The sequence below is a fragment of the Anthonomus grandis genome, chromosome 7, assembly GCF_022605725.1.
Source record: "Anthonomus grandis grandis chromosome 7, icAntGran1.3, whole genome shotgun sequence".
NCBI classification, from domain to species: Eukaryota; Metazoa; Arthropoda; class Insecta; order Coleoptera; family Curculionidae; genus Anthonomus; species Anthonomus grandis.
The window spans coordinates 22453522-22741879 of NC_065552.1; the positions used below are offsets into that span (position 1 = coordinate 22453522).

Below are 288358 nucleotides of genomic sequence, written 5' to 3' on the forward strand. Positions count from 1 at the left end.
TACAATTTTTTATTTTTTTTGGTTCTAAATAACTGTATAGTCATCCTAACCTTACATGTATGTTTATTTACTGTTTTGCCAACGTTAGTGGCTTTTTAAGGTTTTAGTCTTTTTAATGTCCTCTTTTTTTCTTTCAATACTAATTATTATTGTTTTATGCCTGATGATGCTCTGAATAGAGCGAAACACGTGTAGCTTTAAGTAAATATTGTGAGACCGTGACTTTGTGTTTTTCGGTGTTTTTTCATTGTTTTTCGTCTGTTGTATACGTCGGTCTCTTTGTGAAAAATGGATGAGATTTTCTTATTATAAGCCAGATGCCAAAGTTTAATACCAAATCAGACGATGAAGTAGGAAATTAGAAATTGCTCATATGGTTGGGTGGATGGGTGGGCAGGGATGGAACTCGATGGGAGCCACCTCCCCGTGGTGAGTTCTGGGTTGTTTTGTATCTGTTTATATACAAAATAGGCGAAGAGCTGCTCGTAAGTGGAAAAGTTGAAAAATGCTTGATTTTTTTTAGGTTTAAGAGCTGGCGGGGGGCCTAAATATGTCTACAATTTAATATTTTTTTTTGCGTAATTAGAGAACTATATTACATTATTTTATAGCACAGGCAAATTATTTTCTTTTTATATTTTTTTTTGTATTTTTGGGGGGGGGGGGGGGGTAGCGGGGGATGCAAACGATGATGATTTTTTTTTTAAATTTGCACGAGATTATTTTACCCAATAGCTAAGTTTTTAAACCACAGGTCTGTCAAAATTAAAGAAAAAGTATAAAAACGACCCACTACTGTATATCTCTTTCCAGTTCAAATGCGAGGGTTTTTACAGGGCATACTTTTGTATATTTTTTCTAAGCGTTTTGCATAGAACACTCGTATGAGCATCTATTTTGCGAATAGTATTATTAAGGAATAAAACTGACTAAATAAAAACACATCATTTTTTTATTAATAGTTGTATTTATTTCGTAAAGTAAATGACATATACACAGCGACAATTCACATTTTTTTTTACTCCTCGCTTCTACTTAAATACATTTTTATAAATTACAAATTATCAGCACACTTATTTTTAAATAAGTTTTACATTAACAAAGTCACAGGGACATTAACTTTCAGATAAAGATAAATGTCGTTAAAAAGTGTGTAAGTTCTTATATTGCAACAAATATCGAACCCTTATTAGGGAGGAAAAAATATGTTTTGTTAACCAATTACTGATATCCATGTGTTGTTTTTAACAAATATTGTGAAAAATATATACAAATAATAATAAAATGTTTCCGATTTCTATTTTCCAAATTTTCGCGTTTAACACGAAGCATATTCTCATACAGAATCCTTGAAATTTCCCAAAACAGATGATCCTCGGAAAATGTCAAAAATTTCTCTTTGGTAAAACAGAAATAATTTAGTTTTGTACACATTTAGTCTGTAGTTACTGTACAATAATTACATCAGCTCTTTTAATAAAAAAAAAACATAAAATAAAAAATATATACATTAGGTGTTCACAGTTACAAGTATTAAATTAAATAAATATACAAGTTGTTTAAATAAAAGGAACATTCACTAAATTCAAATTCCACATACATTAGATTAAAACGTATTAGTAACTTTATACATATGGTTCTGGCCAATGATACGCTTGCAGGTCTACATTGTGATGTAGAGCCTAATATATGCTTATACAGGCCGTTGTACAAGTAGTAAAAGCACCAAAAAAATTAATTACATATTGTATCATTACTAATAATAAATGATTTTACGGTTATCCTTAAATATATTTTTATTTTATAAAGGTTTGTACTCTTGCAATAAGCTTAACTTCCATAATTATGAAAAGCACTTAGAGGTTATAGACAAGTTTCACTGAAGGATAATTTTTTTAAAGAACTAAAATTTTATTTATAATAATAAACTATTGCACTAAAAATGTTCTATTAAAGCTTTGAAACAATTAGATTTATGTAATTTCCTCAGTGAAACCGATCGATCAATTTTTTATGTTCAAATAAACGAATTAATGGCGGCAAAGTTACATAGAATTTTACATCCTTAAGGTAGCAACATGTTCACTGGTAAATAAATCCCTTACTTTTATGGTTTGATTGTTACCGCTTAACATGCGGATCATGCAAACAAAAACTCTCAGTTAGTGAGCCATATTAGTACTAATATTGCATACAATTCCCGGAATCTGTAGTTTAAAGAAAATAGTTGAAATTTTTAAGAGAAACTTTGAAAGCTTTGCCTCGAGAATTGTTATGGACAAATTGTTGGGGGTTTTTGCGGGGTATCTTCGTGGTTTTTAACGCTTAAGGGATGCGGGTTTTGTGACAGTGTGCTGCTTTTTCGAATTCTAAACATGCCGTGAACAAAACTTTTATAGTCCTTTTAGTTCTTAAGATGCAGTGCATTTTTGAAAATGTTGCACTGTTTGGGACTTTTCTCATATATCTGTTTCTCTTCAACTTATCGAAAAGTTAAAATAGTATTTTTATAATTTTTTTCGTAGAATATAGAGGTGTAGATAATATTTATTAATTATTTACTATTTTTGAGTTATGGCAGCATATGAAAATTACGAAAAATATGATAGAGTGGTATATTTTAAATAGAGTAATGAAAATTTTGAGAAAATTACTATTACCATTATAGCTTTGTGCTTGTTAAATATCTCGAAAAAAGGCAGCCGTTTTTAGAAATATTTGCTCGTTTAAAAGCATATTTAGTTGAGCACCTATCCTCTCTTCACTTGTGTTCTAAAACAGACAATAAGAAGAAGAGGGAAATAAAAGAGGCTCTGGGATGTATAGAAGCAATACCTTCGTCTTTATGTAAAAAAATTGAAGAGTGAAAATTAGAAAGGGCCTTTTTTCCGAAATTCATTTTTTTTACATAGAAACGTTCTATGTGCCATGCTTTATGTCCTATGAGAGGTTCTAAGTGTCAAAATTACATTTTTACCTTTATAAGAGTCCCTCGTAAATGTCGATAGTTTTATGTGCGCAAGCATTTTCCTTAGAAAGGTCCTAAGTCCCATATATTTATTACCTTAGTTATGTCTAGACATTTGCACGTGTACGTTGTGTGTGATAATTTCTTGATTTGAAATACATTATAATAAAAAAAACCCAAAGAAAAAGGAGAAGTAAAGGCAGTGGTTCATTTAGAAGTGAACAGAGTCGTTTAAAAACAAGTAGAAAGTCATACAAAACTTATAAAAAGAAGATAGTAAACTGAAAAAACTATCCAGAACAGCAGGTATGGAATACAAACTTATTATCTATTTTCGCGGAGCTTATTCCGAACCGGTTCTCAACGCTAAGGCAGGAATTACACTTTGAAAATGGTATGTGTGTTGACGTTGGTTTGTGAATGTATGTGTAGGGTAGGCCTTAGTGTTCAGCACCGGTTCGGGATGATCTCCGCGAAAATAGCTACTGTTTTCTTTTCAGGTTATAACTTTGTTTATTTTTTTGTAGATTACATGCAAATGTAAGTTCAGCTGCAAAGGTGTTACCCACGAAAGAAGACGTTCTCTTTTTGAAAAGTACCATGCACAAAATATGAAAACACAAAGCACTTTTCTAATGGGGCTTATGTGCTTAAGTGTTTGTGATGTTCAAAGAAGGTAACATGGTTCGTATGAGGATGAGCCAAATAGCAGACGTCAAGCAACAATATATTACTCCCTTCCTAATGGCCAAGGAAAAATTGAACGGGTATGTAAGAAAACATTTCAGAATACATTCGGTGTCAACGATAAAAAAGTACGGGTCCTCATTGAAAAGAAGAAAATGGGTGTATATATAAACGTACCAGACATGCTGCTCCAAAATTTTCTGAAGCTGATCGTCATCTGAATACAAATTTTATAGATCTGTTTTCATCAAGGATTTTCCCAACCTAAGTTTCCACAGACCACGAGTTGATACGTGTAGCACATGTGACAAACTAGAGTGTCAAATTAAAGCCAACATTAAGTCAAGTCAATCTGCAAAAGATCAGCTGGAAATCCATCATCGAAAGGGCAAGAGAGATATTAAAGCAAGATACGATTGAGTCTCAAGATCCCGAAAGCACAAAGTGTTGTTTATCCATGGATCTCCAGCAGGTCATGTTTGTTCCATCATTGACACACAGCGACATGTTTTACCTTTCGCAGATGTCCTGCTACAACTTAGAAGTTCATATTGGGGATACAAATGAGGCCTACATGTGTATGTGGCACGAGGAAGTAGCTTCTCGTGGAGCCAACGAAATTGCATCATGACTTTTATACATTGTTAATCGTGGATTGACCCTTAAGGATCATTTGGTAATATGGTGTGATAATTGCGAGGGCCAAAATAAGAATAGAATTTTATTGTTTACATTGATCTTTTTGGTGGCCAATGGTGTTTTCCACACTATTGAACAGAAATTTCTTGTAAGTGGCCATAGTTTCAGGCCCTGCGATAGAGATTTTGCTTCAGTAGAAAAACGGAAGAAAGTATCTAAAGCATTTGTACCCTCAGACCTCCAAGCAATAGTAAAATCAGCAAGGTACGCTTCACCTTTTAATGTTGTTGACATGACTCCACGCGGCTTTTGGGACCTAAAACAAGCGGCCGATGAGTATATTAATACTATTAAGTTAAATATCAGTAAAGCTACAGTAATAGCGATCGAAGCTACGAATCCTACACTTATTAAGATAAAAACTTCATTTTCTGATTTTGAAGAAGGGATGCAAGTTAAAGTTTTGAAGAAAGGGAAAACTTTAGCTGGACTCAGACAGGCTAATATAATGAAGCTGCCATCAGAAAGCAAGGCGTCGGAAAATAAAAAGGTATCTCTTCGAAGCATGATTCCTTATCTTCAAAATCCAAAACACCAACGTTTTTATAAACAGCTACTTCAGATTGAAGACAATGGTTTAGAACAAAAACAGAAGTAAAATGTATTTTATGAATATTTCTATACTCAAAATCAGTTATGGCACTTAGGCCTTTTCCTAATTTTACTTGTTTAAACATTTTTATTTTGTAGTAAGAAGTTTAGTTTGCAAATTTTTGTTAGGAAATAGGTCCGTTTCAGTTTAAATGCATAATACTTAATAAAGCTTTACTTAAAAAAGTTCTCTGACTTTTATTTAGTTTTTTTCTATTATCTCAAAACCTTTTTTTTGACACTTACGCCCTTTATAATTTCCGCTCTTCAATTGAGAAACAAATTGGTCTGCCAAAAACTGACGCTCAGACGAAGAAGACATTTCTGACTTGCGAGCAGATTTTAAAATGGTCTGTAGTTCATTAAGGACATAGAACCTATACTTAGTCCTTCATAAAATAAATTGCAAGGCCCAGGGTGAACAGAGTTTCAAGGACAGGGGCTGATAATATAGAGCCTGTGATGTTTGCGAGACGTTAGACTCTATTAGTTTTCGATTGTAAGTCACTTTAACAAAGATTTCTTCATTTAACTTGATCTCCTGAGGAGTTCAGTTGACTAGAGAAAGAATTTTATTTTTTTCTAAAGATCTTTCGTCACCAAACTTCAGTAAGTCCCAGTAATCATATTAAAGAGATTTTGACACTTTCAACAAAAAAAAAACCCTATGTCCAAGAACTATACCAATCAAGTTCTCGCTTACTTACTCATAATAGCTTCGCCAATTTAAATGTGTGATTGAAACCATTATATTAGACAAACTACAACACGCATTACGCACTTGTTTCGAGTTGAGAAGATGGTGCCCTAAGTCATAACTTTAGGATCTTAAGGGCATTTCTTGATAATAACTTTCCTCAAAGATGGGTACTTACCAACGAACCTGTTAGATGGCCTCCACGATCTCCAGATAACGATTTTAACAAAGTTATTTTTTTGTGTTAGTTATATTGTTACTTTATGCTACCAAACTGTTTTTAGTAACTTGCTGTTAAAAAAAAGCAACACTTTAAGTATTTTGAAAATGTTATGCTTTTATAGAAAAAGGTATTATATTCTTCGTTAGTAATATGTAACTATAATCTTATTTATTGTCATTTACTATTAAATTATGCATTTAATTTTAGAAAATGATCAATTATTTGTGTGTTTATGAGAAAAAGTGCATATTATTGTATATTTTTGAAACGGTAAAAAAAGGCCAAATTTTATTATCTGTAAATATACAGGATATTTCATGTAAAAAAGCATTAGTTTGGTTTATAACTCAAAAATAGTAATTATGTAGCAAAAATTAACTACATCACTGCATTCTACAAAAAAAATCTATTTGACTGATAGTTTTTCGTTTTCTTAAGTTAAAAGATAATAGTGATACGAGGAGGGTTTCAAAATGCAACATTTTTCAAAATACCCTGTATTTTATAAACTCAAAAGGCTAAAAAAATTATGTATTAACGACATCTTTAGTTTTATGAAAAAGTAGCACACTGTCACGAAAAACGCATCCCGCTAACGTTGAAAATAGCGGAGATACCTCTCAAAACTACTAAAAATGGGACACCCTGTCTACTGTATCCCGTGTTTTGGTGTACGTGCGCGGATATCTTATTTAATAGGGTACTCATTGAAAAAAAAGGAAATTGTGTATTAAAACTTATCTCTAACTTTGCTTTTGTTTCTGTTATATAGAGTAAAAAAATCAGTATTAAAAGGGATATCATATTTTAGGTCCTGTATAAGTTCGAGTAAACAGTAAATTTACTAAAATTGCGTATTTTGACTTAATGGAAAGAAGAATGACATTTTCTTGGAGATATAACCCAAACTTAGTCTTGTAAGTTAGACAGTTAGTACAATTTCAATATAAAACTAAGTGATAGACTTCGTAGAAACACTCTAGACTCAGAAATAATAGAAATATTTATTCTTTTAAAAAATTTATACTAAATACCCCTTGGCATAGCCAGAGGCCTCAAACCACCAAGCAACTTCTTCAATTATCACATTTTTTACCCATTAAACTGAAGTACCAGGAGTTTATTAGTGATGCGAGGCCTCTGGCCATTTTTAGTACAATTTTAACATACTGGGTGACAAATAGTGCAAAAAACTAACAGAAAATTCAACTATTTAAAAATTTAAATTTAACCGTATTAGTTTGGATGGTAAACAACATTTATAGAGAGTATTCTCGGACATATCCTGCCTTTTGTTTCAGAACTAATCCTGTTATTTTTCGAACTTTCAGGTAAGAGGATACATAAAATTAAGATATTTTTCTTTAAAAGTCTTACACCAAAATGCCAATATTTCTGAAGATTTTTTTTACTGATTGAATCCAAAATAAGGTTTGTAAGAATAATTTACTTTTTTTTGTACTTCTATTGGAATAAGACATTTTGTGTTTTAAACCGAGTATATATTACATAAAAATGCCATTATATTCTCAAGATTCTAAATTTTTTGAACTTATTATCTTTTTTTATTTTCATAACCTACTAGGGTATTTTAAATTAATTATTGTTTTTTTTTCTAATAACTCATATTAAAAAATATAATATCACCTTTAAGTACTAATATAATTCTTTTCACCCTATATCTTAGAAACAAATGAAGGTACCTCGTTCTTATGTACTTAAGTACATTGGTCTTACTTTTATGAAATTTAACCAAAACAATTATAATGTGCAAGCAAAACTATTTTCAATAAAAAAAACCTTAACAAACGGGGAAAATTTCAACTTTTTTCTCGAAACTACTCACAAAAAAAGTACCGTAACAAATCTCTATTCGTACACTTCCTGCTCACAACTCACTAATACAGAAAAAAAAACCGTTTACATTTTCATCTACTATTATTTATCACTGGCATCTCCGATTAGTTCGCTAGTATGTTTCACATCTAAACCGTTCACCATTTTCTCGATATTTTTCAAGTCACTCGGCGAACTGGCCGTTTCCGGTTTCGGGGACACCGTGCTCGCCCTTATTGGAGGTGATAGTGAGGATCCACGTATCTTTGTGCTGTTTGGTGAGTTACTTAAACTGCGCGTGTGCGAACCGGGAGTAACCGTCTCAAAAGCGCTCCCGAGCGGCGAAGAACCGACTCCGCCACCTGAGGTACTCGTAGGAAGCGTGTAAGGAGTAAACCTATGACCTCCTTTCAAATGATTGTGAAGGGGTGAGGTAGGTGACAAATGGTGAGGGTTTGGGTGCGCCAAGTTCTGGTAGTGACTAAACAAGGCGGGGTGTTGGGCCGCGAGGGCTAGCTGAGCATTAAACAGAAGACCAGGGTTCATTCCTGGAGAGTGTCCTCCAGTAAAGAGGTTCAAGGATGGCGCGAAAGGATTTGGACCAGCCGCTCCAGGATAAAGACCGGGAGGGTAAAAGTAAGGGAGTAAATGGGGTGGGGGATGTATCGGTGGACCTACTGAGATGTTCGGTGATGGGTATTCACCACTTGAGCTTGAAGGACCAGCTGTTGAGTCTTTGGGGGAGGTGGGGCGTGGCCGGAAGGCTGTACTGCCAGGCGATTCGCTACAGGATGATTCTGAGCCGCTGTCGTCGTGGAGGCGTCTGCGAATGGAGTCATCATCGGTAACTGTAACAAAGGAAAAAGAATATTATCTTTACAAGTCTAAAAAAGAGGTTATTTTAACAAGCAATGCCATATTTTAAAATATTCCATAACTTGAAATTGTCAAAACAGTGGGCCGCCAAGGCAGTAGTGCATATAGGTCTGATGGAACCGTCATGCCCATTCCATGACTTAACGGAGGTCTTTGACGGTCTTATGGTTGGAGTGTATTAAAATTGGGAGTGACACTCAAATCACAAAACCGTTTTACCACTAACCAAAATACTTTATTTTATTCTCTCTACGTGTTTCACTACCAATATTACTTTGGGAGAAGATCAAGACTAAACTAAAACTACTTACAAGTGGCCTTGTATACTAAAGATGTAACTGATATAGCGAAAAATCTAATGAAGCATGGCTGAACAAAGTTTAACACTAAATAAAATATCCAATTGTCTATAAGGGATTTGAGCGCTTAAACAAACTGATTAAGAGTATCAAGCATGGAGTGATTTTCAAAGAAACATGTTTCAGGTTATTAACCACAAATATATTAGCAACTTTTCTTCACTAAATGAAAAACTAAAAAGGTTGGTGAATTCGAAGTTTACAAAAAGAAAAACCAATTAATATTATTGGAAATCAGTTTTCTTCTTAGAACATTGAATGCACAGAATAAGCCTCGCTGCAAACCATAGGCGAGGTTTTTGAGTTTACCATTTCTCAGACACAAATTTATTTTCCAATTTTTTATACATTATATGTATATTTTTCGTTATCCACTAAAATTTTTTTTTATTGTATTGTATATGGTAAGAGCAAAAAAGTTGCTCTTTAAAATTTTCTTTTAGTTGCTAATTAATAATATATTATTTGAGACTAGAGACTAATCAACATTTTTTTTCAGAATAAGAAAATATTTGTAACAAAAAAGTTAATATTTTTTTTAAATTTGCAAAATATAAATATTTTTTTGCATGTTTGTGAACCGAGCTTCCGATCTATATCCAGCAAGGGATTTAGAACGCAGCATACGTCGTTTGACAGGAACTTATTTATAGTCCGCGCCCGCTGTTATTTAATGTATATAATGGCCGTATCTCCTATAATTCTCAAGGATTTTTTTTTTGTCTAAATATTAACAATAAATAACTAAACCGATTTATGGTAGTTATAAACCTCTACAAACTAAGGTTTTTTTGTGAAAATTAATTAAGAAGTAAAATGTTAAAAAAACGAAAAAGTAATATATTGTTTGTTGTAATATGTTGTTTAAGTGATCCAGTTCCATTGTGTTTACTTTTAAAAGTTAAGTTAGATGTAAGGTGTTCAAATCTTTGTTTCTTTCATACCAACATACAAATTTAGAAAAACATAGTAAAACGAACAATATTAAACAAAGTTAAAGACATTCATGGTATAAAATAGTCAAAAACAATATTAAAATAAGGACTATAATATAAGGATTACATAGGTTGCTTGTAAACGACATATGCTGCATTCTCGATTTTGGTTGCTGGGCATCAACCGGACACTAGCCTCACACACATTACTCTTGCGGTTTTTACTGGTTTAAATAATCGAAAAAATACTTAATTACACATTTTTACTAATATTTTATTTTGGAAAAGATTAATTTTGGTATCCAGTACTTAGTAGATACTACACGAATATGTCGTCTTTTATAATATTATAACCTAAAAGGATGACACCTAACTCGCCTTTAAGGGTTCAAATTTAATTTTTGCCAATATATGTCACTTAAAATGCACTGAAATCACTTAAAATATCCGTTTAACACTAATACTATACAAAAGGTAACTCCATCAAAACATAAACAATGAGCGCAGTTGCCAAATATCTTTATCGAGACTCTCTCCGGGCGAAATTTACAGCGTTGCCGTTCTGTGTTGTGGAAATTTGGCGATTTAAAGAAGATAGAAAATAAATATCAATTAATATTAGTGATTTATATAAATATAGTACTTTTAAAGAATGCAATTCAGTTTCTGTTAATTACAATAATTTATTAGATCACTTTATTTACTTGTGTTGAAGGTAAGTAATCACTGACAATATGGAATACTAAGCATGTTTATCGACAAAATATCCCTTGTGTATATTTTACGCTAAATCCAAAACAGGCAATATTTATTCTAATGTATTCAATATCTGAGGTTTTCTTATTTTTTTCATGAGAATTTATTTGATGTTCCTAATAAGGGTCTTGATTTTGCACCAGCTTCACACTGCAAAAACAACCTGAAGGAGATTATAGTAGGTGTTGAATTGTTAATTCAACACTTGCCAGAGTCTTCAAAACAATTTGCTAGAGAAAAAATTCGCAAGCCAATCTCAAGAAAACTTACAAATCAAAAAACACGTCAAGTTCCAATATTATTAAACGACTGAGAAAAAAATATTCTTTCTATTTAAAAGCTGTTAAAAGAAACAAGGTTGCTATTTCAGACAAAGCAAAATATATTATAGTACAAATATTTAAGAATTGATCTTATTGAAAATTGCCCAAATAAAAATATTTCGAATGCTAATTTATCAAAAATGATGTCGCAGCTTAATACAGCATAAAGTCATTGCAAAAATATTGTTTGCTCTTCTGATAAAGTCTAGTTACAAAACTGTGGAACCCAATAATTGCAAAATTATATTGCTTAGCAAAAATCCATAAGCCTGGAATAAAATGAGACTAATAATATTCTCCCGTATAGTATCTCTAACTTTTCAAAAAACCTTTCAAAGTCACCATTAAAATTATCTTATTTTTTTTATCTTATTTAGTTTTCAGTCAAAAAAAATCAACAGTTTAATTCAAAAGTCAATAATTTAATTTTAAGTAGACATGAAATTCTTGTTTCCTTCGATATATTTTTTCTTTCCAAGCAAGAACTTTTGGAAAGTAATGGATTCGATTAAATCCGAGAAATAATTAAATTAATAAATATATATATATATATATATATAATAAATGCGTATTTTGAATGGCTTAAGGGTACTGCCATGGTAATTGCCTTTCTTCCATTTCTTCATAAACCGTTTGGAGTAAAATACAACACTTTCCACGAGTTTAGTTAGGATATGTTGATGACGTGTTTGCCATATTCCACAGAAGGACAGAACCAAGTACAATAACGCAAATTTGGTAGAACAACTCAATAACTGGTTTTCTTTTTATAATTAATTTTTAAAAACTTTAATTTTGAATTTAATATACCTTATTAGCGAAACAGTGTCGAAAATAAATTAGTGTTTTAATTAAAAAAGTAATAAAAGTAAATTAAAAAAGTGATTTGATTAGTGGTAAAACTGTTTTAGAATTTATTTTTACCGACTTTGTAGTATTTGCCATAAAACTGTCTCAATTATAGTGTTTAGAAGTCTGGCATTATCGTGGACTTGATATACATTAAAATATTAGGCAGTTCGACCTTATTTGCTGATTATTAACAATTCTATATCATGACCCAACTGGTTTCCTACGGGATTCCTAGAAGAGTATGACGATCTAGCTAATTAGCTCAAAATACTACCGAAAAGCGACCCATAAAAGAATAACTACTTACCACTATGATTGAGACTAGACGCTATGGGCGTACTAGGATTCAAACTCGGCCGCGGACTATCTGCTGTCCCCACCACGTCTAACTCGCCATCGTCTGTCTTTGAGACTGTGCTACTATCAGCAGACATGCGCGCAGGTAACGGATGGGAAATTTTATCGTCTGTATGCCGTTGCGCCAACATCGCTTGTCTGTAACAATTTTAGAAAACAACTATAAAATTTGGTGCCTACAAAAATATATTTAAAGAAAAAATAAAATAAATGGAACGGGGTGCATAATGTGCCTGGTAATAAATCCGCCGATCCCGTTTTCAATTGACCAACCACTGGGATAATTACGCCCTGTAACCTTTCTAATTCGCACAATGGGCCAACCAATCTTTTATCGCATCGTCTGAACTGGGAATCGGGGATAGGATAAAGGAGAACGTACACCGATGCAAGTTGAATAGTGGATTTTGCTGCAGTGCATTAAACGGGTAAATTTTATTTAAATCCTGGAGAGTGTGAGAAGTTACTACTTGTCACACGGTAGTAAAAAAATCTCTTTTTCAGTATAACCTGGAAAATACGGGTTTTTTTTTCTCCAAAAGAAGATATTCAGTGGAGTACTTCAGCGAAATACCCCGGAGTTACCCAATGAAGAGGACTAACCTGAAGGAAGCATATTTTCGAATTGCTAACAAAGCATAAGTGTGAAGAGCAACTTAAATCAAAGCATTACCCTCATAAACCTCATAACCTTTGCCCAAAGCTAGGGATCAAAGTTCTTAGCCAATTGCCGCCTATTTAGAATATAACAATATACTAGAACTACAAATGTACCATGGTATTTTCGTAATGTTTAAAAATTGAAAGTCCCCTAATGGACATCAGTTAGCGGTATTTCTAAAGCAAAATTAAAAGGGACTTCGTGAAGGCCGCTCGAAGCTCACTCCTAGGCTGTATAGTTAGATTATGATCTCAATCTAGAGTATAAAAGATTCTGAGATATTAAAACGTAATTTCTATTGTAGAATATGAAATCATTTATTAGTTTGAATACTACAAGTTTTTTGAAATTTGTGAGACTAACCGAACTATTCAGTACACAGCACCTTGTGGTTACGTAATTTCCATGATATCTGCAATATTTTAAGTGCTACAATAAAATTTTGTGGAATAAATTCTGTGGTGCATCAAATTATCTATCAGTTTGTACACTAAAATTTTTTTCTGAAAATTGGTAGGAAGTTTGAGATTTTTGCTAAAAACTGAACTATTCAGTACAAACCATCTTGTCCTTCAATGCAATTTCCTTAGTATGTGGAAAACTACAAGTGCTGCAATAAAAATGCCTGGCCTTAATCTTGTAGACCATTAAATTATCTATAAGTTTGCACATTTAATATGACTAGTTTGTCATTACATAATGTTCATTATATCTGGAATACTCCAAGTGCTATAATAAAAATGCCTTAAATAATCTTGTAGACCATGAAAATGTATACTAAATATTTTTTTTTTAAATTAGTAACAACTGAGATTTCTGGCAAAAACTGAGCCATCCGGAACGAACCAGTTTGTTATATTTTTGATCTTGTAGTTCTTATTTTTTTTGTACTCATCTGATTATTTTTTTTTATTTTTTTTTATTTACTTTCCTTATTATCGCAAAAGTACCCAGACAGCTCTATTAGTTTATACTCTCTGGAATGTTCTGGTGCTGGTGATATTAACTACGAGGTCTTGAACTTATGCTTTAGTTATTTTCTGTTAGTTGTATCTGTTAGGTGATCTGGATATTGTGCGTAATTATTTCTTGTTACTAATATGGCAATGTTCTAATTTTCTGTAATATTTTAGAATTTGTATAGTAATCATTGCAGATTATTTTCTAATATGCGAATCATACCTTCAACGTAGGAACATATTGTAATTTTATTATTTTTCATTCAGTATCCCCTTCCAATTTAAACTTGCTTGCATCACCAAATTGAATAGTTGAGCTTCAAGTAGCTAAGATAGTTATATTTTATTAAAAATTCTGTTATTGGTCTTCAGATCTTTAGTAATTGGGCTAATATACAATATATAATTAAATGCTTTTGTGAAGTCCACTATTCTCTTTCTGAAATTGCCTCTTCCACTATTTTATTTATTAACATTTTTCTTCTTGTATTCAGAAATAAATTTAAATCATAGGATCAGTTGTATTCTTTAATGGCTTCAAGTTGAGGTGTATGACTTGCTTTACTCTCATTAAATGCACCGGCTGAGTCACTACCGTTTTTTTAAACGAGGATGTCATCGATTTTGTCAGAACATCAGAGACATTCACGGGAAGCTCCGATGCACTGGTGCACAAAAAAATATAGCCGCCAAAAAAATCTTATTATACTACTACTTGACATTTCCCTTAAATAATTGTTTGTCCTCGTTTATAACAACTTCCGATTGAAAGAACTAAGTGCAGCAATCAATCCTCCCGGTTGGGGATGAACCTGTCGTTCGACATTTTGGTCCATATCCGACTAGAAACTACCCCATCGATTGATCACCTGATTAGGATGTCTTAAATTGAAAATAAAGGACGATAGGGGCTGGTTGGTTCGCCTTGATGGAAACAGGGTCAATGTACTTAATGGACTTTTATTTTGGTTTTTATTGATTATGTATTAGTCTCGGGCAAATATTTTTGCTATGTACTGGTTTAAGATGTCTTCGAGTCAGAAAATCAATTTTATAAAGGACCAGTAAAAATAATATAAACTATGGAACAAATTAAAGATTTCAACCCCACAAGGATCGTTTTAAATAAACCCCTCTCAGTCCGCTTAAGGTCTTGGGAAACCTTCACAGAAAAAAAGGGAAAGGCGCGAGGCAAATACAAAATGTTTCGCCAATAAAAAATATTAAATAAACGAAAACTCTGTTGACTGTTATTTCGTATCCATTTAAATTATGCACAAAATAAATTTATTTTGCCAAACAAGTCGAATTATGCAAAACGGATTGGGACCGAGCCACAAATTGGGCTATAAAATGCCCACCCTTTTGTTGTTAGATAAAATTATCCCTTGGTTTAGACAGAAGGGCACTAATACCGCTAAAAGCCTAACCTTAAAATTACAAGGCGCTTTTTTGACCCCCTAATGGAGACAATGAGACAGCTAATGCTGTTCAAATATATATTGTATCTTCCCTTAGGGGGATTAGGGTGATAACAGGATAAGGTTAATATTGGAAAAAAATGGGGGTGAACATGAAATGTTAATTGGCAAGAAAGGTTTTTTGTAAAGGTTATAAGAAAAGTACTTAGATACTTACTTCTTTTCTCGTTTTCCTGCGCCTGTATCCCTGAATCCTTTGGCAAATGGGTTATTGTCGATTTTAAGTTGAGTTATCTGCAAAAGGAAATCACGGTTAATGTCTAAGAATTATTATATTACTCGAGAGATATGGTATATAACCTTTAAAGAGTCCAAGATAATACTAAGACCTCCTTTTTTGATCTTGACCTCCGTCAGATCTGCTAAGCTACCTAATTAAACGTCCATCAAAAACCTTATGGGCTCAAAAACTAAACAATTACTGAAAACTGGCTTAATTCACGCAATTACCATGCCGACAACAACAGCCTAAACATCACCTTAGTGCGTTTTAATAGCTCTCTTTTAATAAAACGGTAGTGCTACCGTGTACGACTCTTCAAGTTCTAATTGGTTCCAGGAAAAACAAAAAGCGGCGGCGCGAGACACGGAAAGAAAAAAACCGAAACAGAAGAACCCGCGACATCGTTTTGTTGAGATTACAGCATCGTCAGTATCTATGTCGTGCGATAATTAGAAGATGTTGAAAACAGATACGGGGCAAAAAGGCGTTATGTTTCTTAGAAGTGGCGTCGTCCAGAGGCCAGTGGTCTAGTTTTGTTGTTTTTTCTTTCTGTTGCTGTTGAAACAAAGCGGCGCCACGGATATTTTGAGAAGGGTATTAAAATACAGTGAATTCGACCAGACTATTTAAGGAGATTTAGTGGTGAAATAGAGGGCACTGAAATCTTTCTTTTTTAGTAGTATTTCTTAAAACATGCCATCGCTATCGAGGGTTGCAGAGTGATTCGCAAATTTTACCACATTTCAATGAAGTCACTAAGATACGTTGAAGCATTTGTGAGTTAAAATTAAAAAAAAACACCTTCGAACATGTTTTGAGTATACAGTTTTGTCATCAGCAGGGGTTTAAAGTTCAAGAGTCCATAAAGAACTTAACTCAGAACTGAAATAAAGAGTGGTAACCTGTAGTACCTGCCGGATAATCTATTTTTATGAAATGCCTGTGTGCAGGGTGAGTCCAGGCAGAAGAAGCCAGATAAACATTTGAGATTTATGAGTACTCTGCAAGAAACAATGAACTTTTTTGAGAGAAAAATTAAATATTCCTCTAATAGAAAATCAACATGCCCCAATAAAGCTATAAAAGATAAAGCAGGCAAAATTTAATTGAAAAGTTTTCACAAGTTTTTAGATTATTTTACGGTTTTTGACAGCATTAAGATTTTTTCAGTTAATTAAAAAATTCCTGTTAACTCGACAAGGGTTTTATTATCAAGGAAAGTTGTAGTAACTATATTGGTTAAAAAACTCATCAGCTTTTAGGTAAAACTAAAATCATTTTTTACATATTTAAATTTTTCTAAGGCGTTTGACTGTATCAAGATTTTTTCAATCTATTGAGGAACTACTTAATAACTTAAGAAGGATTTAATATTTAGTTTTCACATAAAATCAAAAACAGTAAGATGTATAAATTTTTAAAATGTTTTGATTTCAATAAAGCCTTTGACTTTATCAATAATTTTTTTAATCCATTTCACAACTACTAAATAACTGAAAAACTGTTGCATTTATAAGGAAACCGTAAGGACTTTATTGGTCAAAAAACTCATCAGCTTTCATACATAATTAAAATTAATAAAATGTCAATTTTTTTTTAAATATTTGGATTTTTATGAGGTCTTTGACTAAGAATTTTTCAATCTATTAAAAGACTTTTTAATAACCCAAAAACTGTTGTATTTATTATAAAAGTTGTTAGGACTTTTTTGTTAAACAAACTAAGCAGCTTTCATATAAACTAAAATTAATAAAATTGTTATAAGCATTTTAAAAATATTTAAAATTTTGCAAGGTTTTTGACAGTATCAAAAATTTTTCAGGCCTCTGAAAGGTACTTAACACGTTAACCCCTATGTGTATCAAAAGTAATACGCAAAAAGATTTGTAAATTAGCCTGTGTGTATATTTTTTGATACACGGATATTTGGCGTATTCAACGTGCTGTGTGTTGCATCTGAACACAGTTACCACGTATTTGTATGGGCTTTTTAATACCTTCAGATTCTGGTAACTAGTTTTTTTCTTAGGTTGTTAAAATTGTTATGTAAGTCCGGCAACATGACAAAAATCTCGTTTAACCTAAATACCGGCAAATATTATTTTTAGGATCAGTGTTTGTTTACAGTTTGGTGATCGAGTGTTTGTAAGTCTTGCTAGTGACGATTTTCGCGCGCAAATATGCTGGGTAGAAAAAAACGTGCTCTTAGTTAGAACTTGCCAATTTAGCTGAAAGTTTAAGCGATGTTAGCGATATTGACGAGCCATTTGATGATTCAGATGCAGATCCATGGTACGCTGAGAGTTCGGAAGATGATAGCGAGGAATCTGCCCAAAATAATAATCAAAAATAAAAAATTTAAATATCAACAGCAACCTCAGGTACCGAAAAACCAAGACCAGCCACAACAGGTAATATTTGTATTATTATATTATACCCTCAATAATAAAAATTATGTCTATTTTTAGGGTACCAGTAGTGATGACGAAGACCAAGATATAAATTTAGTTTGTCCCCAAGTTCAAGTGGCAAGAATACAACCAAACGTAATTTGAAATGATGTCGATGAAGAGAATCTAAATAAATTTCCAAATCCGCAAGAGGATAGTACATTAGGTCCGATTGTCGAAACGCGTCATGACGACAGCCCGCTTTCTTTTTATAGGCTATTAGTTTCTGATGAATTGCTTGACCTTCTCGTAACCGAAATAAATCGGTACGCCCATCAAAAGATTATTGCTGGTATTTTCAATGAGTCTAACTCAAAAAACTCAATTCTCGCCAACTGGAGTGACACAAATCATAAAGAAACATTAAAAATTATTGGAATCCTTATATGGATGGGACTTTCCAGGCAGCTTTGGTGCCAGGAAACTTCGCTTGTTTAAATGAATCCATGGTTCCTTTTCGAGGAAAGCTAAATTTTTAAGCTGTGTGCTCAAGGTGGTTACACGTACAACTTAAAAGTTATGCTGGCAAGGAAGTCCGACCCACAGATCAAGCAGCAACTCAAGTAGTATTAGAGTTAATGCAACCTATTTTGAACAGGGGTAGGACCTTAGTCACCGACAACTATTACACCAGTGTTAGTAATTTAGCTCATCTACTGAATGACAATGAGACTTATTTAATTGGAACACTGCGAAAAATTAGAAAATACAACCCTAAACGTGTCTTTGATCAAAAATTAAATCGCGGAGATATGCTGTGTCAAGCGGGCAACACGAAGGTTGTTGTTGGCAAATGGGTAGATAAACAAGATGTTCCTTTTTTGACAACTAAATCGCCTCCAGTAATGACTGAAATCCAGGCAAGAACTAATATAAAAAATAAGTCATCTACCATAATCGAATATAACGCTGTTTCGGAAAGTGGGGATAGAAGTCATAGCGAGCAAGTACTAGTGTTGTTAAGGCACTAAAACTGTGTAATAAAGCTTTAGATAAAAAAATGGATGTTACGACTTTTAGGGAGAGCCTTGTTGAGAGTTTGTGCAAGGACAATAAAGTTGTTCCTCTCCTGCCAGCATTAACCCATCGATTGGAAGAACAAGCAAAGAGAGGAAGATGCGTGGTTTGTTATAACTATTACTCAGAAAGATACGGAAGAGCGCATGCATCCAAAAATTCGAAACAATGTAACACTAGATGTTCAGGATGTACAGACAAAAAAATTTTATGTTTAAGTTGCTTATTCAAAACACATAATGTATCCAAAAAAATGTAAATTTAAGTCCAATGTAAGTTTTTCTACTTTTTGAATAAACTTATTATAAAAAAATTGTGTATTGGTTTTCATATATGCAGGTTAATATAACCGTAACAAGTAAATGTCAGCTTCTGTGAACTGCGTGTATCAAATATATACATGCATTCTAAAATCACTACTTTCAAAAAAAATACTGTTATTGTATCCTTATTGTCTTGACAAGTAATTTTCAAACAAATTTATGAAAAAAAATTTTTAGTTCGGGTACATAATTTTTGTGAAACCAGATGCAGGGGTCAAAGTGTGAATACCTTAGAGTATTGCATTTATACAAAAAACTTTAAGGACGCTTTTGGTAAAAAAAGTCACCAGCTTTCATATAAAACTAAAATTACTAAGTCCATTAGAATTTTTAAACTATGTTAATTTTTATAAGGCCTTTGACTATATCAAGAGTTTTTTCAACTCATTCAATAACTACTCAATAACTCAAAAACTGTCTCATTTAAAAGGAACCTTTATTAACTTTTTTGATAAAGAGACTCATTAGCTTTTATATAAACTTAAATCAATAAAATCGTTAACAGATTTTTTTTAATCCATTGAAAAACTACTCACTAACTGAAAAACTGTGTATTTATAAGGAAACCCTAAGAACTTTATTGGTCAAAAAACTAATCAGCTTTTATATATAATTAAAATAAATAAAACGTTAAAAATTTTCAAAATATTTGGATTTTTAGGAGGCTTTTGACTTTATTAAGAATTTTTCAATCCATTAAAAGACTTCTTGATAATCCAAAAACTACTGTTTTGTTATAAAAGTTGTTACGACTTTTTGTTAAACAAACTAAGCAGCTTTCATATGAAACCAAAATTAATAAAATGGTGAGAAGAGTTTTTAAAGTTTTTATTTTTTTGTTAAGGCCTCTGAGAGTATCAACATTTTTGCAATCAATTAAAAAATTACTCATAACTCGAATGAAACTTATAGTAACCTCTTTGGTTATGAAACTCTTTAGCTTAAATATAAAACTAAAACCAATAAGATAAAAACTTTATAAACATTTTTAAAATATTTAGATTTTTGTAAGACCTTTGATTGTATCAAGAGTTTTTTTAATCCATTGAAAAAGTTGGAAACTGTTGCTTTTATAAGAAAATGATAAGGAGTTTTTTTAGTTAAGATAATCGTCAGCTTTTATATAAACTAAAATTATTAAAATCGTTAAGAAAGTTTTTTAAATATTTTGATTTTTAAAATGCCTTTGAAATTTTTTCAACTCATTGCACAAGAATTCAATAACTCAAAAAGTGTTGCATTTATAACAATGCCTAAGGGACTTTTTTAATAAAGAAACTCAGCAGCTTTCATATATTGCTTAATCAATAAAATCCTTACAAGAATTTTCAAAATATTTAGAGTTTTGCCGGGACTTTGACTGTATCAAGAGTGTTTTTATATTATTGAAAAACTACTTAACAACTCGAAAAGGGTTGTATTATAAAAAAACTTGTGGTAATCTTTGGTAAAGAAACTGATTGGCTCTTATATTACACTAAAATCAATATTATTTTTCGAAGAGTTATTAAAATATTTAGATTTTTGTCCTTTGACTGTATTAAAAGTTTTTTTAATCCATTGAAATTTTTCAGATTGTTGCAATTATAGAAAAAAATTTAGGGAGGTTTTTGGTATAGAAACTCACCAGCATTTATATTAAACTAAAATCAATAAAATCGTTTAGAGAATTTTTAAAATATTTACATTTTTATAAGGCGTTTGACTTTATCAGGATTTTTTTAATCTACTGAAATTCTATTTAATAAGTCAAACAGGGTTTCATTATTAAGGAAACTTGTAGTAACCTTTTTCGTAAAGAAACTTATCGGCTTTTATAAAAAATTAATGAAATTGTTACAAAATTTTTTAAAATATTATGATTTTTATAAGGCCTTTGACTATATCAAGAGTTTTTTTCAACTCATCGTTTAAAAAATAAACTTCACTGCGACTTTGGGTTCATAAACTTGACGTCGTCATGTCTCATTAGTTTCTCTACTTGGCGTTCATCCCAGTTTTCGTTGCTTGATTGTATTAGTAGGGAGTTAATGTTGATTTTGAAATCACTGCTAGAACTTGAAAAGTAAGGTTTACCATCAGATTCAAATATTTAGCTTATATCTTTCTTTCAGCTTATTGTAAGTAGGTGAAACACAGTTTGTAATTAGAGTTATGCCAGTATATAGAGAAAAACATATTTTTCTTATCCTCTTTTATGATATGTCAGACTGACTTGTGTATATAAAAAAAACAATAACTTGTCGCAAGTTTAAAATGGTCGGGTTACTTAGAAAACTTAGAACTTTTGGTCCGAAGAAAAGCCTCCCTTAAGTCAGTCTGAGAGGAATCTTTAGTACAACTCTTGGGTTTTTTTTTACAATTTATGTGTAATAGGAAATCTCCCTTAAGTAAGCCAATAGGGGATTTTATTGGTATAAATGTCGAGCTTTTTAGTACAATATGGGCCGATTAAATTCCCTAAAAAAGGGACTTTTTTTAATTGAAATTATTTGCTAGAGTTTACCAAGTAGCCTGTCATGCTATTAGTAATATATTTGTAATTTCCTGTGCCTCCTACCGCCACTTCTAAATAGATTATTAATGGAAATAAATTTAAATTAATAACTTATTTGTTTATAATTAAATATCCCTAAACAATGTCAAGGCACAACAAGACTTCAACAAACCCAGCCAACTTCGTTTGCCTTAAACCAACACCCCACAAAACTACTAACAAAAACGAAAACAAGCATCGGCCCTGTATAATACGGTCGTGGCATTTTAATGTGTTCGCTGTTGACTTCATTACAGCCTTTTAGAGGCTCATTATATATCTTTTATAAGGCCTTTTAATTTTTAATTTGCACTATGTATTGCCTTTATAAATAATATATGACCCATTGTGTCTCATAATAGGTTTGTACGGTGAATTTATAAATATGCACGACCATGGCGATGGTTTGTCACTCTGCGATTGCACCTGTAATTACTACATCGACGATAGGGATCTTAAGCATGTTTATATAACGGTAACATTATTTATACTCTTTAAAACCATAATTTTTTATTAAGTTTTTGATTTAAGGCTCCAAGGGGACAGAGTGACCCATTAATAAGAAAAGGATAATAAATTAAGGACCGTATTTTAATTGGTGTATTCTTGGTATATAAATAGATAGAATTTTGAGAAGTGTTTTTATTAACGGTGTTTTTGTTATTATAGGTACAACATTCAGGGACGTGTTTTATGAGCAAGTTGTAAAAAACAAATTTTATTTATAATTAAAATTGATAAGCTAGTATCTGACAAGTGTTTTTTTTAGTTACTATTTTCCAATTTATTGAGCCTTTTATTGGGTCAACAGATTAAAGTCTATTTATCCTAATTCGACGTGCATCTACTTAAACCTCAATAATTCTAAAACCAATTAAGACAATTAACTAAAGTAAAATAGGATAACAAATTTTAAGTTAGCCAACGTTTTATAGAGTTGACAGATCAAAGTCTCTTTATCCTGACTCAATATGTTTCCACTTAAACCGCAATAACTCTAGAACCAATTCAGATATTCAAGTAAAATAATGTACGCTAGATTACTGAGGAAGCGTTTAATAAATTTTGTAAATATTATAAGGTCATCCAGCTATTACTTTTTAAGTTAGCCAGCCTTTTATGGAGTCGACAGATCAAAGTCTTTTTATCCTCACTCGGCATGCTCTCACTTAAACCTTAATAACTCCAAAACCGATTGACGTATTTAGATAAAATAAAGTGCTGGATTACTAAAAAAGTGCCTAATAAATTTTATAAATGTCGTAAAGTCATAGTTATTATTTTCCAAATTATCTAGCCTTTTATCAGGTAGATAAAAGTTTTTTATCCTGACTCGATGTATGTCCACTTAGACTTCGATATCCCAAATCCCGATTGAGATATTTAAGTGAAATAAAGTGCACTGGACTACTTCCGAAGTACTTAATAAACTCAGATCAGAAAGTCATCCAGTAGTATTTACCAAGTTATCCAGCTACTTCTTCAGGGTAAGAAACCAGGAAACTAAAGGTAGGAAACGGGAAAAAATTATGGAAGGTCACGAAAAAACAGGAACAGCAAAGCTGACTATTAGGTTGCAGGAGCAGTCTATAATACTATTTAATTCTTTTTTCAATTTTTTCTTTCTTTTTTTACGTCCCTTGCCCTGAAAAAGATAATAAGTAAAAATTTGGTTTAATCGAATTATATTTTATTATAATAACAAAATTGTATATTTTTTAGATTTTGGTTTTTATTAGACGACTATGACGCATCTCATATGCAATCTGCAGCATATTTTTCTTGTTGTTAAAAAAAACTCTCTTTAAGAAAAGTATTAATGAACGCTGTTGTGTACAAGTTTTGCTAAGCATCTCTATTAGTTGATTTACTGCGGTTTTCTTATACAAGAATTCGTTTACCATTATAATAAGACACTTAATATTACAATGCATTTATTTATTGAAGTGCGGTTTTTCAACGATTTATTGATTTAGCCGATAAGGTTTCCCTTATTGGATAATTTCTCGAAAATGATTTATAAATAATCGTATATATTATTTTAAAAAAATCAAGAAAGTCCTTTCTTCACATTACCCTAAATAACCTGGGTACTAAATAACTTAGTACTTTTCCCCCACCTTTAATATTGAAATCCTAAAGAATTAGAGAAAAAGTCTAATCTAAATCTAAATAGACGATTTCACAGTCCAAATGGAGAAAGTAAATATTCTATCTAAGACTGTGGGGAACATGCAGCACGAATTGATCGAAGTGCGTAAGGAGTGTATGTCTTTGAGGTCCCAAATTGAATTAATGCAGCAAAATAGTCGTAAATATACTGCTGAATTATGTGGCATCCCCGAGAAGAAATAGGAAAACGTCCTCACTCTCGTAAAGGAGTTAGGTTCTTTCATTGGGAGTAACATTCAAGATGACAATATCGTGTCATGTCATAGGGTTGCCAGATATGCTAAGGGTACAAATAGTATAACCCAACCCAAAAACATAGTGGTCAAATTCTCATCCGTAGCTAAAAGAAACGAATTTATTAATGCCGCTAAATTCAAAAGAAATCACGGGTTAAAGGCAACAGACTTAGGATTTCAACATGGCCCAAAAATATTTGCTAACGAACACCTTTCACCCTACTATAAGCAACTTCACAGGAAAGCTAGGGAATTTTGTAGAAATTCTAACTTCAAATTGCTGGGTGAAAGAAATGAAAGTTTTCATAAAGAGGGACGAGAACAGCAAAGCCATTAATATTATTAATGAGCACATTCTGTCTTCCGTGCTAGCATCACTATAAACCATATCTTCTAATTAGTACTTTTGTAATTTCTTGTGTTACAATTAAAAAAGTTTATGTTACAAAAAAAAATTACAATTTTTTTTTAATGACTTCGTCTCAGCAATTTTTCATTTACTACCAAAACACCAGAAGCCTTAGGACTAAGACAGTAGACTTTTATCAGTCTGCCTGCACCTGTCTATACGACTGTATCTCAATAACCGAGTCTTGGTTAAATCCCAACGTTCTGGACTCGGAGCTGTTTTCTAACAACTAAAACGTTTTTAGACTTGATAGGAACGCTAACATTAGTGGCAAAAGTGATGGTGGCGGTATCTTATTGGCGATTCGTGACGTATACAACACGGAACTTGTCTCTAAGTGGTGTAATTCTAACACAATAATCGAAGACATATGGGTGAGCGTTACTTTAGAGGGGGACAGAAAATTATTTTTATGCACTGTTTATGTTCCACCTCATGCGGTAGTAAATAACTATCTAAACTTTTTGTCTAAACTAGAAAATATTATAGGCACTAATATTAATAGTTATTTTTTAATAATAAGTGACTTTAATCTACCTAATTTAATATGGTCACAAAACCCGAATGTTAAGGATTTATTGCCTATCAACGCCACCGATCCTTGCATCAATGCATTTTTTGATGCTTTTTACTTTAATAATCCAAAGCAATTTAATCACGTCTTTAATGCTCGTGATTAAATTCTGGATCTTAATATTTCTAATTCTACAAAAGTTATTGTAAATAAAAGTATGGATCCATTTATGCCTAAAGATAGTCATCACATGTCTTTGGATATAAATGTTAATTTGATATCGGAGAAAATCATTGTTAGTAATTCATATACCAAGTTAAAATGTAATAATGCCAATTACGACACTATCAATGAAAGGCACATAAAATGTGGCAACTGTACCGAAAACAATCTGATTACAACTTTTCAAATTTACGCAAAAGAGTAAAGATTTATATGCAATGATTACAAAGATTATATATATTAAACAGAAATAAACATTGTCAAAGACGTTAAATATTTCTGGTCATTTTTTTCACAACAAAAAAAACACTAAAAGCTTACCAATAAAAATGAAATTCAATGATCAGGAAGCTTCGAATTGTGTTGACATTAGTGAACTCTTTTCTAAGTATTTTAGTGGAGTATTTGAACCTTCTGATACATCAACTTTAATTGAGCTTAGTCAATGTCAAGAATGTTTTATAGTTAACAATATTGATATAAATGACATTAAATCCGCACTTATATCTATGGATCCTAAAAAGGGACCTGGCCCAGACGGTTTTGCGTACGTATATATGCTTCTTTATTGTTTATAAGAGATACTATTAAATAAGTTAGTTAAGTTTATAATGCTTGGTGTATTTGTTAAGTTTGGTGAAAATGTAATGTTTGGAAAAGCGCTTACTTGTATTTAAATTCATAAGATACTTTGTGCTTTTCTGTTATTGGATTGCTTAGTTTATCTGTAGGAGAGCCTTGTACTTTTTTTTTTACTTTCAGAATTCATCATCGTTAAACTATTGATGTAATTTCTGGATCATAGTAAATTCGTTACATATTAAACTCGTTGATCTCTCTCTAGCATTTTTGTGCCAGATTTTCCAAGGATGTACTTCTTATAAAAAATTAAAATAACTCATAATAAACCAAAAACGAATCCAACATGAACAGTCGATTAAGCTAAATGCGATCCAGTTCAATAGGCATAAAAATTCTCTATAGAACATTCTTTTGTTTACTTTCCCTAGCGGTTAAGTTGGTAGCACTTTAATGGCCGTTATATCCTCGGCCGAGGCATATTAATATAAATCAAATAAAATAAGGAGATAATGAACGGTAATTTGTTGTGACCGCGTAATAATTACGGGTAATTTGTTTTATTAGATAATTTTGGAATAATTTATGTCGGAGAGCCATTATTTAATGGTGATGAAAACTTACCTTCTCATTTTGGTAAGCTGTCACGGCAATAAACTCAGTCTCCTTGAAGACGTAAGTCCGAAACGTCGAGTAAGGCAACTTTAAGATGTCGTTCGCTCGGACTAAGTGAAACCTTGGCTGGTATTTGTGCATTGAGTTGAGTATCGTCTGAAAATAAAATAAAATTTATTAAAATAAAAAAATAGGGATACATAAATTACATTAAATTGAATTCAGTTTCTTACTCATTCTGAATATTGGTAGATAATTAGTTTTATTGTTAAAGTTTAAGTCCTTGCCTGCTATACTATGTGCAAATGAAAGTAAAGCCCTTGATCAACTATGAGTTCTATATGATTTTAGTGTGCAAGTAGTAAATTATCCGGGGTACACACAAAAAAGGAGACTGTAGAGCCCCTTGAATAGTTAAAAAAATATTTGTAACAAAAATGAGTTAAGGAAAACTGTTTTACTGAAGAATCAATAATTGTATTTCCTATAGTTCGCTCTCATTACAGCTGCGCATGTAAAGTAGTAAATTAAGTAAAACCCCCTCGGTCTAATGATTAAAAAAAAGAGCCATAAATACCACCATGAAAAGATTTTATTGGCTCATAGAGACCGGATCATTAAAGGGGCATAAAACCGCATTTCTGTCATCGGCGCGAGTGATAAAAATCTCGATCCTTGATTCGAAACAATTTTCATCCGTCTCGGACGACGAATAAAGTATTCCAGTAAAATTTTTATTCCCTGCCTTTCTGGGAATATTCTCGTTTTCGACCGACGAGATTGCGCTGCCGTTGCAGATTTTGATACCAGGGCGGATTTGATCAGGTAGAGTGTGTTTCGTTTGTCTGCCAATTTAAAGTGTTAATTATTTAACGGGTTTTTTTTGTCTTAATTATTGAACGGCGGATGTCGGTCATTCTATTCAGGATAAGGAAATTGACTTAATTGTGTGTGTAAATTGGTAAGATTGAACGGCACAAAGGGATCTGAAAACCATTATAGTTATTTATCAATATTTTTAGTATAGTATCAAACGCCCTACTTTTCAAAAATCTTTACCGAAGTTTATTACTGAAATACATGTATTTTTTTAATTTCCTTAATATTTTTATAATATGAGCAAAATGCTTAATTGTTTTAAGATTTTTGAGATAATTAGTCCGGAAGTCAAAATTATTACAAATATTAAAAAACTTATTATTCACTTAGTGAAACCTCGGTTGATTTTTATGCATTGATTTAAGTATTGTCGGGAAATATGGAAAAAGATAGTAAAATTAAAAAAAAAACTAGGAGTACGTAAATTACATCAAAGTGTCATTAATTTACTTCCTTGCTCATTCTGAATATTGGCAAAAATACTGAAGCTGATAAAGTGCAAACAGAACCCTCAACTGAAAGAGATTGATTTCAAAGATCCATGCCCTAAATGAATGTTCCTACAGTAAAACTAATAACTGCAAGCCAAAAATTTGCAAAAATTGTCAGAATTACCAGAGAGAATTATTTATCTCAAAAGTAGAAGAAATTCAATCTGATTAGTTGATTAATTAATGTTACATATTCTTCTTTAGGTACCATCTCCATTTCGAAGATTGGTATTGATAGAAAATCTTATTTTTAAGATAGCAGCTCTACATAGTTAGTTTAAGCGTCAACTAAACTTCTAGATAACTTCGAAATTTGCTAAAATGTTGAAGAATTTATACTCCTTACAAAATTGCTTAAGTTTTTCCTTAATTAAACTTTTTTCTGTCTCCTATCTAGGTACCCACATCCCAATAGTGAGATCAACACTTTTAACGTTTGTGTACTCCGGAAAACGAAGGCCTTGCGTGCAAAAATCAATTTATTAACAATTTTAAAGCCTGGAAAATATAAAATCAATTTGTCAAAGGTCTCTGTTTTTTAACTTTGTTCTAGGTACGACTTTTTTTTATCTGTTATGTTAATCGCGATAGCACAGAATTTGTAATATTTATATACGGAAATCAATGTAGTAAAAGTACAACCAGGAAATAATTTCTGAATTTAATAGATCTTTGACATTTTTCTAAACTGCCATAAAAGTGTAGTCCTGACGTATGTGTCTTCCAAACAGGAGAGTGTTTCTCCAGTATAATTACTGTCAGAAGTGGGATATCAGCAAGCCCAATTTAGTGGATGGCTTGTGCACAAGAAGTCAGGCCAAGATAGAGCCCGAGCATTTATTAGAGCTGCTAATAAAGAAGCTTGAGGACTAGGATAAGAAACAAGATGAGCGAGATCATAAGCAGAGAAAAGAATAAGAGGAGGAGATCCTTAACAGAAAAATTGCTTCTTATAGTTACCGAGTTCCTAATAGTAAGGTAGGTCTAAAGTTTGCTTAATAATATACACGACCGACAAATGAAGAACTTGCGAAAAACCTTGAAATCACCTGGAACTTTGACGTTTTTTAATGCTATATTACTTCTTACAAAATTGCATAGCATTGACTTAATTTTAATTTTTTTGTGCCTCCTATAGTAACCAATTTTTCAGTAGTGGACTTTAAATTTGTGATGTTGCATATTTATATACACGTTCGGTAAACAAAGGCTCTGGGTACGGAAATCGATGTATTAAATATAGGGGCAAGTAAATATAAAATGAATTAATCAGAAAGGTCTTTTTTTCAAGATAACTTCTAAATTTGCTGGAACTCGGACGTGTTTTTAAATAGCATTGACCCAATTTGAGCTTTTTTATATCTCCTATAGTACCGAAATTCTATTAGTATGGTACGAATTTATAGGGTTTGCATACTTACATATATGTCCGGCAAAAAAAGGCCTTGCGTGCGGAAATCAATGTTTTAAATATAAATCAGGGAAATATAAAATGGATTATTCAGAAAGGTCTTTTTTTCCAAATAACTTCGGAATTCTATAAAATTGTAAAGCATTGACCCAATTTAAACTTTCTGTCTTCTACAGCTACCGAGTTTCTAATAATCAATGTCGCAATGAACTGGACATTTTAACTTTTGCATACTTATATACATGTTTAGCAAACCAAGGCCTTGCGTACAAAAATCAATGTAATGAAAATAAAGCCAGGGCAATATAGTGAGCTTAGAATTTGAAACGTTTGAATACTATATATAAAACCAAAAAACGAAGGCCTTGAATGCGGAAATCAATGTATTCAAATTAATTATCAGAGCCCTCATGCAATAATCAGAGCCATTTTTATTTTTAAAACTGCACCTCTAAATAGTCCGGGTGTTCTTTAGCTATCCATGCGTTTCTCTCATCTTACGTTATTCTCAACATCTTAAAACATGATCTCCTGAAAGTTTTTTTAAATTTTGGTCTTGGTAGATGATACATTAATTGCCCCAAATAATTTAAAGATTTCTAATAGAAATTCTTTTTAGCGGCTTGCTAAAAAATAGTTGCAATATATGAAATTACACTAAAAATAAATAACAACGGACATCTTAGAGCCTACAATCCAAGAAAAATGGAAGAACGATGGGGTACTAACGTGTATAATCAATAAAAACTCTATGTTAATCTGCGATAATGGAAACCACTTATTCAATCTTTAAACTGAAAGTGGGACCTATTAAAAAAATTTACCATTGCAACAAAATTATAATATGTGAATTTATAAAATAAATGTGAACCCAAAAAGTCCTTTCAGAACATACTCTACTAACCCACCATTATCAATTCCGCTGTGCCAAAGCTTGCCGCGTCATTAAAATTACTTAACTTTTCAACACTTTTTAAGTACTGTATTATCACTATACTGTTGCCGGCAGTCCCTAATACGCAATTGCGGCTAAAAGCTGACAATCGTCCAATTAAACAGTCAGGTAACCCGAGGCGAATGAATCGGTACGAACCCGTCCAGCAGTTGAGGTGTTCCGTCCGTTTGTTATCTATACGGTAGCTAAAAAGAAGATTTTACATCCTATTAACCCGAGTGGGTCGGTTTTTAGTTCGAAAGGGCAACGACAGATGCCACCCGGGCGCTTCCTTTGATCTTTTTTCGGCGGAATGTCGAAAAGTTTATGGCGACGGTAATTTGGTTCGTTGTTTTTTATTTTTTAAAAGCGGATTATAAGGTGCTTGATGAATAAGTCTTTTATTTTACTTTTTAGGTAATTTTACCATGGTGACGTGTTAATGACATCGTTTTGCTTGGAGTAAGGAAATAATAAATTAATGAAACTGCCTGGAATAATATTCCCATTCAACTGCAGTAAACTATAAAATAAAAAAATCCCTAGAACAAACTGCTTATAATTATTTGAATAAGAAAATAAGTGCCTGAAATAAAGAATTATAGTTTTGGCTTAAACTGAAAATATAGTGTCTTAACTGCCCAAACTATTACTAATAATTCGGCCTAAAAATATACTATAAAAAGCGCTAGTCCAAAAAATTTCAGTTTTACTGCGTTTAACTGCCAAATAATAAAAAAAAAAACGTCAATGCTGCGTCAAATTAACAAAAAGTGGATTTAATTGCCTGGATTTACAAAACCAGTTAAATACTTTAAAAATCACCATGGCTCTAGTGCCTGGAATTAAAAAAATGATATAATAAATCAGCTACCAAAATGACCACTGAACTGCTTCAAAATATAACAAAAAATATGTCTTAACTGTTATACCGAACTGAAAATAATTGCCTGAATGATATGTATGAGTGAACTGCCTAGATTTATAAAACCATGGAGCTTCATGAAAACAAAATGGCTCAACAACCTATAATTATTTCAAAAAAGTGCCTTAAAATTAGGAATCTTGAATTAATTATCTGAAACTAGTGAAAAAGAATTTAGGCTCAACTGCTTGGAATTTAAGAAATACTTCATAAAGGCTAGGAATCATTAAATATTTAGGCTCATTTAATTAATTATAGTTAATAAAGAATTATATTACAAAATCAATAATTACAAAAAAAATCTAAATATAAAATCAAGTGAAGGGTCATATTAAAAAAAGAGACCCGTAGCTTAACTGTCTGTATTAAACAATTTTTTAATTAACAATTTAAAATTAATAAATTTTTTAATATAATAATTCTATTTATAGGAAGATTTAACTTAATTTTTTTAAAATATACAAAAATTAACCAAAGAAATAATTTTAAACTTCAGTTTTAAAATTTAACTATATTTTTTTTTCATAAAATTAAAATTGAAGTTTTTTGTATTTTTTTGTGTTCTGTATTATTTCATTTTGCTTTTAGTTGATATTTAAAATAAAAAAAATTGTTATTATGTTAACAAAAAACACATCAGGTAGGTACTTGATCCCCTACTATACAATTTACCTGGTTATAAATGTATTTACAACAAAGGTCATTATAATAAATATGATGTTATTATTAATTTTATAAAGGATGTAATAAATGTAAAACAATTATTAAGGCTTATAGGAGATATCTAATGTGTAAAATTATAAGTGGACGCGGATCAATAGATACTTTTACTTACATGCATATATAGGTCTCCACTTACCAATGAGGAAAAATTCGTTGATGACTTTACTAATTATTTATTGCTAAACGAAAAATTACAAACGGTGTAATTGTAGAAGATATAAATTTAAATAAACTGTTCTATAAAGGGATCTATAGAAAAGTATAAAAATATTCTAGCCTTTAATGGCTTTTCATCCTATAATAAATTCTATACAAGTTCACAATCAAAAATATGCCTCGATCACTTTTTTGTAAACAGATTTGGTAAAAATCTTTTCAGAGTTTTTATTCTTTTATAATTAACTATAAGATAACAGACCACTGTTCAATATTTTTAAAATTTGAAAATTCCATGCAAATAACACATAACAATAACGATCGGTTTAAAAACTTTATTAATTATACACAACTAAGAGATAACATAATAAACCAACAATGGACACATGTATTACACAATGAAAATGTCTAGAAGATTTTTATACACAGGTTACAACATTTGATAACACAAAATACAAACAAAGAGTATAATTTAACATAAAAGAGGGCAAAAAAAGGTAAATAACAAAAGAAATCTTAAAATGTATACAAGAAAAAAAGAACATTATATAAAATGGTTAAAGACTTCGAAGAAATCTTTATTAAATATAAAATTGTAAAAAAATAAATAGTACAAAAATAATAAGAAGAGCAAAAAAATATTCATCTAAACTTATTTCAAAAAACCAAATTAGATCAAAGGTCCTATGGAACTGCGTCAATAACATATGCTATAACCAAAGGACACAGATAGATAAAAATGAGATTGCAAACTCTAAAATGGTCACGGATTAACATGAAATTGCTGAATGCTAAAATTGCAAAATGAAGAATCTTACATTTTTTCATTGAGATTGGAGAAAATCTTCTACAAATCTATCTACAAATAGACAAACACCAAAACAATTGCAAGAAAATACCGCACAGTGTACATATAGTCTGTATTATTTTAAAGAAACTACTACCCTGGAAGTACACACAATTATAATGAGTTTAAGATTGAAGAAAGCCCAAGGATATAACAACTGCAAACAACTACTAAATGCAACAACTTTCATAGCCAACCAAGTTAAGCCCCTTTTCAATTTCAATATTACTTAGTATCTTAAAAATATTAAAAAAAATTATTAAGTCTCAAACGATAAAGTTTCTTGAGAAACACAAACTTTTATCACAGACAATCGATTCTGATATCTACAAATCAACAAAAAAAGTAGTGCTTAATGAGAATGTTTACTGATTTAACAGAAGCGTTCAACACAGTATGTCATCAAAAGCGGGTAAAGAAACTTGAATGCTGCGGATTTCGAGGTAGTGTTCTAACTCTATTGAAGAAGTATTTAATTAATAAGCAGCAATGTGAGGCGTAAGGAGCAATCTTGAAATCGTACACAGCATCCAACTGTATTAAAGACCAAAGTAAAAAAATATATGATTATAATAAATAAATGGCTTCAAAAAAATTAACTAATACTTAAAAATGAAACCAAATTTATTGTATTTACATCTTATATCAATAATCTAATAAAATTTAACAAATTGTTATTTAATATATACAACAGTTTTGTTGCATTGAAAGTTAACGCAATTAAATACCTTGGGTTAACAATAGATAGTCCCATGATTTGGGATAATCATTTATAATATTTAATAGGAAAAATATCGCAATAACTGTAAGAACTATTGTGATATTTATATATTAATAATTAACCCAGTAAAAACAATACTCAAAGTGACTGCAATTCTCAATTGAAAAAATTACTCGAATGTGACCTGTTTTAAAATACTTGAATGCTTGAAATCGGAATTGAAATTAGGCAAAAATAGATAGCTGATTTGCCCGTCTAAAGTAAAAAAAAAACTTATTTATTTAAGGCCAACTGCCTGGAAGTAAAAAAGATATATTTAGTCACAGGTACTGACATTTTAAATGACGTTTAACTGACTTGGATTTAATAAAATTGCAATTTGAAAATAACGAGACAAAGTTTTTAAAGCATAGCAACTTCTTGAAATTTAAAAACGAAACGAATTCTGAGTAAAATAAACAAATAATTAGTTAACTAAACTAAGCAATAGATAAAAAGCTTTACTGCCTAGACTTTAAAAAATCATGAATCCAGAATACATATACTAAAAAACTTAAATTATTTATTAAGTACTCTGAACTGATTGAGAATTAAAAAATTTTCAACTTTCAATTCAGAAAACTGCTTTACATAAAATAAATTTTATTTAACCAAACAACAATAGAATTAATTGCAGCTGAATTTTAGTCTAATATCTTAAAAAGATTTAAGCTGGATTTACATAAAATAAAGCAATCAGATCACCGTCAAAAAATAAAAAACCAAACCAAAAAAAAACAGAGAATTTGGCGGTGGTAAACAAAAACCGACCGTGACAAATCAGTATGTGAAACCATAGTAGAGAAAGAGATAGAGACACATAGGCGGCTAAACGCATAGACCTGAAAGACACAACATTTAGCATTTAAATCGTAAAATTATGCGCGTTTTGAGGTTAAATGACTCCGCTTACGACCGACGGGACTTGCTAATTATTTTTGCGAAAGTAATTTTAATATTTCGAACCTCACACCGTGCGGCGATTTTTATAGATGTATAAATAACGTTTAATATTATTTTTGTATTCGTCGCGAATTACCGGGGCGGTCGTTTTTGATGTCGTCTTTTAGATGTCGTCTGGGGGGAATGATGATTTGCTGTTTTGCGGGAAAATATGCGAGTGTTAGATCCGGTGAGAAGGCTGGACAGGTGCTTTTTTTGGACTTGTATGTTTCTCTATCGTGTTATTTGGTGCTGTGTAAAATTGTGGAAAAATGGGCTTTAGAGAGACAATATGATGGAGTTAAGGGAAATATTTTTTTTTTGCTGCGGAGGATTGGATTTTTTTTTAAATTTTTATCGTTACTTAAAAATCAAGAAAGCTAAAAATTTTTGAAATTTTTCCTGCAAATTTCTAAATTAAAATAAGGCGATATCTATACAATTTTTTTCTAAAAAATGTAAAGGAGGTAAGAAAAAAACAGTTTTAGTCAAGAGTAAATCCTCTCTTGACTAAAACTGTTTTTTTCTTTAAAACACTGTTGAAAAAGTATCTTTTCGAGGTTATGGGCATATGACTGAAAAACCTCCATATCTATTCTAATATTTTTCGAAAAAAATTATTGTGATTTAAAAGAGAAGCCATAAGACTTAAATCCTTCTGTCTTATCTATATAAACTCCTCACCAATATTATTACCAATAGATTGACTAAAAAATTCGACGCATATCAACCAGTGAAGCAAACTGATTTCGTAAACTGTTCAGCATAAGAACAAACAACGAAATACCACGTACTTCTCCACCTGACATTTTTAGACTTTCATAAGGCGTTGGATTCAATTAAAATATGAATATTCATTTCAGCAATAAATGATACGAGAATCAATTCTCGTTATGCTTGTCAATCAACGGGAATCTGCAAACAGATAAAATAAAAATAAACAGAGGATTACGTCAAGGCAATACCATATCCGCAAAATGATTCACTTTACAGCTGGAAAATGCCCTTAAATCACTACAATGGGAAACTACAGACATAAACATCAACGAGTCCTTTTTGAACTATCTCTAATTTGTCGATGATATCGTTTTAAGGAGCAACAACATAAAAGAATTTAATGTTAAAAAAAATAACATCGTTAAATAATCCAGTTTATTGTAGTAATCATAGTAGTTTAACTGATTTCTCTGAAGTAGCTTACGCTAAACCGTCTTCATCAGAGTCTTTACTGATATTGCAATAATAAAGATGATTCTTCTGCAGTTTTCAAATAACGTTTAACTTCACACGACACAAGTAAAAAAACTTTTAAAGCAAATACTTGCAACTATTGCAAAATTAAACATCTGTTAACCGTTTTTTTATTAAAAAAAAAGGCAAAATATATTTGTCGACCGACCATAACTCTTAATGGTTCTCACCGTATATAAACTATGCGTTAAATAAATCAATGTCTATCATACCTTTTTTGTCTTAAACTGTCCGAGAAGGCGCCTTGCTTAATTTAAATTTAAAAACAGCATTTACTATATAGGTTGGGGAATTGGAGATTACGTATTGTTGAAAATAATGCCCACACCTTAGCTTCCTCTTGTCCAGGAGCGCCCGCCTTCGATCGCCTAACAGATGTTTTTATTTTTTACAGAGTAACAGTAATAATATTAATATGCCTCATTTTGCGGCGTTATTGAATTTTGAAACACTATTACTCGTTTCTCAATTTTTAATGGCTGTTACATTTATAGAGACAATTTGGCTGTACAATTTAGGGATTTGTTTTCAAATACATAAGGAAAATCGGTCTATTTGAAAATGTGGTTTTGAATTTTGAGACACCCTTTTGTTGTCAAGATTATCACTGTAAAGAGCAAGAACCTTCTATCCAAAGGCTCCAGGAGCAAGGACTGGAAAAAATACTTTGTAGTGCCCTAAAAACTGGATTCAACACGATCAAGTGGAAGTATATTTCGTGAAGACCAGTGGCGAAGAATGGAATTTGCTGAAACCATGGTGGATAAAGCAAATGACAATGTTCACATAAATCTTCATTTCCATTACATGGGAAAGAAAATTCTTCCATTCTTCGATGTTGGTCTCGGGAGTATAGAAGTTCTAAAATCCGTAAAAAATAAATTTTTGAGCTGGTATTTTAGGTGATCATATTAAAGGGCAATTTTTTTATTCATGGTACTTTCCTAAACCCCATATAACTTTTATTTTTCAAGTTTTTTAAGGGGACCTTAAAATAACAATTAACAAAATACGAATTTAGTAGTTCAACAAATTTAGAGGAGTTGCGAGAGAAAAAATGTAAAATTTTGAAATTGATTTCACCAGAAAATCTTCTAAAGGTACAAAATAACTTATTATTTAGCCAAAAAAGAAGACCTGTCTGAGCCTTTTATATAAAGAATTACCTTTTGTAAGTTTATTTTTAAGAATTTTAAATTGATTTTTGTATAGTGTTAAAATATTTTTACTTTTATGAAAGTTTATGTTTTGTAATGAAAATTTTGAGAGTCCGATTCTATGTGTCAATCTGCAGGTTGCAACTTTCGCGTATTATTTTGTGAAATTTTGTTGCAAGTAATAGAGTTACTCTAATCAAAATCAAATGTTTGCTAACGTTGTACTGAAAACCAACGCCGTAGCAGGCGGGTAGCAGAATACACGAAATGCATGCATGCGCGTTGCCATATTTCGCCTTTAAATATTTATCTCTAACCTGTATACTGTGACACTGATGTACTAAATCTAAGAATTTAAGAACAGTTGTTAAAAAATCAATAGGGTTTATAATTATTGGCCTAACATCAGTAAATCGGTTTGATGAAATTTTAATTTGCTCGTGTCGAAGTCGAACAGTCTTGATGTAAAATATTCAGTGGTGGTACCTAATTTGTATAATTTCCTTTATTAAAGATAAAACCTGGAAATTTGAAGCTGGGATTAATTGTAGGTAAAGGAGGTTTTGGAACAAGGTCTGTAAATTTAATTAGTTTTATTATCCAGATTATATATTCCCTTTTAAAATATACTGGTCCATATTTTAAAAGGAAACAAAAATTTAGACGGAGGAAAAGGGTAAGATTCCTAATAAGATCTTTAACAACGAACAGAAGATCTTAATGGAATAATTCTTGTAACCCATATAAGATTTCCAAAATAAGACCTCCTTAACTTACCGGTGTTTGAAATATATATTTTTTATTAAAACTAAAATATTATTTATTAAATGACCGTTACTACTAAAAAAAATGTATTAAAGAAACTTTTTATTTATTAAAAAAAATCTGATTATAACACAAAGTACTTTGCCTTCAGAAGTGTTAAAAGTCTAAACTTTTTAGCTTCCGAATTGAATTCGGGCATATTTTTTTATCACGAATATCTGAAAGGGCAAAAATAACCTGGAAACATACTAGAGACAAAAAAATCTACATACAAGATATGCAGCTGCATTTCGCTTTAATAAAGCTAAGGCTGATCCTTGGCATTATATTTAACTGAGAGTTTCCTAAATATAGAAACTGAGAGGTTTATTGGAGCTATACATGACCAGATGTTGGCAATTAAAAACTATCACAAGTTTTTACTGAATATGCAGGATATACTAAATGACAGATGCACACTCTGCAGTAACAAACCAGAGAACATTCAGTATTTGGAAGCGGATTGCTGTTACCAGGACCTCAGGGATTACAACCAACGACATGAAAACTTAGCAAAAATTCTCAACCAAGCTATATTTCATCCGTAGTACAAGTAAAATCCTGAATTACAAGTACTAATCTAGAGACATAGTTGAAACTGAAAAAGCAAAAGTTAAGTAGATAGAACGGCTCAGATAAGTGGCATAGCGATCCCGAACTAAAACTACAAAATATATCGATTAAGTAAATAAATTAAAAGCAATTCATCAACTCAGGGCCGTAACTTTTGTAATATCTGAAAATGGATTGGTCGATATTAGACTTATAGGAGATCATAAATCAGTATTCCCTTACGAGACTCTGTTAAATCTTTCGCCCCTGAACCTTCTAGTGCAATTGGAGGCAATGAAGACGCTGTATGTCTTGTACCAATAGTCCTTGTGACTCTCTTACTAGACTTGGATCTGGGAAACGGCGGGTAGGCTCCAAAGCCATAATCAGACAAGTGTATACGTATTGCGGATAACCCAAAATTCCGATGGCGATTCAAATATTTGGGTAACACCTACAGTTTATCCAGCGATATCTCTCCAGCCAGAATAACTCCAAGGCTATTGGCGGAGCACGACGGGTCCATTAAGAGACCAAATGCATCACAACCTTGGCCTTTCACTGACTTGCAAATTCCCATAGACATACATTGTATTTTTTATCTCGAAATATAGAAGAAAACGCTTTTGCATTTTTTACAAAAAGTCCTTATGTACTGCAGTAGTTGTTGACTGGATGATATATGCATACTCCAAATTTAGTCTCACAAAAGCCTTGGACAGTTTCATGGCAATCTTAATCTTAAAGCTATCAGCCCTGATAGTGCGCAGCATACATTCAAGAATCTCGTAAGCCTTATTAACAATTTTGCAAAAATAAGTATAAGAGGAGATTTTGGATTCAAAATGAACTCCCAGATCCTTGATACTACTTCCTCTACTAAAAGAAATACTATCAATCATTTATTCATCAACATTTAGGAGATGTTAGTAGACATGTTGCTTAAAATAAACCTCAATTACCAAGTTTAAGTCTGCTTGCAATTTATTACAATCCTCTCTACACTGAATTTGTCAAAAAAAGTTTAACATGATTAACATAACTTACTTTTAAGCCTCTGCATACTCTATTAAATCATTGCTGGTGGCGTGCCTTTACGGTGTTGGCGCGCATCATTTTTAGTCAATTACATCATTAATTGTTATCTTTAATCCACATATTTTTCTTATAATGTGTTATACGTAAAAAATATAAATTACTTACGAAATATATAGCTTAATTGATGATGGTCCCAGTTCTATTACAAAAGTGAAAATAAGTAGACTGAAGGTGTAATTTGATTTTTTTAAGTCTCCACAATAGACACAATTAAAGAATCGCTGGTGGCGCCCTCACGGTATTGGCATGCAACATCTTTAGTAAACCCCGTTGTTATAGATTTTTTTGACCCAAATCTTGCTTATATAATTAGTCATAAAAGCAAAAAATTTAAAATGTAGTTTAATTATTTACAAATGTTTAACTCATTTGTTTATAGTTTTCAGGATTATTACAAAAATAAGGAAAAAATTACACATTTCTAGTGCTGATACATTCAAGTTTTTAATAAATGTATATTAGATATATGAAGATATGCCCGATTATATTAATAATTTTTTAAACAAAATACAGAATATAATAAGCAAGAAAAAAATTACTTCTTTAACACCGGTTTCACTGTCACCCAGTATACTCAATAGCACCCATCGATTTAAAACAAACTCGACTGAATTATTCAATTAAAAAACCGCTAGTCATTGAAACGTCAAATCGCGTCAAAAAACAATTTGTCAAGCAGTATTGTCAGTCAGATCGTAACCCTTTGAGATACCGATAGGAATATAGGTAAACAACTTGAAACAATCTATTAGGTAAAATGACCTGACTTTTTGATACAAGTTTCCGATATTTATCTTTTTTAGTAAGAACGCTGTCTTTGTTTTGTAAGTCGTTATTTTTACCGGTAGAGTATAAGTTGATGCTCGGGGGTGATAAAGATGGAATGCTGACCAGTTATGTTTGAACAGCGTTATCAGAAAATTAAAAGAATGTTCGGCGTAATAAATGTATTAATTGGCCTTTAACGTCTTTCAGAAAAATTAACTAAGCCGCTATATGCAACATTTAAATAATTCTCTATTTAAATTCCAGCATCGGTTTATTTATTCATACCGTTTTGGCATCGAGTGGCATCCTGCGACTACCCGCATTTTTTTTAACCGTTGCTCCCGATCAGCGGCAATTTGCGCTTAAAGCAATAACAACTTCATTATGGCTTATCGGTGAACGTCTACATTATAAACACTACATAATCATTAAAATAATTGTAACACACTCATCGGTAAATATAAAAATTCTAGTAATGACCTCTACCGACAAAGGAGACGGATGGCATAACATATCACGTCGGGAAACGTCTTTTCGATACCAAATGAACCGAACAGTCGTAACGATTTTAATAAGATCATCCCGGCATTCTTATTTATGTTTTATCGAGGTGACAGGATCGGACTTAAGTTCTGCTTTGTTTATTTGCGCAATTTTCTACTATTGTTATTTTATTAATGTTTCGACCTTCAGAAGTCATTCGACTACAGTACGACTACAATATTAATTACTAAAGATTTTTATTGCGAGAACCCCAAAAACCAATGATACAAAATGAGTCGTAAGTAAAGCATAATAAACTTTTACGGAAACTCCCTGTCGTAACTCGTAAGCTACAATTTTGGGCAATGTGAGGAATAATATAAATGTTTACGCGCAACGTCTTCAGTTAGTTGCGATATTAGTGTTATCTCTGATCCTCCTAGTACTAAAAATTATTTAGTTATAACTGAAAATGAGTAGGTTCAGCAAAAATGTTCAAAATGTATGAAATGTAGCTCTAATTATAAGCTAGTAAATTTGACTTATCTTATTATTGTGTACCAGCTAGTATCCAAAAATTATTAAGATGAAAATGTGGGGGAAGCATTTCGTATAATATATATATATATGGCGCTTACATTTTTTAAAAATAGTATGATTTAATTTATTAATTTATATTGAATCTAGGTCTATTACCAAAATTAAAATATATAGAATGAAGGTTTTGTATACTTTTTTTGCATACTTATATAATTTGTTATTTTTTTAAAATTATATTTAAAATTTTGAGGTTCACGAGAACATGAATTACAAAAAGCAGTTTACAAAAAAACCAATGGCAGAGTAATTTTTTTTTGCTTTCAACATTTCAATTTTGCCTACTTGCCTTCGTTTCTCTTATATAAAAGTTTATTTTGTTTGTCTTTAGTTAATTTCTTAGCCATTTTTACCTCGGATTACACTCTTCATACTTTAACTTGGTTGTACCATTAAATAATATTTTTTGTACTTTTCTTTTATTTTATTTTCTAGAATTAAATTATTTGCGTCTATGTTTTTTTATATTTTTCGTTTCTGCCCAATTTTGTTTCTCTATCGTCTTTCTTTTCTCATTCTGTTCTTATTTTTTTAAACTTCCATTTTTTTTAAACTTTTATAATTTTGATTTTATATTTTTTGACTTTCTCTTATTCCTGCAGAAACATGTTAAATTTTTTTGAGGCTACAATAGAATAATTCTGGCAGTCACGTACTTACTTTTGGTCCTCTTCCTCCAGTCTTTCCTTTTGTTTTTAGTACTCAATATTCTTAATAGCATTCTTAACTCCTTCTGTATGTTTTTTCCTCCTTTATAAGCCATTACTATTAATTTTTTTAATTTTTTTCGAGGTAAATCAGAGTGATTTTTCAGAATATTTCTTTTTTTTACCGTTTTTTATTTAAAAAAAAAATCATCAGGCTTTGATGTTATTAGAGTTTACAATATTACTAATATTAAACTTAATTTTGAAAAATTAGAATAAAAAATTAAAATAGACTGATGGTTTAGTACAAATATTTTTCACATTTTGAGTACTGGTATAATCAGGTTTCCAACAAAACTATATTAGGTAAACATAAAGTTTAAGAAAAAGGCATAATAAACTTTTTAAGTAAATCTCTACTCCAACTTCGGAGCCACAATCCTAAAAACCTCTCACCACCTTCTTGGGTGTGTCAGCAATATGAAAGAAAATTTTGATGCCCACTTATTGTTTCATACAAAACTTCCCTTGAACGATTATTAGGTAGATTTCTTGTATCGTTAGCAAGCAAAGTGAATTTACCGGAGATTCTGTGAGATACGAGGTTTACTAGCATCGAGTGGCTGAATCTGAGAAACCTCAGCTGCCAAAACCACCATTTGAGTTCTGTCTGATAGATAAGAGGCGCTACTACAAATAAATCCTACGTGAAGCTCCAGCTTACGCAGCAATATTTAATCCAAAACAATTTTTTTATTGTCATCAACTTTCTTATTTTACTTTGTTCCCTAAAATAATTATTTTGGCCGAGAACCTGTTTTTCACCTCATTTCAACCCCTACTCGTGCAAACATTTAGTTGTTGAATTTTTATGTCAATTTAACTGGCGACCATAAAAAACTAACATTTGAACAATATTTATTGATAGACACGGTCAAATGCTCTCATAAGATCCCAGAACACTGCCGCGGCCGCACGATATAAAAAATTCGGTTGTTACATCAGCTTACACAGAAAAAATCTATAACATATTAGATGTAAAAAAGTATCATGAGCAATACATTTGAGGTAAATCTGTACTAATCAAAAAAAGAATCGTGAAAAGACTTTCCAATAAAGCGCTAATAAGTGTGTCAAACAAAGCGTTATAACATAGATAATCTTATTAGCTTTTCTCTCTTTCAATCCCTTGCATCTAAACTAAATTCCACATGTAACATGCAGCTTACAATGGATTTATCACTTTTATAGGGTTACACATGCGGGCTTTCGTTTAAGTTCAAGGGTTTGGATTTGAACTAAGCAATAATAGAAATTCATAAAAAAATGCAAATAAAATGGTTTTTACGAAATTCTGATGTAATGCTAATGTCCCAATTAACAAAATCGATTAAAAGTCATTTTGTATGCTGACCAGATGCATTAGCCAGCAGCTTTCTATAATTTCTGCATTCTTATGAGAAAAAAACCTCTTAAGTTGTGTGCAAGTACCAAGAAGCAAAAAATTGCTTTTAGACAGTTATCTGCTAATAAATCGTTTGCAAAATAAGCAAAACATAAATTCACTTTCTGCCTTGTGATACCGCAAATTAATTATAAAATTGCCAAACGAACGCTCTGCTAATTGCTTACATAAGATTTTTTTTTTAATACAATTACTATCAAGCGATTTTGGGTCAATGTAAATCTCCAAAGCCTTTTAAGCAAATTGACGTGATAACGGGGAGGATTCACGGGATTTTGATTAAATATCCCTCTAACCCCGTATTGTTAAATATTTAGCGAACGAAGGGGGATTATTAGAAACCGACCCTAGTTGGCAAAGCTCTGTTTAAGGTTAGTTATTGGCTAATTAATGTGGTATATTAAATAAGTTTTTATGATATTTTCTTAATTAGCTTAGATAGAAATAATTAACTTGAAAAAAATCAGTCTGATTTTAAAATTTTGTTTTGAATTCAGCTTGGGGTTGGATTAGTAAGGCTAATATTTTATTCTGAAGCAGAAAACATTCTTGTTATAACCCTAAAAAAACCATATACTTTTAAATTATGCATAGTAACAAAAAAATGTGTTGAGATTTGTGTGGTTATTAAGTATTTGTAATATTTTATAAAATGGAAAAAGTAATAAAAATTTTAAATAAAAATGCTATACTAAAATAAGTATTATAATTAGGGCTTAAACTTAAGATTTCGTCCTTATATAAAAATATTATTTTAGTTTTAGTGTCTTTATTAAAACATAATAGAGGTTAATAAGCGCATATATAGGTTCAAATATATGTTAAGTGGATATATTTGTAAACTTAACAAATATACTAAATATAAGGAATTAGATTATAATACGGGAAATTTTGTAAATGACTTGATAGATTGGATGATTTACTAATTATAAGAATGTGATATTTATTGACAAATCCAAAGCCGATTTTCATGGACAGGGTAGCAACATAAATAGATCTCAAGAAGCAATCAGTTTAAGCGTTGAAGATGACGTGTTTCTATCAGATCATATACAGGGTGTTCAGTTGATCATGTTACAAACTTTTAGAGCAGATAGAAAACGTCAAAAGAAAAATAAAAGTTCATATAAGCATGGGTCCGGAAAAGCTTCCTCAGGGAGCTAGAGCTCTTTGAAAATAACCTTTAAAAACTAGTTTTTTTTTAATAGCTCCGGAACTACTTTGCTACCCCAACCAATTTTGGGAGGTAAATTATTGTTAGTACGTTTATTCTTTTGAACCTACTAAATAAAAAAAATATTTACCAGGAACTTCAGAATCAGGGGGTATTTGGTAAATTTAGGCCCATTTCTTTAAGACTTTAATGTCTGTCCGTTTGGGCATTAGATTATGATGTTTCTATGCTTTTTACATAAAAATGGTGTTCTTAGTAAAAGTCGGTAAATATCATCGTTTTTGTGGAAATTGACTAAAACCAAACTAAGATACAGCACCTAAATTAATTATTTTAATAATAATAATAATGCTAATTCATTGCCACTGTCAGTATTTTTTACATGATATTAATTCCGTTTTTATTACGGTTAAGTAATGGAAGATTACAGTTTTGCTGAATACGCCGATATGCTTTCAATTTATGGGGAAGTTCGATGTAATGGTAGAGCTGCTTCTCGACTATATGAAGAGCGGTTTCCCAAAAGGCGAATCGCAGCTCACAAACCTTTTGAAATGGTCAATCAACGGCTCAGGGAGACTGGCTCCGTTAAAATAAAACGCCAAGATAATGGCGCGCAAAGGAACATCCGAATCCCGGATTTTGAGGAAGAAGTGCTTCAGCAATTTGAAGATAACCCATCAGTAAGTACTCAAGCAGTAGCTGATGCGATGCATGTAAATCATGTTAGGGTATGGAACGTTCTTAAGGAACAGCTTCTTTGGCCCTACCACCTGCAAAAGGTGAAATCGTTAGGACCCAATGATTTTATGCCCCGCGTGAATTTTTGCCAGTGGTTTCTTGACCGGTGTACAGAAGAACCTCAATTTCCAAAATATGTCCATTTTACTGACGAGGCTTTATTTGCAAAAGAAGGCATTTTTAATTCTAAGAATAATCATGTGTGGAGTGAGGAAAACCTATATGGTATTCATTTTAGGAGCTATCAACATAAGTTTTCGGTCAATATGTGGGCCGGCATTGTTGGAGAACGCTTAATTGGTCCAATTATGTTGCCTCCTCGTTTAACGGGAAATATTTATTTAAATTTTTTAAGAAATGTACTGTCAGAACTATTAGATGATCTGCCCCTAAATATACGACAGAACTTATGGCTACAACACCATGGTGCGCCAGCTCATTTTTCACTTATTGTCCGCGAGTTTATAAATGAAAATTTTGGAAGGCGCTGGATTGGCCGCGGAGGCCCTGTCACCTGGCCAGCGCGCTCACCAGATTTGACACCCTTAGATTTTTTTCTTTGGGGGCATATGAAAAGTCTCGTATATGAAACTTCAGTCAAGTCAGAAGAAGACCTAGTAGCCAGAATTTCCGCAGCTGCTGAAGTAATCCAAGCCACGCCTGATATTTTTAACCACGTCAACCTTAATATGGTGCGTAGATACAATAAATGTATCGATCGTGGCGGCCGGCATTTGGAGCAATTAATATTTTAAGTTTATTTTTGTAATACCAATCTTTAATAAAATTTGTTTACGTTTCTAAAATTGTTAATTTGTTGGTTTTTTATTACACTTAAAATTATTTAAACATTTTATGCCTCAAGGTAATTAAAGTGACAGTTAATTAATTTGAGTACCAATTTAATAAAGTGGCTACCTTAACTTTTTTTAAACATTTATTTTTTATTTACGCCAGATTTTTTTTTTAATTGTTTATTAATAATAATAGGTAGTTCATTTTTGTATCTCATAACTTGCTTTTCGTCCATTTTCACAAGAACGGTAATATCTACCATTTACCGACTTTTACTAAGACCACCTTTTTTATGTAAAAAGCATAGAAACATCATAATCTAATGCCCAAACGGGCAGAAACTAAAGTCTTAAAGAAATAGGCCTAAATTTACCAAATACCCCCCTGATTCTGAAGCTCCTGGTAAATATTTTTTTTATTTAGTAGGTTCAAAAGAATAAACGTACTAACAATAATTTACCTCCCAAAATTGGTTGCGGTAGCTAAAGTAGTTCCGGAGCTATTAAAAAAAACTAGTTTTTAAAGGTTATTTTCAAAGAGCTCTAGCTCCCTGAGGAAGCTTTTCCGGACCCATGTTTATATGAACTTTTGTTTTTCTTTTGACGTTTTCTATCTGCCCTAGAAGTTTGTAACATGATCAACGGAACACCCTGTATAATTGTACTCAATTGTACTAACAATTATGATGTATATATAAAATTATAATACTGAAACATCAACATACATAATTTATAATAATATTTTGTTTACACGTTACCAAAATGTCTCTCATTTTTTCTTTTAGTGATATAAAAGAACTAGTAATTAATGAAAAAAATCATTTATTGTTTGTTTTATTTGAGACCTGGTTAAGTGTGCACTACCCTGATTATATGATTAGTATCTCTGGTTATCAACTATTCCCTAGTGATCGCTTGGCGAAAGGTAGTGTGATGATGTAGCGATTCATTTCTATTTAAATGCTGTAGATACAAAATCCTTTAATAATTCCGCTTACTTAGAACATTATTGGTTAATTGTTAAAATTAAGTCAGTCCGTCATTTGCTGGGTATTATATATAGTCCCAGGGATGTCATTGATACATTGTTGATGACATACATTGTGACATTGCTGATGCAATGTATCAATGTATGACATTGTTATTTTGATGGGTGATATAAATGTGAATTTATTGGCTATTTGTAGTGGAGAAATGCGGTTTTTCACTTCGATTTTACAGACGCATAATGTATGCCAGATAAGTAATGAGCTAACTTGAGTGACTCGAGACTCAGTAAGCTTGATTAACGTTATTTATATGGATCGTAGTTGAAATTTGAATGGGTTCCATGGATTTATATAACTGACTCACCATGGCTTACTTGAACAACCTAAACCCACTTTTTGTACTTATGAGATTTTCGAACTTAAATAGGGTACTGTTTGATTCTTCTATAAATTACATAGACTTCTACTTAGTATTAGGACTGGGATCTATTGACGAGAGCATTGATGAGCCTTATCTTTAACTGACTCAGCTCTTTGACCAGTTTACTCCTTTAAAGCCAATTTGATTTCGTAAACTGCGCAAACCCTATATAACTGATACTATAAAAAATAAATGAATACAAGTGCACACTTACCTAGGCAGATAAAATTTATTATTTAGACATTATTTTTAATCTAAAAAAGTTTATATGACTTTTGAGTTAAACAAAGTTACAAATAATTTAAAAGAAATCTGGTTAAAATTAAATGAATGGGGTGATCACTTAGCCAACATAGGTAAAAGGGGTATTCTTATTGATGCGGCTCTTATAAATTATAACCCCTCTAACGCTCTGTTAGTCCCTCGTTAAACTTTTCATTTTAAAGTAATATCTGAATATGATATTTATAAATTAGTCCCTTACATAAAATAAAAATGCGCAAGCATTAACAAAATAGGATTGTTATATCGCATCCATATTGACTATACTTCACAGGGTATATACTACGTTGATACTTCACAGGGTTCCATTCCTGGTTCACTTTTTTTTATCTCCCATCACAGGTTTGCTTTAGCTCAATTCACGATTATGTTAATGACACTGAGCTGATGCGAGCCTAACACTGAATGTTGTGACTAGAGAACTGGCAGCTACTTCAGAATGGTCATCTGGGCATGGTTTGTTGTTTAATGCAAGAAAAACTGGTCACTTAATGATCAGATCTGAGTCCGTTAATGCCAAATTTAATCTCTTTCATTTTTTTGGCTTTTAAGCCAGAAATTTGAGGCCTATTTTTGATGTTCGCTTAAACTTTTAGCAGCATGGCTTGAAAAAATTGACCTCTAAAGGTATATCTTAAACTAAAATTCTTAGTTAAAATGAATACTTGCCTAATACATTAAATATTTATATATGTATATTGGTTGGATCTTTCATTTTATCTCAGCTTGACTACTGTAATGTTGTATACTACAAACTCTCTTAAAGCAGTTTAGAAAAAATCAACTGGTCCAAAATTTTTGTATGCACTTTAAGTACGGAAGATTCAAGAAAATAGCAAAATTAAGTACTAGTGATTTTAATTTCAATGCTAAAATAAATACTAGCAATTAAAATAACTAAAATTTATTTCTTAAGATATTTTTCCCTAAAAACATTTTATATTTGTGATTTTTTTTATAAAAAATATTTATGATTTTCTGTAAATGTTTAAACCTATTTTTATGAAAAAAATTTAATCTAGAAATTAAATTTATATTTTTTGTATGAATTGTCCATGCTTCCTTTACTGGTTTTTAAATGTATTATTATATTTAAAACAATTTTAAGAAATTTTATTAAACACAGCATAAATAGATGCACTCCTAGCAATTATAATAACTTCCCTAATTATATAAAAATTTTAAAAAAATAACCAAACAAATAATTAATTTTCTTTCTACATGCCTAATAGGAACTGCATTTTTCTTTCATTATCTACACTTTAAAACTAAAGTAATAATAAATAAAAATTTGTACGTACCAGAAAATCAATGGACTTGTCTTTTAACTGAAAATAAAGACAAAATTTTAAAAAACTTATAAATGCAAATAAAACAATACAATAATTTTTTGCAAAATTTAACTTAAATGCGGTCCTAGTGGGCATGTAAAAAAAATATTATTATAATAGCTAGGTATATATAATACAGGGTGTCTCATAAGCAATCCCTATTGCCAGCTTTATGTAAAATCCATGACTTTTGAGACACCCTGTATGGTTAAAATACAATTTTTATTTTACTTTTTATCATTAAAACGTAGGCGTAAGACAAGCTACTTAAAATAATGACCAAATCTTAATTTATGCAGGAGCACATAATAAATGCATTGATTTAAAACGGCTCTGATAAATTTCTAGTTGCGATAAAGCTAATAGCTAAAATAGCATATAAGCACTATTAAAAAGATAAAAGTTTGAATTGGATTTGGATACGGACCACCAAAACTGTGTGACTACTTAAATGTGTTCATCTTATCTTTATAGGAAGCTTTTAGAAAATATAGTCATGTGCTTTTTTGATCTGATCGAGTTTTAGATTTATTGTTTTACTAATACTTTGCGATTTATGGATATTAATCAGTAGATATAAACATCAGAAAAGTTAAGTTTGTACATGAAAATAATAATATTACAACTGAAATCAAAACAAATTGAAATTTGTGGAAGTCGATTTTCCTACGATTTCCACGAGTAAATAGAGAAATTCCTAAGCTTTAGTGGAAAAAATACACTTAATTAACAGTATTTCTAAATGTTAATAAAAAAGATAATATTTTTTACTAATTTTATAAAAAAATTCACTCTTTAATAATTAGTTGGCTGATTTTACTTTAGTTTCTACTAGTTATTAAGGAACGTAGAAGTGTACGTGCACACAGGATGCGATTAAATTAAAGCCATTAAAGAACGCCTTGCCGTAACGTTAAGGTAAGAAAAAAATGCTTAGATATATGTGAGTTCTTAAATATTTTATTTCAAATTCGTTACAGTTATCTTAGAAATGTAAACGTATAAAATATGTCTTTTTTTTTCAGGGGAGAATTGTGTAAGAACTATTTGTTTCTGTGGAATAAGCGGGTGAAGCCAATGGTGTTGCCACAAAAGTGTGTGTCATTTGAGGCTGATGAGTTGGCATATTATTGGCAAAAACTTATATTTTCAACATGGTGCTCGTTCACTGTGGCTTGATAAAGCAGCTCCTGCATCTTGAGACGAAACCACATCTTTGTTTCAAAACGCATTTTTTTTAGCGGTGTATGGAAACTCGTAAGAAAGTGATAGTCATCATCCTGAGTAATCTGAGATTGTGTCGATAAAACGGAATTATTTGCTTTAAGAACGTCAATATTTTATTGCTCTATTTTTTTTAAATTCTTCAATATCAAAGTCATCTTTTCTTTTAGCTGCTCTTTTTGCAGGACGTTTTGGTGGATACCGACAGTCAGTTGGCTCTTGATGTACATTTTTATCTGAGCTAGTGGTTGCAATAGTTTGGTTGTTGTGATCAGATAATAGTTGTTCTGATTCAATTCTTTCATCCGGAGTAACAGATATCTCATCGTCGATGTCATCAGGAAATAAATAGTCATTGGATACATCTTCGTTTAGTTGGCTTGCGTTATTGTCAGTGGGTAAGTTGCCAGTTAGCTGTCTCGGAGTCATTTGATCCTTAAGGAACCATAAAATTTTAAAGTAAGTCCACTTTGAACTAAAGTATGAAGGAATTTCTTCTCCAGATTTAGGTTTCAGCAACTTCTTCGCTTATTTCTGAAGACATCTCGTAAAGATTTCCATCTTTTTTTAGCAGCTTCTTCTAAAAAAAAGAATAAAATTGTATGTTTTCAAAAAGTAATCTTGTTTTTATGAATCAATTATTATTTAAAAATTAACAGAGAATGTTGACATATCTCTTAACATATAATTTACTACAGATAATTAACTAAGGGCCAGTTCTACAAACATGGTATAACTTTTTTCCTGGAGTAATTACTATGACAACGTTTGTTGAGAGAATTGTAATTTTAGCAATATTTATTCTAAAAATAAACTTATACTATGATTGCAGAACTGGCCCTTAGTGATAATAACACACTAATTGATTTTCATTTTTCCAGGTTTCTTATGCCAGGCTCTTATAGAAGCCTAGCATTCTCTTTTCGCCTTGGCGTTTCAACTGTGGCAAAGATAGTTAAACAAACATGCGAAGTAATATGGAAAGTTTATGTTGCTACATATTTGCCGGTCCCGACGAATAAAATTTTTAGTCGTTCCGCATCTGACTATTGGAATAAATGGAATTTGCCTCATTGCGTCGGCTCAATTCATGTACGAATTAAATATCCGGCGAATTCAGGAACAATAATTTACAATTATAAACAATATTTTTCCATCGTTTTACAAGCTGTGGCTGACGCCAACTACAAATTTCTGACCATGGAAGTGGGTGCATATAGGAAACAAAGCGATGGAGGAATCTTTCAGTCGTCACAAACATATGCTTTGTTAAAAAATGAAAAGTTTAATTTACCCAAGACAACAACATTACTTGATTCAGACATAGAATTCCCGTTCTATTTGATTGGAGATGAAGCATATCCGTTGACACATTTCCTAATACGACCATTTCCTCGAATGCAACTTACAGATGAAAATGAGAATTTCAACCGTAGGCTATGCAGACCTCGGAGGTGTGTGGAATGTGCATTTGGTATTCTAGTGGCTAGGTGGAGAATATTAACGAAAGCAATAGAGACCGACCTTCCGTAGCAAAAATCATAATTAAATGCGCTTGTTTGCTACACAATATTATAAAATACCAAGAAGGAATCCATCATTATGATATAAACAATCACGGACAAACTTGCAGTGACATGATCAGCCAGCCTGTCTCACCTGTTAACAACAGAGCGTCAAAACAAGCATATGAATTAAGAGATATTTTGAAATCGTATTTAGTAAACCACTAATATAATTGTTATTATATTTCTCGTAAATTAAAAAAAGTCTTTTATTTAAATATAAAATAAACTAGTATGTAAACACCATGTTTAACTTACTTGAAACGTTTAGTTCTGCAGCTACCTCCTGCCATAATTTTTGTCCCGATCTCGATAGCCTTTGTTTTGTTGATCCCATAGTGGAAGACGCACTCGGACTGCATTTATTAATTTTTCTGCATCCATACCACACGAAATACGGACAAATATAACTAGACAATAGCTAGCAGCGCGAGGATCCAAGCGATTAAATTCAAACTTGCTTAAAAATCAAACAGACGCGCGATATCGCGTTGCATCGCATCGCATCTTAAAGCAGCAACAAGCGCGCTGTTTGAACGCTTGCTTTTGATTTTAGAGGTTTGTATTAATCGCACCGCATCGCAGAGTATCGCTTATCGCTTAATCGCGTCCTGTGTGCACGTACACTTAAGGTATTACAGAATAAAGTAGTTATTCCAAAAATATTTTTTAAGTGAAAACAAAAAAGGCACAATTTTTTCTGACCTCTTTTAATACATTAAAATATAAGATGTTGTAAAAAAATTAAATGTCACTAAAGAAGTCATAATAATTTTTTTTGATTAATGTCATAAAAAAATACTGTTCATTAATAAGTCGATTAATTTTATTCTAGTTTTCACTATTAAATAGAAAATACCCTAGGATATATAAATACAGTAACATACTAAAAGTGTCACCAAAAATGAGATGATTTACTGGTCTTTAACAAGTTGGCCTATTTTACTCTAGTTTCTACGAATTAAATATTAAAAAAGAGTTTAGCGTATAGTATAAAAAATATACTAAATACTGGTTATATTATAAGTATTTTTTAAATGACATGAGAAAAGATAGATTTTTTTAACTGATTTTAGAAAAAAATTTACTGCTTATTAACTAGTTGGTCGATATTACTCTGGTTTCCACAAATTAATAGAAAACACCTTAAGGTATTACAGAAAAAAAAACACCAAAGGACTAGCTATAGTAAGAGAATTTTTTAAGTGTCACCAAAGATGACAATAATTTTTTTTAAATTTATTTTTGAATAATTTCATTTAGACAATCACGGCTCAATAACTGTTTGGTCGATTTTACTCTAGCTTTCACTAGTAAATAGGGAACACGTCAAAGTATAACAAAAAAATATACCAGATTACTAGCTATAGTAAAAATATTTTTTAGCCGATTTTAATCTCGTTTCCAATGATAAATAGGGGGTACTTTATGGCATAATAAAAAAAATATAGTAGAATACTAACTATATTAAAAATATTATGCAAATGTTACCGAAGAAGACACTAATTTTTTTTTATCTATTTAATATATTTTCTTGAAAAAAATCATAATTCATTACTTATTTAGTCAATTTTACTTTAGTTTTCACTACCGAATTAAAAGTGCCTTAGAATATAGAGAAAAAATAGAATAAAACATCAGCTATAGTAAAAGAATCTTTAAAGTGTCACCAAAGATATATGACAAAATGACATATTTCCTTTTTTTGATCCATTTTATTTAAAAAATCATATTATTAAAAAAAAATACTGCTTAATAACTATTAGGCCAATTCTATCTTAGATTTCACTGGTAAATAAAGCACACCTTAAGATTTATTGTAAAAATTACATTAAAAAACTAGCTATAGTAAAAGTATTTTTTAAAGGGTACCAAAGAAGCCTTTAATTTTTTTTGTAATTATGTTAATAAAAAAATCACTATTGATTAACTAGCAAGCCGATTTTACTCTTATTTATGCTGGTGGCTAATGAACAAAGAAATATCATGTAAAAAAATATATGTAGTAAAAGAATTTCTTTAATACCTTAGTAATTTTATTTTTAATTTGTTTTATGATATATTAAGACAGAGCATAGCAAAAAAAAATTGTGAGAAAAAAAATATATAAAAAAAAGCAAAATAAGCATAAAGAGCCGGCTGTTATTGTTTATAATAAGCATTTAACGCCTAAAAATCTAAACTCTACTAATACGTATTTTCAGACAAATAAAAAACCTAATAATACGGTCCTGAGGCCAATTTTGAACATTTCTTCGAGGCGCCCATAGGCCCGATGTTAGCCCCAATTAAACGACCATATTTCATGCGTTTTAATGGCAGAATATTTCCAAAATCAACAGTATACACTTTACGACCAACCATCTTCATACCAGTTAGAGAGGAACGAGTATAATAGGCGATAATTATAGGTTAGAACTCAAGTTTGTTTGGTTTTCAAAATTGGGTTTATTTAATTTTTTTTAAGGGTTTGAGTTCGCAACAGGTGCAATAAAATGATAAATCGTCGGCGCCATAAATAGAAAAAAATCGCATAATTTATTATAGTGAAAAGTCCTTTATTTATTTTATCATTAGGCCCCCCTCCCTTGCTCTTTCCACCTTCTATTTTCTCCCGTGCACAAAGTCTATTTTCCTCAACTAGAAACTTCAAAGTTTAACGCCATCCGTGTTTCGTGGCGAATTTTTCTTTTCGGGGATTCTCGCCCGTAACGGCTACCCGTATTAGGTCGCATTTCCACTGTACCCGGTAATTTTCTAGTGTTAATACAACATTGAAATGGCCAGTAATGTTCTTAGGTGTTTGCTTTATATACCTGTGTCACGCCAAAGAGGTATAAAATATGGGCCAGACACGCCACGGGGATACAGAGACAGGGAAGGGAATTACGGGTTGATATATGGATTAACGCGAGAATGCCAAGCTAGAGAGAATAACTACATTAAGGAGGATGATAATTATATTATAGGTAAGAAAGTTTATTCGAATTAAGTTGAACATGAGTTTAAAAAAATTGTATGAATGCCCTAAAATTGCAAATGCGGAGGGTATTTTTTAAAGAGAAGGATTAATGTTGATCGAACTCAGTTTATCAAGAGAATTATGATGATCGGTGGTATCCAGAATAGAATGAAGGTTAAATGTTTGAAAACTATACAAAAACTGATGGCAAATGCCTGGAATGAAATAAATAAATACTTTAAATGACTCAGAGGTGGAAGGAGTAGAGTGTGTATTTAACTATCTATAAAAAAATGGCTTGAAATACTAAGACTTTTTGGTAAAATAACAAGCTTATGCTAAAAAATTAAAAATAAACTTTTTAAAAATTAAAATAAGCCCATCGACATAGTACTCGTTTTCAGTGAACTTTTTTAAACTAACCTAGTGATAAAATCAGTCTTATGTGACCACAAACCCTTCTCTCAAAATAAAAAAAAAGTCTTCATATGCTACTAAACTATCACAGTGGCTTAATCCGTTTTTTTATAGCACGAACCTTTCTCTCCAAGTCAAATTTAATTTTTTTTTTAATCGAAATAAACTTATCGACGTGGTAATTTTCAGCTTTTCGCAACAAAATCAAGAATAAAATTAAATTTGCATTAATAACCATGTTCTTAAAAATAAAAAAAAAATCTTAAAAATTAAAATAAGCTCATGGAAAGAAAAAATAGGGAGTGTTGACGCATGTATGGTTTTAGGATCAAAACTACTTTAAAAATTTTTTGCCTTTAAATTTGTGCAAGTTGAGTATCTATAGTAAATTAAAATACACTTTCTAGTTAAGCAATTTTCACAAAACCCAAAATGATTATTAATTTATGACTGTTTTCCCAAAAAGCTCGTTTTTGGAATTTCCAAACATCATGGAGAATCGTGAAGTAAAAATAAAATTGCCTAAAATAATTCTTAGATACAATTTCTTAATTGGAATCAGACAAAATGACAAATTATTAATTGACATCTAGTTCTTAGTTTTTATGATTACTATTATAGTTGCAGATGTTTAAAATTTTTTTTTAAAATTAGCAAGTTACTCGATTATTCAGATTTATAATAAATACAAGTCAAACCGCCGGCCGATATACTTCACCAAACACACTTCAAGTAGACTGCTTGGTTGATTATAATGAAGTTGATTACATTTATGGCACCTTTGTAGATAATTCCTCTTTATCCAAGTCAGATTCTGATTCCAATGGTGCCAATATTTTGCGACGACTACAATTTGCTGCTGATGATTTGAATACTTTGTACATCTTCTTCTGTTCTTTCTGAGCTTTGGTTTACTTCATTTCGGCTTTTTATAAAAAAATTGTAAAATTTTCTAATTGTTTTTTTTTTTGAGGAAAAACATATAAGAATATTGAAATTTATTAAGAAAAATTCTTGAAATTGCACTTAACATTGGAATAATAGAAAAGAATTATGCGTAATAGCATATACAATAAAATTTTAAGCTTACAACTGTAATGCTTGACATCTCCACCTGATTTGCTTCATTTCTCCTTATTCGCTACTTTTTCCATATGCCCACCGAGTGAGTAACAAACATATTTTTTTTGCATAAATCTTCTTAAACATTGAAACCTAATCAATAATGATCATTTTGTGTGTACTCATATTTTTATATGCTTTAAAATATTTATGAAAATGCCAGAACGCGAAAACTTCAAAAAACTCTCGAGCAAAATATCAATGGAAGCAAATATCAATCTGGAGATATATGTAAAAGCGTGCTATTGAGCTCATCTCGAGGGCATTTACTATTGCAAATTATAAGAGATTAACGAGTCGAAATGTTGACAGTAGGAAGACCTATCAAAAACACAACTCGGTGCCATCTATGGCCTTGCTTCGCATCTCTGCGTGCTTCAATGCTCGCCACTTTCCCTTACTCGTTTTCAGTTACCTTTTCTTAACTAATTCAGTGGAAAATCAGTTTTTTGGTACCACAAATTCTTCTTAGTAAATCAAAAAAAAATAAGATAAGGTACTCATTTTGATTTAACTTTTCCCAATAACTTCAATAGTAAAATCAAATATTTGATATCACTAATCATCTTCTCAAAACCCATAAAACCACCCCAAAGAATTTAATATAAAAATCTATAAAGAAATAGTTATTTATCTGGAAAAAATGTGCGATTTTAGTTGCCACCAAATAGTAATAATTTAAAATACTTGGTTTTAAATACTTGAAATAAAACAGAAATCGACTCTAAATGCCTGGAATATAAAAACTGACTTAAGGGGACTTAAGAAATTATTTAAAATATCTGAAAGATTTCAAAAATAACTTTAAATGCCCAAAATAATATAAGTAATGGCTTCAAAGTCATAAGAACACAGGAAGTGTGACACAAAAAAATTGGTTTTTTGAAACATTTTTTACTTTTTTAAATAGGAAGCGCTCCGAAGACGACATTTGTCTGGAATATTGTATATATTTACTTTAAATCTCTGAAAGAACTAAGCTGGAAATTCAACTTTTTAAAAATATGGAAAGATGTTTGAAATGGCTTTAAATATATGAAATAAAATTAAAAATCTAACCAAATGCCTGGACTATCTAAGAAATGATAAACGACATAAAAAGTTTCTCAAAAACCAAATAAAAATAGATTCAAATTTCAAGAAAAATAAATTACTTTAGAATATTTTGGTATATTTAATAAGTGGATTCTAAAGAGGCTTGAAGCCTATAGATATTTTTTTAAAGCTCCTAGTTATTTTGTCGTACCACTTTTTCACCTCATCTTACTCTTCTGTAACACTCTGGATTATTATGATAATCTCATTTTTTCTTACGTATTTATGATTTTTACAGACGTGATAGATCATTTCCTAGTGATCGTCAAAAATTCTTTGGAATCGGATTGGTTTGTAAGTGGCGAAACAATCCAATTTTTTCAGTTTCAAATGAATGTCAAAAATCAAAATTAAATTTAAACTTCTTGTCTTCCACAAAAGTCCTAAGTCAGAATTTATTATGTCTCCTACAAAAAATTTTCAAAAGTAAAATCCCTACCAACCTTTTACATTTTAAATGCCTACAACTTCTACTTATTTTGCTACATCAGACTTATAATAAAACCAAGAGACTTTATGATATTATCGATATGATTACAAAAAGTAAGGTTCTTGTCAATAGTGACACCTAAATCACGAACATAATCACAGTTAGAAAGAATCGTACCATTTAATGTATAGTTGAAGCTAATTTCATTTTTTAGCAAAGAAATGGATATCTCTTTACACTTTTCAATATTGAGAGGAAGCCTATTAATCTTGCACCAGTTGTAGATTAAAGTAATATCATTTTGGAGAAGCAAACAGTCATCCCAACTAGTTACAATGCGAAATATCTTTAGATCATCAGCAAACAGAAGACTATTGCTTAAAATGTTAACAGATATGTCATTGACAAAAATGGAGGAAGATTGCTATCCTGAGGAGCACTGGTATATGCTTTATAAACATATGACCTAAACCCATTATACTCTACAAACTGGTGTCTATTCGCCAGATAGGAAGCAAAAAATTGTACAAGATTAGAATGAAAACCAAGCTTGATAAGTTTCTGAGCAAGAAATCCATAGTCCATCAAAAGCTTTGGCGAAGTCCGTGTAAATTACGTCTAGTTGAATTTATTATTTATAGCCTCATATTTTGCAGTCTGAAGAAATAATGTTAGGTTAGTTATTGTAGATCTTTTACTTGGTGAAAGGGACTATCATATAGGCAAATTTCAAAGACCTTAGAGAAGTTGAGATGGGACAAATTTTGGCAAATTTCCAATCTTTAGGAAAGGTGCCTGTACAAAGAGAAAAGTTAAAGATAGTACAGAGAGGCTTGCCAATCACGCAACAGATAGGATGGCACACCATCAAAACTAGAAGTTTCTTTGTTTTTAATTTTTTAAGAGCATTTAGCACATCTTCATGATTTAGTTTTGAAACTGTTACATTTTGAGAAAAGACATCATCATTAAATAAACTAGGGGAGGATAGAGATTGATTAAAAGCATCAGGTTAGTCTTATTAAAGTCATCAGGGTTAATTAAACTGATATTGTTAAAACTCATTGACCCAGGAATTCTATTCTACGTTCTTCGCATTTCCTGTATAAATTTTCAAAATTTTTTTGGGTCTTTTTTAATATATTTCTCAGTATTGACTATATATAATCTTTATAACCTAAATCGATATTTGATTTAATGGTGGACTTTAATGATTTAAAGACATTGTAATTAACAATGGATTTTGTTTTTTTTCATCTATTGTGTAGCCTAGATAGCTCTTTTACAATTTGAGAGGTATACCAACTAGGATAATCATATTTGCTATTACGCCTTTTAAACAGAGGGACTAATTACGCAAAAGCGGTATTTAATTTAGTGTAGAAGCTAGATACAGTGTCATTAACGTCAACTATATTAAGAGATAAAGCTTTGTACACAACATTATTTTGTTATATATATATATAGGTACCCTTTATATACATAAATTCTTCTAATATGCATTTCAGATTGCTTTATATTAAGCAAAAAATCCGCGAACATTTTGGCTCACAAGGGTTTCAGGTTTTTTTATAATCGCCTAATCGAGCAACAGTACAAGGCCTAGATGTACAGGAAACTGTCTATGATATATCTATGATGAAGGACAACTTTAGGGACATTTTTGAGCATATTTTGAAAAATTTTTCTTGGGATCATAATGGTAATCATGATTTAAGGATGTAAAACTATATAATTGATATATTTAGGACATGGTTCCTAGATTTGGTGCAGCAATACTCCATGAGGTGCAAGCCTGAAAGAAATTTAAATCAGTTTTAAATACCAAAAATTAAAATGAAAAATAGTCTCAAATGTATAGAATGTTTTAAATAACTTTTATAGTTGAAGGACACAAGAACTATTTTTTGAGAAATAAGAATGATGTCAAAAATAAAAAAGTATGGAATATCTGAAAACATTACTTTAAACTAAGCTCTCACTAAGAATAAGCATCAAATACCTGGAATATATTTTAAATGTCTTTAGATACCTGAAATATGTAAGAAATAATTTAGGCAAAAGCTTAAAATTCCTTGAAATAAATAGCTGAAACTAATACATAATCATTCCACCAATCTTAAAAAAAATATTTTTGTTTAGGGTATGTTTAGTAAGTAACTTAAGGGGAAGTATAAGAGGTGTACTAGTTTAAGAAAAGAAATTGGTACTCCTGGACGTAATTTATACCTAGTTTCTTTTCTTTATAAACATGAATAATGATATAATATCCAATTAAGTTATGCAAAATAACAACTTTAAAAAATTACATCGCAATTATTAAAAACTTGCTCTCGACTTTTAGGTGTCTTATTGAGAAATCAATTTGAAAAACTAGGAGACAGAAATTAAATTACATTACGAAAGAAATAGTTCACCTTTACAAAGTGATATTTGCGAACGATAAATCTCGCGATATTCCTAAACCACCAAACAAAAGTCCTTTTATTTACCCCCTCGTTTGGCGATGCCAGGCGTGTGGGAAAATGCGGCGAAATTATACGGAAGACATTTTCCTTGGCATGCGATGGGACTTTCGGAGGAAAAACGCGGCGGCCGTAAATTTTCTCGTTGGCGGTTGTACTTTGTGTGCCGCAATTTTACGGCCCGTATATTTTTCCGTCGATTTTTATTTATTTTTTTTTGCTTCAGAATTTTTCTGCATAATCGTTTAGTTTTTCCCTGTCATCAAAACAAAAGCGTTGTTATTTTATTTGATTTAATTCCGTCGTCCGCCTCGCTCGTCACGCATAGATTGGCTAGTTTATATTAGTTAACTACAGAAGGTTGTGTTGATAACACTTTCCTCCCGACAAAACGAACACTTGAAACCTTCCGACTAGACGGGAGGAAATCAGAAATCACTGCTAAGTGCCACATACAGCGAGGACTCGTTATTTTCTTTAAGACTCCTGCTGTGATTTGGTACATGATACTTTACTAGTTAGGTAGTACTTCCGTATTAATACCTACACTTGCGCTAACTATATAAATTACTGTTAGTTTAGATCCCAAGGTTAAGTACCTAATCACCTAATGGTATTTCAAGCATTATACCGCTCATTTTCTTGAACGATTTAAGGGATGCTGGGAGTGCCTTCCAATAACACTTAATCGTAAACCTATTGTTTTTAATTAATTTTATTCATAAAAACCTTTTTTGGTTTTATTCGTGTAACAGTCAGAGGCGTAGGGAAATTTATTAATAATTATGCTGCTCGCAACAATTTTAACTTAAAGCTTCCAATTTTATATAATAGTTTGTCCCACGCCACTGGATATAGATTATGCATATAATAAGAACAGCCTTTTGGAAACCAAGGCAATAAAAAAAGCACGGGCCTGACGTAGTAAATTAGACAGAGGCGCCTAGCTTTCTCATTTCGGATGCAAAGTCTCCGATTCCCACACAGGGACGGACTTTTTGTCTAATTAATTTTTTTTTTTGGATTCTATAGGGTCTGGACAAAGAATTAGAGGATAATAAAAAGAATTTGTGCATAAAAAGATAATTCAAAAAGCTTGAAATAAATAAAATTAAGTTATCTTCAAGATTTCAGACACGAAAAGACATATGTGGAAAAAAAATGAAACTTGATGTCGAATGCTAGAAATAAACTAAAAAATATCTTAAACAGTTTAGAAATATACAAAAAATATGCCATAGATATTTGTAAGAGTAAACAATGATTTAAATTTTCTCAAATAAGATAAGAAATACCTGCAATATTAAAAAAATATATTTTTACAGTATTTCAAATACTGAAGCGATGAGTAAGCTATATATTAAAAATTACTTAAAACACCTGAAAGACATTAACATTGATACCCAAAATAAAATGGAAAATGGCTGCATAAGCCGGGACTAAAATGTAAAATTTGCTCCAACTATCTGGAATATATGAGAAATGTCTTTAAAATTCCATGAACACCAAAAACATTTTAACAACGAAGAAGATAGATTTAAAAGAAAAAATTGCTCTCAAACGCCTGAAATAAAATAAAAAATTCTGAAAGTATATAAGAAATACTATATATTTATAGATCTGTAAGAATTATACTATGATTTTAAATGCCTAAAATAAAGTGGCTCTTTAAAATTCTAAGGACACGAAAATGCGTGGAATTTGTATTTAGAAAATTTCGATATTTGAAATTTCGGAAAGGTGGGTAAACTTAAGTTTTAAAAATACCTGAAATACCTGAAAGACATTAGAATTAACATTAAATAACTGAAAAAAAATACACATACATTATGATTTCTATTGCAATAAAGGATTGATTTAAAATATCAAAAAATATTTTAAATGATTGAATCTAGGATAATCGTGTCTAAATCGTCGAAAATAATGTAAAAGACTAATAACATAACCCAAGACTAATAAAAAATTAATTTCAAATACCAGGAAGAAACACTAAAATGATTTCGATTATGATTAAACATTTTGTTTAAAAACCCAAATGTAAAATTTAATTTTATCGTTGTTTATTCGTCATCAAAAAATCTTACTCTATTCTATGCTAGCAATTTTTAGTTAGCTTTTTGAAGTCCAGCAAATATATTTATAGTTCTTTAATTTTTTTTTTAGATAAATTATTGAAATTTCATTTTCCAACATAAATTTTAAACGTGCAAATAAGAATGATTTTCATAGAGAAACTTAAAAAAAACAGATTTGAATGCTAAAAATGAAAACGTTGATGAAAAACAAGTATTAAATTAAAATATACAGATCAATTTGTAATTGGCCCAGAGATACTTGGCTCTAACTCTTTTTTTCTCAATATATTAGACATTTTACGCTTCTGTACTAGATATAGACATTCTAGATCACTAAACATCTACACATGATACTAGATATTAGTAAAACATTATACTATTTCATAATTTGTACTCAAAAATTAATTGTGCGTGGCCGGAGGTTTCGCACAATCACTGCAATTTTTCTACAATTTTCTAATTTAAGTTAAAACATGTTAAAAAATTCTTAGTTATAGGAAGCCTTTATGGCCATGCATAAAGCCTTTCTAAAATTATTTTGATATAAAACTGGGTGATAAATAGTACAAAATAATATTAAATCTTTGTAGTATTTAAACATATGTAATAAAAACTTATCCTGCGCCTCACACTATTTTAAACATTTTTTAGTGATGCGAAGCCTTTGGCCATACATAAGGTCTTTTTAGTACAATATATTATGAAACTGGATGAAACAGTGCAAACTATTATGAGCACTATGAATAAATCAAAAATTTATGCTAAAACTTAATGTGTCTGGCCGACAGCTTCGCACTACCACGCAACTATCTCAATTATCACAAATTTTGCATCTAAATAGCATGGTAAAAATGTCTTCTTTTAAATAAAATTTTAATACAAATCAAGGTGTCAAACAGTACATAATATGGTTGAGAGGTTTTACTATTCAAATATTTGTACTTAAAATCCATTGTGCATACTCATAAAATCCATATGCAATTCCTCCAAAAATCATAAAACAAAAAGTTTAAGAAACAGAAGAAATGGGCCGTTTTTCTGTAGCGAAAAAAACAGAGTGTTTCATTTAAAATTGATTAAATTTAGGTTATGTCTCCTACTACAATTATATTATCAAACTTGGAATTAAAACCGAAATAGACACAGTATATATTTAAGTTATGCACAATTAAAAAAGCGCTTTCCAAGATTCTGCCCGTTCCAAAGAATTTATTTGACAAACATTTTATAAGAAACGAGTCAAAATTATCCTGGATAACTTATCGTATAATTCATGCGTAGCTAAAGAAAAGAGGTTTTAGTGAGTAAGATAATAGTTGTATATATTCTTCGTCATTGTATATTGTACTTTAACAAAAAAAATATTTTCTTTAACCCACTACATTCATAACTGATAATAGAAACAAAACGTTGTCTGTTGTCCTGTAACACCCAACGCAGATTACGACACTAATGAACAAATTCCGCCATTATTTAAAAATAACCGCCGACAGTGTCAATAAGTCAATAATAATCTCGTTAATGAGAATAACCAATTAATAATACGTTTTTATCGTGGCGATGAAACCGTTTGAACATTCACCGAAAAACAGCGCACGATTTAAATAAACAACAGCAGCTCTTTGTTGGTTTTAATTATTATTTACAATTAGCGCAAGTTGCTAATTGCCGTTAAAACCCCATTGGGCAATTTTTATCGGGGCCGTCTTTTTGTTTTGCGTTTTATTGGTAAACATAAAGTGGCCGGCGAACAAATAACAAATTAGCGAGAACGAATCGGGATTGTTCTAATTAAAATAAATCTCTTGATGGCTGACTGGATTTTAATTGCTCATTTTTTTTGCGGTATTTGACGTTTAAATTCACAACATACTTATGTTTATTTTAGTAAATCTTTAATATTTTTGTGTTTTTAATTTAGACATACCTAGTTGCAGGATATCTGAAGTATAGAAGACCACATAAAAGTCTTATTAAACTGTTTACAAAATGCCATGAACCAATGCCTGTTTATACTAAATAGAGCAACAATTGATAGTTTATTTCAAATACAAATATAAATTTAAATTTAATTTAAGAGATAAACAGTCAGATTTTTTTAATTTTATTTTTGGCTCTTAAATTTTATAATTTTCTTCCATATTACCTAAAAGTGATAATGAAAAATGTATTTTTTTTATATAAATTACTGACACTTTGCATTTTTATTTTTAGACATTAAAGTAATTATTTATATATACCTGTTAATATACCAATATACCCAATCAGCATGACTAAACTCGTAAACGCCAGAGGACAGAAAAGAAAATACTTGGTCAATAATCTCAAAAAGAATGATATTATTCATAGTGAGTTACAAAAGAAAAACTGCCCTAAAATATAACTAATAACTTTAGCTGCGTTACTTAGCATATAAATAAATTGTAGTTAATGAATTTCTACCGTTTTACTAAAATTACCTTTATTACCTAAACGGAATTACTAACTTTGCCTAGTTTCAAAACATAACTGTTTAGAAAATTACCTGAAAATACACTCATTACTAAAAAAACTTTTCGAATAACATGTAAATGTATATTGACATGGACATAGTCAACTTGTAAAACAATAAAAAGTTTCTTTTATGGGGTTTAATATGAATAATAAATTAAGCAAAAAAAACTAATAGTACAAAATCATCGATTCAATAGTTCACAGTACAAACCTATAAATTTTATTTAAAGACTTTCTAGACGCGGCGCTTTTTTTTGTTACGGCGACATTAATGACACACATCCCGTTTCCTGATTTATGGCTCGAAAAACATCCCTTAAGCGATAGTATTTAAATTATAAATCAAACTAAAACCTTGTAATTCTTTAGTTTCGTGCTGTTTTTATAAACGCGAACTTTTATCACGACGTTGTCACTACGTCAATCAATTTATTTATCGAATGAGCTTTTGGGTGGGACCCAAGATTTTTATATTTTTATCGATTAGTGATTTTTTTTGATTTAGTTAATATTTTTATGGTAATTAAATTACTAAAATTGAATTATTTTAAAAGTGGGTAGTAATCTAATTAGGATTTTTGCAGTTCCTTTAGGAATGTCCATTTTATACCAGTATTTTCTTTAGCCTGCATGAACTAGTTATTTTAAATTTTTTTATCTAAAACTTAAGTCTGAAACTTTATTTTAGTGACAACTCACTAAAAGTTCACTTGTTTCTGGAACTGGTGAAGATATTACTTTTATTGTCCTCACACTTCTCCTTACATCCTTATTTTTTATATTCTGCCCTACTTTCTTTTAGTTTCCAGTAATTTTTTTCATAAATTTTATATGTTTACTATTATTTTAAACATCAGCCTAAATTTGCCTTTTTTATTATTATTATTTTGGAATTCCACCTCTTATTTGCCGTATTTCTTCATGAAATGAATTTAATACTTTAATTATTCCATAGCAAATCTCCATAATTTTATCAAGTTAGTCTGCTTTTCTGGTACCCACCTTAAGGACAGTCTGTTACTGTTGCACTAGCCAAAACTTAGATAAATATCTTAAGGCTCTGTTTGTTTTGAACTTCGTAAAGACACAAAATATATTTTATGCATGCAACCTGCATAACTTTATTGTATACGAATACCAATTGCCATTTATTTACTCTTAATTGAAAGAATTTTGAGAAAAGAAAACCAAAAAAAGAATAATATCGTTTGTTCGCCTTAAGTTTTAACTTTCTTTGTAAAAACTTGTTTTTTTAATGAATTTTGATATTTCTAGTGCGTTGTAAGTGCACTTTTTCTTATTCTGGAAAATTAAGCATTTGATCTACTGAGTTATTAATTTGCATGCCATCTTATCTAAGTAATATATTATTTAGCTAATTCTAAATTATGATTATCCTTATAAAAGTGAAACATGTAAAATAAACGCCTCAAAATCTAACTAGCAAAATATCAATAAACTTAATGACAATACTCTTAAAAAAATAAAATTTCTATCAAAAGATCCTAAATATTATTGATAAAAAACCTAATTTATGACAACTTAACTATTCCCCTCAAAATCCAAACCGATCCTCATAAATAACATATAAACCACGCTCGAAAACGTCGCGTTGTCACCCGAACAAAAAGATGTTTAAGGACAGATAATAGGGCACCTCAAGAGAGGGTACTCGAGATAGGGCTACCACAAGCGGCTAAATCCCATGTAAGTACCCACCGTACCATTGTGGAGGTAATAATGAGACGAACCGCACCACAAAGGGTCGGCACCTTTACCTAGGGATAAAGGTCCGATTTGTTTAACGGGCTTAAGGGCCACTTGAGACCGGTAAACATAGGTTCCCTGTAGGATGAGTTTGATGGGAAAACATAGGAAGATGTTTGTCGGTTTATCGAGGACGTGTTAATTTTTTGCCGGACAGATGCTCGAAATGTTTGTTTGTCAATATTTGTATGTTTTTTTTGGTGTTGAAGATTTTAAAGTGAAATGGTTAATTAATCGTAAAAATCTAATTAGGAAGCTAAAGTATGAGAACTTTATTTCAGATTTTTAAAATATTAATTATCTTATTAATAAAGAAATATTTAGAGAAATATATACTTTAAAAATAATAGTAGTCTTATTATTGATAGAATCACTGTGAAGATTATAAGAAACAACCATATTAACCTGCTTCATCCTCTTGCTCATTGAGATTAATTTTTGAAAGTAGCATAGACCTGATCCGTTCAAGATATCTATAATTACATGACTTTATAAAACAGATGATAAAACTAAAGTAATTAGATATTATCCTGTAAATATTAAAGGAAAACATTGATAAGTGTGTAGACGACAGAAATAATGATTTTCTATACTTTAATACAATCTTATCAAGAAAACCAGTACGATTTTTTAGGTAATATGAGTACTTCTGATGCTCTTTATCTAACTAATAAGTTGTCATTTAAGAATTAGGACAAGTTTTTAGCACGATATACAACCAAATTTGCTGTATTTAGGTCAAAAAAATATTTCTAATTCAACTATTTCCTTATATAATGCCAACCTTTCGATCTCCATAAGTCCATCTTTAGGATAGTACAGATATTTAAAATTTATTATCTTCAACTTTCTTAGAAGGAAGACTTAACTAAGACTAAAACCAAATAAAAAGATTGGCAACGGATCAAAATAAAAAGATAGACACATTGATGAAACGGAACAGAATTTAAAATGGTAATATACTTGAATCCTTTTAAATATTCGAGAGATTTAATGTTATTTTTCCTTCTATTATTCGATTTTATTTGTGATGTCTTTTAAGTGCCTAAGAATGCCCTCATGAGATTAAAACGTTGATATAATATAAATCATAGCCACTCACTTCAAGAATGGACTTCTACTTACAAATATAAAGAATTCGTGTCTAACAACGTTTTCTTTTTGACTTGAATCCAACAGATATTGGTAGGGCAAAAGTTATATCTTAGGTCACGAAATTCACCGAGATATTCTAGATACGCAGTGCCGCTTCACCTACTTTAAGAGGTAGGTACTTGAATGAAATCAGTGGTACAGTAAGCTACTTATATGTAGAAATAAAAAATATAGTTCACGTCAACGATAATCTCTATCTGCTTTTTGTAGCATCAGAAGCCAATACAACCTGTCTTTTCCAGTTCCATACTGCTAAAATTCTTACATTCTGTACTATATTGTCCCTTCATCTCAACCTTGGTCTTCCTAAAGACCTTTTTCCCATTGGGATTTCCTCTCCTTTCCTGTTGATTAGACGTTCATTTGGCGATCTCTGTAAGGTTTTGTGTTCAGGCTTTTTACTGTAGGCCAAAGATTTTCTGCAACATCTTTCGCTCAAAGCGTCTTAGCATTAGTTCGTCCTGCTTCTGGTCCGAAATTCTAGATATCTAACATGTATATTTTTTTGGACATCGTATATGCGTCCTCTCATTCCACTCCTTTGTACGGTTTCCATTTTCCATATGTTGTTTAGTACCTCTAATATGGCAGTATATAGTGACCGCCTAAAGTTCCGCATAAATTCGATAAAAATTAGAGGCATGATTTTTTGAGAAAACGCTCGGACCCGTCGATTTTTATTTTAAGTTGCGCATTATTTCACATAAATTTTTGTATACAGGGAGGAACAAAAAAAAAATATGACGTCATCGGTAATTTTTTTAAATGGAATACTATATTTTTTATTGCATTTATGAAATATAGGCGAAATTCCAAGCAAGTTTCGTAGAATACACCTTATCTCAAAACTCAACTGTTTTAGAAATATTTAAGATAATTAAGATAAAATGGAGGATAAAATGTTATAAACTGTGAAAACTCTTATTAATGTATCAAGTGTTCAAACTGATCCCCATTTACTTCTTGGCAGAAAGGAAGACGGTTTACAAACTATCTATCTATCGGGACAGCAGGGTCTTGTTCGTCTGGGTATAGGGCAGCCAAAGCAGGGGTAAGATCTTGAAGAAAATTCAAATAGCGTTGTCCTGTTAAGTTTTCTTCGAAAAAGTATGGCCCTATTACTTTATTTTCCACGACACCAGCCCAAACATTAATAGATTTACGGTACTATGTATGAGCCTCAGTTGCCCAGTGTGGATTTGACACTGACTAGTACCGACAATTTTGCCGATTTACGACACCATTTAAATAAAAAGTTGCCTGATCTTGGCAAATCCCTAACATGACCTGAAGTTATGAATTTGTGCTCTATTCTACTAACTGTTGACTGAGAAATAGGATGGTTTGGGTATTTGGCATTAAACAGTTCACTTAGTTCTTTTTGCGTGCGCACTAGATCCCCGTACCCTAGGATCATCAAAATTTCAATTCGTTGGGTTTCCGTTAAATTAGCCATAATTTATTCTAATAAAAACTTTTAATTTTCGAAGGAGATTTTTTTATAAGTGCAACCATGGAAATAGAAACAGTTGGCAGTGTTTATAATATTATTTTTTATCATTGAATTTACCTTAATTTGTAAATAGACGTACTTATTTGTTTTCTTGTTATTTAAATGTAAATATTTCGGAAACGGTTGAGTTTTGGGATAAGGTGTGTTATACGAAACTTGCTTGGAATTTCGCCTATATTTCATAAATGCAATAAAAAATATAGCAGTTTATTTAAAAAAAATGACCGATGACGTCATATCTTGTTTTTTAATCCTGCGTCGTTTTCTACATTCTCTACTGTTTTATTTTAGGCCCTATTTTCTCCTTTTTATCACCCTTTTTGTCTGTGCTCTGAACTCGTTGAATCTGTGAATGTTTGTATCGCTTGGACACTGCAGTATTTGTATTATCTGTCTTTTTTGGTTTGTAGGACTCTTTGATATTCTTCGACATGCCAGCGTTTTCTTTTTCCATTGTTTGTGTTTTTGCCTAGAGCTCTATCTGCAGCGTTAAATCCGTTTCCACTGCTCCTCTATATCCGATGCTTCATTTGTGATATTCTTCTCTAGTTGCGTTTCTTGTTTTTTTTAATATTCGTGTCTGCATGTTTCATCTTTGTGTAGTTTATCTGCATTCTATCTTTTTGGTACTGATATTTCTTGTCTTCTTATGGTTCTTTTAGTCCTTAATCGTACCTTTATCTGCACCAAAAATAATTCGAAATATATTAAATATAAAAAATTTGATTGGACTAATATTTAAACTTTCGACGCTCCGTTCAGCTGTACAAGTCTGATTTTTGTCCACTTTTTTACGCTTATATTTGTTTCAATACATTACATTTTTGTTTTATATTAAGGATATAAAGGATTTAGAATCTTCAAAAGATTTTATAGTGCACTTCATAATCTAAACGCAAATCTCCTTTGAGTATAGATTGTAGTTTATAAAACTTCTAGGTCTATTTTTACGATATAATGTTAGCATTATGAGGAGAGTTGATGTCCAAATAATGAAAACAAAAGCCTCAAATGGAGAAGACTGAAAAAAATTAATTTAGCAATAATCTTTTTTTTTAAGTTATTTAAGTGAAATATATAAGAGATAATTGTGAAATCGATATATCTTGTCTAACTTAGTTTTACTTAGAAACACACGTAGTTTCTTTTTGTCTCTATTCTGTAAGGTTATCTAAAAGCAAAGTAAAATAAAATGCGGTCTGTGATTTGGTGCCTATATGTGGATTTAGACATGAGAGACTTATTATATTTATTGAATTTACGCGAAAAAATATTAAATTTTACAGCTCTGTTTGAAAATTTTTAATAGAAAATGTGCATTTCAATTTGCCAAATTTATCAATAAAAGATAATCCCGACTAAATGTGGCAGTAAATCAAGAAAAATAGATTATCGTTGAAGCAACCAGCAATAATTAAAACTTTTTCAATTTTTAAATAATCATTTAGTGATTACTAAATATTAAAATAGGTATATCGATATTTTAATATTTAATAAGTTACCTATTAATTTAATAAAATTTAGAATAGGTGTGGAAAGCGGAGAGTTTTGGGTTTAGTATTGTTTTTAAATTAGATTAATTAATACCCTGATTCAATTGAAAGTAACTGATTGAATTTTCTGTAAACTTATGTTCTGTAAACTAAAATTGGTTAAAACATTTAAGTTTGAATAAAATTATTACATAGCCTTTTAATCTTTAATCTATTTAATCAATCAATACACGGGATCAATTCCATTACAAAAAATATTGGCATTGCAAAACTAGCAAAGAAAAAACAAGAGATATTATTATCTATGACAATAATCAAATCTACTTCAAATTACTGATCACGGAACAAAATTATTTTACAAAAACAAAATCCTACAAATTCTTAATAAAACTTTTAAAATTCAATAAGGAAATTCCCAAAACTTCAATTCCATAAGAGTTTACTAGCCTCAAGGTTCTTTTGACAGGCTAGTATATAGCATAGTTGGTACGATTATGAGGCAAAGAAAACAATCGATCTACCCTTAGATTACGATGTGAAATATTAAATGAAATTTTATTAAGTAGTTCGGGACAAATCACAAGACCATTCAATAATTTATAAATAAATATTAAATCGTTCTCAGTGCGTCTCTTAGGTAATTTTCGCATATTCAGCAAGTTCATTGCTTTATAATATCAATAGTCATTAGGAACTGGAATGTGAAGTTTGTAAAGGCAGGATCGTATAAATCTCTCTCCAGTGCTATACAATTATTCATGTAAAAAGAAGACCAAATTATTGATCCATACTCCAACAAAGAGACAACAAGTGATATGTATTTAGTATCTTGTACATGTACTCCGGCCAATGGACCTTAATTAATATATAGTATACAAATAAAGAACTCCAAAATAACATCAGTCTCCAAAAATATATATCATTATCCCAGTCAAAATTTCTCTCTCACTAAGGGTTAGGGTGGGTTGCATTACTTTTTCGGGATTTCGCCTAAAGCATATCTATAGAGAGTTACAGATAAACGTAAAAAATATCTACAGCTTGGTTTTTTTTAATATTTTTGGGATGCACCACTGTCGGTCGTCCCTACGGACCTGAACTTGGAAAATTCCTCCAAAGAATATAATATCTTTGATATGTAGGTAGTATCTATTGTAGAATCTAAAAACCTGGTAAGTAAATAATTTTGTTTTTCTTATTATTTGAATATCTATTTATTAATTTATACCCTTGCCCTCCCAATCCGTAAGTAACTTTAATAGTGAGATAATAAATAAATTAGATTGGCAAGACATTGTTGTTGATTACTATCCCTCCAGAACCTGAAGACTGTGGGTCTTTAATAAATTAATCAAAAATGGACTGCTGCTCGCCACTTTTCGTCTGCCTAGTGGGACCTAAATATGCGATTTCATACGAAAAACCTCTTCCTCGAGCACCTGCCATCACCCCAAAACAAAAGAAATGCGAGACAACCACGAAAATTTACGAGACAAGCGACAATCTTAAAACTAAAACTAAAGACTCGAAAATGGGGGGGTAATAAAAAAATTTACTAGCCAGCGCCAGGTCGGCAGGGGGTGCTTTTTGACCGACGCCGCGCTAAGATGCCGCTATTAGCCAAACTAAAGAGTGACATTTATCGTTTTTTTTGTTAAAGAACTTTACGAGTTTACGTCGACAAGTGGTTTTTACAGGTTGTAGTAGTTTTTGATCTACCTGCAGGGTGGTAAGTAAATGCACAAAAGAAATGATGAGTGACATAAGATTTTACTTTTTTAAGTTTATTATTTACGCGCGTGTCTTTTCTTTATTATGTTGAATCTTAAAAAGTTAGTGACGAAATAATGTCAACTACAAAAGAACTCTTACATAAAAAATATATAAGGCAAATATATATTCCTAAATTGACATAAAAAGTATAAAAAATAAAAGCACCGATTAGATAAGATGACTGTTAATGTAAAGATTAAGAATTAGAAAAAGCGTCGTGTTCATCAAGGGTGTATTTTGTCTTCTCTCTTTTTCAACGTTTATAGTAAAATAATCTTTAAGAAAGCTCTTGCGACAAAGGAATAAAAACAAGCAGTCAACAATTTAATCATTTTAGATATATCAATGATAAACAAACAATGATAAATAAACAATATTGATGATTTGCAGAATCTGGTAAAGCGAATAAAAAAGTTCTAGTAAACGATATGCATTATAAATTTAAAGAAGACAAAGTATATGGTAATTACAAAATAAGCAAATGAAGGCGTATACTTTTGATAATATTTCAATTGAAAGAGTCTAAATTTTGTAGTTTGCTTGTATCATCAGACAACAAATTTCCAAAGATATATTTAACCCATAAATAAATTTCTTATAACAGTGTTAGCAATCTTATTAACAAGTGTTATTTTTTTCATCTTACCCAGTTTAGTTCCAGTTACCGAGTTCAGTCTTCATTGCGGTAATCTTCATGAGCATTTTTCAGATCTCATTTTCTATGGCAGAAAAATTGATACGGGAGATAGGAAAGTCCAATTTGGCTTCCTTAATATTAAGCCAATAATCTATCTGACTGTTTCAATATATCTATATATAGTTGAAAGAAGATAAATTTAATCGAATAATTTTGGAAATGTCAAGCTCCAACTCAGAGGAATCGCGGCAGATTTTTAAGTTGGGTGTTTTGAGAGAATCCGATACAAGATCTGAAAACCAGCAGACTCGAGAGATTGTACCCAGCTACAGAGCCAGAATAACGATGAGGGCAGTAATTTGTATTTATCGTAGAACTAAGCTCGTCTAACTACACCAGTTTTTAACGAATCTGTTGCCATTGCATACAAAAATATCTATGACAATGCTACTCCATAGACAGTAAGAGTGATTTTAAGAGATTCCTAGATTACCCGTTTTTAATTACAAGCTGGGATTGTTTCATTTATTATCGCTGCACATATTATTAATAATTGCTGCGCATACTATGGAAATATTACATAAAAGAAGGCTGAAGAAATTAAGGGAATAAAACAATTGGTCGGTAATTCTCGGTAAGTCATGGTGTATTAATAATCAATGGATTATGGATTCTCCACACGAACTATTGTTGCACTTTAGAAAAAGCAATGTCACACCCACAATTACGAGTCAAATAGGTCAAAGGAGGCGGAGTCAGTATTCGTTTTAAGGTGATTAGGCCTTAAGAAATTACTAATTAAAATGACAAACAGTTATTTTATTTAGAGACACCTCTTTCACATTATTAAAAGCTTTAATAAATTTCCACATAGCTTAAGGAAGATTGTCTTTTTTTTATATTCAATTTTGCAGCCAAACTCAGTGGAATAATTCCGCACAGTTTCGGCTGATACTAGATTGGGATATTTCTGTCTACTCCTTATCTATCCCTTATTTCTCTCAAAGAATTATCGAATTACCTTGATGCCCCTGAGCCTCTAGCTCTTATAACTGTATTATTTCGATTTCAATAGGGGTATCCTCATCATCAAAACTATACATCTGATCCAAGTTTATTGTCTTCACCGAGTTGTAGATTTGAAGTAAACGCAAATCTGTTATAGGACAGCCGTGATAACTTTGATATTTGAATTGAAAGAAAATTGCTAGGTTGTCTCGATCATAGGAGACATCTCCAACGAGGACTCAGGTATATTTATAAAAAAAACAATAATCAAGGAATTTTTGCCCCTGATAACGAAGGACGCCAAAACCAATCTGCAGAAATCCGGGATGTAAGATTTAATTTACACGCAGAACTAATTGGTTATTTAAATACAAGCTGGAAAGCGTTCGTTCAATCAAAACACTCCAATTTATAAAATCCGTTCGATCAATAACAAAGGCATAAAGCGAACGATATAGAGGATATAAATAGGGCTCCCGCGTCACCTTCCCATAATTCAGTGAACGGTATCTGAGGCTTATCAAGTGTTAAAAGGACATTATTGTCCATTTATATGAGTCGCCACCCAAAGAGTGGCAGCACGGTAGCTCAAAAACCGATAAAGACCCGCCATTTAGATAGAGGAACATCACTTTGTACTTAGTTACAATGGTCGGCACCCACTCTTGAGAAGAAGTGGCTTTTTCGTTGATACTTTTTTTGACACGTCCGAATCGAAATTGGTTTCGGGCATTAATTAGTTATTTAGGGAATTAATTTGGTTACGGTTTGTTTTATAACATTTTAGTAAATATGGTGGATTAATTTTAGAAAATTGTTAAATAACTAACCATAAAGAATTTATTTAGATTTAAAGGGTCAAACACGGTATAATAACTGTGAAACAAAAACGATAAAGGGTTAAGTTGAAAAGCACCTTATAAACTATTTTCTTTAAAGACGTTTTTAGAACTTTTTTGTAACTTTCTTAGTTACGGAAGTATTTATTTGAAGTTAAAGTTTGCCTCACGTCAATTGAGCTCTTTAGTATCAAACTCTGTATTTTATTTAAAAAAAGTAAAGTGTTAAATAAAAAGTTTTTCATAAAGCAAGCAAGTTGTAATTTGCCTCATGTCAGTCATGTCAGTGCCACAATGAGCTCTTAAGGGTTAAATTTAGTGTTTGGCTTAATAATTTTAGTACTAAAATAGAAAGAGGATTAGTGTAAAAAGTTTCATATAAATTACATAACTTTCATTAAAAAACTCTTATATAAGTTTTTTGTAACTTTCTTAGTTAAGGAGCTATTTCAAGTTAAAATGCGTCAATTGAGTTCTTGAGGGTCAAACTCGGCATCGTGAAAAGTTTCTTATAAAGTGACTAATTTCTTATGAAACTTGTATAAAACTTTTTTGCTATTATTTTAATTAGGAAGCTATTGCAAGTTAAGTTTGCCTCAACCAATTAATTTCTTAAAAGTCAAACTCAATGATTGATTTGATGGTTAAAGTTTCAATGTGCTTTGAGCTTTTAGCATTGAAAAATGTAAAAACTTTGCAAAGTTGTTTCTTTAAATAGGTTTTTGCAGGGTGTATCTGTAGCAATACTCTTCTCAAAGCCTTTTCCATAGGTTAATGAGGAATCACAGCATAGTAAAACTTTTTACAAAACCAACTAAATAGGACTAAAATAAATAAGCGCAAACAATCTCTGGTAAACAGTTTTCCCTAAAATTCCTATCTTTGAAGACTTTTTCAGTTCTCGCCAAACTATTTCAAACTTTTACTTTTTGAATTTAACGTTTATTTAAATTAAACACGTGAAACATTGTGAAAACATCATGAATAGCCAGCGTTCATAATTCGATACCTGCAGCAAAAATTTTGAATAACTAACAAGTGACGTCACGACTCGTATTATGCTGCAGGAGGGTTTTGGTGCGAATTTTACGAATTCAAAGTTTAGTCATATAATTTATAATAATACAAGAGGTCTGTTGGGAAGAAGTAAATGTTTAGTTCAAAATGTCGTTTAATGAATATTAGTTTTATTAATTAAATTTTAGTAATTCACTATCATTCAAATCAGTCTATTCTATTTATTAACTGCTTATTTTTTATAACTTATTTTATTAAATAAGAGGGTTAATAAAATTAGGCTTGCAAATAACTCAAATAGCAAGAAAATGGAGCTGGTTTATTACAGAATTAGCTGGCCAAAGTAGATCACCTCTCCTAACTGGAAGGCTGATTGCTTCAGCATCTTTTATACATCAATTGCCTCTACGATCTATATGACATTTGTCTTCTTTCAATACTAAAAATCTACAATATATGGAAAGCTGCAATTAGTAAAAATTAAAATTAAAAATAAAATAAGGTAAGATGAGAAAAAAATAAGTGAAACTATTGCTCCTACCTCCTGACGCAGCTCTTAGAGGATCTCAAAAAACTCAGTCCTTTCTTTGAGGTAATTTTCCAGATACTCTAAACTTGCCAAAGGTTATAATTTATTTTAAGGATGGAAATATGGAATGATCAGCTAGCTTTCTGCTAATTGAGAGGCTTGTAAAGAGTTGAATGTTGACATTTCTGGATAAATACAGCGTTTTATCCCTCAATCAGTTTAGAGTTCAGAATGCAAGAAGCACTTCTGATGCAATTTTCTTCAACAGCTTTTTCTGTGATATTCTGTGATCTAACAAAAGCTTCTAATTGGCTCTATCATGGAATATTGCTCCGTAAACCTAAATTCTATTGCTTTCGAGGAGCTTTGATAATTTTTTGTAGCATCATTTTAATATTTTGTGTTTATTAGAAAAAGTTCATCTTGTACGTCTTGTTGTTTTTGTACGTCTTGTCTTTCACTTGTAAGTAATCTTGTGTCTTATTATATATTTACTAATGTTATTTTTTTGCTTGCTAGAACATAAGGTACTTATTGAAACAATAAAGCTTTTTTCACTTTAACTACAACTAGAGTTTGTTATACAGGGTGTTCATTTGACAACTTCCCACCACGGATTTATCGAAAACCACTGTTAAAAAAAAACGCCGAAATACGTCAAAAGGTTTGTCAAGGGGGACAACTTTCTAACCTAAAATTACTTCACCCCCTTTTACCCTCTGCCCCCCAGAGTCATCCCCTTAAAAATTTTAAATGGCAAGGGGTATCGAGTAATAGCTTGTTTAAAAGGTCTCTCGAAGTCTTTTATTTTGACGTTTGATTTTTTTTAATCGGTCAATTCGTTTTCGAGAAAATTTTAAAAATCTTTGTTTATCTTAATTTGTTCAGATAGAAAACAAAAAAATGAAAATATTAGTTTATATTTTAATAAATATTTAAAATGTTGCCCGTTTTTGGCCAAACAATGATATAGGCAATGTTCAAATTCCTGATGGACATTTTCATAAACATGTTGTGGGATATCATGACAGCTGTCGATGATGCGTTGACGAAGTTCATCCAAACTTTCAGGTTGGGGAGTAAACACAATAGATTTCAAATGACCCCATAGAAAAAAGTCTAACGGAGTTATATCAGGAGATCTAGCAGGCCATTCTATAGGCCCCCTTCGCCCTATCCATTTATCTGGAAACTCGTCGTCTAGCCATTGCCGAACAGGAAGAACATAGTGAGGAGGAGCGCCGTCTTGCTGGAAATATATTTCAGACAACGAGTTTCCAGATAAATGGATAGGGCGAAGGGGGCTATAGAATGGCCTGCTAGATCTCCTGATATAACGCTGTTAGACTTTTTTCTATAGGGTTTCATTTGACGGGCAACATTTTGAACAGTTATTGAAATAAAAACTGATATTTTCATGTTTTTGTTTTCTATCTGAACAAATTAAGATAAACAAAGATTTTTCTAATTTTCTCGAAAACGAATCGACCTATTTAAAAAAATCAAACGTCAAAATAAAATACTTCGAAAGACCTTTTAAACAAGCTATTACTCGTTACCCCTTGCCATTTAAAATTTTTAATGGGATGACCCTGGTGGGCAGAGTGTGAAAGGGGGTGAAGTAATTTTAGGTTAGAAAGTTGTCCCCCTTGACAATTTTCGGCATTTTTTTTTAAACAGTGGTTTTCGATAAATCCGTGGTGGGAAGTTTTCAAATGAACACCCTGTATGTAATAATAATATTAATAAAGTATTTTAGTGCTCTATATCCTGGTATAGTCTGAAACTTCTTTAGGGTCCAATATACCAATGCCATTTATTCTATAAACCTGCTTTCGTAGCTGTGGATTTTCCTATGTATTTTGTATAGAACCACATGAAAAAATAGCTCTTCTAAAATGTTCTAATTCAGAACTAACTTTTATGGCTTAAATAATGTTTTAAATGCCTGATGCAGTCAAAAGCTTCTACATTAACTTGATGTAATAAATGATCTATGATTTAAGATTCGAAATACTGAATACATTACTTTTGCTCACTCCTAATACAGTATTTTTTAAACATTATATTATACGTTTACAAAAGAATAAGGCAATGTTTAAACTCTTTATGAAGGACTCTCTAAACGCCTCAGATGACTGTACTGATTACAACTGTCTTCAAAAGAGACTTTCCCAAAGAAAAAAATCATAATTTAATTGCATATCATCCCAGATAACCCAAAATTATTGAAATATCTTTATAAAAAAAAAAACAACCAATCACTTTCCCACAGGGGTACTTATCATGAACGTCTCGAAACTATTGAATGGAGACCGCGAGCCCGAGCTTGAATGTGTGTGTGCGAGTACGACTAGTGGCGCCATCGATCATCGCAGGCCGAACCACGCCTAAAGCTGTCTGCTAAACAAACATATAATTATGTATATGAACCTCTGTTTATAGCCCGGGACCTGTGATTACCGCAGCTTGCAATTTATACGTCGACGACGTACCTACCCGATATATACGGACCTTTATGGCCAAGCCACCTTGCTTGCTTGTTTGAATGCTTTTTACTGATTACGAGCGGTGATATCAAGGTTTTTTTATGTTTTCTTATTAATTTGCTAGAAATTTGGCTAATGATTATTTCACATTCTTATAATAAGAACGATTAATAATTTTTTTTTAGACTGAGGAGTATACCAAAAAAACTGAATAAACCAGCACACTTCTTGAAACTATACTTATTTGTTCATTACATTACTTTATAATTCGTGTGAAGTTCTTATCATGGGATGATATTTCTGATCACTGCTCAACTAAATAAACTATAAAATGTATAAACTAACAAACTTACAAAATAGTCTATTTTATCAAAGTAAAAAGCTACAGACACTAACAATTTTAAATATGAAAACTTTTTCTGATAAATTAATAGAAAACAATGTTAAATTAGTCTGGGTGCTGAATTCAATGACGAAATGCAAAGGAAAATCTAGTTTGGATGTTTCTAAAAAGTGCACACAATATAATATAGTAGATACTGCAAAATTTCGGCATTAGAAAATGAATCACGATACTAGAATATGTATCTTACCATTCTGATCTAGATTTGAACATCATTTAACATTGTAATATTACACTTAGCAACCGTTTTCCATGAATTAACATGAAGCAATATCAAACTTGTCTGAGTATTAAATTCAATGACCGAATGCCTAACAGTGAATGCAAAAGAAAAATCTAGGTTGAATGTAAATATTGGAATCATTCTAGCAAAACTGAAAGGGACAAAACTTGTTGAAGTTTTTAAAAATAAAAGTGATGAATTGGATCTAGAAAACTATATACCCAAACCTCTCCTTTCTTGCATTAGGAACTTTTTAAAAATGCCAAATATTTTTTCTAATAACCAATCATGGTGTTTAAGCTGTATCTTTTACGATTAAGAATGTTAACAGATACAAACCAGTCTCTTTTTTAAACTATCGGAAACATTCGACTCGATAAATCATGTTCTGCTGCTGTCAACTCTTTGGAGCTGCGGACTGGGGAAGCTGTGCCAGGCTTATAACTTCTTATTTATGTCAAATACACCAGACAGGTTGATTTGGATCTGGTGATAGGAACAGAATTTGTTCAGCGTCATTTTAAAACAAGCAGTACCTCAAGGTTCAATCCTAGTGCCAGTACTATTTATATTATATGTAGATAATTTTAGTAAAAATTTGTTAGTATGTTTTGTTAGCTAATACGCTGATGAATCATCCATAATCTTGGGTAATTACTCCTGTCTCACATGGACCCCACATATTCATTTAAATTCACCCAAGTAACAATTTGCAGTCACCTAAGTTGAGATTACTCTTATTTCCACTAGTTGCAACGTTGTTTTCAATGCAAAATTTAGTTGGTTTTGCAACGACGTTTATTTTCGACTAAACTTCGACATACTACACTGGTATCGCAACTGTTTTAAAACACTGCTGTTTTTACAACGTATTTTTTTACTATAGATGGTAGCAGTAGTAATATACACTTAAAACAACGAAGTGCAGACGTGTACAATTTTTCGAATCAAGAACCCAGTAAGAACAACGTTTTCTCATCGTTAGCGAATGGGTATTCTTATGAATTTTTTTGTAAAAGTTAATGTTTTTGTTTATTAAAGTTTGTAAAAAAACGTGCTGCGTACGCGCAACAAACTGCAAACAATAATTGAAATATTATTATTTTAGGTTAGGTTAATCCGTTCTTCCTCTTGCTTCAAGCTAACCAGGGACAACAACAGCGGGTTTCTTATGTAACCAATAAAAAAAATTACTTATAATTTTTTTTTCGAAATCCGCTTTAAAATTAGGGCGCGCGTATTATTTAGGGCCAAAATAATACCTTTTTACAGTAAACTATGTTCCGTTTATAAATTAAGTGCTTATAAATCTTTCAAAACGGGTATTTTACCCGTATAATTCACTATATTAAACGACATACAAAACAGATTAAAAAGGATTAAAAAGGTTGCATTTTTAGAGTAACTGGAGTTATCTATTAGTTTATTGTTAAAAAAATAGTTAAGTTGTTATGGCGTCCATCCGTCCAAAAATCAGTAACTCTAAAAACGTTGCAAAAGCGTTTAGAAAGTTAACAGGTAGTCACTGCGTAACGTTGAGACAACCAAAAAAATTTCTTTCAAATTGGTGTAAAACGGGGTTATCTCTACGGTTAAGACAATGTAACAATGCAACGTTGCGTTGTAATTTGCAGCGTTGTCGCGTCGAAAAATTGCTAATTGGGCAGTTTATTGATGACAATATACAAAGTATTTACATAAGTCAAATCGGATAAAATATAAAATACAAAGATAAACGTAACTCTTGTACTTAAAATGTATTTAATAAAACTAAAAATTTTATAATAAGCAAATAAATATTTATACTTAACACTTATCTATAACGCACCTATCTATAAAGTTGTATCACCTTCAGAAAAAAAGGAAATTATAAAACACAGGAAAAAGAGAACAGAATACTATTAAGAGGTTGCAGACTATCTCAACAGAAAAGCACCAAGATGTTCCTCATGTGAATAATATGCTTTTATTAAAAAAAGTGGAAACACAGGATGAAAGTCCGCGAAGCAAAAGTCCGTTTCTTGCAAGCTTTGCCACTAAGACGGTGGTATATGCATCCCAGATTAGACCAGGATCCAGCAGAACACCCAAAAATGTATCATTAGATGCATTTTCCAATTCATCAGAAATATCTCTGTTTGAAAATAGCAAAGACTGGCTTTTGGCTACATTTAAAAACAACCTATTAGAATGGAATTATTGCGTTGCCTCTAATACTGAGGTTCCTGAACCTCCCACCGCTGTTAGCAAATCTTTACTAGAGAATAATACTGTCATCATGTCATCTGTCATCAGCAAAAAAAAAATGAAATGTGCAATTTGATATGATAATGACCAGATACACTCTCTCAGACTCAATAGCCGCAAATCTCGCCTTCTAGGAGTGATCTGATATGTAGTTGTTTTTTATGGAGATTATATTAAAGAGTTTGAAATTATATTTACTTAACTTATCAACCAGAACACAATCAAAGGCTTTACTTAAATCTCAAAAGTTGGATGATACACAGTTACCTTTTCTAAAAGTATCCTGGATGTAAGTAACTAGATTCAAATTACCCTGAAGCGACTGTGATTCCGCCAGAAGTCTATTAGACTCAAAAAAGCCCAAGTCAGAGGACCTATTATTAGATTCTCCATTCTTTTGTCAAGCTTACTTAAGTGAGATTACAAGAAATGTCCTCTATCATAGAAAAGAACAAGTTCACTCCTTTCTCAGTCATAGGTCTAATATACACACTTTCGTTAGCAAGCTTAATAGTTAGTTTCTGTGCAATAATACGGCGTTTACGAAAGGTTTCCTAAATACCCTACAGTAAATTTGTCATCCATCTGTCCAATTTCTGAGCAGTTATCGTGTGATGTTTTGAAAATATTCAACAAACGCCATGTCATTCTTTGTAGCACAAAAATGCATCATAAGATGCATGATTACACCTCGAATCACTTGTAGGCCTCATATTACTGGTCTTGATTTAGGTACTTACATTTAAGCTCTATATATTGTGATAGCTATTTTGCAAAAGAATATCTGCACCTTCAACATTAATGCAGAGCATTATGTTTAAGGTGTCTATCGTTGCTAGGGAGAAGAGCTGAACTAAGTAACTTATCACTTTTCATTGTTTTAGAGGTCTCCAGATTTTGCCGCTGTTAAAATATACACGATGATAATTTAAAAACTTGAAATGGCCATGTACAATATATTCGGAATAAAGTCTGAATAAAAGAATTCTGAAAACAGTTTTTATAAAATGCAAGAAAAACCAAAACACGCAAATTGTTCCCACGTATTTAGAGAAGGGCATAGCCAGTACCCCCCAGAAAATTGATCTTTGGAAAATTTATGATGGTATTATCGGTTCAATATTCATACCAGGAACCTTAAATGGCGTCATATATGCTGAAATTCAAAGGTCAATCGACTCATAAGTGCGGGAATTCGAAAATCAGAATAACATACATGGCAATTTATCTTTAGAATGCTTACTACATTTTCAACAGGATATAGCATCTTCTCGTTATGTAGTTCCCGTTAGGTAATGGTTGGATGCTCATTATCCTAACCCATGGTTTGTAAAAGAGGTCGTATTGAATGGTCACCTAGATCCCAGACCTGACACCTCCTGACTTCTTTTTGTGGGGTCACCTAAAATCTGTAGTTTTTAAAATGAAACCTTTATTCTCTGATGAGTCACTAGACTCATCAAAGAATAATTCAGGAACGACGCTCTATATACAAAGAAACATTTGCAGGTGTACGCGAACCATTTAAAAGTAGGCTCTATTGTTCTCTTTGAAATAACGCAAATAATTTTCAACATTTAATTATATAATAGTAAAAATGTCATAATAGTCGTTTATTGTTTTCCGTGATAAACAGAGAAGAATTTTCTGATATGTGGCTTCCTATAGTATCATTAAAAATTATTTTTTAAGAACTTCAAGAGGAGTATCACTTGACTCTCCTATTATTTAATATTTTAGAGGTGTAAAATATTAAATAATATCTCCCTGTCCAAGGAGTTGCAGATAAGGGTGATATAATATGCTTGTTTTTATTCCCTTTGTTTTTTTTTATTCAGTTTTTTGTTCCTCATATATGGTCATTTCAAGTTTTTAATTTGTCACCCTGTATAATAAATCACCTCTTACCCTTATATGTGTTTACAGTATAATATAGTAGATAGTACAAATATTCTGTATTAAAAAATGGATCTTGATACAATGGATTGATAAAATATGTATCTTACCATAACAGAATGTATGAGTACTTGCTGGCAAACCGTGCGTGCAAAAACTTGAGTTCCTTAGAACTTTTAATATTATCCATTCCTGAATTTAGAGTTCAGCGATATGCAGATGGCACTTATTTATTTATACCAGTTTCTCTAAAGAAAATGCGGATAAAACTGTCCTTGGATTCCGTTCTTCGACTTAATCGTAATATACTTTTGTGCTGATTATGAGTGGGAATTGAATAATTCGGATGAGGAAAAAATGATCAATTATCTTCTTAGAGTATATAACTCGCGTTACCCACTCCCTTGATCCATCAAAAAACTATTCCCGCATCGTCTCGTCGAAAACATTTTTAATCTCTCTAAATCCTAAAATTGAAAAAAGAAGAAGAAAAAGAAGAGAACCTAAAAGGGTTGCCCGTACTTAAGAAATATTAAGTCCATCGGTACGAGAAGAGACGGCGATCGGCCTCGCGGAGAAAATCGGAATTGACAAGGCGGCCAAGCGGGCACACCTCGGTACGTTTTAAATAAAGTCGAGATTGGCCTGAAACAGGGCGAATTCGGTCCCGTTCGGGTAAATATCGGCCGCCTTTGACTTTACGGGCCGCTGAAGCAAAAATTAATCGGTTGACAAAAAATTGTCTTTCGTTGGCACACTAGGATGAACACGCATTAGACGGGACAAAGTATAGGGCAAAGGCCGGTATATGTATATACAGGGTGTTAATAAAGGATGTAGATAAACTTTAATCATTGAATCCTTGGTCAATTTGCAAACGAAATGTTCATATGAACATGGGTCCGCAACGACTTTGTTTTCAAGCTAGAGTATACCAGCACTAAAAAAAATTATGATATTTTTCCACAGAAGTGTAAGAGAATGGAACATATTTTATAGTATGCATTGTGATAAATACCCCATGATTTACAATTGTTTTTTAACCCTCCACGAGCATAGATATGGAAAATGTTATTCAGCATTTTATAAAAAAATAGTATGTCATCAATTTTGTTTTTATTACAATACTTTTAATATTAAAGCAAGTACAATGCTTATGATCGAAATACCTGTGACAAAACTGTTGAAAATAGTTAAATTAAATACAAGTAAAATAAGTTAAACTCTTAGAGAATGGCGTGGTATATGCGAGAATTTCTAGGTAATAATTATCAAAATCGATGGATTGGAACACACATTATTTTTTCTATTTCTTTTTATGGCATAACATTTGATATTATTAGTATCAGGACTTTTATTTAAAGACTGTATGATTTAAGAGTTTGAATTGTCTTACTGTAAAAAATACGCCGGGTATTTTCAGGAGAATTCGTCAATAAATTTCTAAACATTGACCAGACTGCTGTATTAAAGTTAAAAGCGGCCACATTTATTGTAAAAACTACTCTATACGGGGTGTTACAAAATTTAGTGCAAATATTTTAAGAGCGTATTGTTGAAGTCAAAATAAGACTTTTTTTCCTATAAACATGTCTCCTAAAATGTATTTGAAACCGTGACTGCAGTTATAAGTCAAATATCCTGAAAGTTTGAAAGTCCCTGTTTTTTGAGTGCTCTTTTTATTTTCTGTGACAAAAATGGTATTCCCCAATTTTAAAGGAAAATTCAGGGATGAGGGCTTAACTTTCTGATGGCCCTTATTTATTTGCAATAATTAATTTAAAAATCTAGCCATAACCATGTGGTTAGCCACGAAAAAATCGTAAGTTTTTGTTTTTTCCATTTTTTCGATATAATTAACCATTTTCCAAAAACTCGCTGATAAACGAAAGGGGAGCATTAATAATCAAATTAGAAAAAATGAAGTAGGCTGTGACTGCTAATTTTTGTCAAATCAAGTTAATTGTATTGAAAAAATGCAAGAAACGACAATTTTAGATTTTTTTGTGGCTAACTAGACGATGTCCCAGATTTTCAAAATACTTTTCGATAACATAAGATATAGGTCATCATAAGGGTAAAAGCTTCCCTAAATTTGAGTTTTGACCATTTTTGGGACTAAAAATGTCAAAAGAACCCAAAAAAATTGAGACTTGTAAATGTTCAAAAGATTTAATGCATAACTATAGTTATGCACTAAATCGTTATGTTTTAAATAATGTATTTTCTTTAAGCAATTTAAGCGGGCTCTAGCTCTGAAATGTTTATAGAAAACAAAAGTTTTATTTTGACTTCAACTATACGCTCTTAAAATATTTGCACCCAATTTTTGTAACACCCTGTATATGTAAAAAATAGAAATTCTTTATAGATAATCAAACGAATTGTTGCCGTTTGTTTCCGAAAATACAGTAAATTACTATTTTCATCCACTTTCATATTGAGGTTTAGCAACTTGTAAAACATGCAACATCGATCACAGGTTATACCAACTAGGTTATATTTGCACTTCTTTAGTGAGAGTGCTTGTGCTTGATCTTAAATCAGCTCATCAAATCTCTAAAACTTATATTGATATCTGACTCAGAAGCTGCAGATCTTTCTAATGACTGGAATTCTTACTTTTCATACTACTGTCATTTAGATCAATGTTACAACACTTTAAAATTGTAACAGTGCACTCTATAGCTTTTTGTTAACCTCCACATTCATGATAGCATTCGTTTTTTTGACTGTATTTTTACACTGTCTTCTGCTCAACAAAACACTTGTGTTTCATAGTTCCTTGTAACTCGCAAATTTGCTTTCTTGCGTTTCTTGCAAATTCAGTGTCTAAGATCTCTTTTTCCAAACCGATTACCATAAAAATATAACGAACAAATTAGATCCTAGATATATAAATCAACGCAATAATGACCCCAATCGTATGTATACAGGAGGCAATAAAATTATGAGAATAAGAAGAAAATCAATATGGCCGAGAAAAAAAAATGAAGGCACGTAACCGGCTCGTTGTTCGCAGAATCGCCCATAAATTATTTTCCCGAACTTTTTCTTGTCGGACAACAATGGACCAGTTACCGTGCATGTTATTCGCCCGATCCGACGTGTGTATGAGGATTGAGTGGCGTGGCTGACATTCTTGACAGGTCTCTCGGTCATCAGATTCTTTATAGTGATTTGATTGGTCCGGTTTGGACGTATGCCTCTCTGGAGGAATAAGTGAATTTGCGTGAAGATTTTGCATCATTTTTAAAAGACCTTTAAGGGCCAAATTATGCCATTAAAATCCTTAATGGAGTATTATGAATCAAATTTAATAGTATATTGGATGGCAACGTTACAATATATTTAAAGATATTAGCATACCAAGATTTTTATAAAAACATAGTTTGTTTAAGTAAAGTTATTTGTGGGTACTGTTCTGAAGAATACTGTGAAGCACTGTTCGATGGCTCACAAACGCTGCATAAATTGTATTATCACAAGCAACAAATTTAATCTTGGCTATAATGTAAAACACTCTGCAAACGACAAGGACTGTCCATCATTTCGACATTTTAAATTATGGGGGATAAAATGCAAAAAGGTGACCTGCTACAAAATCTGGGTAACTAAGATGTTTCAAATGGAGTGTGAATTTATATCTAAAGAAGTTAATGTAAAAACAAATATTTTAAATATATCTATTATACCATTCGTAGTATAAAAAAAATTATTGGCCGAGTCTTAGTGTTCCTACAAATGTATACATTTTTATCATGTGACATTATTATTTTAAGTGAAACATGGGAGTTTGTTTACTGTGTTTAAAAAAGTATATAGCGAGTACCATTATACTAATATGATGGTATAGTTATTTTTTCAAAATATAATTTGAATATTAGTATAATGGATAAGGCATGCAAAATCAGGTATTATATTGAGTCAGTATATTATGATTGTGGTTAATATTGAATATTGAATAATATCATGTATATATAGGCTTCTCTCGACAGTGCTCTTATACTCTTATGAGGACTTGGAAAATCATTTAAAAGTGTTTGTAACCAATAAAACGAAATACTTAAAGGGGATAAATAATCATTTAATTGCTTTTGATACTGCTAAGACAAACAATTACCTATCCTTGCTAATGTTTCTAAAAAATTGTGCCTTTATTAATGGCTGTACATGAGTTACATTAATGATAAATACTTATATTGACAATATTTTGATTAAAAAAAAACAAGGACAATCAATGTATACACACATCTTACATTTTGCATACTGATATTACGGACTTAGTTTAAGTAATAATAATGTAGAAACCTTAACAGAAAATATTAATGCTATTTTAGAAGATATTACAAAATAGTTAGATATAAAATAAGTCATTTGTTCACCAAGTTTAACATATATTTTGTCTAAAAAAATAACTCAATTTTCGTACCTATATCATTGGTCCAATAATTCATATACTAAATGTAATTTTTAAAACAGGTATAGTTTCTACTAATTTTAAGACCTCTATAATATATAACCCATTTAAAAGTAAGTGATACCAATACTTATATTGGTAACTATCATCAGGGTTATCACTAATTTTGCCAAGGCGTTTGAGAAGCGTTTAAAGTGTATAATATTAATACACTTTTTACAAACGAATAATATATTAGCCCAAAAACGGGTTGGCTTTGTTGGGGGACTTAGTAAATTTGATGATGTATATGAATTGACTAGATAAGTCAGTAAAAATTTAGATTAAAATAAAAAAAATTGGGCAGTATTTCTAGATTTAGCTAAGGCTTTTGTGTTACATGACTCTGTTAAATGTCTTAAATTTATATGCATTCAAGAATTCGGTGTAACAGGTCTTTAAGAATTATGTGGGTAATAGAAAACAAGTTTTAAAAATAAATGTGGAGTTAAGTTTTCTATGTCAGCATTGGTATTCCTTAGGAAACAGTTATTGGACCCATACTTTCCACAAGAAAGATTACTTATTTCACTAATAATTATATTAACAATGGTTCACTAATATATCGTATACAAATGACACAGTTGTGCCATATTTCCTGGAAGCGCTTGGAAGGGAATAAAACAAGCAGCAAAAGACGAATTAGGGATCATAAAAAAGTGGTTAGATTATTTTAAATTAAATTTACATTTTCAAATTAGTTATCTTGGTACCATTATTGATAAGCGATTAAAGTAGGATCAACATATCATAAAATAAACAATTAATATTCGTAATCTGATTTATCGCTTTTATGTATTGAGAATTATTTAAATACAAGACTTCTATTAACAGGATAAAACTTTGATTTAATCAGTACTGAGATATGCAGAATACTGAAATATAATTATCTGGGGACGTTTATAGAAAAATTTTATTAAACAAAGGAAAATCTCGAAACTGGAGACCAAAATAAGTAAATGGACTCAAACATACCTTAGTCCAAGAGTTGATAGTTTTAGTACAAAGTAATTACGACCATTTTACCACTAACGATTTTAGCGAGTCGAGAATAAAATAAAGAGTTTTAGTTAATGGTAAAACTGTCTCATAATTTGAGTATCAGACCAAAGTGTTAAAGCTACAGTTTTATTTTCTATTTTTCCTTATTGGCTCAGAAGCATTTCAGATTTTGGCATAAAACTTTGGACTTTATCTGAGTAATGTTGCTATAGTTTCTAATGTTTGTCATAATTTACAATAATAATAGAATCATAGGTATTAATATCAAAGTTTGTTGAATATTCTGATTTTTATTTAGTGTACAGATTGGTTATAAGAAGCTCGTAAGAAATTATTATAGCCTTATTTTAAGTAGTAAAAACCATTTGGATTTTATGAAGTTTTACTCCAAATATGGGCCGACATAATGGAGCTCCCAGAAATATGCGTACAGCAGAATTTAAAGAAAATGTTCTAGATGCTGTCAAGGTTAGGATTTTGTACATGGCTCTTAAAGAAGTTTAACCACGATAATGGAATTATTTTCGGATGAAGTAGGATTTTGAAGGGATGAACCGAGTAATTCGCATAATCTTTACACTTATTGAATGAACGTCATCATGTAATAAACCAAACCCGCCACCAAGTACAATTTTAAATTATTATATGGGCAAAAATTATTGCATAATATTTAATATAACCCGTTTAGTCACCACCTAGATTAAATGGCCAAAGGTATTTACAATTTCGCGAAGAATAATTGCCCATTCTGCTAGAAGATCTTCCATTACAAACACGCATAAATATGTGGTTTATGCATGACGGCCCTCCACCTTATTTTAGTTAGTTAGAGAGCATCTGAATAGAATTTACTTAGACCAGTGGATAGGTCGATGAGGATATCCACTGATCATAAATAAATGAGGACAGGGCATTGTGGTCGGCTAGATCGCCAGATTTAAATCTGGATTTCTTGAGCGTGCAGTATGGATTAGTTCGTCGAGCTCGAGAAGGTAACAGGCAAGGAAGTATTACTTTGAGCAATTGGACACTTCTATAAGAGAATCGAATTCTTATAAGAGATTTTTTGTTATGGCAATATGAAAAAATACGATTTTTCGGTAGGTTGTTATAAACAGGTTAGCACAAAAAAAATTATGATAAGTTATTTACTGAAATAGAAAAATAGAATGAAAAACAAAATAAATTTTTAACTTTGACACCCCGTATCTCGCAAACTATCAACTTTTGGACAAATGTATGTTTGGGTCAATTTACATGTTTTGGTCTGTAGTATCTCTAGTTTCAAGATTCCTTAACCTTTTGCAGAGATCCTGTATATTATCCACATGCATTTATATACACAAATCAAGTAATTTTAAAATTACACTTAAATCATGAACATTAAACTACGCATAATGTAAAAAGGTACTTCAAATTATCTTACTTTAAATAAATTATTAGTGCTTAACATATTTGGCTTCAACATTTTATAATATCCTTTCAGATGAGCCAATTATGTATCCATGATAGGGTTAAAGATTATGTTCTCGGTAGTTAGTTTTGGTAATATTTTGTATTTTACTTGCAGTTTATATTGAATCTAAATTGTACATTTTAAGGTTTTTATATATGCACAAACAGATGCTTATTTATCTAGGAGTATGTTCTGTATAGTTTGTATGACATTTTTCACAATATCTATTACCTAATCATCTGACCGGGACTGTTTTTTGAATATTTTGAAGTTGCTTGAATAATTCATATTTGAGAATTATACGGTAAAAAGTGTGATTTAAGTTCTGAGAAGGAAGAGAAATTTACATTAAAATTTTCCTCTATCCCAGAGTATAAATACATTAATTAAAATACTTCAGAAGACATAAATAATCTTAAAGTGTAAAATAGCAATTCCCTAAAGGAAATTGTAACATTCAACTAATTGAAACGAAGTAAAGGAGGTACCGCATGACAATCCAATTAAAATAGACGTCGTCTTCGTAGCACATATTTCCTTCATGCTTAACAAGCGCAAAGTAAATGTCTTCTCTTTTCTCTAATGACCTAAGCGCGAAATTCTACGAACCAATCACTTGTATAGCGCAAACCGTACCGCTCTCCGTCGTCATCATCATCATCAACATCATCTTTATCATTATCATCATATTGAATACACAGAAACGTATCGACATTTAAAAACGGCGGAACATCAACGGAACCAAAGTCGGTAAGTTCTTCGGCAGCTTCCAAATTGATTATTGGGTAAACAAGAGAATGTTCGGCAAACATGGCGGCCCGGGATTCAAAGGCGGCCGGGGGCAAATATTTGATCGCGTATTAAGACCCCGGCCTACTTCGGATTTTCGTTTGTTCTGCGACAAAAAACTAAATGAAAAATTGTGTTTCTGTTAATGAACGTTTAAAAAGGTGGTTAATTGTCCAGGAGGAGGAGAGGGGGGTGTCCTCGAGCAGTTTCTACAGGTTAGTAACAAAGAGCTCGGTGTTTTTGAAAGGCTGATTGGTTTTTCACGTTTTGACACTCCACACCAGTTGTTACTTTGTGTGGTCTAAAGCCTGTTTTTTTTGTGCATTTATTAAGCGTCATTTAAATGTTTAAATAAAGATTTACATATTATCGTTATATTTTACAGCCATCTTCAGAAATAATAACAAAATAAATACACTTGAGTTTTATTTAGGGTTTTTTATGTCTAAGGAATATATTATTTTTTTATTAAGTAGAAGTTCAAATATTAGATTCTTTAAAGTCGGTAGTTCCTCTTAATTTTTGATTACTTATGAATAAAGAAGCAACTATATTTAATTGTTTTTTTCTTATTTTTTCAACAATTTTTTCAACTGTCTTAAAATTGTTTTGGTTTGGGTAGAGTCAAATTCAATAGTATTAAGGACCCAACTCAGCTCTCTATATTTAAGCAATTTTCTTATTAACATTTTTATGCCAATCAAAAAAAATGTATGTTAAGGGTGGCTTTTTCTATTAAAAAATAAATGAACTACTAGTTGTTTCTAGTTTTACTGGTTGAATATCGTTTTGTTTTAAAGTTCAATATATACAATTTGAAAGCCTACATGCGCAATTTACTTTGGAATCACATTAGATTTTTAGCTATGACTAGCACGATGCCCAAATCTGCATCCTCTGGACTATTTCGCTTGTTTATGCAACGCTAATGGTGAATGAAAGTGATTTAAGAAACAGAATGGTAAATTTTTCTAATATTATACACATTTCAGAAATATTCCAACGTGTGCAACAATCGATGGGAAGAAGATTGCCTGCTTAAATTGACAGTCATAATTTTCGTATAACACAAATAAGCCAAAGGATACCTTATAATGTTGTTAACAAACTGTAAAATTTTCAACAAATTCGGTAAAGGTGTTTTTTTAGATATTATTGAAAAATCGATTTAACAAAACATAAAAAGTCACACACAAGTAACAACACCTTGTATTTTGAAAATGAGGCCTCTCTGGACACATGTTAATATGCACTTTTTTCATGAAAAATTGGAAGGAGTCACCCCTTAAAATTGAAACCACCACTTATGTTATATCCTATGTAGTGCTAAATTATCAAATTAAGAACAGCATAGTAATATACATAATTTAGTATCATGTTTAATTTTTTAATGCAAAAATTTACAGTATCTAATATATTATAGAGTGTACACTCTTTAGAATCTTTTCTTATACATACAGTCCCGGCCAAAAGTAGAGAAACTTTTAATTTATTTTCTAATTTAATAATCTATTCAAAATTTTTGTGACACCATGTATCAAAAATGTTTATCTTAGCCTAAGCCATAAATTCATACCAAAACAGTTTGAATATTTATCACAGGAATGTAAATAGTAAACAATGTTTTTTTTACTTAAGGACATAAATAGAGAAACTATTTGTATTACATATTTTATATTAAATAGGTCTCGTTTGAAGCAGTTCGTTTTCGATTGTGAAGAAGCCTATTTAGTATTAAAATGCCTCGAGGTATAAATTTATCTGAACAAATAAAAAAACTTATAATTGAGAAGCACAATGCGGGAGTGAAACAAGTAACAATCGCTAGAGAACTTGATCTTTATAAAAGTGTCATTTGTAAACAAATCAAATTGTGGCAAACTAGAGGCACTACTGCCAGCATCTTTAAGCCAGGTAGACCCAAAAAAACAACATTTGCAACTGACAAGCTAATTAGACGATGGATTTCTATAAGAAATACATTTTTCTCCGCCGAAAATATAAAAAAGGCATATCCCAGCATTTCCCTTTCAGTTCCATCTATTCGAAGACGTTTATGTGACGCCAACTTAAAAGCCAGGAGACCAGTAAAAAAACCTTTCATTTCCACGAAAAATAGACGAATTCGTTTAAGAATCGCAAAAGAACACTTACATTGGACCTATAATCAATGGAAAAACGTTTTATGGTCAGATGAAAGTAAGTTCAATTTATTTGGGTCAGATGGTATGAGATGGGTTAGACGTCCCGAGAATGAAAAATTCAACCCAAAGTACACTATTCCCACAATCAAACAAGGAGGCGGTAATGTGTTGGTGTGGGGATGTTTTTCCGGGCATGGCGTTGGTCCACTGGTGAGAATAGATGGGATCATGATAGCCAATATTATCTAAACATCTTAAGGAATAATATGCTTCCCTACGCCAAGGATAATTTGCCGTTAATTTGAAAATTCCAGCATGATAACGACCCCAAGCACACTTTTAAAATTGTTAAAAATTTCCTAACCTCTTAACAAATTCAAGTTCTGAAGTGGCCAGCTCAAAGTCCAGATTTAAATCCCATTGAGAACTTGTGGGAGCACCTAGACAAAAAAGTTCGACAAAAAAATCCGAATAAGTTCCGAAATAAAGACGAATTATTCCAAGTCCGAAAAGAAGCATGGAGTGAAATTTCCGGAGATATTATATACAATCTTCCTGAATCTATGCCAAGACGGTGCAGTGAAGTTGTGAAGAATAACGGTTATGCCACACCGTAAGTATTAGTGTGCTTTTATCCACATTCTGTATTATAACATTATTATGTCATTAAAATTAAAAGTTTCTCCATTTTTGTCCTTAGAGAAAATAAATTTTGTTTGCATATTTTGTAATAAATTATTTGTTTTCAATTTTTTTTTCTAATTTTTTTCGTCACTACTAGGTATTACCATAAACATTATTTACAATTACTTCAAATTAGTTTTAATAAGAAAAAATAAAAATATTGAAAGTTTCTCCACTTTTGGCCGGCACTAAATATGCTCTTAGAAACTTTTAATATAAACATATTTTTCCTTTACATGCACTTATTGGTCGTTGGTCATTGGATCATAGACAAGCATTCTGTCATTAAATTCGGCACTCAGGCAAGTTTAATATTGTTTCATGTTAATTCAAGGTTGGGTTAGTGTTTCGAACTTCTTTTTGCCGCTATACTCTACTAAGATACCTGGTAGCTTAAATCGAAATAACTGAGAAATTATTAGGAATACGCGGCCTCTGGATGTGTATAAGGACTTTTTGGTACAATTTGATTATCAAACTGAGTGACAAATCCAAAGTACAACATATTAAAATGCTATTTAAATATTGGTACTAAAAAAGCCTTGAGTATGGCCAGCGTGTTGAAAAAATCTTGTAAACCCTCTGTATTTAAATATCTAATGCTTATAAAAAATGTCCTGTAGTTGAGTATACATCTAAACAAACATAGTACTGAAAATGATTGAGCACAACTATTGCAAATAAATTTAAATTTTAATAATTTCTTTGTAATCCGAATAATATATTTTAATAAAGGAAAATCCTTAGTGATGCGAGACCTCTGACTACTTATAAGGATTTATGGTACAAAATATGAATCGATATTTGTACTATTTAAAATGTTTTACTGGAAACGCTTTTCTTATTACACAATTTTCCCAATGAGACACTTTATACTTTAATTAGAGACAAGTTGAAGTTTACTTTAAATCCCTTAAATAAATAAGAAAAACATAACAAAAAGTTGTATTAAAAAGACCCTGTGCGCTAGAGGCCTCGCACCACTCAATTGATACAATTGACATAATTTATACGTGGCTTCTGGTTTCTCATTAGCCGATTTTGTGAATTTGTACATCTCCCATGGATTTTTTGTACAATATTCTACTCTATAATAATCGGCCAACGAGTGGTCAGAAGTCACACATAATTGACCTTTTTTCGAATTTTCTCGTAAACGGACTTTCAATCGGTTAAATCTAAAAATATCTATTGCATGTAAAACAGTCCAAAGTTTAATTATTTTTTGTTAAAACCTTAATAGAATAAAACCTTAGTAAGTAAAAAAAGGGTAATTTAAATCCCTATTTGTATCGGTATGGGATGTCCTTGGCGTCAATAGAATGGTAGTTAGAATTCATATCTGCAACATATCGTACGTAACAAATACACCAATTTTCAATATTGAATTATGTCTTTAGGCATATAACCTTAAAATCATTTAATTTTTTTCAAATTTCATGCATCAAATTATTTATTTTATTGAACAGTTTCTGAAAAATCTAAAAATTGATTAGTGCTGCTGCCAACAGAAAATCATATTTGCTCTAAGCGAAAAATTTCAAACTAAACTTAGATGACTATACAGACATTATAACTAAAAACTACAGAAGGTCTTTCGGTAGCACCTGGGGTCTATTCTCTAATCTCCTTGACTGGATTGAGTTATCTATTGTCAAATGTCTGCTCAGGTACAGGGCTACCGTTTGGTGACTCTATACGGAGAAAACTCAATTTGAGCTCAACTGGACAACGGCCTGCACGTTTAAGCATAATAAGTTCATAAAGGTATGTCCTCTCCTTTTGATGAGCAGGCACCTTGTTGCAGCACCTTGATTGCAACAGTTTTGGGATCAATATCGTAGGCAGAAAGCAATGGCAGGATTCTAATGGGCCTACACTTCTAAACAGGAAGACCATCTGATACACAAGCTCAGAATGAATATTAGATCTAGTGTAGGGTTTTGTGGTGGGACTTTATATACCATCAGGTTCAGTATCGCAGAGGAAGCATGCTACTATCTTTTAGACTGAAGTTTTTGCTGCATAAATCTGCTCAGACAGGAGGCCTGGAATTAAGACTATTACGGCTGACAAGATGAGTCCCAAGCTCGTACTAAAGTGCATAGATCCTATAGGAACTGGTTTAGGTAGGCTGCGAGGTTTAGATTATCTAGGTGTCTGGCCACTTAGGCTTGAAACGCGGAAGCGGACTCCTCTGCTAGATTGGGATTTGCGAAGCAGGCCGCGAATCTACAATTGGTACATCCGAATATATAGCTGTGGCATCTAGGAAGATTCTGCTGGATAAGTGGACCATGAGGCAGGCTAAGATGCATATAGATGGACCGACTGCTTGTCTTATCAGACCACTATTGCGCGTAAAAAGACACAAAATTGTTTCGCAAGGTCTGGTAACCGGATCCTTACAACTCATCAGTATCACGGACAACCCGGAATGGTCAACATCGGAAGAAGATGAAACTGTAGACTTCTTATCTTATCGGGAAATGCGGTGATATTTTGTGCTTTCTCCAAGACTTGATTGTGTGAATAGCAAAATATTTCTGCCAAAGCTACAATAATTATGCTCCATGATTAAGTTTAATGTTAAAATATCACCCTGATTATATTCTAATTTCCGTATAAATTATCGTCTGTATTTCTTCCAGGTTATATAGAGGAAGCAAATGTTGCTGATAGGTTCTATCCTAAATGTGATATCCAGTGATTCTGTTGCTATTTAAAATATGGGATTGCAGAGAATCTCATATCTTAATTAGGACAATTCCAAATATAAAGTACTCTCATAAATTAACTATTAGAACATATGAGTTGGGCGAGAAATCTTTCGGTAATATGGAAATTTTGAACTGATGTTATATGTAAAGCATTAGATTTCACAGAAGTTCCTTAATACACCGCTATTGGAGAATCTGGATGGCATTCTTTGAATCCTTTAGGAATTATTTTTTCGGAAATATTTGTTATAAACTAAATAAAAGCTTATTATGAACTTAGATGCTGTGCTTTTATGTATTTTGTGTCATATCTAGCAAATAGGAGACGGGTGGTTAAGGGCCATGGCACTACTTCATTCCAATCAGTTTTTGGTTTTTGACCCTTTATTTTTCTCATTTAGATCTACGACCTAGTGGCCATCAGCATTATTAGTTTTTTACATTATTTGCTGATGACACTACTATTCTTTGGCTGAGAACAAGATTTCCTTTAATATTACCAAAACGAATATTGTAACATTTAAAAGTATTAATATCATATATTACACAAAATGAGAGGCTTATAAGAATGTTCAAACTTTTTATTAATGCTATTAGATTTACTTGTATTGAGGTTGGTATAGAGCTAGCTAAAAGTGTGCACTTTACCCTCGGATAGTCCCACATATGTAAGATTCAATTTTAAGGCTTTGATCGGCAAAGTCTTGTATACTATTATATACACTTTTCTTCTTAAAGAACATATGTGCAGCAGGCTTTAAAAATTACTGTACTATTTATTAGGAAGAAAGAAATTGCTCATAAATAACAAATACAAGAGTAGTATTATGCATAGCACATTTTCAACAAGATATAATACTACAAATATACGTCTTTCCATCCTAAAGAGTATCCTTACAGAATACTGAAATATATGAAGACCACTAAAAACATACTAGGAGACGATATGGGCAAAAATATCTTAGATAAAAAAGGGAATCCTTAGAACAATGAGATGCTTGATCATAATAGATCAAATGAATCCAACTTCGATGTCCAGAAAAATTAGAAATTTTTTAAGAGTAAGGTTTTATTTGCAATAAAATCTGCAGAAACCAAATAAGCCTGATGATACCCCAACGTAGCTGTTACAAATGATCGAGGAGGAGAACATACTGGAAGATTGGCCAAAATCCGTATTTATTCGAATACCAAAAAAACAACGAGCAAAAGGATGCAGTGAGTGTAGACTATTAAGCCTTGTGAGTCACACCTTGAAGATCTTGTGATAAGTGGTAGACAATGGTAATGTAGAAACAGGTAATCGGATTGACATTGTCCTTGTTTTCGTACAACACGACATTTCGGTCGGACTAACGGCCATAACATTCACTGGTCGGAAACAAAAATCCAAAGGAAGAAATCACATTGGTGAAAAAGGAAATTTCTGGAAGCTGCCTACATAACACAAAACCAGGGCCTCTTCAGCCAACCCAGTGTGGATGTTCCCAACATATGAAGACCTCTTCTAACAGACGCTCTCTTCATGCCCATAGATGATTGATCTTATCAATTACGTATAAGCCCGCATAATAGAAAATTGCTTTAGTTTACACTTGGAATACGTAACTTAACGGAAAGCTTGCAGAAGAAAGCCAAATTCTACGAGTCGTCAGACATGGATGCGTACTGATAAAATTATTAAAAAGGCTATTCAAGAAAAAATGGAAGCACAAATCAATGAAGATTATATAAATACTATACTATATGCCGACAATGTCGTCCTAAGAGACATACTAAAGAATCTGCAACCACGATACTTTGTAAACGCAGAAGAACAAGAAATAGAACTTACATACAAGGAAAAACTTATGGTGATCAGTCGACAACCACATCCTGATGCTGTACTACAAATTAATATGAAAAATATAAACAGAGTAACCCAGTTTAAGTAACTTGGATATTAGATCACTAAACATCTTAATTCAAATAAAGAAATAAAGTGTAGAACAGAGACAGCTCTATAATATTCCAACAAATTAAACCACTATTCTGCAATGATAATCTGAACCTAAAATTACGGCAGAGAATGATACAATCCTACTTATGGTTAGTATTGCTGTATAAGGCCGAGATTTAGATAATTACCGCCGCTATAGTTATCACTTAGAAGCGTTCGAGTATAATAAGGCATTAAAAAGTACAATCACTTACCCCTGAAATAAAGGAGTTAAAAAAGCATATGCCTATATTAATTTAAGAGATAAATTTTGGATGTCTTATATATAAGAGATGTAAATATTGCTTAATAATATTGTTGTAGACTGACTTATTGTTATTTTATCCTAAAACTTTTTTTTGTTCGTGTGACTTTTGTTTCTACTTACATATTATTAATACATTTTTTCTACTTTATTTGTACCTCAACGTTAAAAAACAATAAAGCATATTTTGATGCGATTTGATTTAATTTAAATGAAACTCATTAGATTCATAATCCCACTAAATAAAATGCACATTTTCGCGTGTATTTTATAGGTCCCTAAAAATTAATTATTATTCTTAAAAAGCATATAAGTAATAAACTTCACAATTTACTGCTGACGCGTAATCTGAAGAAAGTTATGATCCGGCAAAATAATGTATCGCATTATTAAGTCGCGGATCAGACGTTATTTAATTTGCCAAAAGGACAGGATGGTATTTGAAATTTTTTCGCTGACAAGAACTCTTTTTCACTAATAAATATTAAGAGCACCCTCAAAGTAATTATTAAAATAATTGCGTTACTAATTAATTTTCCATGTTGCTGTATTAAATGCTTAAGAACTGTTAAACTTAATTTCCTAAATAATCGAGATCCGTCCCTGTGAATCAAATTAACCTCATATCAGCAGGGCCGACAAAAACCAAAGGAAAGCGCCGAAATGTAAGATTTTATAGCAACCCGACCACGGTGGTCCTAAAATAATTAAAAAAAACACATTTACGGAGGACATCAACATCGAGATGCCTTCCTAATTGCTTATTACGATTTTATATTGATTTCCTTCGCGATAGGGACACCAAGAAATGAACATTTTTTGGGAGGGCAAATGGAGTTGTTCTTCAGCTAATTTAGTGACTAACCAGCCGAAAAGGTCTTTAGGGCGAAATTTCTCCAACAAAAACTAAACTTTAGCGAAGCACAAAAGCGAGGAAAATATGATTTAAATGTGACATTTTCAGTAAGTTTAAAGCTTTCACCGAAACATTATGGTGTAGGGCGGCGACGATAAAAGAGCCCCGCACGTAAAATTTTCTCTGATTTAAAACGGCGTAGAACAATGAAGTGCGGTGTTAATTTATGCACGGTAGGCGCTAATTACCGAGAAATGCCCTAGTAATTGGAATATAAAAACTTTTTAAGGTAAAGAATAAATTAGTTTTATTATGCCTTGTTTAAATTTTAGATGGCCTGTTTCGGTATAATTGTATATAATAAAATTAGTATTCAGGGTTCTTGGTTTAAGGATATATCAATTTTTAATAAACAAAACATACATCTAACGCAAATGACTGCAACAAACGGGATCCTTTAACAATTATTCCACGTAGATCCCCGCTTCTTCTCTCTCTTACCACGAAAACCCAAAAGGCATTATCATATTTAAATATTTAAATGCGGGAAATATAAAGAAGGGGGAGCTTCAATCACATTATACATGATAGTGGGGTATACACCGTGCCACAGAGGGATAAAAGCCTTCTTCTTAGTGTTCGAATAGGGGATGGATGATGTACCGTATTCGCGTTCTTCGATCTGAAAGTTTTTTTTCTCTTTGGGTTTAGAGGAAAATACAGACCTTTAATCTCGAAATGCGTTTGCTAAGATGATGCTTTTTTGAATTGTCTAGTAGAAAAATCGGTTAGAGTATAAAAGAGAATAAATAATTTTAATTTTTAAGTTGCGCTCATATTAATTTTTTGACTATTGCACCGTATATATTAATTTATTCACTTAAGTAATAAAATGGCTGCTCATAGTCATATTGTTCGACACCAAGTTGTATTCCTGAGAAATTGCTCAAAGTTCTTAAGTAAGAAATTTCAATAAATAAAGAAATATATATTTATATATTTAGGGGATTTTCTAAGCCTCTAAAGTATTTTTTCATATATTTTAAATAATTTTTAATTTTTTTTGGTTATACATTTAAAGTAAGTTTTTATTTCATATTAGTCATTTTCTAGACAGAGCAGAAATATAAGTGGGTAAAATGTCCATATTTTTTTAGATTTCTAACGCCAATTCTAACTAACATGATGGAACATTTTAAAGAACTATTTTTCTTATATATTTACGCTTTCTATAAACAAGAAATATTATTTCATTGCCATCGTCTAACATTCAGGGGACTGAGATGGAGAATCAGGACAAAAAGTAAGTAAATCCATTATGTCTTAACTTTATATCGAAATTAATGTGTCATTAACGTAGTGAATCATTCTGAAAAAGTGTTTTTCTAATATAATTGCTACCTATAAACCAAATATAATTTTATTGCGATGGTCCAACATCCGTAGGACTGAGATGCAGAACCTGCCAAACAGATAGTAAATTTTTTTTAGATTTCTACTGCATTTAATTTCTCAAGTTCATTGTATTGGAAAATCTTTATGCATTTCCTGAGATTTTTCAGTAATTTCTATTTTTTACCAAATATAAATTTAAGTAGATATTAGTTTTTCCAGCGATTGAAAATATTTTTTCGCATGTTTTAGGAGACCAGAGCAGTTTTTTTATATCTTTCAATTTAGGGTTAAAGTTAGTTTCATCTGCCAGGAACTGGATATAATTATATTTTAGGCATTCCAGAAAAGCACGTTATTTCATATTAATCTTTATCTAACTACTCTTCACCTGAAAAAATATTTTTGATGAAAAAAATATAAAATGCAAACTTTCGTTGCAATAGCATATTATCCTATCTTAAAGAGAGGTTTTGATAGGTTTCTCAAAGACTTATGTCTAAGAATGGTCTGTCAAAGTTTGGCCAAGTTACGAAATCTCTTAGGAAACCTAAAAGATAAAATACCGACCAATGAAATGTCTGGGATCTATGAGATTAATTGCAATGATTGTAATAAAACGTACATAGGACAAACCAGAAGATCAATTAATATCAGATTCAAAGAACATGTAGCTCATGTCAAATATGGAAAAGTTAAAAAGTTAAGTTTAGCTGAACATGTTTTAAATACTGGTCACTTTGTAGGGATAAACAACTTAAAATTTCTTAAACCAATTAACAACAATAGAAAAATAGATGCATACGAAAGATTAGCGATATTCAAAAATAAAATAAAACATTCTTAACAGGGATAAAGTTCCAATCCCTTATAGTCAATTATATAGTTTAGTTAGTGTTTAAGATTTGTTCGGCCATGCTTCATTGCAATTTCCGCTCTACAGGGTGTTTCAGAACTATGGAATCAAACTTCTAGGGGTTGTTCAGTGTAACAGTAGAATCCATTTGACTATAGGAACCCATGTCCGGAAATGTATCACTACGCCTCCTAAGACGCGTTTAAATTTAGAAAAAATATTAATTACCTAAATAGGATCTGAAGCATTTATTTTTACCTTTTGTATATGATACCATCACAACAATAATTATTAAAAATGTCTTCCTCCAACCTCAATACACCGATTTAAACGCCGCACATGATTTCGGCGGACTACACGAAAAATTTGATCCTCGTTTTGAATGATTTCAAATGCTGCTGTTATTCGTTCAATTAAGTCTAGCTCTAATTCTACTGGAGTTTCGTAGACTAAAGAATTTACATGTCCCCACAAGAAAAAAACGAGCGACGTTAAATCGGGTGACCTAGGAGGCCAAGAAACTGCTCCACCTCTGGCAATCCAACGGTGCCCAAACCGCTGAGCCAAATACTGGCGTACTTGTACAGCAAAGTGAGCCGGCGCTCCATCATGCTGAAACCACATTTGCCGTCTAACGTTTAGTGGAACATATTCAAGGAGTTCTGGGAGACTTCCTCCAAATAGATAGATGTTAACCGTTCCGGTAGAAGGTATGGCCCAATTAAATAATCATCAACAATGCCTGCCCATCCGTTGACAGACCAACGATTCTGATGTTTTCTTGGAAAAATTGCATAAGGATTTTCTTCGTGCCAAATATGGCTATTCCTACTATTAAAAATACCGTTTTTTATGAAAGAGGCTTCATCCGTCTATAAAACATATCGTAAAAAATTTGGTTGTGCAATGATGTGATCCAGAAGCCATCGACAAAATTGAACTCTTGGATGATAATCGGCTGCAGTCATATCTTGAACTTTCTGGAAGTGGTAAGGATGGATTTGTTGCTCGTATAGTACCCGCCAGACAGAAGCGTTACTCGTATTCATATTCTTAGCGACGTTATGTGTGCTATTTGATGGTTCATCGGCAACTCGCTGAAGCACCTCTTCTTCAAATTCGACCGTTCTTATGGTTTGAGCAACACCAGTATCATGCCATCTTGGTCTTAAACATGCCGTCTCAGCGAGCCGCCGATGACCCGCAATAAACTTTTTGTATCCAGGATGCTGTCGTTCGTGATACAACCGCGATGCTGCTCGTGCATTGCAGTTTGTTGCTCCGTATGCCAAATGCATAACCGCCAATTCTTGATTGGTAAAGTTTTCCATTAGCAATAGATGCTTAAAAATTGTAAGCTATAAAATTTTTAAACATGACATTGAGAATATACATTGATAAGCGTTGGTTTTAAACAATTGTTGTTATGGTATCATCTACAAAAGGTAAAAATAAATGCAGCAGATCCTATTTAGGTAATTAATGTAGCACAGTAATTAATGTAGGTAATTAATGAAGCACCCTGTATAAGTTACATCATTAGTATATAAGGCCATTTATAAGTAGGTTTAATTTAGTTCTAATCTTCTTCCGAAGATGCTTACATCGTTAGAGAAACACATGTCGAGAGTAAAAATATAGAAATTTGGTTGGTAGTAAAACTGCCTTAAAAAGCTTGAAATGGTTATATTTTTGTAGTGGTTATTAAAACACGTCTAGCGGTTCTTTCCACTTTTGTATGTATATAGGATAGATGTAATTTATTTGTTGCATACAATAAAGATTTTTTTTCATTTTATTTTAATTTTTATTTTATATATAAGAAACGAAAAACTGAATAAAAAAATGCAAAAGACAGTTTCAAGCAGGGTGAGATACACTCTTAAAATCTTAAAAAAAAGGGGCCTAGCGATAGATTAAGAAATGCTTTGCAATAGGTCTTATTGAATGGCCACCTAGATCCTCGGACCTAATACCTCTTGACTTTTTTTTGTGCGATCACGAAAATCTGTGGTTTTTAAGATGCAACCTGAGTTACTTGTTCAGGAATGCCGTACTATAACCAGAGAAACATTTGTAAATGAACGCGAGGAATTTGAAAGTAGGCTCTATTATTGACTTGTAAATAACATAAATCATTTTTAAATAATAAAAGAAAAATACTGTCAAACGGGGTGAATCTGGGCCAGGGAGTCAATCGGGACAGTTTGACATTTTTTTACAAACACGTGATTTTCATGCATGCAGCAAATGTTTTTAGGACGGGTAATATGAAAAACCTGTTGTAGACACAAAAGCTGTTTGACAATCACGCCTGGCCGTTAGTTATTTGGAAGATTCCAGTGCGTACAGGTGTCCACATATTAGAGCGAAATTTAACGTTTTTTCAATCTGCTGCTAACTTTGTCTGGAAAAGGTATTTATTGGGAGATTTAAGTATTAGATTGTTAATATAGTATACCTGTGGGTATTTTCTAGATGTTAAGTGGGCTTTTGTTAAGTTATTTTGCCTAGTTTTTTTATTATTAATTTTTAAACATAAAAACTCGCTTTCAGGGGTGAATCGGGACAATGGTCCGGAAATACAAAAAAACGCCTAGGACTAAGGTCTATCAGAATTATTGTCAAGAACAACTGAAAAAGGCTTTAAGGCAGTTCAAAAGAGGCCAGATAACTCTTCGAGACGCAAGGGAGTTATATAACATCCCAAAATCGACATTACAGCGTCATGCGAACCAGAAGCCAAAGAAACAAGGTGGTCAAACAATTTTGACAGGAGCTGAGGAATCCAGGCTGGTCCATTTAATAGTACTGGCGGGAGAGTGGGCATACCCAATGGAGAAAACTACTATTTGATACATTGTTAAGCGATATCTTGATAGAAAAGGGGGGAGAGTGGCGAAATTTAAAAATAATATGCCCGATGTTGATTGGGCGAATTTGTTTTGTGTCCGACATAAAGAACTTCCGACTAAAAGACTGTGCGAGAATATCAAACGGTCTCGTGCAGCCGTGACTCGGGAAACAGTAAATAAATACTTTGATAATATCCAAACCAACTTGCAAAACGTTGAACCTTAGTCCGTCATTAATTATGATGAAACATGCTTCGTGGATGATCCCGGACGGAAAAAGGTCATCGTAAAAAGAAAAGCAAGGCATCCAGAACGGATCATCGGTTCAACAAAACAATCGACATCAGTGACGTTTGCAGTAAGTGGTGATGGCCATCTTATTACCCCCATTTGTTGTTTATAAACGCGAGCATCTATACGATACCTGGTTGACAAATGGGCCACCAGGTGCGCGGTATGGACGAAATAAAAGTGGCTGGTTCGACCAGCCATTGTTTGAAGACTGGTTCATTTCCATAGCTCTACCTTTCTTGAAGAGGCGTCCGGCACCAAGGGCTGTCATTGGCGATAATTGTGGCGGGGTCAATCGGGACACCCTATATTTATTTAATTTTTTTATAATCCATGGAAATTAAAAAATAATCGATTAAAGTAAGTCACCCTGTATATTTCAGCCACTAATGCGATTTAGTTCTCTTTGCTACTTCAAGCCTACAAATTGAGTCAATTAATAAGTAATTTACTACGGTGGGTCAGAATTCCAAATTTACTGTAACGAAGTACCCACATTTAAATTCATTAAAATTTTATATTAAGTAATTGTATTTTCCTTACAACAATTTCATGTTAGTGGGGTCAAGATGCCTCTTAAAATACTTTCGTCATAATGCAGTATTGGATTATTCGGTTTTTTGTTAATATAAAAACTGCTAATGCAGTTGTCAATTTGGAAACCTTTCACCATTAATATCTTTATTGCAGGTAAAAATATGAAAAATTAAAAAAACATGTCATATTTATTTGTAAGGGGGGCCACTTTAAATAAATATTATAAGATTTCTTAATTCAACCCTTAGGAGGGTAGATATATTAGAATGTTAAATAAGAAACAGGGGCCATGTGAACATCGTTTTAAAAGGCGTTCAATTCACTTCTCAGTGGTATCCTACTTTGTTGCTGTTTATCTAGAGCTTTCCGAATAATCACGTTCCAAGTTATATGATTCTGCGACTCCACAAGGCTATTGCATGATTCCTCCAATAAAAACGATAGATTTTATTAATTACTGTCAATCTAAATTATCTTAACGTATTTCAAAATACCACCCTGTGTGAATGCATATATATTCCTTCCTTCTATCGCATCGACTTTATGGCCGACGAGACGCTAACGTGTACACGAAAGTACAGGGCCGTGACACATCGGCAGCACGGCAAGGCACATGAAAAGGGCCCGGAGGCCAGGCAAAAGGGCACAACATAAGCGAATTACATGTCACGCCTTGGGGCGGAGCGCGAGGTCTTGAATAAGACATGTTACCCGACATATATTATGCATTTGCAGAGTGCTTGCTGTTTTTAGGCCCGGCCGTAGGAGAGAAAGAGTGAGAGAGAGAGGGGTTGGTTTCGTCTAAGGGCTAGTGAAAAATTTGTCCATTTACAAGATTAATTAATTTTGGGAAGGTAGGATGTTTATCAATTACTTGCATAATCTATTTAGTCCCAAGCAACACATAATATAAAAATTATTTTTAGAACCTTAGAAATGACTTCAAATCTCTGGAAAACATTGAAAGCTTAAAATACTTGGATGTTCAGTAATGAAATTAAATCTATGAGAAATTATAAAATATATAGCAGAACTAAAAAAAATATTTTTAATTATTTGGCAAATTTATTGAAAAAAAAGCTTAAAATATATAAAAATGACATAAAAAATAACTCAAAAAATACTAAAAAATACTCTCTAACTAAAAATCATGTAAAAAAAATAAAAATTACTTCATATGCTTTAAAACCTACATAGGCATATCAAATATTTGGAGGCAATATACTTTTTATTTTGTTGACTTTCCACATAGTGCATTTAGCATCTATCTTATGTACCTGTACATGTTATCTACTAATCTACCTAAAGAGATTTGGACATTTTTTACGCCAAAGGGTTCACCAAGGCAACTTACATACAGACAACGCTAAACCGATCAGAAATGAAAGGATTGTAACCTAGGTTTAAAGATACAGCAGAACTAAATTTAGGCTTGATAGCAGATTCAATTTTATCAATTTTTAGTTTATAAAAGTGAACGCTCGTTGGTCTGAGTAACATCCAAAGAGCCAATAGTTACATCTATTAACTTCCTTATACTGATAGATCTTAAATAACTGTGGACCTTAAGTTATTATTTCCCAAAATATAATAGTACTATCTATCGTTTTTCGGACGAGTTGCATATTTTGGAATAATAACTTAATTTATAAGTATTATCAGCTAATTAACCTTATTAAAAATAACTGATCAAAGTACTTACAAATCCATGTTTATCCGAGATATTATTGGTCAACTTCAGTTTGTGAAAGCTGACTACTTTCTGCATCCATTGTTCACCAGTTGAGGGTGAATCCGGGTGTATGTACATTCTTTTAGGCATTTCTGGGTCGGCTTTGCCTGCTACCATCCATCGACTAAAAATAAATTTGTTGTTTTATATAAAAGGGACATTTATGTATAAAATTATTTACTTAGAACATGCATAGAAAAAAGACTGTGTTTGTTTTAAAGGTATGACTGTTTGGGTGTATGCAGCAGCAATTTAAATGATAATTATTCAAATATTGCTCAAAGAATAAAATATATAGCAAATTGGGTATAGTATTCATTTAAGTTATGCATTTTTAATTAGAAATTGTAATAGGAAATTGTATTTGTTAGAAGATCGTTTTATAATAAATCAGTCAAGAAGAATTTTGACTACACGACGCCCCATAAGATCAATAGAAAACTTTTTTTAGAACCCTAATTTGACCCCAATTTGGGATATGTTAACTAAGAAAAAGACATTAAAAACTAGATAAGCACAACCAAATTTCTGCATTGTTACTATGTATTTGTATTATATTTCTTTCAGAAGATTTTAGCATTAAAATAATTAAAATAATATGTACGAAATTTTGTGCAATTGTTAGATTTATGGTCTAAATAACACAGTCTAAGTAAAATTAGTCTAGAAAGTTATTTTTTTCAGATTCATTGACGTTTCGACTGTTATAAGATCATCCTCAGGGTACCACAATAGAATATTTATTTCATGTTTATATCATTTTTGTCCTCCTCTTCACGCTGCTAAATATAACATTATTACACCTATTTTATAGGGCAAATGTTGATATTGAAAAAGCAAAATGAATTGTTTAATTTATGAATGTATAAATTTATATATATTTACAATATTATATATTTCCATTTACGTTTAATTCGTGCAACTGTCAATATTTGTAATATCCTGAGGATGAAACTATTAAGGTCGCAACGTGGCTATGGGAAAATTGATTTTTAACACGTTTTTTAAATTAATTTTCATTTATTTAAATTATATAAATAGCCAGTAAAATACGCAACTTTAAATAAAAAATAAATATATTTGCACCCTATCAAAACTAAATAATAAAATATTAACCAACAAGTTCTACAAAACGCATGCTTCGTGCTTCTGAAATTACTCTCGGGCATTTGTTAACGCATTTTTTATTTAATCCCTTGATCTTCCTGAATATTTCGATTACAGCGTACAATAATGAAAAATACCCGAAGGTACTTTTTAGAACGTTTTTCGCTCTCTAACTCATTTTTTTACAATGAGATTGGGCTTAAGGTTAAAGAGCGAAAATACAAACACCAAATAAAAAAAAACAACAACAAAGTAGAAGAGACAGAAAGTTATAAGTAAATTCTAACCTGTTGTGAAATTTATATCGGCAGTCATCGGCCGCCACGATGTCCATCAGTAGTATATATTTGGATTTTTTGTCTAAGCCCGATACCCGTACTTTATAAGCAGGAAACATGCGCCTGTAACAATGGCTAAAGTTAAATATTTTAGGAAAAGTTTAGTCACCTGTTGTGGAATTTGTAGCGGTAATCGTCCGCGGCCACAATGTCCAGCAGTAAAATATATTTGGCTTTTAGGTCTAAGCCGGACACCCGAAATTTCATTTGGGGAAACATTTGTCTGAAAATAATTATTAAGTACAATTACGGTATTTATTAAAAAACCGTTATAGTTTATTATAATTTTATTTATTATACAAACAAACTAATAAAAGTTTAATAAAGATAACAAATTAATAATTTGTAATCATGTAAATAAAATTTACTGATTCGCAATATGGATAAAAGCACACTTAAGATCACAAGCTATATTTTCAAGGTTGCGGGTTTCACAATATTACCAGTCATCTTCAGGCAACAATAAATGAAAAACATCTATCTGTAAACTAACATAAACCCGTAGTAAAAACAATACTTGCACTGTTAATATACTTTAAAATAGGAAATAAAGAAATAAAGAGTAGTGTCCATTTAAATTATACATTTCTGAAGAAAACCTATGGTCTCATGAGTGTATTTTTTGATGAGGTCAGTTCGTTTGACACTTGCATACTATATTTTTAAAGTATTTAAATATTTTTTCCATGATGGTGTTTGAAGTAAGTTTATTATTTCTCTTAGGCAATTATAGAACTACTTATTTCTCCTGGGCAGTTAAAATTATTTAGTTTTTATCTCTCAAGGGGCTAAAATAAAGTTTTTTTCCTAACAGGTATTTTTTCTTCCAGAATTTACTATTAGCTTTATTAGTCCAGGCAGTTATAGTAATTTATTCTCCTCGGTTGACATAATTTGTTATTTTTTTCAGGCAGTGGAAGCTCCTTTTTATTTATTTTAGGCAATTAAAAGTATTTCTCATTTCTTCCATGCCGTTCAAATTCTTAATTGTTTTGCTCTAAAGTAGTTGAAATTTAATTTTCTTTTTCTTCAGGCAGATTATTATTTTTATTATCTAGGCAGTTTTATTCATTTCCTTTTCTTGGTTCAAATAATTTATAATTTTTTCACTTAAAACCTGCCTAGCTTAGCGTAGAATTACCCAAAATTCTAAGTCATTCTGGGCTAAAACCAATCTGGTCTTTCTATACTGAAACCGATCTGGCCTAACCTAGGAATACCTACAATTCTAAATCTTCCAGATAGTGAAAGTTCCTTTTTATTTATTCCAAGCAACTAAGGGTCATTTGGCACATATACTCTATACTCTGACTTGTATACTCTAGTTTTTAGGCATCCAAAGTATTTTTTCCTACATTGTGTTTGAAGTCAGTTTCTTGTTTCTCTCACGCAATTGAAATTTGTTCCTTCTGCCAGGCAATTGAATCAGTTTTGGTAAGTAAATAAAGATACATTAGGTTTGATATAATAGCAATAATATCGTCTAAAAACAGTAGTTTTAGGTAATTTTTTCATCAAAGAAAGGCAAAAAACAACATCATGTGGACATCTGCCTCTATTTCAAATTATTTTGCTATATGAAGATCATACATTCTTTTTACTGCAAAGCATATAAAACTAAATTAAATTTAACAATCATTTTTTGTCATTCCTTCATATCTAATATAGATGTCATATGTCATGTGATAAGGACTTTCTAATTAATGACTTTATTTATCGTCTTCTCTTGTCTTTTGTATGCCTATCAACGATAATCTTTGGTAATAAAATCTAGGGCAATTAAAAAGAAAGTCCCTTTCACTGATAAATTGCCTATAAAAAAACTAATCCCTAAATTTGTCAAACAAGCTTAACATTTGTTAGGAAAAAAAATGTTCCCATAAATTTGATAACTCATAATATCATGTTTGACATTCTCATAAAATTTTATGTATTAAAAGATACCCTGCTGCAGGGAAACAGTAATTTAAATTACCGATAACAGAGGCCTAAATACAAAACTTTTCGGTGACTTTTGACTTTTGACCTTCGGTTCATTCTTTTCTGTTTCCTAGGATCTTTGACGTAAGACTTAATATAGGCTGATAATTTTTTTGTGTTATCTTTGGGATTAAGAGAAACGCTTCATATTATTTGTTAGATGTAGTTTTAAAAGAGAGTTATTGAATGTTGGTAGGGTTTTGTTAAATTGATTTAGAATGTATTAACAATATATAAAATTTAATTTAATTATATTAATAATAATAAAAAGTCCTTTTTTTAATTGGCTTTTTAGGAGCTGAGAATTACGAAGTGTCAATTTATGAATTTTTTATATGAAAATTAAAAAAAGTGTATTTTTATTAATTTTTTGAATCATTGAAGATTTTCGTTAATCTAAATCTCAATTTATAATTGAACTTAAAATTTAAAAAATAAGGTAAGTAAAAAAACAAACAATATAAAATTTAAAACTTAATAAATATAGAAAACGTTATATAAATTAATATAACAAAAAATATATTAGAAAAATATAATTGCAGAAAATAGAAAAATAGGCTAATGAAAAAATATAAATTTTTGCTTAAATATAATAAGATATTTAAGAAACCTATAAGTATGTCTCCAAACCAGAATTTTGTGTCTAACCAATTTTACTATTACTTAAAATAACGTTAAAAAAAGGAATAATATTTTCCCCTCATCTATTTAGCTGCTAAAGTTGTAGATTACAATTTAAAACATTAAAGTGCTGCGTAAGACTGGACAATTTAGGTGGTAGTTGTGCTAAATGACAATATCGGTAACAGAATTCCCTCAATATGGAATTGAGGAACCACATGTAAATGTCTTTTTATTTCTCGTTTAATCGTTTGATTTCGAAACAAAATATACAGTCAATTTTTATCGAATGAAATTTGCAAATTGGTAACCTTTTTTGATTAAGGAAGCTAGTTAAATTAATAACAGGTGAAATAGAGATAGACTCATTTTCGAGGAAGTTATCACGTGGCCTATTCCTAAATAGCTTTAAGATGGCTGTATTTTTCTCCTCATATATAAAAACCTTTATTACTAATCACATAACACAAGTACAAGAGATTAAATCACCATCACCCAGTGCTGTTATTCCTGCTGATTCTGCGAGTCGCGGTCTCTACTCTTTTGAATTATTATAACAAAATATCTGGTGGTCGGTTTCATAATTTCTCTCTCAGTCCTAATTTCAAGCCAGAAATAGATAAACACAGACGTTACCTAATAACTATGATATTTTGGAAGAGTTACGTGAACATTGGTCCTATAAGAAATTGAGAAAAAGTTTAATTAGAGCTCTTAACACTTGGTGAAAACTGAAAATCATATATTGACCTTTTCCTTTAACGATATTCTTGTTAAAATTACGCGAATTATAGGTAAGGGATCTAGAATAATGAATAACTTTAATGCTGAAAAGCTTCAACCATCTTCTGTATTTGATGGTATCATTAAATCCTACTAAAATTCACACTGCCTTTAGGTTGCTCATTAAATATATTCAAAATAAATGTATTGGCCAATTTGTTGCAAATATTGATAACCACAATTTATTTTCAAAATCCTATCGAAAGTTAGCATTCATTATTCCTAGATCCCAAGAATTAATGTAGTGGTTAAGTGGGTTTTTCCTTTGACCTTGCTAAAAAGCCAATAATTTTATACGAGACCAAGAATTTTAGACTTTTTAGACTAGTTTCATAAACTTACACATTTATTAGCCGAACGGATATAAAAATTGTCATTCAGGCCCAAACAATATTGCACAATTTGTTGCTTTAGAATTTCTAAAGTTTTTTCTCCCGATAGTTATTAATAAATGCCTTTCAAAATGCTCTCGTTGCATAGATACAAACCTTAATTTCATAATCCAAACATAGGAGATCTGCAATATTTCAAAATTCCTTAGTTTAAGCCCAATTAGCGACACAATGTGCTGAGTCACATAGTATATTATAGAGTTTTGTTCCTCCTAGTAGCTTATTTATGAATGATCTCGCTGAAACCGGGTGTAAAACTATACTTGCTTCGAGCTATAGGTGTTTAAATCATCTCCCTCGAAGATTTCTTTACTTTTGTTATGCAGATGAAGCTCTTCTTGATAGTACATTTTTCTGTGCTCTCAATAGCAATACCAACAACTTGCAATCTTTCACGTCAAGCACGTTCTCACTTTGGAGTGAAATATTATGGAAAATACTTTGTGTATCATACGCATCGAACAAAAACATCTGTGGCAGTGGGATTTGGGGATCGTTACACGAATATATGATAAGAATCTAATAATCCGAGTTCCAGGCTTAATGATTGCAATTGGCACTTTGTAACATTCTGTAGCTAAATTGTGCTCTTTGCCTATTAATTAAGTTAGTAATTAGCATTTTTTTATGTAACTACGGTCTCGTTCTTAATATCTAAATTTTAGCGAGTAAAATATTTGGAAATCATTATTGAAAAAAAAATTAATGCATATATTTTGCGTTCTGCATTTAATTTTTTAAACACGGTTTTGCGAACCAGTGTTTTATTTTTTTAATTAAACACTCGCATTCCGATTCTGTAGGGCATGACGCAATACACGCGGGACAATACCAAAAGCACAAGCTGGTTAAAAATTATTTACTCAGTAAAACTAATTGATTTGAATAGGGATAATCTAAATCATTAAACTATAACATTACTTAAAGGAGCATAACCTAAATGGATAAGATTCATGAAAATATTTTTTTTAATTTTAATAAGTCTACTGCATTTTTAATAATAATTTAACTACAAATTAAAAAAGAACTTCCAAATACCTTAAATCATCAATTTTTTAATAAATAATTTATTATTTAAACCCATATTTTTCTGTCTGGTAGTCCTTAATTTATCTAATATTTTTAAAGTGATTTGCCGGAATCTGTTGTTTTTATTCCCCTTTGACCTCGTTGCTATAATAAATTTGATAAGAACGCAATAATTATTATAAGAATTACACCATATGCTACAAGTTTCTAAAAACAACAGCGCGATTAATAGCGTGTTTGGTAATTAATTTTTGAAAAAATCATAATTGATATGGCTTTCTGGAAAACAACATACATTTCGTATATAATTAATAAGATTTAATTAGGTATTCAGTCATATAACTTATCTGTTCTGATCGTAAGTCCGTTTATAAGGCAATTTGGCATAAAAATAAAAAAGTGTTAACGTTTAACTGGATGATTATATTGTCACATTCAGAATATAAAACAAACTCATAATGACGATCAGAAATTTAACCTGTGTTCTTCGATGGGTTGATTGCCATGAAAATGACTCTGGTGGGTTATATAGGATGCACAACAAAACTATAATAATAACGTGATAGGTGATACATCCAAAATAGTAGTTTTTAGAAGAGATATCTGATTAAAAAATCAGTCCTATTTAATCATGCTTACAAAGAGACAAGATAAATGTGATAGAGAAAACGCCAAAGCACATTTTAACATTTTGAAAAACGTACATTTACTGTTTTTTTTGCTATTGAGTTCCTAACTATGCATTCCATCAGTGACCCCGCAGCATAAATCAAAACCATAAATCGCAAAACGAATAAACAACATCGACACACAAGTAAATAATATATTTGTCAGACGGTGGACCACTCTGTATCTGATCAAAAAAAATTACTGTATTTACAGAAGAGCCTCGTAATTATAGGGTACGGAGCGGAGGTGAGAAAAACGTTGTTTGTACCTGCTTATTATCGATACACTTCGCGAGATGGCGCCCCGAGGTAATCACCTCTCCGTTCTCGCGGAGATAGTCCCAGGAACGTTATTTTTGGTCGGGATTTAATTTAGGTTATAAGTACCTGATTTGTTTTGGGTATGAAATACCTTAAGGCGTTGGTATTACGTTTGATTATAGGGAATTTTAGGACACAAATCAGGGTAAATTATGAAAAGGTGGTAATTAACGGTTAAACATTTGTTAAACTACCTGATAGAAGTTCGGAAATCTTGTCATCAGTTTCACAAACATTAGTCGCAACAATTTATTCTGATTTTATAAGATACCAAAAAAAAAAAATAATTAAATCAATTAAGAATCGGGCATAACATAAATGAATACGCTTTATATTTATTCGACTTAAGCACTCTTCAATGTATTTTAGAACTCTTAAGTTGTAATAAAAGAATGGAATTGCAATAAAGGATGCAAAAAATGGAAATTCTATAGGACAAGTATCGCTTTCGCTCGCGGAAATGTATGGACATTTATTGAGACAGTATTTCCAAAAACTAAAAACGGACTAAAGAAAATTGCTCAATAAATGTTATTCTGCTTATTTTTTAATCTAACTGTAATGTGTGATTGCATGTCTGAAAATATGAATAATTTAGCTACACTTAGTCACTTGAATATATAGTCCTTTGTACGAAAATTACCAAAAAACTTTTAATTAAAAAAATTGCATATACGTGAAATAATTTGATTTTCTGGAAACTTCTAAAACCTAGCTCAATGGCATTATTCATAATAGTAAATTAAGTTTTGATGGATATTCTCAGATCAAGAAGGATAGCCCCGAAAATAAACGTAATGGAAAGGTGTCAATGCATATCAAAACTATTTTAAATATGAAATACCTAATACATTTGGTAATGATTTCAAAAATTTATTTGTAAAAACAACATATTATAGTTTTTTTTAGTGCTTGTTATTATTTAAAAGGCTTTTGATATTAATTATATTTTTTTTTTCACTGGTTGGAAAGGTTCTTGACAGTTGTAATGTCACATAGCTCAAATATGCTATGCATAAGTGGTGTTAATATTATATTCCTTAATAATCTCCTGCTAGTGGAAATAAATCAATTAAATACTGATTTTTACTGACACACTACACAAAATTACAAAAAAATTACGAATAGACTGATCAATAAATGAAATGCTTACCAGCCAGATAAGCAAGAGTAACAGAAAACAGTGTGACAATAACCATCCTAGTGGAAAAGCCGATGAAATATAATTTACATATCTGTTTGGCATTTGTAGATTTTCAAAAGGCCTTTGATAGCATTAAACATTATGCAATCACTTGCTGATGCAAGAATAGATAGCAGACATTCCAACCTCAATAAACAACTATACGAAAATGCCTTCTCTTCTATTCTTTAAAGTTAACCTATCAAAATGCAAAGAGTCAAGACAAGTGGATACGCTATCTCCAAAATTATTTACCTTGGATGCTTTCAAGCAACTAAACTAGCAGAACAGGGATATCTCAATAAATGGGAAGAGTTTAAATTATCTGGGGTATGCGAATGGCGGTATTTTAATTTTGGAAAACAAAGAAGAGCTAGACAAAATTTTAATGGAACTAGAGCAGAAGGCGACAATAATCGGACTTTTAAAGACAAAATCCTCAAATCATAATTCGAAATAAAAAAAAAGAGAATGCATCAAACTATACCTAGCTATGTACTATCACGAAGAAAAAATCATACCCAGAAAAAAGAACAAAAAAGGCAGCCTTTGGAAACTAAAGAACAACAAGAATATTATTAGATCTATTTTTGTTACTAATTCTAACTTTTCATACCATGAGTGTTTACTGTATAAAATTAAGTTTGACAAGCCTAACTGTTAACAAATTTGACAGTAAATTTTTTCTTTAGTAAAACATAGATCGAATTTTCTATGAATTCTAAATTGACGAAAAAATAAACATGCTTTGCAACATCATTCTTGGCCTGTTTGAAAAACATGCAGCACTGTGAAAACCACTAAAATGACCATTAAAAAATCAAAAGCGAAATTTAAAAAGCATCAAACTGCAGATAATTGGCAACAATTTACACGGTTAATAAATAGTTCAACCATATAATTTTCCTCACCTCGTAACTAACTCCTATTCTTACAAGGTGACACCTAGTTCCGAAAAATAAAAATCTAAAATAGCTTTCTAATCTTCAACACCCATCAGTACTCTTTGCGGACTTTGAAAGCTAACTGAAAAAATAATAAACGAACATTTATATACTCGGCAATACCTTGTCTCTTTCTCGGATGTATCAGTAAAATTCACCCTTTACACTAGTCAGTTTTAAAAGTTTGTGTTAGTGTCATACACATTTTTATGCCAACGACTTATAGTTTTACTATTTTTCCTGTTAATAATCTCGAAAATGCTCTCGATGTTATTGTAAAGCTGTGTGCTGAGCATTTTTTAACACTAAATTCTAAAAAAAATTGAGCCATGCTATTTCAATAACAAAAAAAAATTTGAACGATTCATCGAAAAGAATCTACGACTAATCATTATTAATGAACAAATCAAAATTACTAACAGTTTTAGAACTTAAATCTTTTGATTTTTGGATTAAAAATTGGAATTTCATGAACATATTATACTAAAGGTACAAAGAGCCTTCGGAGCATTAAAACTTTTGTACCCTCGTCGGAATTGCTTGAGTTTTGCTATTAAGACTTCTCTTTGAGGTCTTCTGCAAATGAAATAGATATTTATTATCCTTGTAAATAATCGTGGGAAATACTCCCTAATACTGGGACGTCGTTTACTGTTTATTAATATTAAAAGAAGTTATTTATTTATTTTCATAAATCTTCAATAGTAAATATATTTATGATGTACTTCTATGGTCGTCAAATAACCGTTATATATTCCCGTCAGGCAAATTCGCAATAAAAGAAAAGTGCTCACACATAAAACGAACTTTCATTTACGTAAAACTTCGCCGCTTCCCCACCCGAAAACAAAAATAAAAAAGTGAATAATATAAATATTCCTTTCGCCCCATAACCCGGAGTTTTTGTCGGCTCGATATTATAATTCTTACGAAAGTGGTCCGGAGAAATTCCTCTTTTATTTGGGGCTCATTTTTTTCCGTTCCCCCTCGCGCCTTTTACAATCAATTTGAGCATATTTTTGGGAAAACACGAACTAAATTGACGAAAGTGAAACACGCTTGTGTGTCTGCCTCTCACCCTTAAATTCCTCGAGTTATAAGAGAGCATGAAAACGCCAAGAAAATAATAAAATGTGTCAGCTTATCAAAATAAAATTTGTTTTAAATGAGTACATTTAAAATTATTTCTTTGACCTGCTTGAAGAGGCTTAACTTAAAAAAATCTGATTGACCATAATTTCTAACATAAGTTCTAGCGCTATTAGATAAACTCTTAAATGACCAAAAAACGTAATGAATTTTTCGTACAGTTTATAATATCTCGTAGGAGCACATCTTATCCGATGACTTTCGATAATTGACTCTGAGAGCAGGCGGTCAGTATCACGCTGTGCCTCGGACCAAGACAGGCGCCACTCGGTAGTTTAGCGTTAAACAAATATCCCATAGGGCTCTACCTGCATTTATATGCCTATCTATTTCCACGACTCACGGAGATTATGATTTATAATGGGCCCTGTCTCCCAACGACCCACAGTGGTGATGGCCCCATTGTTTTTAGCTTGTCTGCACGAGGTATAATTACCAAATTGTTGGCCGTTCAGGTGTTAAGTTTTAGAAATGCGTGGCGAATCGCTGGAAGGACTTCGTAAATATTAGTTTGTGGATAAAAGATGTATCAGTTTGGTTTTTCATATAGCATAAGGATTTGTTAGAGTTAGGCAAACTACATTGTGCCTTACTACAGTAAAGTTTTGGATTTAGTGAGATACTAATAACTAGTAATGAAGGCTGAGAAGAATTAAATGGTATTACTACCTAAAGGCAAGTGTCAACTATTTAAAATTATTTTTCTAAAAGTGCTTATTTTGTTAGATATATCTTATTCTATTCACTGCAACATTAAGATTGGCCAGCAAGGATATACACCTACATTCAGGACCTTGCTTGCCATCAATCTTGCCTTGTAGGGTTAATTTTAATAAAAAGTCAGTAGTTACCATTACGTATAATGTGGTCAAATTAGATCAGTATCTTGTTCTTTAGAGTAGTATTAAATTGCTTGTCTTTTTTGAGCCTCTCGAAAATCATGATATTAGTTCTATTGTATCTGTTAGAGGCTTGAAGCATGCCTTGGTAGTACAATATTTCGAATGCTTCTAAGCGTTGTCGGTAAGCCTCCAGCCTTCTATTTCGTAAAGGAGAACACTAAAGGTGCAGTATCTGATAATTCTTTGCATATATTGATATTAAGAGCGAGGTTACAAAGGACTTAAGTATCTTAAGGCGGTTAAAAGCACTTCTGGCTCTTTTAATTCGAGTTCCTATTTTATTAGATTCTATGTATCACTAATACTACAGCCTGTGTAGCAGATTTTCTGTACTCTTTCCAATGGCGTATCATTGACCGTAAATGAAACGTTATTGATCTTTTTGAAATTTTATTTAGTTCAGTTTTAGTCCGTATTCGTTGCTTGCTTTAATAATATTATTTAACAATCTCTGCATTATATGTAAAACTAGTCTGCATCAACTAGTAAAAGATCTTTAATGCTAAAATGAATGTCTAGGCCTTTTTTAAGGTATAAAGACTTGGAACTTCTAAATAAATAACATTGTGAATCTATTTCTATTATTTTGGATCTATTTTGTGACCTGGCTTACTATAAAATATTGCCTGATTTAATTTTTTGGAGATAATACGCAATTTCCTATTCTTATAGAGGTTAAGTCTATGAAATAATTATTTATATATTTAAATAGAACCTCTTGAAATGTGGATCTACTATAGAGAATTTCTTGGACTAAACTTCAGATCAACCTGAAGGTTCTATACCGGGTGAAAAAAGATTACTACAAACATGGAAAAGAAGAAAGCCCATAGTGTGTCACAGCATGATGATTCTGCCTTTCATTCCATAGATCTTAATATAACCGGGTTATGATGGAATGAAAAATGCAATTTTCAACGATTTCTTTAACACAAATTTACTGTCAAACATGCTATATTTGGACAAATATAAAAGCTAAGACATTGCAGATAGTGGATCATTGGATTCAGAAGGATGAATGTGTAAAAAAAATAAGATAATTATGAAGGTAGAGTTAAATACTTGCAGAGAAATCGGCCTTTAAAAACACTCAAAAATGCAGTTTTTAACTAATTTTTTTTAAATCCGAAAGTAGATTTCATAAATGCTAAGTCCCGGCTAGTTAGAGAATTACAGGGTAATGAAAAGCCCTGAAGTACTATCCAAGTTGTCCTTAGAGCAGGTTAAAGATTATTTTAGGCTTTTCAAGCAAGCGTCAAAATAATAAGTTCAAAGATGATCTCAATGACAAACTATGCTCATTTTAAACACTATTTTATTCATAAATAAATTATTTCTAAACATTATTCTACTATAAATACTATACTATATCCCATTGCTATCTAAAAGAATTCCTGAAAAATACATTTCTTAGAGCATATAACAAATTATTATAAGCTTTCGACGCCAGTCATAAAAGTTATACCAGAGAATCGGAAATACCAAATTACACGTAATAAAATGTGTTGAAGGTTATCCTTGGAATAGTGTCAGGCTCTCCTTTCAAGCCTCAAGAGCTATTCCAAAGAATGTGGAATACTAAGTAATCTTAAAAGGTACCAATGACATAGTTCAAAGATGATCTCAGTGCCAATCTGGATTTATCAGGAGTATTTAAGAAATTTATTACAGATACTTATGTAGGCCTTAAGAGTTATACCAGAGAATTAAAAATACTAAGGGAAAGATGATAAGTTATATTGGAGAACTATCCATGTTATCCTAAGAATGATTTAAAGATTATTCTGGGCTCGGCAAGCAAGACCAAGGAGCTATTCCAGAGAATTTAGAAAACTAAACAATCTGGAAAAGTAGACCAATGATATAGTTTAAAGATAATTTTTATGTCCTAATTTTCTCATTTTAGATACCCTCTTACCTAGAAGAAATAGTAAAAAAGTTAAATAAAATACTTAAAGTTCTGCTTATTGGATAATGAGAGTCAGAGATATCCAAATACCGTAAGTACTAATTATTACAATGTCACTCAGTATATGAATAATAAGAAAAAAAGAAAAGGGTTTTAGCTAAATATGGGAAAAAAAATTTTACGATTCTAGTTGTAGTTGTTCGCTAGTGTAAGGCAGTATTTTAAGTTAAGATATCTATTTATACAATAAGGCTTAAACGAATTTAAAAAAAAAATGTACAGGTGACCAATCTGGATTAACCCTTAAGGGTTAGCAAATCATTGTAGTGCAACAAAAAAACCCTACCTAACATCCTATCAAAATCCGATTTTTATAGGGAAAAAAGATTTAAAACCATGAATTTAAAAAAGTAATTTATCAGTAACGCGACGTTGTAAATAGTTTAATTGAATTCAGAATTACTAAGCTATTTAAAAAAATTAAAACTATGATGATAGAGCCAATATTTGCCGATAAATAAAAGTTTGGTGTTTTTAAATTTTCTAATATCTCCGGGCATGTATTTTTTCGAGGCATATTGTCATTCTATACATCAAAAACCGTTGACCGTTGAACCATCTCGACTAAATTATGTAAAGAACCAACATATTCATAATTGCGATCATATTTGTTAACAATAAAATCATTAAAACTCTTAACCAGACCGTCGTAGTCTGTTAACTCGGTATAACTTCTTAAATATATGGGCTCTAATACAACGGCTGGTGGCTCGACGTAACCAGCAAAAATAAAAAACGATAATAATACCTTCGGCCCAAGTAACTCCCTCCTAAAACAAATACTCGACCATCACTTCTTTTTCGGTAATGAGCCATGCCATAAAAAATAACTGCCCTGTTGTCAGACCTGAAGTTTTAAAAACGATTCGTTTACTTAAAAATGTTCTAATAAAATATCCTGGCTTTTAATTACTTCCGAAACAGTATTACAATATATTAAATTTGTTATTAGATTTGTTATTAATATATGCTCGAAGAATATAAATTATTTTGTACCGAACTGACAACACCGCCTTTCATTGGCCTACAGGCTCTTAAAACATATTGCTATAAGCTATAATTTTGTCTTTATCACGTTTTCGGTGAGGTAGGTACAGTCGACCAGCTAAATCTTATTGGTAAACTTTAATGTTGCAGATAATAACATTATTTTTCTTAATCCTGACCAATTAATTATTGACTTGAGTTTGAAATCAAAGGACGTTCCTTATTATTGAGTTTTATCGATGAAAATTCTTTCGTGGAGATCCGAGGGCCAGTTAGTAGACATGATCATTATTTAAGTTGGTCTGCCATCGCTCTTGGTGATGAACTCGTTAACAAATAATTTCGTTTCTGGGTAAAGACAGGTGAGGAAAGAGAAACATATTAATTCGACGTAAACTATATTCAACAAGCATTCGGTATAGTCGTTTAGTCGATTATCTTTGAGAATGCAAGATGTATGTTATCTTTAGATAATTTTATTCCAAGAGTTAAGTAAAAAAAATATGAAATGAATCCAGTTTTAATCCAACCATAAATATATATTTTTGTTAATCGTGCAGATGAATAATAGATATTGAGTGCTGCTTATAAGCCATTAGGTCTACTTAGATATACCTCCATACCTATAGAAAAAACTTAGACATATGAACATATTTTTTTGCTCTACAAAAAGCAATTTAACATAATATTAATGGTCTACTTAAGTTGTCAATGCCAAATTTTTTTTGTAAATAATATTATCTTATATTATTACCTGCTTGTTGAAAGGCTAATAATTTTAGCCCGCTTTCAATAGCAATAGTTAAATATAAAATATTTAAATTAAAATGGTGGCTATCTTGCCAATTATTATGTTACACAAGCGATATTGTGTGACACGTGGAACGCAGATAAATTATTTATAAAAATAAAATATGGTTTTAATTAGTGTAGGCACTCATGTTTTTTTCTAAAGTGTTATTAAATGTGAGAAAATAATGTTGAAGTTGATTTCAGTATCGGTTTAGTTATATAATAAAAATATAATTCTAACTATCCAGATATGTGTGGAATGTATCATTAAAAAAAAATATTTTTTTTCTATTTCTGAGTGAAAAAGTTTGATAATGCTTTATGTGCCTAAATTACGCCTGGAAATGTTTAGCATTGTCAAATACACTTTTATGATAAGTTACATATACATTAATTAATAACAGTAATATGCCTTAGCCAGTTCCTATAGGTGCAATCACTCGGTTACTCCAGGATCCAGGAACTACGGATACTTCCCAGCGCCCCGTTTATCAAGATATGCTCCCAAAAGACTCCGGACGATGACACCAACCACAAAATGCATAAACCTAAGCATAGTAAGATCTATATCATATAATGAAAGGGCATGGCATCCAGGATAAGCCTTGTTACATTATTTTTTCTAAGCATTAGTAGTGAGACTTTGTACAATAAGTAACAAAGAGTGGTATATCTTTTTGAAGTTGTTTGAAAGCAATGAGTTGAGCAACTTCTGTCGATATTCTGGAAATAACAATAAACTGATGTGTGTGCGAGTGTCATGTGTACCAAATGTATCTTAAAGTGTACCAAATTCAGAATGGTGTACTTTTATATACAACGGGCATTGGTAAATGTACAAGTCTAGCATTGCTATCACACAATATTCTTATTGCAGTTTTTTGAATTTTAAAAATTTGTAACAGGTCAATTTTTCCAAAAGACAAGTCTATAGGATAGCCTTGAACTAAAAACGACCCATATTTGCAGTCCGGCTAAATTCAAGAGAAACCATTTTAAAGACATATCATAGTAGGTAGAGAATAAAAGCAACATTTTTTAAAGCTTCCACGTTAATCCTCCGTCAATCTAGATGCCAAGAAATCTCACATTACAGTTTTTTTTAAGTAAAAAGGGATGCTGAGTTTTTTTCTACATTGAGGGATAAATTATTATCTGCAAACGACTTTTGGAAAGTAGGAAGTGTAAAAAAAATCGATTTTTTAAAACTGTCTACAGTTTTTCGTCAAATTTAACGAAATTTGGAATACCCCCGTTATTTTAGGCGGTCTATTTACTCTTTAACTTAGAAAAGGCGTAAAACTAATTTTAAGGGGTAAACTGAGGGGGTGCACACTTTTGACGGCCAAAATGTTATGTGTACATAAATTTTTTTTTAAATTAAGCTACACCAAAAAATAGAACATACAAAAATTTAAATTTTTGGTCTCTTGCATTTTTTCATACGACTATTCGTTTTTGAGAAAATCGCCGGTGAATAAAAGGATAGCCTTGACTATATATCCAATCACCTCTGCAAGGGCATTACTGGTAGACCTATTTTTGCCTAAGCCCAAAATGCAATAAAAAGAGAAGGCTCATTTCTTCAAGAAAATTTGACATTCTACAAAACGTATCTGCGTTGGCTTTGATAAAACTGCTACAAGTAAAATGGGACGATAATTTCCGGGATCTTTTTCATCTGCCTTTCTGAAAATTACAATGTAATTACTATACCCCCACTAAGTTATTTTAAAATTTTATTGCTTAGATTATATATATCCGATGCAGCACTATTACTGATATTTCTTATTGCCAAGGGAACCTCTAAACGATAAATGGATAATAGCCATTTTTGTTATGCATACTTTATAGTATACGTAATGATTTACATAATATATGTCTTAAAAACTTTTCAAAAATTGATTTCTCAATTTAAATAACATCACTAATAAAAATTATTGCTTGGTACTATCTTTCCTACATACCGGGTAGCGCATCGAAAATGAAACAGAGGGAATTAGGGGTATTTTATTAGCTTTTTTTTAACGTTATTTCCTGGATTTTTTTGAAGAACCTGTAATAAAGTATCTTTTAAAGTTTTAATGCAAATCTTAAAAATTACTTACTTAAAGTGCATCATACAAAGTATCACTATAAAGAGAGAGACTGTTTCAATGACATATTTCTCGACCCTTCTTTCCATTTTAAATTTTAGGATTGGTGATACCCCCTTTTATGAGGTTGAAGCTATAAAAATGATTTTGTCATCATTTACACTTCCTTGTGTAATTTTCGACGCTCCACCCTATTGCATTGTGTATTAGTCGGTACGGAGTTTATGTTCCAAAATTGTAATTACCGATGGAAGTTTTAAACTAAGATCCAAATAAAATAAAAACTTCTTTATTCAAGTATTTATGCTCATATAGAGATACTTAATTTAGTGGCTTAAAGACTTTTTATAAAGGTCGAAACCTGAATAGGTTTTTCTTTAAGTCGTTCAGCCTATCCCAATATATTTTTTAATGACGAGATAGTTTTACCACTAACCAAAACTTTTTGTTTTACTCTTGACACATGTTAAGTCTTAAAACTAAATTTTGTATTATTTAAAAAATTATATTAATGTTATTAAACGATTTAAATTACTTGTTTAATTATTTTTTTTAACATTATTAAACCCTTAGGTTTTTTGTTAAATTTGATTGCTATTTACTTAACTACTATTTATTGTCTTCGAGGGATTTTATGATTTTTTATGATTCTAAGCCATTTCTTCTATGATCCATACTTCTGAACTAATTTTGCATTTTGGTCAAGCATTGTAAGTTTGTTTCAGGTATTAAACGTGATTTTCATTTATTATTTATTTTATGCATTGATGTCTTATTCTGAGTATATAGTTACGTCATGTCAGTCTTCCAGCCACTTGTTTATACGGTCTTAAAAGTCATTTTTGATCAATAATTTTAGAGGCATTTTTTATTTTTTTCCAGGCACTTAATATAAATGAGGAAATATTATTCCAGATTTTAAGGCTTTGGTTCATAATTGTATCTTCTGGGCATCTGAATTTAGTTTTTTTTTGGTTTTATATCTATCAGTTTTATATGCATTTGACAAAACTTCAGACAGGCAAAGTACCGCACCAGATCAGAATATCCACAGTAATTCGTATATAAAATGTAAGACAAGAAATAAGCAGCACATGAAAAACAAAAATCTAAAAGTGTAATTTCTATTTTGCCAAGATCTTTGAGAAATTCCTTAAATAAGATTGATTTTCTATTTTAACCAAAAAAAACATTCTTTCCAAAAACCAATTTCGGTTTACTTCTGGTATGAACGTGTGGTAATACTTATTCCTTGACGTTTTAATGGCATTTGATACAGTTAGTCACTTATTCTTATTTTAAGTACTGGAAAAATATGATATGAGAGAATATGACTTCAGAGGGAGAGAATATCATTCTTAAAGAACTATTTATTGGATATACCAAATTTCCAATATATCAAAATTCAAGATACTGCTTGTGAGCTAAAAATTTTAAACACTGGTATATCACAGGGCACTGTACCGGCATCCACACTGTTTAATAACTATATGAATCGTATAGATGAGATAAAGTTGCATGGCAAGATAGTTTTCTATGCAGATGCTTCTGTGATCTTCTATGACGATACTTGGCAATAAGTAAAGACACGGTTCTAACATCCTCTGGCCTACATTAAAAACTTTTTGGACACCTTCAAACTGTCTCTAAGCAGCAAAAAATTGAAATACATTGCATTTTCTCTAAACAGCAGGGGCAGGCCGAATTTCCAGAATATTAAAATCAATAATATAAAAATTCCCATTTAACAAGTTGACATTATTAAATATTTAGGAATATACAAATTTAGAATAGGATTAGCATGTTATCCATTTAAAAAAAAACTTAAAGCACTATATGCACATTTTTATTTTCTTAGGGAAATTCTCACCCAAAAAAATATAAATATATAGATACATATACCTCAAATCATACCTAAAGTAAGCCGAACGTTAAGCCAAAACACAATATTCTTTTTGGGTCCAAAATTTCCTGCTGCTTAACTAACACAAATTAAATCCATAAAAAAATTTAATACCTCAGTTGTGTCCTCATCATATTATCTCAGCAAAGAAAACTAAATTTGTAAGTCAAAAATTCAATTTTTTTAATTCCTTTCACTCTGGGCTTAGGTTGGTTATATTTATTTGTGTATAAAATTCTTAAATGCCGAAAATACGATCTTAGGATAGTAATGTACCTAATGTGATATAGTTTTAGCATAGGCTAAATCATTGTTATATTATGTAATAACTAGATAAACAACATATTTTTTTCTAAAGAGAATATAGATCACTTAAGTTAATTTTTGTAAGCTATATGAATCACACAGATACTGATTATATCTGGTATTACCATTATTTATCTATATTTGATATAATTTTTACCATCTTCAGGCATTCTTATTCCGTGATTTTAAAGGTATTTTTTTAATTTAGTCCAGACATTTAATATATTCCAGAAATTCAAAATACTTGGTACCTTGTCATTTCGAGTTTATTCCAGGTGGTTATTTTCTACACGAAACTACTACAGGCTTTTGAGAATCATTTTTTTTACCGTTTTTCAGACATTTGATGTTATTCTTACGGTCTTGAAAGTCATGTTTGTGTCATAAGTTCAATGCTTTTCAAAATACGGCAATATTATTTCTATCTTATAAGGTATCCAAAATTTCATCTAATAAAAAGTTCGTTTCATACCAGCCTTTCAAAGGTATTTTTGTTTTATTTCAAGTATTTAATGCCTTTCATTTAGGATAAATTAGCTTTTAAACCATTTAGTGATTTTATTACTTTTATTCAGACATTTAACTTGATGTCGCCTTATGGGTTGAATTTTTGATAATCAAAATAATTTTAGTAGCTATTTTTGTTTCAAATTGTTAAGCTAATAAACTTTAAGTTTGTTGTAAAATTTAAATATTCATTTCAAAATATTCAATTTCAATGGCTTACTAGCCGCACATAATACTCATTCTTATTATGCAAGATTAACAGCATATTACATAAATATTTTAAATATTCATTACTTAAGTATTTTTTTTGCAGTACCTAATATAAAAAAGACCTAACAGAAGAATATACGAATTTGATACATTAACCCTTCAACCGAATTTAGAAACATACTTAAATCATTATTCAAGCATTCACATGTCTTTGATGACCCCTTCTTGAGTTTCGACGATTCAAAGTGCCTAACTTGAAACTTCAAGGCGAACCGTTTGCCCGTATATGATTGCATATTTGCTGCGAACTTTGAGTTTCCCCGCGTCACGTTCCTTTTACTCAAATACGTAAATTTCCCTACGGTACAGGGGCATGATAGAAATTCAACAGCGCGCAACTCGTGTAATTTTTAAATTTATAGTTCTTACCCCAGCAGCATATAATGTTATTACATAATAGATTATAAATTTAAGTATCATAAATATAATCGAACTTTAAAAGGCAAGTAATTAAATATTATTTAAAAAAAACTCGAAAAACCACTTCCGCTCCCTGTAAAATAAAACAGTTCGTACAATAATAGCAAGCCCTTGCGCCTCGTTCCATTTCATCCCCACAATCATCGGCGCCCTTAAAAATATAGTCTTTCACCCCCCTGCGTAAAAAGCTCACTCGGTATGATAGATCGACCAAATCTATAGACAGCTGCCTTCAAAAATTTTAGGGGGGCGATCGCCATCATTCTGTTTTTCCTGTCTTATTTGTATAGGCTCGCGCGATGTTCGCCCTTACATAAGTTTGGTATTGGGATTTGCAAGCAAAATGTAGCAACGAAATATTGAATTATATTAGCTAGTTACCTGATTTTTTCTGAGATATTTATTTTCTGAGATATTAAGCCAATCACACCTTATATATATATAACTCACACGTTGTGAACATAATCACAATTTAAGTCCCTTGAATTTCCACATTTTACTCCTTATTCCTTTAAATTCTTCCGTGCAAACGCCCTATTCTAAATATGAAAAGGGCCTGTCGTATCTATATCGGCCCTATCGAGGTATCAAAATGGGAGCATCCGAGGTATCACACTGAATTTAATCCTCTTAACTACTTCGGAATATAAAAGAGATCTTAATTCGTCTGCAGAAATCCTTTTACCCGACGAAAAGGTTGGAATCACTTTGAACGGCACCGGTGATATGTAAAATCAATGCGGAACAGATGGGTACGTACGTACGATACAGGGCGATGAAAATTTAAACTTAAATGTTCGATAAATTGATTTTTTTTTGTAATGCTTATCCAACTTGAAATTTTTTAGGTCAATTTCCTTTGCCCGCCTTTATTATCGCGACCGTATGACAAAAGCCTCTCGACAACATTTTTGCGGCACCTTCAGCTTTTCGAGGAGCTCTTTTTAATCGCGCGACGCGACACTCTTTGCCAGTTAAAAAGTTTTACGGATTTTACTTTAAAGTTGGATCTTTTCAATTCCCGGATCCCTCTTTTCATTAAGCCAAAAAATTATTCGACACTTTTATTTAGCTCTTTTCTTTCTTTCTTTTTTTAACATTTTGTCGGTACTTTACATTGAAATTGGTTCGTTTGGATTAATATAATTTAAGCAGGTGAATAACCTTCAAAAAAGTGTGAGAAAAATCATTTTGGGATGGATGCAGGGTTCATTTATTGTCTGATACTATGGGTGGCTATGTTCTGTGTCATCTATTTCAGGAGGAGCATTTGCTCGGATATTATCTTTGTTATCTGATGATATCTCGGCTTCTATGAGCACCATCGGGAAAATGTAAACGATAGACTATCCGCAAGGTCGTAGCTCTCTTATTAGCTAAGATCTCGCATTTTTAGGACCTATTTCTGGGCTTTAAAAAATCATCAAAAGTAAACTTTTAGTCCCAATGTACTTTCTTATACTGGTGGTTCAGCTCGATATTTCGGGCCATAAGAGCCAGCAGATTTACTTTATATTACACATGTCTAATATCGGATAATACTAATCATATTTCTAGCAAAAACAGATACGTGAATAGCTTAAGTTTATGAAATAAGTGAGTAAATAATATGGGGATGCTTATAATCAAAATGTCCTTACTTAGTATAGAAACAAATATAACAAAGCTATAAAAGAAGCAAAAATTTAGACAAATGACCAACTGATTAAATAATTTGATTGCACTGCCCGTAATATGTGGTAAGTCATATACAAATTTCAGAGCAATAAATTGAAAGGGGCTAAAAATTGGAATCTTAAAGTAGATGACTTTAACAGCTTCTTTTTTGGAGCACTTGGATTTGATCTGGTGTGATTAATTCCTAAAAGAGATGTTGTGTGTTCCTTTACCAAGATTCTTTAAAATAAAGGTCGCTAGACGATTAAAAATAAAAATACTAAAGATGTCATTAGCTTAAATATGAAAGTATCAAAATAAATAAAAACTTAAATTCTTGTTCCATCAACTAAAGCGATAAATTTCTGCCTAAAAAAATTATGTTTTCCAACTTAGATCATGCTAAACCAACTTAAAATCATGTTTTTCAACTCTAAAACAGGCACTTGCTTATTCTTCGGCATAATCCTAAAAGTGACCAGTCTATATCTCTATTGCCAGTTAATTCTAAGATGTTAGAAAAATCTCTAGTCGAGCGGATTGTGGATAGAAACAAGCTATTTCATATATGTTGGTTTTCGTTAAGACGAGAGTACAGTTCTTCTTATCTTAGATCTGATATTCTTGGAGCTTTTCAAAATTTTTAATATGACTTAGTTTTTTACTGCTATCTAAGTATAGCTTTTGCCTACGTAGATAAGGTCCTTCTTCGGAAGCTTAGAGCCTATAATTTTCATCCATCAACTCCAGCCAGTGAAGTTTGGTGAGGTGGGATCAGCAAAAGAAGATTTAACAATGGGTATACCTCAGAGATCAATTCTGGGGCCCATACTATGTTTAATATAAGTTAATGATCTGCCAGTTATTAGTGAGAATACAACAATTATCCTTTTAGTTGATGACACCATAATGTCTTTTCGACATTGTGAATGTTTCTATGGAGGGTTTTCTGGCGGTGTAGAAGATAATACAGAGCTAGGTTTACAGCAATTGTCTTCTGAATTCGAATACTGATAAGACCCTTAAAATCGAATGGTTATTGAGAGAGCTTGGGTAGATTGTACTTATACCGCTAAATTCGTTGAGAACGCTTTCATTAGGATCATCACAACAGTATAACAATTTAACAGAGGTTGCCAGACTTGTTTTTAGTATAGTCGACTTTAGTACCATAGTGTTAGTCTTTTTTAACTTTATTTCTTTTGAACAAAAATTATATTTAAAACTAAAAAATTACATCCTTAGACCTAAATGATAAGTAATTAATTGACGATTTATGTAGCCCTTTTCTTATTTTTTAACATATTTTCGGTACTTCGGAAATTGGTTCGTTTGGAATAATATTTTTTTTAAGATTTCCGACTCTTAAAAAAGTGCACTAAAAATTGAAAAATAACAATTTTAGTCCTAAATAACAAATAATTACTTGACATTTATATTATATATACACTACGTTATTCATACTTTTCTCTCTTTTTACATCTTTAAGTACTTTACATTAAGATTAGTTTGTTTGGATTATAATTTTTTAAGCTGATGACTCTTAAAAAAATTTCGAAAAGTAAAAAAATTACAATTTTAGACCTTAAATTTAATTAATTATTTCGCACTTTTATTCAGCTCTTTTCCCTCTTTTTTTTAAATTTTTTCGATAGTTTGAAATTACTACATTGATATTAGTTTATTTGAATTATTGTTTTTTGAGCAGGTGCATAGATAATAAGAGAGTGTGCAAAAAAGTAGAAAACAGACCATATTAAACCCAAATATTAAATAATTATTCAACACTTTTATTTAGATAATAAGAGAGTGTGCAAAAAAGTAAAAAAAGACCATATTAAACCCAAATAATGAATAATTATTCAGCACTTTTATTTAGAACTATTCTTTTTTTTTAAGATTTTTTTAGTATTTTTCATAAAAATTTTATTTCATTTTTGATTTGTTTGGATTAATACTTTTTGATCACTTGAATGGCCCTTAAAAGCGTGTGTGGAAAAGTGGAAAATAACAATTTTATACCGGAATATTAAATAATTATTTGACAATTTATTTTGCACTTTTCTCTGTTTAACATTTTCTCGGTACTTACATTGAAATTGGTTCGCTGGAACTATTATTTTTTGAGCAAATGAATAACCCTTAAAATTGTGTGTAGAGAAGTCAAAATGTCAATTTTAGACCCAAACTTATTAAGCTCGTCTCTCTTTTTAGTTAACACGTTCTCGGTGTTTTACATGGAAATTATTTATTTTAAATCGGTATTTTTTGAGAATGATAATGACTTTTTAAAGTGTTCATAAAATAGTGAATAATGATAAAAATAGAACAAAATATTAAAGAATTATTTTACGAATTATTTAGCTCTATCCTCTTTTTTTCAGCATTTTTTCGATACTTAAATTAGTAAATTTTGATTAATTTCCCATTAAAGGCATAGAGGAAGTTACTTAAATATAAAAACTGAAATAATAAAACATGGTGGCAATTTTGAGAAAATATGGTGGCCCCAGAAGAAAAGAATACGCTTACACTTATAGTCACAAATGTCATTGATTTAACAAAATCCTCGCTATAAAATGCTAAAAAGCAGCAGCAACAAAGGCACTCTACTACATCAGATCTGTATAAAAGTATGGGAAAACGAACGAAAATTAAAATCCAACGAAATTACTCTACATGTGGCAATTATAGAACCATGGCTTTGATTTGCCATACCAGTAAGGTTCGGATAAAGAATTACCTTCTATTTCAGAACAGGGTTTATGCCCAATGGAGGAACGCGAGATCAAATTATGAGCCTGCGATAAATTATAGGCATATAAGTAAAACATACCAGTTTTGTTTTGTTTCCTGAACTAGACCAAAGTCTTTAACACCATATAATGGGGGATGACTATGGGCATCCTGAGTGAGATAGGGGTCTCGAACATCTCATATATATCATAAAAATTCTGCGAGATTAGAATATAGTAAACGTATAACTCGAAGGAAAACCCTCAACAGATGTCAGTCAAACTTACGATATGCGGACGACATAATAGTTCTGTCACAAAACGAACATAAATTGTTTTAAAAACTTTAACAAGTAGAAGCTGTTAGTTTCAATTTGGGCCTTCGAATGAACAAGAACAAACGTTGTCTGTTGATTGTAAATAGGCAATGTGGATAAAGTGCCACTTCGACTTATCCACAATATGGAAACCAAGACACTGTCATTTATTTTGTCGCAAAAATATCTAACAAAAGAGACTCTGAACCAGAAACTAGGCAAAGGATTGAAATTACATAAGAAGCTTTGGGCAGACTAGCTTAAATCTGGAAAAATGATATAATATCCGAAAAATGACTAAGATGAGATTTCTCAAAACGTTGATATTTTATAATGCAATTTATAAGTCGGAATTTTGGTGGTTAAACGCAGCATGCCGCAAGAGATTAGAATCATTTATAATAATATTTTACTACGGGATGTTGAAAATCCTTGGACAGCTCATAGAACAAATATCTTCATATACAGGTGAATACCAGGATTATAAGAGGCTCTTTCCATGAATCCATAGGCGGAAACTTAAACATTTCAGTCACGTGATACGGAAGGACGGGATGGAGAAAATTGTGATCCACGAGAAAGTAGACGGCTAAAGAACGAGAGGCATATCTGCTGTAAAATCCATATACCAAATCAACGACCTAACAAATACGTCAATAGCATAAGTAATGAGAACCATAGAGAATAAAGAAACAAGGCGATGACTTGTACCATGAATAGTCACAAAGTTCGAAATGAAGCATTGACTGGAGAGAGAGAGAGAGAGAGAAACTGAAAATTCTTTTTCGAGATTTTGATGTTTTTGGGAGTCATTTTTTAGGCATTTGTGGTGTTTAATGGCGTAAAAATATCCGTAGGAATGTTAAAAATCATTTTCTTCTTTCATTCATTTTCCAGAAACTAAAAATTATTCGACATTTCCAAGCGTTTTGGGACAATTTTTTAATTCTTCATGGCATTTTACATTATTTTTACGGTATTATAAGTCATTCGTGTTTCATGCTTTTAAAAGCACTTTTTGATTTATTCCGAGAATTCTATGAAATACTATGTGTCTTCTTTTTCGATATGAAGCGTTTGCATACAAATTAAAAAAATTGTTATCTGATCTTTTTTTAATTATGCAGATTTTATTAAATAAAACAAGTTTAATCTAAATTTTGTGCATATTTTTAAAAACATATAAGAGGTATTTACCCAAATAATCTAGACAATAGATTCAAAATTACAAAATTGGATCTATGCAAGCTTTTGATTATTGAAAGTAGACGTCTACTTTTTTTTTGAAAAAAGTTACTTATTACAAACAAACTACAAAATTGGACTCGAATTATACATATTTATTTATATTTAGACTGAAAATAGGTTATACGTATTTTGTCCCTAAAGGCATTATCAGACCTGATCAAAAGCTTCCAAAAGGTTTTTTTTTTTAGTATCCGTAATTTATTTATAGTGTGCACATCCTAAAGTTACTGTGTTTTTTTAAATCTAAATATAAGTTTGAAGCATTTTATTAAAGTTTCATTGTATATTTTTAAGTTATGGATATTTTATAAAATTTTGGCAAAAAATAAACAGAGAGATAATAAATCCAAAGAATTTAGGCGTATATTTTAAAATGAAATAAAAAAAATATGTATCAATAATTTTTCTGCCAGACTGGTTAATTTGTTGGTTATAGGGATCAACGACACAAATCTCATTAGTCGGAAAAAGTAGTCTAAGCCTTAACTCTATTTGATTAATCCTAAACCCTACTTAAACAACCACTCCGATGTAATAAGTAGATATTAAACAAAAGTTGAATATTATCCTAGAATGTGGTTAAAAAATATAAAAATCACGAAAATCCACTTTTCGCTCGTTTCCATTATCCAATTATCACTCGGGTAAATTGTAGTAGAAAATATCACGAAAAGCAAAAAAAAAACATATTTTATTTTGACGGCTGTTGTATATCAAAAACTAAAATTATTAAAATTACAGCAGGTAAAAACAAACCAGAAAGTATCATCTTTCTTATTTATTTTTTAATTAAATTTGCGTGCTAAAGTTCGGTTATATAAAATAGTAACTTTACATAATGTAAACTAGAAATAAGGATGAATTTTTAGTTTTAAGTAAAATTAGTTTAAAACAGTACTTACTAAAATTGCAGATCTGTTATCAGGTACAATTTTGACAAACAAAAATCCTGGTAGTATAGATAAATCTCACCCTGTATATATCAAACTCTTATTTAAAAAAAACCTTAAAAGATCATCATTTTATTAACTGATTGTAGCCTTGCATATAACTAGTAAAGTTATAACTATAAAATCTCAAAGCTCCAGTTAAAAAACTAAAAGTGATAATAATTTTGATGACTTTTAAAAGCAAATCGTTGTTAACATTACAAGAAAAAAACGGTAAAATTTATGATGACAGTACATTAGCGACTTGCTACTTTTTGTTTATTGCCTGCTACATTTACAAGGTGAGAGTTTTTTCAAAAAATTGTTACTATGAGCCTGAAATAATAATTTTCACTTTCTAAAGTCCCAAGTAAATTATCATCAACACTCGTAAAACGAACTAAAATTACTGAAAAATATGTGTGGTCTTCTTTGAAATAGGCACTTTTCCACCTGCAGACTGACGTCGCATATGATTACGTGAGACCAGATAGGAAGTCATATATCATAACTTAAATCAGCTTTAAATAAGGATCTGCGAGAGACTAAAGAACGGTGATTACGTGGTCTTAGGCCGAATTAATTTAGCTGTCAAAATGTTTCGGTCCTCGTGGGACGGATACTTAAGAACGATATAGTAATTACATTGATCCGAGGTTGTTTGTTATTGCTAGTGTGGTGGGAGGGAAAGTCTGTTGGGAGTTTCTTATAAAAGATCTTTAAGGTAAAGTGGGGAAGATGTATGATTTTAGATAAAGAATATTTTGACATCTAAATAAAATTTCTATTCAAAAAAACAACATCAGGTTGATGACATCATAGTTGGTTCTTGTTATTTACCTCTTTATGCCATTTTATAATAAGACTCTACAGAAAATTTAAAAAAAATGTAATGTTGTGATCTTGGGAAGTTCAACAAGCATTTTTTATAAAATTCTATATTTTGATCATAAAAGTTTACCGAGTGAATTAAGCTACAGGCATGAAAAACATGCTGATAGTTTTACCGTTAAAAATACATAAAAAGGTTCAGGATCAAAATTGCATGTTTTATTTTGGTTTTTTTTTCTCCATAACTTTCTTTACATAATTACTTATTAGATGATAGATATCACCTAAAAATAAAGTAATTTTTTTGTGATTTTTAGATTTTCTTACGCTAACATAATGTATATTTATAATACTTAACTAAAAAAGTGGTACATAATATTCTTGAGGCAATTTCAGAAATTTTTAAAATAGCCAACAGTGTCATGATTACCCTTGTTTGCTAATGCTTAGTTTAACAAGAAAAAATACTTATAAGCATTCTTGTAGAACGATCCTATCTAAAATTTTGCATTCCTTATCATTTTTGCCAAAATAAAGAGAAGGTGATAAAAGTAGTAATGGCATGTCAAGATTACCTTACAGTTGTTTTTTAGTCCATTTTCTGGGCAATTAGTAGTATTTATTAGGATTTCCTGACAACAGATTACAGAGTTCAAGAAAACAAATATTTGAAATTCCAGATCTCCTGGAAGATATACGAAATCTTCAACTGCCTGGACTTTTTATTATAATAAACGACTTTTATTAATCCTCCAAATATTACAAAAAATATTGTCAACGTACCTTGATAGTTAAGAAATATATATTTATGTAGCATAAGATTGACAGGCGAAGTCTAGCTTCATGCTATTATATGTCTTCATGCTATTCTATATTTTAACCATATCAATTAATACAAAATTTTAAAATTCCTATTCGTACCTAATAAGAACAGCGGTACCAAACAGTGGTCTTTTATGTTATTTATAAAAATTGCGGTCTTAATCCCTTTCCTCCATTGCGGATCATCACCCTATTTTTTACACTTTTGTAAGCTTATTAGTAATTGTCGCGTTTTAAATTTAAATTCATTAAGATTAAGTACTTTAATTGTCCGGTATAAAGTTATATAAATGGTGTTTCAATAAGCCAGGATTTGAATTGCGTGCCTTGTTTGACAGTCATATTGCCACATGATTATGGTATGACATAGATGGGAGGTAGTGAACAGGAGCATTAAACGGTAGACCAACGTGTCCTGATTGTCAAAAAATATTATCAAAATGCTGAAAGTCTAATTGATACTATTCGTAAAGTCTGTCCAATGTTCGATCGAAATAATGTTCCTAATTCATCTTCTGTGAAAAAAAAATCAAATAATTCAGAACCTCTGGTTCAGTTAAGGTTTTTCAGAACAAAACATTACGGCAGTTTACGAAAACAGCTCGTCATCGGGTATAAGAATTAGACATTTCAACAGACACTCTTTAGCAAATTCGCGAAAACTTGACAACTTTTGCTGATAGACCTTAAACAGCAAAGAGAATTCACCAAGTGGATTCCTAAGCAACATGCTGATTTTGCAGACAAAATCATTTTGAGTGACTAGTTCCATTTTCACCTTAATGGCTTCGCCAATAGCCAAACTGTCACATTTGTGGCTTAAAAAATTTACAAATGATTAATTAGAAATTATTATGGTTTGAAGGAATAATTGGTCCGTTTTCCTTTGGAAACGAAGAAGGTAATGCAGTAATGATGAATGTCGCCATGTGGTTTCAGTAGGATGGTGCCACATTTCAAACTGACCGTGAAACATAAACGATCTTGCACGAGTTTACTCCTGGTTGTCACATTTCCCAATTTGCTGACTAGAATTAGTCTCCAGGCTCTGGAGATGTAAGTCCTTTAGATTTGTAGCTGCGGGGTTATCTGAAGTCACAGGTTTATAAGCTTGCAACCATCGAATCATTGAAAGTTCAAATTAGACGCTGTATCAATGCAGTCATATACCACTACATGAAAGTTTCATTAAAGCCAACCTATGCCAGCAAAGCCATAGCGGCAATTTACAAGATATTTTATTTCGTACATAATTCCCAAATGTATATTTTCTAATTTAATAAATATTTCAATACCTGATGTTTATGGAATTGTATATAAACGATCTTGTGAACATTGCAGTTTTGTGTTGTGGTCTAGTAAAATGATGTTTGTATCTTATATTCCTTCTTTTAAAATTTGGTTAAAATTTGGATATTAAGATTTGAGAGGCCTGAGAATATTTAAGTTGCTTGTGAATAGAATTGAACAGCACACATTTTGCACGTTTTGTATTTTATATTTATTACTTACAGTTCAACAAGGTCCGGATATATTACTTTTAGAGCATAAACTATATATTAATTTTAGAGCATAAACTCCCGTTCTGGTAATATTTTGTATTTGTTCGTCAAATCTAAAATTATATTTAAATTTTTTGTCGTCTATACAAATTTAAGAGAATACGCGAGCCGTTGATATTCAAATTAAGGAAATTTTTGACGATTGCCTGATTTAATTGAGATGCTGCTGGACATAGAATTAGTTAAATTAATTTTATGTGATCTGTCTTCAAAAAAAGAATTTACTAGTTGAATTACATTTACGTCACAGTCGTAATATTTAAGTTTAGCTAGTAAAAATTTCTGATTTTATCATATCAAAACTCAAGTGAAACTAAAATACTGGCAAGTCCTTTATCAATACCATTCATAATATTATTCCGAACAGTTGCTAAAGAGGAGGCCGTACTGAAGCTCTTTCTGAGCCCACGCTGAAAAGCAGGATTAAGTTTATTGTCTGTAAAATATGCCTAAATTTGATTATAAAATACTTTTTCCAATACTTTAGATAGTATAGGTAGTATACTTATAATTCCTAAATCAGAGAAGTTCAAGGGGTTAGTAATTTTTAGAATACAGATTGCCGTTTTTTATAAGGTAGGTACATCTATAGATAATAATATTATCCATAAAAGGGCTACACATTTTGGGCATTTTTGAATTTATCAAGTTCATGCCTACAAAATTTATTTTAATGGCGTGCAAAATTAAATATATTTTTTCTGATGTAGTTATAGAAAAGCTAAACCAAATTTCACGGTCAAAAATAATACTATTATGAAATAGTGTTTATTTCTTCAGGGATAGATGGATTTGACGATAAAAGATATTGCTTTTGTGAAATAATATTCAGATGTTGCAAAGTCTTCCAAAACTTAGAGCGAGTATTTAATTAAGGAATATTAAGTAAGTGGTTTTTCTTGATTCTTACGCCTAATAAATGGTATTCTCTAGTTTAGATTTTTCATATTTTCCCAGCTTTTATCCTATTCTCGAATTTCCGAATTTCTTTAGTTAACTCTGAAACTCTGGGTTTCGTTGCTCTAACTTCACAATAGGGCGCGTTTATTAAAAAGGGTGCTAGTTAGATCTTAGAGATTGATATTATTTTTTTAAAATTGTATGCCATCCATCCCCTGTACTGACCCTGAATAGTCAAAAAATTTTAATAGTTATATTTTAAGAGTCGCAAATGATTATATATACTTGTACCGGAAAGGAGATAAAACCTGTGACACTGCTGACAACAGTTTTTTATTTGGTAAACACCCTTTCAAAAATATTTATTCAAGTGCTTCATAAATAGAAAAAGAAGAAGATTCTAATTCCCAATAATTCTTAAATAAAAACTACATTTTAAGAAAATCTAAAAGATGAACAAAACTTGCTTGTTTTTCTCGAAAAAACTTTTCTCTAAAATTTTTGGAGTCTTCAAGTCTTTCAATTGCCAGGAATAAATCAAAATTTAAATTAATGATTATTTTTTTTACATTTCTATTTTTTTAGGGCAATTAAATAATTTCTTTTCTTTCAGCATTTAATGCTGAAAGAAGTGAAATTTTGAAGAAGTGAATTTTTAATAATTTTCGAGGAAAGTAAGCTACATTTTTTGTTTTTTTTTGGCAAGTTGAATTTTTTTTCTCAAAATGCTTAGTTTTATAAAAATTATGTCTAAAATCATTCTTATAGAGCAATTCCTTGAATACCGTTTTGCACTTTTTTATCAAAAAAAAAAACGAGAAATTTAAAAAAATAGCATTGGTGTATGGAAAAACACTATTACTCCTTTTTTTAAGAATGCTTAGTTTAATGAGAAAAATTCTTCTTATGAACATTCTTGTAAAACAAGTTCTCATCTATAACATTGCACTCCATGGCTTTTTTGACAAAATTAACAGAGAATTAGAAATTTTTTAAATAACCCATGTCAAGATTACCCTTGAGTTACTTTTCAGCTCTTTTTCAGGCAATCGAGCATAGTTTCGATATTTTTTCAGATAATTCTAAACATTTTCTTGGATATAATACATTGAAAAATTCATGGAAACAATTATCTGCTATTCCAGAACACCTAATATCTTCAATTTCCTAGACTAAATGAAAGCTACATTTAAAAAAAATCTGAAATGAAATTTTGCTGTATGTCTTGAGTTTATGGGAAATTTGTCATGGCTTTTATTGCCTGGAATGTTTTAATTTTTTTAGATTTTATTTTCCAGGCAATTTAATAAATTAAAGTTAAATAAATATATAGTATTGGGGTAATTTTTCACTTTTATTCAGGAAAGTAAGTTAATGTTTGTTAGAATAAATAAATTTATTTTGCATTTTTTTGTCCAAAATGCTTAGTTTTAGGAGCAAAATGCTTAGAATTAATCTTATAAAGCAAAATTTTATCTTGAATTTTGAACTCTTTGAACTCTTTTTTGCTTAAATTAAAATAAACTCAGAAATTTTCAAAAATTAACCGCGGCACTGTCAAGATTAAGCCTTAACTTTAACAGAAATTTTAAACAGAGTGACTCTAAAAGTTTACAGTAAGAGAACACCAGTTATAATACGACTCTTCACCTTATTATCTTATATTATTCATTACATTAAATAGTTTTGCCGTCGTTTATTCAACTCGTTATTCAAACAAGAAAATAAGTAAATCCGACAGCGATCGTTTAAGTAAATAGAATAATTTAGTGTTTGCTATTAGCGCACATGGTAAACCGTGGTGCGAATTTATTATAAAACATGCATAATTTATGAAATCTGATAAATAATTAATAAATGTGTTTAACTACTATAAATAATATATCCGCGAGACCCATTTTGCACGCTATATACAAATAACTACTTATTTGTTGGTGATCGGTAGATTTATTTTAAAAAAAAGTTGTGCAATATGGAAAAAAGTAAACAACATATTGGAAAAATTAAAATTGGTCCTTAAAGAGCAAAAAAGCTTACTTTAATCATTTTCTTGAATTTGGTTCAAAATGGAATCGATAATTTTTATACAAATAATTCTCTTATCTGTTTTTTGTTTTTTTTTTATTTTATTAAAAACTCCTAATTATCTTTTTCCCAATAACTATTTTGCATTAATTTCTATTAGTTAAAGACATTTACTATAAAAAAAAAATTTAATACAAGAATTTTTTTAAGAGCCTATAAAATAGGCAAATATCCAGGTTTTCCCATATAGAAAAAAAAAAAATGAAAAAAAAAACTTTTGTAATTTTTGGCTTCTTAGCTATTTTCTTGCCTTTACATTAAATGGGTCTTAATTTTTTTACGAAAATATTTCAAATCTAGTAACGGATTTTTTTTACGAAGAAATAGGTTGTATTTAACAAATTAAAGAAAAAAAATCTTTTTTGACGCAAATTAAAAAAAATTAAAAAGGCTGATTTTAAATCCGAGTTTCATGTTTGAATATAGATTTTCTCACTGTTTTTCCTTATGTTAAATTTAGAGTAAATAAAAAAAGTAAAATAAAATAAAATAGATGACAGCAGTAGGTTTATTTGCCGAAACGTTGGCTCAAATTAGGTTTTATTATTGAATAAATAGATTTTTCATTCTTTTCAATTCTTCATATAAATTAAAGTAAGGTATATGAGTATAAAAAATCTATTATACCGTAAGTAAATTATTGCACTTGAGAATAGTTGTCGTTAAAGATTTAAGTTCATATTTCTTCTAAATACGTGAATAAGTTTATTTACTTTTTAATAATTGAGCGTATGAGTATTTTTTAAATTAATATTTATTGAAATAGTGATGTAATATCCAACAAAATAGGTAACTAATTCTAAATGTGTCATAAAAATATAGATTTTACAAAAAAAAATTAAAATTTCAAAACAAAATATTATTCACTCACGTAAGGCATCAAATAAAGAGTGAGCATAATTTGTAACTTAATAAATCGTAAAAAATTATTAATTTAATTAAAATGTAAATGTCTTCGCTTAAAGGTATCCTTTGAGTCTATTAACATCATTCATTTAACGTATCTTTAAAACCCCATCCATTAATTTTTTACTTTAAACTACGAATTAAAACATATTCAGACCGTTATTTTGCTCTCTAGGAAATTATGGAAAAAAGTCCTTCCTTGTTAAACACTAACAAATACTAATAAAATTAACTTATTACACTGCATATTTTAATAAACTGAGTAGGTAATTTTTTTATTTAATTTATTGCCAAACATATATGTCTATGACGTAAAAAATCCCCTACAACATACTTAAAAAAAATAAAAAACCCTTACACATCAAGGTCGACGCGACTTTATTCACTGACTGTACGCCCCCTGTATACTCGCGCTCATATTATGCATTCTCCGTCGTAGCAGGTTTTTAATCGGGACTGTACTGTTAAGCATATAGAAAGGGTGGCAATAATTAGCCCTCTTCTGTGCCTAAGTTCCGAACATTTTCCCTCGTCTTTTCACCGGGGTTAAATCTCTTAAAACATCCCCCCACAACATTTTTCCAATTTTCAGTTTACGAGGCCGGAGGTAGTGTATATTCTTCGTTTGCGGCTTGGTTTTACGAACTTTTTTTTAAATATTAGGGTGTGTTTACTGTAAGGTATTTTAGTAAATATACAATGAAAATTTTAATTTGAGTTTTACAAGTATAGATGGAGCAAACTTTATTGCTTATCAGGCATATTTAAGACAAATTTTCTTTAAAATTTAGGTACCTTGCTTTTGAATAATCACCCTTTTATTTAATGCCTTTTGTTTATAACTTTTAAATCAATTACGATAATAAATAATAGCATAAATGAAATGATTCTTATATGCATAATAAAATTTTATTGGAAAAAAGGCATCTAAGTGGTATTTTGTTATTAGGGGTTTCCTCCCAAACCATTTTATTAAGTCTTGAGTCATTAATTCTCTGGAATCTCCTGCAATGGTAATCTATTTGATTTTATTTCTTATACTATAGACACTAAGCTATCAAGCAGTTCATATTCCTCGTTGTTCGTGCGCATCCTATACTGTGATGTTTGTCGTTCCCATACTGCCCCAAATATTCTCCTAAAAATCCTTCGTTTCAAAACCATTGAATATTAACATGTCTTATATGGACATAGTTCATGTTTTGCTAACAAAAGTTACACCTGGTCTTACATTAGTTTTATATATATTTTTTTTTGTTTGGTCAGAATTCCTAATCGTAATAATTGCTGGAATAGGTTATACCATTTATTTTCTTGTAGCATGCGCTGTCTTATTTCTACGTTAGCGTTATTATCTGAGCTAAGGCTAGGTTAAATAAAGCTAGTAACAGTGCATCCTCTTGTTTAAGACCAGTAGTTACATCAAATCTATCGCTGTATTGACTATCTATTTTAATTGTAACCTATGATCCTTTAAAACATACTTTAATCATTCTTATGAGTTTGCTGGGTATTCTAAGTTGAACTTGCTCAGAAGATACTATCTGATCCTCTACTAAATTCCCAGCATTTTTCTAATATTTTTCTTAATGGAAATAGCTGATCTGGTGCTGATCCTTTCCTTCTTATTCCACTTTGGTATTCTCCAGGTATTTTTTTCTGCATACGATGTTATTCGGTTCTTCGAACATGCTATTTTATTATTTTTTAGCTTTTTAATGGCTTGAGCTGTTTCTTCCCTAGAAGATGGATTAACTCATACTTCAACGATATGTCGTTTATCATCCTCTTGATATGTCTTCTATACTAAGTAGATTGATAAAGTATGCTTTTTAGATATTTAGGATCTCCTACACGCTAGTCATACGTTTACCATTGTCATTAGTAAGCATTGTAAAGGTTTTTGAGTGAAATTTTCTATGTATATTTTCTTGCTTTAAAATTTTCTTGAGTTCCTATGTGTTCTTTTTCTCTACACTTGTAGATGTTTATTTTTCCATTCTCTTACCTTTTTTACAAAAGTTTTTGCATTTATTCCTTAAATTATGACACCTATTTCTATTTTCGTCCAATGAATTTAATAATACCTTGATCCTTGTTTAATGCTTTTCCCCAATGCCGGTAACAATCTGTTGGCTCCTTGGATCATTCTCCTTATTGTCTTTCAAGTATCTTTTACTGCTAGTAGGTTCTGTGCTTGTTCTGTATTTCTGTGTATGTTATTTTTGTGCCCTATTTTTTGTTGTTACTGATTAATACCATCTGGTTATTTTAGCTTTTCGATATTTAACTGTACTTCATTCTTGTGACTATTCTTCTTTCTCTGCAGTTAGTTCGTCTGCTTTCTCGTTATGCTGTTGTTAGATATCCAAGTTTGTTTGTTTACATCTTTATATGCATCCTCTCTACCTGATCTGGATTTAAACATCATCTTGTATTATAAAATGACCTTTGAAAAAGCTACCTTTTCCTGTGAATCAATATAAAACATTATTAAACTTGTCTATGTTCTAAATTCAAGAACGGAACGGTCAACAGCGAATGTAAAGAAAAAATCTGGTTTAATTGTGTTTGAAAAGTGTACACAGTCTAATATAGTAGAAACTGCATAATTTCTAGATTAGAAAATGAATCTTGATACTAGAACAATTCAGATATGTATTTGAACATCATTAAGCATTAGATCTTTACGTTTAGTAACCTTGTTTCATGATTTGACATGAAGCATGACCAAACTTTTCTAGGTGCTGAATTTAATAACGCAATGCCCAATAGTAAATGCAAAGAAAAGTCTGGTTTAAATGTTTCTGAAGACTGTACACAGAATAATGTACTAAATACTGCAAAATCTTAGGATAAGAAAATGGATCAGGATACTAGGATAAGTATTCTAATATAAGAAAATTTAAGGGTATTTGCTGGTTCTTCTTGATTCAGCAAGGCATTTGACACGATAGATCACAATTTCTTAAGTTCTTACATTATCTTTTAGGTAGAACACACTTTGTGCTTTTAAGCAGTAAAGAGTCGTTGTTATGGAGTACACATTGTTGAGTTTATCAATAGCTATTGAAGACTGCAAAATCAAGTCTAGTTTCATTATCATTGAAAGAGTCCATTTCTAGAAGGGAATTGGTCTATTTTTTTGCTCATAGAAAAATTTGGGGAGGTAAGGCTTTATAAAGTTGCAACTATTAGTATGTTCAAATAAAAAAAATGGTAAGATCGTCACGATCTCTTCTCTTCTCAAGCCTCTTTCATATTTAATTATTTTAATTTGCAATAAAAAGGTTTTTTCAAGGAAATTTCTAAGACCTATTCCATATATTAGTAACTTCTCTACATTATGAAAATAAAACCTTGCAAAAGTTTAATAAATTATTTCTCTCTTACGAATACTTTAATACATAATATTCGATTGATATACAATGGCTAATAAATCTACTGAGATTTAAAATTTAATAAATAATTTTCGCTATTCGAGGTGAGCGACAACAAATTCATACTTATGTATAAAATGACAAGCGATTTGCATAAATACTGTAGAGTAACTAAGCCTGTTTGCATATAAACGAACATACACTTATCTAACTGTATTAATTTCACGGCGGGGCATCGATCTGAGCAAGTAGTTCTATGAAGCTGTAACGATCTTGTTTTTTTATGCAAACAAGTTATCCTTATTTATTGTCTATTTTTTTAAATTTATTTATGGCAAAAGGGTATTAACCTAAATGAATTTAACCTGCCCTGCCCACTAACACATACTAATTTTGCGATGCCTCTCAATTTTATGACAATAAAACAACAATTTATAAATAATAAAAATATCATTATAAAACCAAAATTAAAAACTCGTTTAATTTATATCGATGCCCATCCAATTTTTTCTCATATTACACCGAAAAATTGTATTAACTAAATTGAAAAGTAATGTTTCGTGTTATGGCGTTTTTGCTTTTTGATGTTGTTAATGGATTATTAATGACAACGCTACTAAACGGGAAGCTTTTAGGTGTACTCGTCCTTTTTTGTTTTTATTTACTGTTAAATTAGTCATAATTATTTTTTTTTTAGGTTTTGATATATATTACTAACCTTCCACTTTTCGTAATAACCATCTCGGTTCCTAACTTATGGAACTTTTCCCATAAATCTTTTCCTTCTAATGTTACTTTGGGATCGTCCACAACGCCATCGTCTTCCGGTTGGATTGCACGTAAAGGTCTTACCATTGCAGAGTGGTGATTATGGACCGCCTGCAATTAATTAATACATAATTTTTGAATGACTCTTTGAGACATTTTATATATTGTTCAGCTGCAGCATTGTTTAAATAAACAATTATTTTTTGGCATAATTTTAATGGACATCATGTCACTTTTTTACGATAATTGAGAAAAACTGAATTGTTCAGTTGAACAGTTCTGCTGTTCTATTTTGACGCATATATGATACATGCGTAATTAGGGCTGCTGTCTAGTTAGAATAGCAACGGTAATTTTACAGATTAAATTTGAAAATCGTATTTGCATGGCGTTTTTTTTAACCGAGTTTTTTTAGTGTGTTTTACTTATTTTGAAGTAAAATGTTTACACGTTACATTTTCGATTTTTAATACTACCAAAATACAGTTAACTCTAAGCGGTTTGTAATTTTTTTTTAATAACACCAGGCCACGAATTCTAATTTCACGTCAAATTATATAGTTGTCATAGTGTAGGAATACTGTGCAATTTGAACACCAATTTTAAGGCATGACCCGGTTATGGTACATATGGCTCCTAAACTAATATAACGCAATGATGTTGGGAAAACTGCAAAACGAGTATGAATTGAATAACTACATGAAGAATAATAGACAGCAACGGTAGTAATTTTGCGGGTAAGAGTACAAAGATCGTATTCGTATTAGGTTTTTTAAACTGAAATTTTTTTAATTAAACTGAAATTTTAAGGTGTGACACGTATATGGGTTACACCTGATAAATAAAATTATATAAGACGCACCAGTGTGTCATTTGGTAGTTAATATATAATTTGGAAGGTACTCTAAAGGTACGACTTGAATTAAATAATATTTATTTATAAATAAAATGTTAATTTAGGCAGAAAATTTGATATTTTTATTAAGTAATTTTGGCAATATTTGACCTAATATTTGGCCAAGATTTTTCCCTAGGCAAGAGCAAAAAAATAAAAGCAAGATTTTTTTTTAATATTAATTAATATGCATTATAAAGCAATCCAGAAAAAAAAAACGAAAAACGTTTATAGTAAAGGCATAAATTAATCTACAACTTTTATTTAATTATTTTAAAGATTTTACTGTGTTATATTAGGAAGTGCATGTTAAACTTATTTAGAAATTATTTTAAATGCTTAAGAAATTTCTGTAAAATGCCTGGAAAATATGTTAAATTTAATTTTTGTTTTGTTTGTTTTTTTTGGCTTTATGCTTGGCACATTTACCCACTCGTTCTATTAAAGTACACTATAACAAATTAAGATTAGTCAAACACTTTGAGTTTATTAATTTGATTATCAAGAACCAAATATTGCAAATCTCTAAAGTTGCAATATACCGTGAGATTAACTGCCTAAAAATAATAGTTTCTAATATAATAATTAATTTACAAAGAAATCTAAACCAAGGAATAACAAGATAGTAAATGAAAAATCACAGTTTATCGTAAATTTTGTCACAGACTAATAATTTTTAAAAGAGGATAATATAAAATGTAACTTTTCGCAAACAGAAAACTTATCCATCCCAGTTCCTAACTTATAAAATATTTCCTTTTTCTGGATCTTGTAGTTAGACTTTATGCATTAGGAATTATGGTTATGTGCCACCCAATTATTTTTAGCATAACCTTTCAGGACAAGATTGCCATTGTATTTTATTAAAACCGCCAGAAAGGCCATTAAATAATTATTTTTATAATTAATTGATATTGCAAACAGCTGTTTAAAATGATCATAAAATAAATCTTTTTTTTCGTTAACGTTTCGGAAATGCTAAAGTAATAACTAATCCTAAAAATACGTTATAATTAATTTTATTTACATAAATTTGCATTTATAGCGTGTAAAAATCAGGCAAGTTATTATTTAACAGTCAACTGTAATTTTTAGACGTGAATTTTTAATTAGATACATACACTTATGAAGATCAACAATTTGGCAACAATATTCTGATTATTCTGATATCAGAGGTATTTTTAAATTTATTAGCTCTGTTGTCGTATCTGTCTTGCTTGGAACTATAGTTTTTATTTTAGCGCTATGGTTGAAAAATACAGAATGTAACAACCTATTAGCTACTTAGGGGATTTTAAATAGCTACTAAACTATAAATTATTTAAATTATACCTGCAAAAGAACGTCCTCAGCCGTAGTATAGGGATGTCCCGGTAATGCGTGATGAGGATGCGGGATTTTCGGGATCAATGTTCCGGGATAGCAACCGTGTGGAGCGGCTGCCGCCGCTTGTTGTGCGAGCAACGAGGGAAAAAAAGCTCCGGCGGCACCAGGTCCGGTGGGTGAGGTGGATGCCGCTCCAGGAGAGTTGTTGTTGGCTGCTGTGAGTAACGACGATACACTAAAACAAAATAAACGAAATTAATTGATAAGCAAAAACAGTGTAAGTCCTCACTGTAGTGTTGTTAGAAGATCCTTTAAAACGAGTATGAATATTAGTGATTAATTTTTAAATAAAGAAGAAGATTTCTTATAAAATATACAGCTTTCTTATAAATTATGTGCAGATGATATGTGCATTTTTTGGGCTTGAATTATTCTAAAATTGGATTTGTTTGTAAGGTTGATTTGCTGCACCGCTATACTATATTATTTTTTTTTAAGAATACGAAAATCATACCCTATGAAGTTATGCTTGTAGTGTTGTGAAAAAACTTATAGTTTATTAAAAGTTATTATTAAAAATACAAAAAACTTAAAATTAGTGTTTTTCCCAAATACTCATTAATAAGTATTTTATTACACACAAATTACTAAAAAATTAATTTTGAAATACTTTTTTATTTGATGCATGACTTGACTAAAGGATATAATTCTATTTTAATTTAATGACTTAAAATCTTACCTAAACCATGTGTTACTAATATAATTTACATTGTACCTCAATTTTAACACAAAATCAATACTTAAAAATTTATTAAAATGAATTTACTTAAATTACCCAATTGTAAGTATGTGATTAGTTAAAAAAATCTAATTATTTAAAAATTTTTAACAACACTTTCAATATTAACCCATTAGTGCGTAGAGTCCCTTTAAAAGATTTTGTATTTTTATATGACCATGGATCCGGAACTTTACTCTACTCGAAATGGAGGGTAAGTTTCAATTTTTTATATCGATTGGTTTTGAAAACAGGGTAAAGAAATTCAGTAAATATATTGTGTTTGAGGTTAGAATCATCATACAATTTTGTCTGCAAAACAAAAATGTGTTATTGTTTTCTTTAACATAAATATTTGTTCTGTCCCTTATTAGGGACTATATGCAAAATAGACAATCCTCAGTATAATTCGTAATTCGTATTTTGCAGATTATCTCTGCATGAATAATTGCAGATATTATTTGAAGAAAATGATGGTGAAGTTCAAAAAAATGTTGATGTTTACATTGGAATTCCTGATGACCTAGGCGAAGACAGCGACAGCTCTGATGATGAGCATATCGGAGGTGTAAATCGCTTATGCCGTGGAATACTTCAGCAGAATTTTGAAGTAAGAGCCAGAAAACAATATGATTTTGACAAGGAAGATCTAGTTCCTCTAGCCCAACTATTTCCAAAGTCTAAGGGTTTAACTCGTCAAACTTATGAAGCCCCATCTAATGAACAAGATGATTTTGATGAAGAAGAATTAATACCTTAAGCAAATCTGCTTTCTAAACCTGGGTCAAGTATAAGTCAAAGCAATTTTTTAACCCCTAAACGTAAAAAGCTATACGAATGGAACGCAGATCCCCCATTTTTTCTATGAATACAAACTGTGTGCCACGAGAGCCATGTCAAGAAGCAAAAGAAGCCCAAAATTCGTTAGATTTTTTAAAACTGTTTTTCGATAAAGATCTTAGATCGAAAATTGTTGAGGAAACAAATAAATACGGCCAACAAAAAAATAAGGAGCTAAATTTCACAAAAGAAGAGTTATATGTACTACTTGGAGTTATGCTTTTTTTTGGTTATGCAAAATATCCGAACAAGAGGATGTTTATATATAATATGCGAGCAAGAAGTGTTACGTCGCCACATCCATTTCAACGATAATGCTAATATTGATCGCAGTGACCGGCTTTACAAAATTCGCCCTCTACTAAAATCACTGAATGAGAATTTCAAAAAACACGGAGATTTGGATGAACATATTTCAATTAATGAAAGCATGATACCCTACTATGACAAACACTATGCCAAACAGTATATCAAGGGCAAGCCGATAAGATTCGGCTTCAAAAACTAGGCTCTATGCAGTAGTAATGGGTACATAATTTCGTTTGAGATTTACTGTGGCAAATCAGATGCAGAAAAATTTTTTGGTCTTGGTGGAGACGTGGTTATATCCTTACTATATAAATCGGAAGTGCCTTCTAACTAGGGATATAAAATTTTTGTTGATAATTATTTTACAAGCCTGAGTTTACTGAACCATCTCTCGAAAAATAAAATTTGTGCAACGGCTGCAGTAAGAGAGATTCTAACAGAAAAGTATCCATTTCCTGAAAGTACTTTATGGAAATCAAAACCAAGGGGAAGCCACAGTTTTGTTTCCTGTGATAACGTTACTTTTGTACGTTGGAAGGACAACAAGGTTGTGACATTGGGTGCCAACTTCGAAAGTAATGTTAATTGTTACCACATCTAGATGGTGTAAGGAAACTAAAACTAGAAAACAAATTCCACAACCAAAAATTATAGCTGGATACAATAAACACATGGGAGGAGTTGATGAAATGAATGGGCTGATTGCTTCGTATAGGACAAGAATGCGACAGCGAAAATGGTATTGGCCAATAGTTCCATATTTATTAGATGTAAGCATCTCAAATGGCTGGGTACTTATGAAACAGCTAAGAACAAATGATGCAAATTGTGCCTCCTTACTAGAATTTCGGAGGTATATCGCCCTAAGTTTTTTACAGTCTTATGGTAAAAAACCAAGTAAAGGAAAAACTACGCTTCCAGTTCATAAAGCCTCTAGATTTGATAATATAGGACATTACAAGAATTGTTTAAAACAACTTAATGTAGTACAAAACTTTATTTTAAAAGTTATATACAAAAAACAAAAAAGATTTCCTACACAACAATTATATTCTGAAGAAATTTTTAATATGCGCTCAATTTACATATTGTCAACATGCATTTATACACATAAATCAGAAAAAATCAAGAATTATGTTAGTCATTCCTACACAACCCGAAATAATATAAACAGACACCTAAAAATACCAAACATAAAAAAAACTATAGGGCAACGATTTTTAGGATACTTGTCCCCGAAATTTTATAACATCTTACCAAACAGCTTAAAAAATATAAATAATATTAAAAACTTTAGTAAGGTCTGTAGAAAATTTATTTATTCAAATATAAATAAATTTAATTTTTTTAAATAGTTTTGGGAAGGGAAATTTTATTGGAGAATTTTTGTTTAGTTGTAGATTATGGTTAGTTATATTTTATATTATTACTAAAATTTTGTGATTTCTCAGCATACACAAACAGATGTTACAACATCTAGGTGTATGTTAAAAACAATGACTGTTAACTATTATTATTGAATATAATTAAGTTAAAAATTGTTATAATATAACCAAAATGATTAATAAATTTGAATTTGAATTTGAATTTGAATTCGGTACAATGAATCTGATCGAAGGTGCCAAGTATGCAAGAAGAAAAATAACTTTATATGTGTAAAATGTGACTGTGGACTTCATCCAAAAAATTGTTTCCAAAATTTCCATACAAACTAAATAATATTAATTTTATGTATTTTATGCATGCAGTCCCTTTTGACGGACGCATCATAACACACTAATAAAAACCAATATTTGATTTTTGTATTTTTTTTTATATCTTATTTAAGTCATTTAACTAATTCATAAAGAAAAAATACAAAAAAAACAATTTTTATAAGTTCATGCACTAATGGGTTAAGCATAATTTTTGTAAATACGTTTTTATTTTTATTTATTTTTTACCAGTTAAAATCATGTAGCTACCTTTAAATAGTTAGGTGAAATAACTTATCTCAAGATAGCGAAAAATATAACAAAAACTTTATTAAAAAGTTTATCAGTAAAAACGTGATTTTTTCCGAATATTATTGGAAATATTTTCCTGAGTTTAAAATTAATTTATATTATACCTCAAATTGTAATTTTTTTATTAGTTTGATTTTTTTTGTTTAAGTAAATATAAAATAAATCCGAATCTGTTTAAGTAATAAAATTATTTAAATAAATTAAACGAATAAAATTCCCTGTTTATTTAAATTTATTTCTAAAAAAAATTAGAAAATTCAGATAGCAAAGAAAGTTTCGGTCAATATAAAGATCTTCTCTAGAAACTAAACCTAAAATTTCATATATCAGATTTCTAAGAAAAATACAAAAAAATTTATTATTTTACTTAAATCCGAGTTTAAATCAAGTGTTATTTTCGGAAAAATATAAACATTCTTTTTATAACCATTACCAATAATATTTTTGATGAAAACTTATATATAAAAGCATTAAAAGGTTTTCACTTAAAAATAGTCAAGAAACAAAACACTTTTCTTTTAGCCTTACATCAATATTGACACTTGTTCCAAATATAATTTTTATACTTAACTTAGATGGATGCGATGTCATCTTTAAACTAAAACTAAATTAATTTGATTATTTATATAACTATATTTAAACTAATTTCTATCTTAAGAGAGAATATTTTCAACATTTTGGACATCAGGCATTCCATCTTTGGGGACTTAAAACCTATATATATATATATATTCATTTAAATATTTTATTGTAGGCATTTTTGGGCCAATTGAATTTTTTATATATAATTCCTATTTTTATTAAAATTCTCACAAATTGAGAATATATAAGTCATAAAAAAAGTTTGGTGAAAAATGTACCTAAGACTTGTTAAAAAATGTCCTTATTAATGTATTCATAATTTTTGTATTTTAAAAAATCTTAAGAAATTAGAAACATTTTTGAAAAAGTAGTTTTTAAAATATTCATACGCTAAATCCAAGTCTAAGTATCTAATTAACCAGTAAAATGTTTTAATTAAAATCAATATAAATAAAGTTAAAATTACTCTAAAGATATTTAAAGCCTAAATAAAATATTTGATGCATCATTATAACAATCAATAGCAGTTATCTATTTACTGCAGGATGTAGGCCTCCTTCAGATTTTTCCAATTGTTCCGATTTTGTGCTCTCGATTTGATGATCCGAGCCATCGTTGATTTATCTTTAAGGAGGTCAACCAACTAACCGTTTTGTTAGGCGTGGTTTTCAATACAATAATCTTTTTGCCCATCTTTCCTTTGGCTGTGTAGCTAAGTGTCCTGCCTAAGACCATTAGGCGTTGGATATTTTCTCGATGACGTCGGTCACTTTCATTTGTCGATGAATATCCTTCTTTCTAATAGGCTCGCAAAGGTTTAGTCGCATCATAGCTCTTTCCATAGCTCTCTGATTTACCCTTAGTCTATTGGAGCTGTCATCACCGTCATTGTTTTTAAGCCATACGTCATTATTGAAAACGTCGCTTTCTTGAGTTTCAGTATTTTGCTTTTAAACATCTAGTTTAATCTACCAAAAGCTGTCGATCCAAGTTTGACCCTTCTAGAAGGTTCGGCTGTTTGGTTTTCTTTGATGATTTTTATGGCTTGCCATATATTTGTCAATCTTTTCGATTCTTTGTTGATTAATTATTCTTTACTCCTGCTTAAAATTTTAGTTTTGTAAAGATTAATTCCAAGGTCCACTTTTGCAAATTCGTGATGTAGTTGTTCGAGCATTATCTGGAGTTTTTTTATGCGACAAGGCAATTATAACAACATCATTAGAAAATCGTAGCATTTTACCGTCCATCATAATACCATTTTTTTTTCCATCCAGTGTCTTGAAGTCTTGATTAAGTATCTCTCACTTTTCATTTTGTCTAATTTGACTCCTTCAGATTTTTCCAATTGTTCCGATTTTGTGCTCTCGATTTGATGATCCGAGCCATCGTTGATTTATCTTTAAGGAGGTCAACCAACTAACCGTTTTGTTAGGCGTGGTTTTCAATACAATAATCTTTTTGCCCATCTTTCCTTTGGCTGTGTAGCTAAGTGTCCTGCCTAAGACCATTAGGCGTTGGATATTTTCTCGATGACGTCGGTCACTTTCATTTGTCGATGAATATCCTTCTTTCTAATAGGCTCGCAAAGGTTTAGTCGCATCATAGCTCTTTCCATAGCTCTCTGATTTACCCTTAGTCTATTGGAGCTGTCATCACCGTCATTGTTTTTAAGCCATACGTCATTATTGAAAACGTCGCTTTCTTGAGTTTCAGTATTTTGCTTTTAAACATCTAGTTTAATCTACCAAAAGCTGTCGATCCAAGTTTGACCCTTCTAGAAGGTTCGGCTGTTTGGTTTTCTTTGATGATTTTTATGGCTTGCCATATATTTGTCAATCTTTTCGATTCTTTGTTGATTAATTATTCTTTACTCCTGCTTAAAATTTTAGTTTTGTAAAGATTAATTCCAAGGTCCACTTTTGCAAATTCGTGATGTAGTTGTTCGAGCATTATCTGGAGTTTTTTTATGCGACAAGGCAATTATAACAACATCATTAGAAAATCGTAGCATTTTACCGTCCATCATAATACCATTTTTTTTTCCATCCAGTGTCTTGAAGTCTTGATTAAGTATCTCTCACTTTTCATTTTGTCTAATTTGACAGTTAAGGATATAAATAAGGGTGATAATGCATTTTGGAATAATGCATCTGCTAAATTTTTCTTTTGTCTTCAGTAGAGATCCCCTTCATATTAAGGCACCTTTATTATCTGTCTGTCCTCTCCAGCTATTTTGTTGGTTTTGATTAGGCCTTCCTTATTTCGTTGATTACTACTTCGAAGATCTCCTCTGAACTGATATTAGTGATAGGAGGCCTAGAGGGTTGCTTTAACTGTTTAACCATTCCCAGTAATGACTCTGTTGTTAATACAAGGTTGCCCTTTGAATCCAGCAGTTGATAAATTATATGCCTGTCGATAATTTATATAAATACTTTTCTAAGACCTTTAAATACTTTAGTAAAATACCCTAAACCTAATAAAAAATATTATGGAAAATAAAAAACTTTAATAGCATGAGATGGCTAAATTAAATATCTGATGCAAAACATAAATGGATATGATTCCCTGCTATTTAATAAACTTTATGTTTCTTCCTTTCCATGCATTTTATTGCCAAAATAAAATTTGAGGCTAATGCTATATGTTCTTTTGTCCAAAACAATTTATAGTTTTTATAGAAAGTTTGTTATTTAGTCAATATATCTCAAAAAAAGTAGAAATCATAAAAAAAATAGTTTATTTTTAAACATTTTATAATTACCAAATAAATACTGTGAGATAAATACCAATAACAGACCCTTTTTTATCTAGCTTTCATGCATAACTTAAATGGATATGATTGTCTTTGCAACTGTTAACTTTGGAAGACGACTGGGGGAAAACTATGACATCAATTTTCTTCGTCGCTCTTTTTTACATAGAGAATCTGCGGCTTTTCTTAAACATATTTGTATGGAGCTAGAAATAAACAATAGAAAATTCTTGTTATGAATACCACTTTTTTATTGCTCTCTGAATAACATTCTGGTCGATTTTTATATTTTTTATTATTATTTACTACTTCTTAGCGATTTTAACATAAATATTTGATATTTGAAATTACTGAGGTCATCAAAAACAATAAGAATGTCTGATACTTTTATGTCCCTGATGAATTTGATTTTTTCTAATATTGACCTTATTCAGGTTTATGGAGTTAGGGATGTTGAGCTGTCGGATCACTTGCTAATTTTTTGTGAAATTATAATTCGCTGTCAAAAACAATTAATTCATTGTTGAATTTTGTCTATTGGAAGAGTGCACCAAAGCAAAAACAGTTAAATATTTGATTGATTAATATTATAATTTTACTGAAGCCAGCTAAATTGTAATGAAGTAGTTGAGCCCGGTACTGCAACGAGTTTGTCGTAGACTTAAATATCTAGATCCAATAAGTCCACCCAGAATGTCGTATATTGGGTATTTTGAAGACAAATTTCGGCATTTTCAAATTCATTCAATCAGATTTCGTCTTAATCCAATCAACACTTTTGTATTCTATGAAATAATAAGATACATCTTTAAAACTGCCATGGGCTGTTAACCGTTTTAAGAGAAAGTTCAAAAATTTGTTCCTCAAAAAATGAAAAATACCTGACCTTTGTGAGAAAACTTTGGTCTCAGTTCTCATCATTCCAACCATTCCTAGATACTCTCGGCTCCTTAAATACAATAAGGCTATGCAACAATCGTATGTTTGGATGTGCCTCAAAATAATTATGTATTATTAAAAAGTGTAGTTTTCGTATACTGTTGGTATACCATAAGTTTTATACCTGGTCTAATTTAATTTTTTTATGGAACTCCTATAGAAAATGTCAAAATAATGCTTCATTATAATGAATGTAATTTTTTACTTCATAGTGGGGTATTTACATAAAATTAATTAACAGCATATGGAACTATTTGATCTACCAAGAACTCAATAATAACAATTATTATTAATACAAAAATTTTAAAAAAACAGTCAGAACATAAGCCTGACTTTAATAAACTGTTTCTTTGTTGCTTTTTGTGATAAAACTTATAGTCATATTTATGTAGAAAACACACTTTTGGGTCACAATTTTTAGGATAATCCTTTACGCCATCCACAACCATTACTTTTATAACTAATCTTCTGAGCTTGAACAAACGTATACTATATACAATATATTCATCTAATCTATTTTAAAGGAATTATTTAGATGGTAAAAACGAGTTATCAAATAATGGGATTGGACGTTGGTAATAAGGGTGGTAATCTTTAAATGAATTTACCTAAAGTCCGTTTGCCTGGGCAGCTGCAAGAACGGATGGTATGCCATTTTCTTTACGGCTTCGGGTGCGTCGAGTGTGCTGTCGAAACGCATTGGGAACAAGGTTTAGCGGTAGAACTGGTCCACCGCTTCGTTCCAACCATAAAAGGACGGTACTGCACGAGGTTGAGCCTTCTGAGTCTCGCCGGAGAAATGCTCCAGATAATAACTAAAAAAAACACATCTATGTATGAAATTATATTTATTAGTAAACAGTAGATACAAGCTATTTAAATTAAGTAGTTTTTTTAGTTCGTTTTAAAATAATTATTTATTATTTGGAAATATGAGTGAGTATAAAAGAAATTAGTTAAAAAGAAAAAATATCTAAATTTACAAAACACTAAAGACATATTTTCTAAATCTGCCCTATAAATAATGAACTATATGTTAATATATACTTTGTACTTGAATATCAGTCGCCGATAACATCAGTCACATAGTTAGGAATTAAACTGATTATGGCCTAATCAATAAACATTACAAAATTTCAATATCGGCTATAATCTGTCCTGGAGCAGATGTAGCAACAGATTATAATCCAGTTATAGTAAGACTCACAGTTCGATTGGAAAAGCTAAACTCCCAGCAAAAAAAAACATCTGCAAACCTTAAACTTTAGAAGCTGAATAATAGAAGATCAATTGACCAAGAATATTCACATCAAACTAAGATTAGAGCTGAAGCAAATCAGAATCTATATGCAAACTGGGATGCTCATCAAATAATGACAACGACTTTAACAAAAGAGTTACTGCAAACAGTGAATACTATTAACGCTTATCCAAGAAGTGGACAATGGAATCATTCATTACATTACCAAAAAAGGTTAATGCCAAACAATTTAACGACCCTTAAACTATCAGACTAAGACTCATGCTCTCAAAATATTCTCAAAGATTGAATAATTTTACGAAAATTAAAACAAGACATCTATAGCGAAATACAATTGGATTTTAGAAATGCAATAGGAATAAGAGTAGCCTTGTTTTTATTGCCCTTTAATGTGTTGACTCTAAGATGCATAACCATCAATCAACTGATGTATGTCTGTTTTATTAACTACAATAAACAGTTCACAGAGTTCACTATAACTACCTTATTTAATTGTGTGAAAGCTATTAGAATAAGTAATAATTTACCCTTTAAATGAAAAAAAGTAAAAATTCAACTCAGTGTAAGGCAAGCATGTGTACTATGGCCGCTATTATTTAGTCTTTCGGAAAAAATCGTTCAGAAATGACTGGAGGAAACAATAATAGGAACAAAGGTTAATGAAATACCCAACAATAATATCTGGAAAGCAGACGATATCATACTTATCGCCGAAACAATAAGTAGTCACAGGCAGTGAGAAGAGTAAACTTATCAAATTGATGAATATTACAAAATCAGTACAGCAACAGGAAAATCTATAGATCAACTGAGAATTAGTAGAGGAACTCAGTGAACTACAAATACTTAGGAACAACCGTCAATGAAGGTAATTAGTACATTAGAGAAATGAAATCAAGAATTAGACAAGCCAAAACCATATTTGAATAGATTGAGAAATGTGTTATGTAGTAGAAATCCTAAATTTAATTAATAATTTTTCTTAGAATACTATTAAGATGCTACACTTTCTCGGTATTGCTATATGAGATTATATCATGAACCTTAAAGAAGAATATAAGTGATCGACTGGAAGCATTTGAGAGGAGGTACTGAGGAGAGTGAGAAAAGCAATGAAAATATAAACACGTTGAAGATAAGGAAGCTGCAATATCTGAACACGTGATGAAGGGAGGGAAATATGTATTGTTGTAGATTAATATGCAGAGAAAGATACAGGGAAACAGACGCATTTTCTAGTTTAATCATGAGAAAATGGTACAACTGTAGATCCGTTGAGTTGTTTAGAGCCGCAGCATCAAAAGTTAAAATAAGCTGATGATGATGAGCCAATCTTCAAAGAGATGGCATTTCAGGATAAATAAAAATAAGCTACATATAATTATGTTAATAATATATAATGAGTATAAAATCATCAATATAATGAAAGTAAAAATTTAAATAAAAAATGGGTGATCATGCCCATTTAAATTACGCATGCTTATCACAAAAAAATATATTTAGTGGTATTTAAAGTATAAAACCAATATAATTTTAATAAATTAATAAAATTATTTGTTAAGCTTTTTGCATTTGTTTCCTTTTTTTAATAAATACGTTTGTGTTTATAGTAATGTTTTTTAAAAATATTTTTATAGAGGAAATTAATTGGCAAATGGCAGCTTAAATTAATTTTGACGTTTAAAAGTTAGTTTTACTTAACGAGTAATATAGGAAACTCCTAGTAATATTATTTGACTGATGATTTAAAATTGATGAAACAACGTTTAATCTTTAAACATCTATTATATACTTTTATTATAGGGTATAAAATTTTGGGTGTCAATTAATATGCTCTAGAAGTTCAAATATAGTCAGAAAAAACATTTAAGAGATTTTTGTTTATTTTAATTATGCTGAAATAAGTTTAGTCCGTTACCCCCAAATGTCAAATCTCTTTAAAATTCCTAATAATAATAAGCAAAAAAATATATAAACAGTTCGTTTCGTCTCCCGGTAGCTAAATATTTTCACATTGCTAAAGGAGAAACGAAGGTTAGCGAATAATCTACTAAGGATATGAATATATGTGCTGAATATAGTTTTTCGCACAATCTCTCACAAATTCATTCTTAGTTTAATTGCTATTCATGCTTAGCTTAAGCTTAATAATAATAAATAATAATAATAATAGTAATAGTTAGGTAGTAAAAATTGGTACAAAAGGCAAAATAAAAAAACATAGAAAGCAAGAATAGAAAAAGAAAATTCGTTTGCTTCTATTTTTAGTAGAATAATTTTTAGCGACTTTTAAATTCAAAAAACAGTAAAATAAAAGTATAGCATGTGATATATCAAAATGTTTATAATTTTGTGTAGAATCCAAAAATGTAATCACATACAGGGTATTCTATTTAAAATAAAAAAGTTGGTATCGACCACAGCTACATAAGATACCATGTATACAACATTTTTGTTGAAAAGAATGCGCAAACAAAAATATTTATCGACATGTACGAGGGTTTTTTCGAACACGCTCTCATTTATTTTTTATTGAATTTGTTATAATCCATTAGTTTGCATAATTTAAATGGGCAATAATTACTAGTTTTATTAAAATATTTATGATTTATGACTTATGAAAGATGAAGAAATAAACCTATATTTTTAAATTTTGTGACATTTCATTATATAATAGTAATATAATTAGATGAATATCAGAAAACAGATTTGGAAAATATATCTTTAGCCTATTGAGAAATTAGACTTTTGTTTTTCCTTCTCGGGTAATTTCTTTTATAATAATGACAGCATAATTTTCCATTTATATCGAATAGTTAATTAATAGTTTTTTTTTTTAAATCGGCTTGGTAAACTAAGAAATTAGTACATTTCTACTAACATAATAAGCAATGAAACTCGCATTTTGAATTAATTAAATCGCAATTAGAATTGTCAAATCTCTTAACAAGTAAACTATAACATATTCGTTCAATCAGTTTTGACAATAAATAGTTGTAATTTTTTTTTAATTAAATAAATTGTTTGCATTTATTTTAACCCCCAATCAAATTACACTTATATTAGAGGGTAGTTTTTACCAGTATGTTTAGGTAATTTCTACTTTCTTGTACACACATTCTAAATTTATATTAATTTGGGTAATAAATTATTCTAATTTCCATTTCATATATTAGTTTTGTATACAAAAAATAAAATAATTTATTTTCTTAGTTTTAGGGATTTTTAGGTAATAATTTAATTTTTAACTAATTTTAAGATAATATCTGTTAGCACGCTTACATTTAAAAATTTATTTAATACACCACGTAAAAGAGATTTATTTTAAAAAATATTTGTACATATTTAGTTTTATATGAAAATTTCGCACGCTTTCCGTCGGACTATGGCAACGGAATAGTGTGTATTTATTTTTAAAACTATCTGTGGATAGGCATATAAAAAAGGTTAAAAAAATATTGTGAAGTATTGAAATTGTCTTCTTTTATTTTTAATTAAGAGTAAAATAAATGAAAATAACAAGATTTATCTATTTATTCAGGGTTTGATTATCTTAGTATATCTATTCATACGAATGAGATTTTAAAAACATATTTGTTTTTTGTTAACCTTATTTGTATGTTTAGGTATATTTGCCATTTAGGATGCATAATTTAAATAGATATAACGGACTTACAGGTTAGTATGTACAATCATTAATAGTTTTTTGTAGTTTAAATTGTGTTCTAAAATAATATTTTTTATGACATTTAAATAGAATTATATATTCCCTTTATTTTACATTAAACCTATATAATGGATAGGTTTAGGATAAGAAACATCTTTCACCTGTTATCTTTTTATTCTTTTACAAAATATATTATTTGCAGATATACATATATTTAGAACATTTAATTTTTATTTAAAAGATTTTAAAAACATATTTGTTTTTTGTTAACCTTATTTGTATGTTTAGGTATATTTGCCATTTAGGATGCATAATTTAAATAGATATAACGGACTTACAGGTTAGTATGTACAATCATTAATAGTTTTTTGTAGTTTAAATTGTGTTCTAAAATAATATTTTTTATGACATTCAAATAGAATTATATATTCCCTTTATTTTACATTAAACCTATATAATGGATAGGTTTAGGATAAGAAACATCTCTCACCTGTTATCTTTTTATTCTTTTACAAAATATATTATTTGCAGATATACATATATTTAGAACAATTAATTTTTATTTAAAAGCATAACTTATCTGGATATGATAATCCATTAACGTTAGTTTTAAAATAATGTTTTTTTTAGAGTATTGCTTGTTTTTTTAATAACATTTGATTATTTTCATTTTTAAAAATGAACATTAAAATAAGTAAAAGAAACTACATAATTTTTTTCAAGGTTTCATTATTTTAGCCTATTTGTTCATACGTATTTGTCTGTATAAGGAAATTAATTAGATCATAATTTAAGTGGGTATAAGGGACTTAGTACTAGTTTGCACAATTTATATATTTTTTTTGCTTTAAATTATGTTTTTTAATAATTACTACAATTTTTCTATAGAGATAAAAAAAAGTATTGCAATTGTTTTTGAAATTATTATTCGATAGTTTTCTCATTAGAAAATTATTACTAAAATGAGTAAAAAAATGCATTATTTTAGTTCTTTAACGTTTGATTATTTTAGTCCTATTATTCATAAAAATTCACGTAAGACTGACTACGTTAGATGCATAATTTAAATGGAGTTACAGTTGTTTGTTTGGTGTATGTGCACCGATTTTTATAATATATTTTATTGCATTTCATTGTTTTATAGACCAATTCAATTTAGCGAGAAAATTAGGGTTGATGGTTTACAAGTTAAGAATATATTCTGAGAATTAGTGTAAAAGAAGACAATTTTTTAAATAATATTAACTTTACTCTTTTTATTTAATGAAGATTTCATGTTTATACAGGAATAGATAATAATTTAAAATAATAATAATAAAATTAAGGATAAAAAAAATTATTTACCTTGTATTCCTACCCTTTTCACTGGATAATACATTATTTGTACATTTTAAATGCATACCTTATTAGGATATAATATATGATATACAAGTTTCAATTGTTTTTCTCTTTTATTGAGGCAAGTTTATGGTATAATCGATATTGTTCTGAAGAACTCATAATTATAAATTAGGTACCTAATTTATTGGATATTACAATAATAAAATATGTTAGAAAATACTCTGTCTATAAAAGAACTGACTACTACTAGCAATCAAATTTGTATTGCCGTAAAAAACGTAGTCGCTATTTTATTTTATTTTATTTTAAAGTATCTTATTATAAATATTTTAATAGGACAGGAATTTTTGCTTATTTTAGTTTTGTCTCCTTATCCATTTACATTCTTTTTTTTATTTCAATTTATATTTCATTATTTACTATTCATTTATTTTAAACTTGTGTATTACTTAAAATTTTTTTATAATGATTTTATTTTTAGTTTTAGATACAATAAAGTATTAATACCTAAATACTGGCCCTTGGACTTTATTGATTTTCCTTAACTCTTTTATTTCCTTTAATTTTTCGTAATTATAGGATTAAATTATTTTATATATATAGAATTTTTTCCATTATTAGTTATCGGCATACTAATGTAAAACATAAAAATTAATATTATAATACACAGATCATACCAGGGATATGCTTAAAATCAGAAAATCTTTTACCGGGTTTCTTATTAGTACAGACTTAGAAAAATTGACTTATGTTAATGCATAAACTTTATGGATATGATCAATTCTGCATGTGTTTATACTTGCATCTTAAAATATTGTTTTTAAATAGCTTTTGCAGTGTGTTTTTAATTAAAGAGCTAGTATATAATTCTGTTATAAAATTAGAAATATATTTATTTTATGTTATAATTCAATAATAATAATAATAAGTATTTTAACGCATTTTATTATATTTATTTAGTTAGGCCTAGTTTACATTTTTATTAATAATAGTATAATAATTTCATTGTATATCCCGTACTGATTCTTAAGGCTCAGAAATTTTCTGTGTGTTTCTTTCTTTTCATTCTTAGCTTAGATTAATATATTCTGCCTTATTAAGTTAAAGAAATGAAAATGGAAATTGTTATACATAGAGCACTAAAGATAATCTTATATACATATGTTTTTAGAAAAATTGGCTACTTTTATGCATAACGTTTATGGATATGATATGAGTTTTGCACGTATATGTATTTGTGCCTTATTTACAATTATGTTGCACTGCCTTCTTAAATGAAAAACTAATATCTAATTTTATAATGATATTAAAAATATATTTATTTACTGCATACACAGGTAGTTCATACCAGGGAATTAGTATAAAATTTTTTTAATGAGTTCATTATTCATGTATATGTACTTAGAAAAATTACCTATTTTTATGCATAACTTCAACGGATATATTTAGAGTTTTGTGTGTATTTGTACTTGTATCTTAAAATGTTTTTTTTTACATTTCTTTTGCACTGCGTTCTTAAATAAAGAACTAGTATCTAATTTTAATATAAAGTATTTTTTAAATGATATAAACATAGATCATACCAAGGAATAGTTATAAAAGAATAAAGAAATCTTTTACTGGGTTTATTATTAATATACTTTAAAGAATTGCCTATTTTCATGCATAACTTAAATAAACATTAATAGAATTTTGCGTGTGTTATATATACTTCCATCTTAATTTTTTTTTTCATTTCTTTTGCCCTATGCTCTTAAATAGATAGGTGGTATATGATTTTAAGTATTATAAGATTATAAATTAATTGTTAGCACATAGATCATATCAGCGATAGGCCTAGAATTAGGAAAAAAGAAGTTTATTATTGGTATATTCTTAAAAAAAATTGCCCATTTAGATGCATAACTTAAATGGATCTGATAAACTAAGTGTTTTCTTTATACAATTTTATTTGTATTAAATTTCTGACTAATAAACTAGTGTACACTTTAACAAAAAACAAAAATATAAGTTTTTGGCTTAAATATTCGTTTTATATGTATTTTTTAATGCAATTATAAAATTTCGGCGAACACTAATACAATAACAAAAACACTTACAGTCAATTTAAGGACCCCTTTTATTTTCTGGATAAAAATTTACAGCATTGCCACTCAAGAACAAAAATTAAAAAACTGCACAACAGTGTTTTCCAAAAAAAAAAGTTCGACTTATCACAGCACAGAAACTAAATCACCGGAACGACGCAGAATAAAAAATCCGGCACGATCCAATGAACCTTCACACCGTCCAGCTTTTATGTTTAGATTTCCGTCCAAAGAGTTCGCTTTTCCACGTTTTCCGCGCGATATACACAGACACACAAAACGATCCAGGGCCAATCACAGTCAAAAATATAAAAGCACTGGTCTCATCTGAGAAAACGCTTGGCCAGAATATCCGCGCGAAGCCTGACACCTAAACGGTATAACGAACAACGGACAACTATAGACTAGAACCCACAAGCCAACACTTAGCGGCGTTAATGATCGCGACGCGTTCCTATTGGTCGAAGAGTTGACACCGACGCGTTACGACCAATCGGATGGCGACAATACCCCCACCATTTTCACACTTCTGGGGTGGGCTGGTGCCTCTATGGGTGTGGCTTTGGACGCCTTCGCTTGTTTGTGTCTCTTTCTCGCGCGGACTACGTGGACATTTTTAGTCTTTGCCGATGGTGCAAAGAAAATAGAAGAAGGGTTAGATGGTGGATAGGGGGTTGTTTTTTTTTGGATTGGGGGGTTGGTTATGGTGGTGCCCGAGGTGTGCTGATAGGTGGCAGAGTGGAAATTTTCGGGGGTTTTGGTGAAGTTGCTGGATGTCGAACGGTTTCCGACGGAACAGCGTTGAACTGTTGTAAAATTTTATTAAACACGCTATATTAATTATCCATTGTGGATTTGTTGCTTGCTCCTCATAATTCACATGAAATAATAACGTTTATAAGGAACATAAATTCTTATAATGCATAATCTGAATGGATATGATTCTTCGTAATTTATTATCTGCAATAATTTTCAAAGATTATATTGGCAAATGGCACGCATAGATGCACTGCTGCCCATATATAGAACTGCTTTTCAAAAAATCTTATTTCGTCTCTCTTTTTTACTTCTTTTTAAAAGTAAGTCTTCTAATTTAATATGTCATAACTTTGTTGGGAACGCAATTTTCATTTTCAGTATACTACAAACAATAGCAGTAAATTTACACTTTCTTTGCTATAACGGGTGACACAGGAAAAAGGGAACACTTAATAACTATTTTATTCTTTAAGATAAGCAAATGAGATCTGATTTATCGATGGAATTGTTATAAGAGCACCTTTTTATATATTCAGTTGTTTTTCATTACTTTAAGTTCAACCGGACACTTATACCCTATAAAGGGACACAGGCATATTATTTTTATTTTATACTCATAGAAAAAATTATTTTTTTAAATTTTAAAATAGGGTGCCATGAATCCATTAAAAGTTTTAATTTTTAATCAAGTATTCACAGAAAAATATTATTCATTGTATGTATGACTAAATTTGATAATTTTACATAATTGAATCTTTTACACGTCTATTTAAAATTTCCAAACCAGTATTTTTGGCATTTATTTTATTTTTTTAAATAGCATGTTGTTGGGAACAACCACAACCAAAGAAATGCCGATTTTTTCCAATAACTTTACATAATTACTTATTTTTTAAATCGATTAATGAATAAGCCCACAAGAAGAAAAAACTAAGTAAAGAAAATTAACGAATTTAATAATTAAATTCATAAAAATAGTACGCATAGTTTTGATTTACAAATAATATTTTGTCAAACGTCATATAACTATTTGAGAATTAAAAAATATTTCTCAATACAATATTTATTTCAATATCTTAATACTATACATATTTTATTTATACCATTTACCTAACATAACGTAGGTACACACAAACCGTAAACAAACCGGAAAAAAAAATTACGTCAAATCAATTAATTGTCAATAAAATTATAACTATAATAATAACTTGTATTGACGACATTTTCTTCATTTTACATTTTAAATATTATTAGTAAATACTAAATTTCTTTCAAAAAACTGCGGCAAATTTATTAAAATAACAAATAATAATTTTGCTTGGCAAAATGTCATCTATTATGTCAATTAAAAAATAGTTGAAGAACGTTAATTTAAATGATTATGATTACTTGATTAAAAATTAAAACTTTTAAAGCTTTTATGTCACCCTATTTTATAATTAAAAAAAAAAACTTTTTCTATGAGTCTAAAACAAAAGGTAGCAAATGCGGTATTTGCATAGTATATTTTTTTATCGAAATACGTAAAGATCTATCGATGTACAAAATTTAATTTCTTTATCTTAAAGTGTAAAATAGTTTATAAGTGTTCCCTTTTTCCTGTCATCCAATATATGCCTAAAATATTATTAACATAATATGCAATATTATTTTTCATTTATAAAATCAAGATTTTTTATTGATATTTCTAGTTCAATGAAATATAACATGATTTATAAAGTATACAAATTTATTTATACTTAATTTATGCTTGTAATAGCCACCAATTCTTACATCAAAACTCACATGGTGCTGAATTTCCGCGTACATTTCCTAATTATGGATTAGAACTGCAAACTTATAAGGGATTTACAAATCATTCGACGCGAATACACCAAAAAATACAATTAATCCTATTTTTATTTTATAAAAACTTTAATGTTCTGGTAGAGGTGATAAAAACCAAAGGTTTACACAAATACGTCAACATTTGAATCAACACTTAGACCTAGGATGTCGATTAAGAGCCATATGTGAGTGCAAAAACTTGATTTGTAATAAAGGTAACATGTGATCGCATGTAATGAGATGACACCAAATTAATTGATAAAATTATCAATGTAGCAGCAACAAATAAAAAACTATTTTTATTGCTAAATAAACAAAAATAATTTTTTCAGTTGTATATATAACAGAAATTATGTGTTATCTAGTGTTTATGGTTAAATTTTAACATTAAAAAAAAATTAAAAAAGTTTTTTGACACCTTGCTATATTATTTGAATCTAATTCACAGAAAACACCTTGCTACAATATTTGAATCTAATTAAGAAGTAGTGCATAATTTAAATAAATAATATTTATTTGTATAAAATATATAATGTAATTACTTTTAAAGTAATAGTTCAATATTTTTGAAATGTACTTAAATATATTGGTTCATTTTTTAATTAGATTTTTTGTTTGTTTTTTTTTATTTTATTAAAGAATAAGGTTTTTTTTTTTAAATTGATCATAATCTAATTGAATCTAATTTTTCGTAATTTATTATTTTTTATATATTTTGTATTAGAATGGCCCAATAGCCGCACACATTTTTTAAGTACATAAATAAAATATATTAGAAAAAGTTTCTGCTCTTAAAAAATCAATCAAAGTTTTATATTTTATGCACTTTTAATTTCTACTCAAGTTAACAGGTTAAAATTAGTATTAATCTATATATTTACTCTGAAAGTAAATATCTATATTTTTGAAATGCATTACATATTATTCTATTTTTTAATATATGAATACGTCAATCATCATATCATTTTTTCTTTGCTTGTTTTTTGTTTAATATTAATTTAAAGTAAGGTCTTTTATTGTAGATTATTCCAAAAACAATTTTAATTGATAAATACTGTGCGTACCTATATTTTAAGCCTGTAAATGGAATATTTCAGAACAAGTTCTTCTTTTAAAAAATTAATCAGTTATACATTTTATACATTATACATATTAGAATCTCTATTTTGTTTCAATATTTTATTCAAGCTAAGAAGTAACATATAACTTTAATAACATTTATATCATTTTATGTAATAAATGTACTAGATATATATTGTTTCATTTTTATTGGTGTTTATATATTAAACATCAAAATTTATTTGCCCGCATCTTTTTTTTTAATTTGCAATAATATCTTAGGAAATAAGAATATGTTTTTATTATTCTCATAATATTAAGTAAACAAATAAATTCGCTAAAAGATCTAAAACGAGTTAAGCGAATTTGAAAAAATATAATGAAGAAAAATTGCTATTTGTTAAGAATATTTAATACTTGGGTACCATCTTGGACCCTAATTTGACTTTTCATGCACATGCCCTCTGTAATATGAATTTTAAAAAAATGTAACCGCTATACACTTATCACGATTATGTTCGATGTTTTACTGTAATATCTGTTTAGCAACAAATTATGTTTAATGCTAACTTAAATGTATATTCAAATTAAAAAGAGGTACTTAACCTAACGGTATATGTAATAAATAAACAATTTTTTGTAATGTCCATAATTATAAAACCAGATGTTAAGAAACAATTATTTTGGTTAATAGTTGTACTATAGTAGTACCAGTCAAATGCGTAATTTTGCTTTATCTGGAGGTAAAAGTGAGTTTAGCTTATTACCAAACGATGAAAGAACTTCCATATAGTTTTTATTTTTATTCATTTCATTCATGTTTTTATTATAGATCAATATTATATATATTTGCTATTACTATATAGTTGAATCATTGTATTAAATATTCCTAAAAAATCTAATATACTTGGGCGAAACATCGGCCAATTTTTATAAACCTGAACATTTGATTTTTAAATCCAACAAATTGATCATGGTAACAGAAAAATATTAGATTGTTACAGATAGAGAAAAAATTGGATTTTTCGAATACCTTAAATAATTTCTCTATTTTTTTTTAAAAAACGATGAAATGTTTTTATTTTTTCCCCCTAAAAATTTCAAGTCTTTGTTTAAATTTTATTTGGATAAAATTTATTGTTTTTTTAAGTATAATATCTTATAGTATCATAATAATGTTTTTTTTATTCGATCAAAATTAGGCTTTTACTTTAATATTTTATATAAATTTTAGATTTTTTTTACTAATTTTTTAAAAATAAGTATCGTTTGGCATTTAATTTATTATTCAAGCAATGGCGTATTCACCTTTTGAACGCGGAGGGAATGTTTGGAAGGAGCAAGGCAACAATAATATTAGTTTGTAATAGTTATGTATTTACACTGATTGTAACATATAAATTACAAATAAACAAAATTCAGTAGATCTTGAGAATTAATTGCAATTAATTCCCAAAATTAAGTTAATTATAATATATAGTAAATAAAATTAAGTCCATTTTTATTAACAAATTGCAAAAATTAAACAAATACCTATTTAAAGAATATATTTATCATATTGTATAGGTATCATCAACTGTATATGCTAGCTTAATCTTATATACATAATTAAATAGGTAATATTATACAATTTAACTAGCATACGGCTTAATATATGTTCCCAAGCTTATCCAATATTACGTGAAAATTAACTTTATTTGCATAATCTGCTTAAGTATTTAAGAAAGACAGATCAGTTAATCGTTTTATGCATAGACTAAAGTTTTTTATCAAAAGCAATATTAGTATCCACTAAAAAACAAACATTAAAATCAAATTTCTTTAAAAATTACCTTTTTTAAGAGTTTTTTAAAAAATGTTTAGATTTACTATACAGTGAACGCCTAAAGTTCCGCATACATTCGATAAAAATTAGAGACGTGATTTTTTGAGAAAATGCTGGGACCCGTCGTTTTTTATTTTAAGTTGCGCAATTAGACGTATATCACCCGCAATAATTGATAGTGTTGTACATAAGTTTGTAAACCGTCTTGCTTTCTTCCAAGAAGTAAATGGGGATCAGCTTGAACACTTGATACATTAATAAGAGTTTTCACAGTTTTTTAACATTTTATCCTCCATTTTATCTTAATTTGTAATTAGACGTACTTACTTGCTTGGAATTTCGCCTATATTTCATAAATGCAATAAAAAATATAGCATTCTATTAAAAAAAAAGACCGATGACGTCATATCTTTTTTTTGTTTCACCCTGTATACAAAAATGTATGTGAAATAATGCGCAACTTAAAATAAAAATCGACGGGTCCGAGCGTTTTCTCAAAAAATCATGTCTCTAATTTTTATCGAATTTATGCGGAACTTTAGATGGTCACTGTGCATTAAACAAGTATAAAAACATTTTTATACTTATCTTGTATATAACTAATTACAATATACTTTTTATAAAATTCTGATAAAGCTAATATATGATTTATATTTTCTCTTTTCGTGGATTTTAGGATATGGATTTTAGATAAGTGTTTAACAAAAAAATCTCTTATTTATCTTCGTAAACAATGTCCAAACATAGACATAAGCGTTACAGGACATTATTCTAATGTTACAAAAAAGATTTAAGATTTCACCGAGGATTCTTCTACAAAATCAAAAGGATTTTTCTTAGTCGAGGGAGTACGTTAGATTAACCACATTTAGATACTTTATTTTTTGCATTTTCTGCTCTTGGTTAATACCCGTACTACTTTTTAAAAACATAATTTATTGAAAATAAAAATTATACTTGACTATTTTCGTGTAATTTAAATATTTTTACTGTTTTTTTTGAATTAGTATCTGTTGCATGTGCATCTGCCTCATGAGAATCTGCCCAAATCGATTTGTTTTTAAGACTTAATAGGAAACAATAAAAACCGCACATTTTATTTCTATGAGGAGAGTAGGTACACAATGTCATGAATCACAATTCTTAAAGAAGCATTTCTACTCATTCAACAAGCAATATTACATTATTTTTTTTTCGTAACGGTAAAGTTCTTAAAATTATCTTTAAGTCTTAAGCTGACAGAGACCTTCCAAAATTAATTATCAAATTATTTTGTTGCTTATTGGAAGTTCTCTTAGATATAATAGATAGAGATAAGATGGATAAAGAACATCAGCAGATATACTAGTATCATGATTGCAAGTGTCGGGGATCAGGATACCCAGCATTTGTCATTTATTGCTTATTTATATATGTCCTCTTGCTGACTAAATATGTTGTTGAATTATCTTTATGAACATTATTATTGATATATGTATCTTTATTTTTATTAATTTTTTGGGAAATTTGTTGTTTTTGTATGTAGCTATTTATGCTAAATAAAGATTATTATTATTATTATTATTATTATTATTATTATTATTATTATTATTATTATTATTATTATTTTCAGTTTCTTCTACCTCTTTAATTTTCGTTTTTTAAGAGTTTCTTTCTATCTTTTTAGAAAAAAAGCAATACAAGAAATGTAAATATCTTTAAACAATAAAAAAAAATTTTCATTTTGAAAACTTAATACGCTAAAAAGGCAACTTACCTGCTGCCCTCCCTACCTCTTACTAGATACGGCACTGTATTAAGGCATATGATTAGATTATATTTTATTAAAAAAATATTACCTAATATACATTTATTTTATTCTAAACAATTTTAAAAAATCAGCATAATGTAGTAGATATGCATGCGATTATTAGAAACATACATTTCTTATGTAAATCTATGATAGAGCATTATAAGTGTTACATAATCTAATTAATAACTAATTCTTTGTTTTATATAATTACAAAATTAATAAAAATAATTTATGTAAATTATTATAATTACAATTTTTTTTTACTTTTTAAAACAATGCTCTTAGTTAACTATTTTTGATTTTAATGTTATATGTTTTACTATTTTCCAAATAAATATAGTGATCTAAATATTTTTCCTTATTATTGAATTACTTTATTTCTAGTATAGTGACTAGATCTAAAATATTAGCAACTACATTCGACTGTCGAAAAAATCATTTTATTTATTTATTTATTTATATACGAGATATCCCTATTAACGAAATAAATTGTAACAAAAATTAATAACCAAACCATAACAATAAAAAAATATAAACAATATTCCTTGAGTAATTAAACAAAATTTGCCCAATTTCTAAACAACATAGTTATAAAAATAAGTAAGAAATTAATAAATCTCGTGATTCTATAGACAATATAACCAACAAATTGAGAATAAATTTGATCCAGTTAAAAAACATTTCAAACTATGTACACATATAGTTATTGATTTTTAATAAAGTCATTCAAATATCGCTTAAACCCAGAAAAACCCTTATCAATTATATCATAATGACAATTAAACTCCCAGCATGTGAAACCTATTAATAGGAGAATATTTTTAGTTGTAGTGTGTATCTTACAAAGCAATTTTACTTGGTCTTTCTTTTTTTTCGTATTTATTTCAGCTTATTCTATAGCTTTGCCTCGCTTCATTATTCTGAACATCTACTTATTGCTCCCTAAAAGCAATAAATGAAACACGCAGAAAAATAATGAATGTTTATTAATAAAGGAAACACTAGATTTTTCAAATATTTTAAACTACTATTTAAATAAATGATTTTCTCTCACCTTTATTTCCAATCCATAATAAAAGAAATAATATGAAATAAGCGTGACATTATTTTTTTTTGTTTTTTTTTAATATTATAAAATACTTAATTAATTTTTCTTTCTGTGCAACATTTTAATTTTATTTTCTTATTAAAAAAATATAATAATAATAACCAAGAATCTTTACAGTCTTTCTTAAATCGAATAATATTTTTTTTAATAGTTCACGTAATTACATTGTTTTAAACAAACTTTATAATTTTTTTGGCCAAAAATTTAAGAGGAATAAGGTTTTAGTTTAATATGTTTTATAGTTTATTTGCGATAAATAAAAATCTAGTTTAATATAGGGCATAATTGATTAAGGTTTTATTCTTAAATTAATAAGTTTATACATTTGTGTATGTACTATTTTAATTTTCAAAGATGTCTAAACGTAAATATGTCTTGTTTAAGCATTTAATTTATTATCTTAGATAGATTTATTTTATTCTAGAACATAAAAAATTTAAAAAAAATGCAGTAAAAATATGATAGAGATACATGCGTTAACAAGACAAATTAATTTCTTATTTAAATCATAACACGCCTTTATGGGTATTGCATAATCTAATTAAAAAAATATTCTCTATAATGTATTATTACAGTATTAACTTGTCTTTAATAATGTAAATTATTATAGCGTTTTTTAATGAAAAAAGCTGTTATTTAATTAATTTATCTTTTATTGTTATATGCCCATTGACAAATTATTTTTCAAATGAATGAAAAAACTAAAATGTTTGTCCATTACCTTATTTCTAGTGACTAGATACAACATTTTGTTAATTACAATTTTTTTTTTAATTTTTTATCGATATTATCAATATAAACTGATTTAATAAAAAGCAATCTTTAATTCAAATTCAAATTCAAAATTATTTATATTAGCATACACTTATGGCGGTAATTAATAATTTAATAAAAATCGACTTAATAATATAATTGACAAAATATCGACAAAACAGGATTTTTTTGCGATAATATAACGAAAATAGATATAACTGATAACAATAACTTAATTAATAAATATTAGCAAAAATAAATAACGAGAAAAACAATAAGTAAAAAAGAAATGTGCAGAATTGTTACCATATTAAATATTATAAATGTGAACTTGTGGAAGGAAATATTGGACAACAACCACCCAGACACCCTGTGACATTGACATCGAGATAAGTATTTTTTTAAAACTGATGAAAATTTTAATTTTATGTTTATACTGCTCTCAGTTTTGAACTACATATGTTTTTAAATCACACATATTATTATATAGATACTCAAGGTCTAATGGGGACTTGATCTTATAATAATGATTCTTTAGTAGCTTTTTCGAATTTAGAAGGACAACACTACCGAACCAAGAATTGGTAGACTCGTCACCAATATACACCAGGAAAATAAAGCGTCTCTGCTAAATTGCTATTCGATTGTGAAGGAGTTTTAGTGTCAGATTTGCACCATAAACTTGGACGCATCAAAAATTTTGTGAAAGCGATCAGACGTGATGAGCCAGATTTTCAATATTTGATCGAGCTGTTTCTAAAACTTTCTTATGCAAAAATTAAAAAAGGGAATTTTCGTCGAATTGGATATAAGAAAATTAATAACATACGATATCAAACTGATCAAATGTTTCTCGGCGACAGAAGCAGCAGCTTTAGTGTCATTTATGATTTTCTCGATTAAAAAAAAGTGAAAACTTCAAACAGATCATTGCAACTTTCTTTATTCTCATCTGGATTTCTTCCCTGAAAATTTAGGTAAAACCGGCAGAGCCAAAAGGATACATTAAGATTTACTGAAAATTTAGAAAAACTATCAAGGTTTCGGAATGAGGGTATGCTTAATATTGTTGGACTGCTATGCATATAACTGGTCCAAAAAATTTTAAACAGCAAAATTCAAGAGCAATTTACTTTGAATATTTTTTTGCAAAAGAAAATAGAATATTTTTGTCACAAATCTGAAAATTAAAAAATTAAAACAAACTTCAGATTCTTAATCATCAAAAACTACACTAAGATCAACTTTTGGTGGCCTGTGTCCAAGACCTCATACACCAGTGTAATAAAAAATTAACTTACAGACTGACTTTGACGACAATTTTAAATCATTTTATTAAAATTTAATACATAACTTTGTTTTCTTTTAGACATTTTTATAGCAATGTAAGTAAAATAATGTTCATATGAAATAGTTTTTTGCAAATTTCTTTCTTTCTCAACTACTGGAATTTGATCGTTAAACATAAAGATACTAAATAATTATTTAACTTCTGTTCTTAATTTGTAATATTTAATTATAAGAGTTTGTGACTTTAAGGTATTTAGGTCAAAATGTGTATTTTTATCATAAGCATTTCCTTAGATTCTATTATATTTGTTGCTACCCAATTACAGGGATTCTAATTTGACAATCATCTGCAATTTGTTAATTATACAGAATTTTATATATGTATATACATATCTACTACATAAATGGAAAAAGGAAGTAGTAAGACTATTGACCCCTGTGGATGGCTCTTTTTTTAAATGTTAAATACCTATTTTATTTGTTGTTACAACATAGCTCTGTCTTAGAGCGACCAAATTTTAAAAAGGCCGATATCTTTATCATAAAAGCCAATATAATGAAGCCTGAATTAACATAATGTAACATATAGCATCGGAGATTTTATTAAAACCTAAAAGAGTCAAATACGTACTATTTTTTATTTCTTAATTTTACCACATAAGATTTAAAATTTTAATTATTGCAGTTTCTGTACTATAGTGTTTACTACTGTAAATTCTGACTGGCAGTCTGGTAACAAATTATGTCTTTCTACAAAACTATTCATTTTATATTAGATATGCTTTTTAAAAATATTTGATAAAACAGAAAATATACTACACAGGATTAGTTATAAATTTTTAAAAATGTCTTTAATAATTATTTTACAATTGACTTTATTGATATCATATTTCTAAAAAAAATTATAGAAATTGGATTTATAAAATGTTAATAAGATAACTTTACTTGATTTCTTTTGTTAAATAGCTTTTTATGTCTTGTTTTATCCTTAAGAAGTCAATATAAATGGTCGAAATGTCGGCGTTTTCATAAACCAGGACTTTACTGCCTAAATCTCTAAGTCCAAGAAATTATTCAAACCGACAAAAAAATTATTTTAATTAGAATTACTGATAGAGAAAAAACTAAATTTGCCAATTATTTGAAACCAATATTTAATTAGAATATCAAAATTAAATTATTTAATAAGCCTGGCATAATCTAACATAATATGATGCTCGCTAATTATAATCATTATCATACTTTTTTACAATTTAAATATTTATATTGTTTTGTTTAAATCATATATCTTTTATTTGTGTTTTATTTTTTAGATTTGATATAATATGACCAAATAAAACTTCAAGCATTTTAAAATTTTTCTTTATGCCAATATTTTCCTTAAATTATAAAAAGTACAATATGCAGTTAAAAGGGAATATTTAAATATACCTACACAGATTTAAGTTAAGGCCTATAATTAAAGGCAATAAACAGACCAAATTCAAGTGTCATATAATGTGTTTTTTGATATACTTATGATGTGACCACAATATAAATAAAAATTAAAATAAAAATTAAAAAACTGGCCCTCCTCTATAGATGAATTATATTAATTTTTTTTTTTGCATGTTGGGTAAAGCAATGCTCATCATTCACGTGTATGTATTATTTTTAAAATTGCATAATAATTTACATATTATTTCTTTTTGAACTTAATCTCCACGTACTTAATCGATCTTTTACAATATAAATTGTAAATATTGTAGATGCAGACCAAAAGTAACATTCTTTACACTCCAATCCCAATGATCTTTTTCGTATACGCCGTACCCATTTATTACACTAGTAAAACAAAAAAAAATAATTCTTTTAGCAGGAAATAAATTGTAATATTTCATGTAGATTTAAAAAAAAGACACGCTAAAGTATGAATAAGTTGAGGTCGCGTGACATTTTTAATAGCTCTATCCAACGGGTTATCTGCGACTCGATCTACTCGCTTTAGGTAATAGTGTTCGGGGCGTAAAGTGGCGTAATCTAACGTACATTTTTAATTAAAATTACAAGCGAGAATTTGATGGGTAGCTTTTCTATTTGTTATGACAAATATTTTAATTTTTTAGATGACTTCCGGCTTGACCCCTTGTTATAAGCTTATTTGACACGAAAGATTTGGGTCAAGTTTTTTCTAATTATTTTCTTTGGCGTGCACTTAATATGAAAGTTTAAGTGATATTTTTTTTACTGTAATACAGAGAGTTATATTAAAACTGAAGAAAATAGCAAAATTTAACTGTTGAAAACAACAAAACCTACGCTAGTTCCTACATTTCTATGTATATGGTTTATATCTTTCTTTGAACAAGCATTTAAAGAATTAAAAGTAAAATACATTTTTAGGTTTTATTTATAAATACATTATTTGTAAACATTTTTAGTGTGCTTATGACCAATACAAAAGAAAATTAAATTCATATTTTTATTTACTATTAAAATAAGAATAACAATAGTCGAAAATTCCTATATTATTTTTTTAAAATGCATAAAAATGAGCTATTAAATAGATTGCAGTTTATTAAAATTTTATTCTCCGTTTCTAACTCACACGTAGTCTTTAGTTTACGCATCTCAGAGACCATGTTCAGTGGTTAAGTAGAAGAAGCTATTAAAATGTTAAACAAATAACTAAAAATAAAAAAAATGGCAAGGAAATATCGTGCATATATAACTGTAAAGTATTTTCATCAGAATTTAAAAAAAAAATTTTTCAATATTCTATAGAAAAGTAAAAAAGTAAATCTTAAAAATTTGTATTATATATTAATTTTTATTAGTTGAGTTTACAATTATTTATATTCATGTTCATCAAACCCACGCATATTAGGACATAAACATTCAATTAATATATCGCTCAACGGCGGCAATAATGGCACATCTCAAAAATTGTCAAAATCGGACTAAACACTATATTAAAACTTAAAATTAATATTCTTTATTTTGTCAAGACCGGCATAAAATTAGTATTTTAGTTTTTCGCCAGATGGCAGAAGGGTCACTAAAGCATCATCTTAAATCATGCCTCCTAGCCACGACAACAGCGGCACAATATTAGTATTCCATAAACCTTGCTAGGGAATCTATCGCTGTTAGCGGGCAATACTGACACATTTTGAATTGTGCCAATATAGACCATATGCCTTATTTAATTTTTTAAGTTGTGCCTATATAGACCACATTTTTAATAATTTTATTTGATTTGTGCCAGTATAGAGCAAACATTTTTTGTGTTTTTTTTAAAATTAAATAAGTAAATAATTCTGTTGGTTTTGTATTTTGTTTTGTCTCTGCTAAAACCATAGTGTTTAATATGAGCAATTTGGAAGGCACCCGAGGCAAGAAAATGTTATCACTAGTAGGAGTCAGGTAAATTTTTTTAAATTATTTTTTTATTTATATTTTCCAATAATGAAATTTTAGGTTAGAGAAAGTTAGTGACAATGGAGGCGATTCTTAATGGAAAGTGTGTAATGCAAGTTCAGCTGTGAATTCCGATATTGACTATGAGATTTATGACTTTGAAACTTCAGGTAATAATATTCATATTGTTAAGCCTATTTTTTTTATTTATCACCTATGTATATATGTAATCTTTCTGTAGTCTAATGGATACATTAAGGGTGACGTAACTAGTAAAATATATTTTACTAAACTCTAGATTTTGTATTTTGCAGATAATAACACCTTAGAGCAGCCCTCGGAGCAGCTGATGATCATAGATTACTTCGAAAATGAACATATAGCACAAAAGATTGAGATATCGTCATCAACAGAAAAATTACTCTGTGAAGAACCGGAGCCGAAAATATCTAATACAGTTTTTACAGACCTCACTAACTTAAATTCTAAAGATTTAGGTTTTTTACCGGATGGTGATGGTAAGCCAACTTAAAATGAAAATTTTAAATTTTTACAAAGTAGTAAACACCTACTGTATTTTTTTCAGAACACCTGCAGAATAGGGGAGTATTAGAGATCCTCTCACAGTCTAGTTATACTTCTGATCCTAAAGAATCATCGGACTGTTCACTTAAGGATCCGGATTATAGGGATGATTCTTCCTCTACGTCTTCTAGCTCATCGTCATCAGAAGATTTATCATCTTCCGGCTCATCAGAAGAAGATGTTGATAATCAAAATCAAGCCGTTGCCGAAGTAGAAATAAAAAAGACCAGAAAAAGGAAAGCAAAACCAACTGAATGAAAAGAAGCGTGTGCTAAGCGGTAAAGAAATACCGGTCAGTCCTATAAAACTCTTGGTAAAGGAATAGAGGTGCCAAGGAGGCAAATAAAGCCAGCTTGTAATGACACATGCTCCCACAAATGCAGCAGCAAGTTTAACGAGAAAGAATGAATGACAATATTTAATGCCTATTGGAAAATAAAAGATATCGTTAAACAGCGCATATATATATATCAACCCTTATACAAGAGATTAATCTTAAATATAGGTATAGCCATGATGGTAATGGCAGGACGACCAACTACGCATTTTATTTTCTTAAAGACGATACTAAAATAAGAGTATGCAAGCAGTTTTTTATAGCTACTCTGGGCATTACTAGCCGCTGCATACGTCCGGTAAAGACTAAAATATAGAACGGTATTTTAGGAGACGATAATAGAGGGAAACATGCTAATCATAAAGGGGTTTCTGCAGAGATTAAAGATAGTGTGCGCTCCCATATTTCTTCTATACCCACTATAAATAGCCACTATACCTGAGCCCATTCTGAAAAGGTTTACATTGAAGGGAGCAAAACCATAGCTCAACTTTATCGGAATTACAAATTAGATTGTGAAGACAAGGGAAAATCCTTTGCTAATCTTACTATGTATAGGCATATTTTCAATTACGAATTTAATATTGCCTTTTTTTCTCCCGAAAAGGATCAATGTCAGACATGCGTTTCCTTCCAAAACTTCAGTGAGGATGAGAAAAAAGCCTTAGAAATAGATTATACTCGTCACATTGATGAAAAAAATTTAAGTAGAGAGGAGAAAACCAAGGACAAAGGCAAAATTTCTTCATTATTTCAAGTGGGTTGTTATGATTTACAGGCTTCCCTTCCAACACCAAACGGACAAGTATCATCGTTTTATTATAGATCGAAACTATCTACGTATAATTTACGGTATGTGATATAACAAAAAAAGGACAAAGATCCGTTTATTGTTATATGTGGCATGAGGCCAAGGGAAAAAGAGGGGCAGTTGAGATAGGCACATGTTTACTACAGTACCTCAAAGAAAAAGCTGAGATGGCTAAAAGCAATCAACTGGAAATTACCTTGTACTCTCTTGTAAAAATAAATTTATTATTACCGCTTTTCTTTATGCTGTGGCTAATTACAACATAAAATCCATTACTCAAAAATATCTAGTAACTGGACACACCCAAAATGAAGGTGATAACGTTCACTCGTATAACTTTCACACATATAAAACGTGCACTAAAATCTGGCTCCATTTCTACGCCATCACAGAATATAGGCTTAGTACAAACAGCTAAAAAGACAGGAACCCCATTTAAAGTGTTTGAGTTAGTTAGCACATTCAGACTTTTTGGATTTAAAAAATCTGACAGAGCAAACCTGTTCTACTTTTAATAAAAACACTTTGGAGAACTTTAAAATTTCTGATGTTTCAATACTTAGGGTAGAGAAAGAAAATTTATACTGCTTTTATTATATAACCTCTTTTAAGGATGATGAATTCAAAGTTGTCAAAATTACTAATGAAAAACGAACAAGAAAATCGGCCAGTTCAGCAGGTTTGACAAACTTTGAATTCAAACAAGCTGACACTTTAGCTATTCCAATCGCCACAAAAAAATACGATGATCCCATGTTTTTATTACGAACAAATGCAATAAATAAATAAGAGTCATAGTCACTTTTATGAAGGGTTAACATTCGAATAAAAATGCCTAGTTATAATAGGGAGAGAATAAAAAGTTTATTTTGTATATTTTTATAAATAAATCTTAGGTATGCTTTGCTTATCGTGGTTTTTTTATTTATTTTATCCAAATAGCCTATTCTTTATACATGTATATGCCGCAATATTCTTGTTTCAGTTGAAAATTTGCAAACTTTAATTTCGTCAACAGTGGCACATCTTACAAAGGTCGCCTTTAAAAATAAAAACAACAAATACCATTATTTTCTTTCAATTTATGATTGAAAAACTTAACAAGAAATTACTGTTATACTTCAAATTTCTTTGGGTATCACACAAATAAACACCTAATTAAAATCAATGAAATTTAAAAAGTCATTTTACTCAAATATTTCACTTTTTGAGTTGTGCCACTATAGTTGCCAATACAGCGATATGAGTATAAGTAACTATGGTTTTTTTATAAGTGCGAATGTTGATAATAAATATTATATAAAATTAGTGTTTTTTAATATGATAGTAAAGTACCTTGTAGAATATTCTTGTTAGATTATGTTTAACATATTTGATTTTTTCTGTACCATCAAAAACATTTTTAAGCATATTAAATTTTATTAGTTATCTGTAAATAAATAATATTTATTTGTCAACTTACAAATTAATTTCTTATATTATAAACTTTCTAATTGCAGATAAATAACCGTAGATACATAGGGAACTTCTGCTTAAGGCAACGAAAAAGATTACACATTAGATAATTAATAATTTGACACAATTCAGGTTCTTTGTCACTCTCAGGTATAGTGGACATATTTCGGGGTATAAACTCAAAATTTAAAATGAGTATAATTAGATCTCTCTCTACTTTTTACTAAGTTTTCATATTATAATAATTTTAAAACACTAATATCTAGTTTTTTTTCAAATTTACAGTATTATTTTTTTGTACATTTGTCTAAAATTATTCTTTATACATATATAAACTAAAAATGTCTTTAATATTCCTGTTTATTTGTAAGAATCATTTTTTAAATTTTTGGCTAAAATATTTATAAAATCTTTATTCTTATAATTCTCTCAACAAAAAACTATTTTAAAAATTTCATTGGCAAAATACTCACCGGTATGCCCTATATCTTTTTTTCATATGTTACAGTATGTATTTTATTTTTTTTATATAATAAGACAATTATTTAAAAAATAATAAATTTACCTGACATCAAAAACATTTACTTCTTTGTATAAAAATGTTATTCCTAATAAAGATAATCCTTCATTTTTTTAATAATCAATTATTTTAAATCTATTTTTAAATTACTTTTAGATTATTTAAGGAGTAATCCCTTACACCAGAACAGCCTACAATTCCATAGCCAGTCTGTAATGGTACTAATGTAAAATAGTAAATTTTCAAAAAAACTTAACATAAGATAAGATTGTGGGTAAAAAAATCATGTAATTAAATATTTTGTTTCTGAAATTATGTGTCTCATTTATTCATCCCACTTCAAGTTCTGGTCGATACAAGAAAAAACAAAAGTTAAATACAAATACATACAAATCCTTTTCAGCTTAATTTTTTACTTCATTCCGGTTGCTACTATATACTGCGTCTAACGCCGCTTGCTTAAACTTTAGAAGAGCTTTTGATAATATCCATATATAAAGTTTTATGGCGAAGTCTAATCTTTATGATGAAGTATTTGAAGTGCCACAGAAATCTGTGCTTGGACCACCATTATTTATTAATTTTAATAGTACTCAGCTTGATTGGTATTGTTCATTTTATATGGACGATATTAAACTATATAATACAATAAAACATTATAAGAATTCTATCTGACGCAGGTCATCTAAGCTTGATTTATATTACTTTTCAGTCCAAAATTTGAGGGTGACCATTGGAATATTTCAGATATAAAGTCAATAAAGTTGCGTAATTTGATGCTTATTAAAACGCCATTTAACTATTTAAAAAATCCACCTATTTCAGGAGATATTTGAAGAAAAGCATCAATTTTTATTTTCTTATTAGTGCCATATTGGATTAAACCAGATTTCAGTATTCCATCAAATTGTCAAAACATTTATTTGGATGTAATATATATCTGAGTCTAATAGAAGTCTAATAGGAATTATCCGAAATATTTGTTGAATATGCAAGTATTGTTTAAATGATAATCGACATTACTATTTTAATCTGGTATATTTGCATCTTTTTTTATAATATGCTCTTTAAAATAAGATAAAAATAAACGAAGTAAAAATTGTGGCCTTAAAAAGGTAATTTGTTCTGCTCTATGTTTAGTATTTTTAAAAAATATTATAAGTTTTTAATTTTCGGATATATCGGAGAAAATTACGCTTTCCACTTCCTTTTGTAGTGTCATAAGAAGCGAAAATCTGGACTATGTCGGCACTGTCTTAGCATCGAATGTCATCCTAAATAAGTATTTTTTTTTGAATAATGAATTGACACAGTATGCAGTCATCTTTAACTTTTGACACAGTCAGAATAACAAATATCTTCTTCTGCAAAGTGCCTAAATTGCATTACTCTATAGGGAGTGAAAATAAAAGGAATATCGGTTTATCAGTTTATTTTAGTAATTTCATGGAGAACCTTATCCAAGAATTTTACCCTTTACACCCATATTCTTAGGAAAAATATATATATATATATTATAAAGCCCTATATAACTAATAATATGGAGAAATATTTATGATTAAACTATCTTAAATTAGATATCATGTTTGATATTCCAATAAAATTTTCTATGATATTTTTAGCTTTAGCAGCAAATAAAAAATTGTACGCAAAATCCTCAGCGCTTCATTATTCAAACGCATCAATTAAAAGAAATTATTCATTAGTATTATTATATAAACGGCTTTGTTACTTAATTAAATTGATGCTTTTTTGCTCTCATTTTCTATGCATAATTTAATTGGATATGAATACTATAGGTTTATATTTAATTACTTAGTTTTTAGAGCACTTATGTGTTAAATTTGGTTTATGAGTTGAGATTAATTTGTAGCATAGTTTAGAAAAAGGTTATTAGCTAATTAAAATAGATTCCTAACTAAGTGGCATTATGCTATTGACCAAAATTGGTCGATTAAAAACTTTAAATTTTTATTAATCCGTAAGGCATTTATATGCATTATTAGTAATAATCTTTATTTAACAAAATCTGCTACATAAAAATAAAATACATAGTATGGCATTTAAGATAATATTAAAAAGCAATAAACTAAAATTAAAAACCAAAACAAAACAAAAAAAAAGCAAAACCAAAAAATAGGGATAAAATTACATGTTAAAGATTACAAATAAACATGTTAAAGATTATGCATTCACATATGAGTGAGAATATAAAAAAAAGGTAAGAGAAACAAACATATACAATGTAAAAATAAAATCATATAAATAAAATCTTAAGCTAAACGTAAAAGAATAATTAATAAAACATGAGTTATAAAAATAAAATTTTTAAATATAAGTTAAAATTTAATAAAATCAGAACACAAACACACAGTTTGTAAAGTAGTGCCAAATTTGCCTATTAAAAATCAATTATTAACATTAGTTCTCTTAATCCTACAACAATTAACTTAATAAAGCCTTATTTTTGTTTAATATGAATCGCGAAATATGAGAAGGTCAAATAAATATGACTTAAAGTATATGAAATTTTTTCTTGTAAAACCATAACAGTAAAATGCGTGAAAAAAATATAATGTGAAAACATACAAAAGAATCCGCTTAAAGCCTAATGGTGTTTTCCACGTGAATATTTCATTCTTTAATAGGCTGACTAGTTTGCGTGTCAGCAAAGAATAAAAAAAAGTAAATTAATAAAAAAAATACCTTAAATTAAAACGGGCATAAAAAAGTATTTATTTTGTGATAATAAAAAAACGTTTATCATGATGAGTTTTAAATATTTAGTTAAAAAAATGTTTATTAGAATTTAGTAAAAAAAGATTGGAATAATTTTGAAAAAACGAAAAATTAAAAAATACTTTATTTAAGCTTTAAAGAGATTAAAATAAATTTAGTAAATAACTAAGCTATGAAAAATTGTTTACTTTTTAATGCATAACTTATTAGTAACTGATTATGCATTTTGTCGATAAATGCTATGTTACTTCTTAAAAATGTGTATCAGTATACAACCTTCAAGCGCCTTGACATAATAAACTTTATATTTTTATTAGATTTCAGGTTTAAATATCTCTTTTAATAAAATCTTGTTTTTGGTTAGTTGTACGGTGCACTCTAAAGGAGGAAACTTCAATTTGGATACATTTTATTTACTAGAAGAGTAAGAAGAAATGATTCCTAACGCTAACAGGGCGTAATGTGAAAAAGAAAGTAAGCAATATAGTTCATTAAACAATAAAAAAACAGAGTGGTATTTTAACGAATTATTTGAAAATATGAAATCTTTTTTAGCTTTATCAGAAAATATTTTTTTTATTTTATTTTTGAAATTACTAGTGACCAAAGGCATTTTTCCTAAAGGTCTAAAAATATCTTAACAATTAGGCTTATCATCAAAGGTATTGCCAGCCACTTTTAAGAGATCAGTACTATTATTAAAATTAACCTTATTTACTTTGTTTTGACAACGAATAGTTGTCTTTTGTTACAATATTTTGTCCTTTTCGTAATTGAATCGTAATTGAATTAATTCTCGGATAAAAAATTATTTAAATCAATAATTAAATAATAAAATTTATTAAACAAGCTTTTATTTGATACAGTTTTCTGAATCCTGATAAATTATTGATGAATTAATAATTATTAATATTTTGTAAGTTTTGTAGTAATTTTTTAATTGGTTCTGGGCTAATATGAGTCAATTTAATCACATTAAATTCAAGTTAAATTTAATCAGAGCAATTGACCAAGCTGACTGATTTCAGTGATTTTGTGGTTAGATGTTGATTGTTTTATTTGAATAATAATGATAATAATCACATCATCATAATTAACTTGAAATAAAAAAGATGCGAATCTTAGTCATTTAATCAGTTTCTGAAGAGACCATAGCTGATCTAATTTTTGGAAGTTTAGGCCTTAAATTTGAATTAGTTCCAAAGGATTCTAAGAAAACATATGTATTCAGAAACATTATCTAATTAATTCTTAGCACATAATTGCTTATCTGAACAATCAAAATTATCATAAGTAATTTGAGACTTTTTTAGATCCAGTATAACAACTTCAACATTAATCACAGCAATTATGATTAATTCAATAATTCGTGGAAGATTATCTGAATAACCGAATGTATTGTAAATCTAGGACTATGACTTAATTTTATGAAAATTAATATATTTTAATCAATTTTTTGAAGGTTAGGACTATTATTTAAATAGATCCTTAAAAAAAAACAAAATAATAACAAAAATCATAAATTAATCAATTCTCAGCAGTTAAAACTTTATCTGAATTATCTAAGTTATTGTAAATATTAGATGACAAGTCAACTTAAAAACTGATTAATATAATAAATTTACCAATTAAAGAAATGTCAGGGCTTTGATTTAAACTGATTCTAAGAATCAAAAGCAATAAAGTACAAAATTATAATTAAGCAGGTAAATATTTATATTAGTAAATAAATGTTTATCTGAATCGCAAAAATTATCACAAGAAATCTGAGTTAATGAACCTTCAGAATCATAACTATATTAATCAACATTTGAAGTATTAAGGTTTAATATTCTCTATTATTACTTTTGAGTCAATCACCATTTAATTATTGATTCTGAGGATTCTTTAGAGCAAATATAAGAACTTCATCAATTAAACTATGGTGATTGATTCATCAATTCTCCTTGATAAATCTTAAGAATCACAACTATGATAACTGACTCAATTATGTATTGATTCGTAGGTATTTTTAGAACGAGATTCTAAATTTTTTGTTATCACAGTGATGTGGATTTAATCAATTTTGCGCAGGTTTAAGTTTATCTTCATCTGGAATTAATGATAATTGTAAATAAAAAAAAATTGGATGTAATTTTTTTCTGAGCATTTACAATCCAATTTAAATTTGCTTTTCTCCTTATTATATAAAGTGTAAATATTTTCCTCGAAAAGCAAAAATATACAATACATACAGACAAATTTTTAGTACATAGATTGATTTTTAACGATTAATATTCTGCATTCACAGAGTGCCTACTTTAAAGTTTTTCATTAGACTGTATCACTATTTACTGTGACTCACCCTATATTTTTTTGTTCGAGCAGTTTGTGTAAAGTTTTCCGATGTTACCTTTTAGGTTTTATTGCACTGCATTTTATGTCTTAAAATTAAGTAGTCGGTTTGGTAGTCGAATTTTATTAAATTTTCTTAAGATTTTTTATTCTTTAATGTGTGACGCAACCATATGCATATATTGTATCTAAAGGTTGTGCAGAAGAATTAAAATATAAGAATAAAAAAGACTTTCCACTATCAATGTTAGTGCGTTAGTTAATTCATAATGCATAATTTATTAGTATATAATTATGTGTTTTATAAATGAATGTTGTATTGATATCCACAAATGTTTATCATCGTCATACAAGCTCCGAAAGCCTTGGCTTTCTAATCTAAATGTTCATTACCTTTTAGTAAATCTCTTTTTTAAAAAAAAATATATTTAAAGATTTTTAAGTTATTTTCTAATCAGTTTCAATAAATTCTAATTATAATGTCAATTTGACTATATTTAATGAGTAAGAGAAACAATTTCTCACCACAAAAGGCCGCAATGTGAATAAGAAAGTAAACTATACAGTTGTTCATTAAATAATAAAAGTATATTTAAGTCTAGAGTAGTTTTTTATAATTTTTTTAAAGTTTTGGTCTTACTGGTGAACAAGGTTATGAATAGGCAGGTCACAATTTTTTTAGAGCCAGCTTGATTATTGCAAGTATATATGCTTTTTTAAATGTTTAATCCATAAGACACCCTTAAAACGTTTTTTTCTTGACTATCGATTAGGAAGACAGCTGAATCCACTATGTATTTCCCCTTTTTATATTTTCGAAAATTTTAACGGCTTTAATGTCATTTGACTTCTTATAAGTATTAAATTTTAGAATTATTTCATACTTAAAGCCATTAAAAGTATTTTGTTATTTTAGAATATTAGTGCCTGAAAGGCTTTTTTTCTTTAGTATTTTAGGTTGAGATATTTTAGGTCACTGTTGATCTCTAACAGGCATTGGAACACAGTTTTATAGCAACTTTTAGGTACTTTTTTTGCATTTAGATATCTGAATGAAGCAGTTTTTTATGTTTTCCAGGCATCTGGAATCTAACTATTAGATTTTTATCAACCGAATAAAAGAGACGTCATTAATATTTAGAATTATTAATTAATAACTATTTAAATATTCTTACAGAATAAAAAAAAATTAAAAAGAAATATGGGTTCTAAAACTGGTGACGCCCCTGCTACTGAATTAGCGACGAAAGAGTGGTTCCAGGATTTTCTCTTAAGAGGCAGCAATTTTTATCATATTTCACACAAATTTTGCACCTATTTCCAATATGAGGAATGACGAAATATTCTGATTTAGTTAGAAAACAGTGTTAAACCTTTTGCCAATATACATATTTATAAGCCAAAATATAATGTTAAATCCGGTATTATAAGGGATATACATTAATACGTACCAAGAAAATAATTTTAATAAAACGACTGCTATGCTCCATTATCCATTTTTTTTCACCCCAATGAGTCCTTTATTTCAGAATGAAAATTTTAGGTGGTACACTAAGCACAATCTACCTGAAAACTCCTTTCTGCCCTAATTGCCCTAAAAAAACTGCACTTATGTAACCAAAACACCAAAAGTTCTTGTAACCCCCTTAACGCACACCAGCACCGAAAAACGACCAAAAAGACAAAAGCACAAACGACCCAAAACAACGGTTTAGTAATTAAATACCGGGCGTCCCGACGCTCATTTAAGCGTCCTTTTGCGAAAACCGACTGACAATGACGAGGTCGGGTCTAAGAGCGTCAGATTTCGTATTGCCAAAAAGGCATTTTCGAGGGCCTGCGCCAACCAACGAAATCCACGACCCTAACTTACTTTACGTTTGAAAATGAAACTTGCATACACTACTTGAGGGTCGGCTCCTTTTTAAAATGGCTCGTCTATTTTAAAATAAGTTTTAGATCTATTAAAGTAATATAGGGCTGAGTACACATAGTATAGCGACGAGTAGATGTGATTCACTGAGTTTAATAGAACTAGTAGAAATGTATGTCTTAGTGCTTAGAAAAACAGCACCAAGTGATTTTTTTTTGATTTTAAAATAGTATAGCCCACAAAAATTAGCAGTCTTCGAGACAAGCTAAATGTGAAAATGTTTTGAAAAGTGAAAGAAATTGTAAGGCTTCTTGAACCTTTAGCTAATGATCTTAAGATCATGAAGGACTAGTTCACATCAAACCATTGAACTTGAGTAAAACTCACATCATTGGGTTTAAATGTGACGTAAATGGTCTTCTCTTAGATGTTCATGTATTGCCGGAAACTATAACATCTAAGTTTTGGGGTATATATTAATTGACCAGGAATTACGCTTTAAAAATTATATATTATCATTAGGAAGAAAGCTCTCATCAGTACGTTTTAAATGTGCGAGTGGTAAGGGAATAAGTGAGTCAACAAATAGTCCGTACAGTTTACTTCTCATTATTTGAGTCTCACCTTAAGTATAGTATACCATTCTAGGGTGTTGCTAATCAAGGCTTACTAAACATAGTTTTTGTTCTTAAAAAAAAGCAGTCCACTTTTTTATCAATATAGCATAAAGAGCTTCATATAGACCACAATTTATGACTAAAGAATTTTAACTAATATATTCTTTTATCTTTAAAAACCGTGATGAACTCCGAGGACCTATTTATTCCTTAACACGAAACACGTCAAATTCACTTTCTTCTATTACCAATTCCCAAATCTTCTCTGGTAAAAAAGCCTCTAATTTACGAGGGTCAAAAAATTTGTAATCATTTGCTAATCAATTTAAGAACAAATTTTTCTCTTAAAAATATTCGTTGACAATTAAAAAAACTACTTTTAAATCGGGCATATTATTAAGTGTATGATTTAATTTGAGTATGGTTTGTATAGTAAATTTTAATCTATTTTACAATGTATTTATATATGTGGTTTTAATATTTATGTGTGAGATGCTTACGTTTTTTATTATACTATGCTTTGTCAACAAAATTTATATTTTATGACAATAAAGCACTATTTAAATTTGAATTTGAAAGTTTTTCGTTTTATAGCTAAACTGGAAGGGCTACAGTTACATTTTTAAAAGAAAAAATTAAGATAAATAAATTGTGTTCAATAAACCTTTACGGGTCAAGGCGACACGACCAACAAGGATAAAGCAAGAGGGCGCTAAATTTATTAAAATTATTTTTTTTACATTTTTGACAATAATATTTTATGTTCTTTTTAAGATCACTGAGCACCAAAAAGCCTATTGAAACTATTTATCCAACTTCCTATATAAACTTAGATTCAAATGTTTTGATTACCCTAAACTTTCGAAAGTCGTAGCTCTCTTATTAGCCAAGATCTCGCATTTTTTTGTCTTATTTTTGAACTCAAAAAATCGCCAAAAATTGAATTTTTCCAAATTTTTAAAGTGCTTTGATTCCCTTAGTGCTGCTCGAATCCCGTTATAACCCAGTATTTTTGAGGTCTAGGTGACGGGAACAAGATGTTGGTATAATTAGTTTGAAATAAAAAAAAGTCAATTTTCGGTCAAAGAAATGCATACGATGGAGGGGGTAACCGTAACTTTAGAGGTCAATATCTGGACTCTGGCTCCTATCGGGGTTTTAAAATAAAAGTACTGCAAAATTTTCTAATATCATGTATTTCCAAGCCTAGGGTTTATGGAAGCTTGGATACGCCTGCTATGAGGCGTCTATAAAACTGTCTATGAGATCCGCGATATGTTGTTAAGAAATACTGTGCGATTCTTATCCAGCATCACGAACAAGCTCTTGTTTAATTCTAGATGTGCTTCTGCGTGATGCCACTGATCTGAAAAGCATGTCCCAAACATGTTCTATGGCATTTATGTCTGGAAAGTACAAGACAATCCAAAAGATTGATTCCTTTCAATTCCAGATACTTATTTACAGCTTTGGTACGGTGAGATCGGGCTTTATTATTTATAAATACGAAAATCTCACCAACAGCTCCTTGCCATAGTCTGACGAGGCGGTCTAGAATCTTTCTCATATTGTATCTGTCACCAGTCATTGTGCCTTGAATATAAATTAATTCTGTACGACCACTAGACATAATATCTATCGAATATGTCTTTCGAATCTATGTTTTTATATGTAAGCAGATTCCCAAGAATCAATTTTAATAACGACCAAATGCATGAATGGGTAAACATAAGGGTTACACCCCAAAATGGCACACTGGATCTATACCAGAGTAGTGGTGCCGACAATAACTTATGCTGCAATAACGAGGTGGCCAAAAGCCCTAAAAGTAGAAGCAAGGCTTAAGTTAAGCAAAGTACAAAGGCTTGCATATCTAGGCATAACAGGAGCCATATAATCTACACCAGGCGCATCGATGGAAACCCTACTTAACCTTTCACTGGTAACATTACACCTGGTGATTCAAGGAGAAAGACAAAGCTGGGACTAGAATGAAGGGGAAATAACACTTAGGCTAACTTGAAACCAAGGAAAATCAAGACCTTTTAAGGTAAACAAATCAAAATTGATTTAGGATCACATGACTTGACGCGTTTTAAAGTTTAATCTCCAACAAGAACAAAATAGAATGACAGTAATTGCTGACCAAACGGCAATCTTATTTGATACAGAGATGGATCCAAGACCGATAAGGGAACAGAAGGTAGAGTCTTTGGAGAAAAACGTAAAAGTAAAACGTCTTATTCGCTTTGAAGACATGGCACAGTTTTTCAGACAGAAATATTTGCGATACTAAAATGTTCCAAGTTCCAATGTATAGAAAACATTAGGAGATCATACACTAATAAGCAGATCCTAGTATTAACAGATAACCAAGCCGTCCTAAAGGCCCTATCGAACCCTAGGGTTACATGAAAGAAACTGGTTTGGGAATACCTAAAAAAAAGAAAACCTTAAGAGACCACAACTCACTTAGCTGAAACCTCCTTACATTTGGAAGGAACAAAGATAAAAAAGATACCTGAATAGAATTGGAGTGTATAATGGAAACCTTAATTGCCGATTGTACGTAAAGAAACCAGAAACAGTTCAACATATCATTTGCAACTGTGAGGCCTTGTAGCGCAAAAGATAATTTGGGAGAGATATGCTGGATTCAAAGCACTAGGTACTAAGGTACCACTACAACGAAAAACCAATACCTACTGGCACAGGGTAGCGAGGTGGTACCACAAGGCTGGGTAGTATAAATGCAATATCAGAATGTGGACAATAAGCCTTTAGGCTGAGGTGTTCGGGCACAATGGACAAACCCAAAAAAAGGAAAAAAACCTTTTTATTTATAACTATTTCCACTTCATTTAGGATATTCATTTTAGGATTTCCATAAAAACAGCTTCGCTAGAGAGATTAAATAGCAACAGTGATACAATACCACTTTGACTCATGCCACAACGAATCTCTTCTGTTGATTGATTCTCTACCATTGTATTACCTTTTTGGCCCGAATATAGATTAGTTATTATTTTGACGTCATCGGAATCAATGTTTTGGCTCACGAGTGCTAATGCAACTTCATGCTTTATTTCATCAAAAACTTTCCCTAAATTGATGTCACTTGCATATATCTTTCGGTTTATATCAATACAACGTTAAAAAAGAACATTCATCGCAAAAACTGCCTTTCGTGCCGCAAATTCTAAAACATGTGTTGCTTATCTCTTCCTTAAACCTTCTGTAAATTCTTTTGTGAACGATTTTTAAGAACAATTTTAAAGTGTGGCTCAAAAATGTCATGGATTCGTAATCTGAGCATTCTCTTGGATTTGGTTTTTTGAGTATGAGCAAGCGTAGATGATTGTTATTATTAAGATTTTGTTATTGGTTGAAGAGGTTCAAAAGAATATTATTTACATTGTTATTAAAAACCCTGATAGGCTCTGAGTTTCCCCGTCAACAATGTCAATATGACTGTGCTTGTTGTCTATGGTACATGTTTGCAATTGACTTAATGAATGAATTACGACTTGTACAGAGCTCTTGCTTGGCTCAAAATGTCTTTTAAATTTAAATTAATGGGCTCTCACCACTAGTTCAGAATTTAACCTTAATTTATATTTGTGGAGATCAGCACAACAATACTACTTAAAAATAAAAGTATCTATTTAAAAAAAATTACGTTGACCTTCAACAAAACTTTGACATTGACCTCAAGGTCAACTTTGAAGACAATGCTTGAAGGCAAAATTGTGAGATTTATTGACATATGTTATATTTATCTTTGTAGCTAAATTTATTTAAAAATTATTCCTTAAGTTGTCGAGACTGCTGACCTAAGATCCAATTCATACATTCTATTTTCTTAACAGCAAGAAAATATAATTATCTATTACTTTTAATATTTTTAATAAATATATTATAGTCGCAAACTATACAACCGTAAATATTTACCTTAGGTGAATAGCAAAACATAATTAAAAGCTTCTGTATCAAGCAGCTTTACTTAACTTTAATATTTTACAAATGACTCCTAAGATTTGATATTTTAGTTTTACCTAATTCTAAAAACGTATTAGGTTTTAACAAAAGTTTGTTTATTCCAAAATGTGTTAATGGCTCAATGTGCTTAAATGTATAATTAATTAATTAAATTTTAAGATTAAATAGTTATTTTAATGAGGGTATTTATGGGGAAATCCAGAAAAAGTAATAAAACCATGAAGAGAAAATTATTTTGTCTTTCGATAATATTAATACACTACACGTTTATTTTAATATAGCATTAATATTATGTATATAAATTATATACAATATACTTGTTTTTTTTTAAATTTATTTACCTTTACTAATTATTTCAGTATTGTCATTTCATAGTGAACTTATATGTTTACATAAATTTTACTGGAGAAATACATTACTGATTGCATACATTAAAATTAATATAAATAAAAAAACACAAATAATTATTAATTTTTAGTTAAATATTTCTTCAGCAAAAGAACCTATGAAACTGATAAATAAAGTTATGAAAAATTCAGTAAATATTACATATGAAGAATATTATAAACAACCTAAATTATGTATTTCATTTTTTTTTACACTTTTAATACATTTCTATATATAGATATTAAATGCATCTAACCCTAAAAGACTTAAGCTAAATATTGGAAAAGTTAACGCTTGATGCAGAAGCTTCTATTTAAGTTTTGCTGTTTACTTAAGGTAAATATTGACGATAACATAGTTTGTCGGTATAACATATTAAATAAAGATAAAATAAGTAGATGCAGATAAGACTAGTTTAAATCAGTGTTTCAGAAAAAATTATAAAAATTATTTATTACTTATTTTTAGTTGAAAAATAAAATACAAGTTAATTTAAATCAATAATCTTTTGTCATTCGCTTACCATTTCGGTAACATTTTGCAAAACCATAAATTATCTTAGGCATTTACCATTTTTATGTCTTATATGAGCATAATCCGAACGCCTACGATCGACATATTTTTAAAATTGCATAAATTTTACCACAGGAATGAAGAATCTGTGCATTTTATTAAGTATTGTAATATTATTGCTTTAACAAAAGTGGAATAAAATGTGTTACACAAGTAAGGATTTTTGATTTATGATTTTTTTAATGCAAATTTGTGGTCTTTACAATCTATATTACTTATAATACGCAATATATTTATTGATCAAGATTTATAAAGATTAACAAATAAGTAGTTTAATTTATTTATTTAATTAGCAACGAAGAAAGAAATGGACGATCACACAAAATAAACTACTATTAACATTTTTATCAAATAATTTTTTCTTTCATCAATCCAGTTTTGGGAAACATATACCAAACTAAACACCATTGGATTTCTTTCTGCATATCTACTTATTTTACAAAATTATTTTATTGACTATTTCCAAAAATTATTTAAGCATAACCCGAAAGGCCAGGATGCACATATTTTTAAAAAAGTATAAATTTCATAACAGAAATGAAATAGCTGTGTATTTTATAATCCTGTGCCATTATAATATAACTACGTTGACAAAAAATTTAATTTTATACAAAATACTTAAATAGAATAGAATAAGTATATCCAACAAGTATAACACACAGACTCGTAATATGTTTACTTTAAATATTTTTTTTGCTACTTTTCTGGACAAATTTTCATATTTTTTAGAGAATCTGTCAGAAAATATTCTTCGACTTCGAATATAACGGAAAAATTCCTTAAAGAACTACGGGCAAAGCAAATGCATTTATTTTCAAATAATTGTATATAAAATGAAAGAAATAAATTAAATGTGCAAGGCAAAATCCTATGCACAAGCATCCTAAAAACTAAACAAATACAAATCCATATAGAAGAACCGATACATATTTCTAAAATATAAAATTTTCAAAAACCCATTATCAAAAAATAATGAAACAGGATTTAAAATTAAATAAAACTACTGCCAAAAACAGAAGTTGTGATATCAGGGTCATTTTACCACTTATTTGAGGTGTAGTGATCGAGTATAAAGATTAGCTATGTAAATCCCTGGTCAATTTTTTATTTGTCAAAATTTTCTCCCTTGTATAAACGGAGTCTATATAGTCCAGATAAATATTAGTTAATAACCTAAAGACATGAAAAGTTGTCTAGTGAGTGATTCCTGAACTCATTTTAAGAAAAAAGTGTGAACTGATAATATTCAATAGAAGACCTGTAGGGAGGCCACTGGCAAAGAAAATATTTTCTTGCACATCAAAAAATGCATCTTGATGCATAGAATATATGTACCAAATTTTAAAAAAATTTCTACATTATCGTTTAAGTTATTATTAAAACTTTCAATTTAAAACTTAAAACTATTTTTTTTAACCTTTAACAGGCTGTATCTCAAAAATTAGGACGTTTAGGACATATGTTTATAGGAACTTTAATTCTTAAAATGGGTCCAGGAACCACCCGCTTAAATATTAGCACGTCTTTAAGGAACACCCTGTACATATGTGTATTAATAAATATTTAATATAAAAAGAGTGCTATTTGATTAAATATTATGGACAAAAAACGGTGATTTTTCAAAAGAAATTCTTATTGGAAAAATGTTTGGGGTGGGTGGGGGGGATAAGGCTTGCCTTGATAAAAAACAATGTTTTTACAGAAAATATATATTCAATATTTATTTTATTAATACTGTTTATTTAAATTTGATATAATTTTATATATAAATATTTAGTATAAAAACAGCCTTATTAGATTTGATACTATGGGCAAAAAAACAGTGATTTTTCAGAAGAATTTTATCAAATATTTGAGGTATTAATTAAGTTTAAAAACTAGATGTGTAGGTCCCGTGTTAATTTTTTTATATGCCGAAATTTTCTGCCCTTTGTAAACCGAATCGTATATCATATACGTATAGTCTACAGTTTAATAAATATGCTCTGACCATATACGATTAATAAATATACCAAAACCAAAAATTTTCTAAAAAATCGTTGAATAATAATCAGATTATGTGATAGGCGCCTATTTACCCTAAGTTTTTGATTGATGTAATCGATCATTCTTTAACCTTTAATAAATTTTTTTCTTAGTGCAAAGAGAGGTCCGGATGCCCCTGACTCTCCCTCTGGATGCGTCTCTGCTTTACGATAGAAACTGTATTTATTATTTAGATAAAACTGTATTATTATTATTGTAACGACTCCGTTCATATTACGAGACAGTTTTACTACTAACCAAAACTCTTTATTTTTACTCTCGACACGTTATTTGCTAACGAGGTTAGCATCTTCGGGAGAAGATTAAAACTCAGATCAGGTTTAATCTTCTCCCGAAGAGCATCACACCAAAGGTTCCAACCATAGGACTCATTTCATATTTACAAAAAAATCACTTTTATCCCCGTACGCTTTTGCCTCTCTCGCGAAAATTCCCAGTCGATCGTTCGCTCCGATAAGTCCTTAATACTCGTAGTACACCATCCAAATCCGCACGCCTCAGCTCGGCCTTACTTACCATCATCATCGTTATCGTGTCTAAAATATCACCTCGTCCGCGTCCGGACACAGCCGAGCGCGCCGCTGGCCACGCCCTAATCTCTCCCCTCCGCGCGTCCCTGATGATGCAGGCCACGCCTAACGAAACGTTTCCGATGGATTCGAGCGGGACACTCGGCTGCCAGGCATCGGACTGACGAAACTTATGTACGAGGCGGACGTGGAGACGATGATGCCACCGAACAGCAGGAGGGCCAGCGGGATTATTATAATTTCATCGGAATTATCATACTTAATGTCAAGTTTTGGGCTGTGTGACAGCACTATGGGGCCGATTGAATTTATTTCAAATTCAAAAAGCATTCATTTGCCAAAGAAAAAAAAAACAAAATATTGCTCACTAAATCACAATGTCATTTTACTATCAAATAGGTATGCATCTTGATTTTATCAAGATCGATGCGTATACCCACTTTATATAATAATATTAATGTTAATATTAAACATAATAATAACAAAGAAAGGAAAAAAGAATATCTATACAACTTAAACATAATTTTTTGGAAGATTACATACAAATATCCAATACCTAAACAGCAAATATTTTGATCAAGGTTTATAAAGATTAACAAATAAGTAGTGTAATTTATTTATTTAATTGGCAACGAAGAAAGCAATGGAACATCACACAAAATAAACAAATATTAAAATTTTTATCAAATAAATTTTTATTTCATCAATCCAGTTTTGGGAAACATATATCAAACTTAACATTCATAATATTATTGCTTTAACAAAAATTGAATAAAATGTGTAGTGCAAGTAAGGATTTTTGATTAATGATTTTTTTAATGCAAATTTGTGGTCTTTACAATCTAATAATTTATATTACTTATAATACGCTATATAATTATTGATCAAGATTTATAAAGATTAACAAATTAGTAGTGTAATTAATTTATTCAATTGGCAACGAAAAAAGAAATGGAAGATCACACAAAATAAACTAATATTAAAATTCTTATCAAATAAATTTTTCTTTCATCTTTCATCAGTCCAGTTTTGGGAAACATTTATCAAACTAAACACCATTGGATTTCTTTCTGCATATCTACTTATTTTACAAAATTTATTTATTGGCTATTTTCAAAACTTATATAAGCATAACCCGAAAGGGTACGATGAACACATCTTTAAAACTGTATAAATTTCATAACAGAAATAAAATAGCTGTGTATTTTATAATTCTGTGCAATTATAATATAACTACGTTGACAAAAAATGGAACTTTATACAAAATACTTAAATAGAATAAAATAAGAATATCTAAACAGCAAAAAATTTTCCATATGCCTTAACTAACCATTACAAAAATATATAAACTACTCAAAATGAAAAAGGAGCCACTACTCCATAAGCATATATTTCACGTATTTTCTAATTAAAGTGCAAATGTTATTTTACAGTCACGATCTATAGACTTCAGCCTTATTCGAAGAGTTCTAAACTGTTTTGTTTTGTCTGCATATCCTTAGAAAAAAATTTAGACATTTTAATGTTAAGAATTAACTTACTAGTGGTTAAAATTCTACAGTAACAACATGAATATTGATGTGGTAGGCAGAGGAATACGCCGTAGAGTGTACCTAAATAAAGTTGAAATAGCTAGGGCCGTAACGTTAATTAAGGACGTTTATTCCAGAAGAAGAGTCGCAGAAATTCTTTATGTAAGTCTGGCCACTATAAACAGAGCATGGAGTCGGTATTTCATTTATGGCCTTATCTGAAGAAGGCTCTGTACTTAAAGTCAAAGGGCTACATCACCTCAAGAATATTGTTATTTCAATATGTAAGGTCAAAGTCAAAGTGTAAGGTAAAGGTCTTAGGCAGTTATTCTTAGATTCAAATTATGATATTATTAGATTAACTGAGACCTGGCTTAAAAAGTCTTTTGTAAGTAAGTCTTTTGAAATTCCTGGATATAGGCTTATAGGGATGGTCGGGGCAAAGGTGTCGGCGCTTATGTAAGAAGTGAATTTATTTTTTCGTTAATTAATTCTCCACTTGCAATAGAGCAGCTTTGGTTTAAACTATCGATTGAAGCAAAAAATAGGGGTTGTGTATAGGCCACCAACTTTTCCATGCATAGAGTTTTTAAATAATTTTGAGAATACTCTGATAAATCTTATTCCAGTACATGATAAAATTTATTGTATTAGAGATTTTAATATAAATCTACTTAACTATGAAAATTCGGATGTAATTAAAATTAATGAGTTATTTAATGCATTGGGTTTCACTCAGGTAATTGAGGGACCAACGCGCATAACATCTTCCTCTGATACATTAATTGACTATGCTTTGACAACAAACAAAGGTTCTGTAATAGCTAGTGGAACAACGTCGTGTGATGGAAGTGATCATGAACTTATTTATATAAGGACTGTGTTTTATTCAACTAAAAATACGCCTATTTTTAAAACAACACGCTGTTTCAAAAGTATAAATCTGCGACAGTTTGACTCGGATTTTAACTCACAATTAACTGCTACAAAAAATGTTTGGTCTTCAATCAAATTACTTAACCTAAAAAATAAACAAAATAGAAATAATATTCCTAAAAATCTTGAAAATGTTGAAAAAATTAATCAGTTTTTTATGAACTCTGTTCCAAAAATTAATTTAAATAAAAATACTCTAAATTATTATAAACGTGTTAAAAATAACTTATTTCAAACGAGTTTTAGGTTTTTGGCCGTGTCGGAGTATGATATTGTAAAGGTTATTAATAACATTAAAACTACTGCCACGGGCATTGATGAAATTAATATACTTACCATCCGACTATGCCTACCTTTTCTACTACCTTATATTGTCCATGTCATAAACTTCTGTCTCGAAAATTCTGTTTTTCCTTCAATGTGGAAAAAAGCGAAAGTTAGCCCTTTACCCAAGACATTAAATCCTCTTACATTAAGCGATCTGAGGCCAATAAGTATTCTTCCAACGCTATAAAAAATATTAGAAAAAGTAATGGAGATGCAGCTTCAGAAATATAGACAACTCAATTTTACCAGTGACACAATCAGAGTTTAGATCAAACCACAGCTGTTGTACGGCATTGGCCTCTATAACTGATGATATTTTATCAGCACTTGATTCCAATAAACTAACATTACTGGTAATGTTTGACTTTAGCAAGGCCTTTGATACTCTCAACCATGATCTTTTGATAAATATTTTGTCATTTGTTGGTTTAGGAGAAGGGGCATGCACGTTGTTTGCTAATTATCTTAGAGATAGGTATCAAGCTGTTTCTTATAATGGCGTAGATTTTGGTTTTTTAGAGATTTCTTCTGGCGTGCTTCAGAGCTCCATTCTTGGGCCAATCCTTTTTTCAATCTATGTATCAAATATGGCAAAAATATTCATATTATCTAAGCAGCACTATTATGCTGATGATACTCAAATATATCTCTCATTTGAACCAGGTGAAAGTTCCCAAGCAGTGGCTGCCATTAATTATGACCTTGCTAACATTTACGAGTTTTCTAAAAATCATTGCTTACAATTAATTTCTATGAAATCAGCATTTATGCTGTTTGGGGGCAAGGGTAGCCGTAAGAGTTTTTTACAGTATTATAGGGACCTAATTCATATCAATAACGAGCCTATAAAGCACGTCGAGCTCTGCAAGAGCTTGGGTTTGATTCTGGATAGTGACCTGCGACTCACGCAGCACGTAAATTCATGTATTCAAAAAGGATTTTTAAACCTTAAAAATATTTATACACATCGTTACGTTTTAAATAGAAAAACAAAAATTCTACTGTGTGATTCGCTGGGCCTATCACAGCTTAATCATTGCGATGCAGTGTATGGTCCATGCTTGAGAACTGCTGAAGAGAGTAGAATTCAGAGAGTCCAAAATGCGTGCCTTAGATTAATACATGGCATAAGAAAGTGCAACCCCATAAAACACAAGCTTAAGGAAACCAGGTGGTTGACTATGCACAACAGAAGGATTTTTCACGCATCTTCAATGTTTTTTAAAATAATTAATACTCTATATGATTTATAATTTATAGCGCTTATATTATTCCTATTTTGAAACTTAGTACAGTATAGATAATTAGGTTAGATGGAAGAACAGGCATTTAGATATCTGAATCTATGTGCGCTGAATCTCGCCTTTAAGCTATTAACCTTGTAATTATTGTATTTTTTTCCTAAATAAAAAGACCTTTATTATTATTATTATTATTAAAATAATATAAATAACGATTTCTCATTTCGTTAATGTAATATTTTTATGCTGAGCTTAGGATTCTGTATTTTTATCCTCTGGTTAGTAGCCTTCTATCAAAAGAGTTTATTAAGCAAATATGTTTTGCCTTTAAAAGTATATGGTTAAAAGTTAAAAGTAGATTTTTTGTTTTTACCTTTTATAAAAATGTATGACCAGCATCTTTGGGATAATGGATGAATTTTTCGAGTTAAGTATATTTTTGCTTAATGTAGTAGTCTCGCGGAGCCTATTGTATAATCAATATTATATTTTCTAATTTAATATTTTCTTGAATAAATAACTTTATTAAACTATTTTTTTGTCTTGTCATTGCATTCTAAATCCCGCTGATTCTAACAGAGAAGACCGTTTATTAAGTGTGTGGACTATTAGGGAACGAATCACTACTGCGCGGGCGCTTAAAAAATCACTTAGCAGCCACAACAGGATTCAGAATTTCTGATCAAACAGTACGTAATAGACTTCATCAGTCTCAATTGCTAGGAGGTCGGTTAGAGTGCCTCGTTTAACAGCAGAGCATCGAAGAGCTCGAAGAATTTTTGCCGGTGCACATTGTCATTGGACAATACCACAATGGAGTAATGTTTTGTTTACGGTTCAGTCCAGATTCTGCTTAAATCACAACGATGGACGAGTTCTGGTATGGCGACGAACAGGTGAGCGGTATTTGGACTAAGCTGTGCAAGAAACTATTCGGTTTAGCTGAGTGTCTATTATGTTATGGGCTGGTATATGTTTTAATGGGCGTACCGACTTAGTGTTCATTGCAAACGGTTCCTTAACGGTATTACGTTACTTAAAAGAAATTTTAACACCACACATTCCTTTTGCGGATAATATGAGAGTAGATTTCATTTTACAATACGATAATGCTAGGCCACGCGACAATAGAATAACAACAATTTTTTTAATTTTTAAATGACCATAATGCTGAAGTTATGGAATGGCCGGCCAACAGTCCAGACCTGAATCCAATCGAAGATTTGTGGAACACATTGGGAAGAAGATTATTGGAGCGACAGCCTATGCAAACCATCAATGGTGCTGAAGTTATCAGAGCCAGAGGAGTGCATACTCATTACTAGGAATAGTTTTAAGATGCTGCCTTATTAAATGATGGAAAAAATAAAATTAATAATATTTATTGACCTATTGAACTTTGATTCTTTTATTCGTAAATAGCATACCTATTTGACAGGTTTAAGAAATTTACAATTTTAATAGTAGTCTTTCACAAATAATGCAGAAAACGATAACTTTTGCATAAAAATTATTACACGAAAAATTATTAAATTTTTTTCAAGTGGCTCCTTTTTCTTATTGAGTAGTTTATATACCTATATATATATATATATATAGAGGGTGTCCATGGAGAGCACGATTACGGTTGGATTTCGGAGTTGCTAGAGAAAATTCATATCAGTGTGTCAGGAGAAACAAAGATCCAGGGAAAAGTAAGAGACGATTTTACTAGTAAGATATGAGAGAAACTAACTACTATATGGCAGAAAAACTAATTACCAGTAGTATGCTGATGACACTGTCATAGTTAGTTCACAGAATAAACTCAAAGCAATCGTATAAATTAAAAAAAAATTATGGTTAGTGATAGAACCAACCAAATGAACGAGAGCAAGTTTGTGAGACAAGAAAGGTACAAAAACAAAATTAAACGTCGAATAGCAATTGCTTGAAGCTCTGTTATAAAACTTACAAACATATGGAAATCAAAACTAAAACTCATCCACAGCCTCACATTTCCCCTTGCAACCTATGCCGCCGAAATATGGACGCTAAAAATTTATGACAAAAGAAAGAATAACTCCTTTGAGATGTGGGATTATAGAAGGATGTTGTGCATGCATTCTCGGCGGAACATCGCACCAATGTATCTATCAAGGACGGAGAGTAAGAGATTTCACCCTATGGATTTCACCACCATGCATTTTAAGTACTGTTTATTAACCTAATGATTTTTCAGCTTCATTATTTATCTGACTTACTAAGCTAAAGTCATTGATTATTCTAGTTTATCTAGTTTTAAGTTGTGATTATTACCAAAAAAAATTGTTCTTATAAATTCCCCCTTTTTTCTTCAAAAATCGCTGAAGTAAAAATGTCTAGACGTCTTAATTGAACCCTATTTATACGAATTTTCTAGAGTCTGACTGTTTTTTGAAAAAATTACCTTTGGACCAAAAAACATTAACAATAAACACTCTGTTATATTTTTGAAAAAAAAAAACAATTAAATAAATATTCAATAACTGAACAATTTTTCACATACTTTTAAAAACTGTAACTTTCCTGATTTTTGAATTACGAGCATGTTATAAAGAATTTTATAAACAATTTTTTTTTTTTATCTGCCATTGTTTTTTTTCTTTTCAGTGCATTTTAGAAAGAAAATGCTAGAATGAATGTTTATTTGAGAAATGTTTGTAAAATTTAAGAACACAGTATACGGTTGGATATTTATATTATAATTTATACTTTTAAGTTACTTTCTTACCTTCATCTTTAATTAAATTAAGTAAATAACAGATTGAAACTTCATCACCTCATTTCTACTTCCAATCATTTATATCCGACAGAACATCCTATGGAAGTCCTTGTTAAGAGTAACAGTTTCAAATCCTACACTATAAAACCTAATTAAATTAACAAAACTTCCCTTTAATTTAGTAATTATAAAAGACCTAAAGCTACCGAAATACTGCAGAGTGCAAACATGTTAAAACTTTCCAAGAACATCCTGATTCTTCAGGTTAAGTTTATTAAGCTTCCTGTCGACAAGTAACCACCATAACACTTTCAAATTGATAAAGACCATGAATGAAAAAGAAAAAACAGCCGCCCGTTGGTCTAATCATTCAATTAGGCGTCGAGGCTCTTCCCACACTTAATAAATCTTCGAGTGCATGTGGTCCTCACTTTTTATTTCGCCCCTTTTATTCGTTAAACTCTAACTTGAAACTGTCAACCCAATTCATCCTGTGCGTTAAAACAATTTAAGTCAATTTACGGGACGGTTTTTTAATGCTGTTGTTTATTATTAGTAGTGATAAACGCGGAGACCGCGCTCCAAATATTTTATGAATTCAATTAGGGTTAAGTTCAAGTTTAGATGGTTTTAAATAAAATTAGGGACCTTAGTTTTAAAATTAATTTTACCTTATTGTTTCACTATAAGAATCATGAAGCAATTATTATTATTTCGAATGTACTGACATTTTAAAATACAAGAGTTGAGAATTTATTATGCACACTCTTTGGACATGGATTTTTTTCAAAGTTCTTTAATAATTTTTGTATGTAAGTGTAACGAAATTTCTAATAATAAGTTTAATATATCCCAAAATATTTTATTAAATTATAGCAATTTCGGTTAAGATATATGATTAGAGTAATTTTTTCCATAGTTTCAGAAGTTTCACTTCTATGCATGATAAATCAAGAACTACGCAAGAAATTTATATTAAATTTGAGCACTCCTTAAAGCAGTTGGGTTGGATATGGTTTTTTTAATAAGATAAAGTCTATTTACACAAGCCCTATTAAATAAGACTTTGTTTTAGAATATTTCGAAGTGCCAAAATTTTTTTAATCAAACTTAAGAAGCCAAAGAAATAATGAACATCGAAGAAACGTCGTTGTATACTAACGAATCTAGCATTCTAAATCGTTGTCTGACGTTTTGTCAGAAACCAGGTTTGGTTGACGTTACGATGGCAAAAATTCTGGGAAATAGGCATACAGAGTTAGGGATTACTTATCAACTATAAAATAAAAAATTTACTTGGGGATTTTAGATGACGCAAGTTGGATAACTGGTTTAATAATGAAGTATACTGGTATTTCTTAATGTAACTCAATAACTAGTTTTACGCAAAATCAGGCTAGATGATACATTTTACAGAATAGTTGATGACTTTGTTCTTTTGCGCATTCATGCCAGAAGATTTTTTAAACAGAATGTATTTAGGAGTTCCGGTGTTTATGCTGACTTTTATTTGTCATATATAAAGAAAACGCAAGCGTTAGTGGTAAACCCAGCTTTAATGCTCCGTAATATGACAACACAATGTCATAGTTGCCAATATATAATAAGAGTAAATATTACAACAAAAATTAGAAAATATAAATTCAATATGGGTCAAAATGATAAAAAAACTTTTACTTTACGCCTAATTAAATATTATACAAGTAACATTTTACTTTGTATATACGTACCTACCGGACAAAAGTGGAGAAACAAAGTGTCTTTTGTATTTATTTTTATATTAGTGTATTTGATCATTAATTTTTTATTTTCTTTAAATATAATTTTGTTTCTATACTCTATTTCAGAAGTGTGTAGAGCAATAAAACCTCATTAGGTATGCAAAAGTGGTACCTGGTGATCCACCAATATTTTATGCCACTACCTTAGTTGGGTATTAGTTTCAATGTAAAATTCTTTCTTTTCGTTGATTGCAGGTAGTGCCACCCGGTTTTGGGTCAATTTATGAGTTTTGCCCATTGTTACCCACTGATAAACATTGAAAACGGTTCGCCAAAGGCGTGCAACTGGGACTTGTTTTTTACCTTATAATTAATGTACTTAAATGCTATTTTACTTTAGAAAGTTACTTTTGTTTAAATGGAATAATATATTTTTTTCACAAATTTATTGAACATAATATGTAGAATAAAACAGTTGAAAATGTCACTTTTGGATCTGGCACTTTTTGAACAGTGTATAACAATTTTAAATTATAATAGATTGTAGTCTTCTTCGTCATCTGACGAACTGTCATCACCTCTTGACATTATAATTAAAGGATCGACTGTCTGATCGATGAGGTTGTCAAGATCCCACATTTTGTCCTCTTGCTTAATTACATGCTGGACTGCTTTTCGCCAATTCTCTGGTGTCGCTTCCGTAATGGCTTGATCAAACAGTAGCTTAACATCTTTCATTTTAAAAGTCGTGTTTTGTCTTGCTACAAATCCTTTTACCTGCGCCCATATCAGTTCTATAGGATTTAGTTCGCAATGATATGGCGGTAAGCGCAGTACAGTTATATTATATTTTTCGGCTATATCTTCCACGGCGTATTTCATGAAACGAGTTTTGTGTAAGTTTGCTATTGCCAGCAGTTCTTTTTTTATCAAATTTGCTTCAAACGCAATACCTTTTGCAGTCAGCCAATCGATAATTTCTTGCTTTCTCCAACTTGAAGTTGGCGTCTTCAGTACCTCAATAAAAAATTTAAAAAAAAACAAGTGACAACTAAAATATTTTATTCTTGTTTTTACAGGGGACAAAAGTGGAGAAATACTATTTTTATTTATTTTTTATACATATTGTATTAGTTAGTTGTACATACAAAGACTAATTATGTATAGCAAAACCCTTATTTTTTATAACTTCAGCACACCGACTTCGCATAGAGTTCATTAGGCTGTCAATATAATCTGCTGAAATGGAATTCCACTCCTCTTGAAAAGCTGTTAACAAATCATCTTGGTTTCTAAATTTATCTTTATTTTTTTGTCTGATTTTCCTATCTAAATGGTCCCATAGGTTTTCTATCGAGTTTAGATCAGGACTTTGTGCGGGCCATTTCATAAGGGGCATACTGTTGTCTTCAAACCATTTCTTTACTACTTTTGAGGTATGCTTCGGATCGTTATCCTGCTGAAACGACCATCAAAGCGGCATATTTTCTTCTGCGTATGGTAGCATATGATCCTGAAGAATTCTTAAAAATTGAAATCTGTCCATTTTTCCTTCAACTTTTCTTAATGGTCCTACTTCTGATACAGAAAAGCAACCCCAAACTATGTTATTGCCTCCTCCATGTTTCACAGTTGCTCTGTAGAGTGTACTTTGGATTAAGTCTAGTATTGGCAGGACGACGAACCCATTTCATTCCATCAGATCCGAATAGGCAGAACTTACTTTCATCAGAAAATAGAACCGTTTTCCATTTTTGGGTTGTCCAATCAAGATGTTCCTGTGCAAATTGGAGTCTAGCCAATCTATTCTTTTTAGAAATGAATGGTTTTTTGGCTGGACGACGGCTATAAAGTCCAAATTCAGTCAAACGACGATGAATAGTACGCACAGATACCGAAACCCGAGGTATTTCATTATAAATTTTTGTGGCGGGCATAAAGGCATGTTCTGTTGCCAACATTTTTATTTTTCTCTCAATAACTTTATTCGTTTTCCTTGGCCGTCCATACATTGGACGGGTAGTCACACTATTATATTTTTTAAAAGCAGCAATAGTTTTTGAAACTACGGATCTATTACGGCTAATTTGCCTAGCAATTTAACTTTGTTTTACACCCAGCTTGAAATTTTGAAACAATTAATTTTCGGAGATCAATACTCAGATCTATTCCGCAAGGCATTTTGCACAAATCATATATAACAGTTTAAAACTCAACGTTAAGATCAAACTAATGATAAATCACTTCAAATACCACTCACCTTATCACTTTAAATACCAAATAAGATTTGTTTGGAATGTTTATTCACTTTTGTCCGCATAAAATAGCATAAATAATTTTTTGATCAACTGATAAGGTAAATACAAACAAGAAGGATGTGTTTTTATGCTGCAATAATAGAGCTAAATATTTTCTTTTAAAAATGTAAAATAATATCTTGTATGTTAAGATGTTATTGTTAAATTTGTAAATGTTTCTTCAATTTTGGCCGGTAGTGTATATATATTGTGTTCCCACTATTTAAAGACAAATCCAAGTAATAAGTGTCAACTATAAACCAATATACAAATATTTAATTAAAATTAAGAGTCACTTGTAAAATATTAACTATAAATACCTAAATTTTGGAAATTATGTGTCTGGCCTTTGTTTTGTGCATCTAAAATGATTGTAATACTTGTGATACCTGTGGTCCGTGGCCTGTCTTTACCTTGGTCTAACTAGATGATCATAAAGCCCACCTGGAGTGCCTAAGGAAGATATCGTGATTTCAGTGCTGATTGGACAATACAGGATGTTACAAAATTCTGTGCAAATTTTTTAAAGAGTATTGTTGGAGTCAAAATAAGACTTATTTCCCTATAAATATGTATCATAAAATGCTCCTACTGAGAGCTACTATCGATATTTGAAATCGAACATTTAGAACACTGACTACAGTTATATGTAAAATATTTTGAAAATTTGCAAGTCTGTTTTTATTTTTTATTCAACAAAAATTAAAGCAGTCATGGCTCACTTCGTTTTTTACAATTTGATAGTTTAATCGGGTTTGATAATGCTTCTTTTTCGTTTATCAGCGATTTTCACAAAAACTCTTAATTGTATTAAAAAAATGCAAAAAAAAACAAAATTATAGATTTGTCCATGGGTAACTAGATGGTGTAGCTATAGTTTTAATTTTTTTATCAGAAACATAAAGTAAGGGCTATCAGAAGGGTAAACCCCTCAGAGTAGTAAGCCCCTTTTGTATAGTCCGTCAAAATTGAGCCCTATGAAGGATATCGTGATATTCAGGAGCAGCGAAAGTGTATTTTTATAAAGCTGTGATCATGGTATTCCATCAAGATTTCTTAATATGCCAAGTGAAAATTTACATAGATTGAAAAAGTGGATGAGGCAACGCGCACATAAAAAGAAGAGAAGGTTTAATTGGTGGTTACGACCGGTAGAAAAGGCCTAAAAAGTATCCTACTTGTAGCACTAATGGCAATTTAGAAATTTTTCAGTTAAGCAAAATAATTTTTCATTAAGATTTCGCTATAAAAAATTGAATGTCGTCTAGTCGTCGTCGAGTCGCTATAAACTTTAAGTTAAAACCAAACTTAATGCAAATATTAAAAGAATTATAAGAAAAAATACAAAAAATTTTTGTTTATATGTTATGTGTATGTGTAAACTTACCTTAGTTGAAATACTGCTTTTTTGTTTCTTTAGCACAAAAAACAATTACAGAAAACCCTACAAACTCTTTAGTCTGTTTTTTTAAACTGTTCCAGGCAAGATTATAAATTAAAGTCATAAAACAAATCAGATCTAGTCTTTAGATCTTTTCTTTAAAAAATCTCCTTATCCGTCAATCCATATCCGTTAAATAGCTGCCAGATCTCACTATGATATAAGTAATTTTTCATCCTTGGAATCTTTTTACCAGAATTGTAGACAATCATTTGCATATGCTGAGTAGAACTGTTAGATCTCTTAGTATGTAGCAGTCACAAAAAAAAACTTAAAAAAATGAAATCTTAAGAAGGAAATCAATATTTAGATCTGACAATTTGTTTACGATTTCACTGGAATGGAAACTCATAACATTCTACTTACCATACACATATATAAAAATGAGGAGCAGTAGGCTACTTAACTATTCAACTGGGCTAACAAAAATATTAAACAATATTCTATATTTACTTTTTTCATCGAATAATAGTTTATTTTCTGTTTCAGAACGGGTGTGTTAGGAGAGAGACAGTATCTAAGTGTACCATTAGTAGAATATGTCGAATTTAAAATAAATCATTTAATGAAACTATGGTCGAAATTTACTTTATTCATATATCTATATATATAAAACAGTTTTTCCTGACTGACTGACTCATCATCGCAGAGCCCAAACTACAATAGCTAGAAATTTTGCCAACGGGTTCCTTTTATAATGTACGCACCGGATAAGAACGGATTTTTCGAAATTCTACCGATAAGGGGTAAAAAATGGGAAAATGGTTACCCGTGACCTCTAGAACTAAGGGAGCATGGCTTTGGAGTTTGAACGGAGACTGCCCGCACCAACGAGTCGCAGGCATTAACTTAAGAAAAACAAATTACTGTAACAATGTTATTTTATAATATAGGCCCCGGATACGAACGAACTTTTTGAAATTCCACCGATAAGGGGTGTTAGCGATCTGATAAATATCGCATAGCGGCATAAAACTGATTAATAAATACGATTGAAAAAGTGCCTCTGTATTATTTATATTTTGGTAGACATAACAACAAGGCGGGTTCATGCGAGACTGATACCCGAGAGGTGACTCGAATCAGTCTTGCCGCTCGCTCTGCATCTAACGAATCATTTTTAAGATTATTTGTGTCTTGGTTTTATAATAATTATATTATATTAATCGCGCCCCTTGACCTCAAGAAAAACGGCGTGGCAATTGTGGGTTGCATGTACTATTATTGGAGGCCTTCTTCAACTTTTCTTTTATTTTCACGCGAGCAACGCCGCGGGCATTCAGCTAGTCTATTTATATTACTATATATATTATATTATCTATATTACCATAGATATTACTATCTACTAGTATTTTTGTATTAAAATAAAACCCTCGTATGAGTACAAAAAGTGTACAACAATGCAATTAAGTATTTAATTTCATCAGTACCCAACGGATCAAGCAATTGCGTTTCATAAGGTTACGATGGTAGAACATCGGATATTCATATTTTCAATAATTGTGGTATTTTAAATATACTTCCTTCAAATTCCATTATAATATCCCAGTATGAGTTGAAACAAATCAAAACTGAACTAAGAAGGAAAAATTAAAAATTAGGTAGACCCTTGACTGTTCATAGTGGAATGCCATCCACTGGAAAAGAAGTTCACCATACAACATTTTTTGCAAATTTTCGAATTCATATTAACTGTGCTGTAAGACCATACAGAGAATTTAAAATGTTAGATCCACATGCTCGTATTTACCATGACTTGACGTCGATTTTAGATGATGATGCCGTAATTATTTTAGACAGAGACACTTATCCACTACTACTAATCCGATTATGATAGCACAAAAGTGCTCTTACACTCTTTTTTTACTGCTTTTCTTATTTTCAAATCTTTTGACGTTCATATGTATTAATACACTTTTTGTCAATAAAAAATACTAAAGTGCCGTGTTAATGAACTTTTCATTTCGCCAAGCTTTTACCACACATTTTTTAAAAAAGATTATTACCACCTAAAAAGAATAAAGACTAAAAAGAAACTTAAAAACTTACTTAAAAACATCTTTGACACCTCGATGCTTTTTACAAGATTTTTCAACAACTTAGAAAAACCTGAATTATTTAATACCCACGCAGATTGTGTCAATAAATCTTCCACTAAATGTACATCGAAATTTTCTTCAATTATTTCCATATCTTTTGATGTTTCGAAGTCTGTCTTAATACCACAGAAAAGCGCTTTCGATTTCTGTGCAGCTATAAGTTGTAGCTGTACTTGGGTCCGACATTTTTCGGTAATATTTTTATTGGCTCTAATATACCTAGCTCTTGCAGAGCACTTGGTAATGCTTGGTGTAGTGAAGATGCAGTAATACGAGCATATGGTCGTTCAAACCACATTAAACAATTCCTTTGACAACGAGTAATTTCTTCAGCCAAAATGCATAGCTCTAGAAGCACGATGGTTGTGTAGGTATGAAATTTATTAGCTGATATCTTTCATATCGCTTTGAAATTTTCCAGTATAATAATATCTAGTATATCGAAGATCTGTGCGCCAAAATCTCGTGCTTTGATGAATTTAGCGGTACTTTCATCAGTTAAAAAATATGGTTTTTCAATGGTCTCAGTGGAAGATGGTTGATTATTTTGATGTATTAAATGCTTTCAATCTCATCATCATCTTTATTTATAACAGGCTGATAGTTATTTTTCTGACTCCGTTTTGAAGAAATAGTGCACCTGAAGATACAATCGGCGCTTTAACGACATACGCTCGGGTAACCAAAACCTTTTTCGCTGTAAGACCGATCAGCTGATTTGAGAAATATTATTTTATCTTATATTTATAACTTACAAACTAAGAATATCATTTTAGTTAATGAAAATGACTCTAAAAAATCCACAGCGTGTAAAATTTCATACTGGTCAACCTTATCGTTCCAAATTTCAACCGCATTTTAATCGTCACTATTTTTGATAAAATCGATCATCATTAAGAAATCTACTTTTGGCAGATTATGTGATATCGCTTTCATATATGTCGACAATAATTTTTGAGCCGTGTGTGATTAATAATTGAATAAATCGTTGAAATCAAAGTCAACAATAGCCTAAATAAGTTGAAACATGTGAGCATACGAAAGCAGCAGCAGCATCGTGATATCACTCAGTTACAATCCAACGCAATTCAAATATCATACAACTGTTTAAGCCATTTATTTAATATACACATTTTTTTTAGGGTTTTCTTTTTAAGCATAATTACTATTATGCTTATAACTATTTAAAAATATTTTTTTATGCATTAAACCAATTTCTAATCAACAGTTTCATATATGGTTAAGAAGACAGAATTTTTATAGCTAGAATTTTTACTCAATTTAAGAAAAAAAATCAAAAGAACCAAAACATATGATACCGTTACACCCTTTGAACATTTACATCGACCATTTAAGGCATTTTCCAGATGACTTAATTCACTATTTGGCCTCCTATTGCCTTTGTAAAAGATTATCTATTAAGGAATTGCTCCAAAACTCCTAACCGTATTGTCAAATTGTCCTTGTAACAAAAGAAATAAAAGAAACTGGCTACTAGCACAGTAGGCAGATCTTTCTTCGATTGTCGTTTCATTCTTCGAAATAAAAGAAGTAGAAATAATTGAAGATATATAACATAAAGCCGGCGAAAGAATAGAAAAACAAGATTGTGAGTTTGGACTAAAGGTCTTTAAGTGTGGATTTAACAATTCGTTAGGCTAGTTTGGAAAACGTTTTTTACGGATGTTAAGAGTGTAGTTTTTTTTAAATAAGGGCTTTTTATTTCGCCAATTGGGTGGCCCTATAATAAAAATAATACCGGGTGTCTTCAATATAATTAACAATAAAATACTCTACTTAGTAACGTCTAATTTTAAACCTTATTATGTTCCATATAGGTATATTATACATAAATTTTATTTTTTCATATACTGCTGAGAGGGGAAGTTAAATCCTTAGATAAATGACAGACCAAGTTCTCTAGTTATAAATATAGTGAACATTTATATAAAACTATTTACATAAACCGTTATTTTTTTGAAAAACAATCAATGATGTTATTCATGATGTCTAAATATTAAGAATAGAAATAATAATCTCTATTTGCAGATTTCACAAAAGCCTTGGACATAATATGTCATAAAAAGCTAATCGATTAAACTGGCTTTAGAGGTTATAAGCAATCAAAAATAATATGTTTACGTTAATTCTTTATGTATCAAGGTTACAAATTATCACATAGTCGAAGGTAAGGTCAAAATCAAAAAAAAAATCAAAATCTATACTTCTGTGTAGAGGCTCATTGTTCAGTTACTTGGAATAACCTTATTATCTTAGATAAAAATAAAATTAATTAAATAATAAATGCATAACGTAAATGGCTATGGTTGTCAAAATAATTACATTATTTTGATTTAGGGCTGGTTTTATTTTGATTCTTATGCAGTCTTTTTTTTTAGAGGGTGTGCGGTTAATTTATTTTCTAATTTTAGAAAATTGGGATAATCTTACAATAAAAAAATATACAATTAACATATAACCATTTTTCAAACACTCTATCTTTTTTTAGTAAATTTATTTTTTTTAGTATTTCTACGTCTACCTAATTTCATTTTACTTTTACGAAAATAATTTACTGTGATGTTTATTGTGGTAGATACTAAGCAACTCAAAATCCATAATTAATATAATAAATTAATAAGAAATCTAACAGAATGCTGGCAATCGCATCCATTTAAATAATTATTCACGTTGTTCTTCCTAATATTATTTTTATGTGATTTACTAGTATTTTGTTAACTTATTTGATAATAATTATATTGTGAAATTTTTTTGTCTTTACTTTATTTCATTTTAATATTATTACTGCCTTAATTTACCAACACTATTTATAGAACATACTAAGTAGCCCAACATCATTAAAATAATATAATAATTAGACATTCTTTTGTTGTATAGCACCTTAATAATATAAAGCTGAGTATCGTTTCAAAAATTCATTTAGAGTTAGGGACGCTTTTCTGTATTAACTTATTATTTTCATATGCTTCACTAATGTTTTATTACTTATTTTGTATTTATTAAAATGTGAACATTTTTTTTGTGTCTCTATTTTTTTCTCTCTTTCTGTCTCTAATTTATTTCGGTATTATTGCATTCCTTTAAGTTACTCTTTCTTTTTCTCACCGTACTGATATTTTTAAAAAAATTTGATTTAAGATGAGTAATACTATTATACAATTTCCAAATTCCGCAAAAAAAAATCGGCTTTTTTTGGATAATAAATTAAAATTAAGGAAGCATCTTTATTTACAAAAAATATAATTTAAAAATTGCTGTGACTAAGGGAATACATATCAAATACAAAAACATCAAAATTCATTCCAAGACTTATATCTGGAAGACATGCTCTTATGTCTTTCATAAACCAAAAATACGTGCTCGTTAAATATATTTGATCGATGAGTGTCACATCTTATTTATTTTTTTTATAAATTACTTGGAATGGAAATTTCCGCCTTAGTAGGCTCAGATTAGGCTTAGACGTACATAACATAAATATTGAATAAAATATTCATTTACCAATACGGCACATTATGAAGAATTCTTAAAAAACTAATTACTACCAAATAGCACATTACATAATTAAATTTAAAATAAACATTTGTACAATGATACGAAAAACTTTTAAAATTAAAATTAAGCTGTTTCTCCTTAGTTAACTACGCGTGTATAACTACATTTTAATTTTTGGAAATTTGTTTACTTACGATAATAAATATACGAATATTATTACTTACGTTCTTATTTTTTAATTTTTTCTAAATAGCTTTTTATATTTACATAATTCTCTGACGCTGTCACTCTCTTCCATATCTTCTTATCATATATTTTTTTAGGTCACGTTAATAGAATTATTTGTGTTTTGCTGCAACCGGCATCGTTAGTTGTAAGGCTTACATCGTTACCTATTTTTATTTAAAATTTTTATTATTATGTTGCCTACACATGTTGCCTTTGAGACTTTGCAGGTAGTTCTTTAGTTCTTTAAGGATTACTGCGGTTGCAATTGGTATGGTAAGTGTTTTCTTTGCATGTCAAGTCTCTTTTAGATCTGGGGATAAATATAAATATTTTACAATCTTCTTTGCTTGTTTTCCATGTGTGTTAGCAGGAATACAATATCTATTAGAGTTTTTTTTTTCGGTTTTATTAAATATTACAATATTCGGTCTATTATGCTAAACTCGTCTGTCCTTTGAGGAAAGGAACATCATCCCAGTATAGAAGTTATTTTTCATTTTCCATAACATACTATGGTGTGTAGTTGTAATAATATGGGATCTTCTCTATATAGAATTAGTTTTTTTAATTTGGAGACAGTTTCTTATAAATAATTTTTACTATATTTATGGCGAATGGTGAATTCCCGTGATGCTAAATCTTTGCATCGACTTATTAGGTGTTGTGTGGATATTTTCAAGTAAGTTGAGGACGATTAACGGACGTGCATCTCTTTTTTCTTCCACTGCTCCATCACTGTTGATATGAAGTATTTGGGATCACATGCGTATTCTGCGTCATAGCACGATAACGTGCGTCACTCAGCATTACTGCATAACCTTCTTCGTTTTCGAAGAAGAACGGTCCGACCATAATTCCTCCAGACCTTAATTCACACCATACAGTGTGAACCATTACACGTTGTAGAGGCATTACTTTCTGAAGAATTATTTATGGATTCTTTAAGCCCCAAGTAAAACAATTTTTCCTATTAACAAAGCCATCGAAATGAAGATGAGCCTCACATCATTGAAAGTGATTTTGCAAAATCAGCAGATTGCTCAAGGATCCAAGTGGTATATTCTTTTCTTTATTCATAAGCTGCTGGCAGAGGTTGTTAAGTCAGTTGGATTTGATAGGCATGCAGCCGTAAATCTGTTGAGAGAATTCACTGAAGAGCGCCTATTTAAATATCAATTTCTTGTGCCCTATGATGAATTGACATCTCTGGCCTTTGTCACAGTGTCGAAAACTGCCGTGATATATTGTTCTGAACAAACCCTACGAACTTGTATCGTGTGTTTCACATCACTAACCAAACCAGTACTTTCGATTTTTTTTTATTCTTCTTTTCACAGTATAATCAGTAGATAAATTATAAACAAATTTGGACTCATTTTACGAATAGTGGCAATTAAACTTTTAACATTTTCATCATTTAATATTTTGTTTTTAGTGAAACTGTATAGTAATGGGAACGTCGTATTTGAATGCTATTTAAAATAACATAAATTTTACAAAAAACAAGTCAAATAATATTAAAATTTCAGTTAGAGACATAAATAACTTACGAAATAATACTGATTTGAACGTAGTAAATTACATTTTATGATTGGGTTCAATCACTAGAGCAGAATCATGCATATGTATAAATCATATATTTGTAAAGAGTAGTAAGCAAATTTTATACAAAATCGTATATAATAAATTATGACATAACAGATCTTCCAATAATGTTAAATTTATCGAATACTTAAAATTTTGAAAGAACAGAAAATGATGTAAGAACTGAACTAAAATTAAGACAAACAATTTAAGAGACCTATACACTTTTCGTTATTTATTTTTTAGAACCATACACAATACTCACAACATACAACACAAAGAACAAGTCCTTGGGTCACCGATAATATCAAGTACGTTACTTCTCTTAGCTTTAAATAAATAATAAATAAAATGAGTAAAGCTTTTTCCTAATATAAAAAAGTAAAATTAATTGGGAAAACTATGAGCAACTTCGAAGCTAGGTGACAACGACAGTTAAAAAAGAAAAGAAGTGCTATTTCAATAACACATTATTGTAAAGGTGACCTCAAAAATAACTGGCAGGTGCTGTGTGAGCATAACATATACTGTAAGCCTAAAAATTCCATTTCGGGCCTTTTGAGGAACCCAAAATGATAAAAAACGTATTTGTAAATGCTGCATCTTCCGAAGCTCCTAACCTTGAGGCCTTATTTTATTATCTACAAAATGTTGGTTTCAACAATTCAAGGTTGTTGAAAACTTTAGTTAGCAACACAAGAGGAACTAAATTATCATTGCTTTACTCATGCTGCTGCTCTTCTGTCCCTATATTTTCCCTTTTTGCTGCATCTCGTTACCGGAGAGTCAAACCAGAGCATCCGTAAATATGTTTTGCTATTTTACCTGCTATTCAATCTGGCTTCAGGTAGGATTTTAGCTATTCAGCCGCTCTCTTAAAAGTAACAGAGTCTATCTTATAGGTGGCTGAATGCAACGAATAAGGGCCAAGTGTAATCTTGGCTTTCGACTATTCCAAGGCCTTTGGCAAATTATTAAACCACCATCTATTACTGAAAATACTAAAATTTTTAGGTTTTAAAGAGAGTACTCAGTCGGCGAAGCTTAATAGAATGGAATTCTCTTTGCAGCATGTCATTAAAATCTTGTGTATAGCCTCAGTTATGTAAAAATCTTAAATACTCATCAATTCATGTATACGCAGATAATATTCAAATTTATTTCTCATTTCCTCCTGACAATATCTTGAATATTAGTGAATAAGATGTCTTATGGCTTTAACTCGCTCACTAAGGCCTTAAATATTCACCGCTTAAGTTTAAACCTAAGTAAATGTAAGCTTCTTTCTTTTTTTGGTAGGATGCAGTTAAGGACAACTTTCCAGAACTAGATTCGGGTTGATGTGAATGGTCATCTGAATAAATATTGTAATATGTAGTTAAATTGAGGTTTAATAAGCATATTGATCAATGTATAAAGAAGAAAATTTTAATCAAGACACTATATCTATTGTTTTTATTTAGAAAGCTATCAAAGTTCTCTGAAAAAACACATTTTTATAAAAAAACACGAATCAACTAGTAAAAACAATTCCTAGGCATTAAATGAACATTGTCAAGCAAAACTATAGTAATTGCTCCGTTTGTACATACAATTTGAATGAAAACCACATGTCGTTATTTAGGTAAATAATAGACGCGAAGTTTTTTTTCACGCACGCATGGCTACTAACGCCGCACGGTGGCAGTTTCCCAGTGAAAAACAAAAAAAATAGACCGTTGTGTTCTAACCTCAAATTGGCGAGTAATTACTCGTTCAGAAACAATAAAAATCCGCATAACCGTGACCGTGATCGGTGATGTTCCTTATTGGATAGATTTTTTAAATATTATTTAGGTGTTCATAATTATTAGATTATACCCGGATTTGTCGATTATTTAGAATTATTTGGGCATAATAAGTCAAAGTCCTTCTTTTAATTTACTAATTTCGAGATTTATTTAAATTCAAATTCTCCACTATCGATAATATTATATGTATATATCAATATATTATGACTAAACTCAAGAAACAGTTGCAGTTTCAGAAGCAATCAAAATTTGTGGAGTCAGAAATGAGTTTGTACTGTCACCACTTTTGTTTATAGGATACTTTGAAAAAATAATCTTACAGAGTTTTGAGGGCGAGACAGGTGTTAGAAAGGTCGCCAGTCAATAACATGCTCTCTGCCGATGACTGCAAAAATAATAAATAAAATGGTTAAATAAAGGATGGTTTAAGAAGAGTGCAAGGTACGGGTTAAATCAAATATGGTTTTCTGCAGCATGATATTTCTTCTAAATCAATAAATATCGAAATGTTTATTGATTTAGAAAAAATACATTTGGGAATAAAACAAAATATTTTGTAAATGGCTGCCACGGCTTTGCTGGCATAAGCCTACCCTTTTGACGAAATTTTCAATAACGTTATTGTATACATGTGGTGGTATTTCATTGATACAGCGTGTAATTTCAGTTTTCAAAACCTGTAACTTTAGATCAGATTTAACTCTACAGCCAGAAGTCTAAAGGGATTAAATCGCAAAAGCATGCAGGCCAATTCAGGTCATAATTGGAGTCGGGAAAAACTCCAATTATCTCTCCAAACCATAATGCAAATCATACACGCTGTGGATGCACTACTATCGTTTCGTGAACTTTCAAAGCCCCAAATGGGACAGTTTTTACTTTTAACGAAGTCATCAGAGTAAAAAATGGGCCTTATCACTGAAACTGATTTTGGCGCAAAATCCGCAGGAGATGGCCTTTCTGCCACATTCTCGCATCAATGCCATGATGTTTTGTTCTAAACGACTTCTACGAGCTTGTATCATGTGATATGTGATTTATTCACATTACTATGTAAATGTATCAAACATTTGACGCACTTTACGAATAGTGGCAATTAAACCTTTACCATTTTCATAACAAATTTTGACAATCAAGACGCGTTGTTCTACCGTGACTCTCAAACATGGCACCCAATTCAAATCTTGAGTTTTAATTGAAACACCCTTTATAAAGAAACTTAATCCTAATCGTACAAAATCTAAGTTTTCAATAAATAATCAGCAAATAATCTAAATAATTAACTAAAGGGAAAAACACTAAAATGAGTCGTTAAGTACAATCACCTAAGTACACTAGTCGCATTTAACAATGACTACGCATTGAAAATGGATATAAGATTAAAAAAAGCTGGGTCTCACTTCTTCAGATTAGAAAAGATATTTGGTTGTAGAGCACTTCAGGATGCGTTTCCTGGGTAACATTTAGAAATGTCACTATAGCATTGGTGATTTGAATAAATCTTGATGCCGCCTAACTATGAACTATTTAAAATTAAAATTGAAACTATTTGTTTTTTTTTCTTAGGACTTTTTTTTCTTCTTATTTTTTTTCACTCTTTTTTGTTTCACATAGTAGAAAAAGAATGCAATATAAAAGTTGTAGGATGCATATTGTAGTGTTTATTTAGGTGAAAATATTATATACATTGAAATAAAACCACACTCTATTATATTATTTAGAATTTTATAATGGTGAGTTTAGGCGACTTTTTAAAAAATTACTTTTTTTTGCAAAAATACGGACTTGTGCCTCTATATTCTTTGACTGATAATTTTAAATTTTATAGTTATGGATTATGCCTAATGCAATTATTTTGTGGCTTACCAAATGTCATGATTCTATTAAATCTAGACGGTTAGTTTAAGAATTATAAGCAAGATATCAGTTTTACAGCGTTGTCTTGAAATAATCGTCTTAAACAAAATATTTAAAATAGATAAAGAATATAGATTAAGAATTAGAGAATATAGAAATAAATTAAATAAAACTCATACATTAATAGAAAAATGAATATTATAGGAAAAAAATTGAAAATAACAAGGCTAATATGAGAAAGTTGTACTAAATAATCAAAGATGCCACATACGAAAACGTTAGAAAACAAAAACGATGGTTAGTATATATATATAAAAATAATAGTTCACCAGGTTATGATGGTATGCAAGCTGATATCATTAAACAGACACATTTAGAAATAATTAATCCACTATTACATATACTAAACCTCATATTAGAAACTAGTAAAATACCTCTCGAATTTAAAACATCGGTAATAACACCCATTCATAAATCAGGTTCCAAAACATCCATTAATAATTACAGGCCTATCAGCCTTATAAGTAATTTTGCGAAACTCTGTGAAAAATTTATAAAGATTAGACTAATGAATTTCTTAAGAATAAATAATATTTTATCGTCAAGTCAATATGGATTTCTTGAGGGGTGCAGTACAGAAGATGCCATGCATCAACTAATAACTGAGGTAGTAAATAATTTAAATTCAAACAGAAAATGTATGGCTATATTCCTAGATCTTGCAAAGGTCTTTGATACTGTGCCTCATAATATACTTCTTAATGTTCTTGAAAGATATGGAATTCGGGGTACTGCTTTAGAGTTGTTTTCAAGTTATTTATCAGGGTGACTACAAATGGTTAAGCTCAATGTGACAAACAGGAAATTAAGATTGGCATTCCACAAGAAACAGTTTTGGGCCCAGTACTCTTTATAAAATATATCAACCCACTATTAAGGGTACAGGTGGATGGTCTACTAGTATCTTATGCAGATGATACATCGATTGTTATTTCAGGAGAGTCTTGGGACATTGTGAAAGATAAATCTGTAAATAATTTAACTATAATAAAAAATTGGCTTCAAAAGTTTAAATTATCATTAAATTAGCTAAAACAACATACATAGCCTTTTCACTTACTAATGCGAATAGACCACATTATAGTTCTATTTTAGTAGATAATCACTGTATTAAAGAAACTTCATGTACAAAATACCTTGGAGTTGTAATTGATAAGTTTCTGAAATGACAACCACACATTGATCATCTTTCCAACAAAATTCGAAAACTAATTCATAAATTTTACTTATGGAATTTTTAAATACTAAGACTTTAATAATGTTGTATAGAGCATTTGTGGAATTAATTATAAGATATGGTATATTGGTGTAGGGAGTACTTTATAATAACTGCCTGTACAAATTAAATATAATACAGAAATATATTTTAAAAATTATTTTTAAAAAAGATAGATTGTACCCTACGCATTTACTATTTAATAAAGACATTTTTAACATTCGATCAATTTACACTATCACAATCTGTTCTTATATACATATTCGACCTAATTTAAAGTCTTTTGTTAATCATAATTATGATACAAGAACTAGGTGCAATAGGCAAATTAAACTACCACTAAGTACTAATAATCTTAATCTAAGATACATAAATTACTTTGGACCTAAATTGTATAACTTGTTGCCGGGTGCTTGTAGAGGTTGCACTTCCATAAAAAAAATTAAGTTGTTGTGTAAGAGTGTAATCTCTGAAAGCGCTTACCAATTTGAAAAGTTTTTCGTCTGAGCATTTGATCACAGATAGTGTCATGGTTGGTTGTATTTTGACTTTATTAATATATATGTATGTATGCATAATTTTTTAATTATGTTTCTCTCTAATTTGCTTAGTCTCTTAATCTTTCTTATCTTTGTGATAATATTTATAATAGAAAATATTATTAGTTTATATCTAAAAGTAAGTAACATGATTTGATACCGCACATACAGATGTTTCACATCTAGGTGCTTGATTGTATTAATATCAAAACGAATCATAAAACTGTAATATATGACATATGACTAGTCTATAGTAACTTTATATATAATTACTGTTATATGGTGTTTGTAAAGTATTCAATAAAGTATTGCAATTAAAAAAAAAATCGTCTTAAAAAACAAATATGTTATATCCGTGAGGTAGCATCCCAGACTTTTGTAATACCCTGAAATTTAGCATTTAAAATAAAATAAAATTAATAAATAAAACAACAAAAAATTCAAAAATCATTTAAAAAAAAATTAAAATTTAAGTTTTTTGATTAAATTCATTTGAATTCTAATTAAGGGCTTCTCAGAAATTAACAAAATTTTGAAAAAGAACTTTTTTTTGTAATTTAATTTTTTTTCTAGAGAATTTCAACAATGCTTATAAACAGAGTTTCCACACATTTAAAAAATATGTGTGTAAGTTATTTAATTTAAATGATAGATGTTATTTGTGCAATAACTTTTTAATGAGCAAACGGATTTAAATTCAAAATTATTATTTTTTGTTCTATGGTTTTATAAGCTGTAAATGAAGTCATAGTTAGATGGGTTATTGTTTAATGATTCAATAATATTTTTAATGGCTGGAATTTCGATATACACAACTGGCCAATTTATTTTTTGCATTTTGAAACATATATTCCAAAGAACCAGTCAAAATCACTTCTACTAAGTAAGGAAATATATGTATTATGCATAGTGAATACCGCACGCATTAAAATTCTGTATCTACACTTCCTGAGACTAGCTTTCTCTTGATTCTTTCTACATTCAATTTGGATGGAGCTCTAGAAAAGATATAGAAGAAACGCGATCGTTTTATTTTGACTTAGATTTGTAATTGCAGGTTAATACAGGCATATCTGCACCCTAGGCAATTGATCAGACCGGCATATACGCCTTATTAAGAAACTTAAAATAAAAAAGCATAAAAAGAAATTCATGAAAATAAATTATTCTAAATAAACAAGTGTGACTTATTTGGGTCCACGATATCCGTGTATATCATACACAGAGTTATTTGCAATATACGACGCGGAATAATTTGGCCAAACAACAGAAATTGACATGGTACTTATTTCTTGGTGAATGTCTCATTGTTTTGTTGAAGGTTTCCCAATAGAAATCATGTAAATATACCACTTTTGAAAGACAAAATCAGGCAAAGCCAAATTGCAGAAAATCATAACATTAGTCCAGCAAGTCTTTCTACGGTACTAAATCAAAATTACTTTCATTCCTATAAAATTGATCGTCTCTAAGAACTTTCGGGACATGATTTTAATAGAAGAGTTAGACTAAGATTTTTGGAGTTTTTAAATAATAATTTTTCAGTATTGGAGAATATTCCTCTATACCTTCAAAGAACTATCTGGCTTCAAATGGAGCATTGCCATATTTCCACCATGGGTTAGACAATTTTTAAATACAAATGTTCATAACCGATGGATAGGAAGGGGTAACCCCATCGAGTGACTTCTAAGATTCCCGGATTTGACAGCGCCGAATGAGGATTATGCAAGATTTTACTTTTAAGTTACCTCCGACCACACCAGAATTTATGAAAGAGCAGATAAGAGAAGCTTTTCAATTAAGAAGCTTTTCCACAAATGCTGTCAAAAGTCGGTGTACATTTTGAAAATGGGTTGCGTCAATGTTTGCCATTAGATAGTCATCATTTTAAGGCTTTATTTATTACTGTTATTTTTTATTTTTCATCCTATCTATCTATTGTGTTTTATGCGGTAATCAACTGAATGGCTCCGCCGAACAACGTTGTAAGCGACATTAATTGCGATATTGAGATTTTCAGAAAATAACGTTGTAAACGACATTTTCTACCGCATAGCAGCTTTTGGTATCAGTTTTATATGAATGTGATTTAGATGGCAGCACGTTAAATGACTTCGAAAACAGGTTGACGCGCTCGGAACAATGTTGCAACCGACAAAATGTCCGGCGCGGAAATTGTTGTTTTTTCGCCTGGTGATCAAAAGCGCTTTAATAATGGTAAAGAGAGGAAAATTAAAGTTAGTGAGTGGAAAGATAAGTGTCGTAAGCGTTCAAGGGATTCTGGAAATCCATACATATCCAAAAGAAAGCGGCCAGTGCCTGGAAAATTACCACCTGACGAGGTAAGTCACAACATTTTCGATGTGTGTTACAGTTTTACAAGTTAGTTATTTTGCTGTTTTAGGGTAGAATATGCAAGTGTCAATACAAGGGTGGATTGGTTGCCCATGAAGAAATGCTAAAATTACTTAGGGACTTCTACACTATGTACTATAATCAACAAACAAGGTTTCTTGCTTCTTGCATCAAGGTAGGGGATATAAATCGCCGTCGAGTGAATGAAAACATCTCTACTAGACAAGTTTTGTTTTGCCCAAACCTCACGCATAGTAACGTATTTTACCAGAGACAACTATCGTGCTACAATTTGGCTATACATGACTAGGGGAGAAACATGGCTTTTATGTTTTTCTGGGATGAGACCACTGCCAAGCAAGGTGCTGCATATAAGCATCATGCATTTTAAAATATGTTGAGCTTAACTTTACAAAGTTGAAGCCAGGCCAAGTGAGAATTCTTAAGCTTTGGTCTGACAGATGCGTAGGTCAGCACAACAACTGGCGGATTATAGCTGTTTAGCAGCACCTGCTCTTGAATGAATATTTCACTACCGTTGAGCCAAAGTTTATGACGACGGGTCATGGTTTTCTACCCTGTGACAGGAACTTTGCTCTAATTGAACGAGCAAAAAAAGGTAAAAAAGTGTATGTTCCTCACCAATGGGTGGAAGTCATAGCTAATGCCAAGGGACCACCCAATCGTTTTACTGTCTGTGTTATGGATAGAGCAGACTTCAAAAACACCGACATTTTGTTAGATTCACTGGAAAAAAACAAATTTAGTGTAACTAGCCATGTATGGTATCAAATTGCAAAGGATGATCCTATAACATTGCGTGGAAGGAAATCGCACAACGTCCTTCAAACTCGCACTCATTAGCAAAAAAAAGTATAGGGGCCAGGGAAGAGAAGTATACCCCCAGTAAACATTTCTCGGTTCCCACAAAGAAAAAGGACTTGTTGGATATGTGCAAATACATCCCGCCAGAATATGTGCCTTTTTATGAAAATATTAAGGTTGAACAATAGGAAAACTTAAGTTTTTTGTATTCATTATTATTAAAGATCATATTTAAAAACTACCTACTTACATTATTGAATCAGCTCCATTCATTCAGTATTATACGTCTTGTTCCATGAACAACGTTGCAAGCGCCGTCGCTTACAACGTTGTACCCAAAAAAATACTTTTAAAATCTCAGTAAGATATGATAGTATAATAATATTTTCTCTTATAGGTGATTTTACTCAACAACAAAGCCTCGTTTATAATAAGAAATTGTAAATTAGAAATTAATTTCATTGAACAATTCGTGTTTTTTTGAATTTCTGAAAAAAATAGTTTTTGTCACTTGCAACGTTGTTCGGCAGAGCCATTCAATTTTATTCGGTTTTATTTAGACTTAGCATGTCATTGTACCCGCCATAAAGCAGATACTTTTACATACAAAAAATTAATAAAACAATAATAAAATACAAGAAAATACTAGACGTCAATTTGTTATCGCATAATATGAAGCATTATGTTTTAACTGTTAAAATCCGCATTTTAAATATTATAATTTTTTTAAAAAATAAGATGATTTGAGTAAAGGAAAACCTCATTTAATTCAAAAAAGGATTAATTGACACATTTATCGGTGATGTGAAATTCAGAGTGTTCTTTTAAGTTAAGCAACTTATTGTCTTGTAAAAACTAAAATAATTTAATCCTGATTTTTGAACGCCCTATATAAAATGGTGATTTTTTTACAAATCAAATATAAAGTTTTATAGTTTAGTACTCCTCAGTGCAAATATGGTAAAAAAAAGAGAAAACACATGTTAAGGATCTTTTTTAAAATTGTCTCGGTATTTTCGCAAAACACAAAATATTTCGAAAAGTTTAATATATAGGTTGGGCAAACCTTAAAAGAATCTACATTTATTCATGATGTAGAATCCAGAAATCAAATAGTATATAGAATGTTTCATTTAAAAAAAACATAACTAATATGTTTCTGCTCTTTGAAACACCTTGTACGTCATGAAAATAATTTTAAAAGATGCTTCTAAAACGCCCCTAATATTCCAATTATTTTTTATTTACCCCGTAATTAAGCTCAATTATTCCGTGTCATATGTTGGGATTAACCCTGTATATGATATACACTTGAGTGACCAAATAAGTCACACTTATTTTATTTAGAGTAATTCATTATCATGAATTTCTTTTCATGTATTTTTATTTCAAATGTTTTAATAAGGCGCATATACAGGTTTGACCAACTTAAGCCTTGAGTGCGATATCCCTTTTAGAGTTTAATCCAAATTGAATGTAGAGAGGCTAGAGCAGGTCAGCCTTAGGAAGTAATCACTATGCATAATAATTTGATCTCTCAGGATAATGACGTACTACGGAAGTACTGAATATTTTATCTCTAGTCGAAGTGACTTTAACTATGATTTCTATCTAATGTGTTGGTATTTCAACATGGCAGACAAAAAATAGGAAAGAAATAGAAACTGCTTGAACGCCTCTGATTCCATTTCTTAATTTTTATTTTACCCTGTAGTTTAGCCATAATATTCCGTGTTGTGTGTCATAAATTACCCTCTATACTTTGATGTCACGTGCAATTTCGTAAAATCATGTCTAAACAAATGGTTAAGTGATTTCCTATCTAAAGAATGTTTTTTTAAGAGGCTGATACAAATCCAATAATCTTTCATTAAATATACGCACAATATGCCCAGATATTACATATAAGGATTACTTTTTTGGAAATTCCATTGTAGATGTAGATGATTGTCTTTCTTCTTGGAGATTTAACATGCCACACAACAGATAATGATCATGGAGCAACAGTCAATGCATACAATGGTCAGGAATAGTTATCGTTAAATATATGCTATTATTTAAATGACACGTTTCCAGGATTCTAAATTGGTCCAATTGGGTAGCTTCTTTTGTCTTCCGATAAGCCGATACAAGTATGACAAAAAAGCATTTACTTGAATAATGCAGTAAATTTATACATTGAAATTACATAAATTTTTATTAAAGTTGGCATATGGATAACCGGTCTCAGGTCGATGCCATCTACACTGACTTCAGTAAAGCATTTGACAAGATTAGCCATAATATTCTCCTGGCTCGACTCGCAGACATCGGTGTGGGTGGCAGCGTCTTGAGATGGGTGGAATCTTATATTAAAAAAAGATCCATGTACGTCGCACTTCAAGGATTTTGTTCTGAGTCTTTTATTCCGTCATCTGGTGTTCCACAAGGCTCCCATTTAGGACCTCTTTTTTATTATATACATTAATAATATAAAATCTTGTTTACGTTACACTAAATTTCTATTATACACCGATGATCTTAAAATCTACCGTACGATATTTAACATCGCCGACTGCCTTAAAGTCCAAAGTCTTCTGGATCGACTACGATCCTACTATAATAAAAATAGTCTCTTTCTTAACATTAAAAAACGTCAAAGTATAACCTTTTTAAGAAATAAAAATAAAATAAATTATCAATATAAATTTAATGATATTTCCTTACCTAAAGTGAACTACGTACGCGATTTGGGAATTACATTGGACTCTAAACTGAAGTTTGACATTCATATTGATTTAATAGTAATACAATCTTCTAGATTGTTTATATTTTTCGTAAATGTGAAATGTTTTCTAGTTCTCGAGCTATTAAATGTTTATTTAATACACTTTTTTTTGGCAAATTGAACTTTAGAAGCATTATATGGAACCCTTGGTATGGAATTTACATTGATCGATTAACGAGCATCCAAATAATTTTTTTAGATTTCTTTCTTTTAAAACCCGCTTCAGTTCATATCAAAATGTCAATTCAATTTGAGAGCATTTTGGCGTGATTTCACTTCTCGACAGACGTTTGATAACTGATGTTTTGTTTTTATATAAAGTAATTAATAGTCAGCTAAACACTCTTCCTATTTTGTCACTTTTTTAATTTAACATTCCTTAGGTCCACATCAGATCAAGCGATTTATTCTTTATTCCATTCAGGAAAACAAATTATGGTCAGAACTCTCCATTATGTAGAATAATAAAAAGTTATAATTTGCACTGCCGTTCATTAGACGTATTTAACATGTCACTTAATACAGTTAAAAATACTTTAAAGCGAAATATTGTCATTGAAAGTTTATTAGAAATGTAGCCTTAAAAAAAATACTTTTTTTTAAGTCTTTTATATTCAAATTGTTTTGATTTATGTACTTAACTATTTAGTCTTTTTGGGCTTGTAGCCTGTTGTATCCCTATATGGTCACCAAATAAATAAATAAATAAATAAAATTTTATCATGTATCATAATATTTTATTAAGTTTGTGCTTCCTTAGTGTAAATTGTAATATAGTATCAAATAAAATCAAAATCAAAAGTAATTTATTTGCCATAAAGAGTCAATACATTCCTAGAAACAAAATAAAGATCGTATATTTAATATTTTAACGGGAGACGGATGATGGACGGTCCAGAGAATTTTTGATAATGTTCTCAAAACCAAAAACAAGAGTAAAACAAAAATGTATGTACATATGTACATGTTGCGAGCCTATAGTTGAGTCTACAGGAGTATTCATTTCACATGCTTTTAAAACTATTTAATGTAAAATATTTTATTGTATTTAGATAAATTAATGTTTCTAGTTCCATAAGCAGTGTGTGGTAGTATGATGTAACTCGTTGTTTCTTTGGTTTTCTAGTTGCCTTGTCCTAAAGAATCCAAAAGGCAGAAACACGTGTCGGCAAAGAGGACAATATCCTTCAGCTTGCTGATGTAATCTCGCGTAACTTTTGATAAAGTCAATCCGAATATGAATAAAATTTGTGAGCCTCAAAGTCTCAAACTTAAGCGAAACTTTGAAAAGATTAATCCTACCATAAATCGTCTAATTGGCCGGGCAAACATTTAGTCGTCACCTCAGCGCCCTTTGAACTGCAAGAACCCTTTTTGACGAGGTTTAATGTTATCATCGGATTTAGCTTTGAACTGCGCGACCGTCCCGGTTAAAATGGAGCTCTTTTACCGACGATGATGGTGATGGAACGAATCAAAGCCCTTTCCGACCTTTTGTGTTTCAGCGATAATTAGTGGAAATCTGATCGCAGTGAAACCGTGTTCACAATGAAATGGCGGCGTGGGCTTTTCGGCTCGCTTTTGATCTAATGCGAGCTTGTCGTTTTTGATGCTAACTAACAATTCAGGTAGGAAATATCACATACCGTTTCAATTAAAGTTAGTAATTAAAATTATAGAGCATTATATTACTTTTACTATTAACTGAGGCCTACATTTCGGTAATTTCTGTATATAATTCAACTTATAATAATCAGTTATACAGAGCATAATGCCTGAGCATAAAGTTCTTAACAAAGTCTTTATCGTTGTTAAATGCTGATCGCATTTTGACAAGTCACCATTATTTAATACTGCTAACTGATATCATTTATTTATATGTTAGATTAAAATGATCATGACTCAGCCCTGCATTTATCAAAAATTATATATTTTCTCTGTATAATTAATATTGCTTAGCTTTTACATTTTTAAATTTCAAAGTTTTTTAATTTTTACTCTCTGGAATAATATAAAAATTAGGTTAAACACTTGAAAAAGAATTTTCTTTCCTAGTGAATAAAAACAAAATAATATGGGTTTTTGAGTTTCAGATATTGCATGTCCTTATTTCAGGCACCTTAAATTAAGCTATTTTCTTCGTTTTTGATGGATTTCAGTGGTTTTTTCAATTCTAGTATACTTAGGAATTTTTTCAGGAATTCTCTTAAAAAATCACTTGATTCAAAGAACAAAAATCATCATTTTCATGAGAGGAAAACGATTGTTTTTGTACAGGAGCTGCTGTCATAAAAACTCTAACATCTCATCCTTTAAGATTTCGATTTTAAGTATTTTTTCGATTCGAGTATAGGAATTCTTCCAAAAATTCCCCAAACTCACCTGATATGAAAAACAAAAATAATAATTTTCGTTAGAGAAAATGATTGTATTTATAACAAGACCTCCTGTCATAAGAACTCTATGATTTTATCGTTAAATGCGTCGATTTTAATTAATTTTTTTCATTCTAGTATAGGAATTTTTCCAGGATTTCCACACATAATTAAAAGAATAAAAGTTATAATTTTCGTAAGAGAGAAATAATTGTATTTATTTACAGGAGCTTCTACCATAAAAGCTATACGATTTTATCATGCATGGATTTAAATAAGTTTTTCTATTCTTGTGTAAGAACTCTACAGGAATTTCACAAATTAAAAAGCACTAAGTTCATAGGATGGAAATCATAATTTTCATGTGAGAAAAACATTTGTGTTTAGTACAGGAGCTTTTGTTGTAAAAATATTATGATGTCATTCTCTAATGCATATATTTTAATAATTTATTCGACTCTAGTATAGGAATTTTACAAATCAAATATCACTTGATTCAAAGAACAAAAATCGTATTTTTTCTTAAAAGGAAATGATTTTGTTTAGTACAGGACCTTCTGTCATAAAAACAGTATGATCTTATCCTCTAATGCATGAATTTTAATATGTTTTTCGATTTGAGTATGAGAATTCTTTCAGAAATTCCACAAATCAAAAATTTGAATTAGAAACCGAAGAATCAAAATTGATCCTGGAAGAATTGCTCATTTTCCTAGTTAATGAAGATAGGATTTCAGTGTTCTTTTTCTTAAGCAATTAAAAGAAATAAAAATGATATTTGCCTATTTTAGGTTTTTAGATAATTGAAGCTATTTTCCTTATTTCTGGAAATATGTAAAAATGAGTTAATATTCCTGAAAAAATCACTTTTTTTCCCACTTCATAATTTCTTTGATGTGATAAATATGTAAATAATATTTGATATTTCTGGAAAACATCTGTAAAGGTGTTATTATCATATATTATCCAAGCAACAAAAATTATGTAGAGGAGACCGGGGTATATTGCAACACGGGGTAAGTTGAAACAGTAGCCGAATTTTAAGTCGGCGCTACTCGGCAAACCTCGTATTGTGTATACAAGCAGGCCTTGGTGACTGGACTGGCGTCTAGCCCCGGGTATGCAACTATTGATCCTGACGCTAATTTTATTGTTGACGGACGGTGGACAGTCATTTTTTTATGTTTTTACGTAGAAAATAGTTAAAATTATTTGTTTTTCTTAGTTATGCTTATTTTTAAAAATAATTAAAAAAAAAAATTTAAAAAAAAATAAATATTAAATAAATAGAACAAAGTTGAAAATATCTCATTTATTGATAAAAAAAAGTCGGGCATCAAGATTTGCACTCTTCATGTCCTTGACAAGAAAATCTGCAAATAAATTAAATTTCAATGCGTTAAGTAAAAAACAATTTTTGGTAATTTTTGTTTGTTATAGCGTTTTTCGCCAATTTTAGAGAGTGTTTACACTCGAGTTTATAAAATACTTTTGTAAAGGAATTTTTTTATATCTCTAATATTGGAAAAAACCCGTATAACAAAAAATATTACAGATTTTTATTTTAAAAAATCTTACCTGCTTTATTAAAGAGGAATTAAGTGTAGTGCTGTTTCATTTGACGCTGTCTCAAGTCTCACTTTTCTATTTTTGGGCTTAGGCTTTTTTCGTGTTGAGAAAAATCGTTGCTTCCTGATATTTTTAATGTGTGGTTCCTGTGGTTTTTTGTTTTTAGCTCTTGGAATGCATTTGCTGTTTTTCAGGCCTCTTAACGTGTGCTTGATTGGAACTAGTGCTTTTTCTATAGCATCAAGCTCTTCATTTTCATCTGATGTAGTAAAAGAAACAACGTGTTGCAGTTCTTCCAATAAACTTGCGTTTTTTCGTTTTTTAGATTCAAAGGATGTAGTTTTTAACTTTGTGCTTGTTGACAGTTCCGGTAAATGCGCTTTTGCTTCTAATGTATGCAGTTCCTCTTCTATTGTCTCTCTTCCACTATGATTAGATTACTCTCGCCGACATCTTTATCTACTGATACATTAAAACAACGTCAAATCAAATTTATTCTTGCATTTATAGCTAAAAAACTGAGCCCCTAGTCAAAATAATAATAGGTAAATCCCAACTACCTAATCCAATAGAAACCCAATTAAAATAATACAAACATTACTTTCACCATTAATATTAAGCCACACACATTTAAAGACCTATGTTTTTTTATTTAAAATGTATACCTATTTTTTTCCTAATTGTCGTCATTTAAGGATATGAAGCATAATGCTATACAAAAAAAATCATGTTTATGTCGCATAAAATATTATTAATAAATTGATGGAAAATAATCATAAAAATTACTTACGAAGTTCTTGAGGATGCTCCAGTGAGTCAGTTACACATTGAGAAATATATCTGATCAGAAGATGAATATGTTTGCACATGTTGTATTTAACTGACGAGTCAAGACAAGAACAGCAAAACTGATGGATGCAAGTTTTACGTTCATTGCACAGTAGTTGGCATTTACAATCTCGTTGAACCTTCTGGATAACATATAATTCTGCTGTTGTTTCTGAGGCAATGTTCCATCCATTTTCACACTCGACTACTAAATCTTCCTTCAATTTTAAACTTTGTTTGTGCCTGGACCGGATTATTTGCAGCTTACTGGACAGCTTCCCGTTGTTAAGAACTATTACCCTGTCAATGCATTTGTCTCTTACAAATCGCATTATTGCGTTGATTGCCTTGTCCAATCGGTTGACTTTCTTCCCTTTTAAATAATTATATTTTAGTGTTTTGTGCATACGTTCTAAGTGCATGTTTGTATTTAAACCCGCACCAAGTCAGTGGCAATATGCCCAACATACTACACAGCACATGTAATACTTATTAAAATAGTTGGCAAATTCCATTGTATCAGGATCTTCAAGTAACATAGTATATAACTTGTTAGTTAAAATATTAAAAGTTGTGACATCCCTTTCTTCTAAGACAGCTCTTAAATTCTTATAAATAAAAGCCTAAAAATTAAAACAATGTTAATAATGTTATGATTTTTCAAGTTTGGCAAAACATACTTGCTTTTCTTTGGTGTTGATATTTGATAAATTCTTACGCCACGCCTGGTCATCGTGCCATGAACAGTATAATCTAAAATTAATGGTACTATTAAATAGTGACACAACTCGTGACACAATTATAATAACTTTTTGGCTTACCTGTATTTTGGTGGAGACATTATTTCAATTCATGCATTGAACAAAGCTTCTGCCATATCTGACATGAAGACATTTGGGCAAAGTGCAGTACCGAGGCGAGATTTTACAAAGTGAAAACATATTTTTAACTTGTTTATCAGACCTATTTGACACAAGAAAACTGCAAGGAAATCTCTGACGAATATCATCAACAACAAGGAGAGTTATAAGTTCGAAGTCATAGTTATTCATCCCATGAGTTCCATCTATACAGATGCAATCGGTCCCATAAATTTTAAGCATTTCACATTGTGCAGCAGTCATGATAATCAAAACAAAATCCTCATTTTTTAACATTGGCCATTCTTCACTTTCAGAACCTTGGGGCTTATAAAACAGAACTGAGCACAAATTGAAACAGGCTTCTATGTTATATAGATCTTTCTTTGTGAGCAGATGCAGACGTTTTAGTTCTGAGTCAGTGATTGAATCTCTTAAATTTCGTCTAAAATATCTTCAAATGGGACTTTAGAAGAAATTTTTACTGCTAAATTCTCTCTTTCTGTTTTAGACAAATTCAAGTCCGATGCCGATGTCATTCTGATGTCCCACATGTTTGTCCATAATGGTCACTTCACAAGTGCCATTATTAAACTTTTTTATTTTTATGCTTGCTGGGCAGAGGGCATTTACTTCCTAGTATCTTTAAGTGCCGAATATTTTTGCCTTCTGGAACATATCTTCCTGAACGATGGCATATAAAACTTGCAGCTACATGTGATTTAAAACATTTCTGATAGTTAACCACATATTTACAGTTTGTGTCATTTTCAAAGGTAAGCTTCCAAGTAATAAATTCTTCCTCACTTTGAAACGTTAATTTTTTATGTTCAATAGGAATGTTATGAAAGTCTCTATAATGTTCTATAACGGTCTTCCTATCAGCACAAAAGTCACTGCACAAAGCACACTGATTTGCATTGGTAGTGGTCGAGGTATTGGGGTGTGTAATATCGGGAGCTGAAGTGTTATTTGAGTGTTATTGTGCCTCTATGTGTTCTGATGTGGAATTTTAAATTTCTTAAATGCGTAAAACGTTTTTTACACTGGTCATAAGCAAAATTATAATGTTTATTTTGTCGTATTTGCAGGGAAGCTAGATAGAGACATGCTTTCTTAGATTGCTAATGTTACTGTATTTCTTGCTGCACTGTACACTCACTCGTATGTTGCCCCTCCATTTTTTTTATTGTCTTAAATGCACTATAATTGCACAGAATAAACGATCACAGATCGTTTATTCTATGATAATAGCAAATAAATTAATAAAAGGTGGATTTATACAGACAAATAAAAGTAAAAATAAACATAAAAGTTAAAATTTGCCCAACTTGAAAGGTATTTCCGGTATTTCTTATTTTATATTATCCACTACATTTAGCTTTTAGTTTTATTTAATTTAGTTGTATAATTTCACCCAAAATGAATAAAGTTTTACAATACTAACGAAAAAACGACACTTTAAAACAACCCACAACTTGCCGAACAGTATTCTAACCTAACTAACTTATGACTAACTTCACCAAGCGCATGTCAAAAAAGAAGGATCAATAGTTGCATACCCGGGGCTAGACGCCAGTGGCCTTGGTGCCTCTTAGTCAACCACCAACTTTCGAAGAGTGCGTACGTTCCGTTTGAAATTTAAGTGTAGTTTAGGAAAATTGTGACGTCAAAGTAAAATTTGAAGGTAGGAATATAATTTGAATATCTTTTTGCATGTATTCCCATTTGTTCAACTTAAGTTGGAGTTCTGTTTGTTAGGGTATATAGCTGCACTTTTACAGTGTTGCCGATTATTACAGCTTTTAGTTTTTTGAAATAAAATAAAATAGTGGACACATGTCTGCTGGGGTAAGCTGAAACACTTAGCTCGGGGCAAATTGTAACGTGTTACAACTTACCTAAAAAATTGCAACGGTTAAGATAATAGTTTTTTATTGTTTAATTTAAGCATGAGAAACTATAAGAAAAAAACAAGTAGGGGCGAGACATCCAAAAAAGATATGGAGGAAGCTATAACCAGAGTTTTAATAATGAATCCATTCGATCAGTAGCAAAAGATTTTACAATTTGTCATGTAACCTATGTTCAAAAAATTAAAGAGAAAAACAATAATAATAATATTAGACATGTCTCATTAGAAAAAATTGGGTATAGTAAACACAAACAAATATTTACAGATGCCCAAATGAATAAACTTGAGCTTTTTATTAAGCGGTGCGCAAAAATTTATTTTGGTCTCTTTCCAAAAGAGGTAAAGAATTAGCTTATGATTGTGCTATGGCATTTAAAGTTAAAGTGCCTGAGTCATGGTCTAAAAATAAGACAGCGGGCGAAGATTGGCTAACGAATTTTCTTAAAAAACATCCTAATTTATCCATTCGAGTTCCCGAGGCAACCAGGATTAGACGTGTGATAAACTTTAATATGACAAATGTTGATTTGTTAATTGCAACTTGCTAATGTCCGGGACAGATTTCAATTTACTCCATCTGACATATGGAATCTGGATGAAACTGGGCTGACTACAGTTCAAAGGCTAGAAAAAGTTATAGCAGAAAAAGGCACAAAACAATTTAGGGGTATAACATCCAGTGAAAGAGGGGTTCTAGTAACTCTATGCATTGCAGTAAGTGCTATTGGTATTCACGTCCCGCCGATGTTTCTATTTCCTCGAAAGCACTTTCAGGATCACTTTATTTGAGATGGTCCGCCAGGGTGCATTGGAGCTGCAATGGATCAGGTTGGATGACTTTTTTATATTTATTCAACACTTTATTTCACATGTTCGGCCTTTTACCGAAAAAACTATCCTACTACTACTGGATAACCATGAATCTCACGTGGCATATAAAACTGTTAAGTTTGCCAGAGAAAATGGAGTTGTGTTATTATCATTTCCACCTCATTGTTCCCATCGCCTCCAGCCTCTTGACCGGTCAGTTTATGGTCCCTTAAAAAAATATATGACGTCCCAACAAGACTCCTGAATGCGTAATCATCCTGGAAAATCTATGACAATATATGATATTTCAGGACTTGCTCGTGAGGCACTTTCTTTAGCACTTTTACAAAATAACATTACCAAAGGCTTTCAATGTACTGGAATTGAACCATTTAACAGGAAAATTTTTGGGGAAGATGATTTTTTGCCATCCAGTGTAACAGATCGACCGCACGTACAAGAAGACTGTCAACATGAAGAAGTACCACCTTATGTCCCGCCCGTATCTGATGATGGTTGTGCCTTAGGAAATCAAAGTTCTTTACCCACTAATCCTCCGAATGAAGCTCTTCATCTGGCTGGTTTAACACCTGCAATTGAAGACTTGCCTTCTACCTCTCATGCTGTACCATCTAATCACGTTTTCTGTGAAATTACTTTGATGCTGAGTTTTTCTCCAGCTGCAGTGAGACGATTTCCAAAGTCTGCGCCAAAAAAACAAACAACTAGAGGCCGGAAAAAACGAAAGTCTGCTGTTTTAACTGATACGCCCGAACTGGAGGCTTTAAAGTCGGAAACTAAAGCAAAGCTTGTAAAAAAAGGGAAAGCATTGGCGCCAAAGGTTAAAGCAGCCAAAAGAAAGGTTCTTCAGTCTTCTGACGATGAATCTGATGAAGACGATACAATTTGCATTGTTTGCTGCGAGAAATTTTCTAATAGCAAACCAGGAAAAGGATGGATTCAATGCAAAACATGTAAGCAGTGGGCACACGATCTCGGATTCTATATAATAATAATAATAAATGTCTTCTTTATTCAGCATAAAAATACATGTTTTCTTAACTACTAAATAAGTAATGGCGAGATCTAGCTTAAAGCTACTCTATCTAACCATATTAATAAGCACAAATGCAAAATTTTATAGAACATAATAGCAGAATAAAAATGTAAAATAATAAATATAATACAATCTGCTATGCGCAATAAATCATAGTAGGTACTTCAATGAAGGACCAGAGATGATTACCTATGTCGGTTTTGAAAAATATTATTTTTAGTTTTTTGTTTAAAGGTTGTTACAGAGAGAAGAGACTTAACTTCAGGTGGTAGTGCATTATAGATTTTTGGAGCATTGTAACTAAATGAGCCCTGGAATTTTGCAGTTTTATGCCCTGGAATAACAAAATTATGCGCGTTTCGTGTGGTTCTGCCGTGAATTTTGGAGTTTGAAATTAATTTATTAGATAAATAAGCTGGTTGTCCGAAAAGCACAACTTTATGGACTAGTGTAGCCATTTGCAGTACAAAGCGTTCATCCAAAGAAAGCCACCCTGATCTGACCAACAGGGGAGTGACATGGTCGCATTTACTCATACCAAAACTAAACTTGAGGCACGCGTTTTGAATTTTCTGAAGGCTATTCTTTTCACGTTGATACAAGGCAGGCCAAAACAGAACTTGAGCATAACAAACAAATGACAAAATTAATGTATCACAAAGATGTAGTTTAATATCAGCTGTCAAAAACTGTTTGTTCATATAGAGTATTTTTAATTTATAAAAACATGCCCTCAACAAATTCGACACATGCCCCTCAAACCTGAGATCCGTGTCAATCCCTAAATTCTTCTGGTTATTAGAAGGAGGTAAAGGAGATCCATCTATGCTGATCTTCACGGTATCTGGAAGGGGCTTGCCAAAGACAAGGAGTTTGGACTTTGCAGCATTCAATACGAGTCTGTGACTCTTACACAAGCCAGATATGGCTAAAAGATCCAAATTAATAGCATTCACAGCTTCTATGGCCTCCATAAAGTTAAATGAACGATAGATCTGTGTGTCATCAGCGTACTGGTGCGATTCACAAACTCGAAGGAATTTATGAAAGTCACATAGATATAACAAAAAGAGTAAGGGGCCAAGAATACTTCCCTGCGGGACACCCTGATCCAACTGCAAATATTCAGATAGAATAGAATTAATTCTTACCCTTTGACATCTATTTAAAAGATAATTTTTTAGCAGTTTAAGAGCAGAAGTATGTAGCCCAAAATATTGGAGCTTTGCCAATAAAATTAAATGATCCAGTGTGTCAAATGCACGACTAAAGTCCAGCAATACTAAAACTGTTGTTTTTTTCTGATCAAGAGCTTTAAATATATCACCACAAATATGAAGAAGAGCTGTACTGGTACTATGCTTTGCACGAAATATACGTTGCATATATGTCATCACTGTGACACAGACGACGAATAAAATGTTTGTTGGTTCTACAAATGCATATTTTGAACTTTATCTTTATTTGTGTTATGTTTTTTCTTATTACGTTAAAAAGCTATTGATATAAGAAGATTATTGAAATTTTATTGAAATTTTACTTTTGTTTTCTTTTGATAAACTATTACATATTTTTTTAATAAAAATAAATGTTTATTTTGTAGCTATTTTCTTTCTATTTTTTTCCTGTTAAGCAAAATGTTCATATTTATTGCTTTAACTATAATTTAAGCTAGTTTTCTAAAGTAGAAAACGATGTTACATCTTACCCCCAAAATGGTACCTACAACTTACCCCAAGGGCGGGGTAAATTGTACTAAAATCATGTCTGCTTTATTTTTCATACTTTTAAAATAATACTATAGTAAATAAAAAATTAAGTCTCTTATAACATTTACAAAGGTTTGTAGAATATGGTAAAAAAATACGAAATTTTTAAGACAAAAAGTCTTCAACGTGGTGTGAGACTATCTGGGTAGACTATTGATAATACCTATATCCATTTTATTGTTAGTCTTATTTGGTTTTTGCTTACCTGGAAAAATGTGAGTATTAGATCAGCATCTTAGAAAAAGAAATTACCGCCAATCATAATTTCTAATAAAAAGAGAAATATTTACAAAGACTATGACGGGAATTAGTTCTCAGCTGTACGTGAAAAAGTCATATTCATATTACAATAATTATTCAAATACTATCCAAATGTAATCATTAAAACCGATTCAAAGGAAGCTTTTTGAGAGAGCCTATAGAAGTCAAAGGGTTACGCCTTTGTCAAAATGGCAAATGCAAAAAGGTGTAGATTAAACTGATACTTTTGATGCAAAGCGCGTACAGTGAATACACTTAAAAATGGCTGACAAAGGGGATAAGGTCCTGTCCTGTATCTTTGAATCGTATCAAGAAACCTGATTTAAAGGGAATTAAAGGTTAAAGTAACTTGAGTATTCTATTTAAATAAAGCAGTAAATAACAAGACTGTTTTTAAGGCTGGTATTTCCGAAGTAAAAGAGAAATAGGATTAATTAATACTTTTTTTTAATAACTATGGATTTATTGTTTCTGTTAAACAAATATTATATGGCTGTATGTACTAAATATAATTTTTTTCTTCTGCTTCTTTCTCAAAACGAGTTTTATTTAACAGCTTCGAGAAAAGTAAAACTTTAATTAGCTTTATGATGCCGATATCGTTACGTGCTCTATTATATCAAGTCCTTTTCTTATAAATCGTCTGAGTATCATACTGGCATAATTAAAACAACCGCTTTTTTAAATCGCGTAACTTAATGAGAATCTTGATTAGGCCGGTAAGTGCAACTGCCCTTTTTAGCCATCGGTATCTCGTGAATTGAGGATTAAATCGAACAAAATGTGAAAGAAATATTGCACTTAATAAATTTTAAATGACGTGCATACGGGTAGTAAAGTAATATTACAGTTGATGATGTGTGATAATGACTGATGCATTATTAGTGACCTAATTGGTAATATATTAATTAAAAATGTTTTGCGTAGGATTTGGTAGGTTGTGTCAAATAGTTTTTGGGTTATTATTAGCAACTGTGTAAAATATAATTGGCATAATATAATGAATGATATTAAAATATTAATAAAGGAGTTAAAAAGTTAAAATTAATCTACTCTTAATAGCAAGAATATATACGCTCAATATTTGATTTAGTTCAGTCAAACTGTAGGCCGAAAACGTTATGTAAAGGAAAAATGACTGGAGCCTAATTTTGTTAGTTGATGTAAGTGTTAAACCTTCTTAATCTGAAGTTTCGTCATCCTAGAAGTAGAATCCTTTTTACGTGATGATTGGTCGTGAATTGGTGCTATATAATAAAACCTACAACTTTGATCTTAATGTTTCAAATTAAGAGAAAAATCATAGCTGCATTTTACTTCATAGGTCAAAGTCGCATAGCTTGTCAGGAAAAACTCATACAATTTTTGTTCAAATGACAAAGTTGAAGCTCTTAAAAAAACGCGTTTACTGGCGAATAATATGGCTATAAAAAAATTAATTTTATACTCAAAAAAAAAATTAATTGAAAAATTAACCTAAAGTGTGTGGGTTCGGCAAAGATGTCTTCAATATATGAATTATACGCAACGAATTCTAAAAATAAATAAATAAATAAATTCTTATTAAGTAATTTTATTTTTTTAGGCAATTTTTCCAAATCAAAATATGAACAAAAGATGCGTTTTTAAGAAACTTCTTGGTAAGAAAAAAAAGTTAGAAAAAAAACTTCTAAAGATTTAAGTTGCATTACTTACATTATTAATGCATACCTACATTTAACATCTGGCCATATTGTGTGTACATTTTATGAAAGATAATTGAATTGGTAACACCCATGTTAAATAAATTCTTTGGATAGGAAATCACCCTTAATCACTTGTCTATATATATAAAAGAGTTTGTCCTGACTGACTGACTGACTCATCATCGCAGAGCCCAAACTAAATAGCTAGAAACGTGAAATTTTTCCAACGGGTTCCTTTTATAATGTAGGTACCGGATAAGAACGGATTTTTCGAAATTCCACCGATAAGGGGTATAAAATGGGAAAATTGTTGCCCGTGACCTCGAGAACTAAGGGGGCGTGGCTTCGGAGTTTGAACGGAGACTGCCCGCACCAACGAGTCGCAGGCATCAACTTAAGAAAAAAAAATTAACTGCAACAATATTTTTTTATAATGTAATAATAATAATAATAATAATAAATCGTCTTTTATTAATCATGCATATACATTACACAGATTTAAATGTTTTATAGGTATATACATATAAGATTAAGGTTAAAGAATACAAATGGCGAAGTTTAGCCTTAGGCTACTCTTACACTTAACCATCCCTATTCTAAATTAAAAAAAGAAGTGAAAAGTAAACATAATTCATAATGACACCAAGTATTTTGTAAATTTAACAAATAAGTTTTAAACTGAGACCTAAAGCCGTTTAAACTAATATCTCTTAAATAGGGATCTAAGGAGTTATATAAAGATACTGCATTATAGGCAAAACCTCTTTGAAAGAGTGCTGAATGATGTTGTGGCATAGTAAAGTGATTTCCATAACGAAGTTCACGGTTATGAATAAATGTTCGAAATACTAACTTTTCCCTCAAATATACAGGAATATTTGATATTAACAACCTCATTAGAAAAGTAGCAAAATGATGCTTTACCACACCCGACATATTTAACCAATTTAATTGTTTAAATTCTGCTGAGACATGATCATATCTCCTCAGACCAAATATGAAGCGACAACAGTTATTTTGCACAACTTGCAATCTATTTTTTGTCACTAAATCTAAACAGGGGTAGTACACTATATTACAATAATAAAAAATTGGCAAAACCAGAGATTCACAGAGTTTTTTCCTAATATTAAAGTCTAAGATATATCTGTTGGCATAGAGAACTTTCATTTTTACATAACTTTTTTAAAGTAACTTATTCACATGATCTCTGAACCTTAAATCAGTATCAATGATAAGCCCTAAGTTCTTCGCATTTTTAGAAAATCCCAAAGTTGTGTCGCCCAGTTTCAGGTGCAACCTACCCTCTAGCAGTTTTCTTCGCTTTTCTGAACAAAAGAGAAGTACCTCTGTTTTTTCAGGATTTATCTTTAAGTTATGTTCTCTTGAGTAATCATTGATGGATTTTAGATCGTCATTGAGAGATGCTTCAGCTTCTGCTGGTTTATTGGGGTCAAAATAATGCAAAACCTGTTTATCATCTGCATATGACTGTGAATCTGAATTTTTGATTACCTGGAAAATGTCAAAAATGTATATTAGAAACAAAAGTGGTCCAATTATAGATCCTTGTGGTACACCAGATATCACAGTCTCAGCAGAAGAAAACTTGTTACCAATTTGTACGCGCTGTTGTCTATCTGTCAGGTAGCACCTGAAAAAGGAGACAGAGCATTCGTCAAAGCCCAGATATTTTAGTTTAGCACACAGTAAATCATGGTCTATCAGATCAAAAGATTTAGAGTAGTCCAGGGAGACTAGGACAACCGCAATATTTTTGTCTAATGCCCTTATTATGTTGTCAGTTAAGTTCAGAAGAGCAGTAGTAGTACTATGTCCAGACCTAAAGCCTGACTGATGAACTGGGAGCAAATTATTAAGATTTAGGTAATTTAATACTTGTGTGTGAACAGTTCTTTCAAGAATTTTAGATAGGACAGGCAACAGGCTTATGGGACGAAGTTCATTCACAGCAGTTACTTTTCTGGTCTTAGGAACAGGAAGAATTATGGACTTTTTCCAGTCCTCTGGAAAATACCCAGCTTCTAGGCAAGAATTAACAATATGTGTCAAATGAGGTAGGATAGCAGGAAGGCTAAGCTTTATCATAAAAAGTGTCAAATTGTCATGACCAGAAGCATTGGACTTAATGGAATAAATATTTTTTTTCACTGAACTGGAATCTATCATATTAAATTGAAAGTGCAAGTTGTTCTTAAGTTTATTTGTGTTATAGAAATGTATTTTTTGGTCACATTTATTTGATTTTTTAAATACACTCAAAAAGTAGTCATTTGCACTATCAGGATTAACAGAGTCAAGTGGAAATTCACTATTAGAAGTTTTTGAGCTTACATTTACATTCATATTTTTAAGATTTTTCCAGAGTAACTTACTATTTTTTTGTTGTTCCAAAAAACTTAAATAGCCCTTTTTTTCCCTTCGAATAGAAGCAAGTGCAAAGTTTCGATCCCGCTTATAAGCTTCAAAATCAGCTAATGACTTTGATTTTTTATATTTTAAGTTAGCCTTATCACGTTCCTTTAATATGGCCTCTAGAGCTGGTGTAAGCCAAGGTGCTGGGGGTTTATTAACGCGGACGGTCTTTATTGGTACATGTTTGTCAAATAATTTTATAAGGTTCTGTGTCAGAAATTGTACTTTGTCATCTATATTTGGAAAATAATATATGTTATCCCAGGGTATTTGTAAAAGCTCTGTATTAAAAAGGTTTTCATTAAAATGTTTGTAACTGCGGAATGATATTATTTTCTGGACTCTTTTAAGATTTGGTAAGCGTATATTACAAAATGCCAACTTATGGTCACTTATCCCGATAGCAGAGATGGTGCCAACATCCATAATAGCATCTGCATCACTAAAAAATATAGGATCTAGTAATGTTGACACTCTATCAGTGACCCTTGTAGCCTCATCAATGGTCTGAGTGAAACCAAAAACATCAAATATGTCGGATATTGGATTATTGCTGTTAAAAAAAATAATATTTAAATCCCCTAGAACCGTTACATAGTCGGAGGTTGATATTATTTCTGGTAGAATATTGTCGAGTGCATTTGCACAAGCCCCAATATTATTCATAGTACGATATATGACCCCAGCAGTAATAGAGACCCTGTTAATATTAATTTTTAGCCACATATTTTCAAAACCATCTATATCTGTACCTATATTAAGGTTAAGAATCTCACCCTTTAAGTGAGATTTAACAAAAAATCCTACCCCCCCACCTCGGCCAGTAGACCTATCTTTGCGATAAAAATTGTAACCAGTTATAGAAATCACATTTGACGAGACGTTATTAGTTAACCAAGTTTCTGTCACTGCGATAATGTCATAATCATTACCTATTACCAAATCCACAAACTCCTGAAATCCCGTAAAAATCGACCTTAAGTTTAAATGTGCCATTTTAAGAATGGCAGACATATTGCTATTAATATTATTCATATTGAAATAGATTTATACACAGTCAGATAAATAGTCAACCTTCTTATTATATAAGCTAATTATTCTCAATAGGCAAGGACATTCTCGACTTAAGGCTTCATGACTAACATCTAAGTTTTCATTTGGCTTTTTAGATTTTATACAATTTATACATTTTTTTTCATTAGACCTACATTCTTTATAAGAGTGATTGCCAGAGCATCTTGAGCAGATTTGTTGTGATTTACAATCCTTACCATAGTGATTAAAGCCCATGCAATTAAAACATTGTAGGACACTTACGTGATTAAAAACACGACACCTAGACCACCCTAGTTTGACCCTTTCTTGACTTAATAATTTGTTATGAGTAATTGAATCGACTTCAAGGATAAGATTTATATTTTTAAAATTATTTACCGATTCAGAGTCTTCTAAACCTACATCATCCTTGTTAATATTTACTATTTTCATTTTTGGTTTTTTCAAAGATGGTACCTCCACAGTGTATTTTTGTCCTAACTGTTTTTCCAATTGTGTACGAAGATCCTTAATCTGGTTTTTATCCGAACAGCCTATTACAACACCACCTCCCTTAATTTGCCTAAACTTCGAAACTTCAATTTTAGAAGGATCTACGTTTTGCCTAATCTCCTTTTTGGTTAAAATGCCATCCTGCTCATCAACAGGCTTTATTAGAACAACAGATTCTGGTTTTCCTCTCCTTACCACGTCAGAAAAGGTCCCCTTGCTCTCGTTCTGCGTATTTTGAAGCTTCTTCTCTAACATCTCTATTTTTTGTAATAATTCCTTATTATTTGTTTCCAGACAACACTTCATTTCTACATAATCGAGTTTTGCAACCATCACAAGCAAAAATTTCAATTTGCGAGCTGTTTTTTTTACAAACATCGCATTCCATAATTAGTCAGTTTTATCCGACAAGCCGGCAATACCGCAACCAACCTTGTAAGCAGGTTGCCTTGATATTCGCTATACTGCGCAATGTTTACGTTTCTCACATGCGGACCCGAGAAAGGAATTTAAATAGTTCTAAAGTTATGTGTCTAGAAAATCACAGACTTTTTCCACTAATTTATGGACTAGTTTCTAGGTAATATAAATTACCAGGTTTGAACAGTTTTTATTGCCTTAATCTGCATAAAAACACTAAATTTTTGAGGAGCAAAAACAACGTAATATTCTCGTCACTTTGGCGACGTTGCCAACGAGTACGAACCCGTAGAACCCGTACGAAATGTAGGCCCCGGATACGAACGAACTTTTTGAAATTCCACCGATAAGGGGTGTTAGCGATATGATAAATATCGCATAGCGGCCTAAAACTGATTAATAAATACGATTGAAAAAGTGCCTCTGTATTATTTATATTTTGGTAGACATAACAACAAGGCGGGTCCATGCGAGACTGATACCCGAGAGGTGACTCGACTCAGTCTTACCGCTCGCTCTGCATCTAACGAATCATTTTTAAGATTATTTGTATCTTGGTTTTATAATAATTATATTATATTAATCGCGCCCGTTGACCTCAAGAAAAACGGCGTGGCAATGATGGGTTGCATGTACTATCAATGAGGCGAGGCTTCGGATTTTATTTTTGTGTATTGTGGGTTGTATTTACTATTATTGGAGGCCTTCTTCGACTTTTCTTTTATTTTCACGCGAGCAAAAAATGTTTTGTTATTAAACATTTGTGAGAAAAATTTTATAATAAAAGTCTATTTCTTTTTAAATTCTCTATCACGTATTAAAATTAATGATGTTTGAACTGGACCACCCTGATAATAAAAATTATTTCTCAAGTCCTCGTTTAGTTGGAGCATCCGAGCACTTGCTTTTTTTATCACGATGCAAGGTTTTCGAGTAAAGAAATAAAAACTGATGCAAGAAGATCTGCATTTCTCAAAGAAAAATATAACTGGAGATAAGGTGCATCTTATTCATCACCCTAAGACACAAACTGCTAATTCACTATGGAAAACAATTGATTTATTTATGAATTTTATCCGTTGAAAGAGTGCACGAAATCATAAGCGGTTGAATATCAGAATGGCTATTGGTATAATTTTACAAAAACCGTCTGAGTTGTGAAGAATTCCTAGATATCTTACATATGTAACATAATCTTCAGCTTGAAAATTAAAAGTTAAGTACTATTAAGACCGAAATGTGAAACATCTTATATAAAAATGATGGATCATTGGAACTTTACTGAAAGCTTCCAGAGGTCAAAGGAGTTAAAAAAAGCCAATAATATATCCTTGTTCTATGGATTCCATGTCCTTGAGTAAGCTGTAAAGCGTAAATAAATTCTGAGATACTAAAATGAAGCAGAAGTTTACATAAGGATACTAATTTTTGGAGCCTTACCTAGAGTTATCAAAGGCAAAGGAACAGTCAAACTTAAGTTTCACGTCTGTAGACTAGATGTAAAAGCGTTAGCTTATCTTTTTCTTTTCTTAATAAAATGAAGCATTTCTCTGCAGAATATCCAAATTTCTTTAAGGAAATTTTAGCTAGAACTGATAATCGTGCTGAGAACTGATATTCGGATGAGATCCTAAAAAACAATCTTGCAAACTCAAACTTTACTCTTTAAAAATGACTAACTAATGAATGCATTTTGTCCATTGGAGGTACTGACAGAAATCAGAAGTTGACATAAGAATGCTAATGTATTTCTACAGCCTTACACAGAGTTATTAGAGGCGCAGGATTTAGAAATGTCAATAAGTTACGTTAAATTCAGCACAAAGGCGTTAGCTTCTCTTCATAAAATAAAGTATTTCTTCATAGAATATCCAGTTTTCTTGAAGTAAATTAAAAAAAAAAAACTCTTAAAAAACGACTAAATAATAACTGAGTTTTGTCTATTTGAGGTACTGATAGGAATGAGAGGTTGGCATAAGGATCCTGATGTACTTCTAGAGCCTCACCCCGAGTTAGAGGAGGCCAAAGAACTTCATCATCTTGATTTCATGTATTAGACTAGGTGTAAAAAGGTTGGTCTTATCTTAGCCTTTTCTGAAGAAAATTAAGAACTTCCTTGCAGAATACACATGGTTTTTATTTCTTTTAAAACGTGCATCGAAAACCTGCAGCGTACAAAAAAAGACAGAGAATCAAATTTTTTTGTATTTTTTGTATTTCGAAACTAAAGCGTTATTCGATATACGCTTATCACGAAAATTATGGCTTATTTTGAATATAGAATGAATAGCTTAGACACTGTAATTTGGTGTACATACTTGATTATTTTACTTAATGTTTGTGTGGTTTTTTGATTAAATTGATAAACACACCAATCTTTAATGCAGGTAAGGTTTTATTGACAAATATGTGCCATATTCCTTACAAACAAAAAATTCTTTTTCAAAAAAAAAGTTAGTAGGTGTAGTTGCTTTAACTACAAAAAAAAAATGGTGGCCTAGATTACATTACTTACGCGTAATCTATAGCTATTTCTATATATATTTCTAATATATTTTGTATTATCTGCAGAAAACTGTGTTATCTGCAAATCGCAGAGCGTTGTTTTTCATGCCAAATCCAAACGCATCCAATTTATTTTTAAAATCATGTAATGTATGCCTACATTTAATTCTAAAAACTTGCATAATAAAGAATATCATCATATAACGCTTAACTAAGCTGGTAATTTTTATTATTATTTTTTTACTTTAATATAATAACCCATTGTTTATTATTGTAAACGACCATGTTTGATTAGTGCACATATGGTGACTAATATCATAGATCTTAGATAACCCTTAATATGATAATTTTAGTGGGACCACTCCTCCGACATAATTTAAATACAAAAAAGCTTTAAAAAGGAATACGTATGTGAACGTATCATTTCATATTTTTTACACAAATACAAGTTTTTTTTATTATAAAAAATAAATCTTTTAAACGAATAATTTACAGCAACATACAGTAAATACATGGGAAGATCTCGACATATGTTCACACACCCTCAATCAACTCGCAATCAAAAGAAAAAAACCACCAACCAAGGATGGGATTTCTCATTTTCCCTCCCATATCCATTGTGTGTTTCTACCGTAATAAAAAACGGTAATGCAATTGTTCCAGCCTTATAATATACGTGTACCGGATCACATTTACCGCTAATTATATAAGAAGACAATATGTTAAGCATACACACATGTTTTCACGGATTTTTTGCAGGAAAATCTTAAAGCTTGATTGTTTCTTTTGTTGTCGTGAAATTATATGCTATAATTTACCGTGTAGGGGCTTTTGCTTTGGGGAAGGATAAAACACTTACGAATGTTTGCTTGTTAAAGGAGTTTTTGCCTTCGTATGAGGCATTTTGGCGTAATACTTATATATAAAAAAATATTTAAAAATAGTTAAATCAATGTATTTATTTATTTAATTAACAGACAGAAAGCCAAATATTACAAAGAATGAATTGAATTAAAATATTCGGCATATTCGTCATTTCTCATCTCGATAGTGTCACGTATACAGACTTCTCGAAGGTTTTTGATGGGGTTGGTCATGAACATCTGGTTCGGAAGTTTGGGACTATGGGCCTTGGTAAGACTTTGGTCGAATTTTGTCACAATTTTTTGACTGGTAGCACACTGTTGGTCAGGATAAGTAATTATATTTGTAATGGTATTAAAGTATCTTCAGGCGTGCCTTAAAGTTCGCATTTTGGACCGGTCTTTTTTTACTTGTTCATAAGAGATTTGAGTGATGTAAGTGTTCATTCAAAGCATGTTGTTTTTGCTTTTAAACTGAATAAAGCCATTCACTCATATCTTGATGCTGAGCTATTTCAATTGAATTTAAATACTGTTGCTGAATGGTGTAATAGCAATAGTCTGGAATTGAATGTAAAGAAATGTGTATGTATATCATTTGATCGTTCTAATAAAATTAATAATTATCAATACACAATCAACCATAACGAACTCAAGTCAGTTGATACAGTTACAGATTTAGGTTTTATTTTCGATGTCAAGCTGCTATATTTTTTACCGCACATTTTGGATATTATTAACAGGAGTATTGGTTTTATATTACTCTTTCAAATTACTTTATTACTCTTTAGTACGTTCCTTGCTTGAGTATGCATCTATAATTTGGTCCCCTTATTATGATTGTAACATTGAACGCCTTGAGGCTGTATAAAGAAGATTCTTAAGATCCCTTGCTTATAGAGCTGAAGTTAACATTTTTCATAATTATTACATCGACTATAATACTATCAGTGTCCAATTTAATATCCCTAATCTTGAAGTCAGACTGCATTATTCTGATGCTTTAACGTTTTATAAGATCTTTAATGGTTTATAACTATATGATCTTTAATGTTGTCCTACCGTATTGGAAGCAATTTCTTTTAACAGCTGTCAAAGAAGGATCAACTCTCCTATGTTTCGTTTACCATTTCATTAGGACAACTATGGGTTTTTTTCTCCACTGACTTTGCGTTTTTTCAATGAAAATTGTTTGGATCCAGTTTCCAGCGGCTTACGGTCATTCAAATCAAAAATAAATAATCTTAAGACTTTAACCTACGTTCCTTGGATTGTGTTAAATTTTTAGCCTTGTTGATGATTGTTTTTTCAGAGGTTTCATCTTGGTATATTTTTTTTTGTAATTCTAGTATTATATTTATATTGTTATAATATCTAGTATTTTGTTATATCTATTTTATTTTTGTAAACTGGCCCTGCCGTATATTGAAATAAATAAATAAATAAGTAAATAAATAACAACTCGGTGGTAAGCTTTTATTAGAAAAAGGAGACAAACTAAAATAAGAAACAAACTAAAATCATTTTAAGATAAACATAACATCGCAGAGACAAATTTGTATCAATCACAGAGAAGTTTTTCCTAAAACTGGCAAGTGCATCAAAGAAGTCAACATTAGAGGAGTGCTGGTTCATCAATCGTGCGGTCCTTGGCAGGAACGAGTTAAAGCGGTAGATGGTTCTATGTGCAGAGCTATGAAAGAAAATAAGAAGCTGATATGTCTCCTAGATTTCTTCGGTTTAAGTGTTATTAGATGTAAGACCTTATCGATTTGATAATAGTTAGGTTGATAGAGATCAGTCTCAGGAAGATTTATCCTGTATGCCATATGTCTAAGGCATTTGTGTTGACTATACATATGAACTATATTCCAAGTAAGGACAAGGAAACAATAAAGTAGCCGAATGGAGTCAGTGCTCTGAAAATCTCTACAACATCTCTTAATCAAAGCTAACATTTAAAGTCCCTTTTCAGTAATTTTACAAATTTGGAGTATAAAACTTAAAAGGCTATCAAGTGTGATACCCAGGTTATTGTGAAATCAATATCTCAACACAGACAAATTAAATTTGTCTCCAAGGAATAACTACAGTCTACAAAACTCTCCGATACCTGGAATTGGTGTCTGGGTCTGTCATGCCCCGATCAAGCCGTGGTGACACGAAATTTTACCTCGCACCACTCCAGTTTGACGAGAAATGCTACCAGGCAAGATCTCTGCTCCATCCAGCCAGCGACGTAAAATCAAAAACCCAAAATATCGAAGTCGATTTTAATTTCGTTTTACATAAGTTGATCTTATACAGTTAAGTCAACTGTTTGTGTCTTGTAAAGGAAATGGTGCAAACCTTTTCCGTCCATATCTTTGAATGGGAAAGAGCTGTTTCCTATATTTAATAATTTAAATAAAAGGTAAATTTAGGCTGCAAAATTGAGCGTTGCATTTAAAATCGTTGTAAACTAGCTTTTAAATTGCCTTTTAGTTTAAACCAGATTAATTTGTGGCCGCTTCGTAAGAATATAAGGAGGTGAGTTAAAGTATAGAAATGTGTACAGAAAAAACAAAATTTGTAACATTATCCATGAACATTTGTAATAACTAGTGAGGAGTCTATTACTGAACCGAGGACAAGACTATTGAACATTTTGTGGAAGTGCACAGTGTGGAAGCCCGAAGCAGTGTATTGGATTTTGTTTTTCTGTGTTTTCACATAGAAACAAGGTACCTACCTACCTACCCTAAGTAATTTCAACTTGTGTGTTTTATTTTAAACAATAAAAATTTTAATTATTATTACGCGATTTGTATTAAGGTCAAAGGGTTTTAATTTAATTAATTACTTTTGTCTTGGTGTTTATTTAAATTTAAAATTTATTTTTAATCGAATGCTTGCTTGAATGAGTGTGTTTACTTAGTAGTAAGTTTTAGGTTTTTAGTTCTTTATAGAAAATTAACGTTTTTATATTTAATATAAGATATTTAAAAGAAAATTTGATGGAAATTTTATTTACTAGCCTTATGTCAGTCTTTTTATAGGGTCGTGTTAATAATAAGATATTAGCACAATCTCTTTAAACCTCTACTAAGTTTAATGTTTAAACTCTAGTCACGAAGTTTACATACAGGTAATTTTATGTGTGAAACAGATTTAATGATATTCCTATTGATCTAGTAAGAATGATCAATAATATATCCTAATAAAATCCTACTAAAGGACAATTGGTGATTTTTTTTAGTATAAAATTAATATAAATTCTATGAATTTAGAAATATCTAAATCTATAAAATTATAATTGCAACAACCAGCTAGACTGTTCAAGTCACCCTGCAGCCGAGCAGGATTATTAGGTAATTTTTCATTTACAAGAAAATTGAAGAACAGTGTTGAAATATTGAAAGATGCCATTAGTATAAATTTTAAATAACGAAGGTCCTTAGTGTGACCCTTGTGCGCTAGGGAACAGGGAACAACCTGTGTTGAGAAGTAAGGCACAAAGCCAAACTGCTCATCGATAATTATGTTTGTGACTAAAGAGAGAGAGAGTCATAACATCGCCTATTAAACTTTCGAACAATTTAGGAATGGTGGCCCGCCGTATACTGATAAGTCCGTATTTATAGGTCACTTGGGAATTTTCACCATTTTTATAAATTGGTATTATGCAGCTGGTCTTCCAGGGTAAGGAAAAACTCTGATTAGAAGGATAAATTAAACATAAAGATTGCTGTGGTAATAGAAAGCTGAATTATCTCAAGAAACTGGGGAGAAGACCACCTGTGCCCGGCCCTTTGCTTATATTCAATAGTAACAACTTGGTATAGATATCAGAAATTGAAATAGATAATTCCGTTAAATGTTAAAAACTAGCTCATTGGAAACTAGACAAGCTTGCTCGCTATATATTTTGGAAAAGATCGGCAAATAGGTTAGTTATTTTAGATCCAGAGGACCTAGCACTGCCTATATAGGAAATTTCATTTGGAATGTGAAACTTATTTTTATTAGATCTTACAAACCTCAAAAAATTAATCAAATTGGACCTAAGACAAACCTTAGTGAACTCAACAGCCTCATGATAATATTGCCTGTTTAGTGACTAAGACCTTGCTCTTAAGTTGCAAAATGAAATATATTCTGTATATAATTGAGAATTGATATATCGCTTGCATATCAATTTCTTTTCCATAACTAAAGATTTAAGTTCATTTAAAACTTTCTCAATTTTTAACAGTACAAATTATCGAAGTACATAAGTATATTAAGTGCATTACCTCGTAAATTATATCATCATATCGTTAAGAGACTTATTCAAAACAAATTCATCCCAAACAAAACCAAAGCTAAATGAAACAACATTATAGTCAATTGATCCTCTTAAATAACCTTTACCTACAAGTTTTTTTATATAAAAATATGAGGTAGGAATAAATATAAGGGGTAGAAGATACCTATCCAACGGCAACATAATCCGTTTTTCAGCATTTAAGCATATCTCAAGGAACCTATTAGTATTGGATACCAGATCTAGCTGATAGTCAGCATCATTAACAATTTTACTTTGATTTGATACAAGTTATAAAAGGAGAACATGCCCATCAGAACCGCCAAAATTTTCCCTCACAGGTCTCTGCACAAGGGACATAGTAGTTGTCAAACTGTCTCCACCGATCGTTTCTGCAGTGGTCAAATATTGTAAGGATGGGTTGTGATTCTAATTCGCATTACGGCCTTTGGGGATGTGGCGATGAGAACCCAAGAAATCGCTCACTGATTAACTTCTTGTCCTCAAATTACTCAACCGCAGAAGTATGCGTTAATACTTTCTGCTGCAATAGAGCCAATCACTTATCAATCTCACGATCTGTTCAACCAACACTGTGAAACTTTTTAGCTCATGAAGACCTCAATGTCAGACCGCAGGCACATCCTCGAGAAGACCAAGAACTAGTCGGTGGTCTTGTAGACATTCCAGCAAGTTACACCCTTCTGCAGGACACTAAGATCAAAACTGTCAACCTGACTCATGCGATAGCCGCAGTCTTTGAGGGCAGTTGTCCACTCAGGTGCAAACCCAAGAGAACACCTGGTGATTTCCGTAGCACGGAAAAAAACACCGTGATATTTGGCACCTGCTCCTGTAAAAGGCATAGCTTGCCACTTTCAAGCTTGCCACTGATTGGGATGCATTTCAGACAGCTTAAAGGCTGTACAAAATGATACTCAGGAACTTAACAAGACAGTGCTGGAGGCGGTTCTGCGAAAATGTTGAAAACGCATCCTTCGCGGTACGCCTGTGCAGGGATTCTGCTACTAAAATGGGGTCTCTGTCATTTCCAGATCGCGGCTTTACAACCAATGTGAGGCAGACCTTAGAAGTAATGCTACATGCTACGCATTTTACTTTTCAGGCTGCAACTCATCTTACGATCCCCCTGGCAGTACTTGGGCTCCAATTCATATCGAATATAACACTGCTAGAAAAATAATCACCTACGAGAGGGTCAAATCGGCAATAAACTCATTCTCCCCGTTTAAGATTTAGGGACATGAATAGATTATATCCATGCCTTCTACAAAATGGGTTAGATGTTCAAACTGGTGTAAAAGTTGTCTTTATTCCAAAACCAGAAGAAAGCGACCACACAGACCCCAAATCGTACCGACCAATCTTACTAATTTTCTGCTAAAGACAATGGAGATGCTGATTCACCGATAACTTAAAGAGGGCATCTTGGTCAAAGATGACTGCATATGTAAAAATATGTCTACCAGCTGGGTAAATTCACAGACCTGGCCCTGCACTACCTCGTGAGAGAAGTGGCGCGTGCTCTACGCAATGATAAGGCCTGCCTGGGTGCATTCCTAGATATTAAATTTAATTACACGCCTATTTTCTTCTTTTCACATACGGGGCTACCGTGTGGTGGCCATCTACAGAGAAAGCAAAAATCCAGACCTTACTGGATAGTCAAGCGCCTTGCATGTCGCAGCATAACGGGTTTTATGCAAACGGCGCCACCTAGAGCGCTAGAAACTCTGTTAAACCTTCCGACATGGGACCTGGTGGTGCAATTAAGAAAAAGGACTGCGCATAAGCTACATGTCCTTGGCGAACTACGGGCTGGTGAGACTGTAGACATGTAAAAATCTGGTCATAGGCCGTATAAGAATGTCCTCTCCTTCTGATGGGCAGTGACTGTAGACTACAAGGATTTTGTGACTCACATCGCAGGCAGAGAGAAGTGGCAGTACTCCAATTAACCTATACTGCTAAATAAAAGTCTGGCTATTTATTGAGGCATCTGGTACACAGATGCCTCAATAAATAATAGAGTTGGTGCAGAGCTCTGAGGTAAGATCCCACATACCCACAAGAGCAAACTCGCTAAGGGAGATTATTATTCTCTTCCAGGCTAAAGTTTTTGCTCTGTTGAAATGCGCACAGGAAATTTTAAACTGCAGACATCAAAACACAGTCGTATCAATCTTCTCGGACAGCAGGGCTATCACTAAGGCTATTACGGCCGAAAAGCTAAACTCCAATCTCGTACTGGAGTGCATAAAGATTCTAAGGGAACTGGTACGAGGGTTGTCTTTTAAGTTTTGCATATGCAGCTGGAATAAAACAAAAAATAACTTTTAACGACTTTATTGTTTTTCAAAGTATTCTCCACGAAATTTAATGCACTTTTGCATGCGCTCAAACCAGTTGTCAAAGCTGTTATTCCACTCGTTTGTGAGTACTGTCAAAATTGCATTTTTAAAGGCGTTAACTGCTTCCTCTGGCGTCTGAAACCTCTGACCACGCAGTTCATTCTTGATTTTTGGAAAAGTATAGAAATCGTTGGGACTGTACGGAGGATGATCCAATAATTCGACGTTTTGATAAGTTAAAAATTCAATAGTTTTCCGGGCTGTGTGCGAACTTGCATTGTCTTGGTGGAGGATGATTCGTCGTTGTGGGTTCGCTTTTCGAAGCTCGCTGAGCTTCGAAACTGCTTTTTCGAAGCTGACTTTCGGCAAACAAATGGTAATGTACCAATCGGCAGTAACAGTTCGTTGATTCTCCAGAGGAATTGTTGCAACATGACCTGCTTTTGAGACAAATGTTGCAACCAACTTTTTGGATACACTTCGAGAACGAATGACTTTTGTTGGCTTTTCTTCATCTTGAAATACCCATACAGACGACTGACGTTTATTTTCAGGTTCATATAAGTAAATCCATGATTCATCACCACTGACAATGCTGTACACATTTTTAGAGTTTCCTGCCTCAAAGCGGTCTAGAGTTGTTTGACACCACATCACCCTAGCTTCTTTCTGTTCTTCAGTTAACAGATGCGGTATCCAGCGGGAAACTAATTTTTTTACCCGTAATTCTTTATGCAAAATTTTTTGAATTGAGGTCTTTGAAATCGCCAATGAAGCCTCAATCTCACGATATGTCACATGTCGATCTTCCGTGATAAGCATACGCACAGCATCGATGTTTTCTTGGGTGACTTGGCCGTTTTTGGTGCACCTGACCTTGGATCGTCGCTAAGACTAACCCGTCCACGCTTGAATTCTGCATACCAACGAGAAACTGTCGACTGATGTGGTGCTTCATTACCGAAAACAGAAATCAACTCAGCACAGCATTCTTGTTGAGATAATTGCCTTCGAAAATTGTAAAAAATGATGGCCCGAAAATGTTCTCTGTTTAATTCCATGGTATGCGCAATTTGCTACCTTTAAAAATTCACTGTAGCTGTAAAACTATATGTATCGCACTGACGTTTTGAATTTAAGAAAAGTAAAGTTTGAGGTTAAGTTTGACTAATGACATTTGATTAGTGACGCCCTCTATGTTTCTATATGCAAAACTTAAAAGACATCCCTCGTAAAAGTGGGTTATAGGGTTTAGCTTGTCTGGGCACTCAGGCCACACTGGAAACGGAGAAGCGAACTCCCTTGCTCGACTAGAATCTGCAAAACAGCCGGTGGGATTGACCCATAATCGTTATAACTAAATGCATAGCAGTTACATCAATGAAGAGGCTGCTAGACAAGTGGACCCTGCCAAGATGGACTGAGGCACCTGTTATGATATAGGCTAAGGCACATATAGGCAAACCCTCTGTATGCGTCACTAGAAAGCTACTTCTTGTAGAAAGACAGGAAATTTAATTAGTGATGGGTTATTTAACCGGACACTAGCATTTGAGACGTCATTCCTACACGGTGGTGACCATTAGTTACTTTATTTTTTCTTTAAAAATACGGTTTTGGTATTTTTTATTAACGTAATGTTATTTTAGGTCCAGGTGGATTTAGAATAAATGAAACCTTACGAGCCATTTTGGATAATAGTTTATTATTAATAAGTTTAAACTTGCCTGTGGATGATTAAAATTACGTGGAAACGTCAATGACAATAAATAAAAAAAGTTTCTTCCTAAATGTGTTATGTAATATAAAAACTAATATGTAATTAAATAAATAAGGTCAGAAAACTTTACAACGTTAGTTAGCATTACCTCAGAGTCGAAAAATGAGGGTGAGGTCTAATAGTCTAGGAGAAAGTGATATAAATCCTTGAAAGTGATCTTTATGAACTTTCATTAATTTCCTAAAATAACGAATGTGATATCTTATCTTGGACACAAGTTTCAAGGAACATAATAATAGGATACCAAGTCACATGAGAAAATACACTTTCAAGAATAATATACATTTTGCATCGAAGGACATAAATAGAAGCTCTATGGAATATTTTTTAAATTTATTTTCCAGGCCGTTGATGACATTTCTTCATCTAAAAAGAACTCCACTTGATCCAGGGAAATAAAGACAAGAGCCAAGAAACTGCACAGAAGTTAATTTAACTGCCTAAATACTATAATTGCTTTGAATGTTTTAAAAACTAGATAAATTAGAAGAGATTTCTTATAAATTTCTTCAGGCAGCTGGAAAAAAATAATCTTAATATTTTTTAACTGCCTGGAAGAAACAAATAATGAACTTTATAACAAATGCCTAAGTTGCCCTGATAGACCTTGACTGGACCTAACAACTATATTAAATGTCAATTTAATATGATGCCCTAGCAATTTCTTCCAGGCAGTCGGAATTATTTAATTTTAAGATCAAGCTCATAATTTCAACTGCCTGAAATAAATGAATTATCAGGCTAAATGAGGGATAATAACTGCCTAGATTTTCTATAGAGATATCTTAGCAATTCCTTATAGGCAGTTGAAAGAACAAAAATTTTATATACTTTTACCTGTCTAGAAAAAAAAATGTTAAGCAATTGCTTGGATACATACATACTGCCTGGAAAGCTACTGCATTCATTGTCTATGAAAGAGACTACGGGAAAGTAAAGTGCATGACCTGGTAAACTAAAAATCATATTTAGAATGTCATTATTAATTAATAGGGAGTAATGAGGAATTTATAACTTTAACTATTAAATTTAGAAAATGTAGTACTGTTAAAGATTTAGTGACAAATAAACAAATTATACAAAAATGAATACAAAAAATATAAACTTAAGACCAACACAAAAACTTTGGGTTCTTTCTGATAGTACTATGTACTAATGTACTGGGCAGAGCACGGAAACGTTTACTTTTTTCCCTTTTTTTCCCTCCTTTGGTCATATACTTAAGTCTCTTTGAGAGTAATGGATGATTATTTTGAATTACGAATCTTAATGTTTATTTTTTAACTTAGTAGGTTGCATGTACCATATATGCGTCACGAACATTTAGGAATGTGTTTTTGTTAAAAAAATCCTAAAATTTCTCGTTAATCGTGAGTAAAATGAAATAAAAATTCATCTTTATGACTGGTTTCATTACCGATTACGGTCTTTTCACTATCACATACGTTGACGTGTCCGTAAATAAATACACACCGACAATACGCCACAATAATAAATATTTAATTTGATATTAAGCGGATATAAAAGGCCTAAAGTTCTCAGGTATGAAACGATCTAAAATTAAATGTCTTTTGAATTCACATACATACAATAAACAGTGGAAAACGGCACATCATTATCCATAATGTAACGTCGTAAGTATACCCGGACCGGCAATAATAACCGGTAACGGGTCAACCAACGTTTACTTATTATTCTCTAAACTATTTACCAGATAATCATAGTTTTCAGACATTACGGAAGTAAGTCAACCTCAAAATTAAATACCCACCGCATTCATCACATGTTGCCCTCGCGACTAATTACTACATTGCAAGCAGAACAGTAACATACATATAAATATATACTTAAACCTCCTTATAATATATGTGTCTTTTAGGAGCATTTTAGCAAAGAACTTTACTACAATATCTTTATTTCTTAGAGTCATTAGTAAGTGACACTTTCTATATGGCCATAACACTATAATCAATTTCCTATAAAAAATTTCTCAGGTAATTGGAAAAACACGGTCTTATTAAACCTATATAATTTCCATCTACATGTGTTTCGCTTCTATCGGAGCATCATCATGCCTAAAAATGAATGATTATTTTTAAAGAAAGAAGGCTTATAAAAAATGATAAAACTTTATCTAGGTTAGGTCAACAATATTCACCGCAGATGAAAATGGCACTAAAAAAATTGAAAACGAAAAACGTAAAATGTCACAAGTGAGGAACGATCCGGCAGCCTTAAGATTCATAAGCGCGCATTTAACCCATAGGCCATCGAGTCATACAACAAAAAAAACAATTCTTACGATATTAATAAGTGTATAAAAGTATTTTAACAATAAAAAATACAGTTAAGAAGGATTTAGATTCAATCATACAGGTTGGTATAAATGAAGGAAGTGATCACATAAGTGAAAATATCATTTACGCACACAAGGACGGGGTTTTTCTTAGCTTTAATTATTTTCATTTTCTCTAACTGAGTCTAGTTTCTTGCCTTTTTTTTATGGTAAACACAAGCACAAGAGGAAAGTCCTATGTCACTCTTGGAGTGGTGCTTGCGCGCAGATATGTGTGGGCATTTATCTTGAATCGCTGCAAGTTGTATGCATCGGGAAATATGTGAGGTGGAAGCCCGTTCCACAAAGAAGATGTTTTTCAGATGACTGAGTCCCGATACAGCGACGTTCTTGGAGTAGGCAGGTGGACTTGATGTTGATGAGCCGCAACTGCTAGACGCGTCCTTCTTGACGGAACAGCCCTGGGTGGAATCAGGCCTGCCAGCTCAGAGGAGCACCGTAATAATAACGGTAGAATAAACAGAGATCAGCCACCTTTCTCCTGTGCTCCAGACTCCTGATTATCCAGAGTCTTTGTCAGTTCTGGTTTGTCGATAAGACGAATAGCTCTCTTCTGTATAGAATCTAGCAGCTTTAAACTATGCTTGGGTGCAGAGCTCCAGACATGTGAGCAATACTCGAGGGTAGGGCGTATTTGAGCCTTATAAAGAGTCAGCAGCTGTTCTGGTGTATACAGTTTTTTCATTTTGAAAAGCACTTCGAGTTTTTTGGAAGCTGCCCTGGCGATCTCGGCAACGTGGTCATGCCAGGACACACTGTTGGTGACTTCGACTCCTAGAAGATGTAAAGATGATTTCATTGGCAATACTTTTCCTGCCATAACCAGCTCCTGGCCACCAAGGTTAGTCTTCATCGTATATACTGCAGCCTGCGTTTTTTTTGCGTTAAAATTGACCAGATTGTTACCGCCCCACTCCATGATTGCTCTAATATCGTTGTTGGTTGAAGCTACTTGTTGCTGCCTAAGATTCTGAGAACTTGCGGCTGTCGTTGGTTTGGCGGACTCAAATGTGGAAATAAGTGTGCTATCGTCCGCAAAGCTGTAAATTGGATTGACAGTGGTTCCTAGCAAATCATTGATATATATCAAGAAAAGGGTGGGGGATATAATGCAACCTTGAGGGACTCCAGCGTTAATGTTAAATTTGTCGGAGAGGTGTCCATCGACGGCTACTTGGATTGTTCATTATTCAAGAAAACTTTTGATCCAATTCAATAATGAGTTTTGTATGCCGATTGAGGAGAGCTTGGTTAGTAGTCCCTCAAGCCACACTCTGTCAAATGCCTTGGAAATGTCAAGAGCGACTAAGCGGGACTCGCCGTGCTTCTCCAGGGCCTCTGTCCACAAGTGTGTGACGTAAGCCAGAAGATCGCCGGTGGATCTAAGCTTTCGGAAGCCGTATTGATGTTCGCTGATTAGTCCAGATGATTCCAGATATCTTAACAGTTGTTGGTTGACTGTTTTCTCCATAATCTTCGATATTACTGGAACTAGTGCAAACGGACGGTAATTAAAGGGCATCGTCTTCTTACCCTTTTTTACCCTGCTTATACGATGCCGTGAACAGTCTACATAAGGGAGGAGTCAATTCGTCTGCACAACGTTTTACTACTAGGGCTGGAATTCCATCGGGTCCAGAAGCTTTGTTGGTGTCTACGCTTTTAAGAATTTTATTTATAATTCGTTGGGTTTTGAGCATTCATGTAAAATAACAGCGCCCTGGGTAAAAGAAAAACTATCTAACGAGGCAAATAAATGATTCGTAAACACTGATTTAGTTTCAACCATGTCAGATCTATAAACCGAATCAGTATCTCTGTACTTGTCCACTAAAGCTGAATGGTGTTTTATTCTGAAGGAAATTTTACGCCTTGGTTGCTTTATGCTATTATTAACGAATATACCCCTACTTTCGAAAAGAAATCCGTTTTATTTAACATACTAACAACTCGTAGTTGCCTTTTTAAATTGTTCATTGTTTGAAAAGCAATTGTAAAATTTATAAAATTAAAAAAACATTGCAAGCTGAAAAGAAATATTACCAAAAAAGGATATTGATCTATAATTGATCTATAAAAGTGAATATTTTCCTTATTAAGGTCAGCTTGTATTTATTATAAAATTTAGAATAAAGATGATTTCTCGATAAGAGTTCTCGATCAAGTGGAAAACCATTATTAAAAGCAATATGTTCAATTCTTTTTAGTTCAGCAAGAGAAGCTTCTTTAGGGAAGTTGAAAAGGCGATAAGAAAGAGCATTAAAAGAAGCATATTTGTCGATAGTGCGGAGTTTGAGAAGTATTGAAAGATTTTCCATAGTGGTGGGTTTGCGGTAGGTCTCAAATTCTATAAGTTTGTTGGTATTTCTTGAAGTAAACAATCAAGAAAAGGCAACTTTATATATTTTTCTTCTTCAGTTGTAAACGAGATATTTGCGTGAACAGAGTTTAAAGAAATGATGAAATCCACTAATCCTAGACCATTTCCATTCTACACTATAAAAATATCATTGATGAATCTCTTGTATGCAGTGAGAAAACCACCAAACCTACCACTATGAATCTTTTTCTTCAAATGGTTCAAAAAATTTTACTTAGAAAAGGAGAGAGGCAAGACTCCATTGCTAGTTCAATAACTTGTCTAAAAAACTTGTTGTTCAAAAAAGAAAAAATCTGATCAAATACTAGTTTGAGAAGTATTAAAAGATTATCAATAATAAGTCTATCAAGCGGTGACTCACGCAAAAGACATCTGACCAGAATAAGGCAATCATCAGGAGCAATCCTTGGAAAATTAGTTTTTTTCAGAAATTAGTTTTGGACCTTCCGGTATGTATTTTTTTAAAGTGAGTCAACTCTACTAAATTTTTTGTAGAATAAGTACTTCCAAAACCAGTTATATTTTTGAGTGTGTTATTTAACTAGGCTGACAGGATGCAACAAGGTGAGTTCATAAACGACACTATTGGTCCAATAGGCAAATTGGGTTTGTATATTTTAGGAAAGCCATAAAGGACAGAAGTGGTATTTTTCTAGCTACCTACGGTATAGATTATTATTATTTTGTCTTAAAGAATGAACTTGAGATATCTTAAGGTAATGTAACTTGCGGTTTAAACCAAAAAAAGGATGCCTAGGAAACATTATAAGCTCATCCCTAAGTGCTGAATCTAAAGTACAAAACTTCAAAATGGGTATATATTTAATAAATCCGTGACTTGTGTTTTTACCTTTTGTTTTTTGTTTGGTCTCTTGGAGAAGATGGATAATGTTTCTATTAGGTAATTGATAAAAATAAATAGTATCTGACTCCTAGATTATTGACAACATTAGTGACATCAGGCCACTACTTTCACTTTGTTTCAAAGATCATCAAATCAATCTTTGCCTAATAGCCCGTTCAGATGAGGCGATTTACAAGCGAATAGACTCGCGCGTTTTAATTTGGGCTGTGTCCAGATGAGGCGTTCTGCGCGCGAGCCCACTTGCGCGTAAATCGCACGTTTTTTCCCAGATACCCCGTTTTAAGTGCGTTTCTACGTAGAGCAATTCAGAGACCAGTTTTGAGTATGGATTTGAATACAGCTGTTGTGTTGTGGCTTGCATACCGTAAATGGAAGCGTCGTAAGCGAAGAGCAAATCGACGATTTCACGTGCATCCAATTCTACATGACAGAATGACGCATAGTATGTTTATAACATTATATCCAAAGCTCAGAGAACACAGAGAAAAGTTTTTTAACTACTTCCGTATGTCAGTTTCATCATTTGATGATTTATTAAAAATTATTCAAGATGATCTGGCTCCATGTGAACATTATGTAGTATGGGATACTGTTTCTGCAGAAGAAAAACTGGTAATAACTCTAAGGTAATATCTTTTATTGTATAAACTTAAACTTAGAATTAGTTTAACAAAAATAAAAAATAATTTGAACAAAAATTAGGAACAATTTTAACAAATATTGGCAGGTAGGTACTTAACATTAACATTAACATAAAGCTAATTAGGTATTGTACAGATTCTTGAGAATCTTGTGTAGATGCCGTTGATGGAGTTGTAGGGTTGTTGTAGGTAGGCGTTGTAGATGGAACATTGCGCTGCATGTGCAGTAACCTTTATTGTATGTTGACAATTGTAAAAATGACGCAATTGCTGGAGGCGGCGGAGGTGGTGCAGGTACATACGAAGATGTTGAAGGTTCTGTTGCATATCCTGTTTCTGCATAATAATCTCTCTGATGTCCACATGATGACATTTGTGATTCATAATGATGTGCTGGATGCAGATAGGTAGAACGAGCAGGTGAAAGCCCATTACACAAGGCTTGTTGGCCTGAAGTACCTCCATTAACTCAATTTTGGTTTGAAGTCTATTTTCCTCAGGTACTTTGAGAAGTTCTTTGTGCAATGACAAACAAAATAGTTTGTCATCATCCGGTTCTGTTTGATTTGTTGGCTGTGGCCTATTTCCAGATGGTAAATTATTTTTTAGAATATTCAGAAATTCCTCGTCGGCCGCATTTAGTTTTTTCATTCTTTTCGCCTGATGACTAGCTGATGGTGGTCTCATTACATCTTCTCCATCGCCAGAAAAGTCCTGTTCTTCAGCTGTATCAGGCGTGGTGTTGATGTAAATATGTAATAAGCTATTCTTTATTTACCTAAGTTGTTTTTCTTTATCAGCTCCACAAAATATTTAAACTATTTCTTCCTAGTTTCTTCATCTTACTACCCTATTTGAATATTCCTCTGATTCCATATCCCATATAGCTGGGCTTTTTTCAATTTCATCAATGAAAAGTTCCGTGTCAAAATTATCGCGATCCATCATTTAAATCTCACAAATAGGTCAGCTCGCCACAAATACGCGCGTAGAACTGAAAAACTGGATGCATCCTATGGCTCCCTAGTACCTCGACTTGCGCGCATTTCGCGCGTATATGCTCGAAGTCGAGAGTCTCGCTCATTGCAAGCATTTTACGTGCGAAATATCAAACGCGCGAGAGTGTTTGGACGGAATAATAGCAGCTATAGTATCTCGAGAACGCGTAAATCGCCTCATCTAAACAAGCTGTAAGATAGAATACACGTACGTCCTTGTGATTTTTCGTCACAAGTATAATTTTAACCCTGAAGTTTCCATGTTGCCTGTCTTCTGGAATAATGATTTACTATCAAGGGAGTTCAAGTGAATTAGAAAGTGGCACAGAAGAGAATACAGAAGTGGAATTCTACTTCATGGTATGCCAGATTTTATTGGCTAGAGGAAGTTTAAAGGTTCATTTTATGCTTTTATGAATTTTTTTGAGGATTTATTGGTTTGCAAGATATTAGGAATTTATTGGTTTTAAATTTTGGATCAAAGATGAATTTATGTGCGTGGCTGAGCGAAATATGGCATTACATTTTTGCTGTTATATTAAAATGATTCTAATAGCAGTAGCTCGTGAAATTTAAAGATTAATTTGGTAATTCTATGATTTTTTTAAATGTTAGTTTTAGAGATATTTTCATAATTTAGGCTTGACAGATGGATTAAAGATTAATTTTGTTTAAATCAATAATATACCACCTAGTACTTCTCAGTCCCAGGTCAACGACAGCAATGATTTAATGCCAAAGGTCGCGGATCGACAGAGGAGAATGAATAATATCATGCTGTTTAATATGGAAATCTTACCACACACTTCAGAAATTACCCAAATATCTAATCTTCTAAACTCAGTTACTGGCAAGCAAGTGCATGTCTTAGAAGTGATTAAGTTGGGCAGACCAAATAGTAAAGGTCGTGAATGTCTCAAGATAGTTCTATCAAACAATTCTGATATAACCAATGTACTAAAGAACCAGAAGAGGTTTAGCTCTGTTAAGGCGGTTTACATTGAGGCTGACCTCACTCCTAGTCAGAGGAATGATCTGCAAAAGGTCAAGGACGTACTTGAGCATCGGCGATCCAATGGAAAAACAAATCTGTACATGGCAGGCCTGTCATCGCCACAAAAAACTAAATCCTTCCAGCACTTCACACCACCTACGTCTTTGTTATCAAAATGTACGTGGCCTCCGCACCAAGACTGATAAGCTTTATACAGGAATCTCCGTGTGCGACTTTGACATCATTGCCTTCACCGAAACGTGCCTTCAACCAGATATTCTCGACTCTGAATTGTGTCCAGAAACATTTAGAGTGCTCAGATCTGACAGACAGCTGGGTAGAGTGGCCGCTACTCGTGGTGGTGGCTGCTTGGTCGCAGCTTTTCACAACATCCACCTAGAGAGGGTTAACTTGGAAGACATCCTTAACTCCACACCACTTATAGATATTTTAGGTTGTAAGCTCACTTATGGTTATTTTGTATTTTATTTATTTGTAATCTATGTCCCTCCTTGCACAAGCGAGAGAGACTTTGAGACCTTGTGTGAAACAATTAAGTTACTGGATCTGGTCTACACAAAACGCGTTATGATTGTTGGAGATTTTAATGTTCCGTCTTATCAGACAAGCGAAGCTAGCAGTGTCAAGTGCAAGCTTTTGACCAACCTATGCGAGATCCTTGGTCTTAAGCAGTTTAACAATATTCAAAATGTTAATAATAGGCTTCTTGACTTGGTTTTTTCAAACTTCGACGTCAGTGTCATCAAAAGTATATCACCGCTTATTGATGAAGATTTGCATCATCCTGCTTGGACGATTTCTTTTAAATCGGCTTCCCCTCATAAATATAATCCTTCTATAAGTTTAAATAATCTACAGCAGCTTAACTTCAGAAAAGCAGACTTTCCACTCATGTATAATTTATTGCTTGATGCAGACTGGTTGTCCATCTTGCAGTCTTCTGACATTGACAGCGCTTGCAAGGAACTTTACAAAAGACTTGATTCAGCTTTTGCTGCTTCAGCATATTTAAAACAAGGAAGACGACGGCGATTTCCAGTATGGTTTTCAAAACAAATTAAATATTATCTATTCGTCATCATAATCATTTCTAATATCTTTAAGAAGGAAAAAGCATATCGTGATTATAGATCTTCTCCAACTGAATTTAATCTTTCCAGATACAACAGGCTTCGTCAGATAGTAAAATCTCAAGCCCGTGAGGCCTATAACTCATTTGTGACCCAAGCCGAGGAGAACATTGTCACTGATCCCTTATCGTTTTGGTCTTTTGTTAGAGCTAAGAAAGGTCACTCTTCACTTCCGTCTATCACGTGCGATGCCAATGGTAATTCTTTTCAAGGAACAGGAAATATTGGGCCAGCTTTTGCCAAACTTTTTCAGAATGCCTATAAAGATCCAATCAACCTCGCAGAAACCTATCCTCCTTCTAATTTCTCAGACCTCATTGACATTCTTCCATCAATTACCACTGAGGAAATTATTGCTGCTAGTCGGAGACTAAAAAACAAGTTGACAGCCGGTCCAGATGGTGTTCCAAGTTTTGTGGCTAAAGACTGCATGTTTGTTCTTTGTCAGTCTTTATGTCATATTTTTAACCTTATTTTAAAAACTGGCAAATTTCCAGGCGTCTGGAAATGTGCTAAAGTAATACCAATTCACAAAAAAGACTATATAAACAGAATCAACAACTACCGACCTATCTCCATACTTTGCAATTTTTCCAAAACTTTTGAAACTATTGTTTATAACAGAATTCTTCCTCAAGTTCAATTACTACTCTCTATAGATCAGCACGGTTTTATTCCTAAAAGGTCGTGCATCACTAACCTCTGTAATGTGACTCATTTTATTTCTTCAGCCCTCGATAGAAAAACTCAGGTTGATGTGGTGTATACTGATTTTAGTAAGGCTTTCGATCAGATAAATCATAGCATTCTGCTGGAAAAACTGAACAAGCAATTCAACTTCTCAGAAAGGCTAATTTCGTTGCTTTCGTCATATCTTATTGAGCTTCTACAGTTTGTTGCAATTTAATCTGCAATCTCTGGCCATGAGAAGAACAATTCATTTTGTAACATTCTTATGGAAGTTGGTCAATAATCAAATAAATTATCCTCCTCTCTTGAATGATATTCTATTTCATGTACCACGATTTGCTTCTAGAGCAAATATCACTTTTGCTTTAGATCGCGCCAAAACTAACATTAGGTTTTAGGATCCCGTATATCAAATGTGCAGAATTTTTAATTCAGTATCATCAACCTGTGACATATTTGTATGCTCCATAAAGGATCTAGTTTTGTCTCTGACAAACCAATAGTTACCATAATTCCTTTTCTCTTCCTTTTTTCCCTTGTCCCATGAATCCCTTTCTTTATTCATTCTAATGTTAATTTACACCTCCTTTAATTTTGATATATACATGATGTTACTATAGTAATTTAAGTTTTCCTTATTTTTTTTTCTTTTTGTTATTTAATTTATAGTAATTTAATAGTTGTTTACACTTTCAAAACATTAATTGTAGATTTTCCTGTAACTGGGCTTTGCCTGTTGGAAAAAAAAACTGCTAAATAAAGTTTGCTGTTACTTTTTTATTTTTAATTTATGTAATTGCTTATTTAACTCAAAATAAATTTCATGGATCTCACGGATTTCCTATTATCCTTTTTCCTATTATTTTCGTTCATGTAATTAATTATAGGTTAAGTTAATTAGCCCTCGGCTAGACTTCGCCTTTGTACATTTTGGTATAATAAAGACATTATTTATTTATTTTTTTTTTAAATAGCAATGAGCTGAGAAAGTTTAAAGCATCATTTGGTGTTTTTAGGATTTATTTTTCAGAAAATCTTCTTTGACTTTGAGATATATTTAAAATTTAAACCCGACAGATGCATTAAAACAATGTCTGAACAAAATTTGCTGTAACTCATTTGCTGTTATAATTAGAAATGCTTAAAATGCTAGGTGATTCTAATAGTGATGGATGAGAGAAGCTTAAAGGCTCATTTGGTATATTTGTAAGTTTTATTTAGAGGTTATTAGTTTTTGAGATATCCTCAAAACTTGGATTCGACAGATGGATTTAAGATTGGGGCTTAGCAAGATCTGGTGTCACATTTTTACTATTATATTTAGAAAGGTGATTCTAATAATAATAATAATTAATTCTAATAATAATAAGGTGGAAAAGTATAAAGATTTATTATGTGTTTTTATGAATTTTTAGGTCAATTATTAGTTTGTAGGATCTCTCCAAAATGTAGACCTGACATATGGCTTACTATCGTGGCTTAGCAAAATATGTTGCCACATTTTTTCTGATCGATGGCGGAAGTTTAAATGTTCGTTTGGTATTTCTATAAATTTTTTAAAGAAATTATTAGTTTTTGAAATGTGTCAAAAATTTGGACACGACAGAGGCATTTAACTGTGAACCTCGAGGGAACCTGTAACCCCTAGAGGGCGGATAGGAGGATGCCTCCCAGATATAGGTGGTCGGAGGGAAATCAAATATCTCCCGCGATCCAACAGGTACTGCAGCATCTGTCCCAGAATAGGCTGCTGCAAATAGCGTCTGTTCCAAATTGGGCGGCTGAAGTAAAACTCGCCAACCCGCCTGGCAAGCGTGGCATTTAAATGCCAAAACCTTCCAAATGTCGAATTTTACAACAGTTATACCCCAGGCAAGTAGAGCTAGTGGCTCAGATTCTTGCAATGACTTGTCAGTCTGCCTCATGGATTCTGGGGGAGGCAAAAGTTCGATGAGAGAAACAAGACAAAAGCGATGAAATTCAAAATCTAAAAGATACTAAATCTGACTTACAACATCGGAACGCTGAAACTTCAAGAACATATGGAACGATTAGAGGAGGATCTTCAACATATAAAATAAGACATCCTGGAATTGAGCAAAACAAGATCAAGAGGAGAACTGGCTACTGGTTTGAAGTCTGAACACTTATTATATTAAAATAACTCAGAAACAGACCGTAGCAATAATGGTAAACAAACATCTGAAGTACAGAATAACAAAAATGCAAACCATATCACCACGTGTAATCTACATTGTATTAAAAATTAATAAAAAATACAATATACAAATAATACATACGCACCAACCAGCCATCAGAAGAAGACGAAGAAGTGGGACAACTATATGAAGATATAACAACAGCAAAAAATAAAGAAATTGCTAGATACGTGTTAATCACTTTAACGCCAAAATCGGTATCCCAAATATAGGCAAATTTGGACTAGGTCATAAAAACGCTACAGGAGAAGTGTTGATAAATTATTGTCAAAATGAAAACCTGTTCTGTAAAAACCTTTTTTTTCCAGATAAACGAGATCGATTATATCATCACTAACCAAAAAGATCTCCGTTAAGACGTTGGTGTACTTAATCGATTTGACACCGGAAGTGATCATTAAATTGTCAGAGCAATTATGCAATTAAACACCGGATTTAAAAGAATAAAATTAATTTGAAAAAAACGGTTTCAAATAACAAATATTATCTTAATTCGAAAAATAAGAAAGAACTTTCAGCAGATCCTTAATACTACAATGAGGGATACTAAAGAAATGAGTCATATGAAAATAAAGTAAATCCTCGAGAAAATTTTGTACAAAACAAAAGGGAAGTACCAGTAAAATTAGTCCTAAGACACAAAAGTTAACAGAAAAAATCAGAAAAATTAATCGAGAAACTATGCTCTATACAGAAATAAACAAGGAAATTTACCGAATTGTCAGGAAGGATTTACGAGATTACAAAACAAAGCTCATAAAGAACACTATAGAAAACAACAAAAACATGAAGGTGAATTGGACAGACAGTTTGGATTTTAAATCCAAGGATCGAGGTCGAAGGTCGAGGATCACTAAAATAAAAGACATATTATATGGTCTTGTGGTGAATGGACGTGAAGAAATAATTACTGCTGTTTAGGATTTCTATAAAGAACTATACAGCTCAAGGGTAAATAACCAACAATATAGTAGAAGAGTGATTCAAAACGTAGGATCAGAAGAAATCCCTGAAATAAACTCCGACGAACTGATAAGGGCACTCAAATGAAAAATAGAAAGAGCCCGGGCAAAGACCGGGTTACTAGTGAAATGTTTAAAATTAGTGGAGATATCGTGCATGAAAGCGTTTTAGTGCTGCTGAGCGTTGCTTGTTGGAAGCGAGAATTCCAGACAAGTAAAATAAAGCGGAAGTTATCCTGTTGTATAATAAAGGAGATCGAAATAACATTAAAAACGTTAATTGATATAAGTTGTCAACCAAGATAATTACAAATAGACTATCACAATCAGTTAAGAAATAATGACCGATAATATCCATATCGTAAGAGGAGTAGGTCAGAGAGACAATTTCCCTTAAATTGTTCATTTTAACATTGAAAGACGTATTTAAGAAGTTGGCCTGGCAAAATAGAGGACTTAAGATTGATGGCGTATACCCCAGCCATTTACGATTTGCAGACGACATAGTCATTATCAGTAACTCCGCCGAAGAACTTAATATCATGCTTCAAGAACTACATGATGCATCTTCACAACTTAAATTAAAAATTAACCTAACTAAAACCAAAATAATGAGCCCTTAAAACATTGAAGTAAGGGTCGACAACAGAATATTGGAAAACGTATTCGACTATGTATACTTAGGACACAAAATTAAGTTAGAAAACCAAACTCTTGAAATCTTCAGAAGAGTAAGCCTCGGCTGGGTAGCATTTGGTAAATTAGGATTTATACTAAAATCTCAGAAACTCCCTATAAATCTTAAAAAGAAAAGTGTTGATTCGTGCATATAGTCCTTACATATGGTTTAGAAACAATGGCATTAACCAGTAAATCGACTAATAAGCTCCAAGTAACACAGAGGGCAATGAAGAAAGCTATGCTCGGCATAAGCTTAAGAAGTAGAGCCCGAAATGAGGAAATCCGGAGAAGAAGAAAAGTGTCGTATTAACAAGTATTAAGTTGCGCGGTTAAAATGGCGATGGGCTGGTCATATTGTAAGGCAAGATCTAGATAGATAGAGTAACAGAATACTGGTTTGGCAACCAAGAGAGACTAGGAGAAATGTAGGAAGACCTTAAAGACGGTGACGATACGACATTCAGGGAATCGAAGAAAAAGGATCGGAGGACTGGATCCAGACTGCTATGAACAGAGAGAAGTGGAAAAATTTGGAAGAGACCTATATTCAGGAGTAGATTAGTACAGGCTAAGAAAGAAGAAAAAGAAGATGCATTTAAGATTGTTGCCCAGCAAAATCTGCTGCCACATTTTTGGTGTTACATTGAGAAAGATGATTCTAATTCTAATCGCCATTGATGGGTGGGAAAAACTTAAAAAATGATTTAGTATGTCCTAAAAAGTGAAAAAGTATGTCCTAGTATGAAATTTTTTGAGAAATTGACTTGTTTGCTGTTCAAAATAAGAAGGTAGCCTCACCGGTGTCACAAAGGAAATATCTAAAGGTGTATTTAATGTTTATAAATTTTTTTGAGAAATCTTTAAATTTATAAGCTATTTCTTAAAATTTGGAGCCGATAGATGGATTTAAGATTGTGGCATAGCAAGATCTGGTGTCACATTTTTGATAGCAAATTTAGGAAAGTGATTCTAATAAAGACGGATGTGGAAACCTTAAAGGTTCATTCGATATTTCTATGATTCTTTTAAATAATTGGTTTTTGAGATATCTAAAAAATTTAGACCTAACAGATGAATTTAAGATTGTAGCTTAGGAAAATCTACTATTATTCAAGAGGGTGATTATAAAAGTGATATTATGTCGGGTAAGCATTAAGATTCAATTAATGTTTCTCTGAGTATTCTTGAAAAATGATTAGTGTTTTAAATATTTTTAAAATGTAAACTTAAATAAAATTTGGTGTAACTTGTTTGCTGTTATAATTAAAAAAGTAATTTCAACTAATTTCAACAGTTTCAGGTAGGAAAAGCTTAGAGGTTTATTTGATAATTTTATGAACTTTTTGAGAAAATAGTTGTTTGTAATATCTCTAAAATTTGATAGACAGATTTAACATTGTGGCTTAGCAAACCCTGGTATGAGATGAAGTAAAACGTCCTCTCCAGTAGCCTCAGGTGTTGATTGTCTGACCTGAAGATAAAGGGGAGAGTCAAGGATGGATAGCTGGCCGTTGGCTTTGGCAACTTGGGTCCTGGCACGTTATTTCTATGTATTCAATTCTAAATAATTGGCGCATCATCTGATGGTGGTTTCCCATTTCAAAGGGTCAGATCGGCCTTCCTTTCTTTTAGAAAAGACTATTATCTGAGTATTCACGATCATTCCATCTAGGAAAACAAACTGTTTGTTGGTATTTATAGTAGGTCGCGCATTAAAATGTTAGGAAAGTAATGGGGTAGACGGAAACTGCTATACTTATTGAGTGGCAGGTAAACGCAAACCCGTTAGGATTAATACGAAACAATCATTTATTATTCCACATCTTCTCAAAAGCCTTGCCAATATCATGAAACACAGCCCCACTGTGCAATCGATGATTTGCAGGACAAATTTGGAACACAAGTCGGGTATTTTGAGTAAATAATATTATATGTATAATATAATAAGTCTTCTTTCATTGCTGAGAGAAGACTTATTTTTATTGATTAGGAAAGTGCGAGGATTAAATTAGGACTAGGATGAATAGAACTAATAGGATTTATTACTAACCTGGACCCTAAGATAACATATGGTTGAGGATTTAGATTTGACTTGACTGGTGTCAATAAATATAGGATTTTTTTTTAAGTTCATACTACATCGAAGACTTGAGCTTACTCAGTTGTGAAGTTGGTGTTTTTGGTCCCAGCTTTGAAGGTACTATCAAGACTAGAAAACTGCCACTAGAACTACAGGTATCTGAAAATCTTCACTTTCATTCGTAAACAAGATTTATATGTAAGACCCATACAGACATTCATATTTGTAAAATCAGGATTAAGACATATATATTACTACTTGCTGGTAAAAAAGGTGTAAGGCTGGCTTAGAATATTGAGTAAAATCTTGTCCCGGAAATTCCGGAAAATGCCAAATTTTTTGATAATTTGACTTAAGGCAAGATATCTCAAATTATAGATTTAAGAAGAATTTTTATGACCTTTCATTCTGAAAACTAGACATGAATTCGCCGCAACATAGTCTTCTTTTACCAGGAAAAAAATTACATCCAAGACATTTTTCCCAACAAAGCCTAACGTGTTCAATATATTTTCTTCTTTTACATTCTAAACAAAAAACCAATATAACAATGATCAAAGGAAACAAATACAATAAAGGTCCACCCCCAAAAAACCTTATTCAATAAAGATGTTAAAAAAAAAACTAAACAAAAGCTTAAAATCTATTTCATTTATAACGGTTAACCATCAATTTGCCCCCTGGTTGGTTTGAAAACTAACCACCATGTCAACCGTATTGTGCCAGTGTGTCCTATAGTATTTTACCTATACTCTGACAAAGGGACGTCGCGATACCAAATGCACGAAAAAATTACGTGTTATCCGATATATTCTTTTAATATATTCGCCATTATTCTCACATGTAAGGGTATACGAGAGTCATGGATGGTGGATGCCATATTGAATTTTGAGCACGGGGTGGATGCATTTTTTGTAGGGGCAGTCAGAGTAAAATGAGACGATTTTTTTCAATTACTAATAATTATAAGATAAATAACCATTTTATGTCAAATTATACGTTTTTTAATAATCCGTCGTGCATATTTTATTCTCGTACTTAAACATAGGAAGTCGTATGTAGTTCTCTTATTTCTACACCGCCATGGTAAGAAATAAATTTTGCAACGTGGGTACGACACGAAACTCGAACATATAAACACGAAAATAGCGTTTAAGATGTTATCGGCCCTGTTATTTATCCTGCTGAAAAGATATTGTTCCATTTGAACGCCATATATGTAAAATCACGCCGCTCTGTGTGGTTCTACTTGATAAAATTATGGCTACCTACGCGTCATGTTACATTATTTGGTAAGGCAATTAGGTAGATATGTATGTATTGTTACCTGGAAAAATCGACGAAACAATAGAAAATTATTTTTTATGGTGTACGATGGAACTGGAGTATTCTCAGCTATTCTCTCGTATTGTTGGAGAGAAAATTACATCCCAATATGGGACGATAACTTTGTGTTTCAAATTCGTTTTTTAAATAAGACAAAAATAGAAAATAAGGCTGCAAATAATAAATGTTCCAGCCAAATCAAATCAAATCAAATCAAATCAAAATAATAATAATAACTTTTAAATTTATGATATAAGATTATATCGATTGCAGCCGAGTAGTAGCAGATCTCGAGCATCCGCATTTTTCTAACTGTGTATATCTGGTAATTATGCATATTCATAATTTATGCATTGATGCATATGACATATTTTGAGTAAGTTTAATAGTGTATTTCCATTAATCTTACCCAAATAAGGCCAATGTAAATCGCAATTAATTATGATTGGTAAACAACTACTCAACCATATCTAAGTGGCCGATCATATGCGCGAGTCAGTGTGTAACAGGGATAAAAAACGATAAACCTAATACAAAATTTTAAATTTCCATGACTTTGACTGAGTTAACACTGGGCATATTTTAGTCGTGAAATTGGCGAATTTACGTTACTTTTAGTAAGATTTTAAAATAAATATAATATCTATTATAGTAAATAGAATTCAATTAAAGTAGATAAAATGTATTGTTTTGTTTTTGAATTGCTTGGCAATAAATCTTAAATATAAAACATTCATAACATACAGAGATCATTTTCTATTTATGATTGTAAATGAAAGATTTTCTATTTATTATGTGGAAATAAAATAGAGGTAAACATGTTTTACTCTGTTTGTAGTTAATTTTTTATGCTAAATTCGGATATAATGTATTTATCTAATAAATAAATAACAGAATATTATTTAGAAAATCCATATATAATTTTACCGTCAAATAATGGTCAACAAAGGGCAAAATAAAATTATTTACAAATATAATATATATTTTAAAATAAAATTTACAAATTATAGGTTTTGTCCTCTTCGATGGTTAAGTTTTGTGTTCCATAATTCTCCTTATGTTCCAGACAATTCACTATTTTGTTCAAAATTTGTATGACTGTCTGATTTACTATCAGTTTTACCAACATTAATAAGAAGCTGATCGGTTGTCAATGGGTTTTTTTGTCAATTTTTTTTGCATGCGCACTATTTATCTTATGCAAAACCATTCTTGTATTTCCGCTTTCCTTGATAAGGTTGTTGGTGTTTTTTCTAGCACTTTTCGATTGTTTTGACATTTTGTCCAACAGAAATCAATTTTGTGGACTTCTTTACGGAGAGTCTCTTTACATCTTCGATACCGGTATCTTTAACTAATTTTTTGTGAATTGTTTTTAATGTAGAAACAGCCTTTGTCTTCAGATAATGATAAATAATAGTTTTCCATAAAATTCTTAAATCTGCACCGTGAAAAAAAGTTTTAATGCTTCTGTTTCGGTTTGTTTTTTTGGGGGTTGATAATAATGTTGACTGTAATTTATAGATAGATTAGTATTTACATTTAAGGAAACATTTATTAGAAAATAACTTCTTGGAGGAATATTGACCTCTCTACCCAATGATTCAGTTTCCATAAAATTTAATACATTGCATATAATTTATTCTCGACTTTGACCAATTAATAATTTATTTTTGCTCTTACTTTTAAGAGACATTTTAAAATTAATAAGTTTTGAAAATAGACAGAAAAACCAGTTACTATCACTTAATTGAACTCGAATATGTTACTCGTCTATAACACTACGGTGTAAACTAATAAGCCTCTACGACCGGAGTTCTTTAAATGAGCTACTGTCTTAGTCAAAGGGTTTTGCCACTATGCATTAACATTTCATCGGCCACTTGGATATGGCTAAGTTGTAGTCAATATTAGAGGGTACATGCATAATGACAGGAGGTAAGTCGACCTGTATTGACAGAGCTGACCGTCCAGAGGAAGATCTTTTATGGAAAAACATAAAGAGAAACTGGATTATAAAACTATACGATCTCATTTATAAACTTGATAAAATCGTGTTGAATAATAAAAAAAGTCGATGCCATTAAATTTCGTCTAGATGATTTGGAACAGTTTTTAAAGCGTAATTTGTGGATACAAGGAAGAGGAAAATAAAGATTTAGGTGTAGACTTTCAAAACTTTTTACCTGATAATTTAGGTATTTCATGTAATGACTTTAATTGCGTTTTCGTCTTTCCAAGAGTAAAAATAATCTCGCTCCAATTACAGTTGGCATTGTTAGTAATATTACAAATATAACTTTTAAATTTGTAATAGCTTAAGTTTGTTGCAGATTTTGGTAAATTGTTTCACATTTGTTTACCTACTAAAGCGAAAGATCGATGCATGTAATTTGATCGGTATTAAGGTCCTTAAAAGTTCGTTTAAGAATTTTTCGTATTATAATGGTGACTAGATTTAGAATAAAGCCCTCAAATATGGGGGTTATCCTGATTTTCGATTTTTAAATACAAAATTGTGATAGTTGCTACTATTAGTCATATTTAATATCTGATGCTCATTTAAAAATTGGGTTATATGTCATCTAAAAGGTACGCTATAAGAAAATCTCATATATCAAAAGTTAAACTCTCAGAATAAACTATATCTATGAGAGATTCTAAAGAATGGTAAGATACGTACACAAGTAGTACTTAGTTCTATTAGGTATTGCGTGATTTAATTCATATACATTTTTTAGTCCGATGTATGCTATTTTTATTTTGTTTATTATATGATTTTTACATATAAGTTGAAAATCAAAAATTATATCTAAAATTTTAGTTCCACTAACAGAAGGAATTATTATTATGAATTATAGTGATTATTTATTTAACTACTAAAATTATTTTAAAATTATAATAATAATATTAAAAATAATAATATTAATAGTAATGGTCTATTTTTTCTTAATCATATATGAGCACAGAAAAACTTATTTAAAAAAAAAGAACATAGCGACAAAGCAGTAATGAAAAAAATGATAAAAGAAAGAGAGAGTAAGAAAAAATTAGAAGATAAACCAGATGGCAGAGTAAGACAATATGCAAATTAACGCTCTTGAACCTATTTGGTTTTAGAGTTTCTTTTGAAGACTGGTATTGATAAAGAGAATTTCATTATTTTGTATTTATTAATTACACAGGCGAATTGAAAGGTAAATTGCTTCCTAAATAATACGGTTTTATGAGGTGGTAATAGTAAAAGGTTTAATTTATGGATATTGATATTATGAATATTAGTGTGATAATTAATTTTTCGGTGGAAATATGGAGGACACTTAAATTTAATAATTTTATAAAAAATACTGGCAATTGTAAAGGGTGCCGTTCCTTCATATTAATCTACTATATTTTGGATAATTACATATTATTTGTCTACACCTTAGACAAAAAGTTTCCACTTTTTGAACCTTTTAAACATTTCACCTTTAAGCATTCTATTAGCTATTCATTTAGCCACTTTTTAACATTCTGATATTAAGCAATGCTGTCAATATTAGAATTATACTTAGTATTAACATCCTGCATATATGACAATGAGAATGGGATTAATATTTATAAATTATTAGCATATTACTGTGTTTTAGAGTGTAGAAGGGATCTATTCATATTAGAAACATAACTTGAAAATAATGATGGCCCCATTATCGAGCCCTATAGCAGAAAATCAGATTGCTGCACGACTGTACCACTACTTTTTAATAATACATATTATAATATATTTTGTAAGTAGGCTTCAAAAAACTTAAGAGTTTAAGTCGAGAAACTATAATTTAATTTAGTCAAAAGCAGACTTTATTCAATCCTATCATACGCCTTGCTAAGATCTAGCACAGCTATACAGGTAGTTTATTTATTGTCTTTATTGCTTATAATATCATCGATCATATTTACAAGACTTATTATAGTGCTGTAGTATTTTCTACAGCATAACTAAGAAGATAAAATTATTTTACTTATTTGCCTTAGGTCGTTGAAATCTTTACCTTTTAATAATTATCTTCTTCCATATTGCTGGGAATATATTGTCTAATATACAGGAGTTGATTATGTGTAAGTGAATTGATGTAAATCCTTAATTTAAATCCGATCTACAGCCACAGCGTTAAAGCTGGTACCAATGACTATCTTATTAAGTTGCTGTTAATTATGCTGTTGCTGCTGTTGCTACATAAAAACTATTCTCGGTGTCTGAAATATTCATTGGCTTATTATTGCAATTAAAAAAATAAGCATTTATTGAATCGGTATTTTTTAATTTATCTGGTTTTTGCTATTCGTTAAATTGAATAGAAAAACGTAATTTGAAACTAATCCATTTAAGTTATGCATTAGAAATTTCATTTAGCGCTAAAATAATATTTATTAAGGATTATACTTTAATAAGTAAATGCTTTAAAAAAACCCTTAATTGTGATATTTGTGTGAAAAAAATATTTTAAAATGGGAAATGAGACTAAATTTAAATAAGATAAAAAATAAATTAACAAAATAAAATGAATTTTAATGCAAGTTAAAAAAAAACGTTTCATTAAAAAAATATTTTTTTACGTATTACAAGATTTTTAAGTAATTATCAATTAAATAACGATCCAATAATAATCTTTGTGATCCTCAGGTGCCTTGTTTTACCCAACTGTTTAAACTTCTAAAAAAAAAAGTTTAAAGTCTTAATTTAAAGTTAAATTTTAAAAAAACCTAAAGATTTATCAATTTAAATTATGAATTAGCAATATTATTTGGCACCAAATAATACAGAAGTATATTTTCTAATTTTATAAAAGGTTTAACTTCTATCAAAGACTCTCAGAGAAGATTAATTTTACACTAAGAAGGATTTGGGTAAATTCGAATCTCTTAACATCTTGAGTAAGTAGCGTTAAATTTATAAAAGTCTTCCTAGATACAGACCTGACTTGAGAGGCGCATACCATTGATTTAAAAATATTTTTCAATCAACGCTACTGTAAAATCATCCAAAGTATGATCACCTTTTATCTATATGATAAAATCTTTGACTCGAATATGGCTTATGCTATTTTTCTAAGAAATAGTCCATCTTTTCTTAAAGAGACCGGCTTACATTTAGTAGTCATGAAGTAAACTCTAAGTTACAGGTTTCAAATCTATTAAATTAAAGTCAAATATTACACGTGTTTCGCCCATACTAGGCATCATGGGATACAGTTGTGTATTATGTAATTGTGTAACGAAAAAAATAAGCAGAGACCAACACTATATGATACAAGTCAAGGGTAGAAATTAATTTCTACCCTTGATAAAAAACAATTTTGACTCCTGTGACTTAAAGTATATTTCATTACTATTTTATGCTATTCTTGTTCAGAGGCTTTCTACTCATGTTCAAAGAATCTTTGGAGTGTAGAGCGGATGCATAAATATTAATCTTGATGTTGCATACCGCCAGATTTATGGGAAATTGGCATATAGGCTGCAGTTCTTTGCACTAATGCATAATATTATCAATAAGTAAATAAAATTAAATGAGTTATTCATAGACTATTAAGCTATAGATATAAAAATTTATAATTTAAAAAAAAATAATAATAAAAAAAAATTAAATTTTTAGGCAGAATTAAATTGTGGATAAAATAGGCATCACCGCGCTGCATAAATTATTTAATATTATATATGATACTGGTCACTTTCCGAAGAATGATTATTCTCTACTTTTATCTCCGTGCCTAAGAATCAAATCAATGCAAGAAAATGCAAAGAACAGACTTATTAGTCTGATGAACCATACATTAAAAGTTTCAGGATAATTGAAATAAAATACAAGACCGAAGAATACACAAAAAGTGTGAGTGAGAGGTGAAAGAGATATAAGTAACTCAAAATTTGGGATTAGGCAGGGATTGGGTACAAGAGACGCAATATTTGTAAGCCAAGTGCTTGCCTAGAATTGCCGCGACCGGAGAAAAGATGCGTTGTTTTGCTTCATAGGTTACGAAAAAGTATTCGATCGTGTGCATATGTCTCGTGGACCCTGTTTTGAGTTTACTATATAGATAAAAAGTATAACTATTTTTTAAGAGTTTGAACATGAAATAGCAGTAATGAAGTTTTTTCCCTATTCTGCACATTAAGCCATTTTACATCTCTTAGCTTGTACATACGTTATATGATCCCGTCTTCTTAAACTATAAATAAAACAAATGCAAGAATTCTGTGTTTTTTGTAATTTGTACCTACTGGAAGCATCAAGACATAGGTCATAAACCAAATTGGAGCAAATAAAATGTGACAAAATAAAAGCTTCACAAAGCTGCTTTTTTAACGCAACTTTTAATAGATCCTTGCAAGTTATTTTATACAAGTGTCTTAGGGATAGATGTATCCCCTTTGAACTACTTTACATACCTGTACCTTGAATCTCAAACCTTTGAAACGTCTGTATACTTAAGATACCCTGAACAGCGAAACTGTCAAATAAGGAGATTTTGAGAAGCGTCAACAAGAAATGCGAACTCTTTAAAATCATTACAAAGAAAAATTAACGGCATATCTGGAGCACATCATATGGAAATAAGAAATTAAATTGTATCCTTAGAAGAATAAGACCAGAACATACAAGGTTGCCACAACGATGGCAGTAGAAAAATTGAAATTTGATAAAGCATATAGTCAAAACATCAAAATTATATAAAGATCTTCTTGTCTTAGTCATCTATTTATTTCTATTTTTTCTATGTACTCGTCATTTTAGAATTAGCTTATTTATGACAATATTTTTGAATACATTTTTTTGAAACCTGAAACCTATTGAGCCCATATAGCAACATAAAATCTACACACAATATTTTAATAATAAATTGCATGTACATATATAATCCATCCATCAATAGGCCAGCAAGCGAAGTATCAGAATATAAGATAACTTAAGAAGTTTTTAATTAATTGTAAAAAGCCAACAAAACTAAGGTAATATTTCTTTTGCTTATTATATGCATAAATCTAGTCTTTTCCTGCTACCTTTAAAAACAAAACGTCATCATATATCTTACCTGTATGCCCGCTCTTTGTATATAAGCGCCTTTATTCCCTTGCAAATACCGCCTCTTTGAACTTCTTTCGGCGGATCATTTCCAAAAGAAAAGCGGAAGGCTATTATGGCCTGCATGCGTATATTAACTCCTTTATTTTATTGAAACTTATGATTTTTTTTATTATTTTATTTCTTACCCACTCTTATTGCTATAGAAGTAGAACAAAAGCTTTGACTCTTTTTTCAAAGGGTCTTATAGGTTTATCCTTCAATAATTGGTAATTCCCAATAGCCCTGCTTTGCTTCTCGGAAGTTTTTGTATAGATTAACCCGCTAGAACAGATAAAGTATCATCTGAATATTGGTTTACTATTTACATCTAATATAGTTGGAACCACATATCAGTAAGATTAATGCCAGCTAATTAAGGCTTCCATTCGCTGAATTAACAGCCCCTACGATGACCATTTGGCTTGAATTCCTGCACAAGTTGAATCAACAATTGAACAATTCGCAAGCATTGCTCTGGTGTGATTCTATCCATAATGAAATGTCAGATCAGCTGTTAAGCGGGTTGGTAAAAAAGCAGTGGTGCCAACCCAAAGTTGTGAACCTCTGAAAAAAAACCGTTTTAGTGGCTGGAAAATGCTCAACATGATATTGCAAAATCCGATGTTGGCGAGTCACTTAGGCTGGTGATAGGTCACAAAGACATGTATGCTAGGAAGTCCGAGAAATATATATATGTTTGGTCTGCAGTACATCAGAGAGATAGCCAGAATACTTTTTCAGATCCCTGTAAATTCTGCCCTCTAATGTTGCTGTAGGGTTTTTGATTAGTAGTTCATCTTTATTCAGATCTTCTTCAATCGTGTTGTTGTCGTGTTCTTACTACATTATAATTATTGCGTTGCCCATGTCTGCTGTTACGATCTTACCAATTATACTAAATAATACAGATATAGATAAGAAAATGTTTTTTAATTGCGATAAAATTCGGGATCGTATTTCTTAAGCGTCTCAGATTTTTAACTGCAGGGTGGTAAAGTTGTAAAGAATAAAACTTATTTTTGGAAAATATTTGATGGCATCGTTAATTAATTAATTCGTTAATGAATTTTATAGCAATTAAAAAAACACTTTGTATAACTATTTTACCGTCTCACAAATAAACTATTTCAAATATTTTCATGTAAAAAATATTAAGTGTTATAAAACCAATTTTACATTTTTGACCAGTAAAACAATTAAATAAAATATTATGGACATAAAACACATAAAAACTACACCAAGGATACCGGCAAGCTTATTTTTTATTTATTTTATTTCATAATTATTAATTCTTATTTTATGATCTCAATGGCTGATTAAAAAAATATACAAATTAATTTCATATCTACTTTACGTGCTCGAATTTACACAGATATAATAAATAAACCCTGAGGTGCATAGTGCAAGTGATACCTGATAAATAAATTTGTTTCATATTCCTTTTATAACTTGCAAAATATACCATAATATTGACATTCTAACTAACATCCTATTAATTGCTTCACCAGCCTTCATTAAAATCCGCAACTACATTAAAATGCGGGGCAAATATGGCCGCCTCTTTCCTTTTTGCCGTTGAAAATTTCATTGGCGTAGGTCCGTGTTGTACGAACGCATAAAAATCACAGGTCGAGGGGTTGGTAGGTAAATACAATGTGCAAGAAGCGGGCATTATTCTGTCCTAATCAATGTGCCATGCGAGTGCAGTTTTCTGTATATGACGTACAGCTGCGTCGGCGGTAGGGGCATATAGAGTAAACAGGGACAAAGCGGTTTAGTATATAAAACCTGCTCTGAAATTTATTTTTTGAGAGTTACTCAATTCCTCAAGAATAACGTATTTACACTTTTAGATGGAAAAACAGTAAAATAGAACTAAAATTTTGTATATAAAAACATGTACACTGTTTTAAAATAGTAGGCTTATTTGAAATAAAAAATTATACATACTGGAATGAAATTTAGGAAAACAATCCTTTCTAAAACACACTACTTCATAAAATACTTTTTTATGCCAGGAACACTTTTTCATTAACAACGTCAAAAATTGTAACCTGACTTGCGTTGACTGTCGTTCAATTGTTTTCAAGTAAACAACAAAACTGCTAAAAATGTTACTAAATGCGCCTTTTAATGATCCATGGAACAATTTAGGAATTGCTGATTTACTGTGGTCCAGGTTATTGGACCCTTGCTTGATAAACATTGCTCGCAGCGTTTAATATCTTCATGACTGTTTATCCAGAAATAAGCTCAGGAAGTACTGTCAGATATGTCTTTTCTTTTCCATCTACGCTATCCCAGACTCTTCTTAAAAATCCATCTTGTATAACCAATGAATTTCATTTAGACCAGTTAGCTTTGAGTTCTAGAGATTTTTCAGAAATATCTTTTCATTCTGGCTTTAAAATTTCTTGCAACTTTAGTTCATAAATAATGCCAAGTACTGGGTCATCACACTGAACCTAGATTAAAATAGCTGCATGCCATCCTTTAGGACTGTTAAGGCCAATACGATAATAAGCAAATATTGGTTTCTTTTTAAGATAATATTGACGTGTTTCAATCTTCAATGTTTCAATGTTCTGGATAAAGCATCGGCGTTTTGATGATATTCACCTTATTCTATGTTATGTTGCAAAGTGATTCTCTTGTGATTGTTAAAGCCACCTTGCTATTTCTCCTTTAGGGTTTTTAAACTGAAACAATCATTTCAGAGAAGCATGGTCATTCCTAAAAATGAACCGGTGACCATACAAATATTTATGAAAAAGTTCAATAGCTCTCGTCTGGTCACATAATATTTTTTCTCCAGCCTTGATAGCTTTTCAGATATAAGGTATCAGCTGCTTACTATATTGCTTGCATCTGTATTCAAAATAAAAGTTTGTCCAGAAGTTACTAAATACCATTTTGTTCTCCGTGAGCTTATGTAAAGGTTTTGCAAGGTTAGCGAAATTTCGTAAAAATCTTCAGTAATAGATACAAAGGTCCAGAAAGCTTCTTAACTAATGTTTGTCAGTAGGTCTTAACAAATTTTTGATTGCTTTTATTTCATCAAGATACGTCTTGACACAATTTTCTTATTATCCGAGTTATCGAACTTGTTTTTGAAATAATAATTTTGTTGAACTTTGTTTCAGGTTCGGCTTTCGGAGATTAACAAATACCTTTTAAATATTCTTTAAATGATCTTCAAATGTTTGTCCTAGTATGATGACGTTATACAAATAAATCAAGCATCAGTTCTAGGTCATTCTACGTAACACAGTTTTCATAGTTTTTTTAAAGATGAATGGAGTATCACAGAGTCCAAAGATTACACTTTCAACTGCCAAAGTCATGTTCCAGTCAAGAAAGCGGTATTTTCCTTAACTTCTGGGTGCATTTTTTACCTGCCAGTATCCATTCTTCAGATAAAAACCACTGTGAACCTGATAGAGTATTCAGAATGTCGTCAATTCTTAGTAAGGGGTAACCGTCCTTGATAGTGCCATTTAGTCGTCGATAATCCCATCTTTTTTATTTATTAATAAAATTGGATATGTTCGAGGATTCTGGGAAAGTTCTATCACTCCTTGTGCCTCATTTCTTAAAGCATTAAGGAGACTTCACCTTGGCTAGCTATCGGAATCCTTCAAGGTGCTTGTTTTATCGGAGCATTGTTTCTAGGTTAATTTAATGCTGTCCCAAATCAATACTTCCCGGGTCATTATCGTGCAAGGAAAACATATTTTGATTTCCTTCAATCACAATTTACTACAATGGTTCATGGTCAAATTGGCAGAAGATTCTTCAAAAAAGTTTTGTAAGCATATAGATTTGTTTAAATGATGAATTGTATGAGCATTTTTTATGACTGCCATTATTTCAAATCATATGTCCATGTTTCAGAGGTTCATCGCATTGTTTCAAGTTTTTCACTCGAACCATAGTAGTATATTTCTTTATCGTAGAGTCTTTGCTCGAAAAATTTCTTATCCATATACTTTATAGCTTTTTATGTTCTCAATTAAAACAGTTTTTCCCTCTTTTTCTTCAGTTGTAGCATTAACCCCCTCTCTCCTCTGAATTTACCCGTAGGGTAATATCCTATAATTTCTGCGATTAGTAGTGACCTCTAAAATATTGTTAAGCCCATGGTCACTTAAGTTTTATGTCTTCCAAGAATCGTCATCCTTTTTTTATCCGCTGACCTCAGGATTAAAATTGTTGATGGTGAAATCCTACAGTCAGCTACGATGTTTTGCTTTACGATAGTATGACTTGATCCTGTATCCAGAATTATCTCACATTTACAGCCACATATTTTTCTCGGTACAGCCAACCTCCCTCCACAATGTGGCAACCGGTATAGTCTTATACATGGAGCTTGGTAGCACCTTGCACTGCATCAAGCTGACTAGTTGAAGTTTTCCTGGTTCCTTGAATGGCTTGTGGTATTGACGTTTAAGGTGCCTCTTTATTACCACTCTTCCTTGTGATTCCAACAGCGGAATGGTCTCTTAGCTTTTCTAGCTAAAAATGACTCAAGCTTCTTCAGGCGATCTTCGAGACCTTTTTTACAAAAGTCCGTTTTATACCATCCGAGCCTGCCTTCTAGTTGTTTAAAAAGCTGCTTTCTACTCCAAACTGAGTCAAAGATTCCGAAATACTTTTATGATGAGCTATCTTTAAAATAAGGGTGGTATCTGGATTTTAAGCCCCATCAATAAAAAAATTTATAGAAATTTGTCCCCGGAACTTCGTTGGGACGGCAAGATTATACAAAAATCTCAACCATTCTTCTCAAAGAGACCAACATACAGAATTGACAAAAACAAAGAAAACACAAAGTCACGGTTTCATGACGTATAATTACAGCCTACACGTGATTCGCTCTAGCTAGAGCATTATCAGGCCTTTAAAAGCCATATACAAACTTCACACTACATAACTAAACAATAAAATTAAACACCCTTGAAACATTTTAGAAATTAAAAAAAAATTTTGCATTGTTTTTGCCGATGGAGACCAATAATTTCAACAAATACTGTCAATCACAGCAAGAAAGTATATATATTCTAGATAATTTAAAATACAGGGTATAAAAATACAATTAATTTAAAATTTTCAAACAAGGTTATATACCTAAACGGACTATATACCTAACTAGACGCTCTTGGTAAAAATAATGGAAAACTAAACATAAGTAGAGCCATAAACTTAACTAATCAGCTCAAACTATAAAATATGAACAAAAAAGTACAAAAAC

The 288358-nt window shown here is 30.9% G+C and overlaps 1 protein-coding gene and 2 long non-coding RNA genes across 8 annotated transcripts; 1 reads left to right on the plus strand and 2 right to left on the minus strand.

Annotated features, from left to right (window-relative positions):
- Window positions 1-1483: 1483 nt before the first annotated feature.
- On the minus strand, window positions 1484-166008 carry LOC126738409 (optomotor-blind protein). Of its 6 annotated transcripts, none has more exons than XM_050443732.1 (11): window positions 165639-166008; window positions 157879-158085; window positions 149065-149293; window positions 146788-146948; window positions 109426-109539; window positions 108002-108155; window positions 49149-49175; window positions 26566-26712; window positions 15418-15494; window positions 12110-12303; window positions 1484-8549 (listed from the first exon to the last, which is right to left on the minus strand). In XM_050443732.1, exons 2-11 carry the CDS (start codon window positions 157968-157970, stop codon window positions 7804-7806), a joined length of 1941 nt encoding a protein of 646 aa, XP_050299689.1. In that variant the 5' UTR covers window positions 157971-158085; window positions 165639-166008; the 3' UTR covers window positions 1484-7803. The 6 variants fall into 6 exon arrangements, with proteins under 6 accessions (XP_050299689.1, XP_050299690.1, XP_050299688.1 ...); XM_050443733.1 differs by lacking the exon at window positions 109426-109539 and adding an exon at window positions 109586-109699 and having other exon boundaries at window positions 12110-12297; XM_050443731.1 differs by lacking the exon at window positions 109426-109539 and adding an exon at window positions 109586-109699.
- Window positions 50119-52705, minus strand: LOC126738410 (uncharacterized). The gene is made up of 2 exons (XR_007661332.1): window positions 52226-52705; window positions 50119-50982 (listed from the first exon to the last, which is right to left on the minus strand). It is a non-coding gene; the product is annotated as an uncharacterized LOC126738410 (long non-coding RNA).
- A 70478-nt stretch (window positions 166009-236486) lies between the features above and the next one.
- LOC126738569 (uncharacterized) lies at window positions 236487-242911 on the plus strand. Its single transcript, XR_007661382.1, has 2 exons — window positions 236487-236640; window positions 242699-242911. It is a non-coding gene; the product is annotated as an uncharacterized LOC126738569 (long non-coding RNA).
- The last annotated feature ends 45447 nt before the right edge of the window (window positions 242912-288358 follow it).

Coding starts and splice junctions, on each gene's coding strand:
- LOC126738409 (XM_050443732.1), bottom strand. CDS start 157,970: ATGCGTTTCGACAGCACACTCGACGCACCCGAAGCCGTAAAGAAAATG. Junction 146,949..149,064: donor CTGAGGACGTTCTTTTGCAG/GTATAATTTAAA, acceptor AATTAATTGCAG/GCGGTCCATAATCACCACTC. Junction 109,540..146,787: donor GTTATTACGAAAAGTGGAAG/GTTAGTAATATA, acceptor CCATTGTTACAG/GCGCATGTTTCCTGCTTATA.